Below are 276,008 nucleotides of genomic sequence, written 5' to 3' on the forward strand. Positions count from 1 at the left end.
TATCAACATGTCTTTTTTCATTTTCTTTACAATTTTTGGTTGGTTGACCGATGACTTTTCGAGAAATTCTTGCCCAAAGAAGACGACCCCTGAAACGCCACTTTCAGGCCCGATTGCGTCTAAAATACTCGGAATTAGAAGCCCCAGGTCCGGACAAGATGTGTATTGCCATATCGCTTCAATTTCCCGCTTCCATGGCTCTCAGAAGCCTCTTATATTAAAAGATTTGAGGGTATAACTTTTATTTGTGAGCTCGGCGGACAGATTTTTCACCGGTATTCTACTAAGTTCGGCCAGTGTTAGGTCTTGATGGTTACAAAAGGAGATTCAAAAAGGTGAGAAACCGTCAAAGAACAACTGAAAGTTTCTTTCGAAAAAAGCGCGCTAAAATAAAATTAGTTGTTTCGCACTGGCACCAAAACAAACGCGCCTACTTTAAGATTTGTTCAATAGAAGGCGCGCCAGGTAAATAGTGGTCTCCACAAAGCAACAACTCGGACGCTGCACGTTTCCGATCAATTACTCAAGAAATAGGAGATGTATTAAATTGAAATTTCGAGCACTGATTTTCCACCTCGTGTAACGTAAGTGTATTGAATATTACGAGAAACCGCTGACCAATAAACATAATTTGATCGTAACAATGTAGTGTTTAACGCGCGAAAAATCCACGTTAACTCTCATTCGGATTGTATTAGTCGCGCTTAAAACACTGTATCGTTATGGTCATAATAGCTTCACTGTTGGTCGGTTTCTTTTGAAATTAAATCTGATAATTGTCAACATAACGACTAATCAGTGGTAAAAAAATTAATTTATTAAATGTTGTATTTCTTGAGTTGTTGTCCCTAAAACGAGTTTGGTGCACGGTGCAGATCGAGACCACTATTTATGTGGCGCGCCCTCTATTGAAAGAAAAATAACGTATGCAATGGAGCGAGATCGAGTCCACTAGGCCGGGTGTACCCAATCAAATAAATTATTCACGAGTTGGTCATTTTTGTCGATTCCCTGAATGTATTTTATTAACTGTTAACTGTTGAATGGGATGGCACCAGATTATTTATGCAAGCACAATGCAGCCTTATTATTCTGTCATGTTTTTTTTTTCAATACGGTGTGGACGGTAATTCTGTCCCCCGTTAAAAGTGTCCGGGGAGACAGAATTACCTAGGTAAAAGTGTCCTCCCCGGCCCGTTAATTCTGTCCCCCTTCAGGTAATTCTGTCCCCTCCAGGTTTTTTTTTGTCCCCCTAGTTTTGCAACGCAGAAGGCCAGTTCTCTATATTGTTTTCATGAATTCACTCTACAAGGTATACATTTTTTACTCTTTAGTCTGCCCTTCATGCAGAGAAAAAAAAAACCTTTTTGGTCTCTTTCTTAGATGTGAAATGTGAACACAATGTTTCGATCGATTCGGAGTACAGTGTAGCCCTATTCTACGGTGGACGCCTCATTGATATAACGCCTACTTGGATTGGTCTGCGTTCCCATCGAAGCGCGTAACGAAATTTCCTATTGGATGAACTTCCTTTCTGTAGCGGGATACACATTATGTACACATATGCGATACACGCTGCCACAAATCTTGCAGCATGTACTTGCGGCGACGCGCGCTCACGAACACGACTGGTATCATCGCATGGGTGATACTTGCACGGGGACACATTTACCAGGGGGACACTTTCAACGTTGGGCAGGGGGACATATTTACCAGGGAGGGCGACAGATCTACCTAGGTAAATGTGTCCCCCGGACAGATTTACCGGGTCACAAACCGGTAAATTTGTCCGGGTGGGGGGACCCACATTTACCGGGGGGGGGGGAGGGACAGAATTACCTGCCACACCGCCAAGACATACTTCCGCACGCCGTAGAATATTTTAAATTTTGTTCAATAGAGCGCGCTCCACATAAATAGTGGTCTCAATAACGCATCAACACGGATGCTGCACAAGGTAGCAGACCAGTAAATAAACTTCCATAGACCCCAATGGTAAATGCTCCCACTTAAAAAATTCGGGAAAAATACTCACAACTCTCCAAGGTGTTAGAGACACACATCAAATTAAACCTTTTTTCATCATCTTTCATTTTCTTTTCAATTTTTGGGGGGTCAACTGATGACTTTTAGGAGAAATATCCATCTGAAGATGATCACCCCTGAAAATAGTCCTGAAGCCCATCGCCATTTTGAAAAACGATGCATACACTCCATTGCAAAATGGAGCGCTTTTAGGGTCCAAATTACATCAAAATTACACAGAACTGCAAGCTCCCAGTCCTGTGCACGGTTTCCACCCATATTTTTTTACAAACCCTCAAGTTCATGGCCCACAGCATGCTCAAATACCGAAGATTTTGAGGGCATGCAAATCGTGATTTGGCCGGCGCAGTCAATTTCGGACTGATTTACTGGTCTGCACCCACAACTGAACAAAAAGAACAAACTCGTTTCCGATGAACTACTCAGGAAATACAAAATTTATTAAATTAAAATTTCGTGCAATTAGTTTTCACGATGTGTTGCATAAGTAGTTTGAATGGCGTAAGAAACCGTGGAGCTATAAATACAATATGATCGTAACAATCTAGTGTTTTAAACGTTAAAAATCCATGTTGACTTACATTAGGATTGTATTTGTTGTAATTTAAATCCTGTATTGTTACGGTCATAATAGCTTAATAATTTGACGTTTTTATTATGAAATGAAATCTTTTGATGTCAAACATCGTGACAAATGAGTGTACGAAAATTCATTTTAATACATGTATAACGTGTATTCAGTGGCGTAGCCAGGAATTTTTTCAGTGGGAGGGGGGGGGACGCTGGGGGGGGGGGGGGCTGGAACATTTCATGGGGGGAGGGCGTCATGTAGATCAATGATAATTATTTTAGAAAATCAAAATCTCAGTGGGGGGGCGACTGGGGGGGGGCGACAAGATTTCAAGTGGGGGGGGGCTATCGCCCCCCACGCCCCCCGTGGCTACGCGTGAATCTGGTTTCCAATGATAGTCTGCAATGGGTGTGACACAATACTGGTACACAATACAGAAACAATTGCAATGGAATCTGTTCATGACTACTGCGTGTATTTCTTGAGTTGTTGGCCCCAAATCGAGTTTGGTGGTGGAGATCGAGACCACTATAATATAGAGGGCGCGCCACATAAATAGTGGTCTCGGCAACGCATCAACACGGATGCTGCACAAGTGAAGAAAAAGAACAACCTCGTTTCCGATGAACTACTCAAGAAATACAAAATGGATTAAATTGAAATTTCGTGCAATTAGTTTTCACGAAGTGTAGCATGAGTAGTTTGAATGGCGTGAGAAACCGTGGAGCTATAAATATAATATGATCGTAACAATCTAGTGTTTTAAACGTTAAAAATCCATGTTGACTTCCATTAGGATAGTATTTGTTGCAAATAAAATCCTGTATTGTTACTTTCATAATAGCTTGATTATTTGACGTTTTTCTGAAATTAAATCTTTTGATGCCAAACATCATGACAAATGAGTGTTCGAAAATTCATTTTAATGTAACGTGTATTTCTTGAGTTGTTGGCCCGAAATCGGGTTTGGTGGTGGAGATCGAGATCACTATAATAGAGGGCGCCACATAAATAGTTGTCTCGGCAACGCATCAACACGGATGATGCACAAGTGAAGAAAAAGTAAAACCTCGTTTCCGATGAACTACTCAAGAAATACGAAATGGATTAAATTGAAATTTCGTGCAATTAGTTTTCAGGATGTGTAGCATAAGTAGTTTGAATGGCGTGAGAAACCGTGGAGCTATAAATATAACATGATCGTAACAATCTAGTGTTTTAAACGTTAAAAATCCATGTTGACTTTCATTAGGATTGTATTTGTTGCAAATAAAATCCTGTATTGTTACGGTCATAATAGCTTGATAAATTGACGTTTTATGGTGAAATGAAATCTTTTGATGCCAAACATCATGACAAATGAGTGTACGAAAATTCATTTTAATGTAATGTGTATTTCCTGAGTTTTTGGCCCGAAATCGGGTTAGGTGGTGGAGATCGAGACCACTATAATATAGAGGGCGCGCCACATAAATAGTGGTCTCGGCAACGCATCAACACGGATGCTGCACAATTGAAGAAAAAGAACAACCTCGTTTCCGATGAACTACTCAAGAAATACAAAATGGATTAAATTGAAATTTCGTGCAATTAGTTTTCACGAAGTGTAGCATGAGTAGTTTGAATGGCGTGAGAAACCGTGGAGCTATAAATATAATATGATCGTAACAATCTAGTGTTTTAAACGTTAAAAATCCATGTTGACTTCCATTAGGATAGTATTTGTTGCAAATAAAATCCTGTATTGTTACTTTCATAATAGCTTGATTATTTGACGTTTTTCTGAAATTAAATCTTTTGATGCCAAACATCATGACAAATGAGTGTTCGAAAATTCATTTTAATGTAACGTGTATTTCTTGATTTGTTGGCCCGAAATCGGGTTTGGTGGTGGAGATCGAGATCACTATAATAGAGGGCGCCACATAAATAGTTGTCTCGGCAACGCATCAACACGGATGATGCACAAGTGAAGAAAAAGTAAAACCTCGTTTCCGATGAACTACTCAAGAAATACGAAATGGATTAAATTGAAATTTCGTGCAATTAGTTTTCAGGATGTGTAGCATAAGTAGTTTGAATGGCGTGAGAAACCGTGGAGCTATAAATATAACATGATCGTAACAATCTAGTGTTTTAAACGTTAAAAATCCATGTTGACTTTCATTAGGATTGTATTTGTTGCAAATAAAATCCTGTATTGTTACGGTCATAATAGCTTGATAAATTGACGTTTTATGGTGAAATGAAATCTTTTGATGCCAAACATCATGACAAATGAGTGTACGAAAATTCATTTTAATGTAATGTGTATTTCCTGAGTTTTTGGCCCGAAATCGGGTTAGGTGGTGGAGATCGAGACCACTATAATATAGAGGGCGCGCCACATAAATAGTGGTCTCGGCAACGCATCAACACGGATGCTGCACAATTGAAGAAAAAGAACAACCTCGTTTCCGATGAACTACTCAAGAAATACAAAATGGATTAAATTGAAATTTCGTGCAATTAGTTTTCAGGATGTGTAGCATAAGTAGTTTGAATGGCGTGAGAAACCGTGGAGCTATAAATATAATATGATCGTAACAATCCAGAGTTTTAAACATTAAAAATCCATGTTGACTTCCATTAGGATTGTATTTGTTGCAATTAAAATCCTGTATTGTTACGGTCATAATAGCTTGATAATTTGACGTTTTTATTATGAAATGAAATCTTTTGATGTCAAACATCGTGACAAATGAGTGTACGAAAATTCATTTTAATATAACGTGTATTCAGTGGCGTAGCCAGGAATTCTTTTATTGGGGGGGGGGGGGGCGTAACGACATTTCCTATTGGATGAATTTCCATTGTAGAGGGAGACGCATATGCACACATGTGATAATCGCTGCCACATATCTTGCAGCATGTACTGGCGCGCGCGACACGCTGCTGCTCTCAGTATATGCTGCATAGGGACACATTTACCAGGGGGACACTTTCACCGTTGGGCAGGGGGACAATTTTTCCTGGAGCGGGACAAAACTACCTAGGTAAAAGTGTCCCCCCGGACACATTTACCGGGTCACGAGCCGGTAAATGTGTCCGGGAGAGGAAAACAATATTTTGCCTCAATCGTCTGTCTTTTTTCTGTATTGATCATGATAAATCATTTGGCAAAAATTCAATTTGGTGCGTAACTTAAGTTGTTAGATATTTTGTCGTCCAGGGCTATCGTTTCTGTGCAAAAGTGAGGCAAATGGTCGGTTTGGACTGCAACTGCAGCCTATCGCCAAGTGTTTCTCCGGTTTTCACATGTCACAAGACACTTTTGAGGGAGAGAAAAACAATATTTCGTCTCAATCTTCTGTATTTTTTGTCTATTGATCATGATAAATCATTTGGCAAAAATTCAATTTGGTGCGTAACTTAAGTTGTTAGATATTTTGTCTTCCAGGGCTATCGTTTCTGTGCAAAAGTGAGGCAAATGGTCGGTTTGGACTGCAACTGCAGCCTATCGCCAAGTGTTTCTCCGGTTTTCACACAAGACACTGTTGAGGGAGAGAAAAACAATATTTCGTCTAAATCTTCTGTATTTTTTGTCTATTTATTATGATAAATCATCTGGCAAGAATTCAATTTGGTACGTTACTTAAGTTTTTAGATATTTTGTCCTCCAGGGCTATCGTTTCTGTGCAAAAGTGAGGCAAATGGTCGGTTTGGACTGCAACTGCAGCCTATCGCCAAGTGTTTCTCCGGTTTTCACACAAGACACTGTTGAGGGAGAGAAAAACAATATTTCGTCTAAATCTTCTGTATTTTTGTCTATTTGTTATGATAAATCATCTGGCAAGAATTCAATTTGGTCCGTTACTTAAGTTTTAAGATATTTTGTCCTCCAGGGCTATCGTTTCTGTGCAAAAGTGAGGCAAATGGTCGGTTTGGACTGCAACTGCAGCCTATCGCCAAGTATTTCTACAGTTTTGCACAAGATACTGTTGAGGGAGAGAAAAACAATATTTCGTCTAAATCTTCTGTATTTTTTGTCTATTTATCATGATAAATCATCTGGCAAGAATTCAATTTGGTGCGTTACTTAAGTTGTTAGATATTTTGTCGTCCAGGGCTATCGTTTCTGTGCAAAAGTGAGGCAAATGGTCGGTTTGGACTGCAACTGCAGCCTATCGCCAAGTGTTTCTCCGGTTTTCACACAAGACACTGTTGAGGGAGAGAAAAACAATATTTCGTCTAAATCTTCTGTATTTTTTGTCTATTTATTATGATAAATCATCTGGCAAGAATTCAATTTGGTACGTTACTTAAGTTTTTAGATATTTTGTCCTCCAGGGCTATCGTTTCTGTGCAAAAGTGAGGCAAATGGTCGGTTGGGACTGCAACTGCAGCCTATCGCCAAGTGTTTCTCCGGTTTTCACACAAGACACTGTTGAGGGAGAGAAAAACAATGTTTCGTCTAAATCTTCTGTATTTTTTGTCTATTTATCATGATAAATCATCTGGCAAGAATTCAATTTGGTGCGTAACTTAAGTTGTTAGATATTTTGTCCTCCAGGGCTATCGTTTCTGTGCAAAAGTGGGGCAAATGGTCGGTTTGGACTGCAACTGCAGCCTATCGCCAAGTGTTTCTCCGGTTTTCGCACAAGACACTGTTGAGGGAGAGAAAAACAATATTTTTTCTCAATCTTCTGTATTTTTTGTCTATTTATCACGATAAATCATCTGGCAAGAATTCAATTCGGTACGTCCCTTAAGTTTTTAGATATTTTGTCTTTCAGGGCTATCGTTTCTGTGCAAAAGTGAGGCAAATGGTCGGTTTGGACTGCAACTGCAGCCTATCGCCAAGTGTTTCTCCAGTTTTCACACAAGACACTGTTGAGGGAGAGAAAAACAATATTTCGTCTAAATCTTCTGTATTTTTTGTCTATTTATCATGATAAATCATTTGGCTAGAATTCAATTCGGTGCGTTACCTAAGTTTTTAGATATTTTGTCCTCAAGGGCTATCGTTTCTGTGCAAAAGTGGGGCAAATGGTCGGTTTGGACTGCAACTGCAGCCTATCGCCAAGTGTTTCTCCAGTTTTCGCACAAGACACTGTTGAGGGAGAGAAAAACAATATTTCGTCTAAATCTTCTGTATTTTTTGTCTATTTATCATGATAAATCATCTGGCAAGAATTCAATTCGGTACGTTCCTTAAGTTGTTAGATATTTTGTCCTCAAGGGCTATCGTTTCTGTGCAAAAGTGAGGCAAATGGTCGGTTTGGACTGCAACTGCAGCCTATCGCCAAGTGTTTCTCCGGTTTTCACACAAGACACTGTTGAGGGAGAGAAAAACAATGTTTCGTCTAAATCTTTTGTATTTTGTGTCTATTTATCATGATAAATCATCTGGCAAGAATTCAATTTGGTGCGTAACTTAAGTTGTTAGATATTTTGTCCTCCAGGGCTATCGTTTCTGTGCAAAAGTGGGGCAAATGGTCGGTTTGGACTGCAACTGCAGCCTATCGCCAAGTGTTTCTCCGGTTTTCACACAAGACACTGTTGAGGGAGAGAAAAACAATATTTCGTCTAAATCTTCTGTATTTTTTGTCTATTTATCACGATAAATCATCTGGCAAGAATTCAATTCGGCACGTCCCTTAAGTTTTTAGATATTTTGTCTTTTAGGGCTATCGTTTTTGTGCAAAAGTGAGGCAAATCGTCGGTTTGGACTGCAACTGCAGCCTATTGCCAAGTGTTTCTCCGGTTTTCACACAAGACACTGTTGAGGGAGAGAAAAACAATATTTCGTCTAAATCTTCTGTATGTTTTGTCTAATTATCATGATAAATCATTTGGCAAGAATTCAATTTGGTGCGTTACTTAAGTTTTTAGATATTTTGTCCTCAAGGGCTATCGTTTCTGTGCAAAAGTGGGGCAAATGGTCGGTTTGGACTGCAACTGCAGCCTATCGCCAAGTGTTTCTCCAGTTTGCGCACAAGACACTGTTGAGGAAGAGAAAAACAATATTTCGTCTAAATCTTCTGTATTTTTTGTCTATTTATCGCGATAAATCATCTGGCAAGAATTCAATTCGGCACGTCCCTTAAGTTTTTAGATATTTTGTCTTTTAGGGCTATCGTTTTTGTGCAAAAGTGAGGCAAATCGTCGGTTTGGACTGCAACTGCAGCCTATTGCCAAGTGTTTCTCCGGTTTTCACACAAGACACTGTTGAGGGAGAGAAAAACAATATTTCGTCTAAATCTTCTGTATTTTTTGTCTAATTATCATGATAAATCATTTGGCAAGAATTCAATTTGGTGCGTTACTTAAGTTTTTAGATATTTTGTCCTCAAGGGCTATCGTTTCTGTGCAAAAGTGGGGCAAATGGTCGGTTTGGACTGCAACTGCAGCCTATCGCCAAGTGTTTCTCCGGTTTTCACACAAGACACTGTTGAGGGAGAGAAAAACAATATTTTTTCTCAATCTTCTGTATTTTTTGTCTATTTATCATGATAAATCATCTGGCAAGAATTCAATTCGGTACGTCCCTTAAGTTTTTAGATATTTTGTGATCAAGGGCTGTCGTTTCTGTGCAAAAGTGAGGCAAATGGTCGGTTTGGACTGCAACTGCAGCCTATCGCCAAGTGTTTCTCCGGTTTTCACACAAGACACTGTTGAGGGAGAGAAAACAATATTTCGTCTAAATCTTCTGTTTTTTTGTCTATTTATCATGATAAATCATCTGGCAAGAATTCAATTTGGTGCGTTACTTAAGTTTTTAGATATTTTGTCCTCAAGGGCTATCGTTTCTGTGCAAAAGTGAGGCAAATGGTCGGTTTGGACTACAACTGCAGCCTATCGCCAAGTGTTTCTCCGGTTTTCACACAAGACACTGTTGAGGGAGAGAAAAACAATGTTTCGTCTAAATCTTTTGTATTTTGTGTCTATTTATCATGATAAATCATCTGGCAAGAATTCAATTTGGTGCGTAACTTAAGTTGTTAGATATTTTGTCCTCCAGGGCTATCGTTTCTGTGCAAAAGTGGGGCAAATGGTCGGTTTGGACTGCAACTGCAGCCTATCGCCAAGTGTTTCTCCGGTTTTCACACAAGACACTGTTGAGGGAGAGAAAAACAATATTTCGTCTAAATCTTCTGTATTTTTTGTCTATTTATCACGATAAATCATCTGGCAAGAATTCAATTCGGCACGTCCCTTAAGTTTTTAGATATTTTGTCTTTTAGGGCTATCGTTTTTGTGCAAAAGTGAGGCAAATCGTCGGTTTGGACTGCAACTGCAGCCTATTGCCAAGTGTTTCTCCGGTTTTCACACAAGACACTGTTGAGGGAGAGAAAAACAATATTTCGTCTAAATCTTCTGTATTTTTTGTCTAATTATCATGATAAATCATTTGGCAAGAATTCAATTTGGTGCGTTACTTAAGTTTTTAGATATTTTGTCCTCAAGGGCTATCGTTTCTGTGCAAAAGTGGGGCAAATGGTCGGTTTGGACTGCAACTGCAGCCTATCGCCAAGTGTTTCTCCAGTTTGCGCACAAGACACTGTTGAGGAAGAGAAAAACAATATTTCGTCTAAATCTTCTGTATTTTTTGTCTATTTATCACGATAAATCATCTGGCAAGAATTCAATTCGGCACGTCCCTTAAGTTTTTAGATATTTTGTCTTTTAGGGCTATCGTTTTTGTGCAAAAGTGAGGCAAATCGTCGGTTTGGACTGCAACTGCAGCCTATTGCCAAGTGTTTCTCCGGTTTTCACACAAGACACTGTTGAGGGAGAGAAAAACAATATTTCGTCTAAATCTTCTGTATTTTTTGTCTAATTATCATGATAAATCATTTGGCAAGAATTCAATTTGGTGCGTTACTTAAGTTTTTAGATATTTTGTCCTCAAGGGCTATCGTTTCTGTGCAAAAGTGGGGCAAATGGTCGGTTTGGACTGCAACTGCAGCCTATCGCCAAGTGTTTCTCCGGTTTTCACACAAGACACTGTTGAGGGAGAGAAAAACAATATTTTTTCTCAATCTTCTGTATTTTTTGTCTATTCATCATGATAAATCATCTGGCAAGAATTCAATTCGGTACGTCCCTTAAGTTTTTAGATATTTTGTGATCAAGGGCTGTCGTTTCTGTGCAAAAGTGAGGCAAATGGTCGGTTTGGACTGCAACTGCAGCCTATCGCCAAGTGTTTCTCCGGTTTTCACACAAGACACTGTTGAGGGAGAGAAAACAATATTTCGTCTAAATCTTCTGTTTTTTTGTCTATTTATCATGATAAATCATCTGGCAAGAATTCAATTTGGTGCGTTACTTAAGTTTTTAGATATTTTGTCCTCAAGGGCTATCGTTTCTGTGCAAAAGTGAGGCAAATGGTCGGTTTGGACTACAACTGCAGCCTATCGCCAAGTGTTTCTCCGGTTTTCGCACAAGACACTGTTGAGGGAGAGAAAAACAATGTTTCGTCTAAATCTTCTGTATTTTTTGTCTATTTATCATGATTAATCATCTGGCAAGAATTCAATTTGGTGTGTTACTTAAGTTTTTAGATATTTTGTCCTCCAGGGCTATCGTTTCTGTGCAAAAGTGAGGCAAATGGTCGGTTTGGACTGCAACTGCAGCCTATCGCCAAGTGTTTCCCCGGTTTTCGCACAAGACACTGTTGAGGGAGAGAAAAACAGTATTTTTTCTCAATCTTCTGTACTTTTTGTCTATTTATCATGATAAATCATCTGGCAAGAATTCAATTTGGTGCGTTACTTAAGTTTTTAGATATTTTGTCCTTAAGGGCTATCGTTTCTGTGCAAAAGTGAGGCAAATGGTCGGTTTGGACTGCAACTGCACGTTATTGAAAGCGCCAAGTCCGGACAAGAGGTGTATTGCCAGAGACGATAACTCAAGAACAACATATTGCATTGGTTTGAAATTGCGAGTAATTATTAACCATAACATTTGACACAACACGCTTGAAAATTGATGTGAACCGTTGAAGATTACATTTAATATGTTTAAAGGAAAGAAGTGCTTAGAATTACGAAAAATTCATTTCTACAAGAGGGCGCCCTACACAACCGCTGGTCAGCACCGTAAACACTATATTAAACAAATATACAACACTCTAAGTTTGTTGAGACGATAACTCAAAAACAACATATCACATTGGATTGAAATTGCGAACGATTATTAACCATAACATTTTCACAACCCGTTTGAAAATTGACGTGAACCGTGGAAGAATACATTTAATATGATTTAAAGAAAATAGGCCTAAGCGTTTAATTTAATTACGAAAAGTTCACTCCGAATTTTATTCTCTTTTGACACTCTTTGTTGAGACGATAACTCAAGAACAACATATTGCATTGGTTTGAAATTGCAAACGGTTATTAATCATAACATTTGACACAACCCGTTTGAAAATTGGCGTGAACCGTGGAAGAAGACATTTGATATGATTAAAGGAAAGAAGTGCTTAGAATTACGAAAAAAATCATTTCGAATCTGAGTCTATTTTAATTGAAAAACATGAAGCACTCTTTTGGAGACAGTAACTGTAGAAAAACAATTTGTTCTGGAACGAAACTTTGTTCGATAATAAGTCGTGATGTAATGACAGAAAAAGTAGAAATCAACTGGAACCGTGATAACCAACGGCCAACAGTGCATGTGCCAGATTTTGCTACCCTCTATGATTGTTTTCCTTTAAGAGGGCGCCCTACACAACCACGGTCATCTGCACGCGGCCACAATCTGCCCATTAAACAAAAGTACAACACTTTTTGTGGAGACGATAACTCAAGAACAACATATCGCATTGGATTGAAATTGCAAACGATTATTAACCAAGACATTTAACACAAGTTTGAAAATTGACCTGAACCAAGGAAGAATACATTTAATACGATTAAAAGAAAATAGGCCTAAGCGGTTAAATCACGAAAACTTCATTCCGAATTTTAGTCTCTTTTGACACACTTTGTTGAGACGATAACTGAAATTGCAAACGATTATTAACCAAGACATTTAACACAACAAGTTTGAAAATTGACCTGAACCAAGGAAGAATACATTTAATACGATTTAAAGAAAATAGGCCTAAGCGGTTAAATCACGAAAACTTCATTCCGAATTTTAGTCTCTTTTGACACACTTTGTTGAGACGATAACTCAAGAACAACATAATGCATTGGATTGAAATTGCATCCGATTATTGACCATAAAATGTGACACAACCCGTTTGAAAATTGACCTGAACCAAGGAAGAATACATTTAATACGATTCAAAGAAAATAGGCCTAAGCGTTTAATTTAATCACGAAAACTTCATTCCGAATTTTAGTCTCTTTTGACACTCTTTGTTGAGACGATAACTCAATAACAATATATTGCATTGGTTTCAAAATGCGAACGATTATTAACCATAACATTTGACACAACACGTCTGAAAATTGATGTGAACTGTGGAAGAATACATTTAATATGAATAAAGGAAAGAAGTGCTTAGAATTACGAAAAATTCATTTTTTCAAGAGGGCGCCCTACACAACCGCTGGTCAGCACCGTAAACACTTTTAAACAAAATTACAACACTCTAAGTTTGTTGAGACGATAACTCAAGAACAACATATCACATTGGATTGAAATTGCGAACGATTATCTATCATTACATTTGTCACAACCCGTTTGAAAATTGACGTGACAGTGGAAGAATACATTTAATATGATTTAAAGGAAATAAAGTGTTTTAATCGCGAACTATTCATTCCGAATTGAAGTCACTTTTAATTGATGAAAAGAAAAGTGTTTTTATTTTATTGGCTTATTTAACCTGTCCTCAACAAGGATTAAGGGAAACATCAAACCAGTACGACATGTATTTAAGCGTTTCAATTTAACAGAAACGGAAGGGCAAGGAATGTTTATTTAACCAGAAATGCACCTGTTTCTTGGTAACAATGAATGCCAATTATAACAATTACCCAATTAGACCAGGGTCCTATGCGAGGTAAAATCACGGGTAGGCTTTTCGTAATTCAATCAGAAATCTCGAATCCCCGTACTAATTGTGACCTTGTATACGACCGAAGAATACACTTCAGGCAAAATAACGGTACTCCATGCATGATCAGTTGAAATATATTATCTACTATGTTAACACAACCCTGCGATTGGAAATATCCGTAAGGTGGAAGTACTGACATTCTGATATTATCACAATTATATTGTCTATGTTATTTTCATAAAGAGAACTCATATTTTTCTGGAAATTGAGCGAAAGCAAATTTTGATCGGCTGGTATTTCAGTAAAACTTGACTTCAGTCGGTTGCACCGTGAATCGCGCAAGAGGGCGCGTTAAAATGTCCCCTATGTTTGCCCATTTTTGGTTACAACCCCGTATTCTGGGCATGATTATTTTATATTTTGATTTAAGATATGGCACATATGTTTTTGAGACATTGTGCTTCAATTAATTCATCTCGGCATTCGAGGGGCTTGGGGCTCTAGCGTAAAGATCATGTAATTTTCCCAAATATTTAAAGGGAATATACAACATTTGCAAACATCGAAAAATAAAACTACCAAGTTGTTACGAAATACCTTACTAGGATGTTGGTAAATGACATGCTAAAGCATCCTGTAAAATTATGGCACCTGGTGTGAAGCCATTTTCAAGAAAATGGTATATTTTGTATACATTTCTAACGCTGGTCGGCCGACTACCGTTGGAAAAACCTAACTATTTTTCAATTACTGCTCCAATTTACCATTTTTTTTTCAAGTCTAAATTTTGTTTTGCTAGCTATTGGTTCCATGTTCATGAACGGGTGCAGGCCAGCTAGACTAGTTCCCTTACCTTACAATGTTCCGGTATTTTTGATCCATTTCATCCTTAGTGGAGTCAGGGAACAAGACTACTTAAATATTTTAGTTTTTCTTGATTGTTTCAGCATTTTCGAACACAAAACGTCAAACATGTCAGTGCAACGATATTTGATCTATTGTACTAACCCCCCAAATAGTTAATTTCCTAAAATTACAGCAAAAGCCAATGATGTACATTCCCTTTAAAACAAATTTTATTGAAATGCCATATTTATGCTAAAATCAGTATTGGCAATTTCAAATCAATTCAATTGAATTCACTTATAGATAATTTTGCTAAATGTTCCATAAAGGGATTGTTAAAAATTGATGTGAGCATATTGCATTGAAGAACATTTTTATATTAACCAAAATATCAAATTGAAGTGAAGAATTAAACTGCACTAAAATGAACTGGGAGACTAAAATAGGTCTATTACCCAAAGAAAAATACAATTAATTTTGATTCTCGATACGAAATGTACGCTGGGTTCATGAGAAGTTTGTATGTATCATTCGTGGCACACATAATCCAAGATGCATTTGGATCTTAAGATTCTAGGTGTCCTGTCCTTATTTTTAAGTGTGGTGACAATGACGCACCAAATTTGAGCAATGTCTAATCACACGTCCGTCCTATTAAACACGTCCCCATTGATGTATAATGGTCGAAGCATATGAGGACCTAGTTCCTTTAAAACTCAAATAATTGACAAAGTGTATCAGTACTAGGTAAGACCATGGAGGACTATTCTTTGCTGCATGTTCAGACATGAACACTTTTTATCCAAAAAAAAAATGAAAATCCTGAGTGCCTCCAAAATAATTGTGGCGTATAGCCTACAGCAAAGAAGGATGTATTTTAACATATGGGGGAAATAACCGATATAATAATGATTTTGGTTTCGTCTTGGGTTCTTATTTTTCTACCTTGTCGATGGTTTAAGGTAATGTTACTCAGCCATGTGGCGATTCATGAAACAAGTTCCTTTCAACTTTCGATTTCTACAAAACCGCGAACTCAACCTGCTTGCTGTAAAAAGGGTAGGCCTAAATGCAGGCCATGGTCTTTTGGCCAAAAAAAAAGAGGAACATTTGAAATTCTCCTCTGCAAAGTGCTCTGGATGTCCTCTACCGATTCGTTAACACATTCCCGTCATCATGTTGTTGCTTCACCTGGTCCATATAGGTCAGGCATGCATGATTTGTCAGTGACCTATATGACATTTTTGTTATAACTCAGTTTGAGGAAAATCTAAGTATTCGGCAGGCGTGTCCATTTTGTTCCAAAATGGTAGAAGGGGCTTCAGAAAATTTCATCACATATCCATTTGTTTTTAATCAAATTTCTTTAAAAGTGCAGCTATGTTAAAAGACACTTAGCATAACTTTAACTGAAAAATTGTTTCGCGGCACTTGTTTTCATCGTTATGTCTTTCCAGTTTGTAATTAAATCTGTCGATACTGGACAGATTTTTCTTGACCCTGAGCCCGATGGTCTATCGAATTGATGGCCCTCTAGGCTTTTCTCGGTATCCAGATGCTCTTTAACGTATACTCTAGCGACCTCAGTTTAAAATGGAACCAGTGTAGCGCGCAGGTCGGACTTCTTCAATCAATAGGGTTGCTTAAAAGCACGCACGCCTCAATTATCAAGATGTACGGTAGTTGCCAAAGTTGAGTGTTTGAGATTGTTGAAGTATCATATTAAAAAAGGTCCATGATTGAATGATATACTCATTATCTACAGCGGCCAACTCGAATCCTTCACCAAATTTTTTTACCAGTTGAATCAATAGCACCCAACCCTCAAATTTACATTTGAGGTATCCGAAACTTCCATCACATACCTGGACCTTACCATTTTTAAAGGTCCCAGTGTTCTATCCACCGGTACTCTGGACACAATAGTGTTCACAAAAACCCACGGAAACGTACCAATTCTTAAAAAGAACTTCGCCCCATCCAAAACATGTGTTCCACGGTTTTATCAAGGGAGAAATCCTCCGATATGCCAGAAACACAAACAATGAGAATGACTTCTTACACAAAGTACAAAGTTTCGAAGGAAAACTACGGAATACTGGCTACATCAAGCCGATATTCACAAGTCCAAGCAATCCGTTGATTTGTCAAAAACGAAATCTATGATTCACAATTAAAGAACAAGTGAAAACAAACAAAGAACTACCCCTCGTCTTTACCACCACTTACAACACCCATGTAACACACTTGGACATCAAACGTGCACTCTCCAAACACTGGCATCTTATTTCAAGCAACCCAACTTTGAAGGAAGTTTTCCCCAAATCTCCTTTAGTTGCTTATAAGGTAACTGATAACATCAAGAAGAGACTTGTCGGAGCCAAACTCAGCCACAGGGAAGATAACGAAACACACTTGACATCTTAATTTCACTCTTTGATGAACAAATCCCATCTAAATGAAGTTCGAAGTCACACAAATCAGATAAACATGACGGAATTTTCCCTCTAAGTGAGTTTCATTTAACTCACTGACCCATACCTACGGATTCCTTTGAATCCAGCGGCTGATGAGTCCCAAAAGGAGCGAAAATGCATTCCCGCTGTTGCCCCCAGGTAAAACCTAACCAACTCACGCGCCGGCCTAGCCTGGGTAAACTTGGCTCTGGTCAAAACTTCTATTGATTTCTCGCTTTATTTCTACCCACTTTGAGACCCCATATACTTGTATCAACTGAAGAAATATACCACACATTGTCACACCATTGAATAACTTAATGTGTTGTTCTTACGCACATTATTTATTCACAAGCCAATCTATAAGGCCAAAAAAAAAAAAGTCTCCGGTTTCTGGTATGCGCGCGCGTCGCCGTAGCCATGCGCGTCGGCAAAATGATTTTTTTTTTTTTTCAATGAAAGATGATGTCTCAAAACCGCCAAACTCACTGGTTTGACTGGAATCCTGCTGCTGCACAATTCTAACGTGTTTTTAGATTGGGTTGTGGTCGAGAATAAGCTTTATGTGGCCTCTCTGGACTCCCATATATTTGCACTAAGTTTAGTCGGGCACCATTTGCAGTCATCAGCCGACATTTGAAGCAAAAAAATCAGGTAAAAAAAAAAAAAAAGCCGCGTCGCCGCACCACTTTTTGGGCAAGCTCCATACCAGAAACCGGAGACTTTTTTTGGCCTAAGAGAGACGTCTCTGAATGGGATATAGCCGTCTTTTCTCTTATCCGTATATTCAGCAGTGAATAAAGCCAGTGAATTATATGTTGAGCTAGTGAATTATAATAATGTGGAGCCAGTGAATTATATATTGAGCTAGTGAATTATATGTTGAGCCAGTGAATTATATGTTGAGGTAGTGATTTATATATTGAGCTAGTGAACTATATATTGAGCCAGTGAATTCTATGTTGAGCCAGTGAATTATATGTTGAGCTAGTGAATTATATATGGAGCCAGTGAATTCTATGTTGAGCCAGTGAATTATATGTTGAGCTAGTGAATTATATATGGAGCCAGTGAATCATATGTTGAGCCAGTGTATTATATTGTTGAGCAAGATTTGCCGATATCAAACCTCCGTCGCAGATTCCACAACAATAATTTGTTTGTAGCGAACTTGTTATTTTTTTAAGAGAAACATGTGTTGTTTTCGCAATCAAGCTTTTTTCTCATTTACAGATTCAAATGGTAAAACTTTGATAAACTAAGATTTAAAAATAACTACCCTCACAGAAATGGTTAATTAACAACATATCCTTTAATAGATAAAACAAAACAAAAACCACACATTTGAAAGACCATGTATTTCAACATCTTAAGATGTATTTGTAAATTATCATACAATTTGACCTTTGGGTGACAATTGATAATGTGAATAAAACAAATATGACATAAGACATTGCTAATCATATTTGTGCTTCGAGGCAAATATTTAGGCCTACCTATAGATCCATACAGTTTTGATTGACCTTATATCCAGCCCCTCTCTTTCAACCTGTGTACAAAGTCCGCGAACTAATCGGTTCCTCAGTGTCCTTCTTCCCAACTAATTGCAAACGATATTTGAAATATACCTTGTTATATTATCTACCGAGCAATAATATTAGCATCATTATTTACATAATTGAGTTGTCCATTATTGACAGGGTACTTTATTTCGTGATTCCAATTGCCCGTCCTGGAGCATGCATTAGTCACGCGAAGTAGCATTTTGTGCCTTAAACCGCCCATCACTTTAGATTTCTGTCCTCCCGCGTTCCCAAATGCGCAAGCTCTCTTTCGCAGTTAAGAAATTCAAGCAAGTATAGGATAGCGGCTTTTAATGCCAAGGACGCAATACCTCATGATTTTCATGACATTTTATCCCTAGCAATAGAACGGGCCATTTCAATCATCGGGATAGATCAAATATGAAACAAATGATGGACTGTTAGTTTGGTCGATCAATAGAATGTTAGAATTGATCGGTAAAGTACGTGCTGGCGGGCTTGTTTCTCAAATTTGATTTCAGTCTATGGCGCACCTCATTGCTCACTGTAAATCATTTTAGTCAAAATAACGTCGTCTCCAAGTAAAACAAATATAGACAAATCTAAACCATGCCCCATTGCAGCTCGCTTAGTAAAAATACGCTTTTGACAATCCACCATTCACTAAACGACAGAAACATAAATCATAGAACAATCAGTTTCATTTCATGTTAAAATGTATTTTATACATGAAATATTTGATTCTGTTGAGTAGATAGTAGTGTTAAACATATCACTCCTGGCTTATGGTTCTTGCTTTGTTAGTCATTTAAAATTAATTTGTCTGCTTTAAAATAAGGACCTTGTTTATATGAATTATTATGTGTCCATTATTCAGTGCATCTAACGGCCTGTCCGTAGGAAAACGTTCCTTAATTTCTCAAATGTATTTTTTTTGACCAAAAATTATAATACGGTGGAGCCTATATTTGGAGTCAAAGCAGCAAAGAATAATGACATCGAGTTGTCATTTGGCGTGAGGTAAAATTCCAATACAATGCAGAGGCAAATAATTCCAAGAATATAATTTCACGTTGTTTTCATCTCATAGTTCTTTATTGGAGACATGTTTCTAACATAATAGAGCCCTACGGCTTAATTCTTATGGAGCCGGTCGCTTGGAAAACATGAAATAGAAACTACATCTTAGAGGAACAAGACAGTGAAGAACAATGAAATTGATATTCCTCAGTAAAAAATCCAAAACAATCCAAAAGCGAAGATATCCAAAGAAATATGAATATGTATTGTTTTCGTCTCCATAGTCCTTTATTGGAGACAAAGTACTAAGCATATAGGACAAAAGGTGCCTGTACGTACATTTTCTTCAATCATATTCAATGAATGTTATGTTCCGAAAGAAATTATTTCAGGTGAATTATTTCACAGTGTAGTTGGTACCAGTCCTATCTTCACTTTCAGCAAGGATTTTATCGTAAAATGGGAATTACCGATGTTCCTACGTACATTTCAACTTCTTCATTACTAACGAAAAATAACATGAGTTTGCTGATTTAGTACGCCAATTTTCATGTGAAACGTATACCTTGAGAAGTGGACGAAATATAATTTAACACTTGTAAACTGCACTGCTCCGATCCAAGATGCAAGTTTTGAATTAAAATTAGTCATACGCCTAACGATGCTGTGGAACGAAAGCAAAGAAACGTTTCCAGGAAGTTATGTGATATATGTGTTAAATTTGCTGGGAAAACACGTTCATTCGATATGCTTTGAGTGACCGATGCCATATGCAGTAACATCTGCATCTTGACCCGATAATATGCTAGAGTATGGTGTGGTCGGCTGAAATAACAAGCGTTGATCAATAAGAGTAGTAGGATTAAACTGCAACTGAAGGTCAGGTTTTGTAATATTACATTCCCAGTCGTTACGGTATAGGCAAAACACCTTCTTCACATAAATAATTCTAATTCTTGTAAGCCAGCACTGTTTGAGTAGTGAAGGTACAATTGAGAAATGCACCTTTCCCTTCTTATTATTTGTCATGGTTCAAGTAAAGTGTCGGTATTTTCCTTTCTTTGAAGCTGCAAAGTTCAGGAGGTTTTTGCCTCAAGTTTGGAGAATTTAGAATATCTATTAGCATTCGTTTCGAAAAAGGAAGAAGGAAGACTTGGTCATCAATCTGTTCCTTCGGGCTCCAAGAATTCAGAATAGCATACAGAGAGCATCTCCCACAAGTCCTTGACGGATCACAACCTGGGAGAAGAGTGCAGTATTGAATATTAGCATCCTAGCAGGGTATGCGCACATGACGTCTTTTAGTGTGTTTCTTGACTGATGCGAAAAATACAAGGAGATGTTGAAATAAATTGAATAAATTTATGAAAATTGAAGAATTGGCATTTGTTGCTTGTCCCAGACAGCCAGCCTTGTGTCCTCTTTGTACATATTGCACTGATTGACCGACTCACTGACTGTCAATTGTGACCCGGGCAGTGGTATCGTATAGGATAACTCGGTTAAGTCATTGAATGGGCTAAGTCCTGCCATTGAGTAGACCACATGCATAAAAAGACATCACGTGAACAGTCATGTTGATTGAATCAATGCAATACAATCTTGTGCGCTCTCAAACAAGCTTCAGTATGCTTGTCACGTCTTGCTCTGCTGTTTGAAGTGTGAAGCATTATGGTTAATCACCTCTTACACGAACAATGTGAGATTGTGGCAACGGCCAATTTATAACTTTCGAGCTGGACGCTTTTCGCAAATACATTGCGTCCGTGCGTGCCGAATATGCAGTCTGTTTACTCCCAGTGATGGATTAGAGTCTTGACGCAACTTGCCAATAAGCAACATTTCCGATATGTTTATGTTAATGGCAGCTCATAATAAGTCAGCGTACATTGGTGGACTTCGATGCAACGTCACTGTCCGTTGTAGTTAGATCGCTGCTCTGAACAGCGTATATATCTGTTTTGTCCCATCACGCGAGAGCGCTTATCTGTTGAAGGTTTTAAATGTGCGAGTTGTCATTGCATTGATACAAGGCTTGTCGTCAAGTCAAGGCGGCACTTCATGATGTATCTGTTCTTGAATCTTCTTACGAGTTTGGTGGTCCTTACCGGGGCTAACAGGACCAGGCCCCTGTACATCGCAGGACTCTTCCCTCTCTCGGAGGAGGACGGCTGGAGTCGGTTCTTCGGCTTTGCCAGCCTGAAGGCCTCAGAGAGGGCCATCGTGGATATCAACAATTCATCTGATGTTCTACCCAACTACGAAGTTGTCATGATCTATAGTGACACAGAGGTAGGTCATAATCATGACTGAAAAAAGGTCCAGAGCATCTAGAATTAGATGCTGGCATCCATATTTTGTTTAACAAGAGAATCTTGAATCAAGTTAAAAAGGCGGGATTTGGAAATGTGCTAACGTTGTGTGGAAGAAGTAAGATAATACATTTCCAGTAGAGTAGCGCTTTGTTCGATAGTGGGGCAAAATATGTTAGGTATTAGAATTGTATCAAATTGCTGTAAGCGCTTTCTTTCAATGTTTCAGGTAAAGCATTGTTTGCCAAAAAGAGGAATTTGGAAATTATTATTATTATTATTATTATTATTATGCATTTAGGTACGCTATTCATAGTATAACTATATCACAGCGATTACAGTAGTAATGAGCAATATAACAACAAATCATTAAACATTATACAAACAAAACAACAATAATACATCAATTGGGAAAGAGGTATGTTTTGAGGATCTTCTTAAACACATCCACTGATGGAGCAGACTTAATATACGACATTTTGCTGAAATATTTGCTACAATGGGGATTGTCGACATAGAGAGACCTCGGATTTCCTTTTGTTGCTAATGTATACGTTGCTTGGTTACACGGTGAATTTTGGTGATTGTTTGTTACAAGGTCGAATGGATAGAGAGTCGTAGGAACAATCGGTTGTAGCTACAATCCCGGCCAAAATGGTTGGGACACTTGGAAATAACCTTAGCCTCCAACGGTCACCAACTCCCCCGCTCCCCCGGTCAATGTTGTTCTCTCCAGCGGATGGAGCACACACCGCGCAATGAGAGACAACATTGAGCGGGGGCTGGGGGGTTGGGGGCCCAGCGAGATTTGGCCAGGATTGTAGAGTGGTTGGTCTTTCATCGCGTGTTTGTTTGATAAATCGGTCCATGAATTTTTCAATCACCAAGGCAGTCAGTACATGATTGGTTTGTTGCTTGTTTGCTAAGTTGATTAACTCGTATACTCAAATATTTATACATCGTAGCTTTGTTACCTGCTTTCGCAGTTTTGTTTGAAACATATTTTTTGTTCTTTGTCTTACTTGTTTCACCAAAATCACATCAAGACTGATTTCAGCAAGACATTTTAAACAATTTTTCAGATATTTGTTGACTGATTATCCAACTAAACAAAATATAAACGGACGAATATGACGAACAATAAATAAAATTTAAAAAACCTAAATCATTTCTTCAGAAATACCGTTCAAATCTCTTTTGGGAAAAGGGATACATTTTGTAGCATTTGACTCGAGGCTGCTAAAAAATGACTGAAGTTGATAACAATGTCCTTGAAAAGAGAAAGCGCCACGACTGTATGCCTTAAAAAAGCCCTGAAATTAAAATGGAGTAAATGAATGCTTGAAAGGTGTTCGTCTGAAAATTATGATTGAAGGACAAACACTATTGTAGCAGACCTCATTCTCCAGATTTAGTCTGAATGGTCCATTAAGGTTCAAAAGCTCAGCTGGGGAATGCAGAGATAATGCACGGCGAATCAAACGTTAAACCAATAAACCAGATTTTGTAAATCTTTGAATTTTAAATTCAGTGTCTTGCGAGAGTGTTGGGAGAGATTTTGAACGGTTTGGGATGATGAGGCCCAAAGCCCAGTTCACTGTTTACTGCTGTAGGCAGGGTGAGTCTGAAATTGTTTTGTCGTGGATATTAACGCTTTACATAAATATGTACGCATTTACGCGTCATATCTTTGTAGAACGCAGTGTAAAATGACTTATTGACTGAACACAACAATTTAAATACAAGTTTTGGTCTCGCGGTGCATCTTCCGTGGGGAAGTTGGAGCAAGTTTCAAAAGTATAATGAGGAAGACTTTGTTGAGAGATAGCTGCCGTGTTGGAACGACCAGAATTTGCTTACCATTATGATTGTGTAAAGTAAATGGCAATACGCATTTTTATGACGCGTACATGCACACAGTGAGATAAGTCACTGCCATGTACTTAGACTTGGTAATCAGGCCAAACCAATATATGCTCTTGCTTATCTCAACTCCCCTTAATAGCAATTAGTGACAAAGTGTCTTGGCCAAGAACAACCCCGTCGCAATCGCATTGCTCCTGATGTTCTCAAAAGGAGAGGAAAAAGAAAAATGAGCCAAGAAAAGGCCCCAAATAATTGTTGAAATGGTATTTTAGTGTACAGTTTTCAATAAAACTACCGGACAGGGGATCAACTTTGAACATTTTGATTTTCTCCCGAAGCGTCGAATATGGTACATAAAATAATGCTATAAAAGAACACGCGTAGTTACCCAATCTTTAATGGTTCCGCAACATCACTTCTGATACAAACAATTATCATTATTTTGTGTATGTCTACGATTTATCATTTTAAGCAGGGGTTTTCAATAAAGTTCTAAGCTTCAAATCAATGGTATTGTAAGAGTTTGTACAAATCACAATACCACGAATTCCCTTCCGTTTTGCATACACTATTGAGGAGTGAAATTCCAATGCGAGACGCTTCTCAATCGACTTTCGAGCATTGCCTATTGGTCTTCAGTAATTTAAAATATATCAAAATCCCAACCAGTATAATTGTAGTGTACTTTCCCAACCAGTACAATTGTAGTGGACTTCCGTTAGCAAATAGTCCTCAGCTTGGCTTACCAAATGCAATTATCAAATGCATTTGGACATCTCACTGTTAAGTTGTGAGATGTCCATTCCGAATTCATCTTCCAACATGGTCATTCCATTATGACTAGCTTGAGCGAGGGAAGTTAAGGGCGACGTAATGCCGCTGGCATTGCAGAAACAAATTTAATCACCGCTCAGTATAGACTGCACAAACACCTGCTGTCTCACGTTCTTAAGCTGAGCCTTTTTTTGTGGGGGATAGACATCTGTAAGACTTGCAAAAGATGTTACTTTTAATATTTCGATTGTGTTGGATTGGTGGGACCAGATGATATATATTTCTTGCGGTTGAAGAAAATTCTATTAAGAATAACAAAAGGCAACTTCGAATTGATCGTAAGAGCGGAAGAACATACGTTTGTGAGGTAACCTTGTTACACGTGAACTTCTTTGTGTATGGAAAGGTTTTCATTTTTTATGTTTTGACAACTGCTTCTCGCGTTCTCTGTTCCTGAGCTATACAATGAAGGCACAGTCACTGCGCGTGGAACTTAATTTCCATATTGTCCATTTCTTGGCACAGACCGTCTGGGAGGAGACGGTTTGTGACATAATTTGTCTTGACTGAAAACACATCAGCGTAAAATCATCAAAAACTGGAGGTTATAACGCATGTAAAATATGCTGTAGTAATGGAATTTATCCAAGAAAAATAACAACGAAATCACTATTAAAGGGAAGATACAACATTTGCAAACATCAAAAAACGAAATGATCAAATTATCACGAAAGATCTCACTGGATTGTTAGGGAATGACATCCTAAAGCATCCTTTAAAGTTGCGGCTCCTGGTGTGCTGATATTTTCAAGAAAAAGTGTATTTTTCCAACGATGGTCAGCCGACCAGCGTTGGAGAAAACTGGCTTTTTTCAAATAGTGTTCCTAATTTTTTCATATTTAGTTCGTCTGCGGTTTCTTTGCAATTGATTACACACCTGTGAAGACTACAAGCCTGCTAGACTGATTCTCATGATCCCAATGTCTATAAATTTCTCCGGTTCATCTTAAGTGGCGTCAGGGAACCAGACTACAAGAATATGATTGGTTTTCTTGGTTTTTCCAGCATCTACGAACCCAAAACGTGAAACAACAGTTTAACAATATTTGCTATAACATACTTATCATCCAAATCCATGTATTTCTGAAAATTGCAGCAAAAGCACATGTTGTACATTCCCTTTAAACCTTCGAAATTGTGCCTGCAAACTTGCTTTCTTTTGTGGTAATAGCCTTTGTACTTTTTTTTGTCGATAAGAATAAGATCGGGCCAGGTTTGTTTGTTGCCTGGGGGTTCAGATTTCGTTTTAAATATTTATTGATTTTGATTTTTATTGATTTATTTATTTATTTATTAATCATTTTTTTCGGGGGGATTTTTTAATCATAAATGACAGGCAACCCCTGTCAAGCTCAAGCAAGCTAAACACTCAATTGAAACAATTAAAACCAGCGTGCACAACTGCATTAAAGCAGTTTCTTCCGGATTCTCCCTTCACTCCAATCAGCCTAAATACGTCGATCGAATTTCGTTTCATGTGTTCTTTGAAAGTCCAAATACAAATCAGCCATTATCATCGAACTCTCCGAGCATAAACGAAAAAAAAACATGTAGTGTACCTTACCGAGGTATGACTTTTTGACTGGGACAAAGTCAACTCCATGGATCAAAGAAGGCTAGCGTTAACGAGCCATACATTTTAATTCGTACTACTTTCCGATCCGTTTTGTGCTGCTTAGAATCTTAGTTTCCCCACTAACCTTTTGAATTTCCGCGCAATTAAGTTGTCGTTGCGATATGCCCACAGGGCTAACGATGCTGGCGAATGCAGTCGCTTGAATTTATCAGAAATAAAGAGGACTTCCTGAGCCCCATCACGCTGTGATTTCTCTTGCCTGTAAGCTATTGGATTACTTGTTCTTACTCCCCCAGGGAAACAAGGTGACTGCACTTAACAAGCTATACGATCATATCTACACTCCCCCTGTCAAAGTGGCGTTGATGGGATCGGTATTATCATCAGTAACGGAGAGTGTCGGGGAGGTTGCCGGTCGATGGAACCTCGTAGAGGTAAGAAAAAAGAACGTCACAGAAATGAAACGTATTCATATGTTGTTGGAATGGATGAGTACTTCATATATCACTCATATCCATTCCTCTTTTTTTATTTTTTGCTAAATTTAAGCTTAGAGAGAAATACCTCTTTCTTGAATTATTCATTTCACGTTGTGTCAGTCTTAACATGGTGTAAAAAATGTATTGTTGAAAAATACCATATTTCGGTGTGAAGTTAAAAGGCGTCAATACGTTTTTTTACAGCTTTGACACATTGCAGTTTTATTATAGACAACTGAAACATTTGTTATTTACAAGTACAGAAAATACTTAAAGTGAGATAAAAAGGCAAGTTTCAACTGATACCCATCAAAATTTACAACTAGTTCAAAGCGTAATTTGGTTGTTGTTAAAGATATTTGAAGCAATTGCGATTAGATTTAACTCAACTGACCTTAACTCCATCCGATATCCTTTCTTACCAGGAAATGGTCCCGCAAATTTAATTTGTTTCCTCAAATATCAATCCTATTTACGTTTGTTGTATGAGAAAATAATCCAAAGAATTCATAATATATAAAGTATAAAAAAAATCTGATTTGTAAAAAAAAATCAAATCGATGATGTGAATTTCAAAATTAGAAAATAATAAAGTCGTTTTTTCCTTCAGGAAGTTAAAGCTGCTAAAGTGACGAGACAGATACATATAGAGACATGGTACCGGTGACCTCCGTTTCCAATTAGATATTCGGGGAAAATGCAACATTACTAAACTAGTGACAGTTTCTTACGAATTATCATATCATAACATCTTGTGTCAGGCTGTTGGTTGAACAATATTGCAAGCTATTTTGGTAGTTATTTTCACCACATTAAGCGTCAAACTTTCGTAGCAGGCGCTTTTTTTTTATCTTGCTACGTCTTGAATGCTACATATGAGAGTATCGATATCAAACAAAATTACCCTTCCTAATTATGTTATAGCAGGGGTCCTCTGTGATGTTGCTTGCTATACCAAGTTAAACCAATACTGTTCTTCCCCAGGGCCAGCAGGAATCAGACGAACCAATGAAAGATATCTATTCTGAAATTACAAACGAAAATGCATACAGTGTATTTGCATGTGAATGGATGGGTCCCGGAGTATCGCTAAATTAATAAATGTCCCGCTGGATGCGTATAATTAGTTACCTTGGAAACACATTTCATTTGTGAGAGCATAAATTTAAAAAGGGGAAAACTTGGTACGCCGCGGAGTCTGGGAGACATGTGACGCCGAGCATTATGAGGAAGATCAATAGAAAACAAAGGTAACTTAATATATTTACTCTCGAATAAATCAAATCCGGACAGAATGTGCATAAATATCAACGCTTTCGAATTAATTATGATGAAAGCACTGCAGAGCAACGCATTTGTATGTAAACACACAACGTAAATTATTTTTGAAGCAGCCAAGTTCATTGGACATACACATAAAAAACCAAAAATAAATTTAGTGTCGAAATAAAATATGGTCTGCAATGAAAACTCCGTCCAGTTTGTCACGAACTGCTAAATTGCTGTTTAGATAGGCATACGGTAAGAGGTTGCTTATTAGCAAAGCGTGATTGCTATAAAAAAAAATTGAAAATTACACAGTGGCAAATTGGGTAATTGAAAATCTTGTAGAAAAAAATCTTATCCAAGTGTCCAGAGACAGAGGATTTTAATGTTGACCTTCAGAATCCAATCGAGAATCGCGTCACATCTGGCATTTCATTTTCTTCGTAGAAGAACATGATTGCTAGTGTCTTCGTTATTTGTTAACTAAAACCATATACCATGAGTCCTAATTGAATGCAAATGCTTCTAAAAAGTAAGTTGAATTCCCAGATGCATTTAAAACGGATATTCCATTATATTGACGAGCATTACAGGGTGAACCCTAATAATGCAACACTGAAACATTTCCCCTTTTTTTCCAAAAACGAGATGTGCGAATTTTTATATTTTGGATATCAGATTAAAGCTGAGAGCGTTTTCTTTCAAATACTGAAAATAAATCATGAGAACATCACATTGGGTTGCTGAGAAAATGCCAATCATGTAAAAGAAGTGATTTTTTCATCCTGTTTAAAAGTGTTTCAGACAGCAAAATACGTTACTGTAAGCCCACTGTGCAATTGGCTTTTATTTGTGCAATTTCTTTAATATTTTGACATGTTTATGAAGCTGAAAAGGTTTGAAATAGAACGAAAAAGGATAAGACATATGTTCAGGTGGAAAAAAACAGGTATTTCCATCGAATTAATTTGTACTCTTGTCATATTATGGGCCGTGTTGTTTGTAAGGATTAGGACACAATGCTGCATATGTTTTTCATGCACAAATAGGTAGGCCTACAGTGTTAATCCATTAACGGTGGTAATGTAATTGGAGAGGACCAAAATGGAGTTGTGTTACATAATTGGCATTTACTCAGCAACCCAATGTGCAGTTTTCATGATTGTTCCAGTATTTGAAAGAAAAGGCTCTCCATTTTAATCTGATATCCAAAACATAAACATTCACAGATCACGTTTTTGAAAAAGGTAAATGTCTTATATAGGGTTGCATTTTTCGGGGGTTCACCCAGTTGAAAAGACCAACATCTCCACTGATGAAATACTTGTAGGCATGGAAAGGCATCATGAGTAAACCATTTATTTTGTAGTACGTGTTAATGTATAGGCCCGAGTGAGTTTCTTATCAAATATGCATGGGTGTCGATACCTTTCCGGCCCATGTTCTTGCACAAAGATTATTTGAAGTGTCCGGAAATAAGTGTTGACAGATGCAACAAGAACTACATTTTAGACCCGTCGTTAGTTGATAATCGGAGAAAAAAAGACTCGTTTTGAGCCGGATATTGGTTTTGAAGTCCTACAAAAGTTGTCTTGGAAATGTAACCCCAAGCAATCAATTTCTACATTCATCCACTCGATTATATCCCACCTGAAGTGGAATTTAATGAGGGACACTTCATACCATATCCCTCCCACCGCTCCATCATTCAATCGACTGGATTTAGATGAGCTGCTTCGCACATACATTGAAGACACGAGTCGTGTCAAATGAAGCACATGATCTGTATGCTGATTGTGTACAGAGCATACTGATGGCTTGATAAGAAATAACGACCTGGTCGTTCACATCATTTGCTTTCATTCAGCAAACTGTGTGAGTCTATACATTTTGGACTTCAATAACTGAGCAAAACGCAGGTGTGTTTAATCTCATAATGAATTGAATTTAGGATCATACCTCCCTCGGCAATACGCCAGTGGCCTGTGCAATCGGCATTGGCGCTATCTTGAGTTGAAATCAATCATCTTTTGGTAATGTTTTATTTTTTTGTTATTATACTCAAATGTATCATTTTGATGTAAATTTTGTGGGACTAAAAACGTAATATTGAGCTTTTCCTACCAATATCTGAACTGAATGTTTCCATCGAGGATACAAATGCACCAAAGATTGTAGGTTAAAGGCATGAGCTTGGTAAACAACTTTAGCTACATTTAATGAAGTGAATTTAATTTAGTGAATTGATTTCTTGCAAGTAAAAAAAAAAAAAAAGCTTAACCCTAAAAGGGCCGGGGGCGATAGCCTTGAAAAAAAAAATAATTCGCGACCCGAGCTGTTATGACTTTTCAACCACACGTAACAATTGTGAACAATCAGCCATAGGTGAACAATTGTTACGTGTGGTTGATTTACAAATAGGTATCTTTAGTCAAAGTCCAATAAATGGACAATGCATGGTTGGTTGGTTTTCTCTTGTATGCTTGATAACGACTGATGACTGGTCTTGCATAATAGTACCAAGTAGAATTTTTGAAAAGCACACTTGACAAAAATCGATATTTTAAAATTGGTGATTTGAGTCCCCAGCGCATTTGGCAAATGGAGGCGAGTTCATATTTAAGCATTTCTGTCCCTAGTGGATTGATAGTATGATCCAATTTTTTGGGTAGATAACAACCAATACACATAGCATTCTTACCATGCATATATATTAATAAGAAAATTTATGCATTCATGCTTGAATTTGTAAAACAAAAGGAGAGTGGAGCATTTTTTGGGGACACCCTGTAGAGCAGAATTACTATTCGTACATATGAATAATTAATTAGCCATATTTCCAAAACCCTTTGACCTACAGTCGTGAAATTTCTTAGGTATGTTTATGAGGAGTTGCCCTATGCATGTACCAAGTTTCATAATTTTCCGTCACTCGATTGCCGAGATCTTAGAGGGTGGAATCCGTCCCCCCCCCCCCCGGCTGAGAGATGGTCAAAATAACCCGGCCCTGTTAAGGTTAAAAGAAAATTATTCGTCCTCGACCAAATGTTATCATTATAATGAATCCTATAATTGATTGAGAACAAAACGTTGTATAATCCTATAGAGCCTTAGTCAATCTTATTAAATCCTTCAGCATCAAAATCTCTTTGTAATTTCTATTCAATAATGCACTCATGAAATAATGACGAAAAAGCCATTATACCAGCAAGCAAACATTCTAATGGGCATGTGATGCATTAGCCTACACCATGAAAGTAGGTCACTCCCACGGGTGGTGACTAAGAAACCACTTACTCGTTTCTCTTAATTCAATTAGGGCCAACTTATATGGGTTCTTTTTCACTGCGCTGATTTTGATTTCCTTTGGGAATTTTTGCACATTGTACCCGATGTTTTTTTAGCGTCGATTATGTGGCATGGCAGTATTTCATGGCCCCATTGCCCAATTGCATGCTGAGACGATGCATGCATCTATACAATTTGCCTAGTAATCTGTTTATCAGCAAAACTAGGCCAAATTCAATCTATAAAGTAAACTCAAGGTCATGTTTTATTCCTTTTTCCCTATCATTTTCACTAGACACCCCTAAACTGAAGAAAAGACCTTTTGAAAGGATTTTTCATTTTTTTCTTCCAATAAACAGCGTTTTAACATGCTGCGGAAAGGGGAAGGCGACAGTAGGAGAGCGATATGGCTAAGAGTGTTCAATATAGCTGTAAAGCACGATTTTGCAATTTATATCAAATAATTAAATAGCGTACATCAATTGAAATGAAGTATTATTTCTTTCATGTAATTTCTACCATTTTTCCTAAACAGTCAACATGAAATTCAGCTGATGTAGCCTATATACCTACACAAACCAAGGGCGGATCCAGAACACAATTTTTTGGGGGGCAAAAAAAAAGTTTTGGTCAAAAAAGGTGGGTCAACAAAATTACGGCGTGGGGTTCGGGGCCCGCTTAAGGGCCCCGAAAATTGTTTGGATTCTAGATGCTCTGTGGTGCGATCTGAGGCAATTTCTGACCACTTTAACCAATGTTTTTTTGAGGAAAAGATGGTGGTGTTCTCATTGCCTGCCTTTATTGCGATGTCACATAAAAAAAAAAAATTGGTTCGTTTTTTTTTTTTGGGGGGGGGGGATGGTCCCCTCTGGCCCCCTCCCCTGGATCCGCCCTTGACACCAACTGTATTGCTGACACTTATTCCACCTGCAGCGACTTGTTTAACTTAACAATGGTACAGAAATAATGTAAGATCTTTTTAAAATAATAAACCACCTAGTTCAGTGAAATAATTTGAAATTGTATTTCCCGTTTCCGTACTAATTATATCCTTAGTTTAGAGAAACCAATTTTGAAAAGTACTATATGTGTTGTATTGAGTTTCAGTCAGAATAATAGATTTTTATTTCAAATTGTTCCTTTTTTTCTAGAAATGTAGGCTTAAATATTGTTCATTTCTGTATGAGACATCGAACGAAAATATACCCAGGTACTACTAGGTGAATTGTGGAATAGTAACTTTACAAATCCTGAATCTCTTCCAACAATTCATTTCCCGCAGGGTGACTGGTTCCCGCCTTCCTTTTAGATCAATACTATGATAGGGATCGGGAACCAGTCTACTTGAAAAGCGGATCGCTTTGTGCACAAATGACGCCATCTAAAATAAAAATCCTCCTCAGAGGGTTTCGGTTGCTCAGCTTAAAACGTTCAAATAAAACATTCAAGATGAAAGTTCCACTGGAGAAGAATATCCAACAAGAAAGCACTCAGAGAGCGCAAACCTCCACCAAGGCTAAACAATTCCCCGCCAAATTGTCGGTACGCCCAAAAGAAATACTCGTATAAATGGTGAAGATTCCTTTTTAAAAATCCTAATCGATTTGTACTTGGACCAAGCACCACTCCTTAAAAAAAGTTCATGCGAATCCGTCCATAACTCATTTCGAGTTATTTTGTTAACAGACAAAACGAACCAACCAACCAACAAACCAACCAACCAACAAAATGCGATGAAAATGTAACCTCCTTGGCGGAGGTTATTAGTTGAAGAGGACGCATGTAGCATCTCAATAAAACATAACCACAACGACCAACATGTATTGTCTTTTCTTTCGTAACTGCATGAGTTGCGTTTTACTGCAAACGTGATATACATCTAACAAACACACGTGAAGATTGAGTCACTTTCACGGACTGAGACGAGGCTTTTCTTATAAGCTGATGGAGGCGGAGGTCATCCATCACAATCTTAGATAACTCCAAAATTAGAGCAAGGAACTGCTTCAAAACACTTCAGTCTGCAGCCTTACTGTCACACCAGCCTTGTTTGCATTTCCAAGCTTTTATCGAGCGTTCCGACGTTGTTAATGGCGGCGTTTTGTCAGCGCCCATCTTACTTTAATGACACAACACAATGTGGTGCGATCTTTTACATGGAAGTTAGAAAGTACATCATTTTCATCCTTTTTCAAATCTTAATACCTTAATTCCAACGACTGCTTCGGTTCACCGTTACCGTAATTGAATAAACAGAGTACATCCCTTTTCTTGTTTGTAGTGCTTCACATGCTTCCAATGTAACTATCTGCAGCCTTTGAGTTGTATTGTTCTCTTAAGTTTGAAAACATTAATGCACTTGAGCTGAGTAAAAGGGATGTTTTGTCCTTGGCTTGAGGCTCAAGTACTGCATTTACTACTGCAATCAGTTGAACACTTCACCGCTTTCCATCTGAATACGGTAATATAATCCGCTGACGAGATTCAGCAGTTGCTTGTTACAAATTAGTCGCATATCGCATCTTATAATCGAATATTAGCAAGCTGAATAGCAAGCTCTAGTCAAAAACGCTTCAGTTAGGATTGATTATATCGTACGTCCTTCGTGCTGAAATATTACCAATGTTGACAGTCTTACGTCGATGGCATGTGTCAAGCCGTTAGGTTCACGCTTACGTCCACCCTTCTCGCATTTAAAGGGGAAATTTAAAGCAAAATAATACCCAGCCGTCCAACACGTTGTAAAGTAACAAAATAAACATCCAAATTGTCCAGAATAAATAAGTGTTACAAAAATTAACTCACCCCGATGGCGGTTAAAAAATAAAAATAAAAATGTCAATCATTTATGACGAATTCCATCCTGCTAGTTATTTATTTGAGCTGATGAGAACAGGCAAACGTTAGAGAACAATCCGGGCTAATTCCAATCGCACTCTCAACAGTTTTTATCCCAGTGCAGTACGTCTAGTAAATGAACAAGTGTTAATATAGTTTTAACGTTTTAGTATTAATTTATTTGGTTTTGAGTATCAATGCATTTTTTAAATAGTAATTGTACAAGGTGTTTTATCAGTAATAAGTCGTTATTAACACATTTTTACTCATTGATTTATATATGTATGTATTTATACTTTTTTTTAACAGTTCGCAACGCCATAATGAATTTCATTGTATGTTTTAATATACAACTGACAATAAATTCTATGACTAAATTCAATAATGTAAATCAAATATAGATGCAGTAATATAATTTAGTGAATACTGTTTGACACTGGATTGAATCCTTACAGGTTTTCATAGAATTAATAATACCACATCGAGCCGGAGATTCTGTTCTGTTTCCTGTGTTTGCATGTTTGTGGGCTATTTAGATATGAAACGTGTGAAATTAAACCCGCTTTAAAAAGCGTAAAAATCATTTTAACCAAAATTCTCCCAAGCGTATACTGAATGACCGGCCGCTGACTGCGGCCATTGTAACGCATGGATTGGCCGGGCAAGGGACACTGACGCAAAATCGGTGTGATGAGCGAAAGAAATCCTTCCGACACTTCTTTCACTGTATCGCGTTTACACAGCTAGTTTACTCACGGCACTCCGAGTTACCAATTTCAGGAACATTAAATCTGCCAAGGTTAAGACAAAAAAGCGTGTATATGCGGGAGAATTGATATTTAAAGGTGTAATTGTGTTACATGTTTGAACACATTGGTGGCCATCCAGGAGGACAGGGGATCTCTGCGGTTTACTCAAGTGCACCGCGTTTTAGGAGACCATTCACCTCGTTTTGTCCGCTTCTGGGCAACACCTTTTGACTGTAGGACTCAATTTCATGACACTTAAATTGTTCCCATGATTTTTGTGGCGGGTTTTAAGTACCATTTATAAAGACTTAAGACAGTTTACCCATTCCTATTGGTCAAGAGCCCGTCAAGTGGCCGGTTTCAAACGGTTGATAAAGACATGGCTGGCTGGTCTTAACACACTTTTCCAGTGTCACATGAAATTGTGACTCCTGTGAAATCCGGTGCCAGCACCGTTTTGTTGGTTGAACCTTCACAATCCTCACGTAGGCATGCGCAATATGCAGACTCCAACCTGTCTTCAACAGAGTGTTTAATACCTCTCAATCACTCCCAATCGTCTCGAGTAATTCCCATTTTTAAACTTTCGTGGCACCAACCGGTAAAACGTAGTATTGGATTCAATGGCATGAACGTGTGATGCTGATGCTCATCATTGTCATTGTTTCATGTTGCTTCAGATCTCTCCCGCTGGTTCCTCTCCTGTACTGAGTGACCGGGCCAGGTACCCGTACATCTACCGCGTCCTGACGTCAGCGGCCGGGTTCTCTCACGCTGAAATGGGCATCATTCGTCGCTTTGGTTGGACTAAGATCGCCACGCTACATGAGACAGTTGAACCTCATGTTGGGGTAAAACTTCATTTTTTTGGTGTAATTTTTCCTCTACATAAATCTCCCCGGGTAAATTCGTTTCGTTGACCTTGACACATTAAAAGCACATGTTAAAATTACTCGGTTAACGTATACCAACCGAAAACGAACAAGCTTGCTCAAAAAGAAGGAAGGACTCGCACTAATTCAATAGCCTGCTCATAATTTAGCCTAAAGGCGGTAGAGAAAAGATTGTAATTTTGGTTTACGTGTATCACAAACAGAATCCCCCTAAAAAAAAAGACAAATGATAAAAAATATTAACATATATATGTTTTCTATGTTTTCTCAAGCGTATAGAAGCCACTACCATCAAATCTCATTAGATAATATAGTTATGCATCCTAATGAATATTTTGAGCAATTCATTTTTTCCAAATTATTTTATAAAGTGGGCACTAAGAAAAAGGTAACTTATCAAAAACATTTAATATAATAATTTTTGGTAAAGGTCTTTGTGGATCTTTGTTCAGATTAAGGTGAGAATGAACTTGTTTGTGTAAACATGGAATTGCAATTGCTGCAATTGATAAATAGAGCTATTTTAAATCCTTCATTGTCCACTCTTCCAAAGAAATGCTTGAAATAACACATTATTTTAACGATTTTCCATGAAACCCAAACAAAGATATTTATCTGCGCTAATATTTCTTTCAGCAGAGCTGAAACTGTTCATGACGGGAACTTTGTCCTCGTTCATATTCATTGTACAAAAGGTACTTCTTTCCCCGAAACCCAATTATATCTTTGCGTTGTATGAAGAACGACGACCAATCTGGGTTTTTTTAACAGCAACTCTGCTTGTCAGTAACTTCAAGATGCAATTACAAACATTCACTGAGAAACATTATACAGAACTTTGTATTTTGTAAATAATACTTGATTTAACCGGTTTTACTCAGTGCAATGTCAAAGTTATCAATACTTTATTTGGGCAGACTACGGTTGAGATGCAGAAATTGGCTGAACAAAACAACGTGACAGTAATTGCTGCAGAGAGCTTTCTGGCCAATCCGTTTGACGCAATCCAGCGCCTCAAGGTATTATCAAACTTTAAAAACTCATTGGGTGCGGATAACGTAGATGTTAACACTGGATGTACTTTATACTCCAGCACGTCCATTATCTGTTGCTCCTCACATTTTCTTGCCCTACGAATGTTAATGTTACAATGTTAATAAGAATGCACATCAGCAATTGTTTTGTCTTCAGTGTACTTTCCATATCATTCGTCACAAACGACGAGAGGTGTCTAGTTGGAGCGAATTTCTCCTTGCAAATAGGAAGAAAGACACGCTTGAAACATAATGCCGTATATACAAAGTTACAAACACGTACCAGCTCTTTTCCTTTATGGAACCCGAGATTGATATCCACAGCTATAAACTTGCCGTAAATCTAAATGTAATGTGGGCGTACATGGAATCATATTCGTATGTGCTAAAAGGTTTCAAATTTCATACCATAAATTTGTTCGCTTTAATCACCCATAAGCACTCTCCTTGATAGGATCTCGAATCTTCAAACTATGGCATTCTGAATGATTTGACCATTGTGCGTGCCGTCCAACTATTTTCAGTCAATAAAAGCAAATTAATTTTACGATGCATTACCCCCCCCCCAATATAAACCTCATTCGATCATGCTTGAAAACCAAGGAGTGGATAAAACGCTTTGTCAATCGAACAATTTTTAATCCTTCTGACAAATTATATTTGGATTCCACATGGACGAGGAAAATCATATAATCCAATCGTTCTTTTCAGGACAAGGACGCTAGGATAATAGCGGCCAACTTTTATGAGGGACGAGTCCGTAAGGTGTTTTGTAGCGTAAGTATTACTCGCTGTTTGTGTAATTTGCTTAATACCTTTCGATGGTCAGGGATTAATTATAAAATGGTTTTTGCCAGCTTCGGCCAAGGTCATTGTATTAAAAACACTTACATTGCGTTGCGTTTCGTGTTGTTATCTTAATTGCGTTTTGCTTCGGTACTCAAAATGAAAAAAAAAACATAAGAGACTGCGATACAGCACTTGCGATTGCCTGATTTTATGCTACGAGATATGTTAAGTGCATGGTTAAGATGGAAAGGGTTTGATATGGATGAGTTCAAATCAGACCACGCGGGGCGCTCTTGGGCAGTGAGATGGAGGTACGGACAGGCTGACTATTGCCGTCAGTAATGAAGTCCTCGGCTAGGTAAACTATGCACAAAACACATTAATATTACAATTCCAAAGTGCTTTTGAAAACACTTTATTTTACCATTATTTTGTTTTCCAGGCATACCGACTGGGCCTTTATGGTTCGCGATACGTGTGGATGATACCCGGTTACTTCAAAAACGGTTGGTGGAAGGTTGCAGAGGAAGGTGTAAGTTGCACTCCTGATGAACTCAAGATAGCTAGCGAGGGTTATCTGACCATCATGTGGAGTCAGTACGGTCGAGAAGAAGTCAATACTATCGCGGGCATAGTAAGTCAATTCTTGCTATAGTCAAGAGAATAGATATGATTTTTTTACCAGGCTAGATTCAGTGACTTTTTAGTCATTCCGGGAATGTTAAATTTGCTTGCTTAATGCATCGGCTCAGTTAGCACTGCAATCTGAAACAATGCAAAACTCGTGTGATGCCTTTTCACAATTCTTGTGAAGATAAGCTGAACTTAGCCCGGGATTTGGTTGCAGATTAATACATCAATATATAAATTGTTACGTTAGTGTTATAGGACGTATATAGGTCCTATATATTTAAAACAAGAATCAACAAGGTCATCGCGCCCGACAACGTCTCAGACTTTTAGGTTAACTTCAACTTAACGTTTTGCAATAATCAATATGTATGTTTTTGTCTAAAGAATTGTACAACACTGTCTGTATAAGATAATGCAATTTGTGAATTATAATGTCTAGCTGTTCGACCTTTGAAAACAAATCAGCCAGTTTTATTTTATTTCTGAAGCCTCTACAAACTAGGCTATAAAGCTGCTTTTTTAAATGTCCTTGTCAATTTGTGAGTCACTTTTTGTCATCGCATTTTTAGTTTTCCTCTTTAGAAACAGATTGTTTCAGTTGCCTGAAATGTTTGAAAGATAGTATTATGGAATAAGAAGGTATTTTGAAATAGGTCTATATATGACCGCCAACTTGTCTGTCACTGCTTTACAATTGGAAACTTTTTCAGCAGTGAATTTGTAGATGAGAATTTGAGCCTGTTTGACTGATCCAGTTATAACGTTTCAGACCACTGCAAAATTGCAATCACGAAAATCAAACTAGACTTGCCCAGAGTCTACAGTCTCTGATTCATTTCGTCTCAGTATCGCGTCCTTCAACAAACATATCTGAATTAAAGTCAACAATACAGGAGCAGCGTGGACCACTTTTTCTCAAATATTGACGCTTTTAACCAATTAAAGGAAGTACCTCGGTCCAATTACGCACATTTGTCATTCCCTTTTTACCAGCAAGCCATGGTTGTTCCCGCTGAATTCAAGTACTTTATAATTGAAGTACTGGATCGAAATAATCTCGCGAGTATTTACACTTGGGCGTCCTGTTACCAATATCGTAGATTTGAACACCGTTGTCAATATTGTACCAATGGATGCATGGTGACATTTTAGTCTGGCAAAGCATTCAGCACATTCGCATTCAGCATGACAGCTGTGTAGTTGGAACCAATAATAATAATGAGATGAAGTTTGCCGATTTCATTAGTCGGGTTGTGAAAATGTGATATTTTAAAAAGCTGAACTTCAAAAGTTTCTTACATTTTTTTAAAGGACATTAAATCTCTGGAGAGGTCCCTTTATGACATTTTGTTTGCTGAGACTATACTCCTAATATTAGGTCGACAAATACTCTTTTGAGTAAATTGATTGGTTCCCTCATGCAGACACCGGCGGAATATCGTAGACAAATGGAGCCGGTGGTTGGTTACAGCATCCCCGTGACAGGTCGTGGTCTGACAGCCAATGCTTATGATGGGATGTGGTCCTTGGCGTTAGGTTTACACGACGCTGAGAAGGAGCTCAACAGATCACTGGATACCTTTCATTACGAGGATAAGGAATTCGCCGATGTCGTCAGCCGCTGCGTACAGCGCCAGAAATTCCCAGGTGTCTCGGTAAATGAAAAAGCCTTTATTTGGACGGCGCTATTTAATTTTGAGTGAATTTGAGTGAAAACAAGAGAAGGATGTGCACCCAAATATGTTTATTTTGTTTAAGAGTCATTCCTAATACCAATATCAAACTGTTTGTTTTTTTAATAAGTCTTTCATTTTGTTCCCAAAGACACTGTATTAGCAGGTTTTGTCCTTTTTGTCCATGCATCACCATTAATCATGAATTTACAGGGTGTTCTGAAAATAATGGTGTATGCATGTAAACCCCGCCATTTTCGCCAATTTACAACCGGAATTAACTGCAAATGTTTACACGATATTCAAGGTTACGGATGTAGCTTGAGAATACCGTTTGTTTAGTTAAGATTGCTTTTGTAAATCCAGAGATATGTTTGAATAACCGCAAAGCCAAAAGTGTGCCACTTTTAGGAAGCGAGTGCTTCAAAGATCAGACAATGCCAGTATGGCTCTTTTGATAAGATTATCCCTATGGGTGTAAGACAAACATTCCATTCACACGACAATGTAGGGTTTTGTTCTTATGTTGAAACAATTTAATAGTACAGACAGGTTCACTTCTTTAAAACTTCAATGAAAGAGTTCAACTAAATATAAACAAATATTGCACACTCTGCTTAAAAATCACTAACAGTAAAGTGACTTGGTTTTAGACTAGGACTATACTGATTTTAACTGGTTCACAGAGAGTGGCACAAAATGGGTTTCTTGGCTTTGCCGTTATTCAAATATATCTTTCGATTTACAAAAGCAATCTCAAAGAAACAAACGGTATTCTCAAGCTAAATTTATTACTTTGAAAATGGTTTTAACATCCACAGAAAATTTCGGTTGTAAATTAGCAAAAATTGAGGGGTTTAAATGCACCATTTTTTTTCAGGACTCCCTGTAGCATGGGCGTCGCGAGGGGGGGCAACTTGCCCCCCCCCTGGAAAAGCAAAAAAAAAAAAAAAGGAAGAAAAAAAGAAAAAAGAAAAGAAAAGAAAAAGAGGCGCGAAGACAAAGTGGTGTAAATTTAATGAGTTGGGGGGGGGGGCAAAATGTCCCTGCCCCCCTCTAAAACTGATAAATCGAGAATGTGTTGAGAAATACAAACATTTTTTGGCAAAAATTTTTTTGCCCCCCTCTAAAAAAAATCCTGGCGACGCCCATGCCCTGTAGGGTGCATACCAATACCGATGTTCCCCGAAATCCCTACCAATATAACCCTAACCCTAACCCTGACCCTAACCCTAACCCTAACCCTAGTCCTAAGGATTTGAGAGAACATCGGTAGTGGGGGACATCGGTATTGGGGAACATTGGTTAGATCCCCGCCCTGTATTACCATCAGCCTTGATTATTGTATCAGTCTTCTGTGTGGTCTACCCAACTCTGAAATAGCCAAATTACAAAGCGTTCATGAGGCAGCTGCTAGGTAAAGTTAGCAATACACACACGTCCAACCAACGTATCACCGGGTTTGCGTCAACCACATTGGCTGTCAGTGAAATTTCATATAGATTTTAAAATACTTCTTTTCACTTTTGACGTTTTCCATGGTCTTTCCCCAAAGTACATCAGTGATCGTGTTACTGTTAAGAAAACGTCCGCATATTGTTTACGTTCCAAAAAAAAGTGCGTTTGGAAATTCCGAAGTGCAGAATGAGGTAGATCCTTTTCATCAGCAGCCCCAGAATTATGGAATAAGTTGCCTACCGACATTCAACATTCTCAGTCCATTGACAGTTTTGAGCGCAAAGTTAAGACTTATCTTTTTAAACTGGCTTTTAACTTATTTCATTGCTTATGTATCAGTGTATTTTTAATGTTACTGTCTTAATATGCATTTTAGATGTACTTACTTTTTGAACCCCCTTTTTAAACAATGAATTTCATTTGTGTTAATTCTTGTTATTATAACGTGCGCATTACACATTTTTATTTATAATTATTACATAAGGTTTCTGATGAAAATTTTCAGTGGGCTTCATACAATCATTATTGAACTGTTGATATGATTTTTATTAAGGTAATATTTTGATGTTTTGATACACTTTTTTTGCACAGGGTCCTTTTGGATATTCTGAACTGGGTGACAGAGTTGGAACACTTCTGATTGAACAGAATATAAGTAATTACAATAATCATAATTATTAATCATTAAAGGCATAAGTTGCTTTTCATTTATACATGTTGTTCGTTTCCAATAACCACTTGAAATGCAAAGAAGAATGTATAAATTAAAAGAGGAATGTATAACCTAAGCTGTTGACGTTTCAGCTCAGTGGATATTACACTTTTGGAGAAACCACTGAAAAAAAATGCACGTACAACCTTTTGATCACATTGTATGATTTCTTCTATATCACTCTTTACTACCAATGATCAGTCAATTACGTGATTGTTGGAAACCACCTATATTTTTTTGATTTCTTCTAAATGAGAGCAAGCCGGGGGAACAATTTCAAGTTGTGTTTAGTACCAGTGCGATTTTTTAATCCAAGTAAGTTTCTTGATAAAAACAATCGCAACAAAGGTTACTCTTGGGACGAATCCTATATGCCTTTCACGGGTGTTGAATCATGCATCCGATGCTGTGTCGAAACGAATTAGGGAATATGTTTTCTCAATGTGGCATAACCAAATGCAGCACATTTTTTTTTCATTTGTTGGAATGGGTAAGTTCCTTTCCATTTATTTTACTTAATTTAGAAGTAGGAACAGTTATGATCACTTCAGTACAAATCAGACAATTTTAATGTAAGGGAAACAAAAAATGAGTGCAAGTATAACAAAAAAGGTAAAGATGAACTACAACGCCAGGAAAATGTGTCATTTTTTGACGGAGTTGAACCATACTCCAGTACGGACTTGAATCATATTCCGTCTTCAGACACAATGCTGACATATCTCACTTTATATATGCAGATGGAAGTGAGGAGGTCATAGGCACTTACGACAAGGATAACAACTCAGTTTCTTGGCTGATCAGCACCAGAGAAATTTGGTATTATGCAGGTACGTGCATGTCAACGCACTGTCAGGTGACGCCAATTTGATAAGGCTTGGACAAAGCATTGTGACGCTAATTTGTGATATACATGTAGTCGTAGCAACAGCTCTTCACTTTCCATTATATTGACAATTATCGTATGCTGAAGGCTCTGAAAATGTACGTTCGTAGTCGAGGGCTTTCCTGCTTAGAGAATAAGACTTAATCAAATAAAGTTATCAACAAAATTGATTTTTTTTTCTAGAGGGATAAAGTAACAAGCAATATTTGCAATGCTGCGTGCGTGAGTCGATTATATTTCTATTGTGCATATTTTTGTTCCAACTACTGTTACATTTTGGTGCAACGATTATGCAAGTGCGTAGTACTTGTAATGAAGCTAAAAACCTTTCTCGAATTTCGTTGGTACTCTCTATAATCTAGAAATATCACGTTCAATTTTATTTAAAAGAAAAAAAATAGTGAAAACAAGATGTGCGCAAGCGCAGTATTGCATAATAAAAACGTGTCCTTCAAAAAACAGATCTGTATTGAATGTCCATTTTAATATATTTTAGTTATTCTGTATGACCTTGAGCAAATGAGATAAGTAAGACATTTCGCTTTATAACAGCCCACGGATGAAATGGGTTTTTTTTTTATTCCCTTTTGTCCACATAGGCGGTAAAGCGCCCTTCGATTACGATATCACCCAGACAATAACGCAACTTGAGTCTACACCGATAGCAATCCTGATCACGGTCTGTGTCTTGTGTTGTCTCGGGACAATCATTGCCATTTGTTTTATAGTGTTCAACATCTGGAAACGGCAAAACAGGTGTGTAAAGGTCCCCAAGGTGAATTACATGATACATTGCAATTTTCATAATGCACAGACGAAACGATCATACAAAAAAGGAAAGCGAGGTTCACAAAATTAATCTGGTACTCTCAACAATTTTGACAACGTTATACGGTGACTGCTCTATGTTCCGACATCCCTATGTTCCGACAACCTAGAATGTGTTACTCCCGGTTAGGGTTAGGGTTAGGGTTAGGGTTAGGGTTAGGGTTAGGAATAGGAATAGGAATATGTGCAGTCGGAACATAGGGGTGTCGGAACATAGAGGTGTAACCCGTTATACGATACAGCCACGAACTTCTTCTATGTTCATTTGGCTATGGTATCGTAAGCTATTAAGCACCACACATAATAAGAACAGCAGTTATTTTCCATCGGAAATAGTCATTGTTTTCTGTGATGATAATGCAGCCACTTGCACATGGTATCACTTTTTAATAACGTATACTTCAAAGACGACGGGTATCAAAAGTCAATTAACAATGCCCGAAAAGGCTTTTCTGACCCATCAATTCCAAATGTTATTTTTTTAAAGCAAACTCATGGAACGCTCTTCACTGGGATTACAATTTATCACACAATTGTGCTCAAAATGAGTTCCATAAGATTGGGACTTGTACATAATTCCAACTCAACAACAGGGTATCAGACCATGAACTAACCTCAATTTTAATCTTATAACTCGTAACATAACCCTCCGCCTAACCCTCAGACCGTGGCTGTTTTCCTCCTTTTTGGCAGTATGTTTGTACATGTATGTAATGAGTTTGAATTTCACGCTTCAGCGTTTCCAATGTAGAATTAATAATTGCGAGCATTTATCATTAAAGCAGTAAGTTCTTCCTCTCAAAATATACCTTTAGAGATAATTAACATCACTCAATCAAGCAAGACTGTTTTATCTTGTTGTTTTTTATAATCTAGACAAGTGAAGATGTCCAGCCCGAAGGTAAACAATTTGATATCAATTGGTATTATATTGGCTTACCTGTGTGTGATTCTGATGGGAGTGGATCGCTCCCTGGTCGACGAAGACACGCTCCGTATTCTCTGCACGGTAAATGCTTTAAGTTTGTTATTGTTTAATAATTGATTTATTTGCAAGTGGAATCTTAAAGAAAAAATGTGATCAGCAAGCACTAATTTCTTAACGGATTTTAACCGTCACCCTGTTTGTCAGGATGGTCGTTTTATGTTAATGTCATCGATAGTTGGGGCCGCGAGTTCCTTTCTCCAATGTATGTGACGCGGGTTCGAATCCCACACTGCAAAAGCTGTGTTAAAGGGAATATACATCATTGGCTTTTGCTGTAATTTTCAGAAATGAACTATTTAAGGGGTTAGTATCATAGATCAAATATTGTTACACTGACATGTTTGATGTTTTGTGTTCGAAAATGCTGGAAAAACCAAGAAAAACAAAAATGTTCAAGTAGTCATCTGGTTCCATGACTCCACTAAATATAAAATGGATCAATTTACAGATGCCGGAAAATTGTAAGGTAAGGGAACCAGTCTAGCTGGCCTGCACCCGTTCATGAACATGTAACCAATACTAAACAAAATTTCGACTGAAAAAAAAATGGTAAATTTGGAGCAGTAGTTGACAAATAGTTAGCTTTTTCCAACGGTGGTCGGCCGACCACTGTTGGAATTTTTTACAAAAATACCATTTTCTTGAAAATGACTTCACACCAGGTGCATAATTTTACAGGATGCTTTAAACTGTAATTTTCCAACATCCTAGTAAGGTATTTCGTAAAAATGTGGCAGTTTTATTTTTCGATGTTTGCAAATGTTGTATAGGCCCTATTCCCTTTAAGCAATAAAATACTTTTCTAAACAGTTTCTTGGTATCACTGGGTAAACATGTTTAATACGAAATGTGTTGAGGGTATTGACGGATAGCGTTTAGCAACTGAACATTGATGTTCAGTAATTAAACATGTCATATTTAGCTTCTAAAAATGTTTACAAAGTACTGACAGCAAGATTGTCGCTAAACACAATTTTTGGACTGCAATCAGAGCAACATGTGACTTGGGATTTGTATTTCATAGCTGATCCCGCTGGCTTTCCTGAGTACTTATTCTTGTGTTTCTTGTGACACTAAAGTGCATTTTGGTTTTATACGAGTTCAGGACTCTAACCTTTGAAGAGCGATGAAGATGCTCAATGGTTGTGTTCCTAACTGTGCGTGCTATTCGGACCTTGAAGCGGCAATCAATAACGAAAATGAAAAGAAAAGAAAAGAAAGACAAACTCTCGGTGCAGCTATAAACCATGAAGTTTTGACAAGTGGTGATTAAAACTCGATATTACAGACTCCCTCGTTAAAAAAAATTATTGATTCACTTTAGAATGACCGTTGTCGTGTGTCTGGGTAAATTTGACGAGCTCCAGCGGAAATTGTGGATGTAACTATCGATTTCCGACTTCAGCTTCTTAACTTAACGACCGCTGAAAAGAGATTTGGTGATGGCACAAAGGTTCGGATGCTACTTTTGTGCTTCCAGAAAAGACGTCAAATGCATTCATACCAACTTAACGGTATTATCAAATTAAAACCATATTTGCAATGCATTGTGTGCGTTGTAATTGCATTGCGTACATGGGCATATACAAAGGGCATTGTAATTTATTTCAGTGTTGTATGCATTTTGTAGTTTATTTTTTTTCTCTCTCTTTTCATCTTCAGGTTCGGTCGTGGGGATTGGCCCTGGCTTTTACCATTGCATTCGGGGGAATGTTCACCAAAATGTGGCGTGTGTATAGCATCGTCATTCACAACAAAACAAAAAGAAAGGTGGCTTGGTGTTTTATTTTCTTCTTCTCGAAAACAATTAAACAGCCTATTCTTTCGCAATTATAACGTTTGATTCAAGGTCCGTTTACAGGAGTCATTCCCAATCTATGACCAACATTATGCAGAATCATCATATACTAATGAAGTACAAAAATCGAGAGATGTCTGTATGTTTTGGACAATTCTCTTATTAACGCATAACGTTTACTTCGTGTTTGTCTATCATTGAACACAATCAAACCAATAAGTGGTGTAACGAACTAATAAGGTTTTATGTAACAAAACAAAACAAAACTCGTAGTGGGTGTCTTAGCATGATAAAAGCATTTATTTATTTCTTATATTAACTGGGTAGCCCATTCAGTGGAATCCACTGATCTCCCATGGGTCCCAGTAAAGAGAAGACAATGTGAATAAATTACAGTTTTAGAGGTGGGAGGAAAAGCCCAGAAGAATATTCTGAGGAAAACCCACGGAATCAGGTAGGGACTGAAAACCCAATCCACATATTGACCCAGGCGGGATTCGAACCCGGGTCACAGCGGTGGAAGGCGAGGAAAGTACCGCTACGCCAACCTGACTCCCCTGATAAAAAATAGTCCTCTCGTGAGGAAAAAAGTAGTATAAACATCGAAGAGAATTAAATGCCCTTAAAACAATCTTAGTACAATTATAACCAAGCTATCAATTGACATTCATTGGTGATTTACTTCATCACCCTTTTTCATAAAACAGGCGACACGGACATATTGAGATCATTTAAAAATGATTACATTCATATAATGCTGTCTCCGTGGCCAGCCATTATTAACAAATAATATACTCTGGTGTCCGTTTTACAGGAAGTGGGCCTTAAATGTTAATTCTATGATTGATTGTGATGTTGATTAATGAGGTCTGATTCATGTTTATTGCATTCCTGAGACTACACTGCTTTGATTTAAAAAGTTGTTATCCTCCAATGATGAACAGTCAATATAATTTTCTCTGACACTATTTTGTTTTCTTAACTGTAACAGGTTATCAAGGACCATCATCTGTTCATCATTATTGGAATCCTGCTTCTGGTAGATCTGGCTATCCTGATTCCATGGCAGATCATTGATCCTATTGGAATTGTAAATGAAGAAGTTCTTGTGCCGCAGGTATGGTAAATCAAAGACGTAACAATCATGGACAAAGTTAAAATGATCGAAACCATCAAATTGAGCACGACTTGTATTTTCACTAATAACATTGTGAACGTTAAAGGGAAAATACAACATTTGCAAGCATAGAAAAAAAACTACCAACTTTTTACGAAATACCTTACAGGTTGTTGGTAAATGACAGTCTAAAGCATCCTGTAAAATTATGGCACCTGGTGTGAAGTCATTTTCAAGTAAATGGTATTTGTGTATACATTTCCAACGGTGGTCGGCCGACCACCGTTGGAAAAACTTAAACTATTTTTCAACTGCTGCTTTAAATTACCTTTTTTTTTAGTCCAAATGTTGTTTGCTATTGGTTGCATGTTCATGAATGGGGGCAGGCCAGCTAGACTGGTTCCCTTACTGTACATTTTTCCGGCATCTATAAATCGATCCATTTCATTTTCAGTGGAGTCAGGGAACCAGACTACTTGAACACTTTTGTTTTTCTTGGTTTTTCCCAGCATTTTCGAACACAAAAATTCAAACATGTCAGTGCAACAATAATTTGATCTATTATATATACTAACCCCTCAAATAGTTCATTTCTGAAAGTTAAAGCAAAAGCCAATGATGTACATTCCATTTAATTTCAAATAGAATCGTCACTATTGTTATATTCCACAATTAAAAAAAGGTTTAGCAATTAGTCTGTGCTTAATGATTCAGTGATTAATTTTGTATTCCCGTGTTCATGAACGTGTTCATACAAATGCATCTTTGTACATCTGATAATGATCGTTTAACTCAACCGTCAGTGCTTTCGACAATAAAAATCAATGTCCCTGCCACACAACATCTCAGGTTTTGCCCTAACACCTATACTATAAAATTACGACACAATTATTTGCACATAGATCTACAGGCCGTATTGTGGTAAAAAAAAATGCAATCAATCTAGCTAGAGCTCTTCTTTTGACACTGTTTAGTATGGGTCTTTAAATGTGACCATGCAGTCATCCATATTCCCCCATATGTAGACGGAGGAGGATTTTGCTTTGTACAGGAGGTACGTGGAGTTACATGTCAAATGCACGTCAGTCAACGACACCATATGGACCATGGCGATCATCATTTACAAAGCATTTGTGGTCGTCTTTGGCGCATTTTTGGCCTGGTCGACAAGGTAAATCCATTGTACAGCGCGTCCCCCAAAAAACGCAATTTGTTTGCAAGGTTCAAGCGTGAGCGCAGAAACACGTACCGCCATTATTTTCATATCATTCGAAAGCATGGAATTTGAACTCTATCCCTGGCGAGTATTGGTATTTTAAAAGAATTATTTGTGTTCAAAAAAAGGAATGTTGAAACAAAACAAAAAACGATTTCAAGGAAAATCGATGACGCGGTACATCAGATGCAAACTCGAGTCACACTTTGAGCGCTTTTTTTTAATCCGCACATACTTGCACGTGAATTTCAAAATTGAACTTGAAACGAAGAAACAACATTGTAACTTCATTTGAGGTGAAGTCTACGTGGATCGGAGAGAATAGGAAACACAGAAAGTAAAAGGCAACGAGATCATCACATCATGAACATGATGAAGCATTTTCACATTAGAACAAATGCGCATGATTGATTTTCCTTGAAATCGGTTGAGTTTGTTTTTGACATGTCTTTATTTGAACGCGAATAATTTCAAAAACCTTCTAAAATTCAAACCAACACTCACACGGGATACATTGAAGATTCCAAGCTTTAAAATGATATAAAAATAATTGCGGTACTGTTTCTGCGGCGAGTGCTAGAGCCTCAAAAACAAAATGTTTCGGGTATTTTGGATGCGTTGTTTGGCTATTCAGTTTTGATGTTAGCATTCATATGAGAGTACAACAATGAAAATTGACAGCTAGGTTTACAGGTTAGGTGATCAGGGCTAGTGGGGACAATTCTCATACTTATAGTTGGACCCAAACGTCATCCATGAAACAAATTTAATCAAACAGTGTAACATACGTTATTGAGAGCGTTGTCTTTAGAACTAACTTGGGCGACCAGGCCCCTACCCAGTTTTAAATTAGACTACCGTAAAACTGTTCCTCCACACTGTTATATTCCCTTCTTAATTAATCAGCTTACAATTTTCATGTACTGTGAATAATTAAAATATTTATATTTCAGGAATGTGAATGTTCCAGGTCTGAATGACAGTTACTACGTGGGTTTGTCCATCTACAACACAGTCATATGCTGCGTGGTTGCTGTACCCTTGTCCATTCTCAATGTGTCCTCTATGGGAGTGACCTATGCCCTGGTGGCCGGCTTTCTGCTACTCTGCACGACGATGACTCTCTGCATGCTCTTCATTCCTAAGGTGAGAATGGACGGTTTGTTTATTCATTGATTCATTCATTTATTCACTTGGTCTGTTTATGATCGTATTCTTATGGGCATTCTCTAAAGCGTGAAGATAAACATTTCCCCTCCTCTGAACAAACAGCAACCCAAAGCAATTTGAATTTTGTTGTCACGTAGACAGTAAGTTACTTCATGTAATAATGATAACGGGGACATTTGCCAGTCCTTATGCATAAACAGTTTACCTCGGGAAATTAAGAATTTGTACAAGTATTTTGCCCGAAAGGCATGACAAAATCGTATTGATAAACAAAATATAAGTACTTGATCTTAGGTTGAACCTTTTTTTCCCCAATTGTCGGAGCTTGCAAAATGGATGCAGTGTACCCAGTGATATACTATTGCAATCCACTATAATTATATGGACTTTCAGCTTCCACAATCGATCATCTTCAAAGAATCCAGAACATTGCAGCCAGGACTCCCCACGCGGGATGGGGAGTCCAAGCCCGCCCGCCTCGGCTGGGCCGTCAGCTACCAACTCCGTCTGGCGGCCTCCGCCACACGCACAAAGAAGTTTGAACACATTACCCCGGTCTTCAAAGTATTACACTGGCTTTCCGTTAAAGCTATAGTCCATCATTTGCAGCCATCCGAAAAGTAACTAGCGTAATTGTTGTTGAAAAACAAACTTGGTTGAAAGATAGTGAGGGAACTAAACTCCCTGTGAAATTATTCTTTCTGGGAAGCTGTCATTTTGAAGTAATCAACGAAAGAAGGCATTTCCAACAGTGATTCTTAAGAAGCACCGTAGGAAAATTTAAATTAGTAGTTCGTTTGTTATTCAGCGCAGCGCGCACAAGTATTGGAACGACGCACACGCGCGTGCGGTTTTATAATTCGTCGGATCAGTGCGCTACGTCGCGTATAGCTGAAATTCAAAATTATTCAAAACATTATTCAGTAACTTTTGATTTGAAACTGAGATCTTAGAATGCTGTTTTTCTCGGAATGTACAGCTGAAACTTAGCTGAAACTTCATCAGGTTAGTTGTTCAGTATCCTTCATTAGATTTTGAACTCTTTTGTTGCTTCAAACGAACAAAATGCACAAATTACAAATGATGGACTATAGCTCATATTCAAACTCCTCCTCATCACCTACCAGTCTACATGTATCAACGGAATAGCACCCCACCACATGCAACATCTCATATCGCCATACAAGCCTTTGCGCCAACTACGTTCTCGTGATGTACACTTGCCTGTGGCGACAACTTCAAGGTTAACGACTGTTGAAGACAGACTTTGTTTTCTGTTGCAGCCCCTCGCCTACGGAACAGTCAGCCAATAGCCCTGAAATCACAACCCTGACGTTGACTCTTTCAAAACTTGTCTCAAAACGTACCTCTTCATTCAAGCCTATGAAGAGCTCAGACCAGTGAATATGTTTATCTAGATACTTCGTTCGTACCCCCCGCCCTGCAAACAGGACGCTGGGATACTCTGATGAGCTTCACAGAATCTTGTGAAGGAAATGGCCTATGACCTTTGTATAAAGCATCTGGCTGCAGCTGTTCAAGACTGCAGTTAGACAATGTGCGCAAATGCTATCCGAAAACTTCCCATAGAAATACGCACATTCCATACCGGATGTGATTTCTGTTTCATTGCGGACCATGTGGACAAAATTTTGAGCGTCGCATAATGCAATCCGACCGTTCGTGATTCGAAACGGAGCCTGAGCAAGTGATGGGAATTGTAAATTTACACACACAGATAAGTTTTACAGAATTTCCTACATCTCTTAACTGGAATAAAAGAGTAATGAATCATTCTTAACGGCCGTTTCAAAACCTTGCAGAGTCATGACCTTGATGACGCGCAGGTCACTGGTCACGCAAATCCAACCAATCAGAGCGTGAATTCATCCGAGTATCCCAGCGTCCTGTTTGCAGGGCGGGGGGTACGAGCGAATCTAGATACCAGCGCTTTATAAATGCGTATTATTATTATTGTGTTCTCCCCTAGATCATAGCGGTTTTCCGTAAGAACGCCGTTGCGGAGCAGGTCAACTTTACCGGCAATAGGGTGGGTTCAGTTAACCGTCCTGTCGGCACGGATCACGGCACAGATCAGCCCAGTCAGCAGGCGTTGTGCAGCCATCCTACAGATAGTCAGGGGAATTCAAGCATCCACAAATAAAGTGGACCACGTCAAATTGCATCAACATAAATGAGACTAGGCAAGCTGGTATCAGAATACATCAATCTATATTAACTTGATTTAGAGTGACCATTTACAGGAAATCTTTTCATCTACACTGCAAAAACTGCAGTGTTAAATTTACACCATTGGTATCTATAATTATGAGACCATCTGGTGTTAAATTTTACTGGTGTTGTCCTATATAGATACCGAATGGTGTTAAATTAACACTACAGTTTCTGCAGAGTATGTGGTCTCTGGAGCCGGGTTTAGGCATAGTCATTTTATCTTTGATAACACTGCTCTGCGAACAAGTGACACTAAGTCAGCCAGCCAGTCAGTCCGTCCGTCAGTGAGATAGGTACAGAGAGGACATTACACATGAAAGTACCGATACTTACAGGAAAGAACTGGAAAGCAACAATATATTTCCAAAATGTATTTCATAAAAGGTAAACTGGTAAACAGGAGATATGATAATATCACAGTTCTAAAAAAAAACTAATTGCACAAAATAATGTCTATGTTGGTCATTGAGGGTTTAAACAGTTATAGATTGACTTCGAACATTTTGTGACCCTCCAGCATAAAATGACTTTGACCAATTACGTTGGGCTCATTGCATTGGCATTTTGGGCTCATAAGGTCATTGGAAAGCGCATTGAATAAGCTTCCAATGATTATACAGAATATTGGAATCGGACAGAATCTGAGAGAGTTATAAGTTATTCAAGTTCCCACTTTCCAGAGGTCTCATGGAGTTAAAAAAAAACTGAAAAATGTGTCGTTACATTTTCTCAAAATGAGCTCCTTCAGAAATTTCCCAAAGTCAAATTTCCTAAAATTCAAATCTGAATTCCGGTAAATACGGCCGTGTGCATGACATCCGTCCTTTTTTCTTTTCTTTTTTGCTGGAGGGTCACATTTTAGATCTGTTGTTAATTGTAGCTATGTCATTTTAACAGGTGTCAACACAAATTATTCCTGGGTAGTCGTTGGCAACTCCACTCACACACTGCGTTAGGAGTATAGTTTTTGTATTTTCCCTTAACTTTTGTAATTAAATAGATTCTGTAATATTTTTGTTTCATACTTTTAAAAGCTAGAGTTTTCCAAGAGATTGTAGAAATGCGATTTCATCCGAACATTGGTTTTCGTTTTTTAAATCAGCCCAAGAGGCTGGCTTCCCATGTGAAAACCATGCACTGTAAATATTTTCAAATGCTGTATAGATGTATGGTTTCCGTAGGTAGGTGTATCATTAACCAGTTCTTGTGTGTACAGTCGAGTCTCGTTATAACAAACTCGTTCGGAATTAGCCAAATTGTTTATTATCAGAAATTCGTATTAAGAGGAACATCAGCCCCATTCATTGTGCACATAAAGACACAGTCAGGACCAAGGCTTTATGTTTGTTGTAACCAGAATTTTGTATTAACAGAGTTTGTACTAACGAGAGTCGACTGTATAGTGATGACTGTGTAAATAAGTAGCTTTATTTTTGTTATACAATGCAGTAAATTTAATTAGAAATACATTCGTTATGGAGATATGTAAACAACATGCTAGTCTGATTGGCGTAATGACACACTTAGACTGACAGGCTCTCCTTTTTTTAATAACTTTCTCTGTTACCCAATTTAGCTGAAGGAAAGAGATTTAAGGCATGCTTTGCAGTTATAACCATGAGGCATATTTAAAACACTCTTCAACCTCAATACGTTAATAGGCTTTTGTGTATCAGCCCAAATCCAGAGGCACACGTCTCTTAAAGATATAGTCCATCATTTGTAATTTGTGCATTTTGTTCGTTTGAAGCAACAAAAGTGTTCAAAATCTAATGAAGGATACTGAACAATTAACCTGATGAAGTTTCAGCTGAGCTCAGCTGTATTTTCCGAGAAAAATTCTAGGATCTCAATTTCAAATCAAAAGTTGCTGAATCATGTTTTGAATTGTTTTGAATTGCAGCAATACGCGATGTCGCGCACTGATCCGACGAATCATAGCAACCGCGCGCACCTGTGCGTCGTGCCTAGCTTGCGCGCGCTGCGCCGAATAACAAAAATATCTACTAATTTAAATTTTCCTACGGTGCGTCTTAAGACGCACCGTTGGAAAGGCTTTCTTTCGTTGATTACTTCAAAATGATAGCTTGCCAGACAGATTAATTTCACGGGGAGTTTAGTCCACTTACTATCTTTCAACCAAGTATGTTTTTCAACAATAATACGCCAGTTACTTTTTCGGATGGCTGCAAATGATGGACTATAGCTTTAATTTTCAAGAACGGGCCAGCACTAGTAAAAAATTGCTGCTGTAGTCAGCAGAGCAAGGAGACCAAGCAAGCCGCTGAATCCAACCATACCCTGACCGTTGCAGAGCGCCCCCGTACAGCAAAACTGTGACATGGTTGCGTTGTTCATCAGCACCTGATCCCCTTCCACACACGGAGCACCATGTGGAGAACAGCTGCGGCTAATCATATACATGGCTGGTTGCCTTCCGTCTGGTGAAGGCTGCATCACCATTTTTGTTTTCTGAAAAGAAATTGATAAAAGAACAAGGTATCTTTGTAAAATTGGCACTCCAGTCTAAGTCACAAGTGGCAGTCATCGATGAGATCGAGACACACAGGGCACTAGGCTGGCCCTCAAAAATACTGTCTCTTCTTTTAATCATTTTGTGAATGACATTGGGAACATTTCAAGAAAGGACGCACTACTAAATACGGTATTTGCCAAACTCAGCTTACTGGCAGAAAAAAAGGAATCAATCCAGACATTAAAATTAACCAAGCATTGACAGGGAGGTCAATTTCAAAGATGTTCCCAAAGCGTGTGAATTTCTGCAATGAAACAAACATTTTTTTGTTCATTTTGAAAGATCATCGGCGGTTGCAAAGTCTCTCTCTCTCTCGTATACAGCGCTGAATCAAATGTCAAGGTCCATGTTTGACAGCCACAGTGTCGCGATCGGGTCACCGCTGGTTAGACGAACGATGCCACCGTCCAGTTTTCTGATTGGGCACTCGTTGACAAGGGTGCCTTGCTGTCTGATCAGCAGCCCCACAGTCACACTCAGGTGTTGGCTTCATATGCCACTTGTGTAGCATGTAGCCAGCACGCCCGTGGCATGTGAGCAGCCGGTTAAGGTGACACCAGCTTCTTCTGGGGAGGTCGAAGCCAGCTGGTACTACAGAAGGTGACCGGAGTTGCAAAGTGAAGGCTATTGTGGCACAAAACCGACATAATTGCGAATGTACTGTCACAATCTACAGAAGATCGAACAGAACTATTGAACAGAAACGACATAGTCCATATGGACACACTAACTTTTGAAGTTAACTTGAATTGAATTGATATTTTTGCCAGATGATTGGTCATGACAATTAGAAAGAAAATACACAGAATATGAACCAAAAATTGTGGCTCTCTCCGTAAATAGTGTTCAACACGGAGAAAAACTTGCAAATCTGCAGTTAGAGTCTGCAGAAGATTGGCCAGCACAGAAACTTCATTGTCCGTATGGATACGTTAACTCAAAAATTAACTGATTAATTGATTTGAATTTCAGCTACATGATTTGTCACGACAAGTAGAAAAAAAATACACAGAATAATAACCAAAAATGATGGCTCTCACCGTAAATGGTTGTTTTTTTTGTTAACACAGAGAAAAACTCTCCTTATGGACAAGCTCACTCAAATATTAACTGATGCATTGAATTGAATTTTAGCCTGATGATTGGTCATGACAATTAGAAGAAAAAAAGATACACAGAAAACTGAAAAAAAAAATGTGCTACAACTATAGGCGCCACTGACCTGCGTCGGTACATATTGACCCCTATTTATTAGTCATCGTTTCCTTGGCAGGTTTTGCCAAATCTTGTCAAAGAGGGTAAATATACATTACAGAGCCCCACTACGTCTCAGTACGACTTGTATTTCAGTTGAAAAAAAAAAGCCGCATTCTGATTGGCAATACCACCGGGGCCGTATTAAAGTCCGACGCCTCATAGGTCCGACGCCTCACAGGTCCAAAATTTCGGATTTATGAGGCGTCGGACTTATGATGCATAAATTCCGCCTCATAGGTCCGACGCCCTATAAGTCCGACAATGGACAAATGCTGTTTCGGACTTATGAGGCGTCGGAGCTATGAGACGTCGGACTTATGCGGCGTCGGACCTATGAGGCGGATGCCTCATAAGTCCGACGCCTCATTAGTCCAAAATTTCGGACTTATGCGGCGTCGGACCAATGAGCGTCGGACTTATGAGCGGACCCCATACCACCAACATTTGCGTGCATGCGAAAGCCGGACAGACTGTTTGCTGTCAATGTTAACAAAAGTCAGCAACATAGCTATTTACAAGGGCGGATCCAGGGGGGGGGGGGGCCAAAGGGGGCCATGCCCCCCCCCCCCCCCAGACGAAACCAATTTTTTAAATTTTTTTATGTGACATCGCAATAAAGGCAGGCAATGAGTACACCACCATCTTTTACTCAAAAAAAAACATTGGTTAAAGTGGTCAGAAATTGCCTCAGATCGCACCACAGAGCATCTAGAATCAAAAATTTTCGGGGCCCTTAAGCGGGCCCCGAACCCCACGCCGTAATTTTGTTGACCCTCTTTTTTGGGGGACCAAAAAAATTTTTGGCCCCCCCCCCCAATTTTTTTTTCTGGATCCGCCCTTGGCTGTTTACGGTCTTTTTTCGCCGTTCGCAGGTCTTTCCAAAATGGTCCGACTTTGGCGCGCATGAGCGACTGAGCGTCATGCTTTCACGGACGCCTTTGATTTTTGTTCTCACGCGAAAAGGGTTGTAAAAAAATCCTCTGCACCTTTCGTATGCAACATACCGTGCATTTGCCGTTGCAAGTAATTCTGTCTATACCGCTGGCAATGAATGGATCTGCACAACCTTTCTGACCAGTTTCCATCATTCCTTGGCCAACTTCGCTGTGTGAGCAGTTGTAACACTGTGCATTTGCTCCACGCGTGCCAAGAACTAAAGGATAAAGCACAACAAACGATTATTGTTTTAATAGGGAATTTAACAAGACATGTGAAGATGAATCCAAACGTAAATTTCTCAAAAGCAAAATTGTAAGTTATGGACTATGATACACACATAAACCTGAGTCTAAGGCAAATCCGTAGAATCAGCAGACAGTTTTTACTGAGCGTCAACTCCATGCGAATTGCGGGATTGGGTTGGGGGCACTATTAAGTAGGCTTGGTCATAGCTTCAAGCATGACAAACCTTTTCACCTTGAAATTCTGAGCAGGGACTGGAACGAACTCAAGCGGATGTCATAGTCGCCCTACTAAGCCTGTCAGCAAGTTCAATTCTACCTATTACTTACACAAGAGAACGGCAATGACTGTCAGGTTTAGACACATCATGGCGGGTGTGTTCCGTCGCGTCACTTAACGATAGACACTGCAATTGGTTCGTCTGTAACAGGTTGATAGGGCAATTAATGACCAAGGAAGAAAATGAACGCAACGATGAGAGAAAAAAATCCAACAAGCAAAATATGGTGGGTTTTTTTTTCAGAGACTCGAGCTGTATTGGTAGATAGTTCCAAAATACAGAAGGTTTAATTTCGGTTGAAAGTTAAATACATCCTCTTACAAGTTAATACCCTTCTGATCAGCAAAAATGTATGATTTAAAAGGAGAAATGGGAATGATATCCGTGTAGAACGGACAGGGTTATTTTTAGAAGGATGCAAATTTCAACAATTTCTTTCAAATACCGTTTCCTTAAAACATAGGATTTGCTCCTTGAGTTCTCATCCACCTCACAATGTGATCACGGTGGTCTGGGATTGTTACTAGTTAATCCTCGATGTTAATTTTGTATGAGAGGTGAATTGGGGGAATTGAAGCACTATAGTCATATTCAGCGTCCATTGTTGAACTTCACGATCCAGCGACATCCCACCATTACCAGTCATAATGTTAGGCTTAAAGCAAGATCCAGTTTAAAGGGAATATACATCATTTGCAAACATCGGAAAACAAAACTACCAAATTTTTACGAAAGACCTTACTAGGATGTTTTTAAATGGAAGTCTAAAGCATCCTGTAAAATTATGGCACCTGATGTGAAGTCGTTTTCAAGAAAAGTGGTATTTTGTATAAATTCCCAACGGTGGTCGGCCGACCACCGTTGGAAAAACCTAACTATTTTTCAGCTACTGCTCCAAGTTTACCATTTTTTTCAGTCCAAATTTTGTTTGCTATTGGTTACATGCTCATGAACGGGTGCAGGCCAGCTAGATTGGTTTCCTTACCTTACAATTTTCCGGCATCTATAAATTGATTCATTTCATTTTAGTGGAGTCAGGGAACCAGACTGCTTGAACATTTGTTTGTTTTTCCTGGTTTTTCTAGCATTTTCGCACACAAACCTTCAAACTTGTCAGTGTATCAATATTTGATCTAATACACTATTTCCTCAAATAGTTCATTTCTGAAAATTACAGCAAATGTCAATGATGTACATGTACATTCCCTTTAAACAAAATACAACTGCACAATTTTCGACCTGGTAGGCATGATGCTGCCTAAAACAAGTGAGTATCATAGAGATACAACTACAGCTAGAATGTAACTTACACAAGATCTCCTCAAATTAATGCCAAGAGGAATGGGGAACGTCTTTTGAGCAGCTGAAGCGTCAACAACAAGGATACATGCAGCGATGTTCAACTCATACTACAGTTGTAAACTCTCAATGACCTGTCAAAGGGCGTAGTTTGTAGGCATGCGCACACTTATACTGCAGCTGCTCCCATGGGGGAAACGACGGAAGTATGAACGTCTGACGCATAATTGAGGATAAACTTTCTATATAAGAGTGATGTATAGTGATCTACAAGAACCTGCGCCGCTCCATGTCGCAAGACCTAAAGATATCTAGGTTACTACATAAACCTTTCCAGCAAAATGAGCAGAAACAGCCAAGAAGATATGTTGATGGAATGGCCTAAACTTAACCCTCCCGGAATTCAGATGCAAGGAAACCTCCCCGAATCGATTAAAATCTCAAACTTTGCAGTTAACCAACGGAATGTTCTTTGCACTTCAAAGAAAATCGGGACATCTATGACTTATGTTTAATTTTGGGGGTGACTGGGTCTATATGGCTCCGATTTAAGAGATTCAAAATTATCAAAAGCAACGACGGCAACGTTGAGTGATGATTAGGATAATTAGCTTGATTATTAAACGAGGCAGCTTCGCGGGAGAAGGGGTGATGTATGAAAGGCACGACTACAAAGAAACTGTGTACAATTTGAAATGTAGAGAAACCTTGAGTAAAAGTGGTAGGGCATTTGAATAACTTTGTATTCGTGCATGATTTTGAAGCCATTATGATGTGAACGGGAACTGGGGACATGACAGTAGCATGGTGTATGGTTGTCCTTGACGTAGCCTTTAGTCAAGTCCCACGCGCTTACCCGGACACGTGACGCACCCCGGATGCTGACACGTAAAAAGACTAGCACGAGCGGCGAAGCCGCGAGGGCCTTTACCATCTCGCGGAGAACGCTTATGTTTTTCTTTACATTTGTCTACCGATTTGGTAGACATGCATAATGCATTACCCGTTGTGAATTGACTAATGAAAATGCAGAATTACTAACGTAAATCAGCCGTCGTCTGACGCCCTACAGCACGCGCGCCATGGCGCGCGTGCTGTTGCTGGTAACCGCATACCACCGTTAGACGATTGGTTTATATTGCTTGATTTATATTACGTGAATAAATGAATAAGTGATTAGTTCCACGAGATAGTGAAAGCCCTCGCGGCTTCGCCGCTCGTGCTAGTCTTTTACGTGCCAGCATCCGGGGTGCGTTACGTATCCGGATGGTCCGGGTATAGGCGCGTGGGACTTGACTTAAGGCTATCCTTGACGGAGAAATTAGAGGCACAATATGGGACATGGGGGTGGTGGGTGAGTTGTTGAAATATCAGGGGCTGCTTGCTGTAGTATAAGTGCGTTTTAATTGTCCTGTCACCTTTCTGTGCTTGGGGTGTGGGTTGGGGGTATTTTGGTACATGTAGTCATGCAGAGAATCACTTATTATCTAGCAAAACATATTGGCCAGTGGCTAGAGAAGTATGCCATTCATCTTGTTTTTGTTCACTACATGTGTATATGTAACCAACTCTTGAAGGACTTTGTGGTACAGTTCCTTATTATTAAATGTTGTACACTCAAACAAGAACCAATACATATATTTCATTGCGGGAACTGCGATATTCACTTTCAATCTGTTTAATTTATTGAAATCACTTTGTCAGACATTTCAAGTAAGTAGTAATGGAGTTCCAATCGGAAACTCATTTCAAAAAAAAAAATATGTAATACATATTAACATATATAAATGATAACGGAATTTACTGAGTTAAGCAAATGCATTAACAAACAAAAAGTGACAAAATTATTGTAAAAACATCGTGAGCTTGAAGGGCCAAAACACTGTATAGATCAATCCAAGTTGCCCACATTTTTGTGATTACTAGGGCAGCTTTCCACAATTCGGGCGATTCACAATGCAGTGCGCCACCAGAGTTTGCCATGGAGAGTTCATTTTTCCCAGTGCATTATGGGAGATGGTCGACAAATTCGCAGCGCCGGACATTTGAAGATGTTCGTTTTTCCGGTCAGTAGTTTTGAAAGCGTATGATTCGAGTATAATGTTTGCCCGTTTGTTTTCTTTTGATCAATATGGTGCATTTTTGTAAGGCGGCAGAACGCTATGCCACAATCTTTAACAAATTAGCTCAAGTTGTCTACTGATCGTTACTCATTCAAATGGGCCATGTTTTGTCGACCGTAAACTTCCGAAGTTGACTCTCCATGGCAAACTCTTGGTGGCGCACTGCACTGTGAATCGCCCGAATTACAAAGACGCTCCAAAGCCCAGGTATTTCACACATTGCACTCTTCTTTAGTGACGCGTTCAGAGATACAAATACAAAACGCAAGTTTAATGGGCATCCAGGCATGACGTCCCAGAACCACCGCCGTAATTAACTAAGATTGGTGTATCATAGTATGCAGCTTTAGTTTCCGCGACCTCGAAACCATACACATGCAATTTTCTATACATTTTTTTTTCAATTCTACCATCCAAGCAGTTTCGACTAGTACTCCAGTGGCTGTCTGAACTGAGTGGGATATTTTGTACTGCAAGTATTTACAGGCTCGTAAAATAATCAGATAGATGAATGTAATTGAACCTCCTTTGGCCACATAACCGAAAACAATCGTGGTTAAGTCCACGATGATCGATACTCAATCGACACAAAAACTGATAGTAGAACAAGGTGCTTGGCGCCATTTTACAGTTTAGTAATCAAACTGTATGAATTCCAATGAAGCCATTCGGGCGATTCACAATGCATTGCGCCACCAAGAGTTTGTCACGAAGAGTTCATTTTTCCCAGTGCATTGTGGGAGATGGTCGACAAATTCACAACGCGGGACATTTGAAATTGTTCGTTTTTCCAGTCCGTACTTTCGTAAAGGTATGCTTCGAGTATCTGTTTGCTCTTTTGTTTTCTTTTTATCAGTGTTTTTTTTTTGTAAGGCGGCAGAACGCTATACCCCAATCTATAACAAATTAGTTCAAGTTGTCTACTGACACTCATTCAACTGGGCCATGTTTTGTCGACCGTAAACTAGAAAAATGGACTCTCCATGGCAAACTCTTGGTGGCGCACTGCATTGTGAATCGCCCGAATTAAAATACAATGTATAAAATTAAAACGCTTTGAGACCTTCGGTATAAAGCGCTAAATAAGCACCACCACATTGTTAAGTTATGTAATCATTGGCCTAATTTTCATATACGCAAATTAGGTATCAAGTACGGGACCCTATTACAAATAATAGAAAATACATATAAGTTCATTGTTTATTTTTGGCCATAAACTTCACTGAGGTAGAAGGTTGTTGATATTTATATCGAAAAAATACTCTCTCTATTTAAGTAGGCATTTAAGAGTTAATCCAAGCAGAAAATGTAGGAAGCACTTGATTTGATTTTCAGAAGTTCTGAATTATTTATTGTAACTCTCAAACTTAACATTATTTGGTAAATATTATCGTGCATTTTATTTTAAGCAAAATAATTTAAATAATGTTACAAATGGGATGGTGAATATTGGATACACACCACACTGATTGGAGTCATTACCAGAAAAAATGCTATTGACAACAGTTTAAACAATAGTGGACGTTTTTATTTTGTGTGGAAGGGGTCGCACTAAACTTTTGAATCTTCAGTTCAAATATATGTACTCCATTTATGTTTCCCTTTTTTTTCGCAGCTCTTTCAATCTCAACTGTTAATAGTCGCGAGATACTTATCTTCCTGGAAAAAAATAAAATTACTGCGAAACTGGAATTTAAAACAATGGAGACATATCTGTGTGCTTTTATGACATTATCAACGGACTGTCAATTTATCACTAGAAGGACGGCATGGGCCTACTAAATAAAGCAAAATGAAATGTTGCAACACTCAGTGTTCCTTGGTTCACTTTAGTACCCTTGTCATACTGTACTTAGAAATGTTTTCCCCGGTTGCAAATTATTTACCCACAATGGTAAATTTGAAGTATTTGTTTATCACGGTCCAACAGATGAAGTTCAGCAGCAATTTTGATGACTTTGCCATGACATGGAAACTCATCAACGATAATATGCAAATATATGCTGCTGTTAAAAAAAACGTGGTTGTTTCATAATTGTTTTTGGCTAGTTGGACGTGTTTTAAGAAAGCATAGTGCATAGAACATAGTACCTATGTCATGGATTGTGAGTGTTCACGTCATAGGCCTACTGGAGATGAGTTTCCTTATTTGAAGGTAAGGATTACTGAGGTTTATTATCCAATACATAGTGTAGAGGCCATGGAAATTGGTCACCCCCTTTTTCCATTTTGCCCCCTCCTCTTTTATAATGTAATAGTCCAGACTTTGCTTTACCTCTGAGAATAATGGACTGATCCAAGAGTTGCCACATCAGCAAGGGACAGGAAGTTGGCTTCATTGTTCTTACAAGCAATGACCCTGCCAACATCTGCAATTAAGTTGTCCTCATGCATTTCTGTATCTTTGGCTGACAACTCTCCATTATTTCTTACAGGTATGTTGATTTTAACTTTCATTTCTGATATTTCACATTCATAGATTTCCTTTGATTTAAGCCTTTGTATTGTGTTTAGTTGTTTTAATACTTTAGACTGTTGAGACTTGAGGAAATAAGTAGTAAGTTCTGAAACATTCGATTCCTCAAAGTTTGTGAAGAAGTTCATTATTAAGTTAAGGTTCAAAGTTCCTTCATTGCATTCATTTATTCTGTGAAACTTATATAAGTGTTGAAACATGTTTTAGACAACTGTGAGATCATGTTTCTGATTGATGAATTAGTGTTTAGTTGAAGACAGTTGATTGAGGAAAGTTTCACTGTTAGACCCAGAATTAATTGCAAGGTTTTTTATGCAAGAAGTAGGAGTGAAGATGGTTTCAGTTGAGATGGATTCTCTGAAGCATTTGTACACGTAGAAGTTTAGCATATTTTAGTTAGAAGTTAAGTTATCTTTGATTTTGCCTCATGTACTGCCTTTAGTTTAGAACAAAGTAATCTTGAGACATGCACATGGACCTGAATGTGTACCATCACATCTTCACGGATAAACTGTACACATCAGTGGGCCTAGCACGGTCATTGCACGCCAGCCAGACCTATCTTACAGGGGCAGTAAAGAGCAATAGGAAGGGTCTGCCTTGAGATTTCACATCCAAGAAGTCCAACCCTGCGCATCTGAAAATGAAACAGATGAGGCGAGCAAGGAGAGGCACATTCTACACAAGGCAAAATGGACAGCTGACTGCCACCGTCGGGAAAGACAGTCGCATAATGATGCTGCTCTCTACTGCACATCAAGGCTGGAGGGATCCTGTCATGCCTTTAGTTTAGAACAAAGTAATCTTGAGACACGCACATGGACCAGCCAAGACCATGCTGGGGCCCTGTGTGAGTCTTGTTTGCTCAACCAGAGTTAATCCTCAATTGTTTATCTCTGCATCCTGTGCAGAGAGCAGTAGGGCTGTGCGATGTTGCAGTAACGTAGACATACATGTATGTATGGACGTGTATGTCAGTAGTAAAGATATCGATTATCACTAGAGTCAGTATCGATATGGTGTTCCATTGAGATATATTAGATATCGATAATACAAGTGTGTCACAATTAATCGATATTGGTAGAACGAATTAGTCTTTTGCATTTCGTGTTTCTTAACTAGAATTTGTGTTTTACTTAGGTTTTATACTTGTATTTTAAATGTAGTGTTGGATTGTTCTTACAAGCAATGACCCTGCCAACATCTGCAATAAAGTTGTCCTCATGCATTTCTGTATCTTTGGCTGACAACTCTCCATTATTTCTTACAGGGTCACCAACTTCATCATTTTAATGTAACTCTCGTAAGTGCCATCTCTGGCAATTACACGGGTGTAACAATATGCCGTGAAGTGAAAGAGCTATAGACAAGTCTGTCCCAGTCTGAGGGGGCAACTTTCACGAGTGCAGTGCTGGCTGGTGGAGGTTCTACGCAAGGCAACCTGCGTAGTGCTATGACTCGGGAGAAAAGAGAAATGGAAGGTGGTGAGAAGACCAAGAGGAAGTCGAAGAAAGACAAGAAAAGAACGAAGTCAAGCCAGGAGGCCAGTGAAGAAACAAGCCAGGAGCCTACTCGGAAGAAATCATGGAAGGAGAAAAAGCGAGACAAGACAAGTGAGGAGTCTGAGGAACAGTTGAGGGCGGAGCCTGCTCAGAAGAAAAAGTCAATGAAGTACAAGAAGAGAAGTGAAGACAAGATGTCCCATCCACCAGGCCCTTCCTGTGTCCCCAAAGAGCCAGTGAAGGAGAGTGAGGAAAGTCAAAGAAGAAAAGCAGACACATCGACGACGAGGCTGTGGCACCAGACCAAGCAGGTCCCTCCAAGCCCATGTCACATGCTGAAAGAACTCACTACACAGCCATCCAGAGAGAAATGCAGGATGCGAGACCCAAGTATCGGGCCGTGGCTGAGACAAGTTCATCAGAGGATGAGGAGTATGTTCCAGGTCCATCCCTTGACGAAGATGAGGCAAGCGACCTACATGTATTCATTGAATGGTTCTGGTCTGAGGGAGAGGAAGAGGAGTCACAGGCAGAGGAGGAAGATGAAGAGGATGACGATCATGATGACCAGGTAGAAGAACCGCAGGCCCATCCAGCAAAACGGCGCAGAAGAAAGGAGACATATGCCACTCCAGCTGCGGTTAACGATCCCAGGGAGGCAGGGGCAGATGCAGTGCTGGACGAAGACATCCATCAGTGGCCCAGCCAACTGAGGCGGGTATTCACCCATCCTTTTGCAGGCCCGACACCACCTGGGCCGACTTTTCCCAAGCGAGCTAGGATGCGGGCAGTGGATTATTTCTTCAAGTTCTTTTCACTTGCCCTGTTTTCTTTTATTGCGGACATGACAAACATCAACCTCTAACTGGCAAATATAGAGCAACGCACTTCCACCGCCAAGATCCGCGCCTGGTTCGGGATCCATATGATCATGGGCCTCACAAGAATTGCGAACGCCAAAGACTACTGGTCAACCAGACCTGGATTTCGGAATGATCTGACAAGATGATGACAAGATCAAGATTTGAAGAGTCATCTTGCTTGCTCAGACCCAGAGGCAGACCCTAGAAACATGCCATCCAATGTTGTATTGCCAAACAGGGCATGTCAAGGGCACCACAAGTTGCATACAAGGAATAACACTAGTGAGAGTATGTGACTCTTCCATTCAGTCACAGGTGGGGTGCTTTACTTTATGTGACAATGAGCATAATGAAAATTAACATCAATTATTCAATATGATATAACATGGATGATCTCTGTAAAGGTAAGTATGAGGTAATATATAATATTATTTATTGTATAATTTTGTCCATGACAATAATAGTATTTCCTATAAATACAAGTGAAACATGAGTTTCACCCCAAGTCTCAAGTTGAGAACATCCAATCAACATGAATACAGGAGAAGTGCAAAACTTGCAGCAGAATTCGACAACTGATGAGCGAGAGATTTTTGTTGGGAAAGTAATGGGCCGATCGAAGAAAAACCCATCAAGATCATGGAGAGAGTTCAGCTGCTGCCCCGAAGAAAAGTGGTCCACAGAGAGAGAGAGAAAGTAGTGAAGGGAAAAACAAGGGGAAAGGAAAGGCGAAAGCGCCTAAACAGAAGAGATTTGATGCCAGTTTCAAAACCCTTCAATGGCAGCAGCAAAAAGAGGAGCCTACAATGTAAAGCAGCTCTTAGAGCCAGTGCCAAAGAGGCGGGCGTCCGAATGGGGAGAACCTACAGGGCTCTTGCAGAAACATCAGCTGAGAGTGTGGAAGAATTCCTTGACCATGCCATTGAAAGTTCATCACCCTGCCTTGCATCAGACGGTGATATGGAGAGTTTGCAAGAGGATGATACTACCCTGCCACCACCACCAAAGTGAGCCAAGTCATGTGCAGACAAGAAGAAGCAAAAGAAGAAGTATCTTCCCTCACACTCAGATGAGGAACGAGTGACGGAGAGCACTGAGAGTGGGCCATCAGAGGAGGAAGATGAGAGTTATGCCACCCCACCACCTATGAAGGAGAGTTGGTGGACAGCGTGGAAAGTGGACCCTCCTTCTGGCCACTGAGGAGGATTTATTTTTATTTTTATTATTATTATTATTGGCAACCAGAAAATGCAGAGCATCTCCATGAAGATGATGGAGCCATTCTTCAGCCGCCACCACCACCTGTTTTCCGACAAGCTGTGTACGTCATCATCCCTGACCAAAGAGCTACTTGAGAATGAGACGTACATCTTATAGGCTCTTATAGGCGCGTACAACTACGAGCCTATCACACCTGCAGTCGCCAGTCGATGAAGTGGTGGAAAAAGGTATTGTACTTCATCATTGATGTGGCACGGGTGAATGCATGGATTTGCAGTAAGCAGTTCAGGCAGGAAGACAACCAGCCAGACACCCACAAGCATCGGCTATTCACAGTAGCAATCGGGACATCACTTATTGCAGGCTTTGCCGAAGGCACCCTCGCCTACCAACCCTTGCTACCTCCCGTGCCTACCATCAATGGCCCCAAGCACCAGATTTTCTATAAAAGCTGATGTTTCCTGTGGCTCATCTTCAAGTATTGATCATGAACTCTCGTGAAGTAAGAAACCTGCAGCACAGCCTGACTAGTGAGGAGCGTGAGGTGCGAAGCACCACCTGAATGTGTACCATCACATCTTCACGGATAAACTGTACACATCAGTGGGCCTAGCACGGCCATTGCACGCCAGCCAGACCTATCTTACAGGGGCAGTAAAGAGCAATAGGAAGGGTCTGCCTTGAGATTTCACATCCAAGAAGTCCAACCCTGTGCATCTGAAAATGAAACAGATGAGACGAGCAAGGAGAGGCACATTCTACACGGGGCAAAATGGACAGCTGACTGCCACTCTCTGGAAAGACAGTCGCATAATGATGCTGCTCTCCACTGCACACCAAGGCTGGAGGGATCCCGTCATCCACACCCTCAAGAGAAAATGTGTAGACGAGAAGACAGGGCGGCTGAGGTCAACAACGGTTCCAGCTCCTCCTCAAGCAGTCTCCTACACCAGCTGCATGGGTGGTGTCGACAGAGGCGACCAACTACGGTCATATCACACATGCGCCCGCAAGTCCCAGCACTGTTGGCGTGGGATCCTGTACTTCCTGCTGGATGTATTCAGAAACAAATGCAGAGACCAAATCACACGCAAGGTAAAAGATGGCAGTGCAGTGGTAGGCGCAAGAGCACAATCATCACAGCTCCAAAGCAAGCCGTCCACTACAATGCCTGGCTGTGTTACAAGCACCATCATCCCAGAAGCCAGAAGTACATCTCCGACTCCACGAGCACCGAGCAGGACAGGACAGGGGACTGTGACAGCCACACATCTAAGATGACACACTCCAAGTTCATCATGGAAGTTGCCACAAGCCTCCCATTAAAAAAAATAAATTTACAAGAATTCTCATCCCTTTGTACATGCAGTCCACAGTAAAAAAAATTCTTTACAATAACAAAAATGTTTTTTTTTGCAAATTATCTAACAGATCTTACAAACACAAGCACAGTACAGAACCCTACCAGGGGAGACAAAACAATGATTCAAGAAAAATGCCTGGAATGTGAAGGTTAGTACATGTATTCAAACATGATCTATGGAAATATACATGTATGACAAACCAGAATCGTCCACTTCGCCATGTCAACGTCCTGGAAAGGAATACTAATTCACCCATTTCCAAATGGGTGTATTTTGACAGTGACCAGGTTATTTTTTATGAACCATGATGCCAGATGGGTTCAGGCTGTCATCTTCTGGTAGCACACCCTGATATTGCCGGCCTAGCTCGCTGCGAGTGCGGGGTCGCTGACATTTTTCGGCTTCGCTACGTGCAAGTGTATCAGTTGTCCGATCTGAATTTTGGAAAACTTTTGCAGGTACAAATGTATATGCAAGTCCTCCAGCGCGAACTTGTTAAGCTATTGTTTCAATACGCATATACTTCTAATAGTGCTGCATGTAACTTCTGTTTGTTAAAAATATTTGGATTCTGAGATAACTAAAGTGACCGGCATTCTTCTTTCATTTTTTCAACTATATTTAGAACTGAAGGCTGAAAACCTTGAACTCATGGCGGAAAATATAGCCTTGGAGGGGGAAATCAAGCAATTGAAAAGAGCACTGGCTGAGAAAGGTAGGGGATACAGTTTTTATTTACTGATGTTGTAAGAGGGTGCATGTTCTCATAATGGACTATACCTTTGTAATGCAAACAATATACATGCACATGTATAACTAATTCACAATCCCCTACTCAAATCTGAATGTTGCATATTTTCATTAGATACATTGTAAAGTGAATCCTACTGAGGGCATGGGGTACGCAGCGCCTCGCCCAGGAAGAATTAGACCTGATGTTGCGGCAGTACACCAAGTAAGCAATTTTCTTCATATATTACAACCAATTAAAGATTTTATATTATTGATTTTAAGACAAGTTTGCTAACGTTTGTTCGAAGTTGGGTGAAGAGTGACGTGCATAAAATTGGAACAAAAAAATTCAACAGATAATAAGCTCATAATGTACATTTCCTCATAGATTGTCGAACTCTCCCCTGGCAGCCAGGTTTATGTCTACAGCATGAACGTTACTGCTGCCAAGAAGAAGAAGAGCCCTTCCAAAATGGCCTGCTCACTTTTCAATGCTTTTTTTACGAATGGTGAGCTGGCCGAGAAGGGTAGCTAGGTCAAAGTTGATAAGAAAGTCGTTGATGCCATTGTTGGTAAGTAACAGTTGTTTTGTTCTTCATGTGGTACATGTACGTACATATACTCATCTCTAAAGTTCAAATCTCTAAAGTTCTTTGGCGAGCATATAGCAGGCATGCAACTTTTCCTCAGATCCGCTGATTTCCTCGTTTTTTACTTCTCATGAATGCCATTACAAATTAAAAAACACTGTACAAAGTCTTGTGTGGTTTGGAATTTCCTTGTTTTTTCCTAAATTCCCAGTTGCATGCCTGATATAGGTTTACTTTGTAAAGTGCAACTGAGACTTCATGCTTGTTTCGCACATGAAAATGCATTTACATTAACTTGAAATCTGTTTTGGTTTTCCATGTATCCAAATATTCTGATTTGTATTTTTAATGCAGTTCCCCACAAAGTCCATTCAAAACCAATATTTGTTACTACTTGAGAAATTATTAACTATTTTGTTAAGTTATACAGGAATACATAGCAATCCCACATAATCCTGAACTGCGGTGCTATGCGGTTGGGCACTCGTGTAAACCCATTATGCACACCCCTCCAAACATTCAACAAACAGGCTGTCAGTGACTCTTTTCCAAACACATAGATAATACATTGCAGTTACTTGTTTTCACTTATTGCAGATTTCACCCTGAAAACCTCACCAGAGTCGCCATCATCACCTGCTTCAATAAGACAGGTATTGAGGTCTAAGGTATGTGGCTTGAAGTTCAGGGTTCAGAAGATTTAGATTTGTTATGAGTACACTTCTGGTGATGTTTACAACAAATGTGAGGTGTTCTGGCAAGATGAGACCGAACTGGGCACAGGCCGTATTGGAGAAAAATGCCAAAAACTAAAGGGGGTGATTTAATTTTGGTTCAATTTCAGATTAACCGATATTATAATTTGTAATCTTTGATATTTTTAAAAGTACAAAAACCTTGGATTTAGTGTATTTTAGGGAGAATACAAATGGCATCTTTCATTTCTACAAAACTCAAACATTCTAGGCCTTTCTCAGCATTTTACCGTTTCGACATGTCGATAAAAGGGAACCTTAAACAGACAAAACTTGTCAATGGAATGTCCTATTGAGGTGCAACAAAAGGTATTGTAAGGAAGATTGTATTGTCGGTAATCGTTATCTTTAGGGCACCTTTATTTTTAAGAGTTCTGTTCAAAACTGACTTTTGCAGATGACTGTCCAGTACCAAAGTGACTTTTGCAGGCTAAAGCAGTCTTTTTTCCTGCAGATAAACTCATGTTATTAGTTGTCATTTTGAAAGCACTTTCAAAGAAAATAGGATTTTCCTACCGTTTTTGCAGTTCGCCATCTTGCTTTTTAAATATATTTTCTGTTTGTCATCGTCGTCTTTAACCCCTCATAAATCAAAGCCCTGCCCTCTTTCTACCAAATTTAACCTGCTGATTTTCAAGGTGTCATTGCCAACTTTTCAAATGTGTCAAGAAACATCAGAATGTCTGATATCAGAGCACTTAGCATACAATGTATTGCTGGCAGGGTAAGTTTAGGGCACATCCATTTTTTAGAAGGTAAGTACCACTGCTCAATAAAGTGAATCTTTGTTTAGATGAATAATTACATATTCCAGTAAACTTCAAAAGGAGCATGCTAATACAAGGTAAGCTTTAGTTATGTAATATTATATAATATATGAAAAACAACCAAATTTGCAGCTATAAAAAGGCCTGAAAATTACTGATAGTCCCCATTCGCATCATGACTTCACGTGAAGCAAAGAGTTTACAGCAGTCACTATCGAAAGAAGAGTCTGGAGTGTTTATGAGTTCAGTCATGGGAAAATCCGGGGGAGAAAGGAGCGGAAGAAACGCAGAGGAGAGGGGAGAGATGAGGGTATTCCAGGGAGAGAGGTTGCTGGGAGTAGCAAGGATAAGGAGCCCAGAAAGAAGAAGTCAGGAAAAAGCAAGGCGAAAAGATCAAGTCTGCACCCGGACCAACTGCGGGCAGCCAAAAAAGCCGAATTACGCCAGGCAGTGCGGCAGAGTGCCATTGAGGCTGGCGTCAGGGTGGGCCGAACCTACAGGGCCCTGGCCGAGCTTTCGGAAAGCTTCGAGGAGGAATTCTTGGCCAACGCTTGTGTGTCCTCGTCCGAAGAAGACGGCCTGTGCGAGGACAGCAGCTATGAGGAAGAGAAGTACACCCTGAGGTGACGAAGGATGAGGGAGAGGACGAAGACCAGGAGGATGAAGACGGAGAGGAGGATGAAGATCAGGAGAAGTGGGAGGATGCTGAGGAGTGAGAGGAGGATGAGGAGGAAGAAGACGAGGATGAGACGGGGAGTGACATCCCAGAACCCTCTCCACGCAGGAAGGTGTCTGCACAGCAGCATCGACCACCACCGCCCCCGAAGACCAAAAGAGGCCAACAGCTGGAGCCCGATTCAGATGACGATCCTGATCCCCCATCGGTGCTTCAGCCAGACTTCACCCCCCCCCCCCCCCCCCCCCCCCCCCCCCCACCGATGAGGATGGGTGGACGAGGAGTCTATCGGACGTCTTCGTGAGGCTATTCCGGGGGAAAACACCACCAGGGCCAAAGTTTCACCGCAGCGATTCTCCCCTCCATTAGATTGTACTTTTTCCAGTTTTTCCCCCTGTCATTGCTGCTGTCCATCATGAGGTGGACAAACCTGAAGCTCCGGGAAGCCCAGAAGACCACCACCACTGTACAAGAGATTCGTGCGTGGGTTGGGATCCACTTACTGATGGGCCTCAACAAACTCCCCAACTACCGTGGGTACTGGTCGAGGCACCCTGCCCTCCGAAACATCATGATATCGAAGACGATGACACGCAACCGATTCGACACCCTGAACACCCATCTGGCCTGAAATGACCCTACAAAAATTCGGAACTCATCAGAAGCGTGATAGGCCGTTGCGTCCTGTCATCACCACCCCAACGTCATCTGAAGAGTCTGATGATGACGACAATGTACTTATTTACACGGAGAGTCGAGAAGAGTCAACAGAGCCCATGGTGGAAGCTACTGGTCCGGAAAAAGCAGGGGAGCACCCAGTCACACCAGCAGATCCCAAAGTAGATGTTTCAGATGAGTGCTTACCAGTTCAATCGTCTTGTGCCCCAGTGAGTCCGTTGATAGAAGCAACAGTCACGTTACCAGCTGAACCAGTTACGGAAGAGCCTGAACCTGTTCTGCCAATTCCCGTTCCACAGCCGGACAACATTCTAATCCACACCGTGAGCCGAAGGCAGCTGTTCAGTCCGAAATAACTGTCCAGATGCCACCAGCAGCCCCATTGATTGACCCTCAAGTCCTGGCAGAGATGTCGAAGGCCCAACTGCTACTGGCACAGATGCTGGCTGGAGTTTCAACACTGTCTGATGTTATATTTCCATTATCACGTGTATTATTTAGTTATTATTATACTGTATAAGATAAGTTATAGCGTATTTACTTATTATTTTCTTTTGAGTTGTCGGGACACCAACTTTAAAGCAGGGGAGTATGTGACATGCCATTTCATACGTCCTCTTGCCTAGCGCCCTCGCTTGATTTTATTATGTATTCCTCTAGAGCCCCCAGCCAAGCAAACATTCCTTAGGACCCAAACTTGTCCACTACATGTATGTAGTTCCGATTCCCTCATTCCCACCATAGAGCTTGGACATACAGTGAACAGCTCTGTGGACCGCTCAGCTATTGTTTCTATAATTGACCCAAGATCAGAGTTTTATGTATTCCTCCCTTTGAAGATTGCAAGAAGCTAGGCTAGGGTAAGTGTCTATTTTATTTTGTGTTCTTTAAGAATTCCAGAAGTCATGTTTAATGGTTTAATTATTATCAAGTTATCTACTTTCTCACTGATACTTTCTTCAGAGGTTAGAAGTTGTTTTAATCGTACATTATCTACTACTAGTTCTCTTAGAAATGTATAGAATTGCTTTTCCTATCATTTATTAGGTGTTGGGCCTGAGCCCAACACCTATTGTTATTGTAGGAGTTTACTATTATTGTGGTTTTTTTTAGTTCTTCTCAGCAAAATTCTTCTACAGAACTGTTTGTCAACATGAAAGGTGATATGAACTTCAATTGTCAATACATGAAAACACAACCCACTGCAGATGTATTTTTTTGCAATTACGTCATCATGACGTCATCATGGGTCACGTGACGTCACTTAAAAAAAAAAATTTAATCTTTGAAATTCAATAAAAAATCAACCTTGAGAGACCGGAACTTGAATTTTGCGGGAATCGACATGATAATACATGCTCTTCAATTAATCTTGTGCGTGCAAAATCACGTGACCCTTCCTTCCGGTCGAAACCGGAAGTGCCTTATAATTTGAAAGTGGAAAAAGATATGAACTTGCTTTCAAGGATGTTAGTCTGTGGGTGGGTTGATCTTTCCCAAAAAATGATCGATGACGCCATGAATAGTTGGAGCGCCCTCTAGTGGCAGGTTAAAAAATGTCCAAAACGCATTTTTAGTTGATGTCTGTGGCGAACTTTGCTGTAATCGCTTCAAAATTAATATACATGATCATCTTAATGCAGACAAGACCTGTGCGCGAAAAAGAAATGATTACGTAATCAGACAGGAAGTTACAAAGAAAAGACCTCTTTTCCTTTGAAAATTGTTAAAAAATCAACCTTCAGAGATATAATCAAATGTTGTGCTATAAATGGCGCTTTAATAATGGGTCTAAAACTTCCCAAGGTTTCGTTACAATACGTTAACTAGAAGATGCCCTGCAGCCCCCTTGAAATTTGAAGTTGAACACGCCTACGTCTTGAAACGCTCATTTAATGCCACGTACATTGTGTGTACAGCAACTGGGGATTATTGCGTACAAAAGGGAAAGTCCCGAAAAACAGTGCGCTACATTGCGTACAAAAGGGAATATCCCGTGCTCGCTTCTTGAGTGTCTGGTATTCTCCCTGAATAAATTAATTTTCATTTTTATATTATCTGTCTTTAGCAAGAAATACCCCAGACAGTACAGGCAAAAGGAAGAAACACTGTTGTGAAGAACATCACAGTGCGTGGAGGCGGGGACAAATGCAGGGTTGCATTATGGCGAGACAAGGCAGAACGGGACATCAATGTTGGAGACTACCTCCAGATCACCAATGTGCTAACCTGTCAGTATCAGGATGAAATCTACGTGTCTTCAACAAGAGATAGTGAAATTCAGGTACATTTATTAACATCATGAGAAAAAAAAGGGTTTTCCCTAGTTGTTTTTCAGAACCAAAGAAACTCACAACAGTTTTGTCACATGGTGAAACTGCAAACCGTTTCCCTGTCATAACAGACTGGATACATATGAATAAAAATAAGCGACGTGACGGCTGTGATTTTGTAGAGAATTATTGATCGAAATCACTTCATTTTGGGAGAACTGTAGTAGTTTGAGGCCACAAACTGAACTGATAATTGACTATACTATCAGCTGAGTAAGATCACTTTGATTGGTCGTGTAAGAAGTGCCATTTTGGTTTTGCACTGGTTGCTTCTTCGTCCCTTAAATATTTGCAAATAATTCGCTTATCGCTGTTGTTACATCGTTGGATCGTTCTGATTTTGTTTCATTGACAGTTAAATAGTTTGAGAGTTCATTGTACTACAAGCGCTATTTTTCAACCCTCAACCCTCAACACTCAACATCAACATCAACAATCAACATTAAAATCAACAATCAACAATCAATAATCAAAGTCAACATCAACAACGGCCCAACACCGTGTGTTTGTTACCACAAACTCTAGTTATTATTTGTTATTTTCTGATTGATAGTTTTGCTGAGAAATTGGTATCTTTAGTTTGATCTGATCAATTTTATTGTTCACCCACACAAGACCACCACAATGTCTGCTATCGTTGCCACCCTGACAAAACACCACCAAGGACTCTATCACCACCTGTTTACCGATCGCCTCTACACATCAGTGGCTCTTGCACGCGATCTTCTAGCATCTAAGATCTACCTCACAGGGGCCGTCATGAGCAACAGTAAAGGGCTTCCAAGAGAACTTCTGAATGTGGCCGACAACCCTAACCTGAGACGAATCACCGAGATGAGAGTGGCACCGAAGGGCACCTTCTATGTGCGGCAGAACGGCCCAGTAGTTGTCACCGCCTGGAAGGACTCGAAGACGATGCTCACACTGTCCACCGGTCATCAGGGATGGCGTGACCCCGAGGTTCACCAGGTGAAGCGTAAGGTACCTCATCCAGAAACTGGTCGCCTCATCTCCACCGTCATTCCTGCCCCACCACAGGTCGTCGACTACATCAAGAATATGGGTGGTGTGGACCGGAATGACCAACTACGGGCATACCACACTTGCAGCAGGAAGGCCCAGTTCTGGTGGAAGAAGATACTTCACTTCCTGCTTGATGTTGCCAGAATCAATGCCTGGATATGCTACAAGCAGCACCACTCCAACCACGAGGGTGTCACCAGGAGAGGCCGTACGAAGACCACGAGGAAAGGTTGCTTCGTCTGTGGCGTGCACCTCTGCCCTGGCAAGTGCTTCACACTCTACCACGCAGCCACCAAGCAGCACTACAGTACCACCTCAACCACCTCCACCACAAGCTCCGAGTAGACACCATTCCACACACCAGCCATCTCATCATTCACCTACCCATCCACCCTAGCTTCAAAACCAGCACCAAAAAAAAAAAAAAAAAAATTCTGCCAACCCCTACCCAATTACCCACACACCCACCTACCTACACGTCCCTACCCCTCTCCCCCCTTCCCAAAGGCAATGATTACACAAACTGAATAGGACTGCAATAATACATAGTCAATTCAAAGTATGAGCCATCCCCTCCCCCCTTCCCCTTCCCCTTCCCCGCAATCTTTTTATTAGTTGGAGGAGTTTGAAGGATTGAGGAGGTGAGTACCCTTCATTTTAAACTTAGTGCAAAATTTTGGAGGATTTTGGAGGATTGAGGGAAATGCAATTTTTCGGGTTGGCCAATTGGAGGATATTTGGAGGATTGAGGATGGTTCCCAGCACTTAGGTCCTAGTGAGTTAGGGTTAAACTCACCAAAAATCAGCTGAGTGTCCTCGCCCAACTCGCGATCAAGGGCTCGCTCTTTATTTTCAATAAGTTTATGAAGCACTAGGGTTAGGGGATGGTGGTCCCCGAGTCGGGTAACATGTCAGCCCCGTGGAGATGTTGCATACCTGCGAAGAGGGCCCGCCAGGCCCGGGCCTTTAAAATGCGAGCTGACGGTATGGTCTCGCACGGTCCTGTTACCCTTCCGAGGGTCTGCCATTGAACCTGCCCAACCTCCTAGGCGGTTGAGCTAGCTTGCCTACACGAGGCTTTGTGTCGTGTAATTCTACCAGTTTTAATAGCCAAATGCCTCGTCATCTAATTAGTGACGCGCATGAATGGATTAAAGAGATTCTCGTTAATCCATTCATGCGCGTCACTAATTAGATGACGAGGCCTTTGGCCAGTGTACTGTGGTTTATGTTGAGTCTGCTCAAGCAATTGATATGTGATCACTGCAACATTGCCTGGCACTAGATACAACAAATGTAGACCACTGTTTATAAACTGCCCCTGATAAGAGTGTGACCAACTGTAGGTTTTCCTATGTTTTGTCAGAGTAAAGCCAATTATGTATTCGCTCTGTTCTGGAAAAGTGCATGTACTAGCAAGCTTTTGTTTTTCTTTATTCAAGTACCAGACTGTTTAACCTTGGATAGACGCTTTAGTTTTATGATTTACTTTTTTAGCATTTACTCCTCTAATTTCTTAGGTTTGATACAAAACATTTAGAGTTTATTATTCTTAGTTTGTTCTGATTTTAAAGATTTCACTCACTTACTAATATTCTGTGACTCAGTACAGAACCATTTTATGCAGTTTAGCTGAGGTTGTGTTGTATAATTCTAAGAGTTTTTATTCTAAAGCAATCACTTGCCTTGTACATTCTTTCGACCAACATAACTTAACTTTCTGTTGACAGTTAACAGCATATTCTTCCTAGTTAGAATTTAACTTTCTTTCTTTATATTATTATGCAGTTTCTTATTTGTGAATTCTTTGTTCTTTCTCACGAAGCCATGTATTTACAAAGAATTGTGTTTTATATCTTTTCAGGGTTTTTATATGCAGACACCATATTAAGGAACACACCAGTCAGAGTATGCTTGTCTCGAGTGCATAATTTCTGACGGTCACACATGTATAACACTGGCTCAATCACAGCGGCTATCAAGAACCACTTTTAGCGTAACGTCCACCTCGGTTGAGGGTATTCCGATCGGTGCGAGAGGTGCGTTACTCTCCAGTAAGACCACGTATTGCGGCCTTAAGCTGAGTAGGAATCAGCTGAGTATTTAAGCTCAGAACGTCATCAAAGGCTCCATCTTTATGTTTAACAGTTTTATGAGGAAGTAGGTTTAAGGGACGGTGGGCAAGGCAGATGGCAAGCAACAAGTTCAGAAGTTGTTTAGCTTGTTGTTCCCATCTGCATCTCTGTGCAGGGGTACTCTGTGTCCTGGGCCAAACCAGCTTGACCCCCAAGTAGTGGAGCAATATTCGGTATGTCAATAATTTTGTTATGTATCCGGTTCTCTTCGGGCTCTAATACAATTTCATTTTGCCTATATACACCATGCAAAAAGGAAGAGCTTACTTCTCTTCAAATCATGACAAACTGCATAATCTATGGTTTTCTGACTTCTTGCAGTTTCTAAAATTTGCACAGCAGTGCTCCTCTTTTTACTAATAATTGCCAGAAACACTACAACACTTTCAAAATCATTGTAGATAGTAACTCTTCATGACAGAAATTGCACATCATGCTCAACAGTGTACTGCCATATTGCAATAGGCTGGTTCCGAGCAACTATTACCTTTGTGATTGTTAATTCAGGTGTGATTCATGCTATTTTAGAATTAAGCATCGCAGACTTTGAACTACATTGTTAATATTCTAAATGTTGTGTTAATTTCCCCTACCCCGTATTTTGATTAAGTTTTTTAATTTATTTTATATTTTCAGCATATACCATGTAGGCCCTATACTATGATGATACAAGCTTCCAACTACTCAGTAGCAAAGCTGAGGCAGACGGTGAATCGGAAACTGTCGGCCTACCGTGCCCATTCCAGGAAACAACCTTTGACAATTGGATAGGTTTAACTGTTACGTAACAAATACATGTAGCGGCATGATATTTTTCCTACTTAAGTAGGAATTCCTACTATTTTTCTCTCCTCAGTTCCTATTTATTCCTATGTATTGTTTATTTATGTTCTGTTTTGTCATTCATTTCCTACTTCTTTGCCATAAGGAAGAATTCTGACGATTGAGGGTACTTAGAGTTTGATGCCCATCCAAACCCATCCGAGTGGGATTTAAGATACACACGTATGTCATCGCCGAAGCTTCCAGTGGACAAATCTTAAATTTTGTGTCACATCCCATCAAGACCACCACCATGGCCACAATAGTGATGAAAGTAGCGAAGCATCACCTGGGCAGATTTCACCACATCTTCACTGATCGCCTGTACACATCGGTCCCACTAGCAAGAACTCTCCTCTCCAAACAAACCTAAATCATGGGCGCCGTCAAGTCCAATAGCCCTGGACTCCCTGTAGATCTCAAGGGCCAACTGAAAGGCTTGCGGAAGGTGAGACGGGGAACCTTCTACTCCCGTCAGAATGGGCAACTGGTGGTGACGATGTGGAAGGACAGTAAAGCCATGGCAACCCTCTCCTCAGGCCATCAGGGATGGAGGGACCCACATCAGCATAACGTGACCCGCAAGATTCCGGAAGACGGCAGTCGGAGAAAGGCCCAGGTGATTGCAGCTCTGCCGCAAGCCATCGAGTATATTGCCAACATCGGAGGAGTGGACCGAGGTGATCAACTACAGGCCTACTACTCCTGCTCACGGAAGGCCCAATTCTGGTGGAAGAAGGTACTGTACTTTCGTGATGGATATCAGCAGAGTAAATGCCTTCATCTGCTACCGGTACATGAAGCATCAAAATCAAGAAGTCACTGCATCTCGTCAGGGCTCTGCAACTACCACAACCACCAAACATGACACCACAACGGAGGAGTCAGCCCCTGAGCCTCCAAAGAAGATGAAGAAGACCAAGAATTAAATGAAGAAAAAGAAATTCAGAATAGAAATTCCCAACGAGAAAAAGCACTTCTAAACCAGAAAAGAAAAAGAAAAAAATGAAAACCTTTCAGTTCTTGGTATTTTGTTGAAAAAAAAAGAAAAAAGGCAATGATGTCAACTGGACTTTACCAGCAGATGTTGTACAAAGTCAAGTTTTCTGAGCCACCAAAAAAAACTTAACCATTTTTCTGATTCCAAGATTTGGCCATAAACCCACTGGAGGAATTTGCAGGTTTCAGGCAGTGGTATCCAGCAATAAATATTGGAGGATTTTGCAGGATTCAGGCTACATGGCACTTTAACACTATGAAATTGGAGGAATTTGCAGGATTCAGGTCATGTGTTGGAAAATAGGGATAGGGATTTAGGGTTAAAACAGAACAAATCAAGTTAAATAGAAGGGATGGTTTGGAAGAGAGAATTACATTTCCCATCAATTTTGAAGTGAATAAAAGTTCGAATATAGCAAATGACAAGGATCTATAATTATGTCAGTTATATAAAATAAATATTGAGTGGCTTTAAATCATTTGTAAATTGTGAAATGGGAGGAATATTATCGCTTGGTAAAATCCGGGCTTCGCCTCGTAACATGGAAAAGTCCAGATTTTACATTGCGATAATATTCTTCCCATTTCACTCTGAGCCACTCAATATTTGTATAATATGCCATAATGGTACACTTTTTCCATGCCTTTCAGCTAGTATTTTTTTGCAAGTGTTGAAATCTTATAAGATATTCTCATACATTTATTTTTCTCCAAACAGATTTTGTCCTCCAGAAGCACCCACTGGCACATCCTGTGTTAATAAGACAAGCTTTAAGAACCAAGGTCAGTGGGGTGAAATTCCGTAATTCTGATTGTCCAGTGGACCAACAAGACACTTGCAAAGAACAGACAACGCCTGACAACACTGCCAGAAATCAAAGCTTGGTTCGGCCTACATCTCATCATGGGCATCGTCAAGGTTAGGAACTACAAGGACTACTGGGCCAGCCACCCGGCACTGCGAAATCATGTCATATCAACAACGATGACAAAGAACCGGTTTGATGTCATAAGCCAACGTTTGTCTTGCAATGACCCCGCCAAAAACCCTGACCTGATAGAGGACAGCGCCCACCGATACAGGGCTAAATTCAAGCAGCCGTTATTTCATCTTGGGGAGCTGTGGGAAAATTGAATTGGATTCAGGATACCAGCATTTTTTTGTGTGAGTTTTGGCAGAACCTCCACGTGGTGTCACACGGGCAACTCTGGTAACAAAGTTTTTTTTTTTGAAACCAGAGGCTAATACTGTCAAGCAGCATCGCTGCAGGTCATTGGTGTGCGTTTAAAAGTGTTGCATTGCGACGCCCCCGTAGGGAGCATAATTTTTTTTTGCTTCCCTATTTTGACCGAGCGGTGGTCCGGACTTTTGTCCACTTGAGTGCTGCGGCCTCCCGTCCATCAGGACGCATTTATACCACCTTTTTATCGTTTTTTGTGCTTGTGGCTGTGCGTAATTATTTTGGTGTTTTTTAGAGCAATAAAATTCAGTCCGCTTCCAAACTCCCGTTTTACATGATGAAAGGAGTTCGAGCTCGTGGTCTTCAGACCCCCGCTCCCGATCAGCCCGTTGCCTCGGCTGTGGTTGGCGCCACGAATCTCGTTGATACCATCATGCTCACTTACCCAGCAGATACGTCCAATTTTACTTGTAACAAATGTCATAAGCCACTTATTGGACACCCAAATATTCAGAAGCATCTTACCAGCCATAACTGTAAGATCTCCTACAACTGTAATAAATGTAGCAAGCATTTTAAATCTTTAAGTAGTGTGTCTTGTCACTACCCTAGATGTATCAGTAGGACCGTGAGGCCGACTCCTTCATCCGGTTTTCCATGCGATCTGTGCGGTCGATATTTCAAGTCCTTCCCGGGACTTAGGCTTCATATGAAACGGTCCCATCCCGTTGATTTCGATCGAGAGGAAGCCGGCCTGCCCGAGGCCACCAACACCCGCCGTGACCGGTGGAGCGAGGAGGATCTCGCGATTTTAGCCAACATCGAAGCTCAGCTTCCCAGTAGTACCAAATTCATGAATATTGCCATCCGCGATATTCTGAAGAATCGGACTCTCGAGTCGATCAAAGGCCAGCGACGGAAAGCTAGCCACAAGGATCTGGTCGACCAGATCAGACGGTCAGAACATGTACCCGAACCCGTAGAAGAAGCCTTCGTAGCTGTGCCTGAGAAAGACGAGAGATTCTCCGAGTTCTTCGCTACGTATCGCAATACGCAGATCCATACCAATCCCGTCAATAGCGACCTGATTGAGCTTCTCGAACAGAGGGATAACAATAATTACCTAGACTACAGTAATGTGCTTCAAAACCTTGGGATGAAGTTCACTAACAGCAGGAATAATAGACAATTTGTAGTGCCGTCTGTACCTAGTAATGCCTCCAATAGGCATAAGAAACGGCTTCTTTATGGAGCTCACCAGCATTATTTTCACAAAGACACGAAGAAACTGGCCAGCCACCTTCTAGACGGCCAGCCGTTGGGACCGGTAGCCCCAGCCTGTGGTGCGGCTTATACAACCTACATGGGAATCTTTGGCAAGGAACCCCAAAAGGACGACCAGTCCTTCGTACCGAAACCAATGGGGGGGACCTTGACCTGGACGGCATCAAGTATCCCATTCATAAAGACGAGGTTATCAAAGCCCTCAAAAGTATGAAAAAGAACGGGGCAGCCAGTCCTGACAAAATCCACTTCAAAGATCTCAGTAAAGCAGATGCTCTAGATTTAACTACTCTATTTAACCTTTGGTTTGAGTCCGGTAAGGTGCCCGAGCAACTAAAGCTCAACAACACAATCATTATACCGAAGGGTGAGGCCGATTCAACAGACATATCTAAATGGCGGCCCATAACCATTGGTTCGTACCTGCTGAGGTTATATACTAGAGTATTAAATACTAGACTTACAGAGGCTACTGCCCTCAACCCTAGGCAGAAAGCCTTCATACCCGCTGATGGCTGTCTGGAGAATGTGTCCCTGTTGGACCATCTCATTTCCAAGTATAGACATGAGAATAAATCGTACTATGTCATGTTTTTAGATCTGTCGAAAGCGTTCGACTCAGTCCATCATAGCTCTATCTCTAGGGCTCTTAAAAGACATAATATTCCAGCTCATTTCATCACGTGCATTGATGATCTATACACCGGCGTCAGGACTCGTATTACAACCGGTAGCTCCATATCAGATCCTATCCCGATGAGATGTGGTGTCAAGCAGGGATGCCCACTCAGTCCTAGACTTTTCAACCTTGTCTTGGACGAACTGGTCGATTCGCTCCCCGAACCAGCCATATTGCAATAGGCTGGTTCCGCGCAACTATTACCTTTGTGATTGTTAATTCAGGAGGTGTGATTCATGCTATTTTAGAATTAATCATCGCAGACTTTGAACTACATTGTTAATATTCTAACTGTTGTGTTAATTTCCCCTACCCCGTATTTTGATTAAGTTTTTAAATTTATTTTATATTTGAAGCATATACCATGTATACTATGATGATACAAACTTCCAACTACTCAGTAGCAAAGCTGAGGCAGACGGTGAATCGGAAACTGTCGGCCTACCGTGCCCATTCCAGGAAACAACCTTTGACAATTGGATAGGTTTAACTGTTACGTAACAAATACATGTACATTGTAGAGGCATGATATTTTTCCTACTTTAGTAGGAATCCCTACTATTTTTCTCTCCTCAGTTCCTATTCATTCCTATGTATTGTTTATTTATGTTCCTGTTTTGTCATTCATTTCCTACTTCTTTGCCATACGAAGGAATTCGGAGGATTGAGGGTACTTGGAGTTTAATGCCCATCCAAACCCATCCGAGTGGGATTTAAGATATACACGTACATGTATGTCATCGCCGAAGCTGCCACTGGACAAATCTTGAATTTTGTGTCACATCCCATCAAGACCACCACCATAGCAACAATAGTGATGAAAGTAGCGAAGCATCACCTGGGCAGATTTCACCACATCTTCACTGATCGCCTGTACACATCGGTCCCACTAGCAAGAACTCTCCTCTCCAAAAAAACCTAACTCATTGGCGCCATCAAGTCCAATAGCCCTGGACTCCCTGTAGATCTCAAGGGCCAACTTAGAGACATGCGGAAGGTGAGACGGGAAACCTTCTACTCCCGTCAGAATGGGCAACTGGTGGTGACGATGTGGAAGGACAGTAAAGCCATGGCAACCCTCTCCTCAAGCCATCAGGGATGGAGGGACCCACATCAGCATAACGTGACCCGCAAGATTCGGGAAGACGGCAGTCGGAGAAAGGCCCAGGTGATTGCAGCTCTGCCGCAAGCCATCGAGTATATTGCCAACATCGGAGGAGTGGACCGAGGTGATCAACTACAGGCCTACTACTCCTCCTCACGGAAGGCCCAATTCTGGTGGAAGAAGGTACTGTACTTTCGTGATGGATATCAGCAGAGTAAATGCCTTCATCTGCTACCAGTACATGAAGCATCAAAATCAAGAAGTCACTGCATCAGAGGGCAGCTCCAGCGATGAGGATGACACTGGTGGTCAAACCAACACCAAGCCACTCAGCCACAGCAAATTCATCTTGACGGTAGGCACAGAGCTGATCGATGGCTATGCTGGAGGATCCACCAACCCCCAGTGCAAAGCAGCCACAAACGTCCCAGGCCACAACATCAGAGGCCACTAAAACACAAAGATGCCCGGCCTGTACCCGAAGCGATGCAGATGGTGCCTGGAAAATGATGGGGTGACAAAATAGAGGAAAGTAAAAACAACCAGAAGTGGCTGTGCAGTCTGTATGGTAAACCTGTGCCCTGGGCCCTGCTTCGTCAAGTTTCACCAAGCTGCATCTCGTCAGGGTTCTGCAACTACCACAACCACCACAACAGACACCACAACGGAGGAGTCAGCCCCTGAGCCTCCAAAGAAGAAGAAGAAGACCAAGAATTAGATGAAGAAAAAGAAAGAAACAAGAAAAAGCACTTCTAAACCAGAAAAGAAAAAGAAAAAAATGAAAACCTTTCAGTTCTTGGTATTTTGTTGAAAAAAAAAGAAAACAAGGGACAAAAAGAAAAACAAAAGTCCTAAAAAAAAAATAAAAAAAAAGGCAATGATGTCAACTTGACAGTACAAGCAGATGTTGTACCTGTCAAGTAACTGAGCCACCAAAAAAAAACTTCCCCATTTTTATGTTCCCATAAACCCACTGGAGGAATTTGCAGGATTCAGGCAGTGGTAACCAGTAAGAAATATTGGAGGATTTTGCAGGATTCAGGTTACATGGCACTTCACCATTATGAAATTGGAGGAATTTGCAGGATTCAGGTTATCTGCTGAAAAATTGGGGTAGGGAGTTAGGGTTAGTTGTCATTTTGAAAGCACTTTCAAAGAAAATATGATTTTCCTACCGTTTTTGCAGTTCGCCATCTTGCTTTTTAAATATATTTTCTGTTTGTCATCATCGTCTTTAACCCCTCATAAATCAAAGCCCTGCCCTCTTTCTACAAATTTAACCTGCTGATTTTCAAGGTGTCATTGCCAACTTTTCAAATGTGTCAAGAAACATCAGAATGTCTGATATCAGAGCACTTAGCATACAATGTACTGCTGGCATGGTAAGTTTAGGGCACATCCATTTTTTAGAAGGTAAGTACCACTGCTCAATAAAGTGAATCTTTGTTTAGATGAATAATTACATATGCCAGTGAACTTCAAAAGGAGCATGATAATACAAGGTAAGCTTTAGTTATGTAATATTATATAATTTATGTAAAACAACAAAATTTGAAGCTATAAAAAGGGCTGAAAATTACTGATAGTCCCCATTCGCCATCATGACTTCACGTGAAGCAAAGCGTTTACAGCAGTCACTATCGAAAGAAGTGTCTGGAGTGTTTATGAGTTCAGTCATGGGAAAATCCGGGGGGAGAAAGGAGCGGAAGAAACGCAGAGAAGAGGGGAGAGATGAGGGTATTCCAGGGAGAGACGTTGCTGGGAGTAGCAAGGATAAGGAGCCCAGAAAGAAGTCAGGAAAAAGCAAGGCGAAAAGATCAGATAGATACCAATCCCGTCAATAGCGACCTGATCGAGCTTCTCGAGCAGAGGGATAACAATAATAACCTAGACTACAGTAATGTGCTTCAAAACCTTGGGATGAAGTTCACTAACAGTAGGAATAATAGACAATTTGTAGTGCCGTCCGTACCTAGTAAATGCCTCCAACAGGCATAAGAAACGGCTTCTTTATGGAGCTCACCAGCATTATTTTCACAAAGACACGAAGAAACTGGCCAGCCACCTTCTAGACGGCCAGCCGTTGGGACCGGTAGCCCCAGCCTGTGGTGCGGCTTATACAACCTACATGGGAATCTTTGGCAAGGAACCCCAAAAGGACAACCAGTCCTTCGTACCGAAACCAATGGAGGGGGACCTTGACCTGGAGGGGGACCTTGACCTGGACGGCATCAAGTATCCCATTCATAAAGACGAGGTTACCAAAGCCCTCAAAAGTATGAAAAAGAACGGGGCAGCCGGTCCTGACAAAATCCACTTCAAAGATCTCAGTAAAGCAGATGCTCTAGATTTAACTACTCTATTTAACCTTTGTTTTGAGTCCGGTAAGGTGCCCGAGCAACTAAAGCTCAACAACACAATCCTTATACCGAAGGGTGAGGCCGATCCAACAGACATATCTAAATGGCGGCCCATAACCATTGGTTTCGTACCTGCTGAGGTTATATACTAGAGTGTTAAATACTAGACTTACAGAGGCTACTGCCCTCAACCCTAGGCAGAAAGCCTTCATACCCGCTGATGGCTGTCTGGAGAATGTGTCTCTGTTGGACCATCTCATTTCCAAGTATAGACATGAGAATAAATCGTACTATGTCATGTTCTTAGATCTGTCGAAAGCGTTCGACTCAGTCCATCATAGCTCTATCTCTAGGGCTCTTAAGAGACATAATATTCCAGCTCATTTCATCACGTGCATTGATGATCTATACACCGGCGTCAGGACTCGTATTACAACCGGTAGCTCCATATCAGATCCTATCCCGATGAGATGTGGTGTCAAGCAGGGATGCCCACTCAGTCCTAGACTTTTCAACCTTGTCTTGGACGAACTGGTCGATTCGCTCCCCGAACCAGCCATATTGCAATAGGCTGGTTCCGCGCAACTATTACCTTTGTGATTGTTAATTCAGGAGGTGCGATTCATGCTATTTTAGAATTAAGCATCGCAGACTTTGAACTACATTGTTAATATTCTAAATGTTGTGTTAATTTCCCCTACCCCGTATTTTGATTAAGTTTTTAAATTTATTTTATATTTGCAGCATATACCATGTATACTATGATGATACAAACTTCCAACTACTCAGTAGCAAAGCTGAGGCAGACGGTGAATCGGAAACTGTCGGCCTACCGTGCCCATTCCAGGAAACAACCTTTGACAATTGGATAAGTTTAACTGTTACGTAACAAACACATGTACATTGTAGAGGCATGATATTTTTCCTACTTAAGTAGGAATTCCTACTATTTTTCTCTCCTCAGTTCCTATTCATTCCTATGTATTGTTTATTTATGTTGGCACTGTTTGTCCAAATTGCTCATTGGACAAACGGTAACATTCAAAAGGCAGGAAGCCAGCTCCTCACGACAGTCGACGAGGTGCGGGCCTGGTTGGGGATACATCTCATCATGGGATTGGTTCGCATTCCGTACTACCAGGACTACTGGTCTTCAGAGCCAGGCTATTACAACCGTCTGATATCAACAACCATGACAAGGAGCCGGTTTGATTTCTTAACTCAACACTTTGCCTGTTCAGATCCTGCTACCAATCCCGAACGATATCCACATGAGGACCCAACAATGTTCACCGACAAGGCACACAAGTATAACTTCATGGCGAAGCATCCACTTTACCCTCTCCAGCCTGTTTGGGACACCGTCCTGTCCAAGTGTAGAGCCAATTTCAACCTTGGCAGAAACCTTGCAATAGATGAGGCAATGGTGAAGTACTCCGGCTTCAAGGCCCATGTCCGGAAATTCTTCATGCCACTGAAACCAATCAGAACCGGCTTCAAATTGTACGCCTTGGCTGATTCAGCCACAGGCTACTTGGCTAATTTCATTGTCCAGCCCTTCAAATCTGGTGCACCAGCAAAGATGACAGACATAGCCATGGCCGTAGCTAGTCCAGTCTTTGGAGTCTACCACCACATCTTCGGAGACAAGCTGTACTCGTCGGTAGAACTATGCCAGCGCCTCCTTGCAGACAGAACCTACTACACAGGAGCTGTAAAGTCCACCAGCAAAAATTTACCCCGTGACTTCAGAACCAACCCAGACAAAAATCCCCAGCAGCACCAGAAAATCAAGAACCTGAACAAGATGCCATGAGGCAGCTTTTACAGCAGGCAGGTCAGCTTACTGTTGTCGCCTGGAAGGATTCTAAAGTCATGATGCTGGTGAGCACAGCGCATCAAGGGCACCGGAATCGCCTGATCGACCAGGTTGAGCGTAAGCCTGTCGATGACGGCGGAAGATGGCGGAAGACGGCTGTTCCTGCCCGCGTAATTTTTTTTCCTAGGAGGGTTAGGGGCAATTATCATAATATAGGCGTATCCAGACCCTCGCGCATGCGTGTTACTCATAGACCCTCGTGCGTGTTATACGTTACTCATCGATTGCTGTAATACACGTGTGGGTGTACGTGTACATGTACATGTACATGTACATGTACGTGGGCACTATGTACGCTGTACAAAGCAATAGATCTCCGCTGTACAGTTTTACACGCAATGCAGTTTGCTTTTTGGCCAAGGATTACCAAGTGAGAATTGAAAAAAAAAGTGATGGGACGCGGGCTAAAGAAATACAAATTAAAGCGCGATCAAATCGTCACTTCAATTATTAATTTTCTGGAGGTGTTATCGCTAATGTAGGGGACTTATAGTCTGCGTATCGGCTGGTGATTTAATATCATGCAAACTTAAATCAGGTAGGCTTAAAGATGCACTTCATTGTAACTTCTATTAAGAAGTCAAAAATCTTTATTTCAAGTTTCAAGTAAGACATACATCTCATTTTCATGAAATTGTCCAGGATAGATAGTCCCATTTTTAACCCTATGTACAAATCCTGTGGATCTTGTCTAACGCAAAAATGTAAAGTTTTTGTGTTAACATTTTCCACACTGAAATCATGATTTTAAAAACGCTGTGAGCCAACTTTTCCACCATCAATAATAAGACACACAGAAACCAAGATGGGATTGCAAATGTACTTTAATAGAACGCCTGTGAGTGACGTTACACAAAAACACTGTAAACAAAATGTGAAAAACAAAATGACAATTAAATAATAAAACCACAAAACTGTAATCATTTAAATTTACATTTTACAACTTACCATTTACCGATAAGTGCGCGCAATACGTACGTATCATATGATATCCGAGAAAAAGGAAAACAAATTTGGAGTCAATCAATCTTCACTGGTCAAACATAGTGGTACATCAAAACACCAGCTGAAGCAGTTGAAGTATTTCACCGAGACACCACACAGTAGCCTAGTGGATAGCGAGATGAGCTGATACAAAGATCCCTGGTTCGAATCCACGTCGTCGCTGCTCATTTTCACCAGCTATTTTTCTTTTCCAAAATTATCACTGAGATAATTTTAAATTAAGGGGAAAATAGAACGAGAACCTAAGTCTTTCAATGATTCAAACGAAAAACTGAATTATTCATGACATTGCCCCTAACCCTCCTAGGAAAAAAAATTACGCTTCCTGCCCCACGACAGGCCATTGATTACACTACATGTATCTCCATGGGAGGTGTGGACAGGGCTGACCAGCTTCCGTCTTACTACATGTACACTTGTTCAAGGAAGTCTCAGAAGTGGTGGAAGAAGCTGATGTATTTCCTCGTCGATGTATGCAGAGTGAATGCCTGGCTGTCACATGTCCACCATCATCCTGCCACCCACATCGCATCTTCATCTGCATCTGAGGATGACCTGGAACGGCCTGAGATGCAGAGTGGCACCATCAGCCACTCCAAGTTCATCATGGAGGTACCCAAGGGGCTGATCGATGGGTACTCTAAAGGCAGCGCTCCTCGCCAGTCAAGAACCCAACCACTGTCTTCACACAGCGCTCCACTCCACCAGAGACAACGCATGCCTGGGAAGTACGCGAAGCAGTGCAGGTGGTGCCTGCGCACCAAGAAGAAGTCAACCAAGCGAGTGCCAAAGACGCGCCATGGCTGCCTCTCCTGCAATGTCAACTTGTGTGAAGGCAGATGCTTTCAGATGTTCCACGGCGCTCATCAGTAATCATGCCCTCCAACATGGGCAACCTCCTCCCCCTTCCCAAGAAGTAAATGATAAGAAAGAGAAAAATAGAAACAAAGAAAAGAAAAGAAAAGAAAAGACAAGTAAAGAAAAGAAGCAAAAAAAAAAAAGCAAAGCATAGCAAAGAAAAGTTAAACACCAAAAAAAGAAAGTACTTTTTTGTTTTTTTTGTTATTATAGAAAGAAACCAAAAGAAAATCACTTGTACATTTGTAAATAAACCCATTTTGGAAAGACACCAGACAAAGAAAGTTATTATGTTCATTTTCCAAAGCATAGCAAAGAAAAGAAAAGTTGAACACCAAAGAAAGAAAGTACTTTTTTGTTTGTTTTTGTTTATTATAGAAAGAAACCAAAAGAAAATCACATGTACATTTGTAAATAAACCCATTCTGGAAAGACACCAGACAAAGAAAGTTATTATGTTCATTTTCCAAAGCATAGCAAAAAAAAAAAAAGTTGAACACCAAAGAAAGAAAGTACTTTTTGTTTGTTTTTGTTTATTATAGAAAGAAACCTAAAGAAAATCATATTTACATTTGTAAATAAACCCATTCTGGAAAGACACCAGACAAAGAAAGCTATTATGTTCATTCTCCAAAGCATAGCAAAGAAAAGAAAAGTTGAACACCAAAGAAAGAAAGTACTTTTTTGTTTGTTTTTTGTTTATTATAGAAAGAAACCTAAAGAAAATCATATGTACATTTGTAAATAAACCCATTCTGGAAAGACACCAGACAAAAAAAGTTATGTTCATTCTTGTTCCTTCTAGAAACACAAAGATACAACGATCCCTTATGTTTATTTTTTGTTTGCAAAAGTGGCAATGATGGACAGACATGTACCAGTAAGACACAAAGCAGTGCAGCCAAAAACTAAGCAAAAAAACCCCATGATAAACATGTAAGCCCTCAGCAAAGTGCCACAGGATCCATCCTGTACATGTGAGCACCCAGCACAGTGCCACAGAATCCACCCCTGCATTCCGTTGCATTCAGCAGGGTAGGTACTTGGTACCAGGGCTGGCACATATTACTTCAACGCACAGTACAACAGAATCCACTGCTGCATCCTGCTGCATTTAGCAGGGTTCATATTTCTGGTCTGTGTATTCTGTTGCATTTGGCAGGATGCCTGGAGAATGCCCCTTGGGGGTTAGGGTTAAGGAACAAAAGTACCGGGTATTGGTGCATGGAAGGAAAGGTCCTTCAATAAAAAATAATCCAAGTTCCCATTTGTAAGGGTTAGGCTTGCATAGACAGTCACTGGCTGTGCTCTCTATTCTTATTTCAGCTATATTATAGGGTTATCATTTTATGATAACCCTATAAACCCTTACCTCTTTTCTTACAATGTATTTCAGCTACTGGTATAATGATTGTAAATGGGTCATTCCACCGGGTTGGGGAACAAAGTGTGACATATGACCATATTAAGAAAGGCATGAATGCCTTGCTAGCAGTTGCTCTACATAATATTTGTTATTGGGTGTTTCACTACTGCAGAAAGTTTGAAATCATTTCAATGTATTTTGCCAAATATATGAGCAAAAATTGTCATTTTCGATGTAACATTTACACCGTGTCAGTGTTACGTCCAAATATGACATTTGTACCTGTTTTTTTTAAATTTCTGCGAAACATTACCCAAATTCACTTTGCGTACTTCTTACTATACATGCAACACAATAAGAAAAGCTTTTGTTATGGTAGTCAGGTATCAAATGAAGCAGAAATGATAGCTTGGTTGTGTGGACGTAACATTTACACGGTGTAAAACCAAATGTCACACTTCCATTGAGTTATTTTTACACTGTTACATCCACACTTGAGGTATTGTTTCTGCTATATTTGAACCCTGACTATACCAAAACAAAAGCTTTTCTTGGTGCTTAGGTGTCCAGTTGTAAATATGAAATGTCAGTTTGGGTAATATTTTACATACATGTACGTGTAAAAAATGGCAATTGTTTAGAATGCATTGATACTTTTAATAATATAATCAAATATATGGATGTAACATGCACTGCTTCCCAACCCGGTGGAATGACCCAAATACCATATTTATCACTGGCTGTGCTATCTACTCTTATTTCAGCTATATTATAGGGTCATCATTCAATGGATAACCCTAACCCCAACAATCCATTCTTATTTCAGCAACCAGTATGATTATAAATACCATTTATCACTGGCTGTGCTCTCTATTCTTATTTCAGTTATAGTATAGGATTATCATTAAATGATAACCCTAACCCTCTACAGATTCTTATTTCAGTATAATGATTGTAAAAATCATATAAAATATTAGGATTCATTTCCAAAAATATCTGGGATATGTTGCCAAGAGTTTTTTTCACAGCTAAATGTTGCTGAGAAGTTTATCCACAGCTAAATTATACTGTTTTTTGGTTGTTGTATTCTCAACATGTTCTCCAGGATCTTCACGCAATGAAGTAATTACGCTACGTTTGTCAAAATGTTTCCACAACGTTTCCCAGATATTTAAAGAGAGGATTCCTGACTAACAAGCCTGGCGACATTACGTCCACTGATGACAGCTATTTCCATTTGTGATGCTACACTCTCAAGCCCATTGAGATAAAACACCCCATCAGCTAACTTAATATCCTGGAATTCACCCTCCGCACTGGCTGGTGTACTCAATACATGCATGTAATCAAACCTGTTGCTGCTGAAGTCTTGAACTCCATCAAATAGTTCACCGATGAGGCCATCTTTAGTGATGTCCACTGAGCTGAATACACTGTAGATGTTGCAACCGTTGCTGAAGCCCTTGTGTCTTATGCAGGTCCAGGGAAGGTTGGTTTTTGATGTTGCAGCCAATAACAAGGGATCACTGGGCCAGGGCAAAGTGGTCTTAAAGTAGCTCTGGCGGATAGACTTGGCGGCAACGTGACACACGTAGAAGAACAGTTGTTCCCACGTGCGTCTTGGCTGCACGATGGCGGGGCTAAATCCTTCAAACTCAACACCTGTCAGTAGAGAGTTTTAACAAAAAGTTTTTAGCTTTAGGCCAAAAAAAAATTAAGTCGGTCTCTGGTCAGCGCGCGCGTCGATTTTAATCATGCGCGTCAATCGTTTTTTTTCAAAAATGTTCCGCGGTAGCTCCAACAGCGCCCTCTATTTCCGCACCTCCTCAATTGTTTTTACCAAAGAGCACCAAGGAATGGGAAATTGCACCAAGGCAAATGATCGAAAGCACCAAGGCAAATTATGGAGGACACCAATGTACATGAGGACACCAAAAAAGCAAAATAGTACCCACCTTGTCTGTACAATCCGAGCTTGAAGAAAGAAAAAAAAAAGAAAAAAAAACAAAAACAAAAGCCGCGTGGCCGCGTCAATTCCGGAACTTTGGTCTGACCAGAGACCGAATATTTATTTTTTTTGGCCTTAAACACTGTGCTTTTGAAGTGGCTTTGACTAGTAGTGTGACAACTCCTAAAAAAAAAATATTTTGGGGAATGCTTGCATTGAATTGATGAAATTAAAACCCTCTCTCAGTGCCAAAATGCAGAGAGGTACCTTATCTATCAAAAAATAACAATGGACAGGTTTAAACGGTTTTGTAGATTGGGCTAATAGGGGTAGAATTGACAGCCGGTGGCAATTTCATCAACTGGAGGTATGGTGCCTTGACTGACTGACTGTAATAACGTATGGTGGGCTACAGGGCAATTCGGGCGATTCACAATGCAGTGCGCCACCAAGAGTTTGCCATGGAGAGTCCAGTTTAATAGTTTAAGGTCGACAAAACATGGCCCATTTGGATGAGTGTCAGTAGACAACTTGAACTAATTTGTTATAGATTTGGACATAGCGTTCTGCCGCCTCACAAAAAAGCCCCACATTGATAAAAAGAAAACAAAAGAGCAAACAGATACTCGAAGCATACCTTTACGAAACTACTGACTGGAAAAAACGATCAATTTCAAATGTCCCACGCTGTGAATTTGTCGACCATCTCCCACAATGCACTGGGAAAAATGAACTCATTGGAGCAATCTCTTGGTGGCGCACTGCATTGTGAATTGCCTGAATTACAGGGCAATAGCTACCATGCAAAAAGGCCTATGGAATTGCAGTAAAAGCAGTATTCAAAGACACCCTCTATATCAAACCCTTCAACTGGTTTCGACAGTTGTGTGGTTTAATTCAAAGGGATTGTGACAGCCTCGACTCCAGGGGCACTTGCCCGTTCCTTACATTAACCCCTGGTCGTGATGATGACGTAAATGACGCTGATTGGCTTTTCACAGCGTACTGCGCGTGCATTTCGAAGATTGCACACCGGCCGCGCCCATAATGCGCTCGCGTGCTTTGCACGTAAACGTCACGTACGAATAAAAAAATTGTTATTCAAAAGTCGCGATGCCTGTACGATATGGATTATGGCAGCCTCGTTTTTTGCTAAAAAAAACCCTGTATCTTCGGTTGTAAAGGGACGAAAGGGGTACGTACATTTAATACAAATCTTTGCTAAATAACGCAACGTCCAAACGTTTTGTTTGAAAGGATTGATTCTTCAAATCACAACTTTTAACATTTTAAAGATGGCGTTGGCACGTCAAACGGATAAACTGCAGCCTTATTATAATGTGCCATATTTTGACACATTTAAATTACACAATTCCAGGGGTTAAGATCGCGCAAGGCATGATGGGAAACAACATGGCGCAGCGCGATCGTACCCATGGGGAACGAGGTTGGGATTGTGGTAACTCTTGACCAGCCTGTACAAAAGCTATGTGAGAGGGAGTGGGTTGCTTTGTTGGACAGTTCATGACAGTTCTGTCAGTAGTTTTCTACTAATATTCGTTCAAATTTACGCGGCAAGTCAGATAATGTTTGTGTCCACCAGAAATTTGAAATATTGACTCTCCGTGGCAACCAATCTTGGTAAAGTAAAGTCTGTCCCGAGCCTATATGGCCCATCAGGCTGGCGTTTACCTCCGGTTTCAGTGGCATGAAACGACTGAGAATATTTCTATTCCCCCTGGACAGGATGCGAGTCCATCGCAGGTTACTCCCCAGCTAATGCCGGTACCCATTTATACTCCTTGGTGGAGAAAGGGAAGTGGGGATAAAGTGCCTTGCCCAAGGACACAACGTATGGCCAGCAGCTGGATTCGAACCCCTGACCATCTGATCATGAGTCACGAACCCTAAACGCTAGGCCACACTTCCCCTAAACCAATCTTGGTGGCGCACTGTAATGGGAATCGCCAGTTTTGATTCAGTGCCATCCAGTGTTCATAGAGTCCAGTAAGGATTGATTTACTACCTGCCCATTCAATTGGTGCTGCAATGATCACCACATCAGCAGTCAGCTTCAGCTTTGTCTGGTCTCCAGTCTGGCTGTACCACACCTCAAACTTGCCACTCCCAGTTTTCTGAACTCGTGCAACACGTGAGTTGAGATGGAGGTTGCATCTGGATGAGTTGATCAGTGCCCTCACTAGTGTGCTCATGCCACCCTCGGTTTTATAAGCTGAGAAGGGAATGCAAACATTAAATTGGAAGAGTTTTTATTTGAAGCAGAGAAAGTGACTTTTCTTGGTTCAGTAGACTGATCCGCTAAGGCCAGCCCCATGGTGTTATGACCAACCAAATCAAAGTGGCATTAGAAAGGCGCACATGCTGTTCCCTACATGTGTAGTTGCCTAATGGCATGAATCGTATAATGAATATTTATGAGTGCAATAGTGAGAATATTTTCCCGAATTGAAAGATGGAATGTTGGAACATTCCATCTTTCAACGAATGAAATATTTTCTCCATTGCACGAATGCAAAAAAATCATTATTTGTTATATATAACATTCATCAGTAGATCTTTGTCATTTGATTGGAGGATAAAAATATAACAATAAACAACATTTACAACATTGTATTATAGCCACTTCTTGTTTTCAGTTTTTGTCCCAAGGCTAACAAAAGTTAAATATCAAATCCTAACGATTTGAAAGTTAATATTGAAAGTTCTTAAAACAATGCAAAAGAAAATTAGCAAGTTTGGTTTGTACATGTAACTGCATCCACTTCAAAGGCAAGTTTTGTACTGCTAAATATAAAATGCACGTTGTGGTCGCACAGCGCTGCTACACGATAGGGCATGCATGTGCAATAGATCAAAAGGGATGAAACGAAAATGCATGGTGAATGGAACAAAAAATGCATGGTTATGACTAGGCCATGCAATGGTTAGATTAATGAATGCTGCGTGACCTACAATCCTCCAATCAAATGGCAAGGACCTACTTGGGTGTTATATAAAATGATCTTTGGAAATTGTCTCAATTCGGGCGATTCACAATGCAGTGCGCCACCAAGAGTTTGCAACGGAGAGTTCATTTTTCCCAGTGCATTGTGGGAGATGGTCGACAAATTCGCAGCACGGGACATTTGACATTTTTTTTTCCGGTCAGTAGTTTCGTAAGCGTATGATTCGAGGATCTGTTTGCCCTTTTCTTTTCTTCTTATCAAAATGGTGTTTTTTTGTAAGGCGGCAGAACGTTATGCCCCAATCTATAACATATTAGCTCAAGTTGTCTACTGACACTCGTCCAAATGGGCCATGTTTTGTCGACCGTAAACCTAAAAAAATGGACTCTCCATGGCAAACTCTTGGTGGCGCACTGCATTGTGAATCGCCCGAATTCAAATACCTACCATCTTGATAAATTGCAGCCACACAAACCATCGCCAAAACTGCACTTGATTCTAATCCCTGGCCAAAGAATTCTCTCATCATGGTCTCTATAGCATTTTTTTGGACTGTTTCACTGACGGGCATGTTACGGAAGAACGTACTGACTGAAGCTAAGTTGTAGCACTCTAAACCTCCTGCTGATAGGAATTCACTGACTGAGCTGAAGGTTCCCTGGTCATATTCCTGGTAGGTGCGCTCCATGGTTGAGAGGAACTCCTTCAAGCAGTGCTGCAGTTGAGCAGTAGCTGCAGGTTGGTCAGCCATGAAAGCACTCATCCGAACGATTTCTTGACCATCCCAGGCATAATTGTTGGGATAGTCACCGCTACTTTTGAAGCAGTGAGTCTTCAAATTCAACTCTTTGACCAATGCAGCAATGTTTCTGAAGGGAAAAAACATAAAAGGTAAATGTTTAGCTTAATAAACCAATTAATAATAGCCTATGTTCTACAAAATTATCTTTATTCTCTTATGAAACATTCATCAATACCTAAGACAGTTTACCCATTCCTATTGGGTGACAGCCCGTCACGTGGCCGGTTTTACACGGTTGACAAAGACATGGCTGGCTGGTCTTAAAACACTTTTCCAGTGTTAGGGCCTACATGTACATGAAATTTTCACTCCTATGAAATCCAGTGCCAGCACCGTTTTATTGGCTGGATGTTCACTTTCCTCACGTAGGCATGTGCAATACTACCAGTGAGTCAGTATTTCATAGCCCTAAATTCACACTACACCAGTAAATCTGCCTTGTGCGCCACATCACGCAGTACACGCGACGCAGGTACATGTATTTACCAGAGGGCCTTACCATTGTATAGCCAGAGGGGTGTTTTATCGATCGAAATTGTTGAAAATGTATAATTTTGACTTGGTTTGACTTTTGGACATAACAATTTTGATTTTTTTTTTTTTTTACCGAAAAGGTATTTATGAATGGGAATAAATGTGTGCTTGGTCGATATTAAAGAATGTCAGACAAGTCGACCGTTGAGACGACTCGACTCGGGACAAGTCGACCGTTGAGACAACTCGACCTTTGAGACAACTCGACCGTTGAGACAACTCGACCGTTGAGACAACTCGACTCGGGACAACTCGCCCGTTGAGGCAACTCGACTCGGGACAACTCGCCCGTTGAGACAGCTCGACTTAATGGAAATGTATACACGTGGAGGGGAAAAAGTTGCATATATCTGTGGCAGGACCGGTCCCGGGCGCGGCGCGGGCACACTCGATGCACAGTGAGCGCTCCGGTGGCCATCACGTCGGGCCGCCCGGACCCCAGCGCGGCGACGCGGCATACAGTCTACCGAAGGAGAGGCCTAGGGCTCGGCTTCCGACCGGGGTCCTCAATGTACATCTACACAGGTCTGTTGTGTTACTACTAGTGCATTAATGATGGTCAGTAATGTCCAGGAAATGTATTCAATGTAACAAAAATAAGGTAAGTATTAACAACTAGGCCTAACATGATTGTTAATTGATACTTTTTGATATCAGGCCAAAAAAAAAAAAAATTGTTCTGCTTTCGATTACATGGCATTCGAAAATAGGGTACATGTAGGTAGGTATTACTTTGGCCAATTTTTTTTTGTACCAACATGGGGTCTGCGTGTAGTCAAGGGTAAAAGGTAGAAATTGATGGTTTTGGGTGTTTTTCCCCCTCATTTTCCCCATAAAATGTAGGTAGGGGCTCTCGGAATAGAGTAGGTAGGGGACTGGAAGTAGAACTATTTTGTTTCAAGGCCCAATTTATTTCATTCAATTTTCAATGGCAGAGAGAGAAATTAATATGAATATTTAGAAAAACTCACCGCAATAATAGAATACCCATAAAACTGTTATTGAGGATATTTTAATGGGTTTTTAAATACTCGCAGACAAAAGCAAACTTTCTACATTTCTCCCGACAGCCTGCGACGTTCAACCCTTGAAAACAGTATGCTCGAAAACAGGTACAATGAAGTCACTATTTATATTATGACATTTTCTGAGTGATTTTGTTCTTCCATCTTCCAAGTGGAGATGCTAAGAAGCACTGTGGAGCATATTTTTATGACAATTTATTTTTCAATAAATTAAAAACATAGGAAAGCCGGGTTCAAAGTCCTCATCATACTCTTTTGGAAATAAAACTGGTGTGTAAGTTTGATTTTGCTATTTTAGCCTACTTTGTTCACTAAAACAAAAAAAATTGTTCAACAAACAAAGGCCCTCATACTCCTCGTTTTCTTTTAATAATCGGACGATCCACTGGTGGTTTGTTCTACTTGTATGGCCTTAATATGTTCTGTTCAAGCTATAGCTTTAATATCAACCATGATGCGACAAAATTGAAAAACAAGCATGCACCATAAATTCATTCTTTCATTTCACGTTGATGAAGTCAGATTTATTACCTTTAAAACGAAATTTATAGATTACAATATACATGTATACAAAAAATGAAGAGGCATGCATAATGTAATAAATAAATAAGTAGATCCATAAACCATGAACTTAGCAAACATAATAACGCAAATAGAAAGGATTGTGCCTAGTACATGGGAACAATAAACTAATTTTATAAAAACACAGTAGGTTTGCAGTAACACCATGTGAATGATAGGGCTCTTTTATTGAGTTGTGTGGTTCTTACACCACACAACTCACTAAAAGAGATACCATTCACAAGGTGTTTCTGCAAACCTACTGTGTTATTTTTCTAATTAGTTGATTGTTCGTGCAAACCCACCATACAATTGATCGTTAAAAAAATGAGCATAATTTAAAAAAATACTGAAATAATAATAGATAAAATAAAATACATACTATAAATAATAAAACTGGAAAAAAATTAATTAAATAAATAGATACACAGATAAATTACTAAGTATACATACATGTACTAGCCGCAAATAATAAATTAAATAAGTTAATACCCAAATGATGATAAATTAGTTTAAATAATCAAAAACTAATCACCCACTAGAAGTCCACCCGAAAAGTGCCATGATGATCGGACCTATCCTTATATGCATTTTAAAGATTGCATTTAAATACATCCCTATCTAACCTTGAAGTTGATCTGAACAATGTTACATCCGGATGACAGGTGCATTTCCCTGCACGGCAGCACATGCCTGAAGCAGGGACTTGGCTGTTCGCTCCCCCTCCTGGAACTCTTTCCAGTACTGGAAGATTCTCCCCTGTGCTGCCTTGAACTTCTTCTTCTGGTGGCGCTGTAGCTTCTTCTCCGAGACCAGCTTCACTTGAACATCCACGAGTAGCTGGATGAGAAGATAGAAGGGCACATTGAGCTTACGTGCCTTCGTCTTCAGTCTCAGGTGCCATCCTTCGCAGTCATTATTGGTGCGGATGGTCTGACCATAGCATGACCAGGCTGCAGGAGGCCATGTATTGGAGTAGATCCACGTTGATGCTACATAGTCAAAGAGCTAAAGTTAAGGATAGAAATAGGTTCATGTTACGTGTTAGTGCACTGAAAAGCAGTTCAATATAAGCTGTCTTACCCTCCACAACCTTCAAATCTTCCAAAAAAGTGTCCTAGTGATCGTGTTTGCAGGCTGTACCCAACGTTTATGTTCAGTCGTGCGTAATGGAGCATTATGCTCCATATCCAAAAATGGCTATCATTCGTACTGCTTACAGATTATTTTTAAGGATTGATGCCAAATCCAAATTTTATGTGGTACATGCAGCATTGGTGTTCAAGCTGTACATTGCACAACATGGTAATACCCCAAAATGGCTATTTCCATATGCACATACTAACACTGTAAACACACAAACTTTTTTAGCTCCTAACATTCACCATGCTTAAGTCAAATTTAGGGAAAGAGAAAAACATTGTTGTGAGTTGGAAGTTGGAAGCCAAAATTGTTTTTTTTTTTTGGTTGGTGAAATACATACCCTTTGCAGCATTGGTGTGTTTGCCTTCTTCCGTAGCGACTGGAACATCGCAGGGATTACTTCTTGGGGCAGATATGGTAGACCCATGAGACTCTGCAGTATAAATCAAACTTCTGACAACACAGTTTTCCTCAAAAATAACATAACTCTAACGATCCTGATCTATCACATATTAAATTCAAGCAAACCTTCCTTTTATAAGCGATTTCTAAACCCAATATCAAAACTTCAAGTGATATTCCTACAAGGCTCTTCAAGAATTCTATAATACTGGATTGTCAAAACTCTGAATAATACCAAAACAGATCAAAACTTCTAAAAACTTACACTTAAATGATTTAGCACACAAAAACACAATTTCATTATATCAAAACTCACCAAATAACTCTAGCAGAAACGAAACACACAGCGCAGGGCACACCCAAGAAGAACGAGGGGAAAGAGAGGAACTCAAAAATATAATGCTCTCTTCTCTGCTGCTGGTCTGCTACTGATCATGAGGGGTCTGTGGTCTTACAGGGTGGCAGGGCACATGGTCTTGGGACAGGGGGGAACCAAAGGCATGGGAGTACCGGTAATTTACATGTACATACAATGTGAAGTTGTTACTGGGGAAAGTTCATCAGGGGGAAACACATAACTATAAAAGAGTTTGGGACATCTAATAAAAATGCTGGATTTTCTCAGGGGGGCTACTCCTATACAGTGGCGTAGCCAGGAATTTTTCAGTGGGGGGGGGGGGGGGGCTGGGGGGCTGGAACATTTCATGGGGGGGGGGGGCGTCATGTAGATCAATGATAATTTTTTTAGAAACTAAAAATCTCAGTGGGGGGGGGGGCGACTGGGGGGCGACAAGGTTTCATGGGGGCTGTCGCCCCCCCCCCCCCCCCCCCCCCCCCCCCCGGCTACGCCACTGCTCCTATACTAAAACACTACAAAAATACATTGAAAAAATACAAGTTAAATTTGGCCCTGCCACACTTGCACATGTACCGGTACCGGTACCGAACGGCGTGAAATACGTACGCATAGCCATCTAATTTGAATCCCAAAATGGCTGCAGTGCAAGCGGTATTATTTCGTCACCGTTTTCACGAAAGGGCGAATTTCATGAAAAATGTCTGTTTTTCGAAATTTGGGTTTTTTGGGTGAAAATGTATCAATAATATCAATATCTACAAACTGGTGAGGCTATACTTTCAAAAATTAATTAAAATCTTAAGTAACCTATTTAACGAATGGGCAAATTTGCCAAAAGTACCGTATTGCATTTTCATGAAGGGGCGAATTTCCGCACTCTATGTTATTAATAAATTTTTAGTATATAAATACATTGTAATACAATGACGCGTTATCACCGAAGGGGCAAATTTCAGGCGTGCGCAATAAAACGTTTTCACGAAGGGGCGAATTTCAAGGCGCACGCCGGCGCAGTGGGGCAGAATCTGCGCGTACTGTACAAAAAATGCATTGACTCAGACCGCAGTAGGGCGAAATCTGTTCGTACTCACTTTAGCGTTTTCACAAAGGGGCGAATTTGCTAATTGGTCGTTTTTTCGTTTTCACGAACAGCCACTTTTCTTAACTGATTCATTCTGCAAAACTAATCACCTATTTCTCTTAACGTTTGCTACATTTTAGGAAGATTAGAATCTCTTCTTTTCTCTGATACCTAAATCTTGCATATTTTATGCATCTTTAAGTTTCAAATTATCAAATGAAAAAAGGACCAACTTTAAACGCGATTATCTCAAATGTTTCAGACAGTGAAATACTAAATTTGCCTCTTCGTGAAAACAGTGACGATTTGATGTATCAGCTAAACTTGCAAATCAGATGTGTTCATTATTTTTCATGGTTTGTCATGATCATTTCTTATGACTTATCACTATACTCTTGAATTCAAACTGTTTAATTAAAGAAATAAAGTTACGATCGATTAAAAAACAAAGTTTTAGTCCCCAATTAACAATAAAAAACAACTTCCCACCGTGCTGTTAAACAACAGTGTATGAAGGCCCTACATACCGTACATGTATGTATGTTTGCAGCAAAATTTGCGAATTGCAGCGGCGAAAGTCCGTTTATGTGTTGCAAGATGTGGCAAACTCAAACGGCATGCTCTAATCCGTATGAATTACGTATCTCTTCAATTACAGTACATAGGTGCATACATGTATTTGACTTTACTCAATACTAAGGCCAAACAAAAAAAATGGTGTGTTTACGGTAACGGCCTGAAAAAAATCCAGGTAGGTAGGTAGGGAAATAATTTTATTTTGTAATTTTTTTTTTTCATTTCAGTTAGAAACTACATGTCCATGCGTGTTCTTTTGCAAAAAATTGTATAAAACCACTATTCAAGCATTGAAGATATTCAATCGATACATTTCAATCCAAATTAATTTGTATCGTCGGCCAGGGTTCTCCCCAGGATTTTTTCAAACATGTGGGGAAGATTTGCTGTGATTCAACAACCTGAAAATGTTTGAACTTTAGAAGCTCTCTGGTGCATTTTAGAGCAAATCTGGGGGTCTTTATCTTAAGATTTGTCCTTGAAATTCAGAGGAGACCTTGAAGGTCACTAATATTTTTGTAATTAAAGAAAATAAATCTAAATTGTTAACTTTAAAAAAAATAACATTTCACAACCTGTGTTTCATTGCTTCCTAACTAGAAAAGTATGAATTACATTTACATGTAAGTTTCAAATTAAGAAATTAAGGTGGAGAAAAAAAAAAAACTTTTGCTTCCGATTACCTGCCTTTCAAAATAGCGTCAGTAGGTTGGAAAATCATTTCGCCAATTTTTTTTGGGGTACTGATAATTATATTGTGCGTATCAGGGGCTTTTTAAAAATGTGATCGGCATTTTTTTGTCGGCGTATCAGGCCAGCCGGAATTCCAGCGTATCGGGCCGATATGCAGTATGCACGTTTGTACGTGAGGAGAACCATGCCGTCCGTCGGCCAGCCAGGCGCACCCCGATGCGTTTGTGCAAAAATAATCATACTTCGTAGTTTGAGAATTCAAGTTTTGAGATCGTCGCGATTTTTGCACGTTTAACACAGGTATGTTTGTGTCAAATCATGGTCAGATTCAAGTGTGGAACATAGTGTTTGTTCGTGGCAAATAATTAAAAGTACTTGAAATGTTTGAAATTTGTCAATTATCAACCTTCAAAATGGCAATAAAAAGTTTGAGGTCGGCAATTTGGCCGACAAAATTCCAGGTCGGTCGGGTTACCGTAAACACACAATTTTTTTTTTTTGGCCTAATACATGATTGGTACAAAAAAATTGACACAAATCATCATGCCCATTAACAGGCATGCAACTGGGAAGTCACCCAAAAAAGAGGAAATTCAAATCTTTCCAAGACTTTGTACAGTGTTTTTCTATTTTCAATGGCACACATGGGAAGTAAAAAAAAGAGGAAATCAGCTGATCCGAGGAAAAGTTGCATGCCTGCCATTAAACCTGCAAAGAACTCCATGTGCTCATCAAGTTGTCAATCGTGAGCTTACGTGATTCATGGCAGACCAGACGGGATTATAACCATGCACAAAGGAGCTTGCAAAACGACCCCCTATTTTGACCGAGTGTTTTTGGTCACATGATTTAACTGAGAATCAGATCGTTTGGGATGTTCCGTACCGAGAAACAGATATTCATTAATTGCATAGATTTTCACAGTGTTTAATAACCTTCAAGCACCTTACCTCTGCTCTGCATTGAATGCTGCTGCACCCACATTGACAGTCTGTCCCCAAAATGTCACATCATGGATCCGTCCCCCTGTTAGGATGTGACAATCACATGCATTATTACTGAAGGCCTTGTACAAACACTGTTCATGTAGATGGTGAATACATGTACTGGAAAGATTTCCATATACGAAGTTCACTAATTTTCCTCTGTATTGACTAACAAGCCCCCAGATAGCAATTTCATGTCATCAAAGTCAATTTGAGCAGTGAGAAAATACAAGCATTTTCTTAGAAAACACTTAGAATTTTTCAGTCCAATCCCATAGGGTTTGTACACAGGGTGCAGTTGAGTGAACTTCGTATATGGAAATCTTTCCCATGTACTTATTGAAGCCAGAACACATCACGTTATCGGCATGTGACATGCAGAGTTTCTTGAAATTCTTGTATCCTGTTTTGAAAATAATCTTGAAATGTACAAGTCACAACACCTTCCTAAAAATGTATTAACCCTTGCTCTTTTGATGTAGTTTAGTGCATGCACTTTAGCAGAGGTGAATAAGAAGATACATGTACATGTACCGGGGTAGGTTCCAACCAGACAGGGCTCTGGAGTGCTCTGAAACGTGCAAAACTAAATCAGGCCCACTTTACTCACAGTTTAGCCAGCAAATTTCTCCAAAAATTGCACTGGGGCAAAGAACATGTCCTCAGTATTTCACCTACCAAGTTTGCAGACTCAATTCAATTTTTAAAGGAGACTTTTCTTCAATATTTTGCACATGAGAGGGAAGTCAAGTGATTCCAAAATGGGGCTAAAGACTAGACTGGTACATGTCCAACCATGGTCCAACTATTTGGAAAGACTGACCTCTTCATTCAGTGTCAATAGTCTGGTGGCTTTACTATGGAGAAATGTGTAGTAAATTGAGACTAGTTCCCGCTTCATACCACATGTTTCTTTAAAATTCTTTTGGCATGGTTGATTGATGCAGTACTGAAAGACTGGTTGTTTTAGGTGCCAGTCTATTTTCTTGTTTTGCATGTTTTCAGTACCTTACGTTTTGGGACTCTCATACACAGTATTGAGAGTCCCAAATTTTCGGACTAGGTTCCAACTTGAGTGTACTGAAAAGCTTACATGTGATCTGCTGCACATCAAATGTGCTAGCTTGGAGGATTATGAGGGCTTGTGGAGCCCACCACAGACTTTTGGTCTCATTGTTTATTGCTGACCAGAGTTTCCTTACAGCATGACCAAGCTATCTGTCAATACCACTTGACAGTTCCTGCAGTGGTTCACCCCCAAAGTACAGAGGCAGATATTGGAGGGCTGTGCAAAAAAAACATGGGCGAGTCACTTTTATAGTCAATGTTAGTCAAACACTAAATTGGAATAAAACAAAACAAGTTTCTCGTCCCCGCCCGCTTCCTTTTTGGAGGCCGCCTGGATTTTTTTATTATTTTTCATTTTTGAAAAATGTAGTAGAAAAACACCGAAAAAGTCTACAAATTCATCGGAAAATAAATATCAATACCAATACAACTCTAAATGACACTGTAAATATGTTCAGTTCTCTTGTCCAACTTGTCTTTCATCTGTAAAAGTGTCTTTGAACAGTGGAACACCAACGGTTGCAGGAAATTTTGAAAAGGCGGTCATCTTGAAAAAAATAAAAAATAAAAAATAAAAAGCCCCGCTTCCTCCCTTTTTTCAAAAACCCCGGACAAGAAACTATTTTTTTTTTACTCGGCCTTCACATACATGTAGAGCTGCAGATTATTGACTACTAAAATCTAATATTTTCCAAAATAAATCCCAATGTTCCACTCAACAGTACGTACAATGTAAGGCCCCCCATCAGTTCTGCTTCCGATTTTGATTTTTTTTTTGGCAATTTCTTTTGAAGACGGTCAGAGCATACTGACCGGAACGTCGAGTTTATACCTCTGGTTCTTTTCAGAACCATTCTCTTAGTTGAGAAATTATTCGCACATGGTGTTTCCACAAACCTTTCATTATTTAGTATCGCCACCATGCAAAGCCTCAAATCTTACTTTGCAATTTCTTTTGTGTACGATTATATGGAGGTGTCTGCGTGTAGTCACTTGAGGGTAAAGGGTAGTAATTGATGATTTTCGGGTTTTTTTTCTTCATTTCAAGTTCCTCCCCCCCCCAAAAAAAAAATAGGGTAGTGGCTGTCAAAATAGGTTAGGTAGGGTAACCGGAAGCCAAACTTTTTTTTTGCCTTGAATGGTTATGGGTTTGGCGTACACTCTATCAGTGGCAAACACCTGTAAGAGTGAGTGAGGCACAGCACTGCCACCTTGAGGCCAGTGCCCTCCCCCCTTTGCCCCTTGTGCCCCTCCCCCTCCCCCTCGTATCACGGCGTGAAAGCGAAAGCGAACGCGAATTTGTGATGTCATGGCAAGTATTCGTGCTGCGAATTTGTAAAAGTTGAACGAATTCGTTTAGTTGAGCGAATTTGGCAGCGAATGTTTCATGACGTCAAATTCGCCTTGCATTCACATTCGCGTGGAGATTGAAACGGGCTTTAAAGGGAATGTACATCATTGGCTTTTGAATTTTCAGAAATGAACTATATTTGAGGGGTTAGTATTAATAGATCAAATATTGTTACACAGACATGTTTGAAGTTTTGTGTTCAAAAATGCTGGAAAAACCAAGAAAAACAAAAATGTTCAAGTAGTCTGGTTCCTTGACTCCACTAAAGATAAAATGGATCAATTTATAGATGCCCGAAAATTGTAAGGTAAGGGAACCAGTCTAGTTCCCGCACCCGTTCACGAACATGTAACCAATAACAAACAAAACTTGGACTGAGAAAAAGTGTAAAGTTGGAGCAGTAGTTGAAAAATAGTTAGGTTTTTCCAATGGTGGTCGGCCGACCACCTTTGGAAATGTATACAAAATACCATTTTCTTGAAAATGACTTCACACCAGGTGCCATAATTTTACAGGATGCTTTAGACTGTCATTTACCAACATCCTTGTAAGGTATTTCGAAAAAACTTGGTAGTTTTATTTTTCGATGTTTGCAAATGTTGTATATTCCCTTTAAAGGGAATATACATCATTTGCTTTTGCTGTAATTTTCAGAAATGGGTGGAATTGGGGGGTTGGAAATATAAAGCAAATATAGTTACACTAACTTTTTGGAGGTTTTTGGTTCGAAAATGCTATAAAAACCAAGAAAAACGATCATTTTCCTGTAGTCTGGTTCCCTGACTCTATATAAGAAGAAACAGAGCAGTTTACATACATTGGGGGAATTGTAAGGTCAGGGAACCAGTCTAGCTGGCTCGTACCCGTTTATTGGTTTGTAATCGATTGCAAACAAGTGCAATGGTCAATTGGGGCCAGTATTTGAAAAAAAGCCAGTTGTTTCCAACGCTGATCGGCCGATCAGCGTTGGAAATTGATACAAAAATACCACTTTTCTTGAAAATGACAGTATACCAGGTGCCATAATTTTACAGGATGCTTTAGACTGTCATTTACCAACATCCTGTTAAGGTATTTCGCAAAAACTTGATAGTTTTATTTTTCGATGTTTGCAAATGTTGTATATTCCCTTTAAGTCAAGGCAAACCGATGAAGATATTAATTATATATGGATAAATACTCACCAATTCTATCTTGTGCTTCCATCACTGTAACGGTTACTCCTGGCAATTCCTTCCTGAGATAGTAGGCACAAGATGCACCTCCTATGCCAGCACCTACAACCACCACATCAGGACAGCTGCTTGAAGGATTACCTGCCCCAGCCATGAGTAACAGCGGACTAGAGCTCTGGCACTAGCGATTCTCAAACCTGTTGACAGTGAATAGACTCAATTTCAGAGCAAGTTCAATCAGGAATTATATAGTTTGACTAACTCTTGACTATAACTAGCCAACTTTTTGCAAACTTTTATTACACCTTGATTTGCCAAGAGTGAGTCACATGGCATTCGCTATCTTACTGTGCACAGCCAAAAAGGCTATACCACGACCAAAAAATGCTACACAACGACCAACAGACTATTTAATAAAAAATTAATAGGCCTACTGATAAAGTTCTTGCATGGGAGCATGGGATAGTGAATGAATATGACAGCATTGAGAGAACTACGGTACAATGTACATACTGAAGCATGACCTTAAACTGCTAATTTCAATGTACATGATTTATCCTGACCTTTTTGTACCCTAGATATCAGCAGGTATATTTGCCCTTTCATGACATGGGGCACGGGATAAACCATGTAGGGCCTACATGGCCTACTGGCAATGAGGTCACTAATATAGTAATTCTGCGCGCCCCGAGGGACTGCCAGTGACCAGACAAGGGTCATATTTCCCGGAGGCCCAGGAAAATACATGTAGGACCCAGAGATGAAACTGGCAAATGGCAAAAAATCGGAAAATAGGCCGAACAAAAAAACGTTACCGAAATCTGGGCCGCGCTGCAGTACACACACATGACACATGATGTAGGCCCTACATACTACATGCATATGTACAAACTACAATAATATTACACTTCATGCCCAATTTCCTTACACCAACTCCTGCTTTATTTTACGATGAAAAAAAAATGGTCGGCGTTTTCATTGCATAAAACGCCTGAATTACGGTTAGAGTAATGGAGTCATCACCAAAGAAGTTCACTTCTTAAGTTCTTACTTGGAAAAAGTCGAGGAAAAAGTCCGAAAGACAAGGGCACCGTTCATGGTGCTTCAATCATGGAGGAATTCCTCCATGCTTCAATCACGCCCATGATTCAACCACACAATAACTACTCCACTTGCATTCGTACGTGGGGAAAAAGCAGGCATTATCGTCTTTCTCTTCCAACAAATGCCAGTGAAATGTTTCCCTAATGCTCTATCCGCTATCTTCGAGATAATCATGATGATGTTTAAAGCACTGCACTTTGAACAACTAAATCTGAAACCTCCGAAAATCGCACAACATAATGATTTTATACACTGGATCGTTCACGAGGCTACCCTTTCCCGACGCGACCGGCCTGTGTTGCGGCGCGGCGCGGCGCGGACTAGTGCGGTACGTACGCTGGACGGCTGGTACCATTGCATATCATGAAGTACGTGCACGCACGTGCGACTCAGTGATTTTTCCATGCACCTGTCAATGTTTAACCTTTTGTCCAGCCGGAAAAGTTTCCGATCAGTGTTATGGCCTGTGTTTCTACGGTTGAAACAAACCAATAACGACTGGTGAAAGACATTAAAACTACGTTCGCGATGATTTTAATGTGCCATTTCCATCGACTTTTCATCGACTTTTCTTGGAAATTATGATTGAAATAAAATGATATTTTGTGAAAAAATCGTTATATAAAATCAAATTTTGTGGGCCACATTGTAAGAAAATCAGACATATCGTTGGAAAATTCAAAAAGTCGGATTTCCGATTAAAATCGGAAAAGTTTCCTCTCTGAGGACCCTCTTCTGGTCACTCACAGGCCCAAGGGACCAGTAGACTTGCACGAGTGACCAAATTATGCCACTCAATGCCACTTATTGTGTGTTAAATATGACACAACTCTGTCCAAAATATTAAATAAGAAAAAGAAACTTTTCAGGGTTTTATTATTGAACAGTGAGCGAGGCCAAAAATATCAGGGTGATGGCCTGAACCCGTTTGGCATCGAGGTTCGTGAAAAACAATCCCGCGCCTGGGTCTGGTCAAAGTCAAAATAATCCCAGCACGAACTGGTTAAGTAAACGATATTTTGCCTGATAGACACAGAGCATGCGCAGTGACTGGTTGTTTTTTTTTTTGAACTTCAGAAATTTTTACCATTTCTGTCTGTTTCCGCGCCAACATTGTCGTTTTGACTTCATCTTCACGAGACGGGAATCAGACCATCTTACAATTTTGGACTTTATTTTTTAAAAAATCCTCCAGAGCCACGTACGATTCAGAAAAACAAAATGTAATATTCTTTAATTAAGGTTTGAATCAATTTATAATAATATTAAAGAATATATGCCTGCAGGATGATTTCTTAAGACCCTGCCCGGAAAGGAGAACAAAAAATCACTGAGACAAGTCTACTGATTGGCGATGGCGCCATTCAATTTACACGGTGTGCCGTTTTATTTATTTTAACGCGCCATCCTTTATTTTGATCCCGTAAAAGTTTTTACTATTTCGCGGAGAAAATATCGTCCTTTGACTTTATTTTGTGTTTGCAGCTGTAAAATGGGAACCAGACAGTTATGTTAAAATAAAGACAGTAGGCCTACCTTATAGCATGTATAGCAGACACGGTGAGGGAAAATTTGCAAGTTTCAGAAAACGTTATTAAAGTCCCGAAAGACACAATATATTTTAATCGTCCTTTTTATATACGGAAGTACGGAAGAAAGTACGGTAGGAAGTGCGGTGGGACTAGGAGTAGGAAGGAAGGAAGGTTTTGCTGAAAAACAACAAAATATTAGGGGAAATTATAAACTAATACAAATGGTAGAATACAGTAAATTGGGTACACAAAAAGGAAATAAACAATTAGATATTAAACTAGTAATAATTAAACTATAAGAAGATAAATGAAGAAAAACTATGTACTTACTACGCTGGGGGTGTTGCCAAAATTGGGTGTCTAACTGTGTGCAAATCTAACGGTGCGTAAAACCATGGAGCTATATAGCTCCATCTACCTCCATGGTAAAACTAACGGTGTATAAAAACAGGTGTTGTAGGTTTGGACACTAGCAACAGAATGATGGGAAAATGGGCTAAAACTATGGTCAATGCACAGACAGTGTCCTAACAGGGTGAATTATGGCACCTTAGGGAATGTTTTGGTCTGGAGTTGGGAGAGGTTGCTATGGGGACCGCCACCCAGGCCTGGCAGAGTTGGGCAAAACAAGGTCGTACAGGGATCGGGGACTGTGGTCAAGGGATCTTACACTAAATTGTACATCTAAACTGTACATGTACTAAGCTAGATAATGAGGATAAAATATTTTCTAAACCTCGAGATTAATTAAAGACAAAAAATAATAAGAAAAGTTAAATAATACAAAACGTCCGCTACACGCGGTAATAGGGATGCCGCGATAATATGATGTCCGGCCAGCTCTACAGGCACTGGCTCTACTGAGTGGATCGCTGGAACTGTTGCGTGTAATATGTGCTCAGCGCCAAAAGCCCAAACCCAACCTCATGCCCCGTGGGTACGATCTTGCAGCGCCATGTTGTTTCCCATCATGCCTTGCGCGATCGTAACCCCTGGAATTGTGTAATTTAAATGTGCCAAAATATTATAATTAGGGCTGCAGTTTATCCATTTTACGTGTCGACGCCATCTTTAAAATGTTAAAAGTTGTGATTTTGAAGAATCAATCCTTTCAAACACAACGTTTGGACGTTGTGTTAATTAGCAAAGATGTGTATTAAATGTACGTACCCCTTTCGTGCCTTTACAACCACAGATACAGGGGGTTTTTTTTAGCGAAAAACGCGGCTGACATAATCCATATCGTACAGGCATCGCGACTTTTGAATCATAATTTTTTTTTCGTACGTGACGTTACGTGCAAAGCTAAGCACGCGAGCGCGAGCGCCCTATGGGCGCGCCCGGCGTGCAATCTTCGAAATGCCCGCGCAGTACGCTGTGAATAGCCATTCAAGCGTCATTTACGTCATCATCACAGCCAGGGGTTAGTGTAAGGAACGAGCACGCGCCCCTGCAGGGGCGCCCTCTCCAGGCCTGGAGTCGAGGCTGGCCCAAACCAAACTGTCATACAGCGCAGGGCGCATATCACTACACGCAACAGTCGTTGATTCAGCGCAACTTGTTTTTCTTCAATAGTGACGTCACACACGCGCTCGACAATCTAGCCAAGAAATGGATGGCACATCTCGGTGCATTTAATTGTGAGCGGTAAGTTTATCAGAAAATGTTGTTATTTTTTTTTCAAAATTACCGCTTGTTTTGAACAGTTTTAGGGATCTTATGGCATGTCATGAATGTGAAGATCTGTCCAGGGTAACTGTTTTTCTCATTTGTATTCTCTTTACCAGTTTTTTGGGGCCTTTTTCCCCCAAGGGTATGCACAAAAATGCATACCGTGTGTTGCTTGAGCTCGAGTACTATAAAATTAGCTCCAGCTTAATGCCTATCGCATTAGAGCTGGATACGTTACAATCTCCGGGTCGTATAATCCCGAAATCCCGGACTGTACATCCCCAGTGCATTACAAAAAACGGTCAATTTTCCCTATATTATCCTGACCCAGATTCCATAATTCATACCTCATACGATGCAGCAGACATTTATGAAGCTAATATTATTACTATAGAGTATAGTATTAGGCCTAGTCCGAGTAACTTGGACCCAACTTATCACCTTTTTTAACATTTGGACATGGTCTGGCGATCGCCAGACCATGTCCAAATGTTAAAAAAGGCGATAAGTTGGGTCGCCAGACCATGTCCAAATGTTAAAAAAGGCGATAAGTTGGGTCCAAGTTACTCGGACTATATTAGGCCTATATGATTAAAATTGGGGCAGTATTTGAAGAAAAATAGCCAGTTTTTTTCCAACGCTGGCCGGCAGACCAGCGTTGGAAATTGATGCAAAAATACCACTTTTCTTGAAAATGACAGCACACCGCCGGGGTGCAATGATTTTACAGCATGCTTTAGACCAGACAGGCAGGACAGGGCTCTGGAGTGCTCTGAAACATGCAAAACTAAATCAGGCCCACTTTACTCACAGTTTAGCCAGCAAATCTCTCCAAAAATTCCACTGGGGCAAAGAAAATGTTCTCAGCATTTCACCAACCAAGTTTGCAGACCAAATTCAATTTTTAAAGGAGACATTTCTTCAATATTTTACACATGAGAGGGAAGTCAAGTGATTTCAAAATGGGGCTAAATACTAGACTGGGACATGTCCAACCATGGTCCAACTATTTGAAAAGACTGACCTCTTCATTCAGTGTCAATAGTCTGGTGGCTTGACTATGGAGAAATGTGTAGTAAATTGAGAGTAGTTCCCACTTCATGCCACATGTTTCTTAAATTCTTGGCATGGTTGATTGATGCAATACTGAAGCTTTGTTGGACTGGTTGTTTTAGGTGCCAGTCTATTTTCTTGTTTTGCATGTTTTCGACTCTCATCACAGTATTGAGAGTCCCAAATTTTCGGACTAGCTTTAGACTGTCATTAGTAAGAGTCAAGTAAGTTATTTCATAATTAATAATTGGGTATGAATCTTTTTTGATGTTTGCAAATGTTGTATATTCCCTTTAATGACTAACACAAAAAAACACTCGTTGTTTCGGGCATGCAATAACTCAAGGAATACCAGTTATTCAATTGAAATTTCTGCAGCAATTATGCGGATTCACACGTAACGACCGCCCTCTGTTGATTTATTGTATAATGTTATCACCACTTTTGCGAAATGGTATTGTCGGCGCTGCCCCGGAGGCAACATGGTTGCCGATTTGGGAGCTGAACGGAGAGCCAATTTATTTGAACTGAAAATTGCAATTTTCAGACATTTAACTTATTGATTTTAAGCCAAAATTTCATTTTTGCCACTACTGTACGGTTTGAATACTGGTTTTGTCAATTTGAAAGTGTTTTGGAGGTGTTGGCGCTGTGTTGACGCTGTGTTGACGCTTTTGGGTGTGTTGACGCTTTTTAGTATGACCGAGAGGATTTGCATACCATTATGAGGCCCATAGGATCTTGTAGTTCATGATGTACTAATCCTTTGTGCACACAGTGGCAAACTTGCATTTGGACCCATATGTTGCTAAGTATGCTTTTGTACATGGACTGTAGTTTCATAGGAGTTTTGTTTTATAAGAACTGTTTTTAAATTGCCATTTGTTTCTTTCTTATTTTCTGTATCTTTAAGTCATTTTCCTCAAGTGCTGTGTGAGTTTACTTTTTTCCCATTTTTTTTCCTTTGGTTTTTATTTTTTTAAAGGGAAAATACAACATTTGCAAACATCAAAAAATAAAACTACCAAATCATTTTGAAATACCTTGCTGGACTGTTAGTGAATGACAGTGTAAAGCATCCTGTAAAATCATGGCACCTGGTATACTGTCATTTTCAAGAAAAGTGCTATTTTTGTACCAACGCTGATCGGCCGATCAGCGTTGGAAAAAACTTTTTTTTTTCAAATACTGGCCCCAATTGACCATCGCACTTGTTTGCAATCGATTACACACACTATGAACGGGTACAAGCCAGCTAGACTAGTTCCCTGACCTTACAATTCCCCAATGTATGTAAACTGCTCTGTTTCTTCTTCAATGGAGTCAGGGAACCAGACTACAGGAAAATGATTGTTTTTCTTGGTTTTTATAGCATTTTTGAACCCAAAACCTCAAAAAAGTCAGTGTAACTATATTTGCTATATATTTTCAACCCCCCAATTCCATCCATTTCTGAAAATTACAGCAAAAGCAAATGATGTATATTCCCTTTAACTCAGTTTTTTTTTTTTGTAATCATCCCAAAATTTTATCCAATTGTTTTGTGTACAAGATGGCAGGGGTTGAAACCAGGACCATGGTGGAAAGCAAGACTCACCATGACAATCTGCAAGCGTTACGAGCATTCCACGACTCCGATGCAATCCGCTACACAGATTCTAACCTCAGCAACACACTTCTGGCTGGACTAAACCAGCTACGTCATGAGAGGCAGCTTACCGATGTCACACTGGAAGTTGGCCAAGAGAAGTTTTCTTGTCATCGCAGTGTGCTCGCAGCATGTAGCCCCTACTTCAAGGCCATGTTCACAGGTGGCATGCAGGTACATAAACATTATAGGATCCTGTCTTCCCATTCGCCATCTGATGGTAACTCTCATTTCAAAATCTGAAACGGGAGATGTGGAAAGACTCAAAGGTGGTGACTGATATAAATAACAATATGCCAGCAGCTAGCCCCATAAATGTGGCCTATTTACTGGACTGCCTCCGTAAACATAGGCCACACATCCACATGTACAAAAACGTGTCGCACTTTGCCAAATTTTGATTTTCACATTTAGGCTTAGTTTTTGTAGGTTTTTTTTGCTTTAGAAGCATACTCACCTTCTTTATAGGCTAATCAGAAAGTGCTGCCTTTTTCAGATGTCCATTTTTCGTGAAATTTCCAGATACATTTGCACACGTTTGCGTATCAAAATTTCAACATGAAATTTCACAAAAATTAGACATCTGAAAAAGGCAGCACTTTCTGATTAGCCTATAAAGAGGGTGAGAATGCTTCTAAAGCAAAAAAACGACAAAGTAAGCCTAAATGTGAAAATCAAAATTTGGCAAAGTACGACACGTTTTTGTACATGTGGATGTGTGGCCTATGTTTACGGAGGCAGTCCAGTAAATAGGCCACATTTATGGGGCTAGCCAGCAGCAAGAAACAGTACTTGTCACCAACTTCACATCTAATTTCGCTCTACGGATCATAACAGTAAACCAAGATGATTTGCAACAAGACATGTTTTTCATACATGTTGTCAGGAATGCATATAAATGTACAGTTATCACTAGCGCTCACGTCCTACATGATCACATACATGTCAAAAAGAGCATCACTAATACATTTATCAAAGTATTATTCAGTAACGTTGCAAGTTGTATTTACAAGCTTTAACATTAACCATTCAATTCTCAAACCATTTAAATTACAAACATACATACAGTTCATCAAAATATAAACACTTAATCAATATAAAGGTCTACCTGGAACTTTCTAAGGAAGTGTACGTATGTAAATTATTCTACATGTGATATTTTCAAGAAAAACATCCCTTAGAAATTCGTTAATTAAAGAGCCATTTTCCCTTGAAATTACAGTTAACTAAATTTTCACAGATTTTTCAACATATTAAGCCAGATTAGGAGTCCGTGAAAACACCCTTAAGAAGGTCATTTGTTTACCCATGGAGATAGACACAGTGTACCGTTATGTATAACCAATGATAATCCTCAGTGGCCAGGATCATTAAAAAAAACCGTGAAAATACCCTTACAGGATTAGTCCTACATGTATATAAGCCCCATGTAAATGTCCGTGAAACATCTCTTAACCCTGCGAGCTGCGAAGCGTAAAAACTTACACCGCGTAGCTGAGGTGCTCACGCGTGTGGCAGTTTTGATTTCGCGTATAAAATACTATTTTGTGGACACAATCCTTTCTCTAATGGTCTAAATGAATGCAGGTCCCCCGAACCCACACAAGATTGAATCCCCTCCAGTAGGTCACTCACAGACATTGTGGCTGCACAGTCATGTACATACACTGCATGCACTGTGACCATTACATGTTAGATTGACCATTACATGTTGGATCGACCATTACATAATGGATCCCCCCAAAAAAGATGGACATGAAACAGTCGAGACAGCCTTTCTCTGGCTTTAGACAGCTGTCACTGGGCCAGCAGTAGAGGATGATTGATGACATTGTTGTGACGGCGGTATGTAAAACACAGAGAACTTTTTTTGTGCACAAGTGAATGGGCTTTGGCTGGAGGCCCAACTTTCCCAGGGGCGGCTGACCCCCAAGTGAACTCCTACAAGAAAAGCGACCATACCATCTCAAACCACAAGGTTCACTCTAGGATTACATGTAGTTTCAAGGGAATTGGGCGATAGCTCCATAAAAAAAGTTAAGAAACAAAAAAAGGGACTAGCGCGTGAGCCCCTGCGCAGCCCGCAGGGTTAAAGATTCTTTTCACGGAGAAGTGGACGTTTAATGAAAATTTAAGGGATCAGATGTTCATAGTGCTTAAGTTACACTGTTTTATGGTGTATTTTGTTCCCCTGCAGGAGTCCAGTTGCAACGTGATATCCCTCGGTGATGTAGAGCCTATGTCCCTGCAGCTCATATTGGACTTTATTTACACTGGAGCCATTAATCTGAGCAATGATAGTGTTCAGAATGTGTTTTCTGCAGCTAACCTTCTACAAGTTGCACCAGTGGTCCATTTCTGTGCAGAGTACATGGAGAAGAATCTTCATGTTGTCAACTGCGTGGACATGTACCAGTTGGCTTGTACGTATTCCTGCACAAACCTGAAAGAAGCAGCCTGGGACTACCTCAACTATCACTTCCAGGTGAGAATATAGTCACTATAAGGCTAGGGCCAAGTTCGCGCAAGGACTATAGTTGACCAATGGTTAAAGCTACAGTCCATCATTTGTAATTTGTGCATTTTGTTTGTTTGAAGCAACAAAAGAGTGCAAAATCTAATGAAGGATACTGAGCAACTAACCTGATGAAGTTTCAGCTAAGCTTCAGCTGTACATTCCGAGAAAAATAACATTCTAAGATCTCAATTTCAAATCAAAAGTTACTGAATCATGTTTTGAATTGTTTTGAATTGCAGCTATACGCGACGTAGCGCACTGATCCGACGAATTATAACAACCGCGCGCGTGTGTGCGTCGTTCCAATACTTGTGCGCGCTGCGCTGAATAACAAAACGAACAACTAATTTAAATTTTCCTACGGTGCTTCTTAAGAATCACCGTTGGAAATGCCTTCTTTCGTTGATTACTTCAAAATGACAGCTTCCCAGAAAGAATAATTTCACAGGGAGTTTAGTTCCCTTACTACCTTTCAACCAAGTTTGTTTTTCAACAATAATTACGCCAGTTACTTTTCGGATGGCTGCAAATGATGGACTATAGCTTTAACTAACGTTTGCCCGAACACTGTCTAGTCGACGGTGGTTGACTACGCTAGTCGACTATTTGGAACCAACCTACTGGGGTTGGTTGCTTCGCTGGTAACCAATAGCCACGCGCATTCATAACGCTAGCAGAGAGCCAGGATCCAGAAGTTTTGCGATGACATTTTGACCAGCGTTTGACTAGAGACGTTCGCACATTGCTGTCAGTGCGCAGGTGTAAGGTACGTCACAAAATGACTATTTTGAATGGCCCCTTGCTTGATTTGAATGGGTATGCGAATTGGATGAGTTTTGCAGGCATATCATGTGGAAATGGTTGCATAATTGATGTATTGCTTGTTTATGTGTACTACCTTTAGAAAATGGCATATACAGGGCCTCATGGTGCATAGCACCCTAGGGTTCACAGCAGCTGCTATGCGCCCCATCCCACATCACAGCAGTCAGCAACAAGCCAGTTTGGTATTCCAAGATAGTCTGGTGTACAACAAAATTTAATTTTTTAGGATAAACACGGCAGATAAATTCACACAAGGCTATGGGGGACGAGGTAACCAAATCTGCATTCTGTGCAATTTTTTCTGCCATCGAAAAGAGATGGAAACTTTCGTTCGCACAAAAGTTTGGAAACATCAGACACCTAAAACACTTCGTTGTCCAAACATATTTTGCAAAATGTTACTTCAGAGCATGACAATCTCTTCAATTTTGCTGGTACCCCGCTATGCTTTTGTTAGGCATACGATGAAATGTTTACCCTGAAAGAAAAAAATGGTCAAATCTTGATGTGCACATGCGCAGTTGGAATACTGAACTTGCTTATTGTTAAGTATACAACACCTGAATGAATCCCTGTCATCTGATTGGCGGATCGTTGATCACATGTCATTGAATTATTCGTACCAACGCACGGCGCGCGCATGGCGCACAGTGCACTGGAAATTCTATTGCACGGTGAATAGAACTTCCATTGCACGGTATCACTGCTGCTGGTGGTGGCGCTGTTTTAAATCGAGATTAATTGAATATGTTTGTTCTCAACCTGTTGAACAGTTTGCATTAATAAAACATGATGAACTTGTCGAACTTTTAAACAGTTTGAACCCGAATAAATTGGCTATTAAAGGTCAACCAATCAGATGACAAGGATTTATTCAGGTGTTATATAAAACAAATAATGAATGTTTCATGTTCATGCAATGGAAAGAATAATTTCATGAGGTGACAGATGAAATGTTCCATTCCCACGAGGCAAACATTTCATCTGTCACCTCATGAAACTATTCTTACCATTGCACTCACAAACATTTATTATTTGTATACTGTCACATGCATGATTTAAAGTCAACCAATCAGATGACAAGGATATTCAGGTGTTATATAAAACAAATGATAAATGTTTGACGTTCGTGCAATGGAAAGAATAATTTCATTCGGTGACAGATGAAATGTTCCATTCCCACGAGGCAAACATTTCATCTGTCACCTCATGAAATTATTCTTACCATTGCACTCACAAACATTCATACATGATTCATGATTTGTTCATACATGATATTTATTTATTATATTATTTTTTGTGGACAGGATGTGGTGAATGAGTCCCAGGTCGTTCATGCTAGTATCGATGTTGTCAATGACATAGTGCAGAGTAATCAACTCAATGTAGCGTCGGAAGATGCCGTTCTTCAGATGGTACTTGCATGGGTGCAGTGGGACGTGATGACCAGACGTGTCTTCATGACACGCTTGTTGGAATATGTCCGATTTGAACACATAGCACACGACTCCTTACAGAGTGTGATTGCTGTCAACGTGGTACCTGAGATCAACTGTGCTGTTGAAGAAGCTATCAAACTAAACAAGGAGGCATTTCGGTCACACCATGACAATCCTCCGCAACAAAAATCAATGCAACGTCTAGGTGTTAATGCCAGGGATGTGTTGTTGCTGATGGGCCGTAACTATAGAGAACATACAATGTGTTGCTACCATCCACCTTCACAAACAAGCTTCTTCATTGATCTCCCCCCAGTCTGTCGGACCTTGGGTGCCAAGCTTGTAGTCACAGATGCCAATGATATATACCTAGCCACTGATGACTTTCGGGAGAAAAGCGTGTTTCGCTTCAATCACATCCAGGCGAAATGGGTCAAAATCTCCCCCAGGTTACAAGGACGATCCAACTTTGCCATTGCAAGTGTTCACGGCAAAATATTTGCCCTGGGAGGAATAAATGATTGGGAGATTTTAAGGAGTGTGGAGTGGTACGATCCTGCCAGGGATGAATGGCAGTTTGCAAGTTCAATGCCACGCGATGTTATAGACTTCAGTGTGGCGACCTATCAGAATATGATCTATGTGTTCTCTGGCAGTCGCACCATGAAGTACGACAGCCTGACTGATACATGGATAGCTACTCTGCCTCCTATGCCTACGCCACGCCTACAGACGGCTTGCGCTACTAACGGCTCAGAAATCTGGCTAATAGGAGGGTTTCTAGCTCAAAGTAGCTCGGAGGTACCTACTGTTAGTGTGGAATCCTTCCAACCGGATAGTAACTCGTGGAGCAAAAAGGAACCATTACCAAGTCTGCTTCGTTTCTGCTCTGCAGTTAGGTACCATCCAAGCAGTAGACTCTACCTGTGTGGTATGTGGTGTGGCGTACATGAAATGGGCCTCAACATTCCCATGCAGCTGAGTTCCCAGTTTGACCTGTATGACTTTGATCAATTAACAAGTTGCTGGACAGATATTGCATTTGATATACCAATGCAAGAAGTGCAATCATGTGCAGGTGCTAGGGTCTTCAAAAGATGAGGGTTGCGATGAGCAATATGTTGGTAGCATCTGACACGTAGGGTCAGATTGCAGTAAAAGTACAGTTACACTGATTATGTGCAAAATGGCGAGTGCATTTTTGACTTGAAGTATGTCTTTGTATCACATGATCATGCATATTTTAAGAAGAAAAGAGTAACATCCAAGTTTATTTTATGCACAAACCTTTGATTTCTTCAACTGGGTGTAACATCAGTTAAAGGGAATGTACATCATTGGCTTTGCTGTAATTTTCAGAAATGAACTAGTTGAGGGGTTAGTATAATAGAACAAAATATTGTATTACACTGACATGTTTGAAGTTTTGTGTCCGAAAATGCTGGAAAAACCAAGAAAAACAAAAATGTGCAAGTAGTCTGGTTCCCTGACTCCACTAAAAATGAAATGGATCAATTTATAGATGCCGGAAAATTGTAAGGTAAGGGAACCAGTCTAGCTGACCTGCACCCGTTCATGAACATGTTACCAATAGCAAACACAATTTGGACTGAAACAAATGGTAAAAATGAAGCAGTTGTTGAAAAACAGTTAGGTTTTTCCAACGGTGGTCGGCCGACCACCGTTGGAAATGTATACAAAAATACCATTTTCTTGGAAATGACTTCACACCAGGTGCCATAATTATACAGAATGCTTTAGACTGTCATTTACCAACATCCTAGTGAGGTATTTCGTAAAAACTTGGTAGTTTTATTTTTCGATGTTTGCAATTGTTGTATTGTCCAGAAACGTATTACATACATGTACATTGTACATGCGCAAGAATTTTAACAATATTTTTTAATAATGTGGAAGATTCAATCTGGGTGCCCCTCTTGATTAGTGAACTGATGGGGAAGGCGCGTAACGTCGTAATAGAACCGGAAAGTGTAGTGCAAAGGAATGTGTAGTACGTGCGCGTGTTGGTTCACGGGCCGAATCACGCGCTAATGTCTTTTACACACATAATTGTGCATGGATGTATTCACTTCGGTAGTCTATTACACAAGACTGTGGATTACTAGTACATGTATGCATTAGCAAGTGGAAACAGCGTTATCATTGTCAGACGATCAAATTTTTGTTTTTAAGCCTAATTTGTAAGAAACCGGCCCTTATTCTTTTTTAATTAAATGCTCGACAAACTATCTCAAAAATTTAGTAATGCATTAAATTGAATGGTGACCAGGTGATTTATCATGAAAAATAAACAAAATAGACAGAAGATTTAGACAAAATATTGTTTTTCTCTCCCTCAACAGTGTCTTTTGTCAACGCGGAGAAAAACTTGGCGAGAGTGCAGTCCCAGTCCAAACAGACCATTTTCCAAACTTTTTGCACGGAAACGATAGTCATGCTGGACAAACTATCTCAAAAATTAAGTAATGCATTAAATTGAACGGTGGCCAGGTGATTTATCATGAAAAATAGACAAACTAGACAGAAGATTTAGACGAAATATTGTTTTTCTCTCCCTAAACAGTGTCTTGTGTCAACACGGAGAAAAACTTGGCGAGAGTGCAGTCCCAGTCCAAACAGACCATTTTCCACACTTTTTCCTCGGAAACGATAGTCATGCTGGACAAACTATCTCAAAAATTAAATGATGCATTAAATTGAATGGTGGACAGGTGATTTATCATGAAAAATAGACAAACTAGACAGCAGATTTAGACAAAATATTGTTTTTCTCTCCCTCAACAGTGTCTTGTGTCAACGTGGGGAAAAAAGTTGGCGAGAGTGCAGTCCCAGTCCAAACAGACCATTTTCCACACTTTTTGCTCGGAAACGATAGTCATGCTGGACAAACTATCTCAAAAATTAAATGATGCATTAAATTGAACGGTGGCCAGGTGAATTATCATGAAAAACAGACAAACTAGACAGAAGATTTAGACAAAATATTGTTGTTCTCTCCCTCAACAGTGTCTTGTGTCAAGACGGAGAAAAAGTTGACGACAGTATGCAGTCCCAGTCCAAACAGACCATTTTCCACACTTTTTGCACGGAAACGATAGTCTTGCTCGACAAAGTATCTCAAAAATTAAGTAATGCATGAAATTGAACGGTGGCCAGGTGAATTATCATGAACAATAGACAAACTAGACAGAAGAGTTGGACAAAATATTGTTATTCTCTCCCTCAACAGTGTCTTGTGTCAACGCGGAGAAAAACTTGGCGAGAGTGCAGTCCCAGTCCAAACAGACCATTTTCCACACTTTCCTCGGAAACGATAGTCAGGCTGGACAAAGTATCTCAAAAATTAAGTAATGCATGAAATTGAACGGTGGCCAGGTGAATTATCATGAACAATAGGCAAACTAGACAGAAGAGTTGGACAAAATATTGTTATTCTCTCCCTCAACAGTGTCTTGTGTCAACGCGGAGAAAAACTTGGCGAGAGTGCAGTCCCAGTCCAAACACCATTTTCCACACTTTCCTCGGAAACGATAGTCAGGCTGGACAAAGTATCTCACAAATGAAATGATGCATTAAATTGAACGGTGGCCAGGTGATTTATCATGAAAAATAGACAAACTAGACAGAAGATTTAGACAAAATATAGTTTTTTTCCTCCCTCAACAGTGCCTTGTTTCAACCCGGGGGAAAACTTGGCGAGAGTATGTAGTCCCAGTCCAAACAGACCATTTTCCACACTTTTTGCAGGGAAACGATAGTCACGTCGACAAATTATCTCAAAAATTAAGCAATGCCTTAAATTGAACAGTAAGCAAGTGATTTATCATGAAAAATAGACAAACTAGACAGAAGATTTAGACAAAATATTGTTTTTTTCTCTCTCAACAGTGCCTTGTTTCAACCCGGGGGAAAACTTGGCGAGAGTATGCAGTCTCAGTCCAAACAGACCATTTCCCAAACTTTTTGCAGGGAAACGATAGTCACGACGACAAATTATCTCAAAAATTAAGTAATGCATTAAATTGAACGGTGGCCAGGTGATTTATCATGAAAAATAGACAAACTAGACAGAAGATTTAGACAAAATATTGTTGTTCTCTCCCTAAACAGTGTCTTGTGTCAACACGGAGAAAAACTTGATGAGAGTATGCAGTCCCAGTCCAAACAGACCATTTTCCACACTTTTTGCTCGGAAACGATAGTCATGCTGGACAAACTATCTCAAAAATTAAGTAATGCATTAAATTGAACGGTGGCCAGGTGATTTATCATGAAAAATAGACAAAGTAGACAGAAGATTTAGACAAAATATTGTTGTTCTCTCCCTCAACAGTGTATTGTGTCGACGCGGAGAAAAACTTGGCGAGAGTGCAGTCCCAGTCCAAACAGACCATTTTCCACACTTTTTGCTCGGAAACGATAGTCATTCAGGACAAACTATCTCAAAAATTAAGTAAAAGCATTCAATTGAACGGTGGCCAGGTGATATATCATGAAAAATAGACAAACTAGACACAAGATTTAGACAAAATATTGTTTTTCTCTCCCTCAACAGTGCTTTGTTTCAACACGGGGAAAAAATGGCAAGAGTATGCAGTCTCAGTCCAAACAGACCATTTTCCAAACTTTTTCCAGGGAAACGATAGTCACGTCGACAAATTATCTCAAAAATTAAGCAATGCTTTTATTTGAACGGTGGCCAGATGATTTCTCATGAAAAATAGACAAACTAGACAGAAGATTTAGACAAAATATTGTTTTTCTCTCCCTCAACAGTGTCTTGTTTCAGCCCGGGGGAAAACTTGGCGAGAGTGCAGTCCCAGTCCATACAGACCATTTTCCACACTTTTTGCACGGAAACGATAGTCACGACGACAAATTATCTCAAAAATTAAGCAATATATTTAATTGAACAGTAAGCAAGTGATTTATCATGAAAAATAGACAAACTAGACATAAGATTTAGACAAAATATTGTTTTTTTTCTCCCTCAACAGTGCCTTGTTTCAACCCGGGGAAAACTTGGCGAGAGTATGCAGTCTCAGTCCAAACAGACCATTTTCCACACTTTTTGCACGAAAACGATAGTCACGTCGACAAATTATCTCAAAAATTAAGCAATGCATTTAATTGAACAGTAAGCAAGTGATTTATCATGAAAAAAAGACAAACTAGACAGAATATTTATACAAAATATTGTTTTTCTCTCCCTCAACAGTGTCTTGTTTCAACCCGGGGAAAAACTTGGGGAGAGTATGCAGTCCCAATAGTCCAAACAGACCATTTTACTTACTGTTTGCACGGAAACGATAGTCACGACGACAAGTTATCTCAAAAATTAAGCAATGCATTTAATGGAACAGTAAGCAAGTGTTTTATCATGAAAAATAGACAAACTAGACAGAAAATATAGACAAAATATTGTTTTTCTCTCCCTCAACAGTGCCTTGTTTCAACCCGGGTAAAAATTTGGCGAGAGTATATGCAGTCCCAGTCCAAACAGACTATTTTCCACACTTTTTGCAGGGAAACGATAGTCACGTCGACAAATTATCTCAAAAATTAAGCAATGCATTATTTTAATTGAACGGTGGCCAGATGATTTATCATGCATAATAGACAAACTAGACAGAAGATTTAGACAAAATATTGTTGTTCTCTCCCTCAACAGTGTCTTGTGTCAACGCGGAGAAAAACTTGGCGAGAGTGTAGTCCCAGTCTAAACAGACCATTTTCCACACTCTTTGCTCGGAAACGATAGTCATGCTGGACAAACTATCTCAAAAATTAAGTAATGCATTCAATTGAACGGTGGCCAAGTGATTTATCATGAAAAATAGACAAACTAGACAGAAGACTTAGACAAAATATTGGGTTTTTTTCCTTAATTAAATGATGCATAAAATTGAACGGTGGCCAAGTGATTGATCATTAGAAATAGACAAACTAGACAGAAGATTTAGACAAAATATTGGGTTTTTTCCCTCTCACTCAACAGTGTCTTGTGTCAACGCGAATAAAAACTTGGCGAGAGTGTAGTCCCAGTCCATACAGACCATTTTTCTTACTTTTTGCACGGAAACGATAGTCATGCACGACAAACTATCTCAAAAATTAAGTAATGCATTCAATAAAACAGTGGCCAGGTGATTAATCATGAAAAATAGACAAACTAGACATAAGATTTAGACAAAATATTTGTTGTTCTCTCCCTCAACAGTGTCTTGTGTCAACGCGGAGAAAAACTTGGCGAGAGTGCAGTCCCAGCCACACTTTTTGCTCGGAAACGATAGTCATGGTGGACAAACTATATCAAAAATTAAGTAATGCATTCAATTGAACGGTGGCCAGGTGAATTAGCATGAACAATAGACAAACTAGACAGAAGATTTGGACAAAATATTGTTATTCTCTCCCTCAACAGTGTCTTGTGTCAACGCGAAGAAAAACTTGGCGAGAGTGCAGTCCCAGTCCAAACAGACCATTTTCCACACTTTTTCCTCGGAAACGATAGTCAGGCGGGACAAACTATCTCAAAAATTAAGTAATGCATTCAATTGAACGATGGCCAAGTGATTTATCATGAAAAATAGACAAACCAGACAGAAGATTTAGACAAAATATTGTTATTTTTCTCTCCCTCAATAGTGTCTTGTGTCAACTCGGATAAAAACTTGGCGAGAGTGTAGTCCCTGTCCATACAGACAATTTTTCACACTTTTTGCACGGAAACGATAGTCATGCTCGACAAAGTATCTCAAAAATTAAGTAATGCAATTAAGTTTCAGCTCAGCTTCAGCTGTATATTTCGAGAAAAACAGCATTCTGGGATCTCAATTTCAAATCAAAATTTGCTGAATCATGTTTTGAATTGTTTTGAATTGCTGCTATATATACGCGATGTCGCGCACTGATCCGACGAATGATAGCAACAGCGCATGCTGCAGTTTGCTAATTCACTATGTATATCTGCATTCTTTTCAACCGACTATGCTAGTGGGCACGAACGCCCAGAGGTTTTTTTTTTGGGGGGGGGGGTAACTTTAAGAAACGTGTTTATGTCAGCATGTCAAATTTATTCGAGTCAAGTCAAGTCTCAAGTCATATTTTTTTCAAGTCAAGTCAAGTCTCAAGTCATTTTTTGTCAAGTCTCAAGTCACTAAAAATAGCAACTCGAGTCCGACTCGAGTCCGAGTCAGCGACTCGAGTGAACAACACTGCCTATTGGTCAAGAGCCTGTCACATGGCCGGTTTTAAACAGTTGTTTGGACTCTATGAATCTGGTGCTTTTCACCGTCCTGACCATACCACCCTTGTGGGGTGATGTTCCTTTCAGGACACATCACCCCACTATTTTCACAATAGAAAACATCACCCCAGAAGGGAATCTTTAGAAAAAGGGATAATGGGAACACAATGCTATCACCCCACAATTCCGTCTGGCTGGAACGTCCGTTGTATTGGTTGGACGTTTACAATCCTCACGCAGGCATACGCAATACTACCAGTGAGTCGGCATTCATAGTCCTACATTCACACTACGCCGGCACAGCTGTGTTCTGTGCCACCCACGCAGTATGCGAGACGTGTGCGCCAATCTCCATTTAAGGAGAGGGACCAACCATAATACACATAGAGGGGTGTTTCGAGACTTGTTTTGAGTTTTGGACCGAAAAGTTGTGATTTTTTGTCCGAAAAGGTATTCATGAATGGGAATACATGTAAATATGTGCCTGGCCGGTATTAAACACTATGTGACCAGTTGGAATCTGGATGCTGATAATTACCCTTGCCTTCAGCTCGGGTAATCCCTTTAGTAATGATCTAAAACAACTAGCAGTTACAACGCTATCGCAATGAAGTTTACATGCAAATGTGTCAAAAAAATTTCTTCTTCTAAGATGGCCGGTAGCTTTCACATTAAAAAATGGCCAACAACATTTAGTTCAAACTGCCATTTTTTTTATTAAGTATTTTACCAATAATCCACAATTGTACACTTTAACCCAATATGCATGGTCTTCTCAATTGCATTTTCACTTCAACAAAATTAACAAAGATTACCACTCGGGTAAGGTGCTCAAGATCAATGACGTCCAATATGAACTTGTTTTCTGTTCCTTTTTTTCAAATTTAATGACCTTTTTAACAAAATAGGTAAAATATTCAAAATAAAAACCAACAAAGAACATACAGTATACATGTAACAATTTGGTTCATTTGTAGATCTATTCTAAACCACTACCAAAAACCACAACAGTTGTAATTCCAACCCAACATTTCAACATCCCTGTGTCCCCCCCCCCCATAAAAAAAATCCAACCCCCCCCCCCCCCCCCACCAATAAAAAAACCCAACTAAGGCCAAAAAAAAAAAATCGGTCTCTGGTCAGACCAAAGTTCCGGAATTGACGCGGCCACGCGGCTTTTTTTTTTTTTCTTCAAGCTTGGATTGTACAGACAAGGTGGGGTACTATTTTGCTTTTTTGGTGTCCTCATGTACATTGGTGTCCTCCATAATTTGCCTTGGTGCTTTCGATCATTTGCCTTCGTGCAATTTCCCATTCCTTGGTGCTCTTTAGTAAAAAAAAATTGAGGTGCGGAAATAGAGGGCGCTGTTGGAGCTACCGCGGAACATTTTGGAAAAAAAAAAGTTTGACGTGCATGATGAAAATCGACGCGTGCGCTGACCAGAGACCGACATTTTTTTTTGGCCTAACCATTACTCCAACCATTGTTTAGCCTGTAAATTGGCTCAAAAATGGTAACTTTTAAAGAATAAAGGCTTAAATACATGTATAAACTCAAACATTAAAGCTCAACCTGAGGCAAATACTTCCAGACTTAAAGATTTCAACTATTCCCAAGAGTAAAAACAGCCCAGATTTCCATCCCAAATGCAGTCACATTAACAATTATTTCCTCTTCACAAAATGCACACTTTTGCAGATCTTTCCTCTTAGACGACCCCCCCCCCCCCAAAAAAAAGTCGCCAATTTCTGGTATGGAACTTGTTCCAAAAGTGGTGCGGCGATGCTTTTTGTTTTTTTATTTGCCCTACTTATTTTTCTTCAAAAAAGGTGTGTGTACTAAATACAGTCGACTCTCATTATAATTATAAAGAGCACTTTATAAAGAGGTTCAAAATTATGATGAACTATTATTTTCATTCACATATCCAAATTTGTTAATGAAAATATGTCATTCTTTTGTCTTTGGGGCACTTTTCAGAGGTTAAAGGGAATATACATCATTTGCTTTTGCTGCAATTTTCAGAAATGGATGGAATTGGGGGGTTGGAAATATAAAGCAAATATAGTTACACTGACTTTTTGGAGGTTTTGGGTTCGAAAATGCTATAAAAACCAAGAAAAACGATCATTTTCCTGTAGTCTGGTTCCCTGACTCCATATAAGAAGAAACAGAGCAGTTTACATACATTGGGGAATTGTAAGGTCAGGGAACCAGTCTAGCTGGCTCGTACCCGTTCATAGATTTGTAATCGATTGCAAACAAGTACAATGGTCAATTGGGGCCAGTATTTGAAAAAAAGCCAGTTGTTTCCAACGCTGATCGGCCGATCAGCGTTGGAAATTGATACAAAAATACCTCTTTTCTTGAAAATGACAGTATACCAGGTGCCATAATTTTACAGGATGCTTTAGACTGTCATTTACCAACATCCTATTAAGGTATTTCGCAAAAACTTGGTAGTTTTATTTTTCGATGTTTGCAAATGTTGTATATTCCCTTTAATTCACTGTGCACTTGAAAACAAAATTACAAAATCATGTCAAAAAAATGTTACTCATGTCATGGTCAGTTAAGTCACTCTTTTATCAGCTTGGATGTTTAAACTCATCAAAATTTCAGTTTTTGTGAAATTTTGGGTAAACCTTTTCTTAGACAAGGTACTGAAAGAATTTAAAAATTGGCAAGTTGACCTGGATAAAGGACAAGACACATTAGGTGTGATCAATATTACAATAACCTTCCCCTGCACTCATGAGATCCACACAGGCATATCAGTGATTTGCCAGGTACGCTACCAACATCATAGTTATAATCCCAGGTCAACTCGGCTCCTGCACGCACATACCTGTACAGAGAAAATCAGTTCCATATTTACTGTCTGTAAAGAGCACAAAACATGAGAACACAATTCATAATACCATTTCTTGAATAAGTCCAACAATCTAAAACTGGAGATTTTAACCAGTAATTTCACAAAACTGGAAGATATATATTTTCTGAGTACATATTTTTTCTGTTTCTGTTTGTTTATTCCAAGCATTAAAAACTTGGATTCATAATGTTTGAGTAGTGCCGGTGGCACATGCACGTGGGCGCATGGTCACTCAGTCAGTGATCCACCATCGAGGCTGGTTTGGATTGGAGATCGCAGGATCAACTGCATGATGTGCAAAGTGGCCAATTGAGTCTAAAATTACAGGTTCAGACTCGCAAGTATTTTATTTTCTGATGGATCGGTCGACATTTTGCTTTTTTTTCAAACAATTAAAAATGAAGGAAAATTAATCCAAGTGAAGACCAAAATGTACGGACAAGGAGCCAGTCTACTTGTAAAGCAGATCTGTTTGTATAAACAAACCACCTTTTTTTTAAGGGGTTTGCAGACTTCCAAAAAAGGAAAAGAGGAGGTTTTTTTGGTTGGAATAAACATATAGAGAAACTAGATTTATGTTTGTGGACAAACACAGGGCTGTTTCGGTATTTTTTGTGACGTGTGACATGTAAAGTTTTAAGTATAAGTTCCATCAAGGAAGGATGTGTAGTTCTGTTTATAATAAATGGTGGCATATAATATGTGATTACATTCTCATAGGGCTTTGAATTATGACGCCACATATCAAGTGATGACGTCACATCAATGTTTATGTACAACTATAATTTATAGTAAAGAACAACTTAGCCAGAGCATACATCGTTGAAAGCAAGTTCACATCTTTCACCAATTTTAAATTAAGTACAAGACACTTCCGGTTTCAACCGGAAGGAAGGGTCACGTGATTTTGCACATAATATAAAAATGAAGACCCTGGATTTTTCTATCCATTCCCGCCGAAACAGCCGAAACAGCCAAAAAAAATAAAATGTAAAAGCACAGGAAACGCAACTTAAATTTAGATTGTGGGCTGCTTCTAAGCAACGCCCAAGGAGTATTTGCATGAACCAATGCAGTCACACTTACTTTTTAGCAAAGAATGCCACCCACGGGAAGCGAAGATCATGCGAGTCCACAAAGACATTTTGAACAAAGAGGTTAGGACTGCAGCTATGCTGTAGAAAGGAACAAGAGGTAGATTCAAAGCATGTAATCAGAGTGATGTTTTCACACATTCACATACTCGGCCTGCGATTTATGTATTTACATGTTCCTAGTATTTTGACAGGCTTGCAGGTTGTTTATTTATTTAATAATAATAATAATAATAATAACCGTATTTATATAGCGCCTTTTCCAAAGGATACAAAGCGCTGGGGGAGAATGCAACCAAGACAGGTAAATGAAGTATATGAACATTATGAGACCCATTATGTAGCACCTTTTTGCTAGGTGCTGCGGCGCATATTGCTGCCACTGCCAGAAACACCGGGGCAAACCCCTTCTCATAACAACAAGTGTATACTGGGATCTTTAACGTGCATTACACAACACACAGGCTTTACGTCCCATCCGAAGGATGAAGCAATAATGGTAAAGTGCCTTGCTCAAGAGCACAAGCACCATGTTCCCACGGTCAGGATTCGAACCCATGTACCACGGCACACGACTCAAACACCCTAACCATTGGACCACAGCACCAGACTTGGCATTGCATTGATGAAACTCTGTAGCTGTACAAAAACTGCAATAAAGAAGCCTCTGTTGTCAAGGGAACCACAACATCAGTAGACCTCAGCATTGAATTAGCAATCATTGGTACATTGTTTAACAGCTCAGCCTAATTGTTGCGAAGGCTGATTTGTAAGGGTTACCTAATACTTGAATGAAACATTTTGAATAAAACAAGCTCAAATTACCGTTACACAGACATTTTGATGTTTGCAGGCAAAATCTTTGAGCATCAATTTCTCCCATTTTGAAGACCGTATCTTCATGCCACTTTTGGAGTTTGTTCCCTTTATAATGATCCAACTATGTACTCAAAATCGTTTCAATATGTTCAGTATTTTTCTTTAAAAAATTGGAAAAAACAGGCTTGGGTACGTACAGATTTCAAAGCTGTAATAAATGATGTTTGCAATATCTGTCAAGCTTTTCAAGCCTCACGAATATTAATAAGGTTCCTATCCATATATGGTGTGCAGTAACAATTTGTAGGAACCCTCCTTAATTAATTAATAAATGTTAACCTTTTTGGCCGGCTTCCATTGGTCGATACCGTGACCCACGCGAAAGTAACGCTGAGTAGCGCTAATGAATATGCTAATAACACACACACTTCACCATTGCAGCCAAATTCGGCTGTGGTATAGACCACGTGTTGTTTTGCTGCTCGGCAGAGATCCGAGTCGAAATTTACCTTGGTTATAGTACAAGGTGTAACACAAGCGTTTGCAACAACAGATTAAGCTGAAATTCAGAATATACTTAGATGATATAGTGTTCAACTACTTGTGAAATATAAACTTGTATAGATTCCTATAAATTGAGTTAAGTAAATAGATTTGGGGACCTTTCCGAAAGATTTTTTTAACAACTTTTAAGTCAGCTTTACCAGTGACCAGTATTTATGTTTCTGCATCAATAACGGCAATTTTTTTTTTTTTTTTATAAAAAGGCTTATTGGCTCAATAATAATCATGTTGCATACAACTGGGTCAAGAGAAATACCATTTGAATCAAAGTTAGTGTTAAGAGCTTGTATTAACGATTTGATTGGGACCTATAACATTTACTTGTCTTAACAAGAATGTTTAAACATTTTTTGTCTGTATTATTATTGCTAGTCTTATCAGTGACCTGCTCTGTCAATATGAATATCTGCTTTCAAATCTTGCTTTGAAAGTGGGAGTGGGAAACAGTGTGCAAATTAATCAGTTCAACTTGCTGTTCTCTTACTTGATGCTTTTAACACAGTTGATTTAAGCTGAAAATTTAGTTCAACTGAAAGCATTTAAAATCTACAAGTTCCAAAACTTTAATTTGTGATAATTATTTAAATGTATGAAAAAGCAAATATTTGAAACGTTTGTATATAGATCGCAAGAACAAGATGTTTTAGAGGCTCATGACATACCAAATTGAATTTTATTTCATGCTCTTTTAATTTTTTTTTTAATACAGTTTTCATTAAACAAACAAATTGTGACTCAAACTCAGTTAAAAAAAATTGGTCTCATGTATCAAATCTGTATGAAAGCACTTAATACTCTTTTTGATTGTACGGTTATTGCATGTTACATTCCAATTTCTGAAGACTACAACAAGACAAGGCACATAGGCCATCAGCCTCGGTCCAAAATTTTGGCCACCGGTATCAAATGCGGGGAATAATCGTCATTGCGATTTTTGGCAAGGTGTACACCTCCGGATTTGGAAAATATGTGATAGCATTGCAGCGGTGGCAGCTTTTTAGGTGTTATCACCTTTTTTTTCAAAATGTCCATCAAAATGCTTGTTACCACTCTAGGGGCGGTATACTGCGCATGCGCACTATAATCATTTATGCCCTGATTTGATACTGGCCAAACCCCCAGGCTGATGGCCTAACACCTAGTCAAGCTGGTCTCACAGCACACATTGTGTCCAACTGATTCTCTCTCAGGGAAGTCTTGTCATGCATCTAGTCGACACAATGGGCCCGATTCAGCCCATTTGTTGACAATACAGGGTATTCCTATATGACAGCACTGCCCGGCTCACAAGTGTCAAAAATTGTAGAGTACACATGAGATACAAACACATAGAACATGACCTGCCTGCATTGAAGCCAGTGCTCGTTTACTGATAACAATGCTACACTTTACTCACGTTGAGGTATCTTCCCAAATTGCCGATGAACTTTGCATCCATGACATGGCCAGACGTTTCACCAAAGAAACTTCTAGTGCGGATAACCTGCGCCTTCTTCTCTGTCTCCTTGCCACTTCCTGTTAACATCCACCAACATAAACAAGTTTAATGACAACAGCATTTAGTACAAACAAGAACTCGTGCCATATTAAAGAGGTTTCGCATGTGAACAGATACGCCCACCGGATACGTCACCAGTTTGTGCGGTTTTATGACGTCATACACGACTCGCTATCCGCTACACATGTACACGGCACGGATATCTCACTTGCTACATGTAACCTTGTATTAAACATCTACTCATAACTAACTAAGACAGTTTACCCATTCCAATAGTCCTGAGACTCAATGACGTCACGCTTTGTTTACATGTGCGCTTTCCTATGAGAGCCAGGTGGGGCGCATCCCACCTGGCTCTCATAGGAAAGCGCACATGTAAACAAAGCGTGACGTCATTACGTCTTAGGTCTATTGGTGGAGAGCCCGTCACGTGGCTGGTCTTAAACGGTTGATAAAACACCGGCCGGCTGGTCTTAAACACCTTTTCAGTGTCACGTGAAATTTGGACTCCTATGAAATCCGGTGCCTTTTACCCTCCATATCATGATCAGCTTACAGACTCCAAACCGGTCTTAAACATAGTGTTTAAAACCAGCCAAGCACACATTTATTTCCTAAGTGAAATTTTGAATTTCTAGTGATTCCGTTAATTCTTTTTCATATTCATGACTAGGATGAAAATTAATGAATGCTGATTATGTTAAAAATAAATGGTTTCTAATTTACTCCATACACAGCTTACCTGTATCCTTGCTAGGAGGTGTACTGGCAATTGGTGGTTGTTGATCGGGCAGTGGTACACATGATGCCATACTCTTGCTGTCAATCTTCACTGCTGACAGAGGGATGCAATATTGTAGGATTTATGTTTTACCAACAGACAGTGAGTCACAATACAGTACATGACCAAGGTATAACCATGGAAAGGCCATTTTCTTTGGGGGGAAAAGGCGACCAATTTACTCTTAATGGTACTCCTTTGCACAAGTAATGGCAGTTTTACATTTTTTGGATATGTGTGATTTAAAGAAACTGTGGATTGCTTGAAGACATTTCCCCCATTTTGTGGGTATATGTACAATGTAGCTTAAGATATGATTAAATAAAACAGACTATTATTTCTATCGGCGCAAGCAAAGCATAGCAAACAATATGGACACTGGATGGCCACGTACCATGGAAAAATTTTTTTTGCTAAGGTCACCCCAGACTACTGTTTAGTGAGCACTATTATAAACCGGGCAAGTAGAACACGTAAACGGAACCCCTACGTTGAGGCCGCTGACCACGCACAGCCTTGACTCGCAGAAAAGCCAACACAGAGGGTGGCCAGGCAATCAACCTGAAAGCGCACACGACGGCCATTCCTGTTTAAAAAACGCAGTTTTGAAAAATCGACGAAACGGATCGCCCGTCCGGTCGCGAAAATTAGGACGACCAGAAGTCTCCGAACCCACGGAAGGCACCCTCCATGTACGTGGAGCGATTTTGGAGTCGCGGGCAAATGGCGGGAGCTGGCGGTCTCCGCTAAAGGATCCCTTTAGGGAGCAAACATTTCTCGGAGGCTGAGTAAAGCTTCCTCTTATATATATATTTAAAGAGATAAACATGCACTACAAAAAAATTGGGAGTGTGTCATTATGTGTATAATTATGGGTCTACTCTACAATAAAAAAAAAAATTAAAAAAAAGACGTTCAGCATTCCACAACCTCTTTAAGCTGGATTTTTGTGTATGTGTCAATTAAGACAAGTTCATTCCCAAGGCTTTAAAATACATGTTTATGCAGTAATTCACCTTATAAATGATGGAAGGATGACAAAGTGTGTATCAGAATGGGAACGATGTCCACTGTATACATGTGAAACTTGGGCCTTCGAGGTAAATACAAGGGGTACATACATGCACGTGTGCAGTGGTTTCCTGACTGCTATACAATATGAGACCCACTCCAGGGAAAGGCGATATAAGTCGTAAAAAATAAAATTCCAGTTACATGCACGACTGGAAACCCACAATGTAAGCTTTCATTTGGTATATGACACAGCTCTATAGCCCTTCTCATTTTGGAGATACATGTATGACAAATTTGCATATTAATTAGTTCCATGGAGTTCAAATTAGACAACTGAGAAAACAGGCTTTGAAATAGCTGGCTCTGTTGTAGATTTGGGCATGAAAAGCTCACTTTTAATCTCTTAGCAACCAACATGTTTCTGTTTTAATATCACTTTTAAACTTTGGATATTGATTCTACAATGATTATTTTCAATGATTTATAGATTGCTATATTTTGGTTTATTTGCATATTGATTAAAATTATAGTTTTTGGATGTAAAAATAAAGAGAACAATGCACACAAAATAAGGTTATTTTCCCCCTTTTTTCATCGAAATCAACTTTTCTGTGAATGAATCCTTAAACTTTAGGTATCAAAGATGAGTTTAAGACAAAAAATGAAAAATCAATTTTTGATGAAAAATGTCACCCTCTCAACGTTCAGCAGGCCATTACACGTAAAGGCATAGCGCGACTTATATCACCTTTTCCTGGAGCAGGTCACATATGTGTATTATAATCAGCCAGAATAAAGACTCACCCTTCATGTCTGCAGTGCTGGAGTATTCACTACCAGACGTCTCCCCATCACTAACCACTGATGCTGTCTTCATCATATCATCACCTGCTTCTGCAATGACAAAGAATGACAGTATGTAACAATTGTCTGCAACGATAGTAAATTGTGAATGCCTGATGGGCAAATAGCAGAGCCTCATCATAATGCACAAGAAAGCGAAGGGCAAAATCAAAGACTATCCGCTCCGTTCACAAGCACCCCCTCATCGGCAAAGGAAGTACAGTTGGGGGTGACCGACCGACGCCATCTTGCCCGACTGCAATTCATTTGCCGCGAAGCGCGGCCACTGCGTGTAAATAGAACAAATCCCCTGGTGTACGTGCGTCACACACAAGGAACAGTGTGCGTCAACCAGCGAATGTCCCGCCCATGGGATGTCGTTGTTAGGTAAAAGGGCGCCCTCTTTTGGTAGCGCACGGAGCTCATATTGGTAATAATTTGATACTATTTAAAAAACTGATTGTCTTTTTGTGTAGGATAATTATATAAGTCATTTGGGGAATAACATCGATTTAATGTTTTGACACCCTTCTTAATTTTTATTCCAACGATGAATGCTTTTGAAACTGCTGTATAACATCCATGTTAACACACATGCACACGCACATTTGAATGGACACTAGCATGACTCATGGTCTATCATATGCAGCCTTATGGTTGCGAAGGCTTTGCGTCATGCATTGATAAGCGAAGTTAATCCAATTACGTACATGTACGCTACAGTCAGAGCAGTGAACTGATTGTACCCAAAGTCTTTTTTAACCTTCTGTTTTTCCAAAAATATGCTCAGTGTGATTGAAATGTCAAATGTTAACAGAAGAAGAAATCCTAAATTTCATGTCAGTGAAAAAAAAAATCGCCTTTATTGATGCAGAAACGTCAATAATGGTCACTGGTAAAGCTGACCTAAAAGTAATGGAAAATCATTCGAAAAGGTCCCCAAATCTATTTACTTAGCTAAATTTCTAGGAATCCTTACAAAATGTTTTTTTTTCCACGAGTAGTTGAACACTCATATCATCTAAATATATACCGAATTTCAGGTGAATCTGTTGTTGCAAACGCTCGTGTTACACATTGTACTATCACTAAGGAAAATGTTGACTCGGACTTCTCAGTGCCGAGAAAAACAACACGTAGTCTATACCACGGCGGAAGTTGGCTGCAACAATGACTGGCTTGTTACTAGCATATTCATTAGCGTGACTCGATGAGACTTCGCGTGGGTCTCATTATCGACCAATGGAAGCCCGCCAAAATGGTTGACATTTATTAATTATTCATAAATACCCAAGTTTACGCATTCCTATTGGTCGAGAGCCCGTCACGTGGCCGGTCTTAAACGGATGATAAAGACATGGCTGGCTGGTCTTAAACACTTTTCCAGTGTCACATGAAATTTGGACTCCCATGAAATCCGGTGCCTTTTACGTTTCATTGGTTGAACGTTCACATTCCTCAAGTATGCATGCGCATCGCGCAGTACGCACGACCATGGAGGTGGAATGCGCGACGCGCATGCAGTTGTGGAGGGGCGTTCCATATTATAGTCAGAGGGGTGTTTCGTAAAACATGAAGTAAAATTGTTGAACAAAATGGTTAACAACGTCTAGTTTTTGACTTGTTTTGTTTTTGTCCACAATTGGCTGTTTATACACTGATGCTAATGGCTCAGTGCAGCAAGGTCCCATAGACTTTTATACCTGTTGCACTTGTGTTGCCCTCAGCAGGGTTAGGGTTCAAAGAATTTCCCTAATTCAAAAGAATTAGGGATTACATTGAAGATTCTGTAATCTGTTAGCGGTCCTTATCTTCCTTTTAACAAACTTTTGTACTTCTATAAAAGTATAATACCATGAATTAATCAGGCACTGGGGTTCATAACAAGACCAACATACCCAACGTCAAAGAAGAATTCTTGCAATTATGGTAACGGTGTTCGACTCGTGTGCCGTGGTACATGGGTTCGAATCCTGACTGTGGGAACATGGTGCTTGCGCTCTTGAGCAAGGCACTTTACCATTATTACTTCGTCCTTCGGATGTGACGTAAAGCCGTAGGTCCCGTGTGTTGTGTAATGCACGTTAAAGAACCCAGTAACACTTATCGCTAAGAGAAGGGGTTTGCACCGGTGTTTCTGGCAGTGGCTGCAATATACGCCGCAGTACCTTGTAAACCCTTATAAGGTGCTACATAATGGGTCTCATATTTCTCATAAACTTTATTTACCTTTCTTTAATAATAGACATACATGTATCTCCAGCGCCTTGAGTACTTAATAGTTGGTAGATAAGTGCGCTATATAAGACTCCGATATTATTATTATTATTATTATTATTAATTACTACTTAAAATAAGTAAATGAAACACTTAAGAAGTAAATCCCAGAACTTATTGAGTTAGTACCCACCTTTGCTCTTTTTGCGCATGTGTAGTCTGCTGGTGTGGGAACGCTTCTTGAAAGCATCTATTTGGCTCTTGTCAAGTACCTTGCCTGGACTGGTGTTGTAACCATACTTGATAATTGAAGACGTAGAGGAGTCTAAGTAACAGAGAAGACATGTTTTTGACAATAAGAACAGCTTGTAATCATTCTATGGGTTTGGTTCCATGTATCATAAAAACAACACTAGTCTGAATAGATTGAATTCTGAAGATGTTTGCTCCAACCCTTTCACAGTCATTTTACAAATACTTGTGCTTTGGAGACATTTCTGTCTGAAAGGTAGGACCTATCTATAGGAATGTCTCTGTGCTCTTGTATTGTATTACGCTCGAGGACAGACAACAAAAGGAGCACCAAGGGGCCTTTGATCCTCGGACGACGGTGCCTATTGTTAAAACCGGTCCTCGATCGTACGGTTATGTGCTTAGTCTATGGGAAAGTGTTATTTCAGAGGGACAAAGGGAAACACAATAGGTTGTCCTCAGGCGTATAGTAAAACAAGACTACTTGTACTTGGCTGTGTATTTGTTACCGGTTTCTTTGTTACTGGAGTCTCTTCTTCCACTCCTTTTGACTGCAACCTGTTCTCTCCTTGGTCCTACACTTTTCTTTGCCAGAGGTTTGTAGTCTACATCACTGGTACCGTCCTTGTAAGATCTGTCAGTTGAGTCTGCCAGGGAGTCAGGTTGTCCTTTCCTCTGCATCTTGCTTTCTGTTGAGTCCTTCTCCATCTTGGCTGCAGCTTCATCTATTCCACTCTCTTCACTTGCGGTTGCTATGGAATCACTGTTAGCAGACAGGTTTCTTTTCACCCAAGCTTCCACCTTACTCTGTGATGAATCCTTGTCAGGAAATGCAACAGACCTTCAAAACAATGACACAAATCACACATTGATTAACATGTTATGTGAAGGAAAACAAGACGAGGCTGCCAACAAAATTAATTCGTTCTTGATCTTCTTGATCTTGATGAACACGTGGCGACAGACAACCTTTTGTCCATGTAGAGCCACGGGAGAGGGATGAGTGGTCTATCTAGTGCTAACATGTAGTTGGGGTACCTTAATGCGAATATGATTGAAGATCTGGTTTCTAAAGTTAATAATACTATTTGTTGAGACGATGTTGTCTGGCAGGCTGTTCCAGTTGCTTACTACAATTATTGTTAAAAACAATTGCATGAGATTTCTTCAACTAGGGGATCAAATGAAATGGAACTTGTGAAGGTAGTTCCACCGTATCAGACATTCATGTTCGGACAATAACTGTGCATTATAAAAATTATAATCATGAAGTGGATTTCAATTTTGATAAAACGTATCAGTTGCTTACTACAATTATTGTTAAAAATATATTCCTCCAACTTTTGTGCTGTACATGTAGTACAAATTGGCTTGAAACAACATGGTATTGGACGTACTCAGACAAATTGATTTTTGTGTGTGCTTATTAATTAATTTGTCAGTTAAAAGTAACAGCTGAACTGTTGAACATTGTAAGAAATCAAGTATATTTCAGTACAAGAAAAATCGTAAGCTTTAAAATGATATACATGTTTTATTTGTGGCATGTGAATTTTTCGAAGGTTTTATCACTGAGGTTTGTAACTCCATGGAATTCGGGCGATTCACAATGCAGTGCGCCACCAAGAGTTTGCCATGGAGAGCCCATTTGAATGAGCGTCAGTAGACAACTTGAACTTATTTGTTATAGATTGGGGCATAGTGTTCTGCTGCCTCACAAAACACACCATATTGATAAAAAGAAAACAAAAAGGCAAAAAGATACTAGAAGCATACCTTTACGAAAGTACTGACTGGAAAAACGAAAAAAAAAAGCGCTGTGAATTTGTCGACCATCTCCCACAATGCACTGGGAAAAATTAACTCTTTGTGGCAAACTCTTGGTGGCGCACTGCATTGTGAATCGCCCGAATTGCCGTGAAGTAAATTGACAAGGTTTTGCAGTGGCACCCTGCATGTCCTTTATGAGTATATGTACTTGTCTTGTCTTCTGGACACATGATGCTAAGCTTGGTATGCGCTTGATGTGTGTTCTCACTTAACCTTGTCATTGTGTGGAGAGTCTGGTGTGTGGAGGAATACTGACTGTTATGGGTAGGAGTGACAAGCATGCATGTATGGGAAACTAATAGGTTGGGAACTTGATAGGTTTGGTTTCTTGCTTATCAGAATTAGTGCCAAACAATGATGACGATGACAAAGTTTATTTTGTAGAGGAGTAATTTACGCCTGTTGATCACAATGGCTTGTCAAACCTAGGGTGGGTGCCATTGTACGTGCTCTACATCCCTCTACAACGGTCCTTTGTTGTAGGTTTGTGTGCTTAGTCTATGGGAGAGTGTTATGTTGTAGGGACAAAGGGAAACACAAAGCATTGCCCTCGAGAGTGTAGTAAAACAAAAGTGTGTACTTGATGCTGTGTACACACACAGGTTTGTTTATGGTGTTGAGGATTATCTATTGTTCCTCTTCCCCTTTTCCTTTGGTTATAATATTTTGCAACAGCTCTCATTGGTTTTGTACACGTTTTCTAATCGAGGTCGTCCTCGATTTGGTTCCTGTCCTCAATTCATCAATGATGTTGCACCTGTGTGTCCTCGAATTTACACATTTTTCTATTGTTCCTCTTCATCGATCTTTTGTTCAAATTTAACTTTTTTGGCAACAGCTCTCATTGGTTTTATACACGTTTTGTGATTGAAGACGTCCTTGATTTGACTCCTGTCCTCAATAAGCCATTTGCGTGTAACCTATACCCTTTGGGATTTACATTTGAAAAACGTCTGGTACAATGACTTGCTCAGAATGCTTGGCACATTTTAACTGTGAATTCTCCAGACCAAAGACACTGTTGCTAATCACATGATTCGGGGCAAGCTCTTGCATAGTTACGTAAGAGACGCTCAGCACCAATACATCGTTCACAATGGGTGAGAATGGCACAAAGACACCAGACCATGCCGGAGCTGGGGGCTGCTAGCATAAGGCTTGCCCCGAATCACGTGATATAGTAACAGTCTCTTTGGTCGGGAGAATGCTAGGTTAAAACGTGCAAAGCATTGTATTAAGTCAGCGTTCCAGATTTTATTCAAATCTAACATGCAAGTGGCTTATTACACAAGGATGTTTCACCATAAACAAACCCACACAAGCCTAGCTCTTTTTGCACAGAGCCAAGAGAGGGTTAAGGAGCAAATCAATATTGACTTCTGTCACCTGTTAGTTTTATACTTAAGCCGGGCTTCATTTTGAAGCAACTGCAACCCCTCTTTCTCCCCCCTACCCCCCCCCCCCCCCCAAGAAATAAAACAGTTGCTATGTTCATAGTTTAAGCTACACGAAAATTCAAATTCTGCTTTTTGGTTGATAATGTACAATCCAGCAAGCATTCGCTCTTTTCACACTCCGCCATTGGGCATGCAGACCCTCGATCTGGCAACTTTGCACAATGAAAATAGCCGGTTCAGTGATCTGAACCCCGACACAGGAATCACTGAACCGGCTATATTTATTGTGTACAATTGCGAGATCGAGGCTCTGCATGCCCATGGCGGAAGTGTGAAAAGGGCGAATTTCAAAGTGCATTTGCCTCAACGCAGGGTGATGGGGCCTTGTGCATTACTTGTAAGTTGTTTTCAATGACATTCAAGATTAACATGTTATTAATGACATTCAAGGTTAACATGTTATTAATGACTTTCAAGGTTAACATGTTATTAATGACATTCAAGGTTAACATGTTATTAATGACTTTCAAGGTTAACATGGCAACAGATTTCAGGGTTAAATCACGAATGAAATCAAACAATTTTTTTTTTAAATTACTGTTTTGTAAAAAATCTTATTTTTGGCAAAATAAATTGATTGGGGTCATTTTTAATTATTTAAATCTACTGATTCTACTTAATTACAAAGTGTAAGATGTTGCTCACACATTCAAACACCCCTACTTCATCAGTATCGACTTGACATGTAGGTTAAAAATGCATAATAACCCAAAATCATTGTTTTGATTAAAATCAAGATCATTCCTTGATCTGTTTACAGCAATAGTGTGAATCAACTATGCTGGTGTAGGCTCACCTGAAACATCTAAAGGTGTATTAATTAAAGTCCCCCGTTTCTCCATACAAATTTAGATTGAGATAATATTTTTGAAAAAAATTTGAAATGTAGATGCTCTGTGGTGCATTTTAAAGCCTCCTGGCATGCCTGGGCCAACTATTGGTCGAAAATGTTTTGCAATTTATGCATGTTTTTAAGTTAACCTTTCCTTCATATTGGCATGAAACTACCTAAATGGCCAACTTGTATATGAAAACTGGGAAATTCGACCACGTTTTCCATATTTTAACTCCTTACTGCAGATGATACACATCGTCATCGCGTGTCCCGGCTTCTGATCGAGTCGCCTAATTTCTGCCTATTAACCATGTGTTCCATCCAAATCCATTTCCACGGATTCGTAACCTGAGGATCGGTCTTGTCAATGTCCGTATTAAACTCCGAACCTCTTTGGATAATAACACATTTGTGTTGCACTGACATCTTGCGGAATTAATAATGTCAAAATACGTTAGAAACATTTGAAACGACACACGAACGTACGTATCAGCATGCAGCAGAATACACGCAGCAGGATGCGTGCATGAAATGTACACATGAACTTTGCCCCGCATGATGCCCTCTACCGGCGCGGCACGGCGACAATTTACTAGTCTTATTTCAAGGCTTTATATTTGCAACAAGACATATTTACAGCGAGTTATTGTGGAGATCATCGCGTGTCACTACATGCATATAGACACAGGAACGGCCGCAAAGAGTCCCAACACGCTTCATGGCACATGTGTGAATATTCATATTTATCTGCAGCCAATCACGGCGCAATGACTGTTGGTTCCCTGGATGCTGTTTACATGTTGTGTACAATACATTGTACACACGCGGCTTCGAGCTGAAAAATGCATGCACATGGCATCGTATAGTACATGTACATTGAATACTCGCTTGCACGCACCCATACCCCAGAGCTACATGTATGTTGTAGAGAGCGGATCGCGTGCGTTCAGCGGCGGCGGAAAATAAAATAAACGGAAATAAAATCTATGCTTACGCGCGGGGGAAAAAGCGGGGGGAAATCTGGACCATCGGAAGAAAAAAAGCGGAAAACAAAATGTGGCACGCTAACAAAAAAGGCGGAAATCCGCTTTCACACCCCTGAATAATGGTTAAGTGCCTTGCTCAAGAGTGTACAAGCACCATGTTCCCACGGTCAGGATTCGAACCCGTGTACCACGGCACACGAGTCGAACACCGTAACCATTGGACCACAGCGCCCCATAATAGGCAATACACATACACATGCACACCCACGTTTTTTATGGTGTAAATCGAGGATTTTCTATTGTTCCTCTTCCCTTTTCCTTTGTTTATACTCTTACATTTTTTGCAACAGCTCTCATTGGTTCTGTCCACGTTTTCTAATCGAGGTCGTCCTCGTTTGGTTCCTGTCCTCGATTTATCGATGATGTTGCACGTGTGTGTCCTCGATTTACACCATAAACAAATGCAATGTATGCACATCAGTAGGCCTACACTAACTACACTCACCCTCCTGAGGACAGAGCACACTGTCTGAAACGTCGAGTTCCACACACTCAACCAACCGGTTCTTTGCAGAACCACACTTCTTCCAAGAAGAGATTTCTTGCCACATGGTGTTACCCGAAAATTTCCTCTATTTTATCTCATCCGCCATGCAAAGCTTCAGGTCATATACACATACTTGTAACCTCTAATACACTCACACACAGAATATCACACGAATATTAACACAATGAAAAAGCAACATTGTGTGCTCTGTGGCCATTTCAATCATTTTTGGAAGGAAACCAATCTTGCTTATGTTTTAAATCTGTGGAAATTTTATGGACAAAAACAAACAAGCTGACTGGACCAGTTTCATGACGTTTTAAGTCTTTAACTAGTTTATATTTATGCAGACTTGTAACCATAATTCAAAGGTGTACAATGTATCTCACTGAAGTCCCCTTTCAGCTGCACAATGTGAAAATGCAGAACATTTAACAGCTACAAGGACAATATTAACATGCATGATGCAGTGAGAGTGATAATGGTCTTACCAGCAGCTGCCTTCTATCATGCTGCCTTGCCCTGACTCATACTGATGCCTACGGAACACCATCTTGGTCGCTGAGGAATCACCACTTTGTTCTTTGGCCCTGTTGTTATGGCAACCGTTACCAAAGATAAATAGAAAAAGCAGCTGGGTTATTAGAAAAAAATGGTGCATTAAAAAAGAAAACTTGAAAAAGAAACTTGTGCATTAGAAAAGACTAGCAGAAGAAAGATGAGCACACACCACATCACCCTACAAGTGACACTGCCACCATGTTTTGCATGTGTTTATGTGCACGTTTACTGAAGTTAGGCTAATTGTCTAAGGGCTGTGTCACGCAAGGCAATTTACAGGCAACTTGTTCCAATCTTGGGCAATCTCCAAAATCCCTTGATTTGCATACACCTCATGCAACAAGATAAACCACTGTATGTTGTAGGGTGTGACGTCATGACCAACTGGTTCTACATTTTCTGCTCTCCTGTTTTGGATTTCCAATCCACCTCAATCCTACTGATTCTGTTAACATCCTCACTCTTATTTACAACTGAAATGTCTTTCGACCATCACTGATTATACCTACATTTATTTTACCAGGACATTTTATCATACAAATCTGTACTTTGAGGGACAACTTTCGCCTTGCGAAATGGACAATCCGCCATCTTTATTACATGTACTGAGCAATGAGCACTGCAAATCATTGTGCACTTCCGGGTATACTGACAGCCACGACAACCTGTGGATATCTCGCCGAAATTTTGTGAAGCTCCACTGCATCTATCCATTGGAACTCTGAAGAATATTGTACGGTATTGTAGACTCATTTTGTGTCTCTCCCCTACTCTTTCTGTACTTACCTTTGGGACCTAGAGACGAATACGTTGTGTATAGCTAGCCGGCCCATAGTCCTGCAACATGGCGCTTCATGTTCACTATTCCGGTTGTAGTCAACGACCGATATTCACCTTGATGTTGGGCATCGCCCTCTTACTCCACTTTAAGGGTAAATGTGACATCAATGATTTTCCACTGCAATCTCATATGACCGGAAACCACATGCAAACAAAAAAGCCTGTCATGACCTTAATCTACTGTCATCAACATGATGTCAAACTGGGAGAAATAGAATTCCTCCATACCGCTACCCTCAGTTCTGAACCATCATTCACACGTCTCTTCAAAATGTGGCCAAGTAGAAACCAACCCAGGCCCAATAATCCCCTCAACCAACCAACCCAAGCCAACTGTAGTCCAATGGAAAGACAACAGCCTGTTCACCACAAAACAAGAAAAAGCTAACGCACTCAACAGTCAATTCAAATCTGTGTTTACCGAGGAACCTGACTCTGCAGTCCCCTCTAAAGGCACCTCGCCGTACCCAAGTATACCAAATCTAATAATACAGACTACTGGTATTGCTAAACAACTCTCTAACCTAAACCCCACAAAGTCTGGAGGCCCAGATGAGCTACCAGCAAGGTTCCTAAAGATCGTCGCCAATGAAGTAGCCCGAGCACTGAGATTCTTGTTCCAGCAGTCTTATGAGAGTGGTAAACTACCTGACCAGTGGCGCCAAGCCCTTGTAACATTCATCTACAAGAAGGGTTCAAAGGCAGACCTGTCAAACTATCAACCAATTTCACTCACTTGTCTCCTTTGTAAAATCATGGAGCATGTCATTTTGAGCCGCATATCTAAATATCTTAGTACCCACGATATCCTGGTAGACAACCAACATGGCTTCCGTCAATGCGTCTCAACAGCAACTCAACTCATATCAGCCACAGATGACTGGGCCAACGTTCTGAACAAACGCAGCCAAACTGACGTAGTTCTACTTGACCTCAGTAAAGCATTTGATAAAATTCCACACAGGCGTCTAGCAGCTAAACTAGATCACTATGGCATCAGAGGACCAACACTAGGATGGGTTAAGGCCTTCCTTGCAGATCGCTCCCAAGCAGTCTCCGTCAACGTTGTCCATTCATCTTGGATAAATGTCACATCTGGAGTCCCCCAAGGATCAGTGGTGGGACCAGTCTTAGGCCAAAAAAAAAATAAGTCGGTCTCTGGTCAGCGCGCGCGTCGATTTTAATCATGCGCGTCAATCTTTTTTTTTTCCAAAATGTTCCGCGGTAGCTCCAACAGCGCCCTCTATTGCCGCACCTCCTCAATTTTTTTTTACCAAAGAGCACCAAGGAATGGGAAATTGCACCAAGGCAAATGATCGAAAGCACCAAGGCAAATTATGGAGGACACCAATGTACATGAGGACACCAAAAAAGCAAAATAGTACCCCATCTTGTCTGTACAATCCAAGCTTGAAGAAAAAAAAAAAAAAAGCCGCGTCGCCGCGTCAATTCCGGAACTTTGGTCTGACCAGAGACCGAATATTTTTTTTTTTTGGTTTTATTCCTGCTTTATATTAACGACATTCAGGATTCAATAAAATCCACTGTTGGCCTCTTTGCCGATTACAGCATCCTATACAAGGAGATACGCTCCCAAGAAGACCACATTACTCTCCAACAAGATCTGGACACCCTGGCAATGTGGTCTAAAACTTGGCCGATGTCCTTCAATATCACCAAATGTGCCACCCTCCCAATCACCCGTAAGAGAAAACCGAGTATTTACCAGTACTCAATGCTTGGTGAACCCTTGAATAGGGTAACTGAACATGAATACCTGGGCATCATTATCTCCAATGATCTCCGCTGGTCCAAGCAATGCACCAAAGTCACTAAAAAATCTCATCATCGCATTCTCGGCCTCCTGTGCAGGACACTATCACCATGTACAACAGATGTCAAAGCAAAAGCATTCAAAGCACTTGTTTAACCCCAACCCAATTAGGTTTGCGCATGTTCGTGATTTAGCTCGTTTAAAACGCCCTCTTGGGACCAAATTGTATCCAGTCTCGTTTCGCGTAAAAACAGTTCACCGGAGGACGTCTTTTCAATCGCTTTTTTATGCTACAAATAACTTTTTGATATTTGAGATATAACAATAAATCTACAGAAAAATAACTTTTTATCAGATAGGGCTGAGAACTTTTTGTCAAGACACTTGATGAGAAAACACCTTCGAAAAATAATAGCTGGCAACTTTTCAAAATCCCAATTAGTAATCAACCTGCGCGGTCATTTTCAACTGCTCGTATATTAACATTGTATGTACTAACCCCATAAATGTGGCCAATTTACTGGACTACCTCCGTAAATAAGGGCCACACTTCCACCATGAACAAAATCATGTTGAACTTTGTCAAAATTTGATTCTCACATTTAGGCTTAGTTTGTAGTTTATTTTTGCTTTAGAAGCATACTCACCCTCTGTATAGGCTAATCAAAAAGTGCTGCCTTTTTCAGATGTCTAATTTTCGTGAAATTTCATGTTGAAATTTTGATACTGAAACGTGTGCAAACGAATCTGGAAGTCTGTGGAAGTCTGGCCTTTATTTGTGGAGGAAGTCCAGTAGATTGGCCACATTTATGGGGATGTATGTAAAAGCTTTACCATCGAGTACAGGTACAAGGTTTACATGTACACATGTGATTAATAATGTACTGTAGGCCATAGGATAATTTTTTTTTTTTTTTTTTTTTTAATGGTTTTTTTTTTTTTTATATTAATTTTGTTTTACTGTCTGTATTTGTTTGTTGAAGTCAAATAAATAATAACAATAATAGCATGTGCGCATATTTTTTTGAAATGCATGCTATCGATGTTGAGTTTCAAGTTCGTAATCGTATCATCATGATCATGTTTTTACACACAATGATTTAGGGCCACCGTATGCAATAGAAATATTCCGCCAACATACCTTGCAAACGCATGCTGATTTATCTTTTCTGGACGTTGTGATAAAACTCAAACTTTATTAACAATTCTTCCAACCAACCATACTCTTATTAAATTCCATGATCAAAATCTTGCACTGATGGGTCTCATCCTGGCAATAAACGACCAATTGTGCTCATGATCGTCACTGAAATGTAGTAACAGTACACACAACCACACATCCACGAGGACTATAGCTTTAACCTGTTTATTTTTCTAATCCACACCAATCAAACTGACCATGATTGGCAAAGTGCATTCTTACATCTGAGGCCTTCAGTTTCCTGGATCCAATTCACACTTAATGTCATTGACATGAACGCTGACATGGATGCAAATGACTTTCTAGAAATGAGGTCACAATGACAGCAAAGTCAATGAAAGCACTACTTACAGCTCATCGCTGTCGTCTGAATTGTTCTCAACATCAATAGCTATAGATGATGTCTCACTCTCATCACTGCCTATACGGTAGTCGTCATCAGATGTCAAGCTATACAACACAACACAAAACAACAGTCTCATCAATCCAGGTCACACTGGCAAACACGCAAATCTTTACCCTCTTCAAATATTGACGTTAAAGTTTACAATTACATAATAACGTCGCGTCAGTGCAATAAGGTCGTATCTCCTAAAATAGCATGAACGACGCAAAACACGAGTTTTAGAATGTCAAAAGGTCGTATCTCGCTTAAAATAACCCGGATGTAAACGCAAAGTCAATGGACGTCGAGATACGACCTTGTTGCACGGAGCGTATTCGCGCTTTGTTGCAGAATGGAGTTTTGAACGCAAAACGCGAGTTTTAGAATGTCAAAAGGTCGTATCTCGCTTAAAATAACCTGGATGTACACGCAAAGTCAATGGACGTCGAGATACGACCTTGTTGATACGACTTTTTGTTGCAGAATGGAGTTACGACCGTGTTGCACTGACGCGACGATAATATGTGGGAGAAATAACATGTAAAAATGCTTAATTAATTAGATTGCCTGTCTGTTGCCGGTTGGAAAGACTTGACAGGGTACACGGTCTATATCATTGATCACAGTCAGTTGAGTTGCTGTAGCAATCTTGTTTGTTAAACCATGTGCTTGGATACTGTAATTCCATTGGTCTAGGATGGCCACGTGTCTGGACTATTAGGCCATCAGCCTGGGGGGTTTGGCCAGTATCAAATCAGGGCATAAATGATTATAGTGCGTATGTGCAAGGTACATGTACACCGCCCCTAGAGTGGTAACAAGCATTTTGATGGCCATTTTGACAAAAAAGGTGATAACACCCAAAAAGCTGCCACCGCTGCAATGCTATCACATATTTTCCCACTTTGGAGGTGTTTACCTTGCCAAAAGATTATTCCCCTCATTTGATACCGGTGGCCAAAATTTTGGACCGAGGCTGATGGCCTATATAAACATGCATGTCACACGCTCAGGGTGATATCGCACTGCGTTCATTGCGCGCGTTGCGCATTTGGAACCTGCCGGCACGCTAGCTTTGCACAATGAGGACTGCTACACCAAACACTCAGTCTCATGTACGGCAGGACATCAAAACCTTCAGTTATCAATGGTTACATCGCAGTGATTTAATTTATTTCTCACACAGTAAGTTACAACCATTTATCTTAGAGTTATTGACACGATATAACAAAACAATTGTTGACTGCTGTGATGTGGGATATGCCATTTTAAACCCCCTCGGGGCGCATAGCATCCGAGGCGAATATGCGCCCCTCGGGTGTTAAAAACGGCACGTCCCACATCACAGCAGTCAACAATTGTTAAAGATATAGTCCATCATTTGTAATTTGTGCATTTTGTTCGTTTGAAGCAGCAAAAGTGTTCAAAATCTAATGAAGGGTACTGAACAACTAAACCTGATGAAGTTTCAGCTCAGCTTCAGCTGTATATTCAGAGAAAAACAGCACTCTAGGATCTCAATTTCAAATCAAAAGTTGCTGAATCATGTTTTGAATTGGGCTTGAATTCAGCGTCCGAGATGCATTCTCACTGAGCCGATTGCAGCTATACGCGATGTCACGCACTGATCCGACGAATTATAGCAACCGCGCACGCGCGTGTGCGGAATTGCGCGCGCTTCGCAAATAACAAAACGAACTACTAATTTAATTTTCCTACGGTGCGTCTTAAGACGCACCGTTAAAAAGGCCTTCTTTCGTTGATTACTTCAAAATGACAGCTTGCCAGAAAGAATAATTTCACAGGGAGTTTAGTCCCCTTACTATCTTTCAACCAAGTATGTTTTTCAACAATAATTACGCCAGTTACTTTTCGGATGGCTGCAAATGATGGACTATAGGTTTAAATGATGCTCAAGTACTATACCATTGATCTGAGTTGCTTGAGTTGGATGACAGTGACTCCTTTGAGTCTGAGATACCTTCATCTTCCATTGGATCACTCTCATATCCTTCCTTGCTGTTCTCTACAACCTCTGCACACAAACAAGAACAATGAATTATGCATGCTGTGCTGCTGTAATGATAAACACAAAATTCATTGTAAATTATATCAAATGCTGTTTTCAAAACACTAAATGACTTCGAATTTGCTAACAGATGATTAATGTTTTCGCCACTTCACATTAAAGGGAACGTACAACATTTGCAAACATCAAAAAAATAAATGACCAAATTATCACAAAATACTTTACTGGACTGTCAGGGGATGGCAGTCTGAAGCATCCTGTAAAACAATGGCTCCTGGTGTGCTCACATTTTCAAGTAAAGTGATATTTTTGTATCAATTTCCAACGCTGGTCGGCCGATCAGCACTGGAAAAACTGACTTTTCTTCAAATACTGCTCTTATTTTTTTATATTTAGTTATTCCACATTGTCTCAGCAATTGATTACACATCTTCTAAGGGGTACAACTGATTCTCTGACCTTACAATTCCCCAACATCTACAAATTGCTCTGTTTCATTTTAAGTGCGGTCAGGGAACCATACTACAAGAACACAATTTGTTTTCTTGATTTTCAGCATCTACGGACACAAAACGTAAAATAAGTCAGTATAAAATGTTTTGCTATAACATACTAACCCCCCCAAATCCATCCATTTCTAAAAATTGCAGCAAAAGCAAATAATGTACATTCCCTTAAAAAGAAAATGTCCATATTTTAACTTGACTTGAGTTGTCGTGCTTGAGGTTATGATAAAGCTTGAGGTTGTTTTCAGGGTATACCACGTGATAATCTGATTTGTTTTCAAACAACTAGAGGCTCTGACTTAGTAGTACTGACTGTTGTAGCTGGTGTGAAACTTTAACTCTCATTGTTGTGATGTATTATGGACATTATAAGGCATTTACATTATTACAATTGATGACACATGTAAAAAGTAAAAAAGTGCTTACTTTAAAGGGACACTAGGTCCTGGAACAGCCCAATTGGGCTACAAAACGCGCTTTGAACGAGATTATGTTAATCGGAAAGAACATTTAAAACTAGGATATAAACATCCACACAACTATCCTTTAAAAACTGGGCGTTTTTGTGTTATTCCTGTATTATGCGTGCAAGAACGAATTTCGGGGTCCACTTTTGCGACCCCATAAATTCCAGCCGTTTGGATGGTAGTTGTGAATTTCATTCGTACGCGTAAAGTGTTCGCCTTTTGCGAAAGAAACCACACTTTTGTGATTGGTCACCGCTGTTCCCAAGACACACAACGTGTATATCGTACACCGAGAACGACACCAAAAACGTATTCGTACCCCGTTGTGTTCGATGCAAACAACCGGGCTTTTTTCGTCTTTTCTCGGGAACGGTAAGACATTAGGTTGGTTTCCTTTCAACCACATGTTTGAAATAGGACAAGTAAACAATCCAAAACATGCAATTTTCGGGGATTTCAGGACCTAGTGCCCCTTTAAATACCAATCAGTTACCGTCTACACTATACAACAGTCAAGTTACGGCAAACACCTACCAATATGATCCAGTTCAGCAAAGTATTCATCTCCAAATGTTTGTCCTCTCATATTTGCCTCTTCTGCTCCCCATAGCTGACCAGCATAAGTACAGACAAATGCTCCTTGTGGTATATCATCTAAACATCGCAGACCCCAGCCTCTGTACCACAAAGAAGTAATGGGCATTGGCCTTTCCCTTAGGGCAATTCCACGGTTACTCACGTTACATTTTTGATGTACTTTTGAGTTTCCTTGGGCTGTAATTACCTTACTGAAAAGGCTTAATAACTGTTATCTCCATGGTAGATAGAGTAGACCTACACCTACCTAAGCACCAAAGATGACATCCAGAAAATGTGTTACGTATGATAAACAAGACGCACAAAATCGGTTACTCTCGTTACATTTTCGTAATGTGAGTAACCGATTTTGTAAACCTTTTCAGTAAGGTAATTACAGCCCAAGGAAACTCAAAAGTACATCAAAAATGTAACGTGAGTAACCGTGGAATTACCCCTTAAGTTTTGGAATACTTGGTGACATTCAGATATATTTGCACACATGCATAAAGTATTCAGGGGTTAGTCAGAGTAACTGAACTGTTGACTTGCTGTGGTTTGGACTCACCAAGTTATACATGTATGAGAACGTTTCAAAGAATTCAGATATATTTATTCAGCAAAATATTTATTATAAGATAGAATTTTGCGTCGGGGTGATATAAATCAAATTAGGTTTTGCCCTTCACCGACGTTTTTAAACACTGTATACTCAGTGTGTTACCTCCCGAGTGAAAGTTGGAAAAAAATCACTCGGGTGGGACTCGAACCCACGACCTCCTGCTTTCTAGTGTAGATGTCTTACCACTCAACCACCGAGCTAACGGGATTGGTTGGCCGGTTCGAATCTGATGTACATAGCAGCGGGTACCGCATTTTTTTTCCAACTTTCACTCGGGAGGTAACACACTGAGTATACAGTGTTTAAAAACGTCGGTGAAGGGCAAAACCTAATTTGAGCAAAATATTTGAAAAAAAAACCTGGTTATTTATCTTAAACATGTACGCCACGCCATTGTTTCCACATAGTTCAGCATATACGTGTACTTCAGTTTTGTTGGCACTATTTTGTTTACCGAATAAATAGCAGGCAATATGACTATTCCTAACTTGTACTGTGATTATTTTCAAATACATGTACTAAATATGAGCAGGCTGTTATGTTTTCAGCTGATTATAACTATGCCCAGTGCAGTGGCAAAGAGAATTATCAGACCTTTCAAAACATTTTAAATTTGCCTGACTAAAAGGGTTTTGAAAGGTGCAATAGTGCTGGAACTTTGAAACTTTTCGAAAGGTTTCGGAAGGTGAAGCAACTCTGTGGGCAAATTCAGTAAGTTGCCTTTCAATACCTTTCGAAAGGAATTGAAAGGTGTGGTAGTGCAGTAACAATACATTCTGGAGGATTTTAAAAGGTCCAGCATTTTTTCCCTCCAATTTGCCAGCACCCAGATTTTGAGGTGTTTTGAATGGTCTAACTACAGGAGAGTATTGGAGGGAACCTTCCAATGTTAACCAAGTTTCAGCAAATGGACTATGGTTTGGGGTTAGTTGAATTCAGTAACAATGATACAAGAGGTGTACTGGTGCATATCTCTGTGGAACAGAACCCTCCTCAAAGATGGCTGCAATACAAACCATCTATATTACTCAAACCACCAGTTATTCACAGCAGACATATGCATTAATGTATCTTCTCCTAATTGTAGTGTATTTTACAATTAGTGATTTAGTAAGGGAATAAATGTGTGCTCCGGAGGTTTTTATCACTCTGTTTAAGACCGCTTAGAGTCTGGGTGCTGATAATTACCCGAGCCGGACTCTAAGCGGTCTTAAACAGAGTGATAAATACCGACCGAGCACATATTTATTCCCATTCATAAATACCTTTTCGGTAAAAAAAATCAAACAATTCATTCAAAAAATCCCGATTTTGTTCAACAAGTTCACTTCATGCTTTTTGAAACATCCCTCTAGCAAAATAATGGAGTGTTTAGCTGGCGAGTAAGATGTAAACAACCCTTTTATGGAGATTGACGCGCGCGTAGCATGTTCTGCGCGATGTCGCGCAGAACGCACCTGGCGCGTTGCGTTTTGAATTTAGAACTATAAAATTCTAACTCGCTGGTAGTGTTGCGCACGCCTACGTGAAGATTGTGAACGTTCAACCAATAAAACGGTAAGAGGCACTGGATTTTTAGGAGTCCACATTTTATTGTGACACTGGAAAAGTGTTAAAGACCAGCTAGCCATGTCTTTATCATCCGTTTAAGACCGGCCACGTGATGGGCTCTCGACCAATAGGAATAGCTAAACTGTCTGAGGTATTTATGAATGTCTTATCAAATATTGCATTCCTAAAAGCAGGTATACATTATTAAGCACATACCGTTTATCCGTCTTGAAGACTTGTAGACGTAGACTGAGTCCATTCTGTGCCACTCTGTTGTGACATTGCTTGTTGCAGGCACACCTGGGGTTACACTCATAGATCCTAATACCAAGACAATCAAGAAGCAATTCTACACGTTTGGCAATCAATTCAATTCATACAGGATAATAATAATAATTTGGGAGGCTAATCATCCTTACTCGCAGCTGGTATGCTGAATTGCGAAGGACGCGGCTACAACGTCGTCGGGCCGCTGGCACGTAAAGGCGCCTATGGCTGCCGGCCACATCGACCCATATGACCACGGAGCACAGCCCGAGATCGAAAGTGTTTGATTTTTCCAAAGAGAGGAAAACCGGAGGTCCCAGAGAAAAACCCTCGTGGCACAGGAGAGAACCAACGCACAACTCTACTCAAATGCGATCCGCGGCCAGGAATCGAACCGTGGTCACCTTGGTGAGAGGCGAGCGCTTTACGCACAAGCCACCCATGCCAGAATGTACACTCAAACAACTTGCATTTGTTTTACTGACAATCAGCTGTCTTAAACCTTTGCTATGATGTCACACTATTGTTAAAAGTGTGGATTCGGATCTACGAATCTCTTACACTGGTCACAAAGTGTGGATTCGGAACGACGAATCTTTAGTAAAGTGTGAATTCGGAATTACGAATCCACACTTTGAACACGTCGGACAATTGTTCTCCATAATGAGCCTGAATAGGACCGTCTGCGTTTCTCAAAATTACCAATGCATCTTCACTGTCACATTCGCCGCCGTCACTGCAAAAACTACTTTTACTCAGAAAGAAATCGTCGTCTGAACTATCCATTTTGTCGTAAGGAGCCTATACACACAAAATGGCTTGGTTGTACGGGTGTGGCGATACACATGCTAAACACGCCATGGAAAAATGTTGCAACCTGACGCCACTTCCGCGCTTGTGTACGAAGTCTACGGAGAGTCATTTCTTAAATAACGAATCCACACTTTCTCGTGCATTCTCCTTAACATAACTATAAAGTTATCACAAAAAGATGGGTTATACCTTCCAACATACAGCTTGCAACACAACACATCAAAGGCCAGAGAGTATTCCGGGACTTGGAAGTCTTCAAATAAGAGGCTTTTTAATTAAGTAAACGTTTTCTTATGTGTTTCTTAGTTAAAATAGAGGGGCCTCGTAGCCGAGCGGTTAGAGCGTGGAGCTACGGAGTGGAAGGTTGGCGGTTCGAATCCCACTCGAATCAAAAACTGGAAAACTCTCTCTGACGACCCAACAGTAAAATGGGTACTGATTCGTTCAGGGAAGGTAAGACGGCGAGAGGAGAGGACTGGGCCCCGCCACTCATATACCGCGCCCAAGACACAGTGAACCTCTAACATCCCACTGCCCCTACGGCCAGTAATGGCTATGGGATCTTTACCTTTTTTACCTCTAGTTAAATAGCAACTGTTTTGTGCACAGGGTGTTATCACATGCAGAGCTTATTATTAATATATCAAAGGTGAAAATGGTTTGGAGGTACATTACCTAAATGAAATAGTATTGATTAGTGATCTTTGAATCTGATGTTGAATTGTCAGAAAGCCAGTATACTAAAACATGTAAATGGGACTGACAGGATTTTTAATAAAAATTGTTGCATGTTGACTTCAGACAAGGTTTACATAATTGCTTTGATGTTAGGGTTTGAAGCCAGGATTTAAAAAAAAAGGGTCTAAATTCTGAATTAAATTTAAAAATTAGAATGCAAGGCCAAAAAAAAAAAATAGTCGGTCTCTGGTCAGACCGAAGTTCCGGAATTGATGCGGCGACGCGTTTTTTGTGTGTTTTTTTTGGTAGTGTTTTTTTTTTTCAAGCTTATATTGTACAGACAAGGTGGGTACTATTTTGCTTTTTAGTGTCCTCATTATACATTGGTGTCCTCCATCATTTGCCTTGGTGCCCTTTATCATTTGCCTTGGTGCAATTTCCCCATTCCTTGGTGCTCCTTGGTACAAAAATTTGAGGAGGCGCGGCAATAGAGGGCGCTGTTGTAGCTTCCGTGTTAATTTGAGAAAAAAAAAAGTTGACGCGCATGATTAAAATCGACGCCGCCGCTGACCAGAGACCGAGTATTTTTTATTTTTTTGCCTAATGGTTATTCGTTAACATGACTACGTGTACATGTAAATGAAAACTATAAACAAGAGATGTCATTATTCCAAGCAGGTTATGTCCAAGCAATACTGGTGACCTATGTGGTTTACCTACCCCGTGGACACCATCACATTCAGGCGCCTGTACTTGTAGCCAATCTCACTGGTATTCCTGCTCAGCTCTGGAAAGTCCTGGGCACTTCTCTGTGTCAGCTTTCTACAAGCACACCTTGAATTGTCCTGTAAACAATACGATCTCTAATGAGGTAATGAAGTGAAAAGGCCACCAACAAAAACTGCATTTGTAATAATAAGTGAATAGCAAGTAGTGAAGTCTGTCATGAGCCAATATGGCCCATCAGGCCATGGATCCTACACACAAGGATTAACGACTCGGCCCAACTCCTGGTTAGACGCGTGATAACGGCCTGTACTGGTGGCAAATACCATGAATACTTTTCAACAAAGACCACTGCGCGCGGTGGCTTTCAGATTTGCAGGGCTCTGCGCCCGATCTGGTGTCGAAGTCTGTCAAGCCAGCGAATTATATTTTTGAATATTCACGAGTCAACGTTTTTGGTCTTTATTATTGAATTCTGATAAGCGATAACTACATAACCATGGTAATGCAGAGCACAATATCTTTAGCTTTAAGATGAACAATGAAATGTCACTTTTGTTTCATCGGTTCGGCATCACATCTCTCTAAAACTTTTTAATAAAAGCCTAATTAAAAACGAAATTTGGGTAAACAGTGTTCTTCTCGAAATTTGACGTGTATTTCTCGGGTAAATATTTCATGTATGACGACAAAAACTGCACAATACCATCTGTTATATCCTTAAGTATTTATTTTTTAATAATTTTGGAACAATTATATCTTAAATAAGGAGTAGTTTTGCTTACAGTTTTATGAATATTTCCGTTTTAGATGTCATGCGAAAACCCCAACACAATGGCACACCTGGAAAATTCGCGATTACGCGCCAACAGGTATTAATGCTCGTTATCACACGTCTAGACAAGTCCGCTCAGTGCACTTTGTACTAGAGCTCAGAACAGTCGTTTATCCTGGTGTCTAGGATCCGTGATCAGGCTGACATCTACCTCCGGTTTCCTTGGCATGACACACCTGGGTAGATTTCTATTCCCCCTTGGATGGGATGCCAGTCCATCGCAGGTGACTCCCCAGCTAATGCCTATACCCATTTATACTCCTGGGTGGAGAGAGGCCAGTGGGGTGAAGTGGCTTGCCCAAGGACGGAACATAAGGCTGAATTTGAACCCCTAACCTTCTGGGGCCAATTTCATAGAGCTGCTTAAGCACAAAATTTGCGTAAGCACAAAAACGTCTTGCTTATTAAAATCAGGTTACCAGCCAAAACTCCATGCAATTGTTATGCTAAGTAAACAACAGCTAAATACCAGTCACAAGCAATGTACATCACATGGAGTTTTGGCTTGTAACCTAATTTTACTAAGCAATGTTTTTTCGTGCTTAAGCAAATTTTCTGCTTAAGCAGCTCTATGAAATTGGGCCCAGATCATGAGTCACAAACCCTAACCACTGGGCCACACTCCACCACATAAATGACAAGTTTGTGGGGTGTTTTTTTAGGGGGGAGGGGTGGATGGTCAAGGATCCAATTTCAATTGGTTACACTATTTCACAAAAGCCCCAAATTCACAGCAACTTGAGCAAGCTTATGTAAAACATAAAAACAAAGAAGCAAGAATGATGCAAAATAAAAGAGTATTTTTATGATTGCGCATTTACTCTAATTTCATTCTCGTACAGAATCAAAGACTAAACTGTACATATATGAACTGCTGCAACCAAACTGATGTACCAGACTAACACTTGCCGAACATAGCACTTCCAAACTAAACTCAATTCAATTGTTCAGTTTGGCACGTTCAGCAAAGCACATTATAGTGCCGCTTAACTTATTAACTCAATCAACACTATCATAACTTGCTCCATAAAATTATCAACATTTGCCTTATAATCAAAAGAATAGAATATTTCAAGCCAACAGTACTGACTTGAATTGAAACGAAGAGGCATTGTGCGCTACCCTCCGAGTCAATCCACACAACTTCTGGTTTCAGACACGCAAACTTGAATGAAGTTTCAATGACTTGGACCAATTATCTTTTGACAACATACACATGTGCATTCTCTCCTGTTTCAAACTTTGAAGTTAATTCAAATTTGAATTGAGTTTTGACACTGAATCTTCATACTTGTATCTCATTTATATCACCACAAACAAATTCCACTTTACCTTGCAATTATCAGTACAGTCACAGCAAATGAGGAAATCTGGATCAGTTATGATCATTGAGCCTTTCTCTGGCTGGCGGTGAGCAATGTACTTGACATCAGGAGGCTGGTCATTGTCTATTTCGTTCACCAACTGACCACAAAAAAAGATCAATATTACTATCTACAAAGAAGTTTTTAAAGGTGTAGTGACAGCACATTGTAAAGGCCCTGTCACACTGTCTGCGATCTTATATGCGCTCTCACTGCGTCCTTGAAAAATAGCTGGGGCGCAACAACAACTACAAGATCGCAGCGACAACTACATGGGTCGCCAAATGGGCGCCAGAGGGTCTTAATGGTCTCCGATGAGCACAAAGGTCTTTCAACATGCTCAAAACAATCGCAACACCTCTGCGCTCTGGCCAGGGCGCCGTAATGACGCAACTCGGGCGCTGTGCGAGCTTGAGTCGTGCGACGTTGAAATGGCATTGAGGCAGCTTAGGCGCAAGTGAAGGCAGTCGGCGTAATCTTCATGAGAAAGTAACTCGACTGCGATGAACTTGTAGAATAATTTTTTTAAACTGGACTTTGTATGGACCGTTTTGTCGTGGTATTTATACAGCGCAAGTGACGTCACATGAGCGTATTTTGGTTGAATAGAGAGCGCGACGCGAGCTACTAGGACGTATCAAAAGCGAGCAGAGCGTAGTGTGGGCGCAGTGACAGCGCAGCGGCAGCGACTAGATCAAGTAATTGGGCTTGACAGGGGCGCATAGAGAGCGAGTTGAACGCATCGTAAGCGTGGGAAGAACACAGTATGAGCGTAGCTTGAGCTTCTTTGAGACAGAAAGTTGTCATTTTATTGCGTCCTCACTGCGATTGTTCAATTTATGAAAAGAAAATTGGTCGCCGTAAGGTCTCCTATGAGAGCGCATATAATGTGACAGACCCTTAACATACTGGTAAGCATTCCAACAGCAGATAAGCTCTGTTACTGATCACATATTGAAATCTAGAATGCTATACCTCTCATTTTGGGGAAGTATCAGCTAAACCAACAAAATCACAAATTTGTTTAGCATGCTTTAAATTATGGTTAGTAAATGATTTTGTGAAATGAATAAATTAAGATAAAGTTTAAGATACTGTAACACATCACAAGATCTAGGATAACAAAAGCCTGGCATAAGTGCTCTAGGAGCAACTGACCACCATTAACTACAGGGTTTTGCCTGTACATGTATTAGATTAAGCATCTCTATACATGTGTATGATGTTTGTTAAATCACTGTCTAGATTTGGAGATGTCTTTTAAACTTCCACATTATCATTTCAAAGATACAAAGCTTTCAGCAAGTCAGAAACTTAAAAAAAATGCAACTAAGCTCTCTTGCTCTTAGCTACCGTAATTTTCGGAATATAAGCCGCGGCTTATACGTTGAATTTGCAAATGAAAATGTTTACTGCGGCTGATACACAGGGCGGCTTATTCGCCGAGCCTTGAAGAATAAAAATAAGATTCACATGTGTATTTAATGTACTGGTATAAGAAGAGATATGTTGCTGAAATGAATTATAAATTAAGAAAGTCATTAACAAACTGAAACCACGTCTCACATAAAGGTACCGAGCGGTAAAAGGTGATGAAAGTTGTCTTCGACACTTGCGACCAGCCGTACGTGATACTGGTACAGTGCAGCAGCAGCGATATGCAGCATGCTTTCCCCCCAGCGGACCACACCATTTGTGGTAATAAAGGGGTGTTCTTTCTTGGGAACAATAATTACCAATATTTCAGCTGTTTAAAAAAAAAAAAAAAGACGACTAAAATTTTTATGGCGTTCGAAACATTTTTTTATTACATAATCAGTTGTTCAACGTCACAATATATTTTGTTTTCTTGAAATGTATTCAAGAAACGATGTAAAACTCAAAAGAGGGACTAAATCACCCCTTACAAAATTAATGGATTCGTCTATTAAAATGTCCGCTTCGTTTTGACTATTTCCGAAGAAAGTTACGATCGAAACTTGAATTTTTATCGCAACTACTCGTTAGTAATCACAACAATTTGATAAGTTTTGAGGTAAAAACGGACCTGTTTATTCTTAGGACAAAACAAATCAGCATCTGTTGCCACAAAGCAAGACTTGTAGCGCTCCAGTCAGACAACACACGGTGGGTTTCATACTCTCTCACATGCTGCTGTGGGAAAATGTTGTCATTCACCAGCGTGCGTGGCGCAGGCTGCAGGGCTATGACGGGGCAGCCGGCAGCAGTTCCCGGTGTTTATTTCTCATCAATTCCCATATTTGTTTGTAAAAGTATCGATTGTAAATGATTTGAAATAACTTTTGTGGCCCTTTTAATAGCTTCTGTAGTGTAAATGGAACTGGTTCAGAGCATTTTGACTAGAATTTGGAGGCCTTACAAAATTGAAACCGCAGCGGTCGGTGCGGCTTATACGCCGGTGCGGCTTATACGCCGACTTCAAATCTTAATTTGCAGATTTTTGCGTGCTGCGGCTTATACGCCGCGCGGCTTATACGCCGCACGGCTTATATTCCGAAAATTACGGTACTTAGGATTATCAAAGGAGTATCAGTATTTGTTATCAATGATAAATTGGATAAGATGGAATATAATCAAGCACAGACATACCGACACAGCTACTGGTTCCGAACCCTTAGAGATATCACTGATCTCAAGATATCGCTGGCTGACACGATATTTGCGCAGTTCAGTGTAAACAAATGGATCAAAGGTGAATGCGTCCACGCAGATATCCTCCGTCTTGGTGTCTGTGACTAAATTTTCAAACAATATCAGTTATTAAATAACTTAAAAATACATCAGACAATACACCCTAGAAAACAATTGAAGTATCTGGGTTCATGAACTGCAAACCACCTAGCCTTTAGTCAAGTCCCACGCGCTTACCTGGACACCCCGGATGCTGACAAGCAAAAAAGACTAGCACGAGCGGCGAAGCTGCAAGGGCCTTTACCATCTCGTGGAGAACGCTTATGTTTTTCTTTACATTTGTCTACCGATTTGGTAGACATGCATAATGCTTTACCCGTTGCGAATTGACCAATGAAAATGCAGAATTACTAACGTAAATCAGCCGTCGTCTGGGGCCAGACAGCACGCGCGCCATGGCGCGCGTGCTGTTGCTGGTAACCGCAAACCACCGTTAGATGATTGGTTCATATCGCTTCATTTATATTACACATGTACGTGAATAAATGAATAAGTGATTAGTTCCACGAGATAGTAGAGGCCCTCGCGGCTTCGCCGTTCGTGCTAGTCTTTTTACGTGTCAGCATCCGGGGTGCGTTACGTGTCCGGATGGTCCGGGTATAGGCGCGTGGGACTTGAATAAAGGCTACAAACCACCACGAGGCATTGTGACAAGGCATCCGCTACATTGTGAAAATGACAAATGAGTTGCATCTCAAGGGAATGCATCAACAATTTGAGGTATCAGGAGTTTTGAGTTTTCCTGATTTTTCTACAGTCATGTCATCTACACGTACATGTATGTCCATGAATGGCTTCTACCATTACTCACTACGTAGTAGACACGTCATTTAGCTCACTTTCCTTCCCTTTTTTTCATTCTATTGGTAAATTTGTTTAGTCACCAAGCATCTTTTGCTAAGATTTCATATTGGGTAGTAATCAGTCATGAAAAAAGTTCCATGATGTTGTTCACGCTTCTTTGTGACTGTTTTGGCAGCGTTTTCTATGGACTGGCTGAACAAAAGTTCCAGTTAAACATTTCTTAGATGTTGTTTACGCTTCTTTGTGACTGTTTTGGCAGCGTTCTCTATGGACTGGCCAAACAAAGTAAGAATTCAAAGGAGGTACCAGTGCGGGCATTTCAAGTTACAGGGGTATTCATGTACATAAAATTCTATTCTCTTGACGGGAATGGATATTACCTCAAGATAAACAGAGTTTCGAGTTATCCGAGTTTGAGTTCACAAGAGTTTACTGTATTTATATATGTTTACATATCTGAAGCTGGTCTAAATATGTAATGCAATCATGTAAACATTCATACCGTTCGCTTTAATTGTGCTTTCTTTTGCTTGCATCATCCATTTTATAAACTGTGTCGTTGTATCACTAGTATGTTTCGTAGGTCCGTTTGTAAAGTTTATTAAGTTTATGTCCACTCCGTTTGTTTGTCTGTTTCTGTTTCATTGTTTTGTTTTGTTGTGTTTTGTATTTTGAATTTAGTCTTCCTTTTTCAGTATTGTTTATATTTATACTTTTTGTTGTTGTGTTTAAGGCATTCCGTTTATAAGCTTCGGCTTCTTGTGTAATGCCTCCACTTAGTAGTTTTCATGTAACAATTGTTTTGTTTTCTAAAGTGCTTATTCATGTGGAATTAAATGTTTCTGAAATGAAATGAAAATGAAAGTGTACTTACGGTAGCGGTCAACTTCAGAGATTGTTCTCTGGGGGAAAAAGGCAAATATAGTTCAGTTTTGCGGTGTGTGCATTTCAAAGGGTTCAGCAGTGAAATGTCCTACTTTTGGAATTGTATGGTTGTTTCTTGTACAAAGAATAGTACTGCTGCAAATATAATAATTCATGTGTCTCTTTAAGAGAACAAATGTCCAGACCTGGAAACACTTGATGTTGCGATCAAAAATGTGACCTGTTCTGTCAAAAGCAGGCGCTTCTGGGCAGAGGTTGAAATTGAGATAGGGCCAAAAAACGCTGGTTTTCTAATTTTTGCATATTTGTAATCCTGAACATGTCTAAAATATACTATATAACTTCAAAAAAGCAAAACTTGGCCCAGTAAATACAGGTTACAAAAATAAATCCACCTATTAAAAGAGAAATGTACATATTTTAACAGTATGCAAAAATCTCATGTTGGACCTTATGCCCAGAAAAGTCTGATTTTGACAGAACAGGTCACAAACGTGACTAACTGTGCCACAGCTTACCAAACTTCTCCCGCATGGAGTACGATAGACGACATGCCTTCTACCTGAACCTCTTTGCTTTGCTAATCGTCGCACCCATCCATACATACTCGGAACATGCAGAGGATTTTGTTTTCTGATCTTGTATTTGCGCTTTTCATCCGGAATTGAAGCAACCACACACTGTTGGCTACAGTTATGGGGAACTGAAATATCAAAATTGTAACATCACATTAAAAATGCAGTTTAAACATAACAAATTCTTGCCAGCTGGTCACTGGACCCCCCATTCACCAATCAGATTGTAGGCAAAAAGTTCTATGTCATGTAAAGAAAAGGCATTGAGTTCTTTGTGATTACTTGAGCTAATACAGTTGTATTTGATTCCATACAGTCAGGTTGGCGTAGCGGTACTTTGCTCGCCTTCCACCGTTGTGACCCGGGTTCGAATCCCGCCTGGGCCAATATGTGGATTGGGTTTTCAGTCCCTGCCTGATTCCGTGGGTTTTCCCCAGAATATTCTTCTGGGCTTTTCCTCCCACCTCTAAAACTGTAACTTCTTCTCATTGTCTTCTCTCCACAGGTTTCTTCAGGCTTGTGAGCTACAGTGCCTAAGGCGCTTTTGAGGAATCCTTGGTTTCATTACCAGAAATGATTAATAATAATAATAATACAAATCAAGATTTAGGCATGAATGTCCCCCAATTACAGTACCACCAGTCAAGTCCTCACCAAAGGTCATTTTAGCGTGTCTGGTTTCAGCTGTGAGTTGGTGCATTTGTCTGGTTGAAACCTGCAGCTTTCCCTTCATAGAGTCATATGGGTTGGTATCTGCCAGAGAAAATGATCACTAATGTACAAAAGGCACTCAAATAAGCAAAGGACAATCTGGCAAATAAATGGAAAGCATTAAAGGGAAGATACAACATTGGCAAACAGCACAAAACGAAATGATCAAATTATCGCGAAATACCTTACTGGATTGTTGGGGAATGACAGTCTAAAGCATCCTGTAAAATCGTGGCTCCTGATGTGCTGACATTTTTAAGAAAAATGGTATTTTTCCAACGCTGGTCGGCCGACTAGCGTTGGAGAAAACTGGCTATTTTTAAAAAATTGCTCCGAATTTTTCATAATTAGTTATCCCGCATTTTCTTTGCAATTGATTACACACCTGTGAAGAGGTACAAGTCTGCTAGACTGATTCTCTGACCTTACAATTCCCCAAAGTCTATTAATTGCTCCGTTTTATCTTATAAGTGGGGTCAGGGAACCAGACTGCAAATACATGATTGGTTTTCTTGGTTACAAGCCCAAACGTGAAAAAAGTAATTTTAACAATACTTGCTATAACATACTAATCCTCCAAATCCATTTATTTCTGAAAATTGCAGCAAAAGCAAATGTTGTACATTCCCTTTAAGCAGAACAACATATTGCATGCCTCATCACAGCCACTCTCAAGACATTCCAATTTATTTTTATACACTACGGTTTAAATGAAAGGAGCTTTAAGTAAGAAGTTGGGAAGGTGGAGGAACCATGTCAATTTATTTGAGTTGATTGCCTCATTCACGTATTTATTATCAGGCGTACCAAACCAACAGGCAGAGTTGTAGTGACTCGAGTCAATGACTGGACTCAAGTCCGACTCGAGTCCCTAAGGGTAAATGACTCGACTCGACTCGAGTCACTACGAGCAAATGACTCGACTCGACTCGAGTCCCTCATCAGAACACTCGACTCGACTCGAGCGAAGGCTAATAAGACTCAAGTCCCAAAAAAGTATTTGCAATGACTTACGGTGCAAAATTTATGCTCACTTTACTTTGCGAATAGCAGTCATATACAAATATACAACGTGTCACAGACTCCCACCTCATGGTTCTAGAACGCACAAAATACTATCCAGGAACCAGATTTTTAAACTTATTTTCTAATTCGCTGTTTCATCATTGGTTTTGGGCGAATTCTTATAAAGCTCTTGGGTTCGAAAGCTGTCTAAACTTATGGCCTCCTTTTATAAATTTTGGTATATAGTGTTCAAATAATCGTGACTCGAATTGATTCGAGCTAAATATTTGACTCGACTCGACTCGACTCGACCTTTTGACCTAGTGACTCGACTCGACTCGAGTCACTTCTTTAAAATGACTCGACTCGACTCAAGTCACTTCTTTAAAATGACTCGACTCGACTCAAGTCACTTCTTTAAAATGACTCGACTCGACTCGAGTCACTTCTTTAAAATGACTCGACTCGACTCGAGTCACAAAAATCAGTGACTCGTTACAACTCTGCCAACAGGTATAGCAGGTGCTGATCCAGGATTTTTCAAAGGGGGTGGTTGAAATGTTGAAGTGTTCAGTCAAATCTTTTTCAAAGGGAGTAGATGGATGAGGCATTGACAGCATCAAAGGACCAACGACAAGCAATGAATAATATTGCCAATACTGAGTGATGACGTCACTCAGGGAACTTTACATTAGGCCAACAAAAAAAAAAAGTCTCCGGTTTCTGGTATGCACGCGCGTCGTCGTAGCCATGCGCGTCGGCAAAATGAAAAAGGTTTTTTTTCAATGAAAGATGATGTCTCAAAACCGCCAAACTCACTGGTTTGTCTGGAATCCTGCTGCTGCACAGTTTAACGTGTTTTTAGATGGAGTTATGATCGAGAATAAGCTTTATGTGGCCTCTCTGGTCTCCCATAATATTTGCACTAAGTTTAGTCGGGCACCATTTGCAGTCATCAGCCGACATTTGACATGTTTGAAGCAAAAAAAAACAGGTAAAAAAAAAGCCGCGTCGCCGCACCACTTTTTGGGCAAGCTCCATACCAGAAACCGGAGACTTTTTGGGGGGGGGGGGGCCTTAGGAAATTTGGGATTTTTCTATACCAATGAAATGTTGAGCTTTTTGTTTTGTAAATGATGACTTTGTGTCAGTATGAAATGGATAGCAGATGCCTAGATGCCTGTTACTTACCGACCCAATGGGTCATGATTATGTCATGTGTTGAGGAGTGCTTACCGTATCTATGGTTGCCACGTCTGTGTTTATGGTGATGATAGTGATAATGACTCTGGCTGGATGTACTCTTCTTAGCTGTCTGCTGTCTTTCATTCTTGAATTCTATTCACATACAAACATTTCTTTTTTCACATATCATATGTGCAGTATGAAGGCTAGCTAGATTACATTCATCTGATTGTGAATCATATGTCATCAAGAAAAACTATGTTCTTGTACACAGCCAAACTGACTGATTTTTGTAGTATTTATTGTACAATGAATCTGCACATTGAACAAAACTATAAAACGGTGGTTGTGTTTAACCCTGCGCAGCGTTTACAAGAAATTTTTATCAGAAATCGCCAACTGCGTACCTTTGGGACGCAGGTACTTCCCCCACTACGCAAGACCATATCCATGTCAAAACAACAAAAAGCCATGTGCCAGACGGTGTCCAGGCATTTGCCAGACAGGGCACTTAATAGATAATTGACTGGTGGCTGCGGTTTGCGGCTATGAAGGGAGATGGCTGTGTCAAGTTACAGGTGTTTGTATATGTTTCAATGAGACTTTGGCAGGAGGCCTGGTCCCAAGGTTGTTGACACGGCTCGGGTGAGACCCTGGCTGCAAAGTTCATTGAACCAGCTGATTTGGCACGGGTTCAATGAGGATTAGATGGCAGGTGAACGTCATTGGTCCTCAATTTAAAAAGTCGATACCAAAACATATGAGCTCAAGAGAAGAAGTGACAACCCTGATGTTTCTAAAGCCTGAATACATACCTGTTGAATACACACCTATTGAATACATACCTGCTTTATACAGGTTGCTCATCTGCATGAGGCATTGAGAGGCGGACATCTTAGAAGCTCCTTTGCTTGCCGAGGAGTCTGATGTGGTTGTTCCTATTATAATGACATCATCGTCACTGTCTGCCTGGGCAGTAGGCTGCACGGTAACATTACAATACAAAGGGCTTATTACACACAACATCAATGTCAGTGGGGCAATGCAACAGTTGACTGCAGTCAGATATCTGCATAGGGGCAATTCCACGGTTACTCACGTTACATTTTCGTAACGTGAGTAACCGATATTGTGCGTTTTGTTTATCATACATATTAACACAATTTTCTGGATGTCATCTGTGGTGCTTAGGTAGGTCTAGGTCTACTCTATCCACCATGGGGATAACAGTTATTAAACCTTTTCAGTAAGGTAATTACAGCCCAAGGAAACTCAAAAGTACATCGAAAATGTAACGTGAGTAACCGTGGAATTGCCCATCATTATTTAACAATAGTTGATTGCTGTGACGTGGGATATGACGTTTTTAACATCCGAGGGGCACATAGCACCCAAGCGTTGGAAAGCATGTCTCACAATAAGACCTTTGTGCTTGAAGCAAGTTTATCTAAAAGAGACATGTGTGATTCGAAAGACAACTAGTGCCTAACCCTAACCCCCTAGGCCTTTTTGCTAGGAACCATCCTCAATCCTCCAAAATTTTACAACATGGCCTAAATTCTTCAAAATTTTCAGACAGTCCTGCCTCAAAATGCATTCATCCTCAATCCTCCAAAATCCTCCTCATCTAAAAATGTTGCACTTATGTTCAAATGAAGGGTACCCAGCCCCTCAATCCTTCAAAATCGTCAGACAGTCCTGCCTCAAAATACCATTCAGCCTCAATCCTCCAAAATCCTTTTCTGAAAAAATACCATTCAGCCTCAATCCTCCAAAATCTTTATCTAAAAAAATACCATTCAGCCTCAATCCTCCAAAATCCTTATCTAAAAAAATACCATTCAGCCTCAATCCTCCAAATCCTTATCTAAAAAAATACCATTCAGCCTCAATCCTCAGAAATCCTTTTCTGAAAAAATACCATTCAGCCTCAATCCTCCAAATCCTTATCTAAAAAAATACCATTCAGCCTCAATCCTCCAAAATCCTTATCTGAAAAAATACCATTCAGCCTCAATCCTCCAAAATCCTTTTCTGAAAAATACCATTCAGCCTCAATCCTCCAAATCCTTATCTAAAAAAATACCATTCAGCCTCAATCCTCCAAAATCATTTTCTGAAAAATACCATTCAGCCTCAATCCTCCAAAATCCTTATCTGAAAAAATACCATTCAGCCTCAATCCTCCAAAATCCTTTTTTGAAAAATACCATTCAGCCTCAATCCTCCAAATCCTTATCTAAAAAAATACCATTCAACCTCAATCCTCCAAATCCTTATCTAAAAAAATACCATTCAGCCTCAATCCTCCAAATCCTTATCTAAAAAAATACCATTCAGCCTCAATCCTCCAAAATCCTTATCTAAAAAAATACCATTCAGCCTCAATCCTCTAAAATCCTTATCTAAAAAAGTACCATTCAGCCTCAATCCTTCTAAAAACCTTATCTAAAAAAAACCCATTCAGCCTCAATCCTCCAAAATCCTTATCTAAAAAAGTACCATTCAGCCTCAATCCTCCAAAATCTTTATCTAAAAAAATACCATTCAGCCTCAATCCTCCAAAATCTTTATCTAAAAAAATACCATTCAGCCTCAATCCTCCAAAATCCTTTTCTGAAAAATACCATTCAGCCTCAATCCTCCAAAATCCTTATCTAAAAAAATACCATTCGGCCTCAATCCCCCAAAATCCTTTTCTGAAAAATACCATTCAGCCTCACTCCTCCAAAATCTTTATCTAAAAAAATACCATTCAGCCTCAATCCTCCAAAATCTTTATCTAAAAAAATACCATTCAGCCTCAATCCTCCAAAATCTTTATCTAAAAAAATACCATTCAGCCTCAATCCTCCAAAATCTTTATCTAAAAAAATACCATTCAGCCTCAATCCTCCAAAATCCTTATCTAAAAAAACACCATTCAGCCTCAATCCTCCAAAATCCTTTTCTGAAAAATACCATTCAGCCTCAATCCTCCAAAATCCTTATCTAAAAAAATACCATTCAGCCTCAATCCTCCAAAATCCTTTTCTGAAAAGTACCATTCAGCCTCAATCCTCCAAAATCCTTATCTAAAAAAATACCATTCAGCCTCAATCCTCCAAAATCCTTATCTAAAAAAATACCATTCAGCCTCAATTCTCCAAAATCCTTTTCTAAAAAATACCATTCAGCCTCAATCCTCCGAAATCCCTATCTGAAAAATACCATTCAGCCTCAATCCTCCGAAATCCTTATCTAAAAAAGTACCATTCAGCCTCAATCCTCCAAAATCCTTTTCTGAAAAATACCATTCAGCCTCAATCCTCCAAAATCCTTATCTAAAAAAGTACCATTCAGCCTCAATCCTCCAAAATCCTTATCTAAAAAAATACCATTCAGCCTCAATCCTCCAAAATCCTTATCTAAAAAAATACCATTCAGCCTCAATCCTCCAAAATCCTTTTCTGAAAAAATACCATTCAGCCTCAATCCTCCAAAATCGTTATCTAAAAAAAATACCATTCAGCCTCAATCCTCCAAAATCCTTTTCTGAAAAAATACCATTCAGCCTCAATCCTCCAAAATCTTTATCTAAAAAAATACCATTCAGCCTCAATCCTCCAAAATCTTTATCTAAAAAAATACCATTCAGCCTCAATCCTCCAAAATCCTTTTCTGAAAAAAAATCCATTCAGCCTCAATCCTCCAAAATCCTTTTCTGAAAAATACCATTCAGCCTCAATCCTCCAAAATCCTTATCTAAAAAAATACCATTCAGCCTCAATCCTCCAAAATCCTTTTCTGAAAAATACCATTGAGCCTCAATCCTCCAAATCCTTATCTAAAAAAATACCATTCAGCCTCAATCCTCCAAATCCTTATCTAAAAAAATACCATTCAGCCTCAATCCTCCAAAATCATTTTCTGAAAAATACCATTCAGCCTGAATCCTCCAAAATCCTTATGTAAAAAATACCATTCAGCCTCAATCCTCCAAAATCCTTTTCTGAAAAAATACCATTCAGCCTCAATCCTCCAAAATCGTTATCTAAAAAAAATACCATTCAGCCTCAATCCTCCAAAATCTACCAAAACCACAAGGAGGATTTTGGAGGATTGAGGAGGGTTAGGGTTAACGACTCAAATTTGGAGGACCAAAATGTAGTACCCTGAAGTTCCTCTGAGTTATAGTTTCATGACGTTTTAACATTCTCTGCAGCTACTATCATTTTTGTGAGAAACACATTTTAGAGCTGAAAAGGGCACATTCAGATTGAATTTGTCCCTTTAAAACAAAACAAAAATGAACTCATTTATGACATAAAAATAAGGTTACTTAAGAGAGCTGTTTTCTTAACCCCCGCCTAGGCCCACTTGTTCCATTTGTCTATGAGACTTTCCTAGGGGCAGCAATTAAAGGGAATGTACAACATTTGCTTTTGCTGCAATTTTCAGAAATAAAAGGATTTGGAGGATTCGTATGTTATAGAAAATATTGTTAAACTGACTTGTTTCACGTTTTGGGCTTGTAGATGCTGGAAAAACCAAGAAAACCTACCATGTTCTTGTAGTCTGGTTCCCTGACCCCACTTAAGATGAAACGGAGCAATTAATACACATTGGGGAATTGCAAGGTCATAGAATCAGTCTAGCACTGGCTTGTACCCCTTCACATACAGGTGTGTAATCAATTGCAAAGAAAAGTCAGAATAACTAAATATAAAAAATTAGGAATAGTTTTTGAAAAAAGCCAGTTTTCTCCAACGGCCGACCAGCGTTGGAAAAATACAGTTTTTCTTGAAAATGTCAGCACACCAGGAGCCACGATTTTAAAGGATGCTTTAGACTGTCGGTCCCTAACAATCCAGTAAGGTATTTCGTGATAATTTGATCATTTCGTTTTATGATGTTTGCAAATGTTGTACCTTCCCTTTAAATGAAGCAACGTAGAACAGTTCTGTCAGCTCAAAAATGTAAACAATGTTTCATCCCAAAAAATATCAAGATTTCAATATGGACTGTGGTATTAGGAATATTATCACACTGTTGTTGCTAGGGATCGACCAGTCAGGACTAAGGATTCAAATTTGCTTGGAAGATAAATGTAATATTAAGCACCTATAGGTTCATACTGATGGTAACCTACATCACAAATGGTTTCGCACATTACCGGCAGTATCCATTCCTATCGGGAGAGTGAACCATAAAAGTGGACATACATGTTGTAGCGTTTTCAGATTATCAATTCTTCATTATCAATTCGTCTTAATTTTTAGTTAATTATCACACTTTAATTATCAATGTTCCTTTTGAACTTTTTAATAATTAAATCTCCTGAATGCATTACTCATCGTTTTCCTTGTATACACCCACACAGTGCCTATGCAATGTGTAGTCCCTATACTTTTATACAGAGCAAATGACCTTCACTCCCCACATGCACAAGTCACTGGTCAGTTTCTTAGTACAACCAAGTTACTTTCAAGATCATTGTTTTAAGGAACTATATTACTCATTCCTAGTCATTTTCTGAGACTCAAGGAAACCACGATATGACTAAGTTTCCCCATTCTTGAGTATTTCTTATTCCCAAGACTTCCTGTTTCCACCAGTATATAAGTCCTGCTCCACTAGCAGTTCTTCATTCTATTCTGTTTTCTGTTTTCTGTTTCAATTCCATTTCTACTCTAGTCTATTTCAGTTCACCCAGTTCTCTTTGTCTCAGTTCACTGTAACCAGTTCAATCAATCAATGTGTATTAAAATATTGTTGTGGAATAAACAGTCACGGTAAACACAGTCCTCAACCAAATTGTGTATCGACCTATCCATTCCCCAACAATGGCAATGTCATATCTACTTCAGCTATTGATCATACAAGCATTTGTGTACAAACCTGTTTTGTTGTACATGTAGCTGCTTGCTGGTATAGGGCCTTCCTCACAGGCTTGTTGACATTACCTTGTTGCATTTCTGGCTTAATCTGTAAAGGCAATGTATTAAAACAAAATCACATGATACCAACCATACATAATGTTTGATTTTATATAACCGACATACAGATCCTTGTCATTTGATTGGTGGAACTCACATCACGTGGCATTCGTTATTGCTCCCATTCATGCTGCGGCTCAAAAAGTACTATCCGCCCATGGGGAATGGGAAATACTATTCAACAGTTAGGATCATGACGCGGTATTTGTGTGCAAATGCATGCTGGTGTACGCGTTCAGCGTTGCGCGTAGCGCATATTGTTCCAAAGAGCCAGCGCTACAGCGTTGGGTTCAAACATTTTCGTGAAAGGGTGGTTTGGAAGAGAGAAATACATTTTCCTCCAGTTTTGTATTGAAAAAAAGTTCAAATATATCAAATGACAAGAATCTATATGTCAGTTATATAAAACAAATATTGAGTGGCAAATTGTGAAATGGGAGGAATATTATCGCTCGGTAAAATCTGGACTTTTCCAGTTCACTCGGCTTCGCCTCGTGAAATGGAAAAGTCCAGATTTTACCTTGCGATAATATTCCTCCCATTCCACGCTGAGCCAGTCAATTCTCTATCAGTATCATCCTACACTCTACTCATTTATCCCGACTGTAGGATCATTGGCAATTACCCAGAAGAGTAGCTACATTGTACCAATTGAATGCTGGAAACCTCGCTCCAAGTGAAGTAGGACTGGTATCAAATACTCTGTGGATTTATTCAGCCCCACATGGTATTGTTTAGAAGAAATGAACTTTGAAGGCGGTTTCAAAATAGGGCCCCACAAGCAACCACTTTTCTAGGTGCATTCATGGGCATCGCGAGGGGGGGGGACAAGGGAGGGCACTTGCCCTCCCCCCCCCCCCCCCCCCCGGAAAAGCAAAAAAAAAAAAAAAAAAAAGGAAGAAAAAAAGAGAACAAAGAAAAGAAAAAGAGGCGCGAAGTCATAGTGGTGTAAATTTAATGGTGGGGGAGGGGGGCAAAATGTCCCTGCCCCCTCTAAAACTGATAAATCGAGAATGTGTTGACACAGGCATTTTTTGACAAAAATATGTTTTGCCCCCCTCTAGAAAAAAATCCTGGCGACGCCCATGGGTGCATTATGAACAGAATCCATTATGAGACCAACAAACTGTGTACGTTTTTGTTTTCTCAGTTGTATAGTAACCACTGAGCTGAAACTTCAAGACTTTAGTTGTTATACAACCTCCTTACATGTTACTTTTGAGTCGTTTTGTTACTTCAAGTGAACAAAAAATGCACAAACAGCAAATGATCCTATGTACCTTGACAGTGAAACACAAATGCAATGGGCTTTGAATCTGATAAAGGCCATCAGCCTCGGTCCAAAATGTTGGCCACCGGTATCAAATGAGGGGAATAATCGTCGAAGCGATTTTTGGCAAGGTATACACCTCCAGAGTTGGAAAATATGTGAAAGCATTGCAGCGGTGGCAGCTTTTTGTGTGTTATCACCTTTTTTTCAAATTGTCCATCAAAATGCTTGTTACCACTCTAGGGGCGGTATACCTTGCGCATGCGCACTATAATCATTTATGCCCTGATTTGATACTGACCAAACCCCCAGGCTGATGGCCTAATATATCTCACACGCTAGAATCAAAGGTATGCCCACACGTTGCTCTCATGCAAGTATGCCATATGCAGCACTCTCAACAATTCCTGCACACATCTTGGTAATAATACCTGTTTAAAGAGGTTGTGGAATGCTCGAAGACATTTCCGTCATTTTCGGGTATATGTAGCCTAAGGACTGATGAAATAAAAACGACTATTGTGTCTGTCATGAAATGAGTACAAAAGGTACTTTTGAGAGCTGTTTTTCAGGTCCTGTTTCGACCCGAACGTGCAATTTGTGTAAAAGTCGTCGTTGGGGGCAGCGAACAAAACATAGTAAATCGTGACGTAATAAACAGGACTCCCGATGCAGCGTAGTATAAACGAGTCCTGTTTATTACGTCGGCCGACCACCGTTTGAAAAACCTAACTACATTGTATTTGTCAACTACTGCTCCAAATTAACAATTTTTTTTCAGTCCAAATTTTGTTTGCTATTGGTTACATGTTCATGAACGGGTGCAGGCCAGCTAGACTGGTTCCTTTACCTTACAATTTTCCGTCATCTATAAATAGATTCATTTTATCTTTAGTGAAGTCAAGGAACCAGACTACTTAAAACATTTTAGTTTTTCTTGGTTTTTCAAACATTTTCGAACACAAAACTTCAATCATGTCAGTTAAACAATATTTGATCTATTATACTAACCCCTCAAATAAGTTCATTTCTGAAAATTACAGCAAAAGCCAATGATGTACATTCCCTTAAATGTTGACAAGTTTTTACACGTGTCCTAATCAGACACCAGCACCAACACACAATGAGAAACACACACCAAGTCAGAAACCATCTCCCTATGATTGCATTATGATAACAAGAAATCCAAGCAAGATGCTTACGTATACAGCAGACTGTTGACTGACTGGCTTGAGTGCCTTCCCAGTGACTGCTGATGGGCTGACTTGTTTACCCACTGGCCTGCCAGCAGTAGTAGTAGCTGTGGTGGTCGTGGTGACGGCTGATGTCTTCTGAGCTTGTGGAGGTGGATTTCTACGGTAACCCATGCGTAGGTTCTCAGAGAAGTCCTCAATGGCATCTTGTAGATTGTCCCATGGCGTGGCTCTGATATCCGCATTATTGTACGGTCGACTCAACTTAGCTGCCGCACCTATGACAGACATGAGAGAGCTGATGGCAGCGGACTTCACTGGCTCGGGATCAAACCATATTGCCTCCAGCTTGAAGTTGCTCTTGATTCTTCAAGAAAGTAGAAAAAATGACACACATAATAGCAGTTAAAGCTATAGTCCATCATTTGCAGCTATCCGAAAAGTAGCTGGCATAATTATTGTTGAAAAACATACTTGGTTGAAAGATAGTAAGGGGACTAAACTCCCTGTGAAATTATTCTTTCTGGCAAGCTGTCATTTTGAAGTAATCAACGAAAGAGGGCCTTTCCAACGGTGCTTCTTAAGACGCACCGTAGGAAAATTTAAATTAGTAGTTCGTTTTGTTATTCGGCGAAGCGTGCACAAGCATTGGCACGCCGCACACGCACCCCCGGTTGCTATAATTCGTCAGATCAGTGCGCGACATCGCGTAGCTGCATTCGGCTCAGCGAGAACGTGTCTCGGACGCTGAATTCAGGCGCAATTCAAAACAAGATTCAGCAACTTTTGATTTGAAATTGAGATCCTAGAATGCTGTTTTTCTCAGAATATACAGCTGAAGCTGAGCTGAAACTTTATCAGGTTAGTTGTTCAGTACCCTTCTTTAGATTTTGAGCACTTTTGTTGCTTCAAACGAACAAAATGCACAAATTACAAATGATGGACTATAACTTTAATACCAGCGATTCACAACACAGGGTGAGTACAAGAAAAGGAAACCAAAATGACACCCCTATTTTTTGAAGAAGTTCTGCGTGAAGCGCATTCAAGATCTAGGATGTAAAAGAGTCGTGTACTTTTCCACTTATGGACTTTTAAACACAAACAGTTTTATAATTTGTCCACGGATCACAATAAAGGTAAGTGATATTTCAGCGAAACGAAGACAACTCACATATAAAAAAAACACATCAGAACACTCTCATAACCATGAAACGCACTTTTTTTAATAACCCTAACTCCCTAGGCCTTTTTGCTAGGATGTAGCCTCAATCCTGCAAAATCCACCAATTGGCCTCATGGAAAAATAGCATATAGCCTCAATCCCTCAAATTACTCCATTGTTTCTTGAATATGGTCCATGGAGGGGTGACCACTGCCTGAATCCTGCAATATCCTCCGGCTATGACTGTCAATAGGCTGAGGCACAGGCAGTGACATCCTGGAGCAGTGCGGAGGATGTCAAGTATAATCAAGGACTAAATTTATGCACGGCTGAGCATAAACAACACAAAGTCTGGCCCAAGACCTCGACACAGTGCTTACTCCGAAATCAGCAACGCACTTTGGCCATGTAACCTCAATCCTGCAAATTCCTCCAATTTGCAAAAAGGATTTTGGAGGATTCAGGGCGGTTAGGGTTAAACACCTTCTGCTTCTAATGTCAAAACAACATGCTTTATAATGTCAAGAGTTTCTAGTCTTGCCCTGCCTTCAAATTGGCCACCCGGAGACGTATGGGATTATTCTGATATCGTTTTCATGCTGTGACATGGTTTCTTTTACTGAAATATCACGTACCTTAATTGTGATCCGTGGACAAAATTTTAAAACTGTGTTTGTGTTCAAAATTCCATAACTGGAAAAGTACATAAGTGATTTCAATGATATTTTTCATAAAAGAAATGGGGCTTTCACATCCTAGATGGGTCATTCCACCGGGTTGGGGAACAATGTGTGACATATGACCATATTAAGAAAATCATGAATGCCTTGCTAGCAGTTGCTCTTCATAATATTTGTTGTTGGGTGTTTCACTACTGCGGAAAGTTTGAAATTAATTCAAAGTATTTTGCCAAAAATATGAGCATATGAAATGTCATTTTGACGTAACATTGACACCGTGTCAGTGTTACGTCCAAATATGACATTTGTACCTTTTTTTTTGAATTTCTGCGAAACATTCCCCAAATTCACTTTGCGTACTTCTTGCTATAGAAGCAACAAAATAAGAAAAGCTTTTGTTACGGTAGTCAGGTATCAAATGGAGCAGATACGATTGCTTGGTTGTGTGGATGTAACATTGACACGGTGTAAAACCCAAATGTCACACTTCCATTGAGTGATTTTTACACAGTTACATCCACACTTGAGGTATTGTTTCTGCTATATTTGAACCCTGACTATACCAAACCAAAAGCTTTTCTTGGTGCTTTAAATGCAATGTCAGTTTGGGTAATATTTTACAAACGTGTAAAAAATGGCAAAAAAAGAATATTTGGATGTAACATTTACACAGTGTCAATGCTACGTCCGAATTAATACAAAAATGTATACAACAAATCATTAGCAGCATCCATGAAACTACCTTATCGCTATGAACAAATGCCATATTTCAATAAAGCTTTTAAGTAATGATACTATTTGTATAAGAGAAGGCTATTATGTTTCTTGTGTAAGTTTACCACTATTACAAAGAAATGAGAATACCTTGGTTTCTGGAAGAAATCCGGACAATCGGGATTGAGTTTGGATATGTACAAACTGATGGCATGATGTGGGCAGTAGAAACGATTGCCAGTGGCATAGATCTTCTGTTCTTGTCCACCACTCAAGCCCAGCACAGGAGAATTGATCTCATAGTACGGGAGACCCGACTTGGCAACTTTGCATAACACATCCTTCTTCTGAAGCTGATCGAGATCCAGCGACTACCAAAACAAACAATGAAATAAACAATACAGGGTGGTTCGAAAAAAAGGACACCCACTTTTGACAGCAATTTTTACCTACTTAAAGAACTTATTTTAAATATTTTTTCACATAGTAGTAAAGTATAGGCCTTTAACTATGCATGGTGAAAAAAAGCTTAGTAAAGTCGCAAAACTAGTGATATTATGCTAATTTGAATACAAGTCACCAAAATCAGTCTGGGGTACTCCATGTAAATTTGACATTTTCGTAGTTCATAAAATTTAAAAAACCTTCCCACCAAAATATATTTTGCCATGGTAACTTTTTTTGAAGCTGTCCAATTATTCATGTCAGTGTTAAGATCATCTACTCAATGAGCTGTCGGCTTAAGTTCATTGTTGCATAACAGAACAATCAAATGCCATGCCCTTTCAAAAGCTCCGAAAGCTGAGCTCAGTCAAGCGAAGGGAATGCACCGGTATACCTCCATGGACAAATAGGTTTCGCACATGAAATGTTCAAATTAGCATAGCTCAACGACAAAATGTGCAAATGCAACAATTTTTTCGTCACATTTGCTTAAAGGCCAGTACTTTAATAGCTACTAATCGACAGTTAAAAATAAATTTTTTAAATTGGTGAAAATTGCTGTCAAATGTGGGCGTCCTTTTTTTTAACCATCCTGTAGTTAATGTTAAGATTTTTAATGCTGGCAATATATCAGCCACGATCGGAAAAATACGTTCTTACACACTTATGCATCACAGGTGCTTGGATTGTCATAGAGATAAAGATTTGGAATGAGGCAACACAACCTGGATACCACACAAACCTTGAAACCTTGTGGGGTGCTGTGGTCCAATGGTTACGGTGTTCGACTCGTGTGCCGTGGTACACGGGTTCGAATCCTGACCGTGGGAACATGGTGCTTGTGTTCTTGAGCAAGGCACTTTACCACTATTGCTTCGTTCTTCGGATGTGACGTAAAGCCGTAGGTCCCGTGTGTTGTGTAATGCACGTTAAAGAACCCAGTAACACTTGTCGCTAAGAGAAGGGGTTCGCCCCGGTGTTTCTGGCAGTGGCCGCAGCATCTTGCCACACCTCCTGTTTAAATTCCCTAGATGGAATATTTCAGAGGACCACCAACCAAGTACCAAGTACCAGGTACCAAGTAAAGACGGTAAATATTGAATAAAACACAGCTTTTTATTGATGGAATAATTGTTCCCAAACCGTATTCGGTTGGAGAGTTATGATTTGGGGTGAGAAAAAATACACTTAAAAAATAATAATGGATCAGCTGTGTTAATATGTAACTTACTCACGGTTTGCATTAAGGTTTTAATGTAAATGTAATCAATTATGGCAATATCCAACAATGAATTTCATTGGTATCATGAGAAAGTATCAGAACTGCAATCAGTAAGAACTTAGAGGATGGCTCGTCACTTTATATGTACAGGTAATATAATTAAGTGGTCGGGCACAACCCGACCACTGATTGGAGTTGTTACGATTAATCTTCTTTCTTTCTTTCTTTCTTTCTATTTTTTTCCGGACAATAAGTTTCCGCGGGTTTTCTCCTAAACAGAATATGGTATGAACTTGTAACTTTCAACATATATCAACCCTCGTCCCTAGCGGTGCATATTACTCTGACGTCATGATGATGTCATTGGGTGTCAAATTACAAGCGATTTTAGAGGAAAAAGTGGCCAAATACTTTCAGATATAACTTTTAAACAAAACGATCAATTATGATCCAACATTGCAATCAGATAGACTATTAGTTAATAAACATTTTTTGTCGTGTACGTGAACTCGCTTGACCTTTACTTCCTGGTCTACCGGAAGGTCAAAGTTAGGTGAATTCCAAATGAAGACTTTAGCCTGAAATCAAAACAAAGCAAAATTTCTTCCGAACGGTTTACGCTATGATCATCAAACCTAGTGTGAACTTGTAACATGTTACTAAGATGTTATAATCTTTGTAACGTCATCATGACGTCATCAGGTATCAAATTACGAGCGATTTAAGTCACACTGAGCCACGTATGCAGTTGTATCTTAGGCTTTGTCTGAATCAGGTACTGTATGGCTATTGGTTTTGTCTCAGCCTTGAGTGTACTGCAGCTTATAATCCTAGCTACAGACACTAAAACTTGTTCAGGATACAATGGACACAATCTTACCTAACAACATGAGTTTACCTTGATCTTGCCTTTAATTCTGCCAACAAAAGGCTGCATGAAGAGCCAGACGAGCCTCATTAAACCCAATGGATTACTCAGACACACTAGACCGGACTTGAGTAGCTTGAGTAGATCTCGTCTACTCATCCCTGGTTGGCCTATCATCATCTTTTTGATGACTGGTTTGTCTTTGTCTTGTGATCTGACGGAGTCTGTGAGTGCCTTGTTTGCTTTGTTAAATACTGCATCTCTGTAGATATCAACTTTGCGACTGATAGGCGGCTCTGTCAGGAAGGTACTCAAAGAACAGCGTAGACCTACCAACAACAGAATATAAAATACAAAACATGATGGGAATGCCATGACACAGTTCATTGTTAAAGCTATAGTCCATCATTTGCAGCCATCCGAAAAAGTAACTGGCGTATTATTGTTGAAAAACATACCTGGTTGAAAGATAGTAAGTGGCCTAAACTCCCTGTGAAATTAATCTTTCTGGCAAGCTATCATTTAGAAGTAATCGACGAAAGAAGGCCTTTTCAACGGTGCGTCTTAACGTAGGAAAATTTAAATTAGAAGTTCGTTTTGTTATTCGGCACAGCACGCACAAGCATTGGCACGACGCACAGGCGCGCGCGGTAGCTATAAGTATGCGCGACATCGCGTATACCTGCAATTCAAAACAATTCAAAACGGGATTCAGTAACTTTTGATTTGAAATTGAAATCCTAGAATGCTGTTGTTCTTGGAATATACAGCTGAAGCTGAGCTGAAACTTCATCAGGTTAGTTGTTCAGTATCCTTCATTAGATTTTGAACACTTTTGTTGCTTCAAACGAACAAAATGCACAAATTACAAATGATGGACTATATCTTTAAAACAAAGTAACATTTTATAAACTTTTATGACTTTTAATTTGAGTATTGCAAACATACAATGATGGCAAGCAAGAGGGGGATGAACCCATTACAAGGGACTGCCCAACTCTTTACAGTTTCTTTTGTTTCTGGGTATTCAAACTATATATAGAAAGCTTGCATTCCGTCGCTGGGAGTAATTGCAGAATACCCCGCCACCCGAAAATTACCCCCTAAAAATAAATGGCTACGCAGTCGGAAAATGATGCAGAAATGTCCAAAGTACATGTAGATGTCGGGAAGTGGATACGCGGATACAATATACGGGGTGGTTTCGAGCGCTGGAGGGTCTAAAGAGGGCGTTATTTCCCTGTAATAAGAAATGCGGCCAGCAGGGACAACGTGAATTGAATGGGGAGCAGGGCTTAAAGAAATCTAAGTCCAAAGTAGGTGCCACGAAGTGGATACGCGGATACGGGGATACGGGGTGGCACACGCGTGTGGTTTTGGTTGGGCATCCTAGCGTGACTCCGTATCTGCGTATCCGGATACGAGGTGGGATAGGTGAGTGGCGGGGTATTCTGCAATTGTGCCCATCGCTGTCACAATATACAAAAATTGAATGCTTCGAGTGGTGTGGTAAAACTAGCCTCCCGAGGTGATCCATTGAGCATTCACCACGGGAAAATAGAATGTCCATGGATCACCGAGGGAGGCTAGTTTTACTTCACGAGATAAAGCATTCAATATTTGTTTTATAACACTTAATCACCCACAGATTCTACTTTGTTTTAATCTTTTAAATTATTTAAATCTGAACACAGTTAAAATAAACTTCAATTTCAACACAAAATTGGTGAGAAAAGTATTTCTCTCTTACACACCACCCCTTCACAAAATGTTTTAACCTAACTCTGTGGTGCACTCTTGGAAACAATACACGCTACGCGCAACGCTCACACCAGTATGCGTTTGTACACAAATACTGCGCCATGGGTTTAGTGCTTTGATTGCTAATGGTATAGTACTTTGGTTGCTAGGGTATAGTACTTTTGGCCGTGCGCGGCAAGATAGCAAAATGTGACCGGCTCCACAAAAAAGGGTATTAAAGGGGCACTAGGTCCTGAAATCCCTGAAAATGTCATGTTTTGGATTGTTTACTTAGCCTATTTCAAACATCTGGTTGAAAGGAAACCAACCTAATGTCTTACCGTTCCTGAGAAAAGACGAAAAAAACCGCTTGTTTACAATGGTTCAAAGCAGCAATCGTGCAAAGTTCATGTTCCATCCATAAGGGTTGGTGATTCAACCATCATGCCATCAAATAAAGTCAGAAATCTTGGTATTATCTTTGATTCATCTCTATCCATGGAACCTCACCTTACATCAATCTCTAGATCAGTCTGCATGTCGATCCGTAACATCGGACACATACGAAAATATCTTGACAAACACACAACTGAAATACTTGTTCACGCTTTCATCACATCCAAAATTGACATGGTCAATTCACTTTTGTATGGCATTAACCTAAATCAACTAAACCGTTTACAAAACATCAGTGCCAGACTAATCTCTCTCACTAGTAAACATTCTCACATCACTCCTGTACTAGCAGATCTCCACTGGCTTCCAGTATCATACAGAATTAAATACAAACTTGGCCTATTCGTGTTCAAAATCCTCCACAACAATGCATCGGAGTATCTCATCGACCTCATCCACCCGTACTCAACAGCACGCACCGGACTCCGCTCCAGTGAGCTCATGATGCTTCACGAGCCCAGGACCTCCACTCTTTTGGGGTGACAGATCCTTTGCTGCAGCGTCAACCCGAGTGTGGAACCAACTCCCTCTGGCTATCAAATCATCTCCATCCATCACAACATTTAAGACAAACATAAAATCTCACCTGTACAAACAAGCTTACTCTCACAATACACAATGCTAACTTGACTTTCTCCTCGAGCGCCATGAGCGCCTATTTTTGGCGGATACCGGCGCTTTACAAATGTTCTTTTATTATTATTATTATGACGAAGTACGAATACGTTTTTCGTGTCGTTCTCATGTACGCTATACACGTTGTGTGTCTCAGGAACAGCGCGCGGTGACCAATCACCAATGCACAAAATTGAGGTTTCTTCCACGTCCGCAAAAGGGGAACACTTTACGCGTACGATTGAAATCACAACTAGCATCCAAACAGCTCGAATTTATGGGGTCGCAAAAGTGGACCCCGAAATTTGTTCTCGCACGCATAATACAGGAATAACACAAAAACGCCCAGTTTTGAAAGGATAGTTGTGTGGATGTTTATATCCTACTTTTAAAAGTTATTTCCGATTATCATCATCTCGTTCAAAGCGCGTTTTGTAGCCCAATTGGGCTGTTCCAGGACTTAGTGTCCCTTTAAGTCGCGCTGTGCATTATTGTGTAATGGCCTGCTCAACGTTGAGAGGGTGAAAATTTCGTCAAGATGTGATTTTCATTTTTTGTCATGAATGACATCTTTAATACCTAAAGTTTTAGGGTTCATTCACAGAAATGTTGATTTTGATGAATGAAGTGGGAAAAAACAACCATTTTGTGTGCATCGTTTTGTTGTTGTCAGCCAGCTATATCAAAGCCTGTTTTCTCAGTTGTGTTATTGGAACCCAAGAAAGTACTTAATATGCAAATACATCATATCACCAGAACAGGAGGGGCTAGGGAGCTCTATTATATACCAAATGAAATCTTACATTGTGAAATGAAAGCTTACATTGTGGGCTTTCCAACCATGCATATAACTCAATTTAACTTTTTTGCGACATAATACCCTTTTTTGTGGGGCCGGTCACATATAACAAATGCCATGTGTGACTCGCTCTCGGCCAATCAAGACACAGAATCTGTGGGTGAGGTGTTATAACAACCATTATAACACCTCGCCCACAGATTCTGTGTCTTGATTGGCCAAGAGCGAGTCACATGTTACTTTCTAATTTTGTTATCTTTCTGTGCACAGCCAAAAGTACTATACCCATAGCAACCAAAGTACTATACCATTAGCAACCAAAGTACTATTTCCACGGCGCGGTATTTGTGTGCAAATGGATGCTGATGTTCACGTTGCGCGTATTGTTCCAAAGAGAGCGCGCCGCAGAGTTGGGTTCAAACATTTTGTGAAGGGGTAGTTAAGAAGAGAGAAATACTTTTTCCACCAATTTTGTGTTGAAATTGAAGTTTATTTCATCTGTGTTCAGATTTAAATAATTTAAAATATTAAAACCAAGCAGAATCTGTGGGTGAAGTGTTATAAAGCAAATATTGAATGCTTTATCTCGTGGTGAAGTAAAACTAGCCTCCCTCGGTGATCCATGGACCATTCTATTTTCCCTCGGCTTCGCCTCAGGAAAATAGAATGTCCATGGATCACCTCGGGAGGCTAGTTTTACTACACCACTCAAAGCATTCAATATTTGTATACTAGTTTCCTATTTCAAAAGTCTTTTTATCAGATTGAATTTAATATGTTTGTGTTTACTTTTCTGGAAGATAAGTGCTTTGTGTGATATACTGATCACATTTTTGAAAAGGAATGTAAGAAAGATGACTTAACTGATCTCACGTCACATTGATAATGTATAATGTAGTACATTTTTACCACATTTTACAGATGCATCAAATATAAATCTATCTTCTTGTTTACTGGCATATCCACTGTTTTGATAGCTTCTGTGCTGATACAGTCACCAAAGAATCAAACGCAAATGTGGACTTGAGAACAAACTGCCAATGCCTGGATCCACATTATCCCAAGGAATACCGTCTTACCTGAGAATGTAATTGTATAGGCCCCTATGGGTCTGTCCGCCCTAATGGTTACAACTTATAAGTTTATGGGTGAGACATGGGAGGTGGATTTCAAAGCAGGTTTTTTGCTAATTTTTGTTTATTAAACATTCCTGTATTATCCATGATTGCACTGATAAATAATTAGGCTGATTCACTGGATATGTAGGAAATTACTGGGCCATCTTTAAGATGAAATGAAGGATAATGTTCATAACATGGACAGACACTCTTGATTCATACTATATGTTCTTGTTATAATAAATCCAGCCAATGTTCCATTTATATTTATATTCAATGAAGAATTGGTATCATTCAACATTAAATCAACCTGTTAAGTATCTATGAAATTATGATGCGACTTGATACATGTTCATAACATGGACAGAAATTTGTGACACGATTTCTGTCCCTGTTATGAAGTCTTGAAGATGTGCCCACCCTGTAGTTAAAAATACCTAGAGGATTAAACTGAGATTGGCCAGTGGCAATCTCTCAATGGATAGCTTTACATTAGGAACAAATTTGGGATAATTCATGTATTTTATTTACTGCTTCCCACCATTTCAAAATGACATGTCTGTCCATGTTACGAACGTTAAATCTTGAAGATAATCCTCTGTAATTTTTCAAAACCTGAGAAATTGATCAAACTTGTTGATGGGCAATGTTCTTACCAGGATATTGGATGAAGAAAGACGGAAATATTACTTCATGTATCGACTCCTGTCCATGGTTCCCTCTAAATGTCACACTTTTGTAACTGTTAGTGTGGACAGACCCATATGTGCATTGTACTAATACAAAAAGTAGCCTGAGTACGATTGCTGCAGACTGACCTTGGAGTGTGTGAGATGTGAATACATCTGGTTCCTCTGTAGGTCCTTCTCGGTAGATTCTCTCTAGTAGTGCTGCGAGACCCTCATTGGGTAGATCCTCAAATGTGGGAGACACCCTATGACTCTCACACCACTCTACAACATACACAAACAACAAATTGCATAATGTCAAAAATGTCAAATGTCAAAAAATAGTCAATGTCAATGTCAAAAAATGTCAATGTCAAAAAATAGTGTTATTCACCGAGGCACTTTGTACTGGAATAGTTTAGATGATTCTCTTACTTCGTTACCTTCACTATCTGTCTTTGTCAAAAATGTAAAAACTCATTTTCTCGAATCATATTCATAAATTGAAATTCCATTATTGTGTCTATTAATATTTAGGCCTTGTCTCACGCTTGTCCTGTCTGTCTCACGTATTGTTTTGTTTGTCCCTTGGTCGTATGTTTGTCCATAGGTGAGGGCACAAAAGCGTTCTGCATAACCTTATACCTAAATGTTGTCATTTAATTTCACACTTTATAATTAATCACTGTGTACATAACTATCAAATATTATACTAGTGACTTTTTCTAATGTATACATGTCTGTACATAATTGTAATGAATGACATCATTGAAATAAATGTTACTACTACTAAGTAGACCCATATGTAAAATGCAGATTTGTTTTATTTGCATAGAGTTACCACAGGAGGAGGGCACTGTTGTTCACAAATACAGGCAGCAAAGCTATTTATAAGTATTAGTCTTCACAATATTGACAATTTATTATCCCACCTTGTATAAACATTTGTATTGAATATGTTTTTTTTTTTACTGGAAGAAGAACAAACAGATGAGTGCCAAAAAGCAGTGTTTTATCATTATTTATAAATAAAATAATAAAACAGTACAGCAAGAGCCCGTGTTTGACTTGTGTTTAATTACTTGGTTAATGTTACAATATAATTGTGACTTTGGGCGTGATCCCTTACTGCATGGCATTTACGAGTTTATGGCTTCTGACTGAATAAAGATATGGACCAACTGGGGAACCACCAACATAGGGCTGGGTAGCTCAGTTGGTGGAGCACTGGTACAGCAATCTGGAGGTCGCAGGTTCAAACCTCGCTCCAGTCAATTTCTTCTCCAAACTGGTCTTAAAGCCCAAGTCCATCATTTGCAGCTATCCAAAAAGTAACTGGCGTAATTATTGTTGAAAAACATACTTGGTTGAAAGATAGTAAGGGGACTAAACTCCCTGTGAAATTATTCTTTATGGCAAGCTGTCATTTTGAAGAAATCAACGAAAGAAGGCCTTTCCAACGGTGCTTCTTAAGACGCACTGTAGGAAATTCAAACTAGTAGTTCGTTTTGTTATTCGGCGAAGCGCCGCAAACATTGGCATTACGCACACGCGCGCGCGGTTGCTATAATTTGTCGGATCAGTGTGCGACATCGCGTAGCTGCAATCGGCTCAGTGAGAACATGTCTCGGACGCTGAATTCAGGCCCAATTCAAAACATGATTCAGCAACTTTTGATTTGAAATCGAGATCCTAGAATGTTGTTTTTCTCAAAAAATGCAGCTGAAGCTAAGCTGAAACTTCATCAGATTGGTTGTTCAGCATCCTTCTCAGATATTGAGCACTTTTGTTGCTTCAAACGAACAAAATGCACAAATTACAAATGATGGACTTTACCTTTAAACATAGTGTATAATACCAAGCACATATTTATTCCCATTCATTAATACCTTTTTGGTCAAACAGTCCAAACAAGTCAAAACTTTTGTTCAGCAAGTGTACTTCAAGTTTTTTTTAGCTATGTTATGGTATGTGCCTCTTGTGAGCAGTCATAAACAACTCCTTATATGGAAAATGGCGTGCGTGTTGCGCGCACTGCCTTATGTGACTCGTAACGCAGCTTAGCCGGTGTAATCAAAATTCAGGACCATAAAATATGGACTCATTGGTAGAATTGCGCATGTCTAACCAAGGATTGTGAGCGTTCAACCAATAAAAGTGTTAAAAGGGACCAGATTTCATAGGAGTCCAAATTTCATGTGACACTGGAAAAAGTGTTTAAGACCAGCTAGCTGGTGTTTTATCAACCGTTTAAGACCGGACACGTGACGGGCTCTTGACCAATAGCAATGGGTAAACTGTCTTAAGTATTTATGAACTGAATATAAAGACGTTTGTGTGGTTCACCTATTAGCTTGTAATAGGTCATTAGATTTGAGTACTTAGACAACACCTCATAACATTGCAGTCCATTTGTCGTATTTCTATTGTTGTTGTAGCTGAAGCAGGGTACTGCAAAGTGACATTTGTTGGAACTGTTTTTTTTTTCATATTTCACAAGTTCCTCATTTAAACATAGTCAAATGAAGTGGAAAGGGCCCCTTTAACCAGACTTGAACTACTGACCCCGAATGACAAAGATCTACTTGGATGTTATATAAAACAAATAAGGAATTTTTGCATTCGTGCAATAGTAAGAATATATTCATTCGTTGAAAGATGGAATGTTCCATTCAACTCGGCATCATCCAATTTTCAACTCATGAAAATATTCTCACCATTGCACTCATAAACATTCATTATTTGTATACTAACGTCGAGGGGTTAAAGGACAGATAGACTACTTACTCCTTAGTGTGATGACAGCCCACTGCACTACAGGCATCTTCTCTACAATCTTGGAAGAAACCACTCCTTTAGATTGGGAAAATTGACTGGTTGTCTCTGGTCTTATCAGAGGTTTCTTGCCTTCGGCCAAAGCCAGGATGTCATTCTCTGTACATACAGATTCACAAAGAACTAACAAGTTACTTTCTTTCCTTAGAAAGGATCTTTCCACTGAAGTCAAATCGAACAGAACAACAGATGGTATAGTACTTGTTAAAGAGGAAATTAAGTTAAGGAGAATACACTCGCAAGTGTGGATTCGTAATTTAAGAATTCACGAGGCGCAAAGCGCCGAGTGAATTCGTAAATTAAGAATCAACACTTGCGAGTGTATTCTTCGACTTAAACCATTGCGTCAAAAGAAGTATTGGCATTAACAATAACAGTGAGTGGAGATGAAAAAACTTCGGAAAAATGTTGCAACCTGACGCCACTTCCGCGATGGTGTACAATTTTCTAAGTATTCCCTAACAAAATTGGAAATGTTTCTCAGTCCCAGATTCATGTCTTATCGTCATTTTTGCAATGAATGACCTTCATTGAGATGATTATGAAGAAAAAAGTGGCGTCAGATCAAGGGCGGATCCAAGGGGGGGAGGCCAAAAAGGGGCCATGGCCCCCCCCCCCCCAAAACGAAACCACTTTTTTTTATTTTTTTATGTGACATCGCAATAAAGGCAGGCAATACACCACCATATTTTCCTCAAAAAAAACATTGGTTAAAGTGGTCAGAAATTGCCTCAGATCGCACCACAGAGCATCTAGAATCCAAAAAATGTTCAGGGCCCTTAAGCGGGCCCCGAACCCCACGCCGTAATTTTTTGGACCCACTTTTTTGGGGGACCAAAATTTTTTTTGGCCCCCCAAAAAATTTTGGTCTGGATCCGCCCTTGCGTCAGATTGCAACATTTTTCCTGGCTCCTTCCGTCGACATATGGATAGTTCATACGATGATTTCTTTCTGACTCGAAGTAGATTTTGCAGTGACGGCGGAGAATCTGACAGTGAAGATGCATTACATGTAGTTCTTTTGGAAAAAAAGTTTTCACGCATTCGGTCCTGTTAATGCTCATTATGGAGAACAATTGTCCAACATGTTCAAAGTGTGGAGATTCTTCGTTCCGAATCCACACTTTGTGACCAGCGTAACAAATTCGTAGTTCCGAATCCACACTTTTAACAATAGTGTGACGTCATAGCAATGGTTTAAACAATTATAACAACACAATGACAATTATTATACACTCAAAATGCAACATACAAAAGACAATTGTTAAATGCGTGGAAAAACACGATCAGATGCCCATTTTGACTTATCATTCTACTTTTGGAAATCCAATATGCTCATTAGAATGACAGCATTACTTCTTTCACATCGATAGGGATTGAGAATGTGTGACTGTCACCCCTTAAATATTGTTTTCTTTAAATCAAAAGAAAAGTTTTGATAAATTTATGATGTAAGCTTTGTAATTTTAGTTAACCAAATAAAAAAATGTGGTGCTAAAATGCACATTTCCAAACAATCCCTAACATAACAACTGACTTTGGTTTTGGTTTGGAAATTCGGCAAATTTTGATATAGTTTCATAGTGATTTTATATTTAATCATAAATGCACCTTTGAAAATTTAATTCAGTCAGTCCATGGAAATGGCTTCCTACTTCAATTTTCCAATTTCCAAATAATTAAAATTCTGCAAGTGAGACTTGCGCAATCCGCCTGGCATGCTGGCAGTTTTTATAATTCAGTGTCCCTAACCAAAATGGAAGATTTCTATTGTTTTAGCAACCTTTGACCTGTCCGCCCCAAAACTACTAAGCTTGTTAAGACTATCAAGCACAAACAAAATTTCACGTTCATGAGTAAAGTATTTCTCAAGTTATCATGCTGACAAGAGCTAAACTAACCAAAACATAACACACATATACACACAGTCGTGTTTTACTATACTATCGAGGACAATGCTTTGTCTTTTCCTTTGTCCCTGTAATATAACACTCTCCCATAGACTAAGCACACAAACGCATGACCGAGGACTGATTTCAACAAAAGATGAACTCTCGAGGACAACAAAGAATCTGTTGTTCTTCCTTTGTCTGTCTGTCCTCGGGGTGTATATAGTTCACGTACACATGCACAGACACATTTGTTTACGGTGTAAATCGAGGATTGTCTTTTGTTCCTCTTCCCTTTTCCTTTATTTGTACTTGTAACTTTTTCGCAACAGCTCTCATTGGTTTTGTTCACGTTTTCTATTTGGGGTCGTCCTCGATTTGATTCCTGTCGATTCACCAATGACGTTGCACGTGTGTGTCCTCGATTTACACCATAAACAAAAGCAGCTGTGTAAACACCGGCAACCATTCGGTTTCAGTTTCTGTCCTCGATTCATCGATGATGTTGCACGCATGTGTCCTGGAGTTACACCGTAAACACGCACGCACAGACACACAGAAGGAATACGCTATCGCAATATCCCCCTTCGGCTTACAGCCAGGGGGATAAAAAGCAAACCCGACTTTTAATATTATATAACCAACATACAGATCCTTGTCATTTGATTGGTGGAACTCACATCACGTGGCATTCGTTATTGCTCCCATTCATGCCGCGGCTCAAAAAGTACTATCCGCCCATGAGGAATGGGAAATACTAGTCAACAGTTAGGATCATGACGCGGTATTTGTGTGCAAATGCATGCTGATGTGCGCGTTCAGCGTTGCACGTAGCGCGTATTGTTCCAAAGAGCCAGCGCCAGCGCTACAGCGTTGGGTTCAAACATTTTCGTGAAGGGGTGGTTTGGAAGAGAGAAATACATTTTCCTCCAGTTTTGTATTGAAAAAAAGTTCAAATATATCAAATAACAAGGATCTATATGTCAGTTATATAAAACAAATATTGAGTGGCTTTTAATTGTGAAATGGGAGGAATATTATCGCTCGGTAAAATCTGGACTTTTCCAGTTCACTCGGCTTCGCCTCGTGAAATGGAAAAGTCCAGATTTTATCTTGCGATAATATTCCTCCCATTCCACGCTGAGCCACTCAATATTTGTATACTACGTGTCGGAGATGGATGTCTATGAGTGGACTGACCTGACACTAGAAAGTCTGGATTGACTCGTTGATATTCCACACAGGGACCACCTCGCTTCTTAGAAACACTACTTCCTGCAATCAATCGGCCAGATTCCCTCAGATACTTGGCTGTCTCCTAGTCAATGCAATGTACAGGACACAGGCATGTCATACAGGGAAGTACCGGTACAGTGACTGCCTATGGGCTCCGTGCACAAGTACCCCATCAACGGCCAGAAAAGGAGAGTTGGGGGGTGACCTAGACTGGGTCCCGATCCATCAACTGCGTATTTCGAATGTATCCACAGTTATTGGAGGCGGGGATTAGTCTTGGGGACCATCGCAAGTTGAATTCAAACTTATTCGCGCGCCGTCGACGCGCTCACGCGAAGACTCGGTGGCTATATCTTTTGCACATTCAGGAAGTCGTGCGTACTTCGCACGCGAACCAGTTCAGTACAGTACGCGCACGCTGTGTGTCCCGTCCACAGAGCTCTCAAAAGAAGTAAAAACGCGCCCTCTTTTGTTGGCGCACGGAGCCCATATGCATTGGGCAAATTTATGGGATTGTCTGAAATATGCATAGATTTGCTCTATGTGACCACAATCTGTGATATTGAGGCTAAAAGACATTTCACCTAGTGGTTGAAGAAGAGCTACTTTGCTGTCAATTCAATATATCACTCACTTTGACACCTTAAAGATATAGTCCATCATTTGTAATTTGTGCATTTTGTTCGTTTGAAGCAACAAAAAGGTTCAAAATCTAATGAAGGATACTGAACAACTACCCTGATGAAGTTTCAGCTCAGCTTCAGCTGTATATTCCGAGAAAAACAGCATTCTAGGATCTCAATTTCAAATCAAAAGTTGCTGAAACATGTTTTGAATTGTTTTGAATTGCAGCTATACGCGACGTCGCGCACTGATCCGACGAATTATAGCAAATGCGCTTGTGCGTTGTGCCAATGCTTGTGCGCGCTTCGCCAAATAACAAAACGAACTACTAATTTAAATTTTCCTGGAAAGGCCTTCTTTCGTTGATTACTTCAAAATGACAGCTTGCCAGAAAGAATAATTTCACAGGGAGTTTAGTTCCCTTACTATCTTTCAGCCAAGTTTGTTTTTCAACAATAATACGCCAGTTACTTTTCGGATGGCTGCAAATGATGGACTATAGCTTTAATATATGCAGGCATCATGTGGTTACAGCTGACTGTTCAAATTCATTTCCACTGTGCAAGATTTGTATTCAAGCTTATATACTAACCTGTAGCTGTGGGACTTGTGTATCATTATGGTGGATAAGCCATTTGCGAGTAACCTATACCCTTTGGGATTTACATTTGAAAAATGTCTGGTACATGTACAATGACTTGCTCAGAATGCTTGGCACATTTTAACTTTGAATTCTCCAGACCAAAGACACTGTTGCTAATCACAAGATTCGGGGCAAGCTCTTGCATAGTTACGTAAGAGACGTTCAGCATCAATACATCGTTCACAATGGGTGAGAATGGCACAAAGACACCCGACCATGCCGGAGCTGGGGGTTGCTAGCATAAGGCTTGCCCCGAATCACGTGATATTCAGTCTCTTTGGTCGGGAGAATGCTAGGTTAAAACGTGCAAAGCATTGTATTAAGTCAGCGTTCCAGATTTTATTCAAATTGAACTCGCAAATGGCTTATTGGATACCATGTACCAAACACACCTTAGCAGTTAGACCTACAGCAAGAGGTATATCATGACTAGTTGAGTGAATGAAGGACACACACGTACAAGATGCAGTGACCTACCAATTCCCTATGCAGTGGCTCTAGTCTTGGTGATCCTTTGTAGATCCATTCATTGCGTCCATCGTTAGGGAAGTTCACATTCACCAAAGAGCCATCCACCTCTATCACCTTAGCACGCCACCTATTGGTATACAGTCAGTATAAATCACATCATAACAACTGTCACAGAAACACTCAAAGATAACATGCAGTTGGATAAATTCATTGGAAGACTCAGCAAAATATATGGGTCATTCCACCGGGTTGGGAAGCAGTGCATGTTACAATGTACATCCATATATTTGGTTATATTATTAAAAGTATCAATGCATTCTAAACAATTGCTCAACATAATATTTGTCTTAGGGTGTTTCATTTTTTGAGAAAGTACTTTGACAAAAATTTGAGCAAAAATGTATTAATTCGGACGTAACCAATTTTTACACGTATGTAAAATATTACCCAAACTAACATTGCATATTTACAACTTGACACCTAAGCACCAAGAAAAGCTTTTGTTTTGGTATAGTCAGGGTTCAAATATAGCAGAAACAATACCTCAAGTGTGGATGTAACGGTGTAAAAATCACTCAATGGAAGTGTGACATTTGGGTTTTACACCATGTAAATGTTACGTCCACACAACCAAGCTATCATTTCTGCTCCATTTGATACCTGACTACCATAACAAAAGCTTTTCTTATTGTGTTGCATGTATAGTAAGAAGTACGCAAAGTGAAAATCGGGTTCAGGATTAAGACTCAATGCAAACGGTTAAATTGTGGTTGAAACGCGGTGGATTACTTTTTAACCGTCCGACTGCATTTTCAACCGTGCACAGTTTCACAGTGTCACAGCTTATGTGTTAAGTCCGGTATAGGGGCCAGCTGTACTTGTCAATGGCAACTCCATCAATAAGGCCAACACAAAAAATACTGTGCGTCAACCTTTTTTTTCTCTTCAAATTAACACGGAAAATACAACAGTGCCCTCTATTGCTGCACCTCCTCAAATTTGTGTACCAAGGAATGGGGAAATTGCACCAAGGCAAATGATAAAGGGCACCAAGACAAATTATGGAGGACACAATGTATAATGAGGACACAAAAAAGCAAAATAGTACCCACCTTGTCTGTACAATTCAATCTTGAAAAAAAAAAAAAGCCATAAAAACAACAACAAAAAACGCGTCGCTGCATTAATTCCGGAACTTCGGTCTGACCAGAGACCGACTATTGTTTTTTTTTTTGGCCTAATAAGCTACTTACCACACTCCTTTCCATTCTGTTTTGACACACTGACCACGATGTAAACGGACCATGGGCCTCTCAGGATACTTCTCTAAATATTCTTGAATAAACTCCTTCGTGTCCTCTGGTACATCTTCCCACACATTATCACCTACAAAACAAGAATCATATATGGTGAAATGACAAGCTATTTCACAAAGTAAGTAGTGTTGACTAGTCTCAATTCAAGACCATAATCAGTCGTTGCCAAGTTTTGATAAATCTGATCAAGTTATACATTTAACTTTGGCTACTTGGTTCCTCGGTTGGTTCTTCTCCTAAGGACTCCGCAGGGGAGTTTGAACAGGACGCCAGAAATTCTGGATGTTAACCATGATCACATTAATAAAAGGACAAATTTATTTCAAAAAAAAATTGCCAAATGAGAATGCTTCATTCACTCTCAATGTGTGAATTAGCCAAGAAGAAATACGGACAGTATAAGATTGATGCAAAGCGTTTGGGAGTGAGAATGTGCTTTTCAGGTAACATGCACAACTTTCATTGAGTGCTTGCCATGCATGCCATGTGCGAAATATCACTACATACACTAAAGAATCCCACACATTCCTCCAAAGTTATTTCCCTCGTGTTTATTTTTTTTTAAAGTTGGTAGTCAACAATTACATTTTGTTAAAGCTATAGTCCATCATTTGCAGCCACCCGAAAAAGTAACTGGCGTATTATTGTTGAAAAACATACTTGGTTGAAAGATAGTAAGTGGACTTAACTCCCTGTGAAATTAATCTTTCTGGCAAGCTATCATGTTATATTAATCAACGAAAGAAGGCCTTTCCAACGGTGCGTCTTAAGACGCATCATAGGAAAATTTTAACTAGTAGTTTGTTTTGTTATTCGGCGCATCATGTATACATGAAACTGCAATTCAAAACAATTCAAAACATGATTCAGCAACTTTTGCTTTGAAATTGAGATCCTAGAATGCTGTTTTTTTTCGGAATAAACAGCTGAAGCTGAGCTGAAACTTCATCAGGTTAGTTGTTCAGTATCCTTCATTAGATTTTGAACACCTTTGTTGCTTCAAACGAACAAAATGCACAAATTACAAATGATGGACTATATCTTTAATTAAACACTTTTTTAAACACAGGTCTTAATATTTCAATTCATATACAAATAATGCACCACTGGTGGGAATTTACTCAGTGTAAAATTAAAAAAAATACTAGAATTTGTCTATCACTTAGATTTTGACAGATGAATTTGTCCGTTATGTCCATAAGCAAAAACCCTAGGACACTATATTAGTTATCCCGCGATCGTGAGTGGAACACGGAAAAAAGTAGTGCGTCTGCAGACACAGACGCACTACATTTTCCGTTTTCCACGAGCGCGAGCTTGATAACGAATTTATCTTCAAGCAAACTTGACGCGCAGTACAATTGGAACGAGCATGCACATTCAGCAGTTTAGCGTATGCAGCCGGAATGTCGCTCGCATCTTGGAATAGCGCAATACGCGGAGTGCGGTATGGACCAAGGCCGTGCTACATGGTTATATGTAGCACGGCTTGTTGCCATGGATCGACCAATCAGGATCGAGGATTCAAGTTTACTTAAACATAACACTTATTGTACTTACTGGCTTCATGAACTAAATGTATCTTCTTGAGACCATGGTATTGTGTGTAGCCATCATCAAAGAAGATGAGATATCTGGCCTTATTGCTATGGAGTGGTACTTCAGCTACAATGCCAGCATACAGAGTGCATTGCGATGTTTTCTCTCCACTCTCACATTCAGCTGCAAACACAGAATTTAGAAAAGTCCAATTGTTCAGAAATCACAACCTTGTACGTGTCAATCTACCAATGTATGCTTACCATGATGCTGCTAATTTTGTACAAGTATCTTAACAAATCGATAGTGGTTCCGGGATGATATATACACTGAGATACATCACATCTGAGTTTGACACTAGTGCAGGAAAGGCCAAGTTCAGGCAAGAACCATCAGTCGACTAGTGGTTGATTTGTGACATACCTTACGCCTGCGCACTGGTAGCAACATGCGAACGTCTCTAGTCAAACGCTGGTCAAAATGTCATCGCAAAACTTCTGGATCCTGGCTCTCTGCTAGCGTTATGAATGCGCGCGGCTATTGGTTACCAGCGAAGCAACCAACCCCAGTAGGCTGGTTCCAAATAGTCGACTAGCGTAGTCAACCACCGTCGACTAGACAGAGTTCGGGCAAGCGTTAGTTAACCATTGGTCAACTATAGTTCTTGCGCGAACTTGGCCAAAGCAGCAGGTCATGGACTAGGTGTTCTGCAGGAGACAAGCGGTCATGCCTTTCTCATGGACTTTATGAAACAAATTACAATGGTAAAGGGTAAAGGGAATTGGCATTTTACCAATAAAAAAGAGTACATAAACGAAATGTTTGCGTGCATGGAAACAGTATTAAAAATGTACCAGTTTAAAGCATGCGTGTGTGTGCCCAAAAAACATGGGAAATGTTAACATTTTACTCTCCCCTTCTTTTCAAATCACGCCCCTGCCCTTCACCTTAAACAAATGCTGGAGAGAAGACTGTCATGTATACTGCATGGCAAGTGATCGACCTCAACACAGATACTAAAGACTTTGAGCTGTAGTCAAGAAAGTCATGAACACAAATGCAGTGCATTGCAAGCATTGTCTGGACTCACCTACTACACGGCTACCCACATGGACTCTGGATGGCTTAGGGAAGGATTTCACAGCAATATGCTTCCCTGATACCAAGGAGTTACCCTTGCTATCAAACTTCAATTTGAATTTTTGCTGAAATAAAAGCAAAGACCGTAACACTAAGCTGGTGAAATGATGAAACGACTGACAAAGAACATTGTACTCATCTATAGATGAAAACATGAAAAGGTAATTTCCAAGTAAATAGAGTAACAATGTTGCAATTATAAGAATATTTTTTCATATTAATCCTCGGAGTCGAGTGACCAAAAAAATCACACCGTGAAACCACATGGAGAATTTTAGGTCAATAATCCCCTCATGTTTCTAGGTCAATAATCCCTTCATGCACAAGATATAGGCAGGTCACATGGCCTTTGTGTGGGCCAGGATTGTTTACTACCTGTCTGAGCTCTGGGCGGCACGAGGGGTTGACACAGAGAGATCGGCGGCACAAAGGGGTTGGCCACTAAGATCTCCAAATACTGCACAAAGGCATTAGGCGCCTCTTGGGGCTGCTGTCTTTCAACACTCCTCACTCTGCAGTGGTTAGGGTCTGGCCAATGGGAGTCTAAAGGTTTGTGGTGTATAACAGGGGTGAGGATTACATGGAATCTTGGCCTTATTGGCCCATTGAAAAAAAATTAAGACCATATTTGGAAAATGTGGAGAATTTTATCACCATGTGGCCACACCGAGGGTAAAAAATCTGAATGTTTGTCTGAGCACATTATATGGGAAGCTGCCCTCAGGTCGACCTAGCAACGACACAGATCAGTGGGCAACTGACTTTTCAGGATCAAGCTGCACCTGAACTAAGACCCTCGGAAACAAATTACTCGCCGATTTTTTGTGACCCGAGAGTGATTGCGATGACATTAAGAGGATCGGAATCAGTTGGCGTTAATAAAAAAAAATCAACAGTCGGAAGAGCCGAAACAATTCAACTTTTACGACGTGTTCCCTGATGGGTGGGAACCAATCGCAGTCGACCTGTGTTAATGTTCGATGTCGTGCGCACATATCAAGACTATCCTTTTTCATTGTGTACCCAATCAACACACACCACCGGTGCTCGTGGGTTACTGGTATTGCTCACGATGCATTGCATGTATTGGGGAAAATGACTTGAGCGAAATGGAGACTTATAAAACCGACTTACAGCGCGATCCAAAAAACGTACATGTAGTATGCTTTTCAATGTACATTATACATGTACTTCCGAACCCGAACGGAACTGATGTTTGGAAAAAAACAGGACATAGCCCCCAACATTTCAATGTGATCTAATTAAAACAAATTTGGTATCAAATCAAAGCTAAAAGTCTGAATTTTCATAATCTGCATGGATTTAGCAAATTCTGTATCATTTAATTATTATTAAAAAAAAAATTGGCATATTTAATTAGCATGCTTTTAAGTTTAAGGAAAAGAAAAACACACACACCTTATAAAAAGATGAAACTTACATGGGATGTAGAAGTAAACATTACATAAACAATTCTTGCATTTATTTTCGTGTAGAATACTTATGCTTCAGTGTCCTCAAGCATTTTCACTCTATAACTCAAAACAGTTTGGAATGTTGGATCTGGATATTACATTGTCTAATGCATGCATTCACCACAGTACACTCCGTACACATTTGTGGTATTCCTGATGATCTATTTCATGTATTTACCTGTGAAGTATTGTCCTTGATGATACTGATGATGGTTGCGTCAATATTACATTGTCTAATGCGTGCATTCACCACAGTACACTCTGTACACATTTGTGGTATTCCTGATGATCTATTTCATGTATTTACCTGTGAAGTATTGTCCTTGATGATACTGATGATGGTTGCATCAATATTACATTGTCTAATGCATGCATTCACCACAGTACACTCTGTACACATTTGTGGTATTCCTGATGATCTATTTCATGTATTTACCTGTGAAGTATTGTCCTTGATGATACTGATGATGGTTGCGTCAATATTACATCGTCTAATGCATGCATTCACCACAGTACACTCTGTACACATTTGTGGTATTCCTGATGATCTATTTCATGTATTTACCTGTGAAGTATTGTCCTTGATGATACTGATGATGGTTGCGTCAATATTACATTGTCTAATGCATGCATTCACCACAATACTCTTTGTGCACATTTGTGGTGATCCTGATGATCTATTTGATGTATTTACCTGTGAAGTATTGTCCTTGATGATACCGATGATGGTTGCGTCAATATTACATTGTCTAATGCGTGCATTCACCACAGTACACTTTGTGCACACTTGTGGTATTCCTGATGATCTATTTGATGTATTTACCTGTGAAGTATTGTCCTTGATGATACTGATGATGGTTGCATCATGCCATGTGTCACCTTTCTTCATGTTCTTAGCAAGAACTCTGGAGCCTTGGGTCAGCTGAATCGAACTAAGACAAAAAGAAAAAAAAGAGTAGCATCAAAATGACTGAACTATTCAATCATTTATTCCAAAATACAAACCCCCCCCAAAAAAAACTATTTGTTGAACAGAGTACGTCACACATAAACAAATATTACCGAAGGTTCTATGAAGGGTATAAGTACACAATCCAGATAAAAGTGTAAACGAAATTTCAGCTTCCTCCATCGGGTAAAAATATTTGCAAAAGTTGTTATAATTTGTTTCGCTACAGCAGCAGAAGTTCATACCCTGGACGTCAGTGGTCATAATGCAGTGTAGAGGTCGTCCAGCACAGCCTGGGCCCAGCAGGGTGGTACATGTATATAACAACGCATATTAAAGAGTACCACACTTAAAGGGAATATACATCATTTGCTTTTGCTGTAATTTTCAGAAATGGATGGAATTGGGGGGTTGGAAATATATAGCAAATATAGTTACACAGACTTTTTTGAGGTTTTGGGTTCGAAAATGCTATAAAAACCAAGAAAAACAATCGTTTTCCTGTAGTTTGGTTCCCTGACTCCATATAAGAAGAAACAGAGCAGTTTACATGCATTGGGGAATTGTAAGGTCAGGGAACCAGTCTAGCTGGCTTGTACCCGTTCATAGGTGTGTAATCGATTGCAAACAAGTGCGATGGTCAATTGGGGCCAGTATTTGAAAAAAAAACAGTTTTTTCCAACGCTGGTCGGCCGATCAGCGTTGGAAATTGATACAAAAATACCACTTTTTTTGAAAATGACAGTATACCTGATTTTACAGGATGCTTTACACTGTCATTCACTAACAGTCCAGCAAGGAATTTCAAAATGATTTGGTAGTTTTATTTTATGATGTTTGCAAATGTTGTATTTTCCCTTTAAGCTAACATATGGCCACTGAACATGAACACAAAAAAGTCTGGAAATACCGCTGAAGAATAGTCACAAAATTGGAGCTTTTTAACTGTTTGTTTCATTATAAAAGTATTTATTTGACCTCGCCTTCAGCTCTGTCCATGAACAGCGGCCATCCCCAACCCGGTCATTATCACGCAGTGACGACTGGCTCCTCACACTGCTATCGCTTAAGTCCCAGTCACACATTCACGGTTTAGAGCTACGATCATCCACGGTTTGAAATTCGTGGACATACGTAGCTCATTCCTGGTAGAAATCTCTACGAATTCGCTACGAATGTCCTACAGATATGCCCGGATGTGATAGGGTTCTGCTAAGGCTGTTCTACAAATAGGAGAACTGTACGAGAACCTTGGTCATCCTTGGCCCAATTGCAGACAACCGTGGCATCATTATTCTTAGTAATACCGTCGATATTCTTCAACAATCCGTCTATATTCATGACAAACAGTGGTGTATTCGTAGAGAAACCGTGGGACAGTTGTGGCTATCCGTCCTGAAACCCTTAGAAAGGCAATTTCTTGGTTGGTTCTTCTCCTAAATACTCCACGTGGGAGTTTATACAGGAGGCCAGAAACACCGGGGCAAACCCCTTCTCTTAGCGATAAGTGTTTACTGGGTTCTTTTACGTGCATTTATGCAACACACGGGACCTACGGCTTAACGTCCCATCCGAAGGACGAAGCAATAATGGTTAAGTGCCTTGCTTAAGAGCACAAGCGTTCGCCGGCGGGCTTGGACCCACGTCACTGTTGCCTCTGAAACACCAGAACGTGAGTCCGGTGTTCTTAACCGCTAGGCCATCACACTCCAATTTCTCCACGAATCTCGATGGTTCATCGTGATGGATTGATTCTTGATAAACCGTAGATATTCATAGTTCCAACTGTGAATGTGTGACTGGGGCTTAAATATTGACTACTTTGACCAATGGTGTACCGGTGATCCATGGAGTGTTCCATTTCCCTCGGCAAACAAAACGCTCCATGAATCACCTCGGGAGACTAGTTTTTTATACTACGCCACTCAAAGCAGTCAATATTTGTACTTAAACCATTGCTATGACGTCACACTATTGTTAAAAGTGTGGATTTGGAACTACGAATCTGTTACGCTGGTCATAAAGTGTGGATTCGGAACGAAGAATCTTTAGTAAAGTGTGGATTCGGAATTACGAATCCACACTTTGAACACGTCAGACAATTGTTCTCTATAATGAGCATTAATAGGACCGTATGCGTGAAAATATCCTTCCGAAATTACGAATGCATCTTCACTGTCAGATTCTCTGCCGTCACTGCAAAACCTACTTCGAGTCAGAAAGAAATCATCGTCTGAACTATCAATTTGTCGATGGAAGGAGCCGCGACGAATGTTGCAACCTGACGCCACTTTTTTATCCATATATCATCTCAATGAAGGGCATTCATTGCAAAAATGATGATAAGACATGAATCTGGGACTGAGAAGTATTTCCAATTTTGTTAGGAAATACTTTTACAAAAATCTTGACTCTCCATATACTTTGTACACAATCGCGGAAGTGGATCAGGTTGCAACATTTATCCCAAGTCTTTTCATCTCCACTCACTGTTAATGCCAATACTTCATTTGACGCAATGGTTTAAGTCGAAGAATACACTCGCAAGTGTGGATTCTTAATTTACGAATTCACTCGGCGCTTTGCGCCTCGTGAATTCTTAAATTACGAATCCACACTTTCTCGTGTATTCTCCTTAACATATTACATGGGCCCCTTAAATTTTGAAGAGAATCTGATCGTTTACCTATCCTGAATATGCGTCGTCTTTATCTTAGTCTGGATACACTCTATAACATCCTGGTCATCTTCCATAGGACTACTGTCGTCTCCATCACATAGATCAATCACTTCACCAACATTATAAGGCTTGGGCTGACTTGCCGTAACAGATTTCAAACTCTCTGATGTCTTACTGCCCGGCTCAGGTTTGACATGCATCGTCTTTGGCTTTGACATCACTGAAAAACATCAAACCAATCAATATAAAAATCAACAATGATACACTACAATATACAAGAAAAACTGAAACAAAATTCATAAATACACAGACAGTTTACCCATTCTGATTGGTCGACAGCCCGTCACATGGGAGGTTTTAAACCACCGGTAAAACTTGAGTGCGTTCTGTGCCACATCCTGGAGAACTCAGATGTTTAACACTATGAGCAATGCATATATATACCACTGACATGGCCAGAGGGTTTTTCACAAAACATGAAGTAAACTTGTTGAACAAAATATAGTTTCAAATTTGTGATTTTTTTTACTTGCTTTGATTTTTGACCGAAAGGTATTTACGAATGGGAACAAATATGTGTTTGGCCGGTGTCTAGGCCTTAGCCGGTTTAAAAGATATAGTCCATCATTTGTAATTTGTGCATTTTGTTCGTTTGAAGCAACAAAAGTGTTCAAAATCTAATGAAGGATACTGAACAACTAATCTGATGAAGTTTTAGCTCAGCTTCAGCTGTATATATTCCCGAGCATTCTAGGATCTCAATTTCAAATCAAAAGTTGCTGAATCATGTTTTGAATTGCAGCTATACGCGATGTCGCGCACTGATCCGACGAATTATAGCAACTGCGCGCGCTTGTGCGTCGTGCCAATGCTTGCGCGCGCTGCGCCGAATAACAAAACGAACAACTAATTTGGAAAGGCCTTCTTTCGTTGATTACTTCAAAATGATAGCTTGCCAGAAAGATTAATTTCACAGGGAGTTAATTCCACTTACTATCTTTCAACCAAGTATGTTTTTCAACAATAATACGCCAGTTACTTTTTTCGGATGGCTGCAAATGATGGACTATAGCTTTAAACGTACTTGTTTACAACCGGACAAGCACATATATATTTCCTATACTTATTATTAGTTAAACTACAATGCGCATTGTACCCGTGCTCAAAATACGGTCTTCTAATCCACAAAATGAACATCATAAATTAAAGCTATAGTCCATCATTTGCAGCCATCCGAAAAAGTAACTGCCGTATTATTGTTGAAAAACATACTTGGTTGAAAGATAGTAAGTGGACTAAACTCCCTGTGAAATTAATCTTTCTGGCAAGCTATCATTTTGAAGTAATCAACGAAAGAAGGCCTTTCCAAAATTTAAATTAGTAGTTCGTTTTGTTATTCGGCGCAGCGCGCGCAAGCATTGGCACGACGCACAGGCGCGCGCGGTTGCTTTAAGTCGTCGGATCAGTGCGCGATATCGCGTATAACTGCAATTCAAAACAATTCAAAACATGATTCAGCAACTTTTGATTTGAAATTGAGATCCTAGAATGCTGTTTTTCTCGGATTATACAGCTGAAGCTGAGCTGAAACTTCATCGGATTAGTTGTTCAGCATCCTTCATTAGATTTTGAACACTTTTGTTGCTTCAAACAAACAAAATGCACAAATTACAAATGATGGACTATAGCTTTAAAAGGTCACGACAATCACAGAGTGTAAACACAGAATATTGACAGATGATATGAGCTCTCTGTGGTAGACAAACTAGTTCCCAGAGAATATACATCTAACAAGTGTAGGTGACTGTCTGGCTACAAATCGTTAACCCCTTGACGCCGGCTGACGGTGGTGACCGCAGCTCAATGAAGGGTGATGAGCCGGGGAACGCTGTGGCCGCATTCCTGCTGCATGGCCGCATTCATTCATGGACCACAGCCAAACGCCTGCACGTACACATTCCACTCAAAGTGCAGCTGTACGTGGCCGACCAATACCGGCGTTAAGGGGTTCATTAATAATGCACTTACCAAAACTGAACATTCCTGAAATAGAGGTACAAGACTCTGTTACATTTCCTGTACAGAAACTGAAACGTTAGTGAAATGAGCACACCGCAAATACCAAATGTTTGGCTTAGCATGACCAGTTATAAACTTAATTATCTTATTATAAGATTGAATTTTGCGTGGGGGTGATATAAATCAAATTAGGTTTTGCCCTGCACCGACGTTTAAACACTGTATACTCAGTGTGTTACCTCCCGAGTGAAAGTTGGAAAAAATCACTCAGGTGGGACTCGAACCCACGACCTCCTGCTTTCTAGTGCAGTTGTCTTACCACTCGACCACCGAGCTAACGGGATCGGTTGGCTGGATCGAATCTGATGTACATAGCAGCGGGTACCGCAGGGCAAAACCTAATTTGACTTAATTATCTTAAGAATATTACCTGTGGTTGACTGTTTGGAATGTGTGTTGGCTGAGGGTTTGTCTACAGACGTGACAGGTTTAGCAGCGCTGACGGTCTGTTGATGGGATGCTACTGAGGAAGAAGCGTCTATCTGCTTGCTACCACCTTGCACAGTCCTAGGTTCACAGACATCTTGTGAAGCATCTTGTCTTGACGAACTAGTACTGTCTATCTTGTTTGCTGTGACATTGTCACAGGGCTTGGTGTCTGTTGACAGGATCGCTTGCTGATCAGTGCTTGCTTGTTGACTGTCTGCATCACAGTGGTTGGTCTCTCCCGTTTCTTTCTTCTCAGTATCATTACAAGTTGCATCCATGAGCTCAAGATCCTTATCAGATGGACATTTAGGTGATGGTTGAGATGATGAGTCATCATCACTGTCCACAAACACAAAGACTCCCTCGCTAGTCTGATCATCATTTGCATCATCATGACATGTCTCAAGCGCACTATGATGACAAATAAAAATATTAATGAAAGCATTAACATTTTATGACTTAGTGTGCAACAAAACATTGAATGACTATATATTTCTGAATGAGATAAGACTTAAGATTGAGTGGTAAGACATCAGCACTAGAAAGCAGGAGGTCATGGGTTCGAGTCCCACCCGAGTGATTTTTCCAACTTTCACTCGGGAGATAACACACTGAGTATACAGTGTTTAAAAACGTCGGTGAAGGGCAAAAACCTAATTTGATTTATATCACCCCGACGCAAAAATTCCATCTTATAAGAGATAAGACTTGCAAATCACAACAATTTTAAGTTAACTATACAAGTTCAATATTATGTCACCAGAAGATGCTTTGGACAAAACCAAAATGTAAAGGTACTTGCAATACACATGTGCCACACTGGTCTTTGGAACAGTATGTTATGTGCCAACTGCATGGGCTCACTCTATCCAGATGGGATTAATATAGAATTCGGGCGATTCACAATGCAGAGCGCCACCAATAGTTTGCCACAGAGAGTTCATTTTTCCCAGTGCATTGTGGGAGATGGTCGACAAATTCGCAGTGCGGGACATTTGAAATTGTTTGGGTTTTTTTTCGGTCAGTACCGGTAGTTTCGTAAGCGTATGATTTGAGTATGTTTGCCCTTTTCTTTTCTTTGTATCAATATGGTGAGTTTTGGTAAGGGGGCAGAACGCTATGTCCGAATCTATAACAAATTAGCTCAAGTTGTCTACTGACACTCATTCCAATGGGCCATATTTTGTCGACCGTAAACTTGAGAAGTTGACTCTCCATGGCAAACTCTTGGTGGCGCACTGCATTGTGAATCGCCCGAATTAACCGCGTTTCTTCCACCAGCACTACATCACTACCCATAACTGCACTGATGCATCGCACCAAAAGCTCGGCAACAACTACCTGGTGAGTGCTGTTTTTACTTCTGTTATTCACACTTTTCAATCTACATGTATATCAAGCTGATGAAAAAGTGTTGATTGTGGTTTGGGGGAATTTTTCAAAACCTCGCTTCTTTATAGGTTGCAGACTAGTAAATCGGTCCGAAATCACGATTTGCATGCCCTCAAAATCTTCAGTATTTGAGCATGCTGTGGGCCATGAACTTGAGGGTTTGTAAAAAATATGGGTGGAAGCCGTGCACAGGACTGGGAGCTTGTAGTTCCGTTCAATTTGGATGAAATTGGGGCCCTTAAAGCGCTCTATTTTGCAATGGAGTGTAGGCATCGTTTTTCAAAATGGCGATGGGCTTCAGGACTATTTTCAGGGGTGATCATCTTCGGATGGAAGTTTCTCCTAAAAGTCATCAGTTGATTCCCCAAAAATTGAAAAGAAAATGAAAGATGATGAAATAAGCTTTAATTTGATGTGTGTCTCGATCACCTTGGAGAGTTGTGAGTATTTTTCCTGAATTTCTGAAGTGGGAGCATTTACCATTGGGGTCTATGGAAGTTTATTTACTGGTCTGCAACCTTAACCCTAACTCCCAAGGCATCTTTGCTTGGATGCAACCTCAATCCTGCAAAATCCTCCAACTGCCTCCATGTAAAAATTGCACACAGCCTCAAACCTCCAAACCATCCATTATTTATGGAATGTGGTCCTTGGAGGGGTGACCACTGCCTCAATCCGGCAAAATCCTCCAGCAATCACTGTCAATATGTTGAGGCAGAGCCAGTGACATCCTGGAGCAGTGCGGAGGATTTCAAGTATAATCTAGGCCTAACTTAACGCACAGCTGAGCATAACACAAGGTCCGGCCCAAGACCTTGACACAGTGCATCCTCCAAAATCAGCCACACATTTTTGCCATACAGCTCAATCCTGCAAAATCCTCCATTTTGCAAAGAGGATTTGGGAAGGTAAGGATTCAGCATACCCAAGATACATGATGTTGAGCTGATGCATCTTCATAAGTCATTGTCCACTATGTATAACATAAAAGTGACAATCTTTACGATACCAATACTTTCTCATTACATATTCATCCCACAGACGCAACTTGTGTACGTACTCTATTTTTAAATGAAGGTCCTGAAGATCACTCTTCACTTTGCTCATCGAGTCTGCAACATCAGCATAAAATCCTGTGGTAAATGAAGAATATTAATTGGGGAAACAATTTAATTTCTGTCCTTGTGACTGACTTGTGAGGACTTTCCTAAAACTCTGACATAAAAAGATTGTTGAAGGGGGGGGGGAGGTGTCTCATTTAAATTATAAAAGACACTTGTTTGGTATTTTATTATTGCGATTGTTAGTTTAAATGCTGCACTAAGCTTATCTGAGCTTGTACTTAGCTATGACATTGACAGCTGCTGCATGCAAACCAGTGTAGTACTTGGTGGGTCTTGTGCTGATGAACAACCAATAATCACATTCGTTTTATAGCAAAAGTTCGTGTTTGGCTGAAGCTACATGTATGTAACTGAAAGATGGAATTTAGTTTTATCTTGTATTCATAAATACCTACGACAGTTTACCCATTCCCATTGGTCAAGAGCCCATCACGTGGCCAGTCTAAAGGGCCTGTCACATTATATGCGATCTCATAGGGACCTTACGGCAACCAATTTTTTTCCATAAATTTAACAATCGCAGCGAGGACGCAATATAATGACAACTTTCTGTCTCAAAGAAGCTCAAGCTACGCTCATACTGTGCTCTTCCCGCGCTTACGATGTGTTCAACTCGCTCTCTATGCGCCCCTGTCAAGCCCAATTACTCGATCTAGTCGCTGCCGCTGCGCTGTCACTGCGCCCACACTACACTCTGCTCGCTGTTGATAGCATGCGTCGCACTCTCTATTCGACCAAAATACGCTCATGTGACGTCACTTGTACTGTATAAATACCACGACAAAACGGTCAATACAAAGTCCAGTTTAAAAAAATTATTCTACAAGTTCATCGCAGTCGAGTTACTTTCTCATGAAGACTACGTCGACTGCCTTGCGCCTAAGCTGCCTCAATGCCATTTCAATGTCGCACAATTCACGCTCGCACAGCGCCCGAGTTGCGTCATTACGGTGCCCTGGCCTGAGCACAGAGGTGTTGCGATTGTTTTGAGCATGTTCAAAGACCTTGGCGCTCATCGGAGACCATTAAGACCCTCTGGCGCCCATTTGGCGACCTATGTAGTTGTCGCTGCGATCTAGTAGTTGTTGTTGCGCCCCAGCTACTTTTCAAGGACGCAGTGAGAGCGCATACATGTATAAGATCGCAGACAGTGTGACAGGGCCTTTAGATGGTTGATACAGACCGGCTGGCTGGTCTTAAACACTTTCCAGTGTCACATGAGATTTTGACTCCTATGAAATCCGGTCCCATTTACTCTTTTATTGGTTGAACGTTCACAATCCTCACGTAGGCATGCCCAACACTACCAGTGAGTCAGTATTTCACAGTCCTAAATTCACAATACACTGGCACAGCTACATGTACGTTCGGCACAGCTACGTTCTGCACAACATCTTGCAGTACGCGCGAAGCGTGCGAGCACGCCAATCTCCATATATAAGGCCAAACAAAAAGTCTCCGGTTTCTGGTATGGAGTTTCCCCAAAAAGTGGTGCGGCGACGCGGCCTTTTTTTTTTTTTAGGTCTTTTTTGCTTCAAATGTCGGCTGATGACTGCAAATGGTGCCTGACTAAACTTAGTGCAAATATATGGGAGTACGGAGAGGCCACATAAAGCTTATTCTCGATCATAACCCCATCTAAAAACACGTTACAATTGTGCAGCAGCAGGATTCCAGTCAAACCAGTGAGTTTGGCAGTTTTGAGACATCATCTTTTATTGAAAAAAAAACCTTTTTCATTTTGCTGACGCGCATGGCTACGGCGACGCGCGCGCATACCAGAAACCGGAGACTTTTGGGGGGGGGGGGGCCTAAGGAGCTGTTTATGACTACTCGTAAGAGGGACACACCATAATATAGCTAGAGGGGTGTTTCAAAAAACATAGAGTAAAATTGTTGAACAAAATCTTTGGAAATTTAAATTTTTGACTTGTTTTGACTTCTGGCCCGAAAATTTTTGGTTTTTTGACCGAAAAGGTATTTATTACCCCCAACTCCCCACTGTCTGTTACTAAGTACTGGACCAAGTCCGCCAAATCCATCAATCACACTGCTTCCAATGCATGCTTTGCTTTAGGCCTCCAGGCCCAAGTCCATCATACTCCATCAATAGTTAGTCAAATCAGGCCTGCAGGACCAAGTCCCCTAAAATCCACCAAAATGGGGGGAGGGATTTTTATAGAGTTGGGGAGGTTAGGGTTATATAATTATTAATTAATTAATGGGAATAAATATGTACACAATGTTTAAGATCGATTTAGAGTCTGGACACTGATAATCAGCATCCAGACTCCAACCGGTCTTAAACATAGTGTTTAAAACCAACCAAGCACACATTTATTCCCTTACTAATTAAATGACACTTTTTAAAATCTCCTAAAATACAGCTGGGGAGATCTCAGAAATGCAAAGAGCAATTGTTGTGACATATTGTTTGCTAACAGAGACATCCATGCTTAGGAAATAGGCACAAAGCAAACTCAGTCAAATCAAGCATTTTTTCGCCTACAATATGATGAAACAAAACAGAAGAAAAACTCAGATTACAAAGAAAAGGAAAAGAAAATATATAAAAACAGTAAAAAACAAGTCAGGTGTGTTTACAAACACAAATGCCCCGCAACCGTGACTGTTTCCATGACATAACACCACTCTAACATCAACTTACATGTACCTTGGTCAAATGGAACGTTCATTGACAGCATTAGTGTCTTCTGTAGGTTTTATATGAATTAATCCCTTATCCCTATGATCTCAGAATAAATACAAGATTTCTATTGTTTTAGCCACTGTGACCTTGACCCTTGACCTTTTGACCCCCAATGCGATAGGCTTCTTAGGATTGCCAAGGACAATCCACAAACCAAATTTGAAATTCATATGTAAAGTATTTCTCAAGTTATCGCGCTGACAACATTTCTATTGTTTCAGCCACTGTGACCTTGACCCTTGACCTTATGGCCCTAAATGCAAAAGGCTTCTTAGGATTGCCAAGGACAATCCACAAACCAAATTTGAAGTTCATATGTAAAGTATTTCTCAAGTTATCGCGCTGACAACATTTCTATTGTTTCAGCCACTGTGACCTTGACCCTTGACCTTTCGGCCCCAAATGCAAAAGGCTTCTTAGGATTACCAAGGACAATCCACAAACCAAATTTGAAGTTCATATGTAAAGTATTTCTCAAGTTATCGCGCTGACAAAATTTCTATTGTTTCAGCCACTGTGACCTTGACCCTTGACCTTTTGGCCCCAAATGCAAAAGGCTTCTTAGAATTGCCAAGGACAATCCACAAACCAAATTTGAAGTTCATATGTAAAGTATTTCTCAAGTTATCGCGCTGACAACATTTCTATTGTTTCAGCCACTGTGACCTTGACCCTTGACCTTTCGGCCCCAAATGCAAAAGGCTTCTTAGGATTACCAAGGAAAATCCACAAACCAAATTTGAAGTTCATATGTAAAGTATTTCTCAAGTTATCGCGCTGACAAGATTTGTCCGGACACACACACCCACACACACATACTTGTTTCACATGACTAGTGTGGACTTTCCATTGCTTTCGTGTAGTTAAGAAAAACCAGTGAAAAAACTCATTTTTCTCAAACTGTGAAAACTCTTTCAACCCAATTTTTTTTCTATGATTCCCTTTAGTGTTTCTCTTCATTCTGCTACAGATAAACCTAACCCAAAAATGCCTCTAAACCTGTTTTCCAGAAATGGGGAAACACTGTGTGGACGTGGGGTAAGTCCACAAAACGTCGGTGCTACCTACATTATGTGGACGTCTTTTGTTCGGAAGTCCACACTGCGTATGTAAGACAAACTCACCCACCCACCCACACACACACCCACACACCCACCCACCCACCCACCCACCCACCCACCCACCCACGGAAGGACAAGGCGGAAACAGTATGCCCCTTCGGCTTCACCGCGGGGCATAAAAAAAATAGAAAATGAAAAAAAATTATAAAAATCCATCACTCTAACAAAAAAAAAAGACAATTAACAGGGCTTACTTGTTCGTTCTCCATTTGCCTTTGTAGGGTGTAACTCGTTTTCAATGTCTATTAGACCTTGTTCAACACTATCAAATATCTCACCAATTTCACTGTGGCCATCTATAGGAAACAAAAACAAAAATCATAATTACTTTCCTTCTTAACAACCCAACGTCAGGGTTTTCAGTATACCTTGCAGTTTTGCACCATTGCACATTTGGACTGCACTTACAGACATGTAAATAATGGTGAATTGAGTTCTGCACTGAGATTGCAAGCAAACATGTTATTAAAGGTATAGTCCATCATTTGTAAGTTGTGCATTTTGTTCATTTGAAGCAACAATAGTGCTCAAATTCTAAAGAAGGGTGCTGAACAGCTAACCTGATGAAGTTTCAGCTCAGCTTCAGCTGTATATTTCGAGAAAAACGACATCCTAGGATTTCGCTTTCAAATCAAAAGTTGCTGAATCATGTTTTGAATTGGGCCTGAGACACGTTCTCACCGAGACACGTTCTCAGCTACGCGATGTCGCGCACCGATCCGACGAATTATAGCAACCGCGCGCGTGTGCGCATACTTCGCCAATTGAAAAAACGAACTACTAACGGAAATTTCCAACAGTGCTTCTTAAGACGCACCGTTGGAAAGGCCTTCTTTCGTTGATTTCTTCAAAATGACAGCTTGCCAGAAAGAATAATTTCACAGGGAGTTTAGTCCCCTTACCACTTACTATCTTTCAACCAAATATGTTTTTCAACAATAAATACGGCAGTTATTTTTTGGATAGCTGCAAGTGATGGACTCTGGTTTTAACACCCTGCTCACCCTATTGCAACCCCCAGCATTCTATCAGGCTTTGTACTTACTATTAATTTGGTCAATTTTTTCTTGAGCTTGTTGAAGTTGTTTGTCAACATCCAGTTTGATCCAAACCTCCGACAAGACGGCTTCTACCTGAGCTGGCAGCTCATTCCAATGGTATACTTCGTCCATCATTCATGTGCCTGAAACAGAAACAGACCTGTGTTAGAATATAACATTTTCTTATAATAACCTATGTGTATACTTGTGATGAGGCCATGTCACAGCAATTGTTTTGATGAGTTTGCGAGGTTCTGCGAAGAACAAGTGCAAGCTCATATTTGACCTGTTCTGTCAAAAGCAGACGCTTCTGGGCAGAGGTTGAAATTGAGATAGGGCCAAAAGACGCTGTGGGGGTGATTTTTTTTCGATTTTCAAATTTTTGCATATTTGTAATCCTGATCATGTCTAAAATATACTATAAAAGTTTGAAACCCTAATTTGAACTCTACATATACTATTTTTGATGATTTTGATTAGGTATATCAGTTAAAGAAATTACTGTTTTGTGATGTTCGTGGCCATTTTCTCCGTTTTCGACACAATGAACTTCAAAATAGCATAACTTTACCCAGGAATGACCGGTTTCAAAAATTAAACCACCTATTAAAAGGAAAAAGAACATTTTTTAATAATATGCAATAATCTCATTTTTGACCTTATGCCCAGAAAAGTCTGATTCATTTTTGACAGAACAGGTCACATTTGTTTCAGACTGAGAATTGCTGTACGAGCCGTTGAGTTCTGAGGTTTCCTCTATGAACCACACAAACTAAACAAACTATGTAACAACACCATGGCTACCACATGGTATATCTCAAATGGGCTTATTAGCAACACTCAGGGAAGAAATTCACAAGACAAAGTACCGAATTGTTTTTTTTTAACACGAGATGCTTGACCAGTTGGTATGATAGCTCCCCTTGGGTGCTATGATTGAGCACGAGAGAAAACATTTGCTTTTGGGCAATTCCACGCAAGGTGGACATGGCTGAAAGAAAATCTAAACTTTTGAAACAGAAAATCTAAAAACCTTTTAATATTCATTGAAAAAATAATAATAGTTCATCTTTTGTGTAATAGTATCTAGCTTTATCTACCTTTCCACCAAGTTTGGTTCAAATCGGATCTTCTGTTATGTGTTATTAAAAATCGCATTGCTATGTAGTTTTATAAGAGTATAATGGATGGTACATAGTTACTTCCAGAACTGTAAGGTTTTTACAAACCTTACAGAAAGACGAATTGAAGTTGCTGTAGCAGAAAACTCTCAATTTTTTCAAACCTCCAAACTCTCCTGTCACGACATGTTTGGCCTCAATATTTCACAAGTATTATCTTGACGTGGATAGGTACCTCCAGGGTGGGTTGAAATCCCTCAAATGTCAAACAAAAAGTGAAATTTACATGTACCAGAATTTGGTTCAACAGGATCACAGGAGTCTCGTACTCACTCGGCTGTCTCTCATCATTTGCTGTCGACTGAGGGCGCTTTCATTCTCTTGACCAACTACAGCGCGGCTTTCATTTCATCGCGCAAGGCATGGAGACACTCTCGGAATGAAAGACGCGCTGTAGTTGGTCAAGAGAATTAAAGCACCCTCAGTCGACAGCAAATGATGAGAGACAGCCGAGCGCGAGACTCCTGTGATCCTGGTGAACCAAATTCTGGAAAATTTCACTTTTTAATTGTTTCACATTTGAGGGATTTCAACCAGTGGTGTTCCCTAACGTGGCACACTTCGATGTTTACCCCGACTTTCCACATCAGTGTTGCCAAAGTTCTTTGTTGACAAACTTCAAATTTATTCAGTGAAATACTTGTACTCACCCTCTTTATTATAGGCTAATCAGAAAGTGCTGCCTTTTTCAGATGTCTAATAGGCCCTATTTGTGAAATTTCATGTTGAAATTTTGATACGCAAACGTGTGCAAATGAATCTGTGGAAAAAATTCCGTACTCGGACGTCACTTTTTTCAATTAATTTTCTAGCGCCAAAAGTTACATCTTTTATGGTTATTCCCTCCACTTACCCTCCTCTACTCTCACCCTCTCCTTTCCTTAATTTCTATTTATTAATCGGTCAGTTACTTCATCGGGATTCGAACCTCTGACGCTTGCTTGATACACGAGACTCTTAACCGCTAGGCCGCGCACGATCGCTGTTGCAACAATCAATCTTTGAAAGTATTTGAAGTATCCATTGAAATAAACTAAATATTCATGAGAAAATAAATATTCATAATGACGTATTGCACTATCATTGGCAGGCTCAAGCGACGTCATGGTTGTTGATGTCACGTGTATAACGTACCGCTGTCTTTCAGCCACTACAATCAGTTTTGACCGGCTGCTTCAAGTTAGTTCCGCACGACGTATGTATCCAAAATGTGCTCTAAAAACACATTTTGAGTAAATTTTTTTCACCTTTACACAGCTTCCTGGATTTCTCTTGGTTCAAATGACAAGGTGAGGTGACAATTAATATGTTTGGCAGCAGATAAATTGACGTCCGAGTACAGAACTTTTCCCTCAAAAAGTGCTGCCTTTTTCAGATGTCTAATTTTTGTGAAATTTCATGTTGAAATTTTGATACACAAACGTGTGCAAATGAATCTGGAATTTTCACAAAAATTAGACGTCTGAAAAAGGCAGCACTTTCTGATTAGCCTATAAAAAGGGTGAGTATGCTTCTAAAGCAAAACAAAACCTACACAGTACAAACTAAGCCTAAATGTGAAAATCTAAATTGGACAAAGTGCGACACGTTTTTGTATGTGGAAGTGTGGCCTATGTTTACGGACGTAGTCCGGTAAATTGGCCACATTTATGGGGCTAGGGTAGCTGGAGTGACAACCCAATGATAAAACTCAGGGCTGGGTAACTCCAGCTAGGGCTAGGGGTAGCCCGAGAGGGTATCCTCCTACCTGCTGGAGTTTGAAACGTAGGCTAGACCTACAACTGAACAAATATGACAAAACCAGGTGAATGTACGACAGCGTGTGCAGCTCAATGGTATACATGTAGCGTGCAGACATGCGTGTGCAAAGTACAACAACAATACTCTGACCAAACTGCTCTGAGCATAGCACTGTATGAGCGTCGTGAGCGAGCAAGTTAGCCCGCGACTCGGCCCGCGATTCAGTTCGCGATTCGGTCCGCGATTCAGCCAAATGCAGCCGCACATACACATTTATAATCCATGCGACAAAGGTACATGCTTTTTGGAACTAGATCCCGGCCCTGGAATAGATCAACGAATTCTCCAGATATGTCAACAAATTATTAACAAATTCTGCATAAACTTCAAGGATAGATATCAGCAAAGCTATTAATGCTATAGGTAACATTGCTTTATTGGCTCATTTCTATAAACTAGTTAGTCGTTTCAAGAGGACCCATTTCAAAGAGTTTCTCGAAACCGATTAAACACGATATGCTTTGAAAAGATTTTTGAAAATTTGTATTTCATAATCCTAACAGTCACTAGGCTGGACGCATCTAATGTCAGTAAACGCTTATCAGTCCAATAACGCGTTCTGCTCCAATTCTCCTCTAACAGGGCATCGTTTTCAGTATCTCGAAATGCAGTAATCGGAGTCCTGGGCGTAGCGAGGGGGGGGAGGCTTTCGGAAAGCCCCCCCCCCCCCCCCCGAAAAAAAAAACGAAGACAGACAAAACAAAGACAAACAAAACGGGGGGGGGGATGTTAAGTCATACTTGCTATTAATTTAATACACATTTAACAAAATGGGCGTCTTCAGGGGTGTCAATGGGGGTGGGGTGGGCAAATATCCCCTGCCCACCCTCTAAAAAAAATGATAAATTGGGAATCAGTCAGTTGCCGTGTCAAGCGTAGCTGCTCTATTTTCTCGTCCACACAACTGACAGCAACGCGAGGCCAGCGAACGATGGCCGTAAAAAGGGCTTCAGAAAAGTCGCAATTTTCATGGCAAACCACAACCGATCCAAACAAAGTTGTTTTAGGTAGTTAAAAACCCAGAAAACCATCATGTTCTTGTAGTCTGGTTCCCTGACCCCACTCAAAATGAAACGGAGCAAATTTGGGAATTGTAAGGTCAGATGATCAGTCTGGCAGGCCTTAACCCCTTCACATGTGTGTAATCAATTGCAAAGAAAATGTGGAATAACTAAATATGAATAATTAGGAGCAGTTTTTGAGGGGAAAAACACGGTTTTCTCCAACGCTGGTGGCCGACCAGCGTTGGAAAAATACAAGTTTTGTTGAAAATGTCAGCACACCAAGAGCCACACGATGATGCTTTAGACTGTCATTCCCTGACAATCCCGTGAGGTATTTCGTGATAATAATGGCCGCCATATAATAAGTGGCGGCCGCTGTACAAAACAAATATTTTCACACGCACAAAAAAATATATTCATACTTATTGAGCGGCACTATCCGTCTTCCGTACATAAATGACTTAATAAGGTGTCTTAAGAAACAAGAGATGAAACAGTTATTACAGTTCAATGCTACAGTGGTCCAAAAAGGCCGGTGTTGGCAAACTGTATCTCTTAGGAATGCAAACAAGTTGGATCTTCGATTCATACTACCGTCGTTGCTGTGAACCCGGCTGCGTCACCAGAATTAGGTAGTTTCAGTACAAAGATTCTTGTGAGCAAGGGCAAAAGTATGAGAACGAAGGTCGTGTACACACCTCTCATCGATAATGATGCCATCTGATCCATGCGATGCGATCATGATGACTGCGCCTTATGGTTAAAGCTTAGAAACTCGCCAGACAAACTAGTCAGCCTGACAATGGAGCTATGGCCTGATCATGCAGCAGCTGTACCGTGTCATGCCGGGTACATCCAGAAATGTTTTAGAATTTCATTCCACGACTTGGAGGCATGCATGCTCATGAGTTTTGTTGAATGTGTAGGTGTGCTCATCGCATAGCCGAACGTGAATTATTATGAAAGCTGAATTTGGAGGTTACTATACTCCATTACCAGCACCCTTTCCCAAAATGTGGTTCGGCCACCTTTCTATACAAAGCCTCATTGGCCAAACAGGGCTGTGTGCGTGCCACGGCCACTGACTGCTTGCGTTCGACCGGAGATAGGGCTCCGTGGAGACCGGGTGATGGGGGGGGGGGGGGGCAGCATGTTACGGGTTAGCACCGAGGGCGGATCCACAACAAAATCTTCCCCATCCAGGTGCTGCGAATTGGGAGAGGGGGGGGGGTGGTGACGTCTTTCTTTAAATACAAATAGTTTGTGTATTACTCCAAAAAGATACTTTAAAAAGACACTTCCTTGGCAAGCGGCAAATTTCCCTCGGCTTCGCCTCTGGTAATTATCACCATCCAGACTCACACCGGTTTTAAACAGAGTGTTATAATACCTCCCGAACACACATTTATTCCGTTATTGGTTTTGCTTAGTAAGTCAAGTTTGTAAATAATTGGTTGACTTTTAATCTACGGATCTATTTCTACAAAAAGTGTCTCCCTTTGTCGCATGGATTTTGGATTTGTATGTTAGGCTGCATTTCGGCTGAATCGCGGGCACAATAGAGATAAGTGGCTGAATCGCGGGCTTGCTTGAACTAGAACAGAGTAGTCAGAATCTGTTAGTCTGGAAACTTGACTTAGGCGCTTAGGACATGTTGTATTACTAGGCCGATACGCTAGCCTACATGCATGACATGGGTCATGTCCTAGCCCTATGCAAACTTTGCAAAGGATCGGAATACTTTAGCTAAGGTTTGTCAAGGGTTGCGAATTAGATCAACTGACTCGAGGCTGGGCTATATGGCGGCCCCTGGAAAGTCTAGCTGCCTGTTGGTTGTCAGTGCCAAAGATGGTAAGTAGAAATTGCAGTCTCTGACATTTCTGAGTCATACTTTAGCCCAATTGTGTGGCCTACTCAGTCATGTCAGTGCTGCGCTGTACGTTAGGGCCATCCCATAGGCCTGTTGTGCGCTTTCTTGAAAATCACGCATTCTTAAGAATGCGCATGCACATTCTGAAATGAATGTGCAACTGGATCCTTGCGCAATCTTCGCAAAAAAAAACTCTTCCAGATTATCATTGAGCGCACATTCTTAAGAATGCGCGACAAGATAACGGTCTTGGCAAGTCTAGCTGCATCCTCGTTCACTGATTCTGAATGATTATACTGTTGCAACTCAAGGCGCTGAAAAGTAGAGTGGATATGAAAAGTATACGCGTATGGGGGGGGGGGACCGGGAAAAAAAAAATAAGAGACATAATAATACTTAATAGTGTATTGGAAAGAATTCTGAATTTTGGGATAATAAAAGCGGGGGGGGGGGGGGGGAAGAATGAAAAATGTGAAGAATGAGAATGAATACTGTGACATCCCACGTCCCGGGTATGACTTTAAACTGCGTCCGGCGACAACGTTAGTACCTTGTGGAAAGCGTGGGGTCAGATGAGGCTACCCCTTACAGTCCGGGTGGTCCTTGGGCAAGACCTAGCACCCGTTTAGCCCCTCTGCCAGGGTTACGGTCGGAGGAGACAGGGCCCCGTCAGCGGCATCCCGCCGGTACAACCACTGGGTTTGCGGTACCCCTGCCCCAGCCATGGGCCAATGGTGTTCAGCTCCGGACTCCCGAGCCGCGGCCTCCTGCCGTCTCCGGACTGTTCCTGCTTGAGGCATACGAGCGGATGAACTGCGGCGTCTCTTGGGTCAACGCCCGGGCTGGAGACACACTAGTTCCGTGCCTCCAGTCGGCAGCCCTGCCTGCCATGCCTGCCTGCCTCCCCCTTTGAACCCCCACTGCCTTGTGGGAAGACTTTCTTTCAAAGGCTAGGAGAAGGACACTCCAACTTCAAACCCAGCTATCCCTTCCACCAGCCGTCGCGTCATCGACGTTCCGCTGGAGCCCGGAGGAGATATCTCGGGGTGCCTCTGTGTGTCGCGAGCACTCTGGCACCTTAAACCATAGCGAAGGCTGGAGTACAAAAAGTCCTGCGGCGATGGATCAAAAGCGTCAGTGGCAGGCTTGAGGAGCTGGAAGCCATTAGCTGGAAGTCTGCACCTACATGTAGGCGGTCTGACTGTGATGGCCGTGGCACGTCTGCAGAGCGGCTAAATGCCAAGGTCCTGCTCAGACGACCAGGCAGCTCCGTTCAGGGAGGCACTGCCTGCCCACATCCTGGGACGCTCCGATAAAAGGAGGACTTAAACAAAGCCCGCTCATCTTCTTCCTGGCCGGGTCACAACACCCGGTGGGATCTCCATTTTGTGGCCGAAAGACGCAACAAAAAACAAAACGACTGTAGGCCTATAAACTGGCATCTTGGAACGTAAGGACGATGATAGACAACCCAGAGCGCCCTCAGAGGAAGACAGCTTTGATCGATCGAGAACTGGAAAGATACGGCATCCACATTGCACCAACTTCTCCCGGAGATGACCACTTACCCTGTCTGCATCTCTGATAGGATGATCTCTCTTCGTCTGCAACTCTCAGCTGCTGACAACCGTCATATGACACTATTCTGCGTATACGCCCCAACTATGACAAACGACGACGCAATCAAGGAGGAGTTTTACCACTCATTGCGCCGTCACCTTGAAGCTGTACCCAAGTCGGACAAGTTAGTGGTACTGGGCGACCTCAATGCACGTGTGGGGAGTGATCACGCACTGTGGCAACGAGTGATTGGTAAGTTCGGCAGAGGGAAGCTAAATTCGAATGGCGAGCTATTACTCAACCTCTGCACTGAACTACACCTACATGTAGCTGTGACCAACACCTTTTTCAATATCCCGCAGAGGTGGTTCTACAGCTGGCAGCACCCTCGATCAAAGTGATGGCATCTCCTCGACTATGCGTTGGTCCGCAGAGTTGATCTTACTGATATACAATGTACTCAGCACCAGGGCCATGCGGGGAGTTGACGGTGACACCGACCACGTAATGATTTGAACAATCTGCCGATTCACGGTCGAAGCTAGATGCAGGCGGACTGCAAAGGCGCCGCCAAAGAAATTAAACATAGACAAGCTGCAAGATCTGCACTGCCGAGGATCACTGCAGGAAAAGTGCGTCGAGCAGCAAAGACCTCTGTACGCAGTGTTCATCGACTTTACAAAGGCCTGCGACACAGTTGGACGCGATGGCCTTTGGAGCCTCCTGCAGATGTACGGTTGTCCTGCACAGTTCACAATACTTGTTCAGCAATTTCACAACGGTATGATGGGATCGGTAACACAGGCAGGAGACACATCCGAACCTTTCGCCGTCAAGCACAGCGTTAAGCAGGGATGTGTTTTAGCGCCGACGTTATTTACCCTGTTCCTAACGGCGGTTCTCCAGGTCACGAACCAGCATCTGGATGAGGGCGTCTACCTGCGAACTCGTTCCGGCGGAAGGCTGTTCAATCTGGCGCGTTTAAAAGCACTCACAAAAATCCAACTCACCTTTATTAGAGATCTTTTTTATGCCGATGACTCAGCTTTCGTTGCTCACTCTGTCGAAGCCCTGCAGACCATCTTGGACCGTTTTGCACAAGCTGCCAGGGCCTTCGGCCTGACAATCAACCTCGGGAAAACGGTAGTGCTCCACCAACCTTCGCCAGGAGACCCCTATGTAGCGCCAAACGTCACACTAGAACGGACCACTCTGGAGGTTGTCGAGCAGTTTTCATACCTTGCCAGCATTGTCAGCAACGACAACTCCCTGGACGCAGAACTCAATAAACGGATTAAAGCCTGCTACGCTGCCTTAGGTCAGCTAAAGGATCGGCTTTGGAAGCGAAAGGGTTCAGACCAAGCACCAAATGCAAAGTGTATCGTGTGCTTGTGCTGAGCTCCCTGTACTCGGCGGAGACGTATACCCTGTACAGACGGCACGTCAAGAAGCTATGGACCTTTCAGCAGCGCCGCCTCCGGCCTATTCTTAAGATCTCATGGTGGGAACAGGTTACCAACGATGAAGTGCTGCATCGAGCGGGCATGCCGAGTGTGGAGCACATGTTGCTGAAAATTCAGCTCCGCTGGACTGAGCATGTCGTGCGAATGGAGGACCACAGACTGCTGAAGATTCTCCTCTATGGCGAGCTCTTGGAATCACCCAGACAGCCAAGCAGGCCAAAGCTGCGCTACAAAGATGTCATCAAACGCCACCTCAATGCCACCAACATTTCAATCAACAACTGGGAAAATCTGGCCATGGACCGTCCTGGCTGGCAAGCTGCAACAAAAGATGGCGTCCAAACTGCAATCGCGGATACCAAGTGGCAAAATGCTGAAGCCAGACGCCGACGTCATGAGAGGCAACAACGGCGCAACTGATTTATAGTACTCCCGAACTATTCGATGACGAAGATCTGCCACACACACACACACTGTGACATCCCACAGTGCTACATGTAATGCTAAATTTCCCATTTAAATTGCCACCAATTTATTGTTCACACCCCTACCATTACGCCGCAGAGCTGGATTCTATCTAGTCAAAAGAGCAATTTTGGCAGCTTCTGGACATCGTTTTTTTTTTGTGGCATGCATAACAATGATATGATACATACAGGGACTTGTAATTTGTCTAGCCTAAACAAAGCACTTTCCAGACTAGTTCCCAGTCCTCCATACAAAACTTCCCATAGTGGGCAGAAAAAAGCAATAATAACAGGTTTAATTTGATTCAAATTATCGTAGTTATACGAGTACAGAAGCATAGAATATTTTCTTTCGTCTTTATATGAATTGTTTCCCTTTTAACCGCTATACATTTCATTTGACATAATTATGTCATGCAATGTTTGTTAAGATTACGCAAAATTCATAAATTGTGCACGTGATATTCCCATGCAATCTTAAGAATGAGCGCTTATTCTTAAGAACGCGTGCTCATTCTTAAAAATGCACGCTCATTCTTAAGAATGCGCGCGCATTCTTAAGATTGTGTGATTTTCAAGAATGGGCACAACAGGCCTACCCCTAGAACTACCCCGGTATGTATGGGTATTATTACTTGTAATACCCATAGTTCTAGGGGTACGTTAGGCCACATGTCTGGTTTCCCAATCTACATGTACTGAGGAGTTTAGTCCCAAACTGGCACATAATGTCTCCAGAAAAAAATGTCTAAATTTCTTTAAAAATTTGAAGAAAGATTACCTCATCTACCCGGAGGGCAAAAGATGAGACATCATTCATGTAGAATACAACTGTGTGCACTGGTAATAAATCTGGTAGTAAATCGTTATGTAATAAAGAGGACTCCTGATGCAGCGTAGTATAAACGAGTCCTGTTTATTACGTCACAATTTACTATGTTTTGTTTGCTGCCCCCAACGACGACTTTTACACAAATTTCACGTTCGGGTCGAAACAGGACCTGAAAAACAGCTCTCAAAAGTACCTTTTGTACTCATTTTATGACAGAAACAATAGTCGTTTTTATTTCATCACACCTTAGGCTACATATACCCGAAAAATGACGGAAATGTCTTCGAGCATTCCACAACCTCTTTAAAAACTAATGAGAGAAGACCAAACTTGCCCCATAACATTTTATGATTTTATAACTACTGTTTGTTTTGTTGCAGGTGTTCCAGCACAGTCATTCATTCATGCATTCACACTCTGCCACTCGGCATTCAGTCTACAACTTGCATCACCAGATGTACGTATGCACCATGGTAATAGGGAGGTTTCGCAAGCGAACGGATACGCTTACACTTACGTTTAGCTATCCGTATCCGTTTTTTACTTACGTGTAGAGAGCGAGATATGCGTGTCGTCTGCACGTTTAGCGGATAGTGAGTGGCGTATGACGTCATACGTGCAGACGACACGCATATCTCGCTCGCTACACGTAAGTAAAAAACGGATACGGATAGCTAAACGTAAGTGTAAGCGTATCCGTTCGCTTGCAAAACCTCCCTATTGATAAAATTACATACATGTAGTCTAACACACTGAGTACATGTGCATTTAGGTGTATAGTTATGCTTCACAATGAGGTGGACCAACTGCACTGTTAGCATTTCAGGGGTTGAAATCATATCTGAAGGAAAAATGTCAAACATATTTCATATAACATTTTCCAAATTATTACCCCTTTCCCCATTTTATGTCTGTACGAAAAACCAGTTTGGTGTCCCAATTCCTTTGTTGTCCTTATTACGTGTAGTTATTTCTTTGTTTATTACAAGTAAATACAGCCCTCCGAGCAGCGAAGTGGTGATAAAATTCTCCACATTTTCCAAATATGGGCATAGTTTTTTTTTTCAATGGGCCAATTAGGCCAAGCTTCCATGTAATCCTCACCCCTACTATACACCACAAGCCTGTAGACTCCCATTGGCCAGACCCTAGCCATTCCGGAGTAAGGAGTGTTGAAAGATAGAAGCCAAGATGGCGGCTCATGCATTTGTGCAGTAATTGGAGAAAATGAAGGCCAAACCCTTTGTGCCGCCGATCTCTTTGTGTCAACCCCTCGTGCCGCCCAGAGCTCAGACAGGTTGTAAACAATCCCTGACGATGTGAATGACCTATATCTTGTGCATGTACAGGCATGCGGGGGTTATTAACCTAGAAACACATGTGGTGATAAAATTCGCCACGTGGCAACTCCGTGTGATTTTTTTTGCTAAGCTGCTCCCAGGGTTAAAGCGCGAGTCTTCGACAAAATAAATAATAATTTTAGGATTTATCACATTAAGCAGGGCCGGTTAGCAGAGATCTACATGTAGTAATCATTGAAGAATTGGTACATGTACATGTATACATTTTTTTGTACATTTCTTGACGTTGTTTCAATTATGGAATTTTGTCAACAGAGAAAGCCAATTGATTTCATAGAGCAAGATGAAAGTAGCAAAAGATGGCTGAGTGAATTCAAAACCAAACCGTTTTCCACACCTGTCAGATTAGACACCATAGACGGTAAGATGTATGCATGTTATCAAGAGGGCAAATGCAGTATTGGTGGATAAAGCACAATGAGAAACATTCAATTGAACAAAAACATTAATTGGAGAAGGATTTGATTTGACAAGCCTGGACCTGCCTCAATCATGATGCTATTAATATCAGTGCTGCTGCTAACCAAGGCTATCTAGCTATTAACCCTTACTCTCTGAGGGTAGTTTACTGCATGTCAGTTGGTTATGCCAATGCCCTCCAGCTGCAGTTTATTGGCAGATAGTTTGTCTTAACAGTGAAGGCTCCAATTGGCAGGAGTTGGAGGCCCTGGAGGGTGCCTGATACTGACCAGCTGGGGGCACTCACTTTGTTATCAGAGGACTCTCATTGTTCTCTGTGGCATGTATTGGAGTGCCTGTCCAGTTACCCTTGAAATGACATGGCAGATATTGGAGGGCCATGCAAAAAACATAGGAGATTTTCTTGAGGCACATATTGGCATGCGTTGGAGGGTCTAGTAGGGTAAGGGTTAAGAAGTCAGATCACATGAGCTATTAAGAAGTCAGATCAAATTCAGGTATTTTGTTGTGTTCCTCCACACAGTCTTGCATGTGCAATATAGGAAGTGCTTAATTGACTGCCTACTTTACCGCCTACATTTGTTATACCTGATATATGCATGGATGTTTGTATACTGTACATATGCCTCTTTGGTCAAGTGTCTCTGTTTGCTTCATGTTCTATACAGCATCTCGTTACGCAGCTCTTCTAGTGGTAGATTCCCCTGGTGCTCTTCATGACCTGGCTCATGACAAGGATCTTGCACAGATCCTGCATCACTTCAAAGCAGAAGCAAGTATGTATCTCATAGTCTCCTCGCTATGTGTTTTTGCATTGATCAAATACATGTACATGAATGACAAGCAAGGCAAACAGCATTATTTGATATGAACGTGCATGTGGCATATGTGTACTTTTCCACATGATGTCTATCATTATACAAATATAACATGGTTTGAGGGTGGGCAGTCGATATTCGCTCCCCGAGGTATTGGAAGTTGACAAGCTAGTTCCCGAGGCGAAGCCGAGGGAACTTGTTTGTCACTTCCAATACCGAGGGGAGCTAATATCAACTGCCCACCCGAAATAAACCATGATGTAAATGTTCAGTTGCCGATTTTTTTATTATATGGACCTAAAACAAATTCGGGGAAACTTGTACAGCTCACCAAAAGAATATTATTGCTCAACTTCAATTACTAGTTCGGTTCGTTTGCAATAATACAGTTACTACAGTTGTAAATACAGTTTTACGCGAACCGTACCGTACAACCATGCATCTTTCCTGAGCGTACTGCACCCGTGCGACAGTTCCTCGATTGCTCTGTAAAGCGCATGCGTAGTAGACTGTCGCACGGGTAACCCCTGCGACAGTCTACTACGCATGCGTATTTACAATGTGCGTGAATCCTCGCGCGCATTTGGTAAACAGCAAGAATAACATCTGGCATGTGATGGTGAATTGACCAGTGAGAGTTTGGCTCTCGATCATGAATATGTATGAGGTATAGTAATGAAGTCTGAGTGATAGCCAAAATGACAAGCGACTGATCAGCTGGCTTGTTTAAAAAAGCGCCAGTTTGGTAATGTATCATCATATCAACAATGCAATGACTGCATGGTCTAAAATGGATGTTTGACATAAGAATTGTAAAAGAATGCTAGTGTAAACTTCATCCCAAGCTTCTTTTACTGGTGCTACTTTAACATCAACCATCAAAGTAGCACACTCAAATAGCATTTAGACAATTTTAGGATGAGGCTCAAAAAGCAAAGGCCAAGTTCGGGCAAGGACCATTAGTCGACAAGTGGTTGATTTGTGACGTACCTTACGCATGCGCACTAATAGCAAAGTGCGAACGTCTCTAGTCGAACGCTGGTCAAAATGTCATTGCAAAACGTCTGGATCCTGGCTCCCTGCTGTACGTAATGAACGCGCGCGGCTATGGTTACCAGCGATGCAACCAGCCCCAGTAGGTTGGTTCCAAATAGTCGACTAGCGTAGTTAACCATCGTCGACTAGACAGAGTTCGGGCAAGCATTAGTCGTCCAATGGTTAACTATAGTCCTTGCGCGAACTTGCCCTATGACAGTACCAGCTTTTCAAAATAGTTTGCTTTTCTGAAACTCCCAATATCCTCTTACATGTAAAAGACACAACCCCGACAAAATCATAGAGGTCGGTCAAAAAGCTAATACTACAGGGAAAGTCCAAACTCAAATATGTATTGGTGTTGGTCAAAAAAGTGTAAACCCTGTGTAAGGATGCAGACAATGTTGGGAGTTTCTTTTGTTTTTGTCAGAGCCTGTGTGTGCTATTGGTATGGGCGTTGCTGCATTGTGTTGTGACAGAGATCAAACTGGTGCTAAGTGGGCCTACTGTGGCTTCTCAATGACTGCGGTAAGAGCTATACTCCCCATCCACTGTGTATTATTATCAAGGGAGAAATAGTCTTTTCAGATTTATCCCACAAATTCAGGTATTTTGTTGTGTTCCTCCATTTGGTGATTCCCATAGGAATACTAGAGAGGTTTCACATGCAAACGGATACGTTTAGTGCGACGGATACGTCATCAGTTATGACGTCATACGCCACTCACTATCCTCTAAACGTGCCGACGACACGCATATCTCGCTCGCTACACGTAAGTAAAAACTGGATACGGATAGCTAAACGTAAGTGTAAGCGTATCCGTTCGCTTGCGAAACCTCCCTATTCTTGTTTCAATTTGGTTCAGAAATTGACATAGTACCGGTATGTATAAAGTGTTGCAGTACTACAACCTTGAATACGTGGCTACACATTTAGGAGGTATCTTCAAATTGAAGTACTGTGATCTCATGCAAATTTCTGTGATAATATTTTATTATTTTTCCTCAAGGTTCCGACATTATTGCTTTTTAACATGGCCTCATTAGGGGGATCACCAAACAAATTTTAATGGGGGGGGGGGGGGGGGGAGGAGGGGGGGTGTTTGACAATTTGAATTGGGGGGGGGGAGACATCATGTGACAAGTGGGTGCTTCTTGGACGGAAGATCTTGGACACTTTCTGGTAATAGGTGTCACTGTTCATGGTGGCATATTTGCAGCATGATTTTAATGACAGGATGACATTTTTGCTAACAAAGATGATTAATCATGGGCAGAGGCATTGCAAGGTAATTTGTATTGGGGGGTAAAAAGTTTGTGAAAAGGGCACTTGCACATCCGTGCTGAAATGTACACAGTTTTTTTTTTGTCCGGGCACTTGGCCTCTGTAAAATCAAAGGGGGGGGGGGGGGGGGGGGTAGGAACCATCTTCCAAAGGGGGGTGCTATACAAACCGGACGATCATGCACACTATTGGACAATAGATGGCGCTTTTCAGGGCGGCACAATTGCACAGGGTCGGGCGAAATTCCAAGAAGGGCACTCGTAAAGGGGCATTTGTTTTTCAAACGAAGGACACTTGTTAAAAAAAGGGGAATTATTTACACACAAAAAAGAGCCACTGTTGACAAATATTGGGGGGGTAAACACTGGTAAAAAAAGTACTTGAATGGAAAAGGGCAGTCATTACAAAATATATTGCGGGGAGGGGCAGGGGGAGGGGAATAACCCCCTTACACCCCCCCCCCTTGCTGGCTACATCTCTGATGGGGGGTATCACCCCCCTTCTCTACTGATCGATGGCCATCCATGCTCTTTGAATACGATGTCTGGTTTCCAACATTCTTCACCATGTTCTTGTTGCAGCCATCAGTGTATGAGCTTGCCCGGTCCCCTACCTTCTCAAGTTTACCAATCATTCCAGAAGATTTCATCAAGGACAACGGAGCTATATACAGTGGTAATTGTGTTAGCTATATAAATTTAAAGTTAAAACAGAATAACCGTATTCATATTAATACCGTTTGACCGTTTGACAAAACTGTAAAACGACAAAACGGTCAATGGTTCGTTTACTGTTTTTTGTTTGTGAGGAAATTCAAAACGGTAAAACGAAATAACGGTTTGTACCGGGATTGATAAGTAATGCATGACACGTGTTCATCTTAATGTGCACAATCTTGTACATGTATGTGCTGTCTACACATGGATGAGTCTGTCTGACTGTTGCCTTGTCACTGTTGGGTTCATTGAAATAATGCCACAGCACCATATACACGTATACATGTACAACTCTTACACACAGTCTATAGAAAAACACATCGAGCGATCTTGAGTCATTGGTGATGTTTCATTGATACCGGTACATTTATATCTTTTACTAAAGGCGAGGGTAATTATCAGCACCCAGACTCTAAGTGGTCTTAAACAGAGTGATAAATACCGACGGAGCACATATTTATTCCCATTCATAACTACCTTTTCGGTAAAAAAAAATCATATAATTCGTTCAAAACATCCCGATTTTGTTCAACAAATTCACTTTATGCTTTTTGAAACATCCCTCTTGCAAAATAATGGAGTGTTCAGCTGGCGAGTAAGATGAAAACAACCCTTTTATGGAGATTGACGCACGCGTATCATGTTCTGCGCGATGTCGCGCAGAACGCACCTGGCGCGTTGCGTTTTGAATTTAGAACTATAAAATTCTGACTCCCTGGTAGTGTTGCGCATGCCTACGTGAGGATTGTGAACGTTCAACCAATGAAACGATAAGAGGCACTGGATTTTTAGGAGTCCACATTTTATTGTGACACTGGAAAAGTGTTTAAGACCAGCTAGTAATGTATTTATCATACGTTTAAGACCGGCCACGTGACGGGCTCTCGACCAATAGGAATGCGTAAACTGTCTTAGGTATTTATGAATGGTAGTTTAAATGCTGCACTAAGCTTAACTGAGCTTGTACTAAGCTATGACATTGACAGCTGCTGCATGCACAACCAGTGTCGTACTTGGTGAGACTTGTGCTGATGAACAACCAATAATCACATTCGTTAAGCAAACTTTCGTGTTTGGCTGAAGCTACATGCATGTAACTGAAAGATAGAATTTAGTTTTATTTTGTATTCATCAATACCTAAGACAGTTTACCCATTCCCATTGGTCAAGAGCCCGTCACGTGGCCAATCTTAGATGGTTGATAAAGACCGGCTGGCTGGTCTTAAACACTTTTCCAGTGTCACATGAAATTTTGACTTCTATGAAATCCGGTCCCATTTACCCTTTTATTGGTTGAACGTTCACAATCCTCACGTAGGCATGTGCAACACTACCAGTGAGTCAGTATTTCACAGTCGTAAATTCACAATACACTGGCACAGCTACGTTCGGCACAGCTACGTTCTGCACAACATCTTGCAGTACGCGCAATGCGCGCGAGCGCGCCAATCTCCATATATAAGGAGCTGTTTATGACTACTCACAAGAGGGACACACCATAATATATGGAGTCCACATTTTATTGTGACATTGGAAAAGTGTTTAAGACCAGCTAGCCATGTCTTTATCATCCGTTTAAGACCGGCCACGTGACGGGCTCTCGACCAATAGGAATGCGTAAACTGTCTTAGGTATTTATGAATATCATTTAATTTACTGTTTGTATGGATGAGTAATTGAATGACTTCTGTGACGTTATCTGTTTTGTCATTGCAGCTAGTGAAGTTGATGCCGTACATGTAGTAGTGGACAGGCATTTGATAACCGGTCAAAATGAAGCATCAACATTAACCGCTGTACAAAACCTCATCTTGCTGTGCAACGCAAAGTAAATATTACAACTTCCTTCAATTTGTTTTGAGCCTTCTTCACTGGACTTGGCCCTTTAACTCCCTGTGCACTTTTTCTAAAGTCTCAAGATGAATCCTCCCAAATCTAGCACAGCGGTTATACCAGTGGTGTATTTCTTGTAATTTATGAACTTCACAGACACCATAAGGGACCGTGACCATTCAGCCCTGGTATGAAAAGGGCCCCCCGGTACCTCGTCCGGTCCAGAGCCAGTCCGGTCTTCAGCCCAGTCTCGTCCAGTACATGGTCCTGTCTGACCAGAAGTTTTGAAGTCAGTCAGGTGCATCAAAATATTGCCCTTCAGAGAACGTCCAGAGCAGAACAATAGCAGATCTACCGGATTAAAGATAAAATTCCCTCCAAACGCCTTTTTAATTTACGGTCCCAGTGTGCACGAAACCGCATGGCGGGGGTTTTGATCTGTGCCGACGAAAGTGTTCTATTATTTCGCGCTGAGAGATGAAAACCACAAGCAGGTTTCTTCTGGGATATATTACATGTGTCAATACTTGCAAACAATAGACCCCAGGATAGAGGAGTTCCTGATTAGCAACCGGACTAGCTCCTAGGCCGATAGCTGGGACGGTTCGACAGGACTTCTTGGAAGGGGACCAGCTTACCGGGGGGCCCTTTTCATACCGGGGCTGAATGGTCACGGTCCCTAAGCCGCATGTGCAGCATATATGGGACCATTGCATAGCTTTGCTTTATTGGTAAAACAAACGAATGTCTGAAGTAGCGCACTGTGCAGCAGCTCTTAGTAACTACATGATTTAAGGACTGCTGTAGAATCCATCTGGGGCCAAATTTTCCAAAGATGAAACAAACACAAACAGAGCACGACATGCACGTGTTTGTTCATTGTTTGAGAACTTACAAAACTTTTGTATGTGTAGTATCCACTGATATACAGTCGACTCTTGTTATAACAAACTCGTTTAGACCTAGCCAAATTGTTTGTTATATCAGAATTTTGTATTAAGAGGAACATGAGTCCCATTCATTGTGCACACAAATGCATAGTCGGGACTGAGGCCTTATGTTTGTTATAACCAGAATTTTGTATTAACAGAGTTTGTACTAACGAGAGTCGACTGTATAAAGACTGGATAACGGATAAAGAGCCGCACAATGAATGAATTTGACGCCATATTGGTGAGACCGGTGAGACTGGCTGGTGATCTACAAAGGACATGTTGACGTCTTTATAGACAGCGTGATTTCTTTTGTCGTGGTTTACTTTTTAATGCCGTAGTTCACTTTTTCGGCGTTTTGGAAATAATAATCACTACGGAAATGTGTCCAATGTAGAACATCATAATATGTGTACCTGACCAAAATGCGCGTCAACTGTTGATACAACGCGCACTGTATATGCGCGTAGAACGTTCGTATTATACGCGGCCATCTTCGTGAGACCGGGGGCGAATTGGTCAATATGCAAAGTCTACTGTGTGACTGGTGTATGGATATCCGCTATCCAGTCTTTATATAGAGATCAGTGGTAGTATCATACAAATACATCATGTAGATGTTGGACATAAATCTCAGTTCTAGCAAATTCCCTTCTCCCCAGTGTGTTATGTGTTAGAAATTAACCAAACATCTTTGCAACAACAAAAAAAGATAAGGGAAAGTAGTGAAGTCAAAAAGGAACTTTGTCTGCTTAAAAAAACTAAGACAGAGAAGGTGTGAAAAATTGGATCTGTACAAATCACCAAAAACAGTTTTATGTTTCATGTACAATGTGTCCGTTAAATTACGAATTAATTGATGTGTTGGCAAATGAAATTATCTTCATTAGATTGAAGTCCTTATTCTAATTGTATCATTTCGTGTTTCTCTATTTTCAGATCCAGCAAAGCAACACTGAAGTAAGTTACAGGTGTGTGCAAGGAAGTGATTCATTCTATTGGAGAGACAACATGCAGCAGAATTGTCAGCATGTTGAATGGAGTCTCAACATGCTCAAGTAAGCTTGTTGAAACCATTCTACACCAGCAACCTCTGGTATGAAGACCTTTGCAAATGAGAATTTCATACGAGGCAAAGCAGTGAGATACAAAAGCACAGTGTCATTGTGCTTATTCTACAAGCATGTTGTCATGCCTTGGTATGAAGATGGCAACTCTGAAAGATTTGTTTTGATAAAATAACAAAGTTGGGGGGGGGGGTCGGGTTAATGTGTACTGTGTATGATGTGTATTTTGTAAACTTTGTTAACTCAAGTGTAATTTTTCTGTTAAATGACTTTTCAGTCTGTACGTAGTACACTGAATCTAAGTGGAACTAAGTTGTGTAGCTTTCTTAATAAGAACTATAAACACTGTGTTGAAAATACGATCGCACGTTCCCCCCCCCCCCCCCTTGTCTGCTGAGCAACCTCTGGCTGCCGAGCACCCCTTGTCCGTTGAGCATCCTCTGGCTGCCGAGCACCCCTTGTCCGCTGAGCATCCTCTGGCTGCCAAGCACCTCTTGTCTGCTGAGCATCCTCTGGCTGCCAAGCACCTCTTGTCTGCTGAGCATCCTCTGGCTGCCGAGCACCTCTTGTCTGCTGAGCATCCTCTGGCTGCCGAGCACCTCTTGTCTGCTGAGCATCCTCTGGCTGCCGAGCACCTCTTGTCTGCTGAGCATCCTCTGGCTGCCGAGCACCCCCTGTCTGCTGAGCATCCTCTGGCTGCCGAGCTCCCTTGTCTGCTGAGCATCCTCTGGCTGCCGAGTTCCCCTTGTCTGCTGAGCATCCTCTGGCTGCCGAGCTCCCCTTGTCTGCTGAGCATCCTCTGGCTGCCGAGCATCCCTTGTCCGCTGAGCATTCTCTGGCTGCCGAGCATCCCTTGTCCGCTGAGCATCCTCTGGCTGCCGAGCATCCCTTGTCCGCTGAGCATTCTCTGGCTGCCGAGCATCCCTTGTCCGCTGAGCATTCTCTGGCTGCCGAGCATCCCTTGTCCGCTGAGCATTCTCTGGCTGCCGAGCATCCCTTGTAGGCTGAGCATTCTCTGGCTGCCGAGCATCCCTTGTCTGCTGAGCATTCTCTGGCTGCCGAGCATCCCTTGTCCGCTGAGCATTCTCTGGCTGCCGAGCATCCCTTGTCCGCTGAGCATTCTCTGGCTGCCGAGCATCCCTTGTCCGCTGAGCATTCTCTGGCTGCCGAGCATCCCTTGTTGGCTGAGCATTCTCTGGCTGCCAAGCATCCCTTGTCCGCTGAGCATTCTCTGGCTGCCGAGCATCCCTTGTCCGCTGAGCATTCTCTGGGTGCCGAGCATCCCTTTTCCGCTGAGCATTCTCTGGCTGCCGAGCATCCCTTGTCTGCTGAGCATTCTCTGGCTGCCGAGCATCCCTTGTCTGCTGAGCATCCTCTGGCTGCCGAGCTCCCCTTGTCTGATGAGCATCCTCTGGCTGCCAAGCACTCTTTGTCTGCTGAGCATCCTCTGGCTGCCAAGCACCCCTTGTCTGATGAGCATCCTCTGGCTGCCAAGCACTCTTTGTCTGCTGAGCATCCTCTGGCTGCCGAGCACCTTTTGTCTGCTGAGCATCCTCTGGCTGCTGAGCACCCCTTGTTCGCTGAGCATCCTTTGGCTGCCGAGCACCCCTTGGATCATTTTGACACGCCCCCAAAAAGTCCTAGTTCAAAGCGGCTGCGAGTGTAGACTATGCTAGATATGCTCGTCACTACTCTACGAAGGGGGGGGGGGTCTCCTTAGGTCTAGGCCGAGTGAAGAAAAAATGTGCATAGAACAACTTATCATGAACATATACCCTATACATTTCATGACTATAGGTCAAAGGGTTTTGGAATTATGGCTTAACGACAAAATGTAATTATTCATATGCACGAATGGTAATTCTGCTTTGTGTACACTACGTACATGGGGAAATTCAGTTTTCACGGCGCGTTGCGCCGGAAAAGTTTTCACTGCGCGGCAACCCGTGGTCCGAATTTTTTGATAACTCAAAGATGCGCAAGGCTCGAGGCTAAAAAGTCAGAACAGCTCGGGTCACGAAAAAAATTTTTTTCAAGGCTATCGCGGAAAAAGTTGAGGGCCGCCCCCCCCCCTCCCCCGGCCCCTTTAGGGTTAAATATGGCTTCGACTTCCAAAAAAGATTTTAAAAAAAGTAATCATACAAAACAGAATACTCAGAGAAATGGGATTTCATACAGCAATCTCAGAGAGGAGAAAATCATGTAGATGTACATTGTGTAGTTTGGATTTCAGCATCGCTCACAGTGGAGCGTATGACAAGTACTTGTGAAACCACAAAGCACCGACGTATTGCTGAGACTAAGAGTGCTAAATTTTACTCGCCATACATTTTAGGTTGATTAATTAAGCTTATATTTGCTAATATTTAGGCCCTATATAGTTAAAATATATGATGTTACCTGTTACCTTTTGACAATTAGCATACTTAGTTTCCGCGGCCACTTTTCTTAAAAGTCCCCCATACCAAATCGGACCTAGACTAGAGACTATGGCATTTTCTGTGTTGTTATCTAGGAACCTCATTCCAGGGAATTAATCTTACAATTCAGACACAAACCTTATATTATTATATTATCAACATGCTAATATTTAGGCCCTATATAGAGAAAATATATTATGTTACCTATTACCTTTTGACTTAGCATGCTTAGTTTCCGCGGCCACTATTCTTAAAAGTCCCCCATACCAAATCGGACCTACATAGACTATGTGGCGAAGCTCTGTTCAATTTGTTTTTAAAATTAATTATTTTTTTACTGAAATGTTCACCTGTATGTATTAAAGTTGGAGCATTGCATTCACATTAAACCTTTGTTCGTAAGCTCATCTATGCATATTTTTGAAAAATACAGGTTTTTTTTAATTTGACAAATTGCTGCTTGTTGTGGCTGTTGGCAAGAAACTTTCTTCTACTGCTTTGGAACATCCTGCTCGGGTCTGGGAATCTCTTTCAATCATTTTTTGAGATCGACTAGCTGCTCTTCTTCTCCGCTCTGTATTCTTGATACTGACTTTGGGTTTGTGGCATATTCTTGTTGTTCAGATGTTGGAGAAGTGCCATACCAACGACAATCCAAACACCACCTTGTGGGAAGCACCAGTGGAGGAGCTTAGCTCTTCACCACTTTTTTGAAAGTCTTCCAATAAGTGCGTGAGCTTTGCCTTAACCCTGTTCTAAAGACGGCAGGACTCAAGTGTAGCATTCACTGAAAGACGTTTATTAACAGCCCGTAATAACATCATAGAATATGGATACGGTGGCCGCGTAATGCCACTCCATAACATCCCCTTTCCTTAAGATAAGGAACAGTCTTTTGTTGTTGCTGAACTTTCACCTCTAGACCGAGTGTAAACTGTGGTCTGTTACAGTGGTAATCACGAACGCTAAACTTAATGAATAACTCAGCAAACATTATGAACGCTTTAACACTAGAACGTATTTGGAACAGCTCTAAACCTTTAACACTCCAGGCACCCTGCCAAATGCAACAGATGCACATACCTGAAATATGAACCCTGCTAAATGCAACAGTATGCAGCAGTGGATTCTGTTGCACTGTGCGTTGAACTAATATGTGCTAGCCCTGGTACCAAGTACCTACCCTGCTAAATGCAACAGTATGCAGCAGTGGATTCTGTTGCACTGTGCGTTGAACTAATATGTGCTAGCCCTGGTACCAAGTACCTACCCTGCTAAATGCAACGGAATGCAGGGGTGGATTCTGTGGCACTGTGCTGGGTGCTCACATGTTTATCATGTGGTTTTTTTTGTTGCTTAGTTTTTGGCTACAGTGTTTTTTGTCTAACTGGTACAGTTGAGTCTCGTTAATACAAACTCATTCGGACCTAGCCAAATTGTTTGTTATATCAGAATTTTGTATTAAGAGGAACATCAGTCCCATTCATTGTGCACATACATGCACAGTCGGGACCAAGGCTTTGTGTTTGTTATAACCAGAATTTTGTATTAACAGAGTTTGTATTAACGAGATTGACTGTACATGTCTTTCCATCATTGCCACTTTTGCAAACAAAAAATAAACATAAGGTATCTTTGCGTTTCTAGAAGGAACAAGAATGAACATAACAACTTTCTTTGTCTGGTGTCTTTCCAGAATGTGTTTTATTTACAAATGTACATGTGATTTTTCTTTTGGTTTCTTTCTATAATAAACAAAAATAAACAAAAAGTACTTTCTTTTTTTGGTGTTCAACTTTTCTTTTCTTTGCTATGCTTTGCTTTTTTTTCCCACTTCTTTTCCACTTCTTTTCTTTTCTTTTCTTTTCCTTTTCCTTTTTTCTTCTTTTCTCTTTCTCATCATTTACTTCTTGGGAAGGGAGGAGGAGGTTGCCTAGTTTGCCATGGAGGGCGTGACTACTGATGAGCACCATGGAACAGTTGAAAGCATCTCTCTTCACACAAGTTCACATTGCAGGAGAGGAAGCCATGGCGCGTCATTGGCACTGGCTTGGTGAACTTCTTCTTAGTGCGCAGGCACCAACTGCACTGCTTCGCATACTTCCCAGGCAGGAGTTGTCTCTGGTGGAGTGGAGCGCTGTGTGACGACAGTGGTTGGGTGCTTGACTGGCGAAGAGCGCTGCCTTTGGAAAACCCATCAATCAGCCCCTTGGCTACCTCCATGATGAACTTGGAGTGGCTGATAGTGCCACTCTGCATGCCAGGTCATCCTGATGCAGATGTAGATGTGATGTGGGTGGCAGGATGATGGCGGATGTAGGACAGCCAGGCATTCACTCTGCATACATCGATGAGGAAATACATCAGCTTTTTCCACCACTTCTGAAACTTCCATGAACAAGTATAGTAAGACCGAAGCTGGTCAGTCCTGTCCACACCTCCCATGGAGATAGTATAATCAATGGCCTGTCGTGGGGCAGGAACAGCTGTCTTTGGCCGCCTTCCGCCATCATCGACCGGCTTACGTTCAACCTGGTGGATCAGGCAATTCCGGTGCCCTTGATGCGCTGTGCTCAGCAGCATCATGACTTTAGAATCATTCCAGTCGACAACAGTAAGCTGACCTGCCTGCCTGCTGTAAAAGCTGCCTCGTGGCATCTTGTTAAGGTTCTTGATTTTGTTGTGCTGCTGGGGATTTTTGTCTGGGTTGGTACTGAAGTCACAGGGCAGATTTTTTTTGGTGGACTTTACAGCTCCAGTGTAGTAGGTCCTGTCTGCAAGGAGGTGCGCTGGGATAGTTCTACTGATGAATACAGCTTGTCTCCAAAGATGTGGTGGTAGACTCCAAGGACTGGACTAGCTACGGCCATGGCTATGTCGGTCATCTTTGCTGGTGCACCAGATTTGAACTTTGAAGGGGTGGACAATGAAATTGGCCAAGTATCCTGTGGCTGAATCGGCTAGGGCGTACAAGTTGAAGCCGGTTCTGATGGGTTTCAGTGGCATGAAAAACTTTCAGACCGGAGCCTTGAAGCCGGAGTATTTTACCATTGCCTCATCTATAGCCAGATTTCTGCCAAGGTTGAAGTTGGATCTGCAGTTGGAAAGGACGGTGCCCCAAACCGGCTGGAGAGGGTAGAGTGGCTGTTTTGCCATGTAGCTGTACTTGTGCGCCTTGTCGGTGAACATTGTTGGGTCGTCATTTGGATATTGTTCGGGATTGGTAGCAGGGTCTGAACAGGCAAAGTGTTGGGTTAAAAAGTCAAAGCGGCTCCTGGTCCCATGACGAGATGAATCCCCAACCAGGCCCACACCTCGTCTACCGTTGTGAGGAGCTGGCTTCCTGCCTTTCGAATGTTACCGTTTGTCCAATGAGCAATTTGGACAAACAGTGCCACAGGGAAAAACGCCAAGAAATACTGCACCGGTGTTTGGTGTCGTTGGAAAGTTGGCCACTTGGTTTCGCTCCTTGAAATTTGCAAACTCGAATCTTATGTAGTGTCCGCCGCCATCCATAGTCATCTGCCTCATACAACTCATCATCTGTGCTGGGCGAGCTGGGGTCATTGTCCGAATCCAGTGTGTACTGCTTCTTTGCATGCTTCTGTGGGTCACACGCCGAACTCAGAGCCTGTTTTCCTTTTGCTTACTTACATTCTTTGCTTGCTTCTTTTCCAGTGCGTCTGTTCTTTTCCGTTTCCTTTCCTCCAGTCTTTGTTCCTTTTCTTGTTTCTCCTTCTCACGTTGTTCTCTCTTGTGTTCTCGATTCAGTTTTCTGGCCTCTTTTGCCGCAGCCTCTGTCTCCTTTTTCTTCTGTTTTTCAAGTTCCCGGTGGAACACCTCATCAGAGGCTAGGCACCGTGCCTCAGTGATGCAGTTGGTTTGTCTGCCAGTTTTCATCACTTTTGACAGCACAGGTTTCTTAAGCACAGCCGCAAACTTACTTGTGTTTTGGCTTGCAGATGGGGAGACTGCATCTGGAGAGGAGACTGTAGTTGGAGGGGAGACTGTAGTAGGAGCGGAGACTGCAGTAGGAGCGGAGACTTCATGCGAAGAGGTGGGTCCTGGTTCAATATCCATAGGCTCATCAGGTTCATCGTCAGAATCCAGTGATGGCGTAACCTGGTCAGCAGCATCTTCTGTGGCATTAGGTTTCTTTGAGGTGACTTCTTCTTGCTCTGTGTCAGCGGGATTCACATGCACTTCTGCATTGATTTCAAGGACAACAGGCATGGTGACAACTCTGTCATCATTGGGAGGGGGATCTGCAACTTCGGCAGCTTTGTACGTTATCTCTGTCTCCACTGCCGAGAACTGAAGGTGCTCAGGGGTAATGGCATTAGGATTATATGGATAAATCCCTGTTGACTTGAGTCCGCTGATGATGTTGGCCATGGTAAACACCTTGTGGTATACATCTGTGAACAGACCACTGACGTCGTATCTGGTGATGATCCGGTTCGGGTTGTCGCGCATGAAGTTGTCACATCGTTGGTTGTAGGCAGTTTTCACAGACTTGAAAACAGACTTGTCCAGTGGTTGGGTGTGATTTGTGGTGTGGTGTGGGGTGGCATGCAGTACATGTGGATCGAGTTCTCACGGGCACACCTGAGAGTTTCGATGTTGATGTGGGATGCATGCCCATCGAGAATTAGAAGGACTTGGCGTGTGGCAGGTATTGATGGCAAGAAGAGCTTCGTGAACCATGTGCCAAACAGCTCCGCATCAATGCAGCCTGACTTGCTTGTCCCGAACAGGGCTCCTGGTGGTGCATTAGCAGTCAAGCCTACATTAAGGCGCTGACCCTTGAAAATGATGAAAGGAGGAAGTACTGAGCCACTGGCACTGGCGCATATCGGACAGTTACATTCTCTCCTCGTTCCCCACTTGTGCGAGACTGCACCGTTTTCTTCCCCCTAGCTGCTACGATGCTTGATTGGGTGTGCACTCAGCTCAAACCGGTTTCATCGAGATTATATATCTGAGCCGGGCTGGACTTCAGATCAGCACGATCCATGACATCGCCTAATTTTTGAAATGATCGGCGATGGTCGTCGGGTTCAGCATCGATGCTCTTGCTGCTGACAGACCTCCTGGCTTTCTCAGCGACAAGTCAGGATGACGTTCCATAAAGCCTCTGTACCAATCATATCCTGCACTCTTCCTGACATGACTGAATCTATGCTTTATACCAGCATGCTCTGCCATCTGATACGCAAGCTTGCACACAGCCTGCAGTCCAATACCGAAGCCTTGGCTTTCAAGATCTTTGATGTGGCGTACAAGTTCATCCTCATCAGCCATGCTGAATACCGGTGGTCTTGTAGCCGGCAAGGAACTTGGTATCCCCTTGCTGATCCTTCTTGACAGTGTTGATTTGGGGACTCCATACTGTTTAGCTGCCTCTCAGATGCCTAGTCTCCCTTCAGTTACTGCTGTATAAGCACTGGCCATTGCATCAGACTACCACTTCCCTTGCTTCGGAGTCCATGATGTTTTCTGCCGAGCCATTTGTGCAGGTCTGCAACAAACACAACAATTAAATAAAAATAATAAAACTTTATGTAATTGGCACAAGTTTCTGAAATAAACTTATGTAAAGTGACATAAAACTTTGAAACTATTTGAGCACAGCCAAATATTTAGCACCAACACATGCACAGCCACGGTGCACATGATGCTAATTCCAACCTGTCCCACTTACCCCAAACCAATGGGGTGAGTGGGACACATGGAAAATATGCATATTTCCTCATAATTAGACGCATAAGCTTACTTCAAAAAAGATTAACATGAAATCTACAATCCCCAAACACAGTGCACTATCCCTTTTACACCAAGTATCAAAAACATTTCATTAAATATTATGTTGAAATATGTGTCTATCATGCATGTGTTAAGAATTCAAAATGGCCGCCATTACGACACAAACCTTGCATTCGGTTTAGTAATTTTTCATCCTTTTTCCAATGATGAAGTCATTTATATGTTTTGAAAAGGACTGTAACATGTATTTAAAAGATCAACTTACAGACAAACATTGTTTGCTAAATAATCCTGTTTGTTTACGACTAACAATTTAAAAGGAACTAATCATAATATTCGGCAATACAGTTCCACAGTAATGAATGTCAAACGCTGAAACAATCAAGGCACATTATGCATGGCAACATTTTTTAAAATCCACCAAAAAAATCCCAAGAAACTCACGATACGAATAACGTAACTGGTTAATACTTACCTCTCACAGAATGTATTCCCGACAAAATCGACCTGAAATTCGGCTGGAAATCACTCTTTTCCTCCCGAAAAAGGAGCTGCACGTTAACCTCTTTTGTTCACTAAACCAAACAAATTAGTAATACGAAGACTGGGCGCGAGGGCGCAAGAGGTGTAACAAGAAAAATCACTTTTTTAGGGAGAAATCTTTCGCTTAGAAGATTGAAATTTGCCACGTTGATGAATATGTTTGTTCGAACAAGAAAAAAATCTTTACTCCGGTGAAGCTTTATTCACAAAGAATACATAAAGAGAAAAACCTAGACTTGTCCCACTTACCCCAGTGTCCCACTTACCCCACTTTGGAATTACCCAACCTTGAACAATAAACAGCCTGTACCAAAAGTGCACTGCACAGATTACCCAGCCCCTTTTCCTCAAGCCAGCACCTCATGGGAATAAACACAAACTTGAATGACTATTACCTTATTGGCATATGCCAGTAACTTAAAAATATAAACTACTTCATTTCCCAGTGCAACAAAATGCACCTGTATACATTTTCTCTGACCCTGCTAAATGCAACAGAATCCAGTAATATATCAAAAGCCAAGCCTGCTAAATGCAACAACCTGTAACAACTTTTTCCACTGGTGCATTCTGTTGCATTTAGCAGGGTTAGGGTTGATGGTTTGAACCAAGCAGCCATCACTTTTTGCGATTGATAGTGGTAAAGGACCAAGCGAGTAAAGGAGCATTATATTTTACATGATATTAGCTTTGTTTTGCATAATAATTTCAGGATGGTTAAGACACCCACATTTGACAGCAATATTTTCACCTACTTTTAGAAATTATTTTTTACTTTCGATTAGAAGCTATAAAAGTACTTGCCTTTAAGCAAATGTAACGAAAAAAATTGTTGCATTATTTTGCACATTTTGTCAATGAGCTATGCTAATTTGAACATTTCATCATGTTCATGTGCAAAACCTGTTTGTCCACGGAGGTATACATTCCCTTTGCTTGACAGAGCTCGGCTATCGGAACTTTATTTTGAAAGGGCATGACATTTGATTGTTATGTAATGTTATGCAACAATGAACTTAAGCCAAAAGCTCAATGAGTAAATGAACTTAACACTGACATGAATGATTAGACAGCTTCAATAAAAGTTACCAGGGTAAAATATATTTTGGTGGGAAGGTTTTTAAATTTTTATGAACTAAGAAAACATCCAAATTACATAGAATAACGCGTGGACAAGACTGATTTTGATGACTTGCATTCAAATTAGCATAATGTCACTATTTTGCGAATTTTACTAAGCTTTTCACCATGCATGGCTAAAAGCCTATACTTTACCACAATGTAAACAAATATTTAAAATAAGTTCATTAAGTAGCTGAAAATTGCTGTCAAACATGGGTGTCCTTTTTTTTAACCACCCTGTAGAACATTTCTATTGTTATTCAACTCCTTTTAAGTTATTTTAAAAGCTGGCTTATACACATTGTAAATATATAAGTAAATGTACTTAACGAGTAATATCATATTTGTCTGGATACCTATTTTTTTTTATCACAACTTGTCAAATGTCATGTTTGTTTGACAAACTGTTGGAACTTGTATGAGCAACATAAGTAAATTGAGTTGGAAATTAATTGCAAGACTTTTGTGTCACTGTTTCTATTCATGTCCATGTTTCCTAGTTCTGTGTGAGATATTAAACGTTAAAGTTGTGGAACTTTTCTACAAGGTTTGAGAAATTAGATGAATTGTATTTTTCTTCCCTGTTTTGCATAGTTTTCCCAGAGTAGTGTTCCCCATGACCATGTGCGTGGGTTGTGGTTTTCTTTTCTCACATTTTCCGGGGTAGCTACAACAGCGCCCTCTATTTGCCAACAACGACATGCTATCTTAAAAATTAACTGGAGCATTGAATTGAATTTTAACCAGATGATTGGTCACGAAAAGAAGACAAAATAGACAGACGATTTCAACGAAATATTGTTTTTCTCTCCCTAAACAGTGTCTTGTGTCGCGACACGTAGCAAAACTTGGCGATGGGCTGCAGTGGCAGTCCAAACAGAACATTTGCCTCACTTTTGCACAGGAACGATAGTCCAAGACGACAGGCTATCTTAAAAATTAACTGGAGCATTGAATTGAATTTTAACCAGATGATTGGTCACGAAAAGAAGACAAAATAGACAGACGATTTCAACGAAATATTGTTTTTCTCTCCCTAAACAGTGTCTTGTGTCGCGACACGTAGCAAAACTTGGCGATGGGCTGCAGTGGCAGTCCAAACAGAACATTTGCCTCACTTTTGCACAGGAACGATAGTCCAAGACGACATGCTATCTCAAAAATTAATTGGAGCATTGAATTGAATTTTGGCCAGATGATTGGTCACGAAAAGAAGACAAAATAGACAAGATTTCAACGAAATATTGTTATTCTCTCCCCAAACAGTGTCTTGTGTCGTGACACGTAGCAAAACTTGGCGATGGGCTGCAGTGGCAGTCCAAACAGAACATTTGCCTCACTTTTGCACAGGAACGATAGTCCACGACGACATGCTATCTCAAAAATTAATTGGAGCATTGAATTGAATTTTGGCCAGATGATTGGACACGAAAAGAAGACAAAAGAGACAGACGATTTCAACGAAATATTGTTTTTCTCTCCCTAACCAGTGTCTTGTGTCGCAACAAGTAGCAAAACTTGGCGATGGGCTGCAGTGGCAGTCCAAAGAGTATATTTGCCTCACTTTTGCCCAGGAACGATAGACCCAGACGACATGCTATCTCAAAAATTAATTGGCGCATTGAATTGAATCTAAAACAGATGATTGGACACGAAAAGCAGACAAAATAGACAGATGATTTAACCGAAATATTGTTTTTCTCTCCCTAAACAGTGTCTTGTGTCGCAACAAGTAGCAAAACTTGTCGATGGGCTGCAGTGGCAGTCTAAAAAAAACATTTGCCTCACTTTTGCACAGGAACGATAGTCACAGACGACATGCTATCTCAAAAATTAATTGGAGCATTGAATTGAATTTTGGCCAGATGATTGGTCACGAAAAGAAGACAAAATAGACAGAAGATTTGAACGAAATATTTTTATTCTCTCCCCAAACAGTGTCTTGTGTCGCGACACATAGCAAAACTTGACGATGGGTTGCAGTGGCAGTCCAAACAGAACATTTGCCTCACTTTTGCACAGGAACGATAGTCCACGACGACATGCTATCTCAAAAATTAATTGCAGCATTGAATTGAATTTTGGCCAGTTTTATGGTCAATAATCGGATGCAATTTCAATCCAATGCATTATGTTGTTCTTGAGTTATCGTCTCCACAAAGTGGGTCAAAATAGACTAAAATTCGGAATAAAGTTTTCGTGATTTAACCGCTTAGGCCTATTTTCTTAATCATATTAAATGTATTCTTCCACAGTTCACGCCAATTTTCAAACGGGTTGTGTCAAATGTTATGGTAAATAATCGTTTGCAATTTCAATCCAATGCGATATGTTGTTCTTGAGTTATCGTCTCCACAAAAAGTGTTGTATTTTTGTTTAATGGGCAGATTGTGGCCGCGTGCTGATGACCGTGGTTGTGTAGGGCGCCCTCTTAAAGGAAAACAATCATAGAGGGTAGCAAAATCTGGCACATGCACTGTTGGCCGTTGGTTATCACGGTTCCAGTCGATTTCCACTGTTTCTGTTATTACATCACGACTTATTATCGAACTAAGTTCGTTTCAGAACAAATTTTTTTTCTAGAGTTACTGTCTCCAAAAGAGTGCTTCATTTTTTTTTCAATTAAAATAGACTCAGATTCGGAATCAATTTTTCGTAATTCTCAGCACTTCTTTCCTTTAATCATATCAAGTATTCTTCCACGGTTCAAGCCAATTTTCAAACGGGTTGGTTATTAATCATAACATTTGACACAACCCGTTTGAAAATTGGCGTGAACCGTGGAAGAATACATTTGATTTGATTAAAGGAAAGAAGTGCTGAGAATTACGAAAAATTCATTCCGAATCTGAGTCTGTTTTATAATCATATTCATTTTATTCTTCAATGGTTCTCGTCGACTTTCAATATTTTGTGTTCTAGATCTCGAACCATTATTGGACGAAATTGCAATAAATTATTCATTGCAATGTGTTTTTCTTTAGTTATCGTCTCCACAATGTGAGTTTTATTTATGTTCACTCAAAGCCGAATTCGTTTGTTTGGGCAGATTGTGTTCTGCGTTGACAGTGACCGGTATTTGTGTACCGCGCCCTCTCTTGAAAGAATTTTATGTTTGTAAAATGTACGGGAGTTCCACAGTGTAGTTTTTGTTTTTGTTGCAATAATGTTTTCTCCAACGGTTTCTGCGGTTTTTCAAAACAACTCATATATTACGACCAATTGTTGGACGTAATTTTAACTCAATATAGTGTGTTTTTCTTGATTTATCATCTCCACAAAGAGCGCTTTATTTATGTTAAATTCTTTAATACGGATTGAATTCTTCGTGATTAGTACACTGTATTTCTTTAAATCATATTAAATTTATTCTTCAAAGGTATCCGTCGATTTTCAAACCATTTGTGTCTCATAACTTGACCAATTATTGGACGCAATTTCAATTCCGTGCTATGTGATGTTATTGAGTTATCGTCTCCACAAGAGTAATTTATGTTTGTTCATTTAGGCCTATATATAAGTGACTTGAATTTGGATTGATTTTTTAAAATTATATTAAATTGATTCTTCAACGGTTCCCATTGATTTTCAAACCATCTGTGTCCCCTATGTTGACCTATTATTGGAGGCAATTTCAGATCAGTGCAACGTGTTTTTCTTGAGTTATTGTCTCCACAAAGAGTGCAAGTAACTCGAATTCGGTGTGTGCAAAATATTCTAAAAATAGAACGTGTATCCATGCAGCATGCAGGTTCTTTAGAGTGATACAAAAGCTGGTTATTCTAAGAGAAGGCAAGGGCGGATCCAGAACACAATTTTTTGGGGGGCCAAAAAAATTTTGGTCCCCCAAAAAAGTGGGTCAAAAAAATTACGGCGTGGGGTTCGGGGCCCGCTTAAGGGCCCCGAAATTTGTTTGGATTCTAGATGCTCTGTGGTGCGATCTGAGGCAATTTCTGACCACTTTAACAATGTTTTTTGAGGAAAAGATGGTGGTGTACTCATTGCCTGCCTTTATTGCGATGTCACATTAAAAAAAAAAAATTGGTTTCGTTTTTTTTTGGGGGGGGGGGGGGGGCCATGGCCCCCTTTGGCCCCCCCCCCCCCGGATCCCTTGAGAGAAGGGAGAGGTAACCCAGACAACGGAACTAATGACAAAACGAGATGGAGAGAAATCTGTGTCGGTCACGGAGGGAGTCGAGAGAAACGGCCTCCGAATTGGGGAAAATGGAGAGATGATTCCCCCGAATACCGCTGGAAATCATGATGAAAGATACTGTTAGCCGTGCTTCACGTATGTTTCAGCCCCATAGACCGTGCGTGCATTTAGTTCGTCTTCTCACGCATGCGCAATGGTTTCCTCCGCGTCGTCGGCTTGCAAACAGCGGTAGCAGACGACGCACTGAACGATTGTCTGGTTTTCATGTCTTAAAGTGTATCCTTCTCAAACGTACTTAAAAGATGATTCAAACCAAAAATTATCAGAAGACCAAGTGAACAAAGATATAAATTGTCTCTACAGTGTGGTAAGGGCGCTAAAAACCTTTTCAAATATATATTAAAAAACCAATAATTATGGACAAAAAAACGTACAAAATGAAAAGGAAAAACATCGTTCGCTTTTGAGTTTGGTTTACACATTTGGACAATTTGCCGGGTTTACCTTTCAGTGGCGTCACCAAGGGGGGGGGGGGGGGGGGTAGGGGGGCACGTGCCCCCCTGGAAAACCTAGTGCCCCCCCCCCCCCCCCCCCCGAGTGCCCCCCCCCCCCTCTGAGATTTGGGTTGGTAAAAAAAATATATATTTATTTTGTTTTATTCAACTCCCATCATCTGAGTTGGTTTTTCATAAGGACAAAGAAGCACAGCAATTCGTATTTTCTTCAAATGAGCATCAAATGTGGCACCATTTTGCATCTAGCCCATCCTCCGTATGCAAAAATTTTCCAAAGGGGAGGGCCCCTCCCCTTAGACCCCTCCCCCAGGACGGCGATCCGTATCCACCTAAGTGCCCCCCATCAAATGCTGGTGCCCCCCCTGTGCCCCCCCCCCCCAGACTGAAAAGTCTGGTGACGCCACTGCCTTAGATCAACCGTAGTACCATCGGAAAGGATGATAGACTATTTTCATTTTACAGGTGATTTAATGTAAGAAGGAAACCTGTAGCTTATAAAAATCGTCATTTTTCGAGTAAACCCATTTTGAAAGCTTCGTGCACAAATACACTGGTCCCAGTGATCGTACTTAACTGCATTTCAGGGCCGGGAACCAGTCAGTTGTAAATCGTTTCAGTTAAATGTATACATTTCCAACGCATCGAAAGAGTACAAACGGAGCGCCGCGGCGCGTGGCGCGTGGCGCGTGGCTAGCCATGTTTACGGGCCAGATTCCAGGGTCTGTGTACAGGTACGTGCACACTAACGTTACATTCAACGAAAATAACGTATAACGTGAGACCTTACTTTTCTCATTGAAACGGTTTCCGATTTAAATGATATTTATACATCGCACTTTCCTTGGCTTCCTTTACCATTTTTCAGTGAAGACAAGTTTACAATTACTCGGCAAAACCGAAAAATTATCCCCTCAACTGTCGCCTGTTTTGAATTTGTGACCCAATACTTTCGTACTACACGACACGGAAAAACCAAAAAAATGCACCAAATACTCTCTGTTTTTTTGCGCTAAGGTTTGCAAAAGTGACTTTGATTTCCTTAAATTCCTGTCCACGTGGAAAGAAAACTTTATCAAAGTACTTCGAGCGTGATGTTGACCGATACTTCAGTGGGTCAAACTGCGACTGCAGGCATCCGTGTTTGCTGATTATCAGTATTTCATATTTTGAGTGCGCATGCGGCTGAAACATACGTGGCTTAGCCTGGTGCAGCGACTGGCTACCTCATTCGTTAGACAGGCATTTGCCCGTGGTCTCCTCCTCAAAATATACACAGTTGGGATCACTGGCGCCGCTCCCACCACAGCCGTCTTTCCAGTGCTGCTGCTTTCAGTTCGTTGGTGTCACACCCAGACCATTCACGGATGTTGTCCACCCAGCGCATCTTTGGCCGGCTACCTCCTTCCCTTCAACTCTGAGCAACCGATTGAAGACGAATGAACAAATAAATGAATAAATAATCAGTGATTCTCCGGTGAAACTTAATCCCCGCTGTGTGTGTATGTCAACTCGCCCCCAACGAGACTATCAAGCCCCCGCCACGGCGCTACTCCGCGCTCACTACATAAATAGTAACTGTTATTTCGTGAGTTTCGTGGCTTGTGCTAGCCGAGGATTATAAACGATTTCGGACAGTATTTCGTCGAACTAATCGCACGAGGTCACGGATTCAGCGTGGGAGCAGTTTTCACATCGCTGTTCTTTGACGATTGGACTCGCAGTTCCCGGAGTCCGCACATGATTTAAACAAGATACTGACTTTCGATCGGTAAGTGGAAATATCTTCTTCAAATCCAAAACATGACAATTTCGGGAATTTCAGGACGCAGTTCCCCTTTAAATCAACGGCACATAATCATCATTGACTTTCGTAGAATCATGGAGGAAGGAAGGTAGAATCAAGATGGAAAACCCCGCAGAACTATAAATAGATTGGGTTTTTACACGATGAACCATCTCTGCTTTTAGTGCACAAGTTGCAGAATTTTGCTATTAATGATAAACACTGGTGAATGGTGATTCATATCGGGGTTTTACAGTCTACACCAAAGTTCTCTAAATTGAGTACGTAATTCAGCTATGACTAAGTCAAAGGCAGTATTATTTTCATGACCAGCGTACGTAGTCCTGATGTGGGTGGGGAATTCAGTGCTTTTATAACTAGCCTGCTGCACAACCAGGCTTTTGACAGTTTGATGCTCGAAGTTTGAAGCAACAAATTGTTTGAGAATAGAAGAGCGAGAGTATCCTTTTTTAAGGTAAGTACAGCGTGACTAAAACTTGTATAGACCTATGCTTTACGTCATCAATCAAGTCATTATTGAGATAATTCAACATTACTTCAGCCTTGTAGAGTTGAATGTGTACATTTGCTGGACTTTGTATTCGACTGAACTAACTTTGGATTATTTCATATGTAGTATAATTTTCCACCATGAGTGACCATTAATTTTGCCTGCCTTGACCTTCATAGCGCTGTAAGTGTTTCTGTTAGTTAAAGGTGCATGTTCCAACTTCCTCATTCTTGTTCGCATCACAAACACATAATGAGACATGACCCTATATATTTTGGTATTTTGGGGTTCAAGGCTTCCCTTTAATTTAGTTGCTTTTCTAGTACTATTTGTTTTGACCAGGCTTCTAGCCGAATTGTTATAAAGAATAAATAGTTTTTCTTTTAATGGTAACGATAAGATAATGTTTCACAAATGAATTTTTGGATTCCCTATAATTAGTTAGTAACGCTTATTTTTCTGAGGGGTCATTAAAATGCAAAATAATTGTCGCATGCATGTCGCCCCCTTTTGCATGAAAGGAAATTTGATCCCAACTATTCTGGCTATTTACCGATTTTTGTGTTTTGAACCTTAACTGGTTTCTCATGGAACCTTTTTGTGATTATCTAGTCTCAGAGTACACGATTTCGATATTAATGACTTAACCTGTTTTTTAAGAATATGCTGGTCACTCATGGAAGGCAAAAAGGAGAACCTTTATGATTATTTAGTCTCGGAGTATACGATTTCGATTGAATGACTTAACCTGTTTCATTCACCTCTGGAGTTGGAAAGGGCTAATATTATCATTCATAATCATAATAAAATACCTAAATTTTTGAAACTTCCCAAACCTAAAACTCATCAAACCACTTGGAAGAAAATATTTCGAAGATGCACTTTTAGTATAATTCAGGATTAAATACGGAATGGGATGGGTACAACATTTCAATCAAATAAAGGAATGGTTACTAATGGCTATTTCATTTCGCAAGTACTTCATTTCTCGTATCAGGAAATGTATTTTTACCTTGAACACATTATTTACCATTCGCGAGTCTTTTTGATTACGCGATTGTAAGGCTCTTATTGTGACGTTAAATCCCTTGTGAAATTAAGTAGTTTTACAGCATATATATATCGTAAATTCTATTGTTAAATATTTACATTTGAAATTATGATTCAATGCAATTCAAATCTATTACATAACACATCGTGGCCTGGGGTCAAATTGCATAATATTTTTTTACCATAAATATATAATTGCTATTAAACAGCAAAGATTGCACATAAATAAATGAAACAAGAACATATTGATACATGTATACATAATTTTTTGATACGCAAATTTGTATAGGGCTCTTGCAAAATTAGGTAATTTTAGATAGAATTTCATTTAAATGTCCACTTTTTGAAAATTGGCTACATGCAGAAAATACATTAAAATTACGATTGTATTGCAGGGATTCCTCTACAAAAATCAATACGGGTATGGGACTGAAAATTGTATGCATTTAGAATATAAGTATTGCACAGGCCCTCCAAAAATATGTTCATTATCTAGGGATTTTTTTTAGACATGTCGCAATTCCAATTCAAGGAACATGAATGAGTCATACAATTACAAAAGGATGGAAAAATGCGAACTCGGGGGAAAACCGAGATGTCGCAATAAAGGATGCCTAGAAGGCAACACATAAGGGATTTTCCAGATTGTCGTAACATTGTGTGATGGGATTCTGAAGGTGGCGGGATTCACCGTAAGACTTCAAGGTAGTGCGGTTGGTTGGATTTTTTTTGGCTGTTTGTTTTCGATGCTGATGGACATAGAAATACTGTCTTCCACTTAAGTTCCTTGCTCGGGTGCTTTGATTAAAGGTGTCTGTTCCGATCACCTAGACACCCCCCCCCGACTTACCCGGAAGTTGTTGCGATTTTGGTAGCATATGAAAGGCCGTATTGGTTAATTACTGTCCTAAAGTTTCAAATATAAAGATAAGATAATGTTTCACAAAAGAATTTTTGGATTCCCTATAATTAGTTAGTAACGCTTATTTTTCTGAGGGGTCATTAAAATGCAAAATAATTGTCGCATGCATGTCGCCCCCCTTTTGCATGAAAGGAAATTGGATCCCAACTATTCTGGCCATTAACAGATTGTTGTGTTTTGAACCTTGACTGGTTTCTCATGGAACCTTTTTGTGATTATCTAGTCTCAGAGTACACAATTTCGGTATTAATGACTTAACCTGTTTCTTGAGATTATGCTGGTCACTCATGGAAGGCGAAAAGGAGAACCTTTATGATTATTTAGTCTCGGAGTATACGATTTCGACTGAATGACTTAACCTGTTTCTGTTTCATTCACCTGTGGAGTTGGAAAGGGCTAATATTATCATTCATAATCATAATAAAATACCTAAAAAATTGTAAGCTTCCCAAACCTAAAACTCATGAAACCACTTGGAAGAAAATATTTCGAAGATGCACTTTTAGTCAGGATTTTATGCGGAGTGGTATGGGTACAACATTTCAAACAAATAAAAGAATGGTTACTAATGGCTATTTAATTTCGCAAGTACTTAGTTTCTCGTATCAGGAAATGTATTTTTACCTTGAACACATTATTTTACCATTCGCAAGTCTTTTTGATTACGCGATTGTAAGGCTCTTATTGTGACGTTAAATCCCTTGTGAAATTAAGTAGTTTTACAGCATTGATATACTGTAAATTGTATTGTTAAATATTTACATTTGAAATTATGATTCAATTCAATTCAAATCTATTACATAACACATCGTGGCCTGGGGTCAAATCGCATAATATTTTTTACCATAAATATATAATTGCTATTAAACAGCAAAGATTTCACATAAATAAATGAAACAAGAACATATTGATACATGTATACATAATTTTTTGATACGCAAATTTGTATAGGGCTCTTGCAAAATTAGGTACTTTTAGACAGAATTTCATTTAAATGTCCACTTTTTGAAAATTGGCTACATGCAGAAAATACATTAAAATTACGATTGTATTGCAGGGATTTCACTATAAAAATCATTATAGGACTGAAAATTGTATGCATTTAGAATATAATTATTGCACAGGCCCTCAAAAAAATGTTTAATATCTAGGGATTTTTTTGACATGTCGCAATTCCAATTCAAAGAACATGAATGAGTCATACAATTACAAAAGGATCGAAGAATGTGAACTCGGGGAAAAACCGAGATGTCGCAATAAAGGAAGCCTAGAAGGCAACACATACGGGATTTTCCAGATCGTCGTAACATTGTGTGATGGGATTCTGAAGGTGGCGGGATTCACCGTAAGACTTCAAGGTAGTGCGGTGGGTTGGAATTTGTTTGGCTGGTTGTTTTTGATGCTGATGGACATATATATACTGTCTTCCACCTAAGTTCTTTGCTCGGGTGCTTTGATAAAAGGTGTCTGTTCCGATCGCCTATATGACCCCCGCCCCGACTTACCCGGAAGTAGTTGCGATTTTGGTAGCATTATGAAATGCCGTATAGGTTAATTACTTTCTTAAAGTTTCAGCCTCCCAATCCATTTCTTTCCGGGAAAAAATTAGTTTCTGGTAGACCATGAAATTACTACACAGCAAGATTTAATAGGCAGTTGTGATACACAATAACGCTTCTCAAATCAAAACGGCTGGACCGATATCAATGATACATGGAATTATAGCTATTTGGGCGATGGTCCTTCATAATATACATTGCTGGTCCGTTTTTTCCCTTCAAATGGCGATTTCCATTGTGGCAGAACCATCGCCCGAATAGTTTGCCTATTGTTTGCCTTAATATGTCTCGTTTGATTCCTTCTGTGTTTACTTTGTTGTGTTGCTTGTAGCTTGGGTCCTTTCTATCATTGTGTGCACCCAATCTACAAACAACACAACTTTAAGGGAGCCCATACTCGACAAGCTGTGCTCCTTTTCTAAGCTTTGTTTTCATTCTTATTATTTGATGTTATACTCTTATCCATACTATCTCTTCACACATGTTTATTGTTCAGCGTTGGAATTGGAATAAAGTTAAGGTTGATTGATGGTTTTAATTTCACGTTTTTTCTTAAATCGCTCTAGCAATTGTGATTTGAGAGGCGATTATGGGTATCACAACGCCCCATAACATAAGTTACCGTATATTTAGTCTCGTTTTTACCAATATCTTCAAAATGGAACATAATGTTTCATTTGTACACTCTTACACAAAAATATGAGCTTTCCTTTGAAACCAAAATCTCAGTCATTACATTATAAAAAAAATCGGACCATACCCTTTGGGATGCAAGTCGCACTTTGAACGAAATGATGTTAATTGTAAGAAAATTTTAAAAGTAGGATATAAGCATCCACAAAACTATTAAAAACATGGCGTTTTTGTGTTATTCTTGTGTTAGTAATATGCGTGCGAGAACGACTTTCACCGGGTCCACTTGGCGACCCCAAAAAGTCGAGCTGTTTGGGTGCTAATTGTGATTCCAGCCGTAAAGTCTTCACCTTCTGCGGACGTGTAAGAAACCTCATTAATTGTGTTCATTGGTGCTGTGTGTAAGTTATGTGAAATATACACAACGTGTATCGTACATTGAGTGAAAACAACAGGAAAAACGTATGCGTACTCCGTCGTGTCCGATGTAGTTTTTTCGTCTTTTCATGAGAACAGTAAGACGTTAACCTAATGTGGTTGGTTTCCTTTTTAACAGATGTTTGAAACAGATCCCCATAAATAAACAATCCAAACATGAAAATTTCGGAAATTTCAGGACGCAGTTCCCCTTTAAATCAACGGCACATAATCATCATTGACTTTCGTAGAATCATGGAGGAAGGATCAGCTAGAATCAAGATGGAAAACCCCGCAGAACTATATATAGATTGGGTTTTTACACGATGAACCATCTCTGCTTTTAGTGCACAAGTGGCAGAATGTTGCTATAAATGATAAACACCGGTGATTCATGTCGGGGTTTTACAGTCTGCACCAAAGTTCTCTAAATTGAGTACGTAATTAAAGGCAGTATTATTTTCATGACCAGCGTACGTAGTCCTGATGTGGGTGGGGAATTCAGTGCTTTTATAACTAGCCTGCTGCACAACCAGGCTTTTGACAGTTTGATGCTCGAAGTTTGAAGCAACAAATTGTTTGAGAATAGAAGAGCGAGAGTATCCTTTTTTTTAAGGTAAGTACAGCGTGACTAAAACTTGTATAGACCTATGCTTTACGTCATCAATCAAGTCATTATTGAGATAATTCAACATTACTTCAGCCTTGTAGAGTTGAATGTGTACATTTGCTGGACTTTGTATTCGACTGAACTAACTTTGGATTATTTCATATGTAGTATAATTTTCCACCATGAGTGACCATTTTTGCCTGCCTTGACCTTCATAGCGTTATAAGTGTTTCCGTTAGTTAAAGGTGCATGTTCCAACTTCCTTATTCTTGTTCGCATCACAAACACATAATGAGACATGACCCTATATATTTTGGTATTTTGGGGTTCAAGGCTTCCCTTTAATTTAGTTGCTTTTCTAGTACTATTTGGTTTGACCAGGCTTCTAGCCGAATTGTTATAAAGAATAAATAGTTGTTCTTTTAATGGTAAAGATAAGATAATGTTTCACAAAAGAATTTTTGGATTCCCTATAATTAGTTAGTAACGCTTATTTTTCTGAGGGGTCATTAAAATGCAAAATAATTGTCGCATGCATGTCGCCCCCCTTTTGCATGAAAGGAAATTGGATCCCAACTATTCTGGCCATTAACCGATTGTTGTGTTTTGAACCTTGACTGGTTTCTCATGGAACCTTTTTGTGATTATCTAGTCTCAGAGTACACAATTTCGGTATTAATGACTTAACCTGTTTCTTGAGATTATGCTGGTCGCTCATGGAAGGCGAAAAGGAGAACCTTTTTGATTATTTAGTCTTGGAGTATACGATTTCGATTGAATGATTTAACCTGTTTACGTTTCATTCACCTGTGGAGTTGGAAAGGGATAATAATATCATTCATAATCATAATAAAACACCTAAATTTTTGGAGCTTCCCCAACCAAAAACTCATGAAACCACTTGGAAGAAAATATTTCGAAGATGCACTTTTAGTCAGGATTTTATGCGGAATGGTATGGGTACAACATTTCAAACAAAAGAATGGTTACTAATGGCTATTTAATTTCGCAAGTACTTAGTTTCTCGTATCAGGAAATGTATTTTTACCTTGAACACATTATTTTACCATTCGCAAGTCTTTTTGATTACGCGATTGTAAGGCTCTTATTGTGACGTTAAATCCCTTGTGAAATTAAGTAGTTTCACAGCATTGATATATTGTAAATTCTATTGTTAAATATTTACATTTGAAATTATGATTCAATTCAATTCAAATCTATTACATAACACATCGTGGCCTGGGGTCAAATTGCATAATATTTTTTTACCATAAATATATAATTGCTATTAAACAGCAAAGATTGCACATAAATAAATAAAACAAGAATATTTTGATACCTGTATACATAATTTTTGATACGCAAATTTGTATAGGGCTCTTGCAAAATTAAGCAATTTTAGACAGAATTTCATTTAAATGTCCACTTTTGAAAATTGGCTACATGCAGAAAATACATTAAAATTACGATTGAATTGCAGGGATTTATCCATAAAAATCATTATAGGACTGAAAATTGTATGCATTTAGAATATAATTATTGCACAGGCCCTCAAAAAATATGTTTATTATCTAGGGATTTTTTTGACATGTCGCAATTCCAATTCAAAGAACATGAATGAGTCATACAATTACAAAAGGATCGAACAATGCGAACTCGGGGAAAAACCGAGATGTCGCAATAAAGGATGCCTAGAAGGCAACACATAAGGGATTTTCCAGATGGTCGTAACATCGTGTGATGGGATTCTGAAGGTGGCGGTATTCACCGTAAGACTTCAAGGTAGTGCGGTGGGTTGGAATTTGTTTGGCTGTTTGTTTTTGATGCTGATGGACATAGAAATACTGTCTCCACTTAAGTTCCTTGCTCGGGTGCTTTGATTAAAGGTGTCTGTTCCGATCACCTATATGACACCCCCCCCCGACTTACCCAGAAGTTGTTGCGATTTTGGTAGCATATGAAAGGCCGTATTGGTTAATTACTGTCCTAAAGTTTCAGCCTCCATAATCCATTTCTTTCCGCAAAAAAAGGGCGAAAAAAATTGAGTTTCTGGTGGACCATGAAATTACTACCCAGCAAGATATAATAGGCAGTTGTGATACACAGAAACGCTTCTCAAATTAAAACGGCTGGACCGATATCAATGATACATGGAATTATAGCTATTTGGATGATGGTCCTTCATAATATAAATCAACAATTGCAAAAATTGGACCATGCACCTTGAATATCATGTTATTTATTTATTTATTTATGTTTTTTTTTGATCACAGGTTGCACGATGCTGATCATCAGAAGATCTTAACAATGAGAGTGACTGAATGTTCTATAACGATTAATTTTGCATTCGTGATTGCCGTAGAAAAGCAACTATAGTATCAGCGACCAATTGGAGCATTTGGGACAACGACAGTAAGTACCCTGAGATTTTTAATTACTCATAAAATTGAACAAGAATTATGAAAAACAACCTAATATGGTTATTATGATTTTAGACTTCTACCACACACAACATAAACGATGATCAATTGAAAAAATCCACCGACCATCCATTCTGTAAATTATGGCCTTGAAGAATACTTTCTTTTTTTGGAAAAGAAAAATAGAGATTAAATATGTCTGAAATGGCCAGTCTGTCTCAATTATATATTGATAATGTTTCATTTAAAGGTACTAATGGTAGGTAATGTGCAGTACTTTTTTCAATCTGATATCATGACAACAAAAAAAAATATATGAAATTGATATAATTTGAGCAAAAATGTGACTCGTACATTGTATGTCCGTCCTGGCATTTTTAGATTTGTAATATTATTTTGTTGCAATTGAGTGACTTTAGTTGATAACTATTCCTGTTTTTTGTCGACTAAGTCCGACAAAACTATATGGTGAAAATAATATCAAATGCCCCTTTCAACGCACTTTAAAAAATGCTATTTTTTACCCTGTCTATAAACTAATTACGTGTACTTTCAGAAAATTCCAGACGCCCGTCATCTCTGGCAACATGTTTCAGTCTGTGATACATAGATCAGCGCTGGGGAGAGTAGCCAAGATTGGTGCTCTTTATGACGTTAGAACGGAGAGCTTCCTGGTAAGAAATGTTAATTTAAACCTAACCCTAAACCCAATTGAGTTGAGAAACAAAAAGGAAAAATAAACATAGTCAAGGGCTGTGTTTCCCCCACCGTGCGGATAGCAATAATATTACAGAGCTGTAAAATCCTTGTGGATAGGAAGATATAGGAAGTACAAAGTCTACAATCTGTACGATTACAAAACTTAGGTTTTATTGATAAAAACTTGTTAAATTACAATCACACCATTTGTGTTTGAGTGATATAAAATAATACTAGAGGTTGTAGGAACAACCACATGGTGTTGGGCTATCATATTTGGTTTGATGGCAATAAATAAAAAAAAATTCACAGTCACAAAGTCATGTTTGTGTTCACGACCGTTGTAGTATTATGACCAATCCACCACATTCAGTAAAGCACCCTGTCTACAAAAGATTGATGTAGACATTTAATACCATGTTGTTTCCGTTGGACTGTCAACTTCATGAGGACTGAATTACCGAAATTTGAAAGATCACGTGAATCCCCCCCCCCCAGAAGAGTGGATGGGATCTACGAATGAATACTTACCTGCAGAGCATACTACTTATGCATATTTCCCAAGACCAGCAGGTATTTGCGCTAAGAGTTTGTACAATAGCGCCCCTTGTGTCCTACCCATAGTGGCCCGATTCTAGATGATCTGTGGTGTGATCTGAAGCAATTTCTTACCACTTTTCTCCATGCTTTAACTAATATTTTCTTAGCAAAAGATAATCTTTTGAACATCGTTTTCGAGGTTGGAGTCATTGAATCAGCTATTGGTATTCTGAGCTATAGGCGTGGGGTTCGGGGCCCGCTTAAGGGCCCCGAAAAAATTGGATTCTCGATGCTCTGTGGTGTGATCTGAGGCAATTTCTTACCACTTTAACCAATAATTATCTTAGCACAAAAGATAATAATTTAAACATTTAAACATAATTTTCGAGGTTTTCTCAGCTAAAGGCATAAGACAATTTTTTGAACATTGTTTTCGAGGTTGGAGTCATTGAACCAGCTACCAGAATTCTGAGCTATATGCGTGCGGTTCGGGGCCCGCTTGAGGGCCCCGAAAAATGTTGGATTCTAAATGCTCTGTGGTGCTATCGGAGGCAATTTCTGACCACTTTAACCAATATTTTCTAAGCAAAAGATACATTGTAGTACATAATAGGGCCCTGTAAATGAGACACGAGTTCCAAAACCTGGGGGGGGGGGACATTTGATATTGTGTCCCCCGCCCTACAAAAAGTAGGGGGGGGGGGGGACCAGTCCCCCTGTCCCCCAAGGATTGACGCCCATGGCGTCATGTAGATCAATGATAATTTTTTTTAGAAACTCCCAATCTCAGTGGGGGGGGGGGGGGGGGGCGGGGGGCGACTGGGGGGGGGGGCGACAAGGTTTCATGGAGGGCGGTCGTCCATGCAGTAGTCTTAACATAGCAACCGAGACCAAAATAGAGGGGGAGGTGAGACAAAAATACAAGCGCCGACATTAAACATCAGCCTGCAAACATTGTGTACTGGCTGTATGACACAGCGAGCTCGAGAAGCTTCGAAATAAACCGCAATCCCACCGTACGTACCCGGTACGTAAGTCTCCGGCTTCTGGTATGGAGCTTGCCCAAAAAGTGGTGCGGCGACGCGGCTTTTTTTTTTTTACCCGATTTTTTTGCTTCAAATGTCGGCTGATGACTGCAAATGGTGCCCGACTAAACTTAGTACAAATAGGCCTATATGGGATTGGGAGTCCAGAGAGGCCACATAAAGCTTATTCTCAACCATAACTCATCTAAAAACACGTTAAAAATGTGCAGCAGCAGGATTTCAGTCAAACCAGTGAGTTTGGCGGTTTTGAGACATCATCTTTCATTGAAAAAAAACCTTTATCATTTTGCCGACGCGCATGGCTACAGCGACGCGCGCGCTTACCAGAAACCGGAGATTTTTTTTTTTGCCTAACCAATTAAAAATGAGATAATGACGAATGACTCATGTCCTGTTGGCTTGACAGCACTTGATTCACGATCCGGGTGGTGCAGCTAAAAATGAATGTTGTATAGGCTATTAAAGATTCTCAAACTCCAGACAAACAATTTTGTGAAATGGTTTGCAGTTATGGTTACGAGAAGAAAGGACGGCATGCAGGGTTGAACTTGTGTAGGCTTAGGCCTATTCACACTACCTTAGTAACACGCAGGCGTTTATGGTTAACATACATGTTTATATATAAACGCAGTGCATGTTACCAAGGTGGCCTGAATAGTAGGATTTATTTTTTAGAGATGTGTGATGGAAACACAAGACCGAATTTTTTTATGATAGAAACACACATTGCAATAAACTTTTTGAATTATGAAAATTTGTGTCGAAAAGGAGAAAGATTGCAAATTGCAAAGACTAAACAATTAATGAATTGGAGCAGTGCTGGCTATATGCGCTAATACATGTATTTTGATGGTCCTTCTGAGGGAAAATTATTTAATATACCAAGTGTTGCAGTTTGCTCTGAGTGCTGCACTTTTCTCTGTATCGATTGTGATTAAAAGTATTCACACGTGTTCGTTTTAAGTGTGTTTTCTGTTGTTTTAAAATATAAAATAATAATTATGTAACAGTAGTGTCAGTCAAACTTGATATTATTGCCGAAATCAATGTAAATAAAATTGTCTCTTTAATTAGGCCTATATCTCGGGACAAGGCTTTCCATTGAATTTGTGTTTTCGTGATTTTCATTATAATTGCAGGGAGTCAAAAAGGGAAGTCAGTTGCATTTTCTCCTTTTTTGTGGAGGGGATGAAGTTTATAGTTAACATGTAAATTCAGTATTTGGGGTTTGGTCATCCGTGGGCCATGGGGTACATCCGTGTCGAAGATGGGGGTGGATATGACCCCAAATCCTCCACTTGTGGAAATTCGGGGGCGAAAGGGGAAGGCTGGACACACCAGATTACGTTAAGGCGCTCTGTTCATGGTATGTATAGATTTTCCCAGCCAATTTCCCAAAATGTTCATTCACTTCCGAAAATCGGTCATTCATTTTCGTCTGAATTTGAGAATCCCTCTGAACACGCGTTTCATGCATTTTCGCTATCAGAGCATTCGATTTCATTTCCATTCAATCAATTAAGTGATTGAGCAGCACATTTCGTTTATGCTCATTCAGATTCGTTTACAAGACTTCCTTTTCGCTTTTAGAGGGCGATTTCAAAAATTAGTCATTTTATTTCACTTTTAGTTTAATGTTATGTGATGCAATCTGCTAAGTTTGAATGAGAAAAACGTACTTTATATTGCACATTCACAAATTGTATTCCAGAACTCTGCGCGAAAAGGTATGCTCGCGTAAATGAATGCACAGGTAACGTAATTGGCCGTCTGTTTCTCAAAACTGAATGCACGGACAATGAAAACGATTGAACTTTCGTTGAATTGAAATGGGATTAAAGACATGCATTCAAATTCAGACGAAAATGACTGACCGATTTTCAGAAGTGAATGAACATTTTAGGAAATTGGCCGGGAAAACCTATAGGCCAAAAAAAAAATAAGTCTCCGGTTTCTGGTATGGAGTTTGGCCTCAAAATGTAGGCTGATGACTGCAAATGGTGCCCGACTAGACTTAGTGCAAATATATGGGAGTCCGGAGAGGCCACATAAAGCTTATTCCCGATCATAACCCCATCTAAAAACACGTTAAAATTGTGCAGCAGCAGGATTCCAGTCAAACCAGTGAGTTTGGCGATTTTGAGACATCATCTTTCATTGAAAAAAAAAGTTTTCATTTTGCCGACGCGCATGGATACGGCGACGCGCGCGCATACCAGAAACCGGAGATTTTTTTTTTTGCCTAACCCTGCATATACCGTTATTAAATGCGATTCATACGAACGTACGTACGATGTATTCTGTATACGAAAAGCATGTGCAGCTTATACAGTATGTGCTGTGTAGCGTGTCATACACGTTGTACATTGCTCTTTGGACCACACCATTGGTTAAGGGGTGTGTTTTCGAAAGAACAATTTGCAAGCATTTCCACCGCTTTTAAATTACAAGTTATACTTTCACAGAGTCCAAAACATTTCTTTGTTAAAATTAGTTCTTCAACGTCATTATATAATTTTAGTTTAAGACTTTATTCGAAAAACGATGTAAACCCTGGGGGGAAAAACATTGAAACATGCACCCCTAAAGAAACAAATCGACCCGTCCATAAAACGTTGGCAACTTAATGATTTTTAAACAAAACATTAGAAAGCATCCTTACATCAGTTTACAAACTAAGTCAATACAATTGATTTTCCAAGATAAAATGCAAACAGATGTGCAGACGAAAATACATGGTTCTCAATACAGAAAAAATTTAAAACTTGTAAAAGCAAGAGTATATTTGAAACCAATTCAAAAAATCATTATAATCTTAAAACATTTTGCTCAAATAAGTCAGCTGGAAAGGAGCCAGGAATCGCCTCAGATTGCACCACAGAGCATTTAGAATCAAAAAAAAAAAAAATTCTGGGCCCTTCAGCGGGCCCCGGACCCCACCATAAGACATTCGTGCTCAGCGCTCGCATTAGTCCTCGCAGCAAATGCCCCAATGCATCATTGCAACAGTTTACAACTTGCTTAGTGCAATACAATTCCTTTTCAAAAATAAAATGCAAGAAAATATGCAGACGAAAATACATGGTTATCGACTGAAGTATAGAAGAAACTTAACATCAGTGTTGTAGTCGAGTACCTTTTTTCCGAGTACCGAGTACTGCCGAGTACTTAGATTGCCGAGTACGAGTACGAACAGGGGCCAATTTCATAGAGCTGCTTAAGCACAAAATTTGCTTAAGCACAAAAACGTCTTGCTTAATAAAATCAGGTTACCGGCCAAAACTCCATGCGATTGTTATGCCAAGTAAACAACAGCTAAATACCAGTCACAAGCAATGTACATCACATGGAGTTTTGGCCGGTAACCTAATTTTACTAAGCAATGTTTTTCCGTGCTTAAGCAAATTTTCTGCTTAAGCAGCTCTATGAAATTGGGCCCAGGTCTCCGAGTACGAGTACTTGAACGTCCGAGTACGAGTACGAGTACTTGTACTTCCGAGTACGAGTACGAGTACTTGTATATCCGAATACGGCAATACAAGTACAATGATCGAGTACAATTTCGACATATGTGAGTACGAGTTCTTTGCTGCTCGAGTACGAGTACCGTCATATCGAGTACAAGTACTTGACATTCGAGTGCGAGTATGAGTACGAGTACTCCAAAATTACTCTTATTGCTGAGTATTACATTTCATTACATTACATTTTTCAGATTTTTGGCTCTGGAGGATTTTTTTTTAAGGGAAATAAAGTCCGAAATTGTAAAATGGTCTGATTCCCATCTTGTGAATACGAAGTTACAACAATAATGTTAGCATGGAGCCAGACTAAAATTTGTAACCGGAAAATGTACACAAAAATAGTAACTGCCCATGTTCAGTGCATATCCGGCGAGCTAACGTTTACTAAAGGTTTGCCGTCTCCGGCAAAATATCCACTGCCTATTATGAAATATATCCCAGCTTGGACCATAGATTCACACACCTAGAAAAATCACTCGCCTAGAAAATCACACGCCTAAAAAAAAACCAGGTGTGCTTTTTTCCACACACCTGTGATTTTCTAATCAGAAGGACTGCAATTCCTTTTAAAAAATAAAATGCAAAAAAAATATGAAGACGAAAATACATGTTTTGCAACTTTGAAGTACACAGTAACTTAAATTTGTAAAAGCAAGGGTATTATTTTAAAAAAAGAATCATTTTAATCTTAAAAACGTTTGCTCAAACAATTCAGGGCGAAAGGGGCCAGGAATCACCTCAGATTGCGCCACAGGGCATCTAGAATTAACCCTAAAGGCTCTTAGGTGGTCAAAAACCAAATACCACAGAATATACTACAAGTTTTGTGCACACTTGTATGGAAAGAAATGCATACTACAGGTTACTACTCAATGTTATGTTGTAGCTTTAGGGACGGTTAGGATTAATGGATAATTGCAACAAAGTTTAATTGCCCATTGGTTAAAGTCGGGGTCTCGATAACATGGATAATACGTTAAAGAGGTCCCATGATGGTACACAATGTATGATTATTGTGACATAGTCTGGACCAACGCTGCTAGAAGTCTTCTTCATCATATTGACAAGCTCCTCAACCGGGCAGGTCAGATTGTTTTGAATGCACCATATAGAACATCCACTACTAACATATTTAATCATCTTGGTTGGACAACATTACAAGCACGTAGGGAATTACATCTCCATACGATGGCATTTAAGTGTTTAGCCGGATTAGTTCCAAGTTACCTTACTGAAAAAATCACCAGAATCAATAAACAGCATTCACATCGCACAAGATCTAGTACTATGGGGAGTGTTATTCTGCCACGTCCAAAAACCGAATCTGGCAGGAAAACTTTCCAATATCGGAGTGCCCAAGCCTGGAATGTCCTGCCTGCAAGGGTAAAGATCCATTTCCCACAACTGTACAGACCATTATCAACCATTTTGATTCTTAACTAGCTGGGCTTTTGATGATTTTGTTAAATTGATTTTTTTAAATTTTGATCATTAAATATGCAACAATGATGTCTGAGGGATTGAATAATGTGCCTTTTGTTGGGCACTATAGCTGCTAGATGAAATTTCGGCTAATTGTAAGGTACAATTTGTAAACTTCAATTTAAAGCAATTCTTATGCTCTCCGTTTCAAAATAACATTTCATACTGTGCAATGTGAATATAGGCTACACACACAGGCGCGGATCAACGGAGGGGTTTTTCATAGAAATTCAATAAAAATAATGTGACCCCCCTGCTCTGTCACCCCAAAAAATTATACTGGTTATAATGTCCGCCTGTGCACAAAATCAGGACAGAGCCAGCTTGGTTAGGGGGTATTTGGCCCCTATTCTTTAATACAGTGCTAATACTCGCCCCTATTGAAAGTATGGTACGAGCCCCCACCCCCATATCAATCAGAGGCCAAGTGTCCAAAGAAAAAAAAACTTGTCCGTACATTTTAGATTTTTTTGTTGATGAAAAAAAAACCCTGCAAAAATTCCTAGATCCGCCCCTGAGACATGTTCTTAAAATTTGATTTTATAAATTTTAATGTTCAAATCATGTTTCATTGTATTATTACCCCTACTGGGACCCATGGGAGATCAGTTCTGATAAAAGGACTAAATGGGCCACCCAGTATAAAGGAGAAATCAATAAATAAACGAGAGCCGATTGGAGGGGCGAGTTGCACAGAACCACGGGGCGGTGGCTGTGAAACTCCCTCGGAGGCAATTGACAAAGATGGGTGTAGTCTCAATGCAGGCGGGGACTCATACGATAGCCCGTCCCAGCACCCAGTGGTGTTCGGCACTGTGCTGGGAGGACACGGGTGATTGAAGCCCACCGAAGCGTGTCCAGTCTACTCGGGCTGCCCCGTGCTCGGGGATGGGACGGAGGGTGTATGGTGTATTGAAGCTCGGACCCGAGCCACGTTTACCCTGTCGACCCTTTTTAGGCTTAGCTCCGGCACCTTTTGTTTGGATGTTCCGATTGGAATGATCGGAGAGGGCGACCGATGGTCCCCTAACCGGCCAGTGGAACTGCCAGCGCCCTCATCAGCAGGCAGTGGCTGGGGGTGCCGGATGGAAGACTGCTGCCGCGGTAACGTCGTAACGTTAACAGCAGTGATGACCTCTGAGAACTCGGTCTGTCCCGGGGGAGAGGAATTCTCCCCGGTTTGTGACAGGCCAGTTCTCTCCAAACGTTTCATTACTGTTAAATAACTAAAGACGAAACTACAACTCTAACAATATCTTCTTTTATCAAATCATACAAGGTCTCTATTTCAATTGTCCTAGCCTAGTTGTAGATGAACATTTAGTTTAGTGGCATCAAAATGTTGTAACCGAGATTGGTTGAAATTTGGCTTCAATGTTTTCTTTGCCTTATCGTAACTTTAATGTGGTATTAATAAGGGATTCTTAAGTTTACCTATTCCCATGCATCGAGAGCCCGTCAAGTGGCTGGTCTTAAACAGTTGATAAAGACATGGCTTGATGGTCTTAAACGCTTTTCTAGTGTCACATGAAATTTTGACTCCTAATTCTAATGAAATCCTGTGCCTTTTACCTTGTTACAGGTTGAACGTTCACAATCCTCACGTACGTAGGCATGCGCAGTATTACCAGTGAGTCAGTATTTCATAGTCCTAAATTCACAATGCACCTCGCCACAGCTGTATCTGTGCGACATCGCGCAGTACGCGCGACGTGCGCGCCATTCTCCATGAAAGGAGTTGTTTACGTCTTACTCGCGAGCTGGACACTCGGTTATATAGCCACAGGGGTGTTTCTTAAAAATGAAGTGGAATAGTTGAACCAAATTATTGGACATTTATAATTTTTGACCTGTTTTGACTTTTGGACTGATTTTTTTTTTGACCTAAAAGGTATTCATGAATGGGAATAAATATGTGCTTGGTTGGTATTTAACACTATGTTTAAGACCGGTTGGAGTCCGTATACTGATAATTATCACCCATCCAGACTTCAACCGGTCTTAAACACAGTGTTTAATACCTCCCAAGTACACACTTATTCCCTTAATAAATGTGTGCTTTGGTATTAAACACTATGTTTAAGACTGGTTGGAGTCTGGATGGGTAATTATCAGCATCATAGTGTTTAATACCGACCAAGCACATATTTATTCTCATTCATAAATACCTTTTCGGTAAAAAAAAATCCAAAATTTTCGGTCCAATAGTCAAAACAAATCAAAACTTAAAACTTTCTAACGATTTTGTTCAACAATTTTACTTCATGTGTTTCGAAACACTCCTCTAGCTGTGGTGAGTGCATAATTGTGACTATGAAATACTAACTCGCTGGTAGTGTTGCGCATGCCTACGTGACGATTGTGAACGTTCCACCAATAAAGCGGTAAAAGGCACTGGATTTTATAGGAGTCAAAATTTCATGTGACAATGAAAAGTGTTTAAGACCAGCCAGCCATATTTGTTTTTATCATCCGTCAGAGGTGGCAGCAAGTCATCTTTTGCAAGTCCAAGTCAAGTCACAAGTCATTGTTTGCAAGTCCAAGTCAAGTCACAAGTCATTGTTTGCAAGTCCAAGTCAAGTCACAAGTCATTATGTCCAGTCACAAGTCAAGTCACAAGTCATTAGGTCCAGTCACAAGTCAAGTCACAAGTCATTTGGTCTAAACACAAGTCAAGTCACAAGTATCTTTGTCCAAGAACACGTCAAGCTGCACATTATTTTGTCCAGCTGTAATAAGCTAAAAGAACCTGGCGTCAACTTACGAGTTATTTTGAACATGCCTCCTTAATTCCCCTTTTGCAATGTGTTGCAATTACTATTCTTGTAGTTTATCACATATCTGTCGGATATTAGCCCTTTGTATACTTTAATAAATTTACTAAACATTGTAGAAAATAGAAATAACTGTTGAGATGACATGAAACAAAGACTTCACTCACTCGATTACATGTAGTATACTAACACTTTATTGTTCAATTTTCATGTATACTAAACGCCGACCAATGTGTTAGGCTATACGGTATTTTACATGCAATTGACAAAGGCCTGATTGAAAAGAATTTCATGAAAGGTTCCTTTCAAAGTTTGTTCAACCATTACATTAAGCAAGAGACTTGGTCATTGAAAACTGTAGTTTGTTGTGACAGTCTTATTGAAAACTTTTGAAACTAGTGGGAACTATTCATTTTACTGGATTCAGTCACTGAGGTCTATTTTCTGGAATGAAACTTTCTCGCTGCAAATAAAAACTGCATTTATAAACACCTTGAGTGGCCTTTTTGGGCCTTGTGTTTGGCGACTTCAATTGAAAAAAATCTATTTTTTCATGTACCAACTGTTACACTTCAAATAAACAAGATTTGATAGCATAGTATCACTCAACTTTGCTCTGTGTGGCCTCATAATTATTCCTCCATGCATGACTGAATACACGTTCGATGGGGGAGCTAGTAGCAGGAACAGACAGCACCCTCATAGCAAAAGGAAAGAGTCTGGGGAGGCTGTTCTTATTTACCAACCAGAAGTGTAGGCAGGCATTACGCAACGTAACAGCTCAGCTCACTGATATGATCTACAGCTGCATCTGGGCGAAGTAGAAACCGCGCAAAGTCCGTTTTTTAATGCACGTAAGGCGTAAACCGAATAGCTAATTAAAAGTACAATAGCTTAATTAAAGTGTATTGGGTCGCTCGAGTAGCGTCTGACTTGGGTTGGTAACAAGTCATTTTTTGCCATCCCAAGTCAAGTCACAAGTCATTGTTTGCAAGTCCAAGTCAAGTCACAAGTCAAAGCTGGTATTTACAAGTCAAGTCACAAGTCACAAAAATAGCGACTCGAGTCCGACTCGAGTCCAAGTCACATGACTCGAGTCAGCAACTCTGTCATCCGTTTAAGACAGGTCACGTGACGGGCTCTCGAACCAATGGGAATGGGTAAACTGTCTAAGGTATTTATGAATAATGATAAATGGTCAATTACAAACATTTAAGAAATGAATAAAATCTAACATGGCATTAATCTCTTTTTTTTCCAGGGTGATACTCTGTTTGGCTCGAAGCTTGAAGACGATGCAGTTGATACAATGGATCTCGGGGATACCTCGATAGAGCTTGTGATGTCAGACAACATACAAGAAAAATTCAACAAACTGAATGTAGAGGCAGAGCTTCAGGTGAGTTTATTGGCCGGCCTGATCAAGTTGAGTGGATCAGGATCCTACCTAGGGGATGAGAGAAAGAGCGCTAGAGCTCAAAGTATGAGTCTAATCTACAAGCTGAGAACAGTCAATGAAGAGATCATGCTTCGCCAGAACAAAGATAAGATCGACCTGGAAATTCTGTCACCTTCAAATGTGCAAACCATCAACGCAACCCATGTGGTTTGTGCTATTGATTGGGGAGCAGTTTGCTCGATTACCTGCGAGTACGAAAACAAAGAAGATGAAGATGTCACTGAAGTCAAAGGGGCCTTGAGCGCAGAGCTTGATAAACTCAAAGTTTTGGTTGATGTCAAAGGTTCTGCAAAAGCATCATATGATGATCAAAACAAAGACAGTCACAAAAAGTTCACCTTCAAATGCAAAGCGGATGTGTCGGCTCCTGACAAGGATCTACCTGTGACATTCGAAGGCGCTGTTGATCTAGCGCGAAATCTCCCAAGTCTAGTTAAAGGTACCAACGCAGGGAAGGGCGTTCCATTACTTTACATGTTGATGCCACTGGATGCTGTCGTCAAGATGTGTAGGCTCCAGATACAACTTCATATACAATACACATCAATCAATGACGACATCATCAAAAAGTGTGCACAGGTTGTGGAGGGAATCACCAAAAAGAGACAATCTCTCTACGATATTCAAAAAGATCTGCATGCCAATGCCGAATATGTCACTGAAGGCTCTCTAGCTAGGATTGATGATATCTTAGAGAAGTTCATTGTGCAAGAATCTGGTTTTAAGTCTAGGCTGCAAGATTTGGTGAAGAAAGTCAGGTCGGGAAGTGTAGATGTCTCTAAAATCGAGGCATTCCTGGATAAAGAATTGTCTGGGGCATTTTCCATCTCCAGGTACAACGATCACATTAGAGGATTTCAAAAAGATCTGAACAAACTAAAATCTATCAAATCATGGAAGAAGAAAGGAATCATCTACATCGGGAAAAAAGATGAAGTTGCCATGGACGACAGAAAATTTGTCTACACACTCTACAAGACTCGGGACGAGAATGTAAAGAACGATCTTGATGAGAAAAATCGAGAGTTCTTTTTACGACTACAAAAAACACATGCTCATGAGGAGGACTACAAATTCATTGTTGTGGACCAAGACCTAAGAGAGGATATTTGGCCATCTGGTGAAAAGAAGACAACCATTTATAGCTTTGTAGACGGTCGTCGAACATCGGAAGACCTGTACGCCAAAAAAGGCCAAGACTCTGAGATGTGTCTGATACAAATCAATAGACCAGTCTACCAGCAAATACGCCCAAACAACCGAGCACATGTCCAGCTAAGATGCCCAAATGCTTTGGCCGCAAATGGTCAATGTTCAGGCGACCCTGTCACTTGGAAGTGTTCAAAATGCAGAGAGTTGGTTGAATATGGCATAGAAACTAAACTGTTTTACTGCAAATGCGGACAATCTGACCCCAACGAATCACTCTGGCGTTGTAATGAGAATGATCATGGCATGAACTACGTCAAGTATCAACACGATATTCTCTCTGCGGAGTTGTCAAATCTGCGGGCCATAAAGGAGAGAAACATCTTGATCCTGGGTGAGACAGGCGTTGGAAAATCTACGTGGATCAACGGTTTTATGAACTACCTTTACTATGCTGATCTTGAAGAAGCTATGAAAGCCAAGGAATTCCACATTTTAATACCGTCCAGCTTCACCTTTACACAGCAAGGGAAGGAAAAGAAGATAATGGTTGGGGAAAGTGACACCAATGAGAATATGGAAGCAGGAAAATCTGCCACCAAAGAGCCTCGTTCCTATGTCTTCCACGTAGGAGGGGAAATCGTTCGCTTGATTGACACACCAGGAATTGGAGATAGTGAAGGTATACAACAAGATCGGAAAAACTTTGACAATATACTATCGTATCTGACCCACTACCAGGAGATTCATGCTGTGTGCATACTTCTCAAGCCAAACAATTCACGTCTAACAGCAATGTTCCGTTTTTGCATCCAAGAACTCTTGGTCCATCTGCATTCGTCGGCCAAAAACAATATCGTATTCTGCTTCACCAATGCACGAGCTACATTCTACCAGCCTGGAGACACCTTGCCTGCCCTCAACAGAGAGCTCGAGGACAAACAGGTTGGAATTCAAGCTAATCCAAACAACTACTTCTGTTTTGATAACGAGCCTTTCCGGTTTTTGGCTTGTGTGAAAAACGAGGTTGAATTCAGCCAAGGGGAGATAAACACTTATGCTGAAAGCTGGAACAGGTCTGTTGAAGAAACCAAGAAGCTATTTAAGCACATCAGCTCTTTGAGGCCTCACAATATTCGTAACACTTTGAGTATGAATGAGGCTCGAAGAATCATCGTGGCCATGAGCAAACCCTTGGCAGAAGTGGCCAAGACAATCCAACAAAATGTACAGGAAGGCAATGAAGCAAAGACACAAATTGACCTGGTTGACAAAGATATGGACAGCTTGAAAGCCAATCTGAAGTTTTCTGGATTTGAACTCAAGCGTGAGGAGCTAGGCTATCCTAGAACAGTATGTACAGATTCAAAATGTGTCAGATATGTCCCAATCGGTGCAAGTAGTAAGCAAAACACAGTATACGAGCAAATATGCCATCCGCATTGTCGTCTGAGCGGAATTCCAACGGAAACTACCAATGACTCAAGACTACAATGTTGTTGGTGCATAAGCGGGACTACTTGTGATAAATGTGGTCACCATTACACCAAACATATGCACATGACGTATGACCTGCAGGTTTCCGAAACGGATTTCCTTTCTGAAGAAGTTCAAACACAAATCAATCAAAAGAAAAGCGCTAGAGAAACCAAGGAAGCTTTCAAAGAAGCAATTGATACAAAAATTGAGGAATTGAAGAAAGAGGAAAACATCATCATGAAAACTAGCGCCAAGTATGGCTCATATCTCAAAGCAAATGCTCTCATACCCTACAATGACGCAGTTGGAGACTATCTTGACATGTCTATTGAACAGGAGAGAAACAAAGCAAAGGCAATCCGAAACGACACTCTTCTGACTACAATGGAAGAAATGAAGAGACAATATGAACATGAAAGGAGAATCTTGGATCAGGCAATCGATGAAGATGGTGGCGAAAACATACACACTCCAGAGGAAGTGATGAAGCTTCAGAAAGAGCTCTTTGGCCTAAAGCATATGGGGAAAACATTGAAAGATCTTTTTGATGGAATCTCCATCTCACACTCTGCCAGAAACAGAGCATTCAAAGAGAAGACTGCCCCCATTCCACAAAATTACCCCAAAAAAGGGGAAAAGAGAAGTATCTTTTCTTTTTCATGGCCCACATGGTCTAGACCAAAGGCTACAAATTCAGCTGAGAGTGTACATGCAGGACACAACACTAAACAGCATATATCAATTAAAACAACAAAAAATCCTGCAAAGAGATGATTTCCATTCCCCGACAGGGTTACAATAACAACAACCCATACACATCTTCAACATCATCCACAGCAACAAAACGTTGAATGAACAATATTTGGTTGGTCAAGCCGTCAGAGAAATTCACGTCTGATATCATATTCTTGCACGGTGAATAAAAGTAGAGTATAGTAAGTAATTTAAAGAAAAACGAACTGAATTTAAGTTATGATATTCAGCAGGCAAATTATCATTATACTTACATGTAATATTGCATTGTTTATTATGAAAGGAAACAAATTATTGTACTTTTGAGATAATGAAAGAATACTACACACTTTGTTTACCTTTAAGTTGTTAAAATTGAAATAACACATATGTTGTGCAAAACCGACCCGAAACCGACCCGAAATCGACTTCGGGTCAGGTTTGGTTGGGTTGGCCATCATTTTAGTCGGGTCGGGTCGGTTTCGGTTTTGCAATTGCGATTTTTGGTCGGGTCGGGTCGGTTAAGCCATAAACCCATAATGAACCAAAACAGAATGGAATTTCACACGGTGCACTATTTATTTAGTGCGGAGTCACTGCGTGCGGTGCAAATAAAAATGGTTTGCGGTCTGTCTCGATCGGTCTATAACATGTAGGCCCACCAGTAGGTCACGTTGTGAGTGCCGCATGGCATGATTCATTTACTGAAAGCTGACATTTTTTACGCGAAGCATCTCAGTTCAGACATAAAAAGTGGACACATTTGCCAAAGCCAGATATTCATTTTTTGGGGGTATCAGTTCGGGTTGGTTTTCTTTGAATTGCTGTCGGGTCAGGTCGGTATAAAATAAATGTCTCGGGTCGGTTTGGTCTGGTGAACCTGACCCAATGCTCACTCTGTTGTACCCTAAATATTACATTGAACAAAGAAAATAAACGAATTACAATGTATATATCTCCTGATACTGCATTGTTAAATATGAAAGTAACGTTTTGACAAATGTGTACTCTTTGAGTTCGGATATTGTTTTTTACATGAAAGTAAGGTTAACAATTTAATTTACAAATTATACTATTTCATTTAAGCATGAGCAAAGTGCTTTATGCATGGTCTCATATGAAAAGTCAGACTTAAATACCAACCAAACTTGGTGACAGTAATCTTTGGGTAAGGGGACCTTCAATGACCTGTAACATTTCAGGTCTAAGGTCATCTAGGGATCATGAGGTCATTGACATTTTCCGGTTCGTAAACCTATGAAGTGCTGTTACATATGAACAGTCGACTCAGACTTCAGCATCAACCAAACTTGGTGACAATCATCTTTGGGTAGGGGGGGACCTCAGATGACCAGTGATATTTCAGGTCCAAAGTCATCTTGGGGTCAAATTCGCCATTCCGGGGGATCCGCAAGTTTTACAAATGTACTTGCTGTATTTTTTTGTACACTATGTAGGTAGATTAAACAAATTATTGTACTTGTGATATTTTATTTAAACTAACTCTTCGAGTAGAGTGCAAAGAATTATTGCTGATGCATTGCTGAATTTGAATGTCAAGTAGGTACACCACTCCCGATATTGGTTTTTACACAAAGGTAACGTAACTTATTGTGGTATGCAGTATTACATTAACATGACAGTAAAAAATACACTAACAAAGTGCTGTATTTCTGATATTGTTAAACATGGAAGTAAAGAAGGGCAGTTATTGTTCTGGTATTAGTGTGGTGGGCACTACGTGAGAAGTTCCTTGGTTGTTGATGTGTGTTCAGCAACGGGGGTAGGGATCTGGATCCCTCAGTCAGGCGATGGCAGGGAGGCAGCCTTATATGGGCACACCCAAATGCATCTTTAATGTGACGTAACCCGACACCTGATGACGTCACGATCACAAATCTCTTCTTGGACCATCTGTGGGTGGTGTTCTCTACCAAGTCTGAAATCAATCGGATTTCAAAAAGTGCCCAAGTGGACTGGTAGAAGAAACGTGTACAAAACCTATGGAGAAAAAGTCTGAAAAAGGAGAAGAAAAAACTAGAAATGTGTTTGTGGACAAACACAAGCTGTTTCGGATATTTGAAATACTCTGTGCACGTGATGAACTATCAGTGACGTCACTACAAATGTTATTTGAAACAGCACGTCAAGTTACAACCAAATCGAACATTATAGTTCTATATCTGTCGATATAGGCCTATAAAAGAACAAAATGCCCCTTTAAATATGGAATGTCACTTGACATTTGATGACCATGTCACTTCATTTTCCATCTATAGCACATCACTGTGAATGTGCGTACCAAGTTTTAACCCAATTGAACTTGTACAAGTTTCCGAAGTTATAGGGATTTGAAAAAAAAATGCACATCTAAAATCACGTTACATGACACATGATGACGTCATCGTTACGAATTCAATGGGGACCATCTTTGGCTGCTGGTCTTAGTGTCTGACAAATGTAAAGCCAATCAGACATATAGAAGTGCAAACATGTATGGTTTGAAGAAACACGTATACAAAACTAATGGGGGAAAAAGCATCTTTAATGTGACGTAACCTGACACCTCATGACGTCACGATCACAGATTTCCTTTAAGACCATCTGTGGGTGGTTGTCTAAGTGTGTACCAAGCCTAACATCGATCAGATTTACAAAAGTACCAAAGTAGTGTTCTTTAAAACGTGTACAAAGCCTATGGGAAAAAATGCATCTTTAATGTGACGTAACCTGACACCTGATAATGTCATGATCACGATTTTTTTTATAGGACCGTTTGTGGGTGGTGATCTAAGTATGTACCAAGTCTGAAGTCGATCAGATTTACAAAAGTGCCCAAAGTGGAGTGTTTTTAAAATGTACAAAACCCATGGGAAAAAATGCATCTTTAATGTGACGTAACTCGACACTTGATGACGTCACGGTCACAAATTTCTTCTAGGACTATCTGTTGGTAGTGGTCTAAGTACATATGTACCAAGTCTGAAATTGATCGGATTTGAAAAAGTGCCAAAGTGGACTGCATGGTGGAAGAAACGTGTACTAAACCTATGGAGAAAAAATCTGAAAAAGGAGAAGAAAAAAAACCGAAATAGCTAAAAAAAAATCTTAACGAAAACAAGAGCTATTTCGTTGTGTAACCGAAACAGCTAAAAGGGAAAAAAAAATCTTAACGAAAACAAGAGCTGTTTCGGTGTGTACACCGAAACAGCTAACAAAACTGTCTAGTGAGGGCACCCTTGTATCCATTACATTAGGCCTAATCTTTTGTACATTAAAGTAGCACACAACTAATTGTATTCTTCATATTAATAACATTAAAGTTAATTATAAGTTCAAAGTCTTGTTGTATGCTTGAAAGTAGATTCTACATATTGAAAATTATTTGTAATCTTGGTATTATTAAATACACAAATGTAACGTTAACAAATTAGTGTACCCGTGATATTTCAATGATAATAAAACACAATGTGCTGTATTAATGATTAACTGTTGTAAACGTAAAACGGGAAAATCGTTGTACACGAATTTAACGTAAAACAAAATTGTACTCGTATTTTGTTAAAA

The 276,008-nt window shown here is 40.2% G+C and overlaps 11 protein-coding genes and 1 pseudogene across 15 annotated transcripts; 7 read left to right on the plus strand and 5 right to left on the minus strand.

The window, feature by feature from the left end:
* The first annotated feature begins 21,470 nt into the window (after positions 1 to 21,470).
* Positions 21,471 to 52,151, plus strand: LOC119723822 (gamma-aminobutyric acid type B receptor subunit 2-like). Its single transcript, XM_038194704.1, has 16 exons — positions 21,471 to 21,774; positions 26,367 to 26,504; positions 35,371 to 35,541; positions 36,501 to 36,602; positions 37,329 to 37,394; positions 37,849 to 38,040; positions 39,464 to 39,694; positions 41,762 to 41,825; positions 42,623 to 42,712; positions 43,368 to 43,524; positions 44,473 to 44,605; positions 46,247 to 46,354; positions 47,374 to 47,499; positions 48,525 to 48,670; positions 49,669 to 49,861; positions 51,876 to 52,151. The coding sequence occupies exons 1-16, from the start codon at positions 21,544 to 21,546 to the stop codon at positions 52,047 to 52,049; spliced, it is 2,322 nt and encodes a 773-aa protein (XP_038050632.1). The 5' UTR covers positions 21,471 to 21,543; the 3' UTR covers positions 52,050 to 52,151.
* A 2,143-nt stretch (positions 52,152 to 54,294) lies between these two features.
* LOC119723833 lies at positions 54,295 to 58,800 on the minus strand. Its single transcript, XM_038194715.1, has 4 exons — positions 58,686 to 58,800; positions 57,425 to 57,516; positions 56,918 to 57,066; positions 54,295 to 54,592 (listed from the first exon to the last, which is right to left on the minus strand). The coding sequence occupies exons 2-4, from the start codon at positions 57,462 to 57,464 to the stop codon at positions 54,353 to 54,355; spliced, it is 429 nt and encodes a 142-aa protein (XP_038050643.1). The 5' UTR covers positions 57,465 to 57,516; positions 58,686 to 58,800; the 3' UTR covers positions 54,295 to 54,352.
* A 3,709-nt stretch (positions 58,801 to 62,509) lies between these two features.
* On the plus strand, positions 62,510 to 65,377 carry LOC119723843 (nucleolar protein 58-like). The gene is made up of 2 exons (XM_038194724.1): positions 62,510 to 63,232; positions 64,544 to 65,377. Exon 2 carries the CDS (start codon positions 64,727 to 64,729, stop codon positions 65,348 to 65,350), a length of 624 nt encoding a protein of 207 aa, XP_038050652.1. The 5' UTR covers positions 62,510 to 63,232; positions 64,544 to 64,726; the 3' UTR covers positions 65,351 to 65,377.
* A 22,076-nt stretch (positions 65,378 to 87,453) lies between these two features.
* LOC119731082 (piggyBac transposable element-derived protein 4-like) lies at positions 87,454 to 88,158 on the plus strand. The gene has a single exon (XM_038204098.1). The coding sequence runs from the start codon at positions 87,454 to 87,456 to the stop codon at positions 88,156 to 88,158; it is 705 nt and encodes a 234-aa protein (XP_038060026.1).
* A 1,434-nt stretch (positions 88,159 to 89,592) lies between these two features.
* LOC119731092 (piggyBac transposable element-derived protein 4-like) lies at positions 89,593 to 90,099 on the plus strand. Its single transcript, XM_038204110.1, has one exon. The coding sequence runs from the start codon at positions 89,593 to 89,595 to the stop codon at positions 90,097 to 90,099; it is 507 nt and encodes a 168-aa protein (XP_038060038.1).
* Positions 90,100 to 92,138: 2,039 nt separating this feature from the next.
* On the minus strand, positions 92,139 to 109,255 carry LOC119723855 (prenylcysteine oxidase-like). Its single transcript, XM_038194734.1, has 6 exons — positions 109,171 to 109,255; positions 108,129 to 108,316; positions 104,490 to 104,565; positions 96,812 to 97,233; positions 95,425 to 95,631; positions 92,139 to 93,112 (listed from the first exon to the last, which is right to left on the minus strand). The coding sequence occupies exons 2-6, from the start codon at positions 108,271 to 108,273 to the stop codon at positions 92,622 to 92,624; spliced, it is 1,341 nt and encodes a 446-aa protein (XP_038050662.1). The 5' UTR covers positions 108,274 to 108,316; positions 109,171 to 109,255; the 3' UTR covers positions 92,139 to 92,621.
* Positions 109,256 to 112,277: 3,022 nt separating this feature from the next.
* On the plus strand, positions 112,278 to 121,195 carry LOC119723862 (kelch-like protein 28). The gene is made up of 4 exons (XM_038194746.1): positions 112,278 to 112,402; positions 115,032 to 115,301; positions 117,325 to 117,612; positions 119,778 to 121,195. Exons 2-4 carry the CDS (start codon positions 115,032 to 115,034, stop codon positions 121,008 to 121,010), a joined length of 1,791 nt encoding a protein of 596 aa, XP_038050674.1. The 5' UTR covers positions 112,278 to 112,402; the 3' UTR covers positions 121,011 to 121,195.
* Positions 121,196 to 129,733: 8,538 nt separating this feature from the next.
* Positions 129,734 to 216,567, minus strand: LOC119723870 (histone-lysine N-methyltransferase SETDB1-like). 5 transcript variants are annotated; one of them, XM_038194767.1, is made up of 38 exons: positions 216,415 to 216,567; positions 213,492 to 213,629; positions 212,641 to 212,742; positions 208,552 to 208,624; positions 206,041 to 206,510; positions 203,598 to 203,811; positions 200,786 to 200,894; positions 198,438 to 198,552; positions 197,369 to 197,530; positions 195,746 to 195,878; positions 194,499 to 194,619; positions 192,719 to 192,836; positions 189,582 to 189,728; positions 186,945 to 187,079; positions 181,429 to 181,727; positions 179,015 to 179,235; positions 176,315 to 176,672; positions 173,745 to 173,831; positions 168,710 to 168,845; positions 167,916 to 168,017; positions 165,618 to 165,716; positions 164,907 to 165,091; positions 164,378 to 164,405; positions 162,598 to 162,743; positions 159,956 to 160,087; positions 157,783 to 157,907; positions 155,521 to 155,625; positions 153,090 to 153,232; positions 151,480 to 151,588; positions 149,520 to 149,618; positions 145,284 to 145,382; positions 139,647 to 139,978; positions 139,079 to 139,210; positions 136,630 to 136,719; positions 134,773 to 134,862; positions 133,929 to 134,047; positions 131,142 to 131,230; positions 129,734 to 130,028 (listed from the first exon to the last, which is right to left on the minus strand). In XM_038194767.1, the coding sequence occupies exons 2-38, from the start codon at positions 213,619 to 213,621 to the stop codon at positions 129,911 to 129,913; spliced, it is 5,472 nt and encodes a 1,823-aa protein (XP_038050695.1). In that variant the 5' UTR covers positions 213,622 to 213,629; positions 216,415 to 216,567; the 3' UTR covers positions 129,734 to 129,910. The 5 variants fall into 5 exon arrangements, with proteins under 5 accessions (XP_038050695.1, XP_038050687.1, XP_038050709.1 ...); XM_038194759.1 differs by having other exon boundaries at positions 134,773 to 134,865; XM_038194781.1 differs by lacking the exon at positions 167,916 to 168,017 and having other exon boundaries at positions 134,773 to 134,865.
* Positions 216,568 to 219,082: 2,515 nt separating this feature from the next.
* On the plus strand, positions 219,083 to 233,432 carry LOC119723895 (glutamine amidotransferase-like class 1 domain-containing protein 1). The gene is made up of 8 exons (XM_038194802.1): positions 219,083 to 219,322; positions 224,044 to 224,120; positions 225,280 to 225,385; positions 226,113 to 226,220; positions 227,728 to 227,825; positions 229,164 to 229,257; positions 231,015 to 231,126; positions 233,003 to 233,432. Exons 1-8 carry the CDS (start codon positions 219,271 to 219,273, stop codon positions 233,025 to 233,027), a joined length of 672 nt encoding a protein of 223 aa, XP_038050730.1. The 5' UTR covers positions 219,083 to 219,270; the 3' UTR covers positions 233,028 to 233,432.
* A 4,238-nt stretch (positions 233,433 to 237,670) lies between these two features.
* LOC119723906 lies at positions 237,671 to 238,453 on the minus strand. The gene has a single exon (XM_038194812.1). It carries the CDS (start codon positions 238,206 to 238,208, stop codon positions 237,816 to 237,818), a length of 393 nt encoding a protein of 130 aa, XP_038050740.1. The 5' UTR covers positions 238,209 to 238,453; the 3' UTR covers positions 237,671 to 237,815.
* Positions 238,454 to 238,466: 13 nt separating this feature from the next.
* On the minus strand, positions 238,467 to 240,854 carry LOC119731101 (annotated as a pseudogene).
* Positions 240,855 to 268,287: 27,433 nt separating this feature from the next.
* On the plus strand, positions 268,288 to 272,560 carry LOC119731108. The gene is made up of 3 exons (XM_038204131.1): positions 268,288 to 268,395; positions 268,884 to 271,583; positions 272,501 to 272,560. Exons 1-3 carry the CDS (start codon positions 268,288 to 268,290, stop codon positions 272,558 to 272,560), a joined length of 2,868 nt encoding a protein of 955 aa, XP_038060059.1.
* Positions 272,561 to 276,008: the final 3,448 nt, after the last annotated feature.

This window comes from Patiria miniata, unplaced genomic scaffold, assembly GCF_015706575.1.
Source record: "Patiria miniata isolate m_02_andy unplaced genomic scaffold, ASM1570657v1 HiC_scaffold_1, whole genome shotgun sequence".
Taxonomy (NCBI): domain Eukaryota; kingdom Metazoa; phylum Echinodermata; class Asteroidea; order Valvatida; family Asterinidae; genus Patiria; species Patiria miniata.

Excerpts from the sequence above, each read along its gene's own strand:
- LOC119723822 (XM_038194704.1), top strand. The coding sequence starts at position 21,544 with ATGATGTATCTGTTCTTGAATCTTCTTACGAGTTTGGTGGTCCTTACC. Across the intron at positions 43,525-44,472 it reads ATCTGGAAACGGCAAAACAG|ACAAGTGAAGATGTCCAGCC; the intron begins GTGTGTAAAGGT and ends TTTATAATCTAG. Across the intron at positions 48,671-49,668 it reads TTTTTGGCCTGGTCGACAAG|GAATGTGAATGTTCCAGGTC; the intron begins GTAAATCCATTG and ends TTTATATTTCAG.
- LOC119723833 (XM_038194715.1), bottom strand. The coding sequence starts at position 57,464 with ATGATGTGTCTAAACCTGACAGTCATTGCCGTTCTCTTGT. Across the intron at positions 57,067-57,424 it reads AGTCATTGCCGTTCTCTTGT|TTCTTGGCACGCGTGGAGCA; the intron begins GTAAGTAATAGG and ends TTTATCCTTTAG. Across the intron at positions 54,593-56,917 it reads CTTGCAACGGCAAATGCACG|AAAACAAAAATGGTGATGCA; the intron begins GTATGTTGCATA and ends ATTTCTTTTCAG.
- LOC119723843 (XM_038194724.1), top strand. The coding sequence starts at position 64,727 with ATGACTCGGGAGAAAAGAGAAATGGAAGGTGGTGAGAAGACCAAGAGG.
- LOC119731082 (XM_038204098.1), top strand. The coding sequence starts at position 87,454 with ATGGGATTGGTTCGCATTCCGTACTACCAGGACTACTGGTCTTCAGAG.
- LOC119731092 (XM_038204110.1), top strand. The coding sequence starts at position 89,593 with ATGGGAGGTGTGGACAGGGCTGACCAGCTTCCGTCTTACTACATGTAC.
- LOC119723855 (XM_038194734.1), bottom strand. The coding sequence starts at position 108,273 with ATGGCTGGGGCAGGTAATCCTTCAAGCAGCTGTCCTGATGTGGTGGTT. Across the intron at positions 97,234-104,489 it reads GCATTCAATGCAGAGCAGAG|AAACATTGCTGCATTGGTCA; the intron begins GTAAGGTGCTTG and ends TTTTCCCTTCAG. Across the intron at positions 93,113-95,424 it reads AGCACCAATTGAATGGGCAG|GTGTTGAGTTTGAAGGATTT; the intron begins GTAGTAAATCAA and ends CTCTACTGACAG.
- LOC119723862 (XM_038194746.1), top strand. The coding sequence starts at position 115,032 with ATGGCAGGGGTTGAAACCAGGACCATGGTGGAAAGCAAGACTCACCAT. Across the intron at positions 115,302-117,324 it reads TGTTCACAGGTGGCATGCAG|GAGTCCAGTTGCAACGTGAT; the intron begins GTACATAAACAT and ends GTTCCCCTGCAG. Across the intron at positions 117,613-119,777 it reads ACCTCAACTATCACTTCCAG|GATGTGGTGAATGAGTCCCA; the intron begins GTGAGAATATAG and ends TTTTGTGGACAG.
- LOC119723870 (XM_038194759.1), bottom strand. The coding sequence starts at position 213,621 with ATGATGGACGAAGTATACCATTGGAATGAGCTGCCAGCTCAGGTAGAA. Across the intron at positions 206,511-208,551 it reads GACCTTCATTTAAAAATAGA|TGCGCTTGAGACATGTCATG; the intron begins GTACGTACACAA and ends TTGTCATCATAG. Across the intron at positions 168,846-173,744 it reads CTACATGTACAACAAAACAG|CCTACTGCCCAGGCAGACAG; the intron begins GTTTGTACACAA and ends GTTACCGTGCAG.
- LOC119723895 (XM_038194802.1), top strand. The coding sequence starts at position 219,271 with ATGGCGGCCCCTGGAAAGTCTAGCTGCCTGTTGGTTGTCAGTGCCAAA. Across the intron at positions 224,121-225,279 it reads TACAACTTGCATCACCAGAT|AGAAAGCCAATTGATTTCAT; the intron begins GTACGTATGCAC and ends TTTTGTCAACAG. Across the intron at positions 227,826-229,163 it reads GTGGCTTCTCAATGACTGCG|CCATCAGTGTATGAGCTTGC; the intron begins GTAAGAGCTATA and ends TTCTTGTTGCAG.
- LOC119723906 (XM_038194812.1), bottom strand. The coding sequence starts at position 238,208 with ATGCCACGAGGCAGCTTTTACAGCAGGCAGGCAGGTCAGCTTACTGTT.
- LOC119731108 (XM_038204131.1), top strand. The coding sequence starts at position 268,288 with ATGGGGGAGCTAGTAGCAGGAACAGACAGCACCCTCATAGCAAAAGGA. Across the intron at positions 268,396-268,883 it reads GTAGGCAGGCATTACGCAAC|GGTGATACTCTGTTTGGCTC; the intron begins GTAACAGCTCAG and ends TTTTTTTTCCAG. Across the intron at positions 271,584-272,500 it reads AGCTAGGCTATCCTAGAACA|GGTTACAATAACAACAACCC; the intron begins GTATGTACAGAT and ends ATTCCCCGACAG.